This window comes from Ascidia mentula, chromosome 1 (genome assembly GCF_947561715.1).
Source record: "Ascidia mentula chromosome 1, kaAscMent1.1, whole genome shotgun sequence".
In the NCBI taxonomy this organism is placed as follows: Eukaryota; Metazoa; Chordata; class Ascidiacea; order Phlebobranchia; family Ascidiidae; genus Ascidia; species Ascidia mentula.
Window position 1 is genome coordinate 21825307 of NC_138566.1, and position 218143 is coordinate 22043449.

General features: G+C 38.9%; 29 protein-coding genes across 38 annotated transcripts; 14 read left to right on the plus strand and 15 right to left on the minus strand.

Moving 5' to 3' along the window:
• Window positions 1-285: 285 nt before the first annotated feature.
• On the plus strand, window positions 286-2721 carry LOC145889540 (monocarboxylate transporter 13-like). The gene is made up of 4 exons (XM_082980520.1): window positions 286-499; window positions 997-1140; window positions 1564-2316; window positions 2597-2721. The coding sequence occupies exons 1-4, from the start codon at window positions 286-288 to the stop codon at window positions 2719-2721; spliced, it is 1236 nt and encodes a 411-aa protein (XP_082836646.1).
• A 6109-nt stretch (window positions 2722-8830) lies between these two features.
• LOC145910234 (monocarboxylate transporter 2-like) lies at window positions 8831-10883 on the plus strand. The gene is made up of 4 exons (XM_082997290.1): window positions 8831-9185; window positions 9286-9429; window positions 9799-10551; window positions 10676-10883. The coding sequence occupies exons 1-4, from the start codon at window positions 8957-8959 to the stop codon at window positions 10804-10806; spliced, it is 1257 nt and encodes a 418-aa protein (XP_082853416.1). The 5' UTR covers window positions 8831-8956; the 3' UTR covers window positions 10807-10883.
• Window positions 10884-11305: 422 nt separating this feature from the next.
• Window positions 11306-14700, plus strand: LOC145895526 (monocarboxylate transporter 2-like). 4 transcript variants are annotated; one of them, XR_014401628.1, is made up of 7 exons: window positions 11306-11671; window positions 11788-11910; window positions 12430-12498; window positions 12599-12742; window positions 13234-13986; window positions 14113-14315; window positions 14395-14700. XR_014401628.1 is itself a non-coding variant. In XM_082984340.1 (6 exons), the coding sequence occupies exons 1-6, from the start codon at window positions 11473-11475 to the stop codon at window positions 14241-14243; spliced, it is 1371 nt and encodes a 456-aa protein (XP_082840466.1). In that variant the 5' UTR covers window positions 11306-11472; the 3' UTR covers window positions 14244-14700. The 4 variants fall into 4 exon arrangements, 3 of the variants coding, with proteins under 3 accessions (XP_082840466.1, XP_082840459.1, XP_082840472.1); XM_082984340.1 differs by having other exon boundaries at window positions 12647-12742; window positions 14113-14700; XM_082984333.1 differs by having other exon boundaries at window positions 14113-14699.
• Window positions 14701-14765: 65 nt separating this feature from the next.
• Window positions 14766-16924, plus strand: LOC145895549 (monocarboxylate transporter 2-like). The gene is made up of 4 exons (XM_082984354.1): window positions 14766-15108; window positions 15225-15368; window positions 15910-16662; window positions 16785-16924. Exons 1-4 carry the CDS (start codon window positions 14910-14912, stop codon window positions 16922-16924), a joined length of 1236 nt encoding a protein of 411 aa, XP_082840480.1. The 5' UTR covers window positions 14766-14909.
• On the minus strand, window positions 16749-18790 carry LOC145895560 (uncharacterized). Its single transcript, XM_082984365.1, has 4 exons — window positions 18621-18790; window positions 18281-18393; window positions 18066-18227; window positions 16749-17241 (listed from the first exon to the last, which is right to left on the minus strand). The coding sequence occupies exons 1-4, from the start codon at window positions 18696-18698 to the stop codon at window positions 17028-17030; spliced, it is 567 nt and encodes a 188-aa protein (XP_082840491.1). The 5' UTR covers window positions 18699-18790; the 3' UTR covers window positions 16749-17027.
• A 1132-nt stretch (window positions 18791-19922) lies between these two features.
• On the minus strand, window positions 19923-22550 carry LOC145887774 (calreticulin-like). Its single transcript, XM_082978989.1, has 8 exons — window positions 22427-22550; window positions 22232-22355; window positions 21882-22060; window positions 21683-21777; window positions 21260-21469; window positions 20771-21028; window positions 20402-20626; window positions 19923-20330 (listed from the first exon to the last, which is right to left on the minus strand). The coding sequence occupies exons 1-8, from the start codon at window positions 22506-22508 to the stop codon at window positions 20226-20228; spliced, it is 1278 nt and encodes a 425-aa protein (XP_082835115.1). The 5' UTR covers window positions 22509-22550; the 3' UTR covers window positions 19923-20225.
• A 1784-nt stretch (window positions 22551-24334) lies between these two features.
• LOC145889549 (uncharacterized) lies at window positions 24335-26142 on the minus strand. The gene is made up of 3 exons (XM_082980530.1): window positions 25996-26142; window positions 25242-25363; window positions 24335-24587 (listed from the first exon to the last, which is right to left on the minus strand). Exons 1-3 carry the CDS (start codon window positions 26140-26142, stop codon window positions 24335-24337), a joined length of 522 nt encoding a protein of 173 aa, XP_082836656.1.
• A 1174-nt stretch (window positions 26143-27316) lies between these two features.
• Window positions 27317-29612, minus strand: LOC145901737 (trafficking protein particle complex subunit 5-like). Its single transcript, XM_082989511.1, has 4 exons — window positions 29385-29612; window positions 29055-29171; window positions 28306-28512; window positions 27317-27934 (listed from the first exon to the last, which is right to left on the minus strand). Exons 1-4 carry the CDS (start codon window positions 29532-29534, stop codon window positions 27851-27853), a joined length of 558 nt encoding a protein of 185 aa, XP_082845637.1. The 5' UTR covers window positions 29535-29612; the 3' UTR covers window positions 27317-27850.
• A 688-nt stretch (window positions 29613-30300) lies between these two features.
• On the minus strand, window positions 30301-37914 carry LOC145889559 (uncharacterized). The gene is made up of 15 exons (XM_082980541.1): window positions 37254-37914; window positions 37107-37196; window positions 36997-37055; window positions 36842-36939; window positions 36447-36520; window positions 36016-36168; window positions 34943-35282; window positions 33772-33869; window positions 33536-33730; window positions 33365-33457; window positions 33051-33109; window positions 32894-32991; window positions 31961-32034; window positions 31597-31749; window positions 30301-31352 (listed from the first exon to the last, which is right to left on the minus strand). The coding sequence occupies exons 1-15, from the start codon at window positions 37388-37390 to the stop codon at window positions 31178-31180; spliced, it is 1896 nt and encodes a 631-aa protein (XP_082836667.1). The 5' UTR covers window positions 37391-37914; the 3' UTR covers window positions 30301-31177.
• Window positions 37915-38811: 897 nt separating this feature from the next.
• LOC145909053 (TLC domain-containing protein 4-like) lies at window positions 38812-42448 on the minus strand. Its single transcript, XM_082996377.1, has 7 exons — window positions 42208-42448; window positions 41314-41403; window positions 41178-41236; window positions 40732-40832; window positions 40460-40533; window positions 39713-39859; window positions 38812-39360 (listed from the first exon to the last, which is right to left on the minus strand). Exons 1-7 carry the CDS (start codon window positions 42375-42377, stop codon window positions 39225-39227), a joined length of 777 nt encoding a protein of 258 aa, XP_082852503.1. The 5' UTR covers window positions 42378-42448; the 3' UTR covers window positions 38812-39224.
• A 1440-nt stretch (window positions 42449-43888) lies between these two features.
• On the minus strand, window positions 43889-47162 carry LOC145889570 (TLC domain-containing protein 4-A-like). The gene is made up of 7 exons (XM_082980552.1): window positions 46999-47162; window positions 46312-46401; window positions 45611-45672; window positions 45232-45326; window positions 44834-44904; window positions 44520-44672; window positions 43889-44173 (listed from the first exon to the last, which is right to left on the minus strand). Exons 1-7 carry the CDS (start codon window positions 47160-47162, stop codon window positions 43972-43974), a joined length of 837 nt encoding a protein of 278 aa, XP_082836678.1. The 3' UTR covers window positions 43889-43971.
• An 883-nt stretch (window positions 47163-48045) lies between these two features.
• On the minus strand, window positions 48046-64602 carry LOC145906268 (uncharacterized). The gene is made up of 29 exons (XM_082993693.1): window positions 64486-64602; window positions 63570-63743; window positions 61866-62027; window positions 61140-61262; window positions 60880-60952; window positions 60403-60513; window positions 59995-60058; window positions 59352-59524; window positions 59070-59188; window positions 58456-58602; window positions 57826-57960; window positions 57193-57406; window positions 56590-56703; window positions 56035-56292; window positions 55386-55504; window positions 55010-55156; window positions 54808-54945; window positions 54341-54505; window positions 54183-54277; window positions 53606-53693; window positions 53324-53423; window positions 52684-52834; window positions 51874-52033; window positions 51113-51225; window positions 50639-50732; window positions 50142-50332; window positions 49692-49829; window positions 48938-49074; window positions 48046-48299 (listed from the first exon to the last, which is right to left on the minus strand). Exons 1-29 carry the CDS (start codon window positions 64553-64555, stop codon window positions 48161-48163), a joined length of 3912 nt encoding a protein of 1303 aa, XP_082849819.1. The 5' UTR covers window positions 64556-64602; the 3' UTR covers window positions 48046-48160.
• A 1568-nt stretch (window positions 64603-66170) lies between these two features.
• LOC145911566 (TLC domain-containing protein 4-like) lies at window positions 66171-69597 on the plus strand. Its single transcript, XM_082998959.1, has 8 exons — window positions 66171-66244; window positions 67591-67687; window positions 67916-68005; window positions 68065-68123; window positions 68474-68562; window positions 68624-68697; window positions 69018-69170; window positions 69236-69597. Exons 5-8 carry the CDS (start codon window positions 68485-68487, stop codon window positions 69375-69377), a joined length of 447 nt encoding a protein of 148 aa, XP_082855085.1. The 5' UTR covers window positions 66171-66244; window positions 67591-67687; window positions 67916-68005; window positions 68065-68123; window positions 68474-68484; the 3' UTR covers window positions 69378-69597.
• A 9278-nt stretch (window positions 69598-78875) lies between these two features.
• Window positions 78876-81290, plus strand: LOC145904982 (dnaJ homolog subfamily C member 25-like). Its single transcript, XM_082992411.1, has 4 exons — window positions 78876-79885; window positions 79983-80156; window positions 80234-80420; window positions 80795-81290. Exons 1-4 carry the CDS (start codon window positions 79329-79331, stop codon window positions 80912-80914), a joined length of 1038 nt encoding a protein of 345 aa, XP_082848537.1. The 5' UTR covers window positions 78876-79328; the 3' UTR covers window positions 80915-81290.
• A 769-nt stretch (window positions 81291-82059) lies between these two features.
• On the plus strand, window positions 82060-90237 carry LOC145899259 (FAS-associated factor 1-like). The gene is made up of 14 exons (XM_082987994.1): window positions 82060-82216; window positions 82295-82419; window positions 82510-82610; window positions 82763-83003; window positions 83248-83452; window positions 84003-84261; window positions 84521-84676; window positions 84765-84906; window positions 86983-87119; window positions 87197-87285; window positions 87465-87545; window positions 88230-88370; window positions 88877-89029; window positions 89443-90237. The coding sequence occupies exons 1-14, from the start codon at window positions 82184-82186 to the stop codon at window positions 89536-89538; spliced, it is 1959 nt and encodes a 652-aa protein (XP_082844120.1). The 5' UTR covers window positions 82060-82183; the 3' UTR covers window positions 89539-90237.
• Window positions 90238-90524: 287 nt separating this feature from the next.
• On the plus strand, window positions 90525-108226 carry LOC145894363 (uncharacterized). Its single transcript, XM_082982928.1, has 30 exons — window positions 90525-90712; window positions 91011-91182; window positions 91399-91586; window positions 91772-91924; window positions 91984-92130; window positions 92438-92615; window positions 92978-93101; window positions 93210-93399; window positions 93746-93997; window positions 94276-94450; window positions 94672-94804; window positions 95252-95384; window positions 95566-95777; window positions 96391-96551; window positions 96741-96891; window positions 96948-97066; window positions 97126-97268; window positions 97649-97772; window positions 98127-98273; window positions 103348-103468; window positions 104470-104586; window positions 104678-104736; window positions 105027-105178; window positions 105335-105460; window positions 105520-105582; window positions 105814-105949; window positions 106085-106207; window positions 106430-106716; window positions 107012-107242; window positions 107689-108226. Exons 1-30 carry the CDS (start codon window positions 90591-90593, stop codon window positions 108095-108097), a joined length of 4848 nt encoding a protein of 1615 aa, XP_082839054.1. The 5' UTR covers window positions 90525-90590; the 3' UTR covers window positions 108098-108226.
• LOC145913402 (free fatty acid receptor 4-like) lies at window positions 98683-101454 on the minus strand. The gene is made up of 6 exons (XM_083001052.1): window positions 101131-101454; window positions 100346-100517; window positions 99880-100087; window positions 99426-99606; window positions 99233-99351; window positions 98683-98991 (listed from the first exon to the last, which is right to left on the minus strand). Exons 1-6 carry the CDS (start codon window positions 101360-101362, stop codon window positions 98683-98685), a joined length of 1221 nt encoding a protein of 406 aa, XP_082857178.1. The 5' UTR covers window positions 101363-101454.
• Window positions 108227-108994: 768 nt separating the features above from the next.
• Window positions 108995-117002, plus strand: LOC145911298 (coatomer subunit gamma-2-like). 2 transcript variants are annotated; one of them, XM_082998600.1, is made up of 19 exons: window positions 108995-109114; window positions 109242-109444; window positions 109726-109805; window positions 109873-110002; window positions 110120-110245; window positions 110312-110469; window positions 110656-110789; window positions 111078-111145; window positions 111868-111978; window positions 112320-112493; window positions 112858-112965; window positions 113386-113521; window positions 113871-114050; window positions 114355-114486; window positions 114551-114607; window positions 115046-115309; window positions 115775-115920; window positions 116323-116461; window positions 116598-117002. In XM_082998600.1, the coding sequence occupies exons 1-19, from the start codon at window positions 109057-109059 to the stop codon at window positions 116825-116827; spliced, it is 2634 nt and encodes an 877-aa protein (XP_082854726.1). In that variant the 5' UTR covers window positions 108995-109056; the 3' UTR covers window positions 116828-117002. The 2 variants fall into 2 exon arrangements, with proteins under 2 accessions (XP_082854726.1, XP_082854717.1); XM_082998591.1 differs by lacking the exon at window positions 111078-111145 and adding an exon at window positions 111338-111405.
• Window positions 117003-117494: 492 nt separating this feature from the next.
• Window positions 117495-122951, plus strand: LOC145906903 (proline-, glutamic acid- and leucine-rich protein 1-like). The gene is made up of 17 exons (XM_082994367.1): window positions 117495-117637; window positions 117923-118081; window positions 118236-118385; window positions 118446-118588; window positions 118934-119076; window positions 119134-119224; window positions 119298-119424; window positions 119492-119577; window positions 119644-119800; window positions 119880-119984; window positions 120046-120184; window positions 120235-120361; window positions 120421-120630; window positions 120846-121024; window positions 121476-121712; window positions 121863-121963; window positions 122301-122951. The coding sequence occupies exons 1-17, from the start codon at window positions 117581-117583 to the stop codon at window positions 122412-122414; spliced, it is 2325 nt and encodes a 774-aa protein (XP_082850493.1). The 5' UTR covers window positions 117495-117580; the 3' UTR covers window positions 122415-122951.
• A 208-nt stretch (window positions 122952-123159) lies between these two features.
• On the plus strand, window positions 123160-130656 carry LOC145900677 (uncharacterized). 5 transcript variants are annotated; one of them, XM_082988877.1, is made up of 15 exons: window positions 123160-123366; window positions 123856-123926; window positions 124249-124291; window positions 125423-125530; window positions 125591-125638; window positions 125740-125819; window positions 125996-126099; window positions 126383-126402; window positions 126984-127127; window positions 127373-127472; window positions 127716-127807; window positions 127986-128189; window positions 128630-128733; window positions 129301-129438; window positions 129742-130656. In XM_082988877.1, exons 1-15 carry the CDS (start codon window positions 123285-123287, stop codon window positions 129850-129852), a joined length of 1449 nt encoding a protein of 482 aa, XP_082845003.1. In that variant the 5' UTR covers window positions 123160-123284; the 3' UTR covers window positions 129853-130656. The 5 variants fall into 5 exon arrangements, with proteins under 5 accessions (XP_082845003.1, XP_082845001.1, XP_082845002.1 ...); XM_082988875.1 differs by lacking the exons at window positions 123160-123366; window positions 123856-123926; window positions 124249-124291 and adding an exon at window positions 125037-125302; XM_082988876.1 differs by lacking the exons at window positions 123160-123366; window positions 123856-123926; window positions 124249-124291 and adding an exon at window positions 125037-125302 and having other exon boundaries at window positions 128633-128733.
• Window positions 130657-131383: 727 nt separating this feature from the next.
• Window positions 131384-153463, plus strand: LOC145887742 (mediator of RNA polymerase II transcription subunit 12-like protein). The gene is made up of 44 exons (XM_082978948.1): window positions 131384-131588; window positions 131739-131858; window positions 132044-132148; window positions 132207-132320; window positions 132512-132635; window positions 132915-133144; window positions 133222-133338; window positions 133555-133673; window positions 133990-134277; window positions 134554-134648; window positions 134983-135116; window positions 135186-135302; window positions 135593-135779; window positions 136127-136261; window positions 136551-136651; window positions 136920-137059; window positions 137468-137615; window positions 137998-138148; window positions 139959-140142; window positions 140522-140764; window positions 141260-141367; window positions 141491-141631; window positions 142136-142300; window positions 142859-142997; window positions 143304-143463; window positions 143858-144031; window positions 144209-144342; window positions 144657-144751; window positions 144832-144937; window positions 145245-145396; window positions 145740-145884; window positions 146175-146351; window positions 146578-146745; window positions 147130-147231; window positions 147713-147844; window positions 148142-148306; window positions 148847-149010; window positions 149349-149538; window positions 149871-150108; window positions 150501-150616; window positions 150963-151125; window positions 151383-151701; window positions 151881-152031; window positions 152658-153463. The coding sequence occupies exons 1-44, from the start codon at window positions 131499-131501 to the stop codon at window positions 152742-152744; spliced, it is 6633 nt and encodes a 2210-aa protein (XP_082835074.1). The 5' UTR covers window positions 131384-131498; the 3' UTR covers window positions 152745-153463.
• LOC145887743 (uncharacterized) lies at window positions 152990-160016 on the minus strand. 2 transcript variants are annotated; one of them, XM_082978949.1, is made up of 18 exons: window positions 159763-160016; window positions 159534-159704; window positions 159054-159148; window positions 158752-158954; window positions 158274-158499; window positions 157889-158086; window positions 157265-157505; window positions 156819-156953; window positions 156570-156750; window positions 156416-156501; window positions 155882-156101; window positions 155438-155546; window positions 155230-155382; window positions 154543-154665; window positions 153946-154126; window positions 153714-153809; window positions 153583-153650; window positions 152990-153126 (listed from the first exon to the last, which is right to left on the minus strand). In XM_082978949.1, the coding sequence occupies exons 1-18, from the start codon at window positions 159809-159811 to the stop codon at window positions 153004-153006; spliced, it is 2658 nt and encodes an 885-aa protein (XP_082835075.1). In that variant the 5' UTR covers window positions 159812-160016; the 3' UTR covers window positions 152990-153003. The 2 variants fall into 2 exon arrangements, with proteins under 2 accessions (XP_082835075.1, XP_082835077.1); XM_082978951.1 differs by lacking the exon at window positions 159763-160016 and having other exon boundaries at window positions 159565-159679.
• Window positions 160017-161067: 1051 nt separating this feature from the next.
• LOC145889580 (carbohydrate sulfotransferase 3-like) lies at window positions 161068-164619 on the minus strand. The gene is made up of 6 exons (XM_082980561.1): window positions 164553-164619; window positions 163388-163655; window positions 162684-162801; window positions 162346-162426; window positions 161950-162131; window positions 161068-161395 (listed from the first exon to the last, which is right to left on the minus strand). Exons 1-6 carry the CDS (start codon window positions 164617-164619, stop codon window positions 161068-161070), a joined length of 1044 nt encoding a protein of 347 aa, XP_082836687.1.
• Window positions 164620-167186: 2567 nt separating this feature from the next.
• On the minus strand, window positions 167187-171200 carry LOC145889590 (carbohydrate sulfotransferase 1-like). Its single transcript, XM_082980572.1, has 8 exons — window positions 171156-171200; window positions 170808-170910; window positions 170175-170330; window positions 169699-169966; window positions 168978-169203; window positions 168462-168542; window positions 167851-168032; window positions 167187-167502 (listed from the first exon to the last, which is right to left on the minus strand). Exons 1-8 carry the CDS (start codon window positions 171198-171200, stop codon window positions 167187-167189), a joined length of 1377 nt encoding a protein of 458 aa, XP_082836698.1.
• Window positions 171201-173224: 2024 nt separating this feature from the next.
• LOC145889599 (ornithine decarboxylase-like) lies at window positions 173225-176750 on the plus strand. Its single transcript, XM_082980582.1, has 5 exons — window positions 173225-173251; window positions 173345-173406; window positions 175879-176093; window positions 176293-176422; window positions 176588-176750. Exons 1-5 carry the CDS (start codon window positions 173225-173227, stop codon window positions 176748-176750), a joined length of 597 nt encoding a protein of 198 aa, XP_082836708.1.
• Window positions 176751-181537: 4787 nt separating this feature from the next.
• Window positions 181538-186433, minus strand: LOC145889609 (ornithine decarboxylase-like). Its single transcript, XM_082980595.1, has 12 exons — window positions 186290-186433; window positions 185910-186083; window positions 185575-185747; window positions 185228-185362; window positions 184831-185002; window positions 184404-184545; window positions 183415-183506; window positions 183113-183233; window positions 182751-182838; window positions 182095-182239; window positions 181687-181792; window positions 181538-181623 (listed from the first exon to the last, which is right to left on the minus strand). The coding sequence occupies exons 1-12, from the start codon at window positions 186431-186433 to the stop codon at window positions 181538-181540; spliced, it is 1578 nt and encodes a 525-aa protein (XP_082836721.1).
• Window positions 186434-191831: 5398 nt separating this feature from the next.
• Window positions 191832-195330, minus strand: LOC145889619 (ornithine decarboxylase-like). The gene is made up of 10 exons (XM_082980606.1): window positions 195187-195330; window positions 194881-195054; window positions 194469-194641; window positions 193906-194040; window positions 193577-193748; window positions 193162-193303; window positions 192784-192875; window positions 192398-192518; window positions 192096-192183; window positions 191832-191895 (listed from the first exon to the last, which is right to left on the minus strand). Exons 1-10 carry the CDS (start codon window positions 195328-195330, stop codon window positions 191832-191834), a joined length of 1305 nt encoding a protein of 434 aa, XP_082836732.1.
• A 5296-nt stretch (window positions 195331-200626) lies between these two features.
• LOC145892626 (solute carrier family 12 member 9-like) lies at window positions 200627-212770 on the plus strand. Its single transcript, XM_082982022.1, has 18 exons — window positions 200627-200848; window positions 201064-201298; window positions 201494-201641; window positions 201791-201949; window positions 202068-202192; window positions 203754-203861; window positions 205487-205598; window positions 205941-206098; window positions 207431-207638; window positions 207985-208177; window positions 208614-208749; window positions 208987-209166; window positions 209433-209544; window positions 210183-210390; window positions 210647-210784; window positions 210842-211018; window positions 211087-211293; window positions 211509-212770. The coding sequence occupies exons 1-18, from the start codon at window positions 200747-200749 to the stop codon at window positions 211692-211694; spliced, it is 2892 nt and encodes a 963-aa protein (XP_082838148.1). The 5' UTR covers window positions 200627-200746; the 3' UTR covers window positions 211695-212770.
• An 800-nt stretch (window positions 212771-213570) lies between these two features.
• LOC145913133 (uncharacterized) lies at window positions 213571-214926 on the minus strand. Its single transcript, XM_083000684.1, has 5 exons — window positions 214787-214926; window positions 214477-214596; window positions 214269-214345; window positions 213997-214168; window positions 213571-213876 (listed from the first exon to the last, which is right to left on the minus strand). Exons 1-5 carry the CDS (start codon window positions 214839-214841, stop codon window positions 213860-213862), a joined length of 441 nt encoding a protein of 146 aa, XP_082856810.1. The 5' UTR covers window positions 214842-214926; the 3' UTR covers window positions 213571-213859.
• Between the last annotated feature and the right edge of the window lie 3217 nt (window positions 214927-218143).

The following is a 218143-nucleotide window of genomic DNA, read 5'->3' on the forward strand; positions in this document are numbered from 1 at the left end:
CAGTAGGAAGGCAACCGCGTTTCCTGTCTGAATTCAGGGCTTGTTCAAAATGCGACATACAGCTGTACTGTCATTGCGGAAGCCATTTGTTTTTGTTTAAAGCAGGGCTCGCTTCAGTTAGGGCTTCAGTTTAAAACAAGCTTGCGCTTCGGTTAGGCAATCATAAACTTTGTCTGTTTTAGGTTTCTACGAACATCAGCGTTCATGGTCGTATGCAATTGGTTTATTCATCTGCGCTTACGGTAACTTGGTAAAATTTTCAATGTGAACGCGGTGTCCGATATGATGGATAACCAAGCTGGTGCGATTAGTCTAGAGCGACCTGATGGTGGATGGGGTTGGGTCGTTGTAGGGGCCGTCTTCGTGTCTATGTCATTGACAAGAGGGGTGTCTTTAGCTTACCCACTCTTCTACCTTCCGTTGATGCAGGAATTCGACATCGGTTTGAGCGAAGTGACGTGGCTAACCGGCCTTTACGAGTTTGGAAAAGCATTTGGATGTGAGTATGTGCAGCTGTACTTAAATCGGTTTTACAGGATTTTGAAAGCATTGGTCTTAGTTTTGCATTCTTATTTGCAGAGCGCGTTAAGCGCTATAACGAGAATCGAACGTGAATATCAAACCACTGAAACATTTTGGTTTCACGCAAGAATGAAAACATCCTGTTGTGTATGTGTGTGAAGGGCACTTAATCATTGTCTCAAAATGTCGTTGTTATTGCGCAGGGATTATTTCAGATAGAAATGATAGTGCCAATGAATAATTACATTTTAGGCTTTTTACCTGTGCCCTCAACCTCTTGTATCATATTAGTAATTTTTTAATGTTATTATTTGTAATGTAATTGTGTTGGTCATATTTCAAGTAGTCAACAAAACCTGCCAACGTACTTCGTAACAAATTCTTTTCGCTGTTGGCCCGCTGTGAGCCATTCTGCGATCTTCACGTCGTTTTGATCAAAATCAAACCCCAACGGTTATAATGTGTGCTGTGCAGATGTAATGACCGCAGCGGTTCTGTCCAAGTTCGGGCATCGGCGAACCGGAATAAGCATTTCGATCATAAGCGGAGTGTCGTTATCGCTCGCTTCCTGGTCGCCAAGTCCGTTGTTAGTTTACATCTTAGCCGGGCTGATTCCAGGTGAACAGGTGTTGAGATTACTGTACAGTTTCAAGTTCGACTCGAAAGCGAGTTGCAACCATTGTAAACGTTAGTAGTTTATTGCGGCTTATTTCCACTGTAAAATAACTGATTGTTGGGCTACCAATGTCCAGGAGCCAATCAGCAAAAATTTAAGAACTTTTAAAGCTATAATGTTAAAAGGTAATGACTACGATTTATCTGTATGTACCTATGAAACTATGCAGAAGGCCCGATTAACCTAACAAGATCGTAATGAGGTTCAAAACCGTTTCGAATATTTTTACCACACCGGGGTTCGAACCCAGTAGGTTATTCTGGGCGCGAATCCCTGACCGGTTTTCCACTTGACATTATGTAAAGGTACAGGCCGAGCACCTTAGCTCGGCTTCTAATAACTTCAACAGCTATTTGTATCCATAGGAGCAGTCATGGCTGTGTTCGGGACCATGTTCAATGTGATCATCCCTCGGTATTTTAATAAACGTCGATTCCTCGCCATTGGGATATCGTCTATTGGTTCGCCAGTCGGTACCCTGGCCTTTGCCCCGCTCCTACAGTACTTGATTGAGCAGTACGGCTGGCACGGCGGGATGCTGTTGCTCGGAGGCATGACCTTCAACTGCGCTGTGGCCTCCGCGCTTTACAGACCTATGCGTCTGCGAATAAACAACGAAAAACCGGCCAGAACCAATCAGGCACTTCAAAATTCTGCGAAAGAAATTGCAAAACTGCCTGGTTTTTGGCTTCTATGCGTAATATGGATGCTTGTGTTCAGTGGCTGGACGGCGCATCTAAGGTTCCTGGTTCCATACGCCCAAGAGGTGCTGGACGTGGAACCTATGCGTTCCTCTTTGCTGCTTTCCTTGTACAGCATAGTAAGCATCGTCAGGTTGGGATACGGTGGGCTTGGAGACCGCAAAGACGTGAATGTAGTCTGGGTGTTGATCGTAACTCTGCTGGTTACAGCGGTCGCATCCTCATCTGTCTGGTTTGTTACCAGTTATGTGGGGCTGGTTATTAACACTGTGGTGCACAGTTTTGTATCGAGCGGCATTCACGTTCTCTACATCTCTGTTATAATCCAAGTTGTTGGTGAAGACAATATGACATGGGTCTTCACTATCATGGGATTCACGTACGCCGTTCTTGGAGCGGCGGTGGTACCGCTTATAGGTAAGCATGCTTTTGACGGATAAAGTTCATAAATAATCTAACTTGTACTCCCTTGCATTCAAAAGAGACTCCCTTTTCCGTCAACAGTTTGGTTTACTTGTTTACCTTATGCAATTATTTTAGCTGCATTGTTCTGTAACAATAAACAATTTTTTTCAGACACTTCACGATAATAATGCAGCTAATTGTTAAAAATATTAAAAAGCTGTATCAGTTGCAACTTTCGAAACCGCACTTCTAATTCCCTGCATTTGTACTTACACTTGTGATTTCATTTCAGGAATGTTGGTGGATTCTAGCGGAGAGATCAGGGTAGCTTACCTCATATCTGGCGGAATTATGACTGTTGCAGCCCTTTTGCATATTCCATTAATCCATCCAAGAAAGGACAACGCCAATAAATAGGATTTTTTTTGTAAACAGAAAGTTTGCATCTTGGGTTTGTCGTCGTGCGCATATACACACGCTGGAGGTGGTCTACTGGAGACCAAGTGGTGCTTCATAACCGGTCCTTCTAAAATGTGCTCGTGCAACTATGTGCCGCGATGTGCAACTATGTGAAGCTATGTGTCGCTATGTGAAGCTATGTGCAACTATGTGCAACTATGTGTCGCTATGTGCAACTATGTGAAGCTATGTGTCGCTATGTGCAACTATGTGTCGCTATGTGCAACTATGTGCCGCGATGTGCAACTATGTGAAGCTATGTGTCGCTATGTGCAACTTTGTGGAGCTATGTGCCGCTATGTGCAACTATGTGGAGCTATGTGCCGCTATGTGCAACTATGTGGAGCTATGTGCAACTATGTGGAGCTATGTGTCGCTATGTGCAACTATGTGTCGCTATGTGCAACTATGTGGAGCTATGTGCCGCTATGTGCAACTATGTGGAGCTATGTGCCGCTATGTGCAACTATGTGGAGCTATGTGCCGCTATGTGCAACTATGTGGAGCTATGTGCCGCTATGTGCAACTATGTGGAGCTATGTGCAACTATGTGAAGCTATGTGTCGCTATGTGCAACTATGTGTCGCTATGTGCAACTATGTGGAGCTATGTGCCGCTATGTGAAACTATGTGGAGCTATGTGAAGCTATGTGCAACTATGCGATATTTTGAGAGAAAGGCAGTGTGTTCGTAAATACCATGTGGATAAGTCTCTGGGGACATTATTTAAGATAAAGTGTCCCTGTCAAACAAAAACTCCCCCAATGATGGAACACGGGAAAAAGATGTTATCAAAACAGCTTCCTGCTGCGATGTTGTCCCACATGCGACTTTGTAATGCAATTGCGGGCACATTCTCACTCCCCCAAAACAGTTACTCACACATCAAAGGCGGTTTACATCACACGACCACAATTCCAAACGAATGACGCTGCAACTTCAACGTATCTTTGCCTAGTTTCGTTATCGAACAGTAGTCTTTATTATGGCATTGTCTTGTATTGTTCTCCTTAGTTTTGTCATTGTGTCCTCGCTGCAACAGTGTGTATTCTTTGGTTAAATTTGTTTCATTACTAGTGTTTGCAAGCTATTTTGTAAGAAAAGGTGTATGGGGCTATAATTGGCAATTGAGTAACCCTGGTAGTAGGCGGTTCATAAACGCATTGGAAAACATACCATGACCAAGGCTTGACGTTACATTGCTATAATTTCGCCTCATGGTTGTTTTGTATAATAAGGAGCAGGTTTCAGTTTTCCCGTAGTAAAACTGCCATTTTATCGCGCGCATCATTAACATTGGTGTGTTTATATAGTTGTTCATTGTGAGCTTTGCATAGCGAGTGAAATAAAAATATAATGAAGAGAGCAGCCAAGAAATTTGCTTGTGGAATTTGCAATCTAAGTTGCACCACAACATCTATTCTATGTGAAGTTTGTGTCACGTGGTTCCACGCAACTTGCCAAAATTTAACATGTGAAGCTGTCGAGTGTCTGGGCAAGTTACACGACATGCCATACTTGTGTACCCGTTGTAGAAGTGATGAGAAAGGGCGATTCAACTTTGAGATGTCTATGTTACGATTAAATCAGGTAGGTAAATTAGTGTGCCTCCATAATCCTATCATGCGGTCGCATTTTGTCACTAAGCTTTTTATTGACGTACTATAGAGTTCCCGGAATGGATTTATGTGCCTCGCAAATTGTGTACAACGAGAAAAGATCATTTCCGAAGGAGCAGATGTATTGACGTCAACAAATATAAAACTGGCAAATTGTCTGTTGACGAATATTCAAATTTAGTACTTCGCAAATTTAACATGGTTGAAAGCAAAACACCTTGCATAACAACGCCAGATGGAAATTGCCTTTTTAATGCAGCTTCAATTGCAATGTGTGGAAGCGAAGTAATGGCATTAGAGTTGAGGGCGCGATGTGCTGTGGAAATGACCAGCAATATTGATTTTTACATAAACCACGAACTGGCCAAAGAACTTTCTCTTATTTCTCCAAGTGTGAATGAAGCCTGTGTAGCTTGTTCTAAACTTGGAGAGTATTCTAGTGCTTGGACCATGTTAGCTTTGTCACAAGTTATACAACGCCCTATTTTCTCTGTTTACCCACCATGCAATGGAGCACAGGATCAGACTGTGAAAATTTTGAACAGGCTCTTTAGCACTTCTGCCTTTAAAATGCAAGAGCCTATCTATATTATGTGGACCAAGCTTGGGTTGAGTTTTCTTTGCAAACCAACAGGGATGTGGTTGCCCAACCACTTTGTCGCACTACTACCGATATCACAGTTTGCTGAAAAATTTGTAGTCACTAAACCTAAACCTACAAATAACGAAACGCACGAATCCTCAATTGAAATTAGCGACGAAGAAATTCCAGATGATTTGCTGGACACCTTGATAAGAGAAGGCGACAAAGGCCTGGAATATGTGGAATCTGAAGACGAATTACCGGTATTTTCTCGTAATAATGGTAACTCACACACCCAGACACAACAGGAGAAAATTGAAAAAAATCACGTTGAGATAACTAACGACAATTTAGCCAAGAAACCTAAACAGACCGGGGGAGTGGAACGTTTGACTGGGCAAAAGTTGAAAGGCAGCATTCCAGATACACTAAATACCGATGCCAGCAAGTCTAATGATGATGATGATATAACACGCAAAACCACACCTGACGAATCTTTCATACATACTTCGGAGACAGAAGAATTGTTGCAGGGTTATAGTGAAACAAGTTTCCAAGAATTGCACGAGGCAGAAACTCGTAGTGATGAAGAAAATACTGTGCTTAAAACCGAAACAAAAGAGTCGAACGTATTTCAAAGCAGCGACGTGTTAAAAACACAAGGAGTGCCTTTACCTTACAACGAATTCCTTTCTCTGAAATCATGCTTAACATTGCTGAACAACAATTCGGAAAAACTGGCCTCCAATATACCTTTGGGCAGAAAGGAAAATGTTTATGTTTTAATTGACAATTCAGTCAACACGGAAAGACAGCAGCAGGGATATCGTCGCAGAGTGTTTGATGAGTGCAGTATCTGGAAAAATACCAGACAAACTACTGCTCTTTTTTTAAAGAAAAATAATCTTCAAGTTTACTTGTACAAAGGAAAATATTGCAGCAAACATAGTAGGCCAACGCTGTATGACCCACTGTCACCACAGCCACAAGCTTCCGAAATAATAGCTCTGCAACGCTATTACTCGTCTTCGGGGTCAGCAACTCCAACCTACAGAAGACGAGTTTCATGGCTTAGGAATGAAACTCCTAAGGTGATGCTTGTGGAGTACTTGGGAAAGTTTCCTGGGCACAGCAGTCACGGAAATAGTTCCAACAAACAACAGCTTTTTGTTCGTACAAATCCGGAAACCTTGGACGAAATACCCGAACTACTGCGCAAAGATGGGGCAAAGAATACATACGACTTTATGAATGCTCAGAAGGACAACTGCAGTCAGCCCAGAAATTTAAAACAGTTGTATAACAAGATGTACTACGAAAAAGTGAGAAATCGCGGAGGCAAAAGTACCTACACTCACGGCAATAGTTATCCAAACGAGTTGCTTGAAGTTATTAGCATGGCTCAAACTTGTGATTTTGTCCAAAAAGTAATACACGGAAAAAACACGCCAACATCTGTTATACTATACAACGAACATCAAATACAGGATCTGAAAAGATTTTGCTGGACAGGACAATCCGTACTATGCTTTGATAAAACCTACAACCTTGGTTCCACATAGTTCCACATAGCGGCACATAGCTCCACAGAGTTGCACAAAGCTCCACATAGTTGCACATAGCGTCACATAGCTCCACATAGCACCACATAGTTGCACATAGCTCCACATAGTTGCACAAAGCTCCACATAGTTGCACATAGCGACACATAGCTTCACATAGTTGCACATAGCGTCACATAGCTCAACATAGTTGCACATAGCTCCACATAGTTGCACAAAGCTTCACATAGCTCCACATAGCTCCACATAGTTGCACATAGCGGCACATAGCTCCACATAGCTTCACATAGCTCCACATAGCTCCACATAGTTGCACATAGCGGCACATAGCGGCACATAGCGGCACATAGTTGCACATAGCTCCACATAGTTGCACATAGCTCCACATAGTTGCACATAGCTTCACATAGCGGCACATAGCTCCACATAGTTGCACATAGCGACACATAGTTGCACATAGCGACACATAGCTCCACATAGTTGCACATAGCTTCACATAGTTGCACATAGCGTCACATAGCTCCACATAGCTTCACATAGCGGCACATAGCTCCACATAGTTGCACATAGCGACACATAGTTGCACATAGCGACACATAGCTCCACATAGTTGCACATAGCTTCACATAGCTTCACATAGTTGCACATAGCGTCACATAGCTCCACATAGTTGCACATAGCGACACATAGTTGCACATAGCTCCACATAGTTGCACATAGCGACACATAGCTTCACATAGTTGCACATAGCTTCACATAGTTGCACATAGCTTCACATAGCTTCACATAGTTGCACATAGCGTCACATAGCTCCACATAGCTTCACATAGCGGCACATAGCTCCACATAGTTGCACATAGCGACACATAGTTGCACATAGCGACACATAGCTCCACATAGTTGCACATAGCTTCACATAGCTTCACATAGTTGCACATAGCGTCACATAGCTCCACATAGTTGCACATAGCGACACATAGTTGCACATAGCTCCACATAGTTGCACATAGCGACACATAGCTTCACATAGTTGCACATAGCTTCACATAGTTGCACATAGCTTCACATAGTTGCACATAGCGGCACATAGTTGCACGAGCACATTTTAGAAGCACCCCTTTATAACAACATTCAGGTTTTGCGGTGACAACGTCAAACGTAAAAAACGAAGTCCACTGCAATAAACCTTGTATTTTTAAAGGAAACCTTAATACAATTCCCTGCTTTTACTTTTACGTACTTTCAAAAGGGATCCCGACTATATCGGTAGCGGCACAGTAGCGATACATAAAAAAACATTTTTCGGAAAATCCCTTAGTTAGCTAATGTGCACATGTTTTACTTTATATTGTGTCAGATGTGCAGATATGAACAAAACGTTAACAACCGATTCGGCACCGAGCTAGACCTTTTCTTCTGAAAAATCAAGTTGCCAGCTTGCGTACAAAAATAATGACACGCATGACTTGTAGAGTGGAATAGACTTCTATGTAAACGAAAATAAAGCGAAGACACGTAAAGCGCTGACAGCTTAAAGTACATTAGGCCTGAGGTAACAAATTTCAGACAGAGCCCGATGCGTATTGCAAGTTTTTTCAACAATGCCAGACCAGATTAGATCAAGACTGAGGAGTTGGGTTATTGTTGGTGCTGTGTTTCTATCTGGATCACTAACCCACGGGGCAGTTATAACTTACCCTTCGTTTTTTCTTCCTCTGATGCAAGAGTTTGAAGTTAGTCTTGGTGAGGTTATTTTGCTTTCTAGTTTGTATCAGCCTGGCGAAGACTTTGGATGTAGGTGTAGAAATATTGCTTTGTTGCGTAATGTATTGTCAGTATAAAACAACATTTTTGAAAGTAATTCCGTTGTTTTGTTGCATTGTCATAAAAGAACACTGGCTTTCTGATGGAAAATTATACTGGATTGCAGATTTGCATGGTTCGGGCATCATGGAACAGCTCGAAGTGTTTCCTGCATGAGCGGTGTTGCCATATCTATTGCGACCTTTGCACTTACGCCTGTCGTAACCTACATCTTCGTTGGTGCAATTCCAGGTAATACAATTAGCGACGGACGGTTAACTGTAAAGTTTTATGATGAATTATATAATTGTTATACTGAAACACGGTGTTGCATGCAAATTGACAAACATAGTAGTTCGAGGTTTGTTCCCAATAAAAGCAAATATTTTCTGCTTAGGAATGCCTACAGGCTTTTCCGGTTTGTTATTTTATGTTGTCTACTTATTTATGCAGGTGCCGCAGTTTTGTTTGCAGCTACGCATGGTCAGTGAAGCAAGAATTTTCGAAGTTTACAATTCAAAGTAAATGATTAAACCGCTGACTATGTACACAGGTCAGCCTACGGCCCGAGGTAGCAAACTTCCAAGTTGGAAGGAAACAGATGTATATTACGCGTCTGACAAACAATGTCAGGACAGAATAGGTCAGTTAAGTCTATGGGACCAGCAGTTGATCCTCCTGATGGGGGCTGGGGTTGGGTTATTGTTGGTGCCGTGTTTGTATCAGGAGCACTAACCTACGGTGCAGTTATAACTTACCCTTTGTTTTTTCTTCCGCTGATGCAAGAGTTTGAAGTTGGTCTTGGTGAGGTTACTTGGCTTACTGGTTTGCATGAGCTGGGAAAAGGCTTTGGATGTAAGTATAAAAAAGTGTATCTGTTACGCGAAATGTTACCAGAATGACAATAACCGTTTCAAAACCACGCTGGTCTTCTGAAAGTACATGTTTTTTGCAGACCTGATGACGCCAGTATTATTTGCATGGTTCGGGCATCGTGGAACAGCTCTGATTGTTTGCTGCATGAGCGGTGTTGCCATATCTATTGCGTCCTTTGCACCTACGCCTGTCATAACCTACATCTTCGCAGGTGCAATTCCAGGTAAACGCGCCCATACGGGTTTAGCAAATCTGCGTCATGTTTTTTAAGCAAAGAGTTGTGAAAGTTGGTTCTGGTTTTCATTGCTAGGAAAACCAACCTTGGGTCACCTTAAACCTAAAACATTTTTCTAGTTACAATTTATGAAGCATTGAATTCCTTAATAGACCATAACCACGACTGAGTGTCGCTTCAAAACATTTAAAGTGTTAACACGTTTTGTGCGCCTTCAAAACATAGGACATTCAACATAAGATTCTTTGTACTTGATATTTGTAAATGCTTGGTACTTCGTTATTACAACAACGTTGCTAATAACTACTTTAAGTTAAGTACGGGTGTTGTGCAGTAACTACGTTACTTTTTGCTTAGGGATTGCTGTGGGTGTTTCCGGTGCACTATTTTTTATTATCGTCGTGCGGTACTTCGTGAAGAGGCGTCTATTGGCCGTCGGCTTGTCCCAAACAGGCTCAGCGTTCGGCACACTTGTACTTTCACCTGTTCTGCAGCACTGGATCAATCTGTACGGTTGGAGAGGAGGAATGCTGCTCATGGGTGGATTGACACTTAACTCTGCGGTTGCGTCATCTCTGTACAGACCGATTCGGTTAAAAACCGACCAATCATCCGAACACGTGAACAGTCGTACAGCAGTGCTAGCTTCAGCGAAACAAACAACTAAAATTCCAAAGTTCTGGCTCGTGGTCTTAATATGCATCCTCACATCTGGCGGTTTTCGCATCTACCTTCAATTTATCATACCTTATATGCAAGAGCAGGTTCAAGTTGATGCAATGGCATCATCTCTTGTGCTATCTGTATACAGCATCGTAAGCATGGTATCTCGAGTCGCCTTCGGTGCATTGGGAGACAGAATGAACGTGCTTTGGTTACTAATTGTATCAGAATTGATAACAGCCGTTACCACTGCTCTCGCCTGGTTCGCAACCAGTTACACGGGCGTGATAGTGAACAGCATCGCGCACAGTATATTTACAGGCACAATCCACTCCATGTACGTACCTGTGATAATCGATGCGGTCGGAGAACAAAATTTCACTTGGGGCATGACGATCATTGGATTCCTAGCTTCTGGAGTCGGGTCTGTTTTTGTACCTCTTGTAGGTGAGTACTTTTTATACGATTTTACAAAAAAACGCTTATCGGTGGTAATGTGTCTGGTATATATACCTCATTTGCGATAATACAAAAGTTGTGTGAAAAATGATTCATTTTCTTTTAATTTTAGGTATGTTGGTGGACGCAACTGGAGAAATACGACATGCGTTTATCTGTTCAGCGGTTATGATGGCAACAGCGGCGGTTTTACATTTTCCGCTTCTGTATCCAAAACCACAGAGTGAAGAGAACGAACCGTAAGACAGTCTGAAGTCTTATTAAATGTTCTCCTAAATGGTGTTGTTTAAAATCCGAACATTCGTCCCCCTCCCAGTAAGCAAAACCCTGAAAACTAAACGACTCCTTTTCCAACTCCTTATTTCTGCATTCACTGCATCCTTGCTCAATAAAGGAATGAACTGAAATCCCGATCGTCCGTCTACCGGGGTGGTCATTTTCTTCAAAAACTCAGAAATGAATCTAAGATCGATAGAGAAGCCAATATTGCGGAAAGAAAGTTTGTGTCAGAATTACTTGAAAAAGTATTTATGTAGTATACATTAAACGATATAAGTCCATTTACACGCTACACCTTGGTATTTCATGTTTAATCGTATATATATATATGCTTGCATTGAACACTTTAATTAAAGAATTACCCTAAAATGCGAATTGTAATATGGTCGAAAAATTTTTTGTGTCGAGAGCCTAGCAGGTGCTGCTGTTTTGTTTGCATCTACGCATGGTCAGTAAAGCATGTCTAAATTCGAACTTTGCAAGTCAAAGTAAATGGTTGACTGTGAAAAACGCTGACTATGCACAAAGGCCAGCACACAGCCCGAGGTAATAAACTTCAAGTTCGAATGAAACAGATGTATATTACGCGTCTGACAAACAATATCAGGGCAGAATAGGTCAGTTAAGTCTATGGGATCAGTAGTTGATCCTCCTGATGGGGGTTGGGGTTGGGTTATTGTTGGTGCTGTGTTTGTATCTGGAGCACTTACCTACAGTGCAGTTATAACTTACCCTTTGTTTTTTCTTCCGCGGATGCAAGAGTTTGAAGTTGGTCTTGGTGAGGTTACTTGGCTTACTGGTTTGCATCAGCTGGGAAAGGGCTTTGGAAGTAAGTATAGAAAAGTGTATCTGTTACGTAAAATGTTACCAGTATGACAATAACTGTTTAAGACTGCGTGCGCCTTTGTCTGTGTTGTTTTTCCTGAAAGTACATGTTTTTTGCAGACCTGATGACGCCAGTACTATTTGCATGGTTCGGGCATCGTGGAACAGCTCTGATTGTTTCCTGCTTTGCGACCTTTGCACCTACGACTGTTGTAACCAACATCTTCGCGGGTGCAATTCCAGGTAACATAATTAGCGACGGACGGTTAACTGTAAAGTTGTGTGATGAATTACATAATTGTTATGCTGAAACACGGTGTTGCATGCAAAATGACAAACATAGTTGTTCGAGGTTTGTACCCCAAAAAAGCTAACTTTTTCCTCTTAGGAATGCCTACAGGCGTTTCCCCTGTCTTATTTTTATGTTGTCTATTTATTTATGCAAGTGCTGCAGTTTTGTTTGCAGCTACGCATGGTCAGTGAAGCATGAAAAAAATAGAGTTTAAAATTCAAAGTAAATGATTAACCGCTGACTATGTACACAGGCCAGTCTACGGCCCGAGGTAGCAAACTTCAGATGTATATTACGCGTCTGACAAACAATGTCAGGGCAGAATAGGTCAGCTAAGTCTATGGGACCAGCAGTTGATCCTCCTGATGGGGGCTGGGGTTGGGTTATTGTTGGTGCTGTATTTGTATCTGGAGCACTTACCTACGGTGCAGTTATAACATACCCTTTGTTTTTTCTTCCGCTGATGCAAGAGTTTGAAGTTGGTCTTGGTGAGGTTACTTGGCTTACTGGTTTGCACGAGCTGGGAAAGGGTTTTGGATGTAAGTATAGTAAAGTGTATTTGTTACGTGAAATGTTACCAGAATGACAATACCCGTTTTGAAACCACGCTGGTCTCCTGAAAGTACAAGTTTTTTGCAGACCTGATGACGCCATTTTTATTTGCATGGTTTGGGCATCGTGGAACAGCTCTGATTGTTTCCTGCATGAGCGGTGTTGCCATATCTATTGCGTCCTTTGCACCTACGCCTGTCATAACCTACATCTTCGCAGGTGCAATTCCAGGTAAACGAGCCCACACGGGTTTAGCAAATCTGCTTCATGTTTTTTAAGCAAGGAGTTGTGAAGGTTGATTCATGTTTTCTTTGCTAAGAAAACCAATCTTAGGTCACCTCAAACCTAAAACATTTTTCTGGTTACAATTTATGAAGCATCGAATTCCTTAATAGACCATAACCACGACTCAGTGTCGCTTCAAAACATTTGAAGTGTTAACACGTTTTGTGCGCCTCCAAAACATAGGACATTCAACATGTGATTCTGTGTACTTGGTTTTGTAAATGCGTGGTACTAAAACTTTTTTATTTGTTCCGTTATACCCTTTTTAATTCAACAAATATATAACGTAGTTCTCATGTCAAAAGGTCCAGCTAAATTTTTGTAGGTTTTGCAGACTTGATGAATTCATGAAAGGACTGTGATCACAAAAACGTTGCTAATAACTGCTCTAAGTTAAGTACGGGTGTTGTGCAGTAACTAAGTTAATTTTTGCTTAGGGATTGCTGTGGGTGTTTCCGGTGCACTATTTTTTGTTATCATCGTGCGGTACTTCGTGAAGAGGCGTCTATTGGCCGTCGGCTTGTCCCAAACCGGCTCAGCGTTTGGCACACTTGTACTTGCACCTGTTCTGCAGCACTGGATCAATCTGTACGGTTGGAGAGGAGGAATGCTGCTCATGGGTGGATTGACACTCAACTCTGTCGTTGCGTCATCTCTGTACAGACCGATTCGGTTAAAAACCGACCAATCATCCGAACACGTGAACAGTCGTACAGCGATGCTTGCTTCAGCGAAACAAACAACTAAACTTCCAAAGTTCTGGCTCGTGGTCTTTATATGCATCCTCGCATTTGGCGGTTTTCGCATCTACCTTCAATTTATCATACCCTATATGCAGGAGCAGGTTCAAGTTGATGCAATGGCATCATCTATTGTGCTATCTGTATACAGCATCGTAAGCATGGTGTCTCGAGTCGCCTTCGGTGCATTGGGAGACAGAATGAACGTGCTTTGGTTACTAATCGTATCAGAATTGATAACCGCCGTTACCACGGCTCTTGCCTGGTTCGCAACCAGTTACACAGGCGTGATAGTGAACAGCATCGCGCACAGTATATTTACCGGCACAATCCATTCCATGTACGTACCTGTGCTTGTCGATGCGGTCGGAGAACAAAATTTCACTTGGGGCATGACGATCATTGGATTCCTAGCTTCTGGAGTCGGGTCTGTTTTTGTGCCTCTTGTAGGTGAGTATTTTTTATACGATTATCCAGTAAAAAACGCTGATCGGTGGTAATGTGTCTGGTATATATACCTCATTTGCGATAATACAAAAGTTGTGTGAAAAATGATTCATTTTCTTTTAATTTTAGGTATGTTGGTGGACGCAACTGGAGAAATACGACATGCGTTTATCTGTTCAGCGGTTATGATGGCAACAGCGGCGCTTTTACATTTTCCGCTTCTGTATCCAAAGCCACAGAGTGAAGAGAACGAACCGTGAGACAGTCTGAAGTCTTATTCAATGTTCTCCTAAATGGTGTTGTTTAAAATCCGAACATTCGTCCCCCTCCCAGTAAGCAAAACCCTGAAAACTAAACGACTCCTTTTCCAACTCCTTATTCCTACATTCACTGCATCCTTGCTCAATAAAGGAATGAACTGAAATCCCGATCGTCCGTCTACCGGGGTGGTCATTTTCTTCAAAAACTCAGAAATGAATCTAAGATCGATGGAGAAGCCAATATTGCGGAAAGAAAGTTTGTGTCAGAATTTCTTGAAAAAGTATTTATATAGTATACATTAAACGATATAAGTCCATTTACACGCTACACCTTGGTATTTCCTGTTTAATCGTATATATATATATGCTTGCATTGAACACGTTAATTAAAGAATTACCCTAAAATGCGAATTGTAATAAGGTCGACAAATTTTCTGTGTCGAGAGCCCATCAGGTGCTGCTGTTTTGTTTGCAGCTACGCATGGTCAGTAAAGCATGTCTAAATTGGAACTTTGCAAGTCAAAGTAAATGGTTGACTGTGAAAAACGCTGACTATGTGCAAAGGCCAGCACACAGCGAGAGGTAGTAAACTTCAAGTTCGAAGGAAACAGATGTATATTACGCGTCTGACAAACAATATCAGGCCAGAATAGGTCAGTTAAGTCTATGGGCCCAGCAGTTGATCCTCCTGATGGGGGCTGGGGTTGGGTTATTGTTGGTGCTGTATTTGTATCTGGAGCACTAACCCACGGTGCAGTTACAACTTACCCTTTGTTTTTTCTTCCGCTGATGCAAGAGTTTGGAGTTGGTCTTGGTGTGGTTACTTGGCTTACCGGTTTGCATGAGCTGGGAAAGGGCTTTGGATGTAAGTATAGAAAAGTGTATCTGTTACGTAAAATGTTACCAGTATGACAATAACTGTTTAAGACTGCGTGCGCCTTTGTCTGTGTTGTTTTTCCTGAAAGTACATGTTTTTTGCAGTCCTATTGACGCCAGTACTATTTGCATGGTTCGGGCATCGTGGAACAGCTCTGATTGTTTCCTGCATGAGCGGTGTTGCCATATCTATTGCGTCCTTTGCACCTACGCCTGTCATAACCTACATCTTCGCTGGTGCAATTCCAGGTAAACGCGCCCACACGAGTTTAGAAAACGTGCTTCTTCCCTGTTTTTTAAGCAAGGACTAGTGAAGGTTTGTTCATGTTTTTATTACTAGGAAAACCAACCTTAGTTCACCTTAGTCCTAAAACATTTTTCTGGTTACAATTTATGGAGTATTGAAAACCTTATTAGACCATAACCACAACTAACTGTCGCTTTAAAATATAATTAAGTTTGAACACGTTGTAAAGCACTCGAACAGTTTTCTGCGCCTCCAAAATGTGGGATATTCAACAGAAGATTCTGTGTGCTTGGTTTTTGTAAATGCTTGGTACTTAATGGAATTTCCAAAACTTTTTTTTTGTTTAGTTATTTTATTTATAAATATACGATTTTTTATTTAATAAATATATAACATAGTTCGTGTCAAAAGTTCCAGGTAAATTTTCGTAGGTTTGGCAGACTTGATGACTTCATGAAAGGTCCGTGATTACAAAAACGTTGCTATTAACTGCTTTAAGTTAAGTACGAGTGTTGTGCAGTAACTACGTTACTTTTTGCTTAGGGATTGCTGTGGGTGTTTCCGGTGCACTATTTTTTGTTATCATCGTGCGGTACTTCGTGAAGAGGCGTCTATTGGCCGTCGGCTTGTCCCAAACAGGCTCAGCATTCGGCACACTTGTACTTTCACCTGTTCTGCAGCACTGGATCAATCTGTACGGTTGGAGAGGAGGAATGCTGCTCATGGGTGGATTGACACTCAACTCTGTCGTTGCGTCATCTCTGTACAGACCGATTCGGTTAAAAACCGACCAATCATCCGAACACGTGAACAGTCGTACAGCGATGCTTGCTTCAGCGAAACAAACAACTAAAATTCCAAAGTTCTGGCTCGTGGTCTTAACATGCATCCTCGCATTTGGCGGTTTTCGCATCTACCTTCAATTTATTATACCCTATATGCAGGAGCAGGTTCAAGTTGATGCAATGGCATCATCTATTGTGCTATCTGTATACAGCATCGTAAGCATGGTATCTCGAGTCGCCTTCGGTGCATTGGGAGACAGAATGAACGTGCTTTGGTTACTAATTGTATCAGAATTGATAACAGCCGTTACCACTGCTCTCGCCTGGTTCGCAACCAGTTACACGGGCGTGATAGTGAACAGCATCGCGCACAGTATATTTACAGGCACAATCCACTCCATGTACGTACCTGTGATAATCGATGCGGTCGGAGAACAAAATTTCACTTGGGGCGCGACGATCATTGGATTCTTAACTTCTGGAGTCGGGTCTGTTTTTGTGCCACTTGTAGGTGAGTACTTTTTATACGATTTCCCAAAAAAACGCTTCGGTGGTAATGTGTCTGGTATATATACCTCATTTGCGATAATACAAAAGTTGTGTGAAAAGTGATTTATTTTCTTTTAATTTTAGGTATGTTGGTGGACGCAACTGGAGAAATACGACATGCGTTTATCTGTTCAGCGGTTATGATGACAACGGCGGCGCTTTTACATTTTCCGCTTCTGTATCCAAAGCCACAGAGTGAAGAGAACGAAAATGACACAGCATGAATACACATTTACGTTTTTCTTAAGGGCGGTATTTGAATCGAAGTATTAACCCTCTTTGAATTGCACAGAAGCAAAACCTTGGGTGGGGAACGTTTGCAATTCATCAATTCTTTGACTGATCCTTCTTTTCCCTAATAAACTCCACAACTTGTGGATGGGAAGGCTGTTCAAAAAATTGGAATGAGGGAATCTTTGTGGTTTCTGCCTTTTTTCCTTTTGCAGCTGCCTTGGATTTTTTGTCTTTTCCGTATAATTGTTCTCTATACTTTCTGATCCATTCTGGCATTTTCTTCATGTTGTCAGCAATCTTTTTGTTCCTGGAAATATTATTATAATGCGTTATTGCCAAAAACATTTCACGGTGTTTGTTATCACAAGTTGCACTTGCATTGTATCACAGTATGTATTGCTTTGGCTGCCACGACATGATGGCAGCAAGGGACCAAAAGACCACACCTAATTTTTATTGCAATATGGATCCCTCTTTGTAAATCTGTTATTTTCTTACACCCTGTTTCAATTTATCCACCCAATCAGTGTGGCAAAAAACACAAAACACAACAATCTAGAATTAAAGTGAGCTGCAGACAGGACCATTGTTTTGACCTAACAGGTCTCGTCACTGCAGCTATGGTGTAACAACGTTCTTGTCAGCTAAAGAGCCGGCAAGATTTCCACTTTGTGGTGACTATAACCTTAAGGGGTTTGGCATCTTTATTCACTCTTATTGCATATACCTAGAAATTGTCATATCACAGACCCAGATTGGGAAACTGCAAATTTTCTACTACTTTGTAAATGAAGATGCCCAACCCCTCAAGCTTCGTGGAGTATCTCAACGCATTTTTGGTGTCAATCTTCCCTACCTAATCATATTGTAGTTCTACATGAAACAAATGGTTTTGTGATATTGCAACAAGATTTCCAATATTAAGTGGGTTTGCACTTTAAGAGAAATGAAAATAAAAACAAGTTTTAAATTCCACACATGTATCTGGTAATAGGATTATATTTTGTCAACAATAATTTGGGCCTAAATCTAAATGGACTTAAACACTCAACTTTAACAGTATATCAGGAGTTGTATTGCCAACATTTTAAACAAGAATTGATTTGTAACACCACCCCCGGCTTAACTTACCTTAACTGATGTTTTTCATTTCTACGTTTTTCGCCTTGCTCAAGTTTCAACTGCATGGCCTCAAGGGTTGGCCACCATTTCTTTTCAGCCCCAATTTCATCTTTAATTTCTTTTTCAGTTGGAAACAATTCACTGGGATTGACGCCAGAAGCAGCTCCGAACCTATATATTTGATAGATGAAAAAATAAGACCTTAAACCACAACAAAGTCAAACCTAGCAAATGCCTTCCTTTTTCCCTCTAAATCAGTCTTTACTTTGAGTCCCTGATGTGTAAGTCGTCTCTTAAGAACATCATGCAAAGGTGGTGGGTGGTATTCTGCCACTTGCTGTGAAATAAGTCAAAACAATTGCCATGGTTAATTGAAACTAGCCATATCTGATTGTGAAAAAGAATAATCATATCTTCTTGTTTTCAAACACAAAAGAATTGCCAAGATAAAAAATGGTATGAACACTGATAAAACCATCGGAATGATCTGTTTACCAGCCCATTCAAAAACATTATTTCTCCACGAAAAATAACATACAAAACATAGGAGATGGCATGTTCTACCTGGAAACCAGTTACAATGCATGTTTGCCTTGTAAGTGCACATGTGGCACATTTGGATAAAATCGAAGATTGCAGCATTTTTGTATGCTATCCTCACCGCATTTTTCTAAAAAAAATAACGTTACGAATTCATAAACAGTTGCTCGTGCTTATGACAGTGGCACTGACTGCACTACTGCATGTACATGAATAAAAAAACGTCGAAAACGACATATTTTACGCATACAACAGAGCGTATTATGTTAACAGATGGATTTTCTCAGAATATATTAGTTATATTCGACTTACTGCATTTTGTTTTACGTTCAGTCTTGGCGGGACTTGCAAATTTTACAAAAACCTATTTCCACATTTTATTGCAGGAGTTTTAACACGTACACATAATTAGGGATGCACCGAGAGGTCGTTTTACTGAATTTATTCGGCTGAAACTAAGACTTTCATAATTATTACGTTTCGGCTGAATTTTGCAAAAACTTTTTACTGCATCCAACACTAATACGCAAAGTTTAGTGTAGATTAGAATCATTGTTTAAAATGCACGAGTGTGTTCGTTTTATTTGTTTATTGTTCCCGAAGAGATTAACATAAACTTTAAGTATTTGGTACAGCAGTCGAGGTTATTCTTTCAGTGCCAATAAAAGGCTGTACGATAGGATCAGATCCAATCCAGCACATGTTTTGTTTAAATTTATTGCGTTCAAAGAGATGGATACCAAAATTAGTTCGGTTTGTTCGGTCGAATTTATTCGGCAACTTTTGCCCAATACTCGGTTTCGGCCGAATAAAAAAAATGCTGTTTCGGTGCATCACTACACATAATCGGAAATAAAATTGGACAGCGAGAGTGTGCTAAATATGCTGTTGTTTCACTTCCACCTTACACTAAAAAACAGTGTTTTAATTGTGATTGCACCAAGGTGTACCTAAAATATACTGTGGTTTCACACGTATAAAGATGTAGGCAGAGGGATCAGCACTAAGTGTAATTTTGACTAACTTTTTGCGAAGTTTCGTCTGTGGAGCGGGAACATAAAAACAAATCTTTCTTTCTTCAGCAAAAATGCCTTCAACGGAGTTAATTAAAAAGCATATGCACAGGTTCCAAAGCCTCATAAACTAGGTGACGGCTAAATCGGTGTGATGTAAGGTAACTGCAGTTCTACCCTTGATTTGTCACCACTGCAGTGGCAAATTTTCCCTTGCTTCTACGTTTGCAATATAGCTTCGTTTGTCGTGCCAGGCGGCAAAAGCATAGAATATATTTTTTTGTAACTCTCAACGGGAACGAAACACATCGGGGACAGAATTGAATCTATATTAATCGTTTCGCTTCACGATGATGGAACACATGTAGTATTTAAACAGTGAAAACAACTACATTTTTCTGCGCTCCGAAAAGTGCTTCACACGTCGGAAACAGGCTACTGCATGTGCTCGTCAAGAGCAAAAAAATATTTCGGAAAGTTCCAGGGCATGGAGAGAAAGTTTGGAGTTGGGTGAATGTTGGTCGGGGCTGTTGTGTTTGCATGTGGGGAATAAGTTTTTGCTCGGTGAAGATTGCAGAGGGTTGCTGAAAATTGCAAAAGTCCAATTTCCCTGCAGTTACAACTCATCTTTTGCAGCTACGGGTTCTTCTTCCTCCTCTTCTTCTTCTTCTTCTTGTTCCTCTGCTGCTGGCTCCTCCTCAGCTGATGGCTCATCTTCATCCTAATACAGAAAACAATGTTTTATATAATTGCACAAAATTTAAATATAGTCAAGAAAAACAGTCATCAAACCTCATCAATTTCCCCTTCAGATTCATCATCTTCATCATCATCACCCTCTTCCTCTTGTTTTGCCTTTTCTTCTTCCTCTCTTTTCTTCCTTTCCTCCTCATCGTGCGCATCCTTCATCTTTTTCTCACCTTTGACAGTTTCACTTAAAATTTTCTCTGCCGCCGTCTTTGCGGTTTCGGTATCGTCTGTGATGAGGAAATTGTCAAACACCGTGCCAGATTTGACCTGCATAAAAACAAAAATTGAAAATTTATTCACAAAAAAAATATTGCAAATGCGTCGATATGTTACATTGTTTAAACACCCTGGCCCATTCTGTATCAACAAAAAATTTACAAAGACAAAACACATGATCCATGTTTTCCTCACCTGCCACAAGTCCAATCCAAGTACGCCAAAGTCTTCATACATGTACAAATTATCATCGGCTTCGTATTCAGGGTTGTTGATCATCGGGTGGACCCACTTTCCGCTGTAGTCGGGGTTGTCAATTTCCTTGGGTTTCCATTCACCCTTGTATTCAGGGTTGTCGATCATGGGAGGTTCCCACTCACCATCCATCTCATCATCCCAATCCTCTGGCTTGCTTGCGTCTGGGTCTGGGATGTGTTGGGGTTGGTCATAGTCCTGATCGAAACATTTTTTTAGTATATGCACATTTAACACACAATCTAAACATGCAAAAAGCTGAAGTTTACAAATTTAACAACATATTGCCTACAATGAAGAATGAACACAAAATAGTATTAATTTTAATACTGTACGTTCGCAGCTGTTCTGTTATTTTACAACTCCTGCGGTCAAATGTTGATACTACACAACAAAAGAGATAAGAGTGCAATCAGATGGAACAGTCACCTCTGGTTTTTCATCTGTTGGGTCTGGAATCTTTTCCCTGTCATCCCAGTCCTCTGGCTTCTTGGCTTCAGGATCTTTGATTTGCTTTGCTGGCAAGAAGTCCCAGTCTTCTTCCAGACTGCCTTTTTGTGCACTGTTGTTGTCAATGAGCACTTCATAAGTGTTGTCAGGATTGACAATCAAGGTGTAGATATGTGTGCTCTCATCATCCTTCAAATGAATTTTTAGTTAAATCAGTTTTTTATTACGCAGTTGATAATTAGCCTAAAAGTAGTCCATGCCAGAAGATCAGTCTATTTTAAATTGTAATATGCCTGGGCTGGCAACAATAGTAGTACAATAAAAGTAACCTTGTTTACTATCAACTTTTGATTGATCTCTACCATGACATCTTTGCAGTAGGTGCTTGTTGAAAACACTTACCTTGCATCTAATGTCTTTCTTGATGAGCAGGTTTTTTCCCTTGTAATTGAAGATAACGTGAACTTTCTTTGTTCCAGGCCCACAGATGTCGGGTCCTACAAATATAACAAAGTTGAACAAAAGACCTAACTTTAAGTATTTATAAAACTGAAAAAAAGCTGCTTAATGTGCCAAGATGTGTAAGAACTAGGTGTATTACCGAACATAATGTTGTATACGGAGTCTCCACTCATTTTTTCTTGATCAAGAGTTGATGGGAAAATTTTGACATATCCACCACCACAGTCAATCGATTGTTCATGCTTGACAGTGAATTGTACCACTAGAGTTTTGTCCTTGTTGGAAAACTTGTCGAAGGCAGAAGAAACGGCGTAAAACCTGCAGTGAATATTGAAAACAGTTTATACAACTGTTTGGTTGCTACATTAATTTTTTATTTCATTCAACAAAAAATTTCACTGGCCAAACAAACATAAACAAATGTCAGCAATGAAATAGAATTATGTTCACACACAAGGCTATTTACACAAAAATTGCACAGTTCCAAACCTTGCATCCTGGGTTGTTTGGAGGCCTTTGTCATTTTCATCATTGTAGAATTTTCCGGCTGTCCATTTGAATTTACCGTAATCAGATTTGTGTTTTGATGAAATCCACCTTGATTCCCAATCGTCTGAACGACAATGTCAGAATATTAAACACCAAAGTTTACAAAACTATGCAGTTACACAGAAAGCAACTTACCATCATTTAAGTCGTCTTTAAAGTATGTATCTGGGTCACATACCACCAAGGTGAAAAGACCGATCAGTATTAAAAGTTTCATTTTTTATGTATTTACCACTAGGTGTTTGACCAAAACCCCTTAAAAAGTTAACATTGAAAACAAATTAATTTGCAATTAAAATTAGCAGCCAAACACCGATAGACTTATTTCAAAAGTCGACAAGCTCATCAGTAAAGCAAGTGACATATCTTGCAACTAAAACACCTAACCCTTTTTTAAAGTAGCTGCTACGCGCTGTTCGACTGCCAACCTGCACACGTTACGGGAAATACAAAATCCACGTTACGCGCTAGCGTTACGTCACGCAAAGATTTGGCTTCATGTGGTTGGTTACTATCCGGCAAGTCCAGCCAATCAGAGAGCGACACAGAAGGACACGCATCATTGGGTACTTTTAGCAACGCGTTGATGTTTTAAACCAATATAACAAACAGCTGCGCTACAGCCTCAAATCTTTGGTTAACTAACTTTTTCCATGCGAATCATTTAATATAGCATTTTATTGTAATAATTGAAACACGAGAACGGGAAACCCATTGGTTTCTATGGTTTCTGCAATGTTGTTCCTGCCACATAAAAATAGACTGTTTATCTACAAGTGGACAACTTTTTAGGAAAAAGAGCATCTGTTGACGGTACGTTTTGAGCAAATACAGTTGCTATTACGTCTTCCACAAAATATGGCAATGCTTTCCTAAATAGGTTTTAAAACTATACACTGATGCGAAGTATTTTCATGCAATATTTTATCAGTGGTATGCTGTGACGCCAAAACTGAAACTAAGTAACAATAGATAGAGTGATTACATTGTTTACGCACATATATGCATATGCACATATACATATAAAAATAGTGCTGTTTGCTTCGAATCGACTGCTTCATGGATTAAGACGTATGCATTTTATCATCATGTATTGATGGGGTATTGGGCAAATCCATTCGCCACTTCATGTGTTTATCCAGGCAGTGTGAACAGACTGAAAGCATTTGCATAATCCGTGTAACACTTGAAATATTCGGTTAATTCCTCACACGGTGTGTATGTTGACCTCAATGAACAAAATACAATGCTCCACAAACGCTATATAGACTAAGTAACGTGAAGAATGTAAATTTTGGTATCTCCAGCAAAGCTAAATTAGCTTAAATAATAAGAAAAGGTGCAATGTAATTTATTCTGGCATTGACTGAAACGAATAAAAAGTTTTATTTGCGGGGAAATGTGACACTGAAACAAAATGACGTCTTATTCAAAACGCTTGCGTGTGCTCAATAATATTTACATGCAGTTGAATGCGTATGATGGAATCAAAATGGAAACCACAGTTGTACCACGAAAGCATTGGTGCGGTAGGATATAACATCTTGAATTTGTCGTTAAACGTGGTCACACTTGGTCGAGGTTTTTCGCCTGAAAACTAATTCAAAACGTTCCCGATTAAATGCTGCAAAATCCCCAAATCCTTCGACGAAACTGCTACTATTGTGATAATAAAAGTAGGGTTCCTGTCTGTTAGTTTTTTTGTTGCTTCAATACACCACGACCAGGTCAAAATGCTCAGTCGCAGAAAAACGTACATGGAAAATACAGCAAAATCACCTTTTTTTAATGAAATTATGTTTATTTTGCACAACAAACTGCTACGCACATGGCCAATAAACATTTTAACAATGGCATTGTGACACGGACAAAATCCACCACGGTGTCGAGTCAGACGCCCATGGTCACCAAACGAATTCACATAAGCTGGGATTTATGTTTTCGTAGTTTCATAACCTGCACTTATTACGGGAATGCTTGTTCGCTAATCAAGCATGTCAATCAAACGTATGCTTTACATACTGCGTGATAAAAGCTGTTTCACTACATAGCAGTACCATCCTGGCTGGATTCAGGTGCTGTCATGACAACGGTAAGGGCGTTGGCGTTGGCGTGAATAACTGTACCGCCGTCGTCGTCGTTGTTGTTATTACTTCCAAAACATAATGGGTCGCGTTCGTTCCCGAAAACAGGGTAATTTGCACCAAACGCGCTCGTGTGGGGGTGAATCCTTTCCTCTTCTGGCGTGGAAAGATGGAAAAAGGACACGTTTTCGGTGAGATGCGTGACGGATTTGCTGAAACAGAGCGATTCGTGGATTATTATGTTATTATTCAACAACCACGATGAAGTAATAAATAACATATGGACAGGTGTGTAATAAATTGTCAAAAAGTGTGCATAAAACGCAGAAATAAAGAGTGTAAGAAAGTTAACTTTGGAATGCCTGTATGACTGATTAACATTTGCGCCCGATACGCCGTAAACAGTGGCCTATAAAGAAATCTTTCTCATTTTCCGGGTTGGTTTATTTCCCGATTCCCAAATTCAATAATTATTATTTTTTTTTCTGTTGGTTATAGTTTAGTTCAGATTTTTAAATTGTTTAAAATTTTATCGGTTGACAATCGCACGCAGGTTGAGAACCGTGATCTAAAATACACCACTTGCGCCAAACCAATCTTTTGTGTCAACACAGTTTCCAGTTCGAATACATTCATTTTCAGTATCTTTAATAACCCCCAAGCTGCTGGTGCATTAGAGCACGCTTCCGTCTCGTTGCTATGGGCATTCGATTTGTTTATGACTGCGGTTATCTGAGATGCATGACAAACTCCAGACCCAAGTCAAGGGTTTATTTCTTGGCATGGAATTCCAACAATATCATACGCGAATTAGCGGTGTATAAGCGGATAATTTGGATGTCTAGATATAAAAACTATATGCTTACACGTTTTTGGGCAACTCAGAATTCGTCTCGCGTATTTGGTTCATCAAGTGTGGTCGGCTAAATTGCGGTCTCTTTACAAACTCCTCGTAATAATGCTCGTAGCGAGCTTCTTCATTTTCGCCCTAGAAAAACAATTCTAGGAATTTTAATCAGGAAAGCAGAGGCCTATTAAGTAATAATATAAAAAAAACATAAAATGTCCCCTTTAGATGAAGCTCTGTTGACAAAAACAATCATAATAACCAGTTTTTTTTCTGTACGTTCAATTTGAAATTGCTTCTAATGATTTCATGATCATAACTGCAATTTTATTTATCTCTGGAGTAAGGTCCCACAAAAAATCCATTAAAATTTCCTTTTCCCAACGATTATTACCTCCATAAGCCTGAGCCCAACACCTTTTGATGGAAATAAGTTAATCTCTATTGACTGACAGCGCGCGCATTTGCCTTTGACTAATTAATGAGTATTGACGCCGATACGGTTGGTCTCTTTTATGTCAGTTAATCAATAAAACCAACGGAGCAACGAGGGTCAAAATCGGACCCAGCAAAAGGTCAAGCACACCCAAATCGCACAGGCTACATTTCAATTTTTTTCCCGACGAACGTTTTGAATAGAGAATAAACAAACAAAACAAAAAATAGAATGTAAAAGTAACACATTAAAAAAAGATGATTATCGTTATTGAATCAATATGTTACGAACATATTCGGTGTCCGAGAATATTGGAGTATAGTCAGGACTTTCTTACTTGAACATACTTGATGATTAATATAGTCAGTCCACCCATGTAAAACATGAGGACAATGATAATGTAATGAATGGGAGTCAGACCGCCTGCTTCGTCATCCACAGCTACCGTCGTCACAGGCTGGGGACTGGTTAAATTCGACAGCATTTGCAAAGTTATTTTCCTAGACTTTTAATTGCATAAAAACCTATGATAACAAAATGCGTCAACAGAAAATGCATGTGTTCGGTATACATGCTACTTGCTGTCCGGATTTTTGAAATGCCTCTATGATCGAATGTTATGTCATACTAGTATTTTGGGGCATCTGGTTAGTTTCGTGTTGATCACATCAAGAAAATTTGGGGGAGGGTCACATATGTCTTGCTAAATGAAAGGTGCGCGCTTAAGGTTGAGGATGTCTCCTCTATAAAGTGACAAGCATACTAAAATTGCGCAGCTTTTGTTTCTTTTCAACTTTAGAACATCTTTCTGCCACATTACAACTGAACAGTTCCTGCCCTGCATCAGGCCCAACAGACCTTACAAAAGCACATTGGGTAGGCCTAGGAAAAATGTTGTTGGTCGATCGTGAGACCAAAAATTGGTTTAATTTCCATTTGGCACGAGGGTCCTAATTTGAATTTTGAATACTGACAACTGTTTTTGCGTCTGAACAAAGTAAACAGATTGGGCTTGTTGGATTTGAATATAGATTTCTAGCGTTACAGAAATGCTAATGTTTTCAAGCCATAAGTTGGGAAACGTTTGCGCAGCAACGTTTCCGACACCTTACCCTGTAGCTCAGTGATTTCCAACCTGGTCCTAGGCGGTCAGTGAGTGGACAAGAGAAGCCTTCTTACCACAATATACGTTTATTCTGTGTCTCTTCGGTTCCCCTTTATGTTGTTGCCAATTTACTTTCAAATTAATTTTGGTTTCGGATCTTTCCTACTTGTTAAGTAACACCACATGTTTCCTTTGAGGAATTGGTACAACTTAACAGTTAATCACAAGAACCTCGCGTAAATTTAACGTTGGTGTACGCAGACTTATTTTATCAACGCGATTCGTGACAACAAAAAGGTTGGGAATCACTGCACTAGCTAGAAGGAAATACATAGAAGTATCTGATCGACTTGCACTATACAAGGCATTCCACTGATATGCTGATAAACCACTACATACTCGCCTGCTTATCACAAACCCGACAACAACGCAGAATGTCGCTAGCCCCGTGAAAACTTTAGGCTGCTGCGCCTTGAACTGTTCCACGTTTACTAAATCTCATTGCGCTTACGAAATAATGCGACCAAGCCTTAACACTTTTCCGCAGGGACTGATAGCCGAGAAGATAATGCACGTCAATGGCTACAAAAAATCAATGAACTGCAATGGCGCGCAGACATTTAGGCAGCTTGGAATCATCACGTGATTTGCGGGTATCAGTAAAGCCAGCGTCACGAGCATAGTAATTACAGCAAGTATGCATAGTTAAATAGGCTATCAATCGTTTTTTTTTAGTCAGCTTTACATAAAATTAAGCATTGCCGTTCGGATAGCGACAAGGATAAGCAACCGTAGCGTAGGCAAACGATAAAACGATCAAATCCCTCTACGTCTATTGGGAACAAAAGCTGACGCACAAAAGAAAGAAAAACGTTGAAACTCGGCGAGGTAAGAATACTTTACCGCCTTGTTTAATTTAATAATCTGACACAGCAAAGACAGGCGCATATTGCATTTACGCTAGTCGGACAACGCCAATGGTTATGACGGTTGCTTAGCAACGTCAGTTCTTCCTTGCTGGAGAAACATCAAGCGCACGACACGATTGAACATATATTATTGGTTGTTTACAGGTGAGCAATACTGATCATGTTAGGGACTTGTCTCTTGTGATGACCGACTCATCAAATTTTATCATTAAGGTTGTTCCCTTGTGCCAGTGAGCTGTGACCTGCAAAAAATCAAGAATGGTGTTTTTTGTTTTGTTTTACAAATTGATCACCCGAGCTGTGATGCTGAGCTCCCATAGCTCAGTTGGTGGGCCTAATCAGCCAAGCGCTGTGAGTTCAAACCTCACCAAGAGTTTATTTTTCAGTTCTTGGTCTGACTTGTCAAAAAAACGTATAATCCACAAGAGTTAGCACCAACACAAAATGTCCATAATAGTTTCCAGTCAATATATTTCTTAATGGTAATTAAAATTTGAAATACTTTCTTTTGGAACATTTAACACATTTAATTATTACATAACTGCAGCCAACAGTTTCAAGACAAAAAATTTTACATACTAAAACAACAATTAATTATAGCATAATAACATACTTTTGCTGGAAAGTTTGACAAGTTTAACACAGCTTCCACTATTCCAGCAATGAAAGATGCACAATTAAGGGAGCCTTTATCCCTTGGCACACATATGAATGTTGATATAACTGGTTCCTTTTCAATAATATAGTAAATTTTGTCATCGTCGCTAGCTTGCTCCAGTTTATCAGCTTCCTTTCCAAAGAGAGCCTTCCACACCTGTACCTGTTAATGGAAAAACAATTAGAAAAAAAAAAAATATAACACAAATCAAATCATGTGTATTTTGCGCGAAAAACCACAACACAGACGAACAATGCACAACAGAAATGAAATGGTCATGGGCACCGACAAAACCACAAAGGATATAAAGTCTGGCACCCATGACACTCTCAGACCTAACGCCTAATATTTTACAATGTACCCCACAAAAAGTTTTTGAATGAATCATTTCTTTTTTATTTTCTTTGTGCACCCACTTTTAATACCTTTCATTCTTTCAGGCTTAATAAAAACGGAAAAATATGGTCAGGTTAGCTTAATTTTACATTATTGCAATACCACAAATGCAAGGATTATGTCTGGTCAGAGGATGTCAATTATAAAAACAAGTATAACCTTAATTGGAATGGAAAATTATTTGCATGTTAATTGTACCTAGCATATTTTTGACCTTTCGGGCTTAAAAAGATATTGGGGTATCTCCCAAGATTATAATTTGTTTAAACAAACAAAAAACAGTTACAATCTGTTTATAACTTACTTACTTTGATAAACATGAGAATGTTGATAAGTTTTGTTTCACGCTTGTTCCCTTTCTCTCTAAAACACAGTAAATCCACAAGTCTTGATCCCACGCTGTAACCAAAGTCTGAGAGTTTGCTCTGAAAGCAATGAAAAGACTGTTGTTATAGACTATACATGTTATATGGCCACACTACAACATAAATTTTTATTTTATTGGAAGCTAGAAATACAAAAGCCAAATTGAAGTGTGAGGGTGTTTCTTTAACACTTTCAACAAAATTATCAAGAAACTTGGCATACGAGCACGTCAAAAATCCCATAAACTTACGCTATTCAAAAGGTTATATCACCTGCAATTCCGAAACAGAGCGTACTCTGTTCTGTGAATATTGAATCATTTCACTAAAGAGCAATGCAAAGACGCTGAGTGAAATTTCCTGCTTTCCCCGACTCATGGGTTTGTCGAGAATTGTGGAACGAAATCTTTTGTTCCCATCCATTTCGCAAAACTGCAGTTAGTAACTCGAAATTTGCAAAATACAAATTGAAAATAAAATAAACCGATAAGTTCATGTGGTTCCGCTGCTCCGGTTTTTGCTGATTACTTATTTTTCCAATCAGCTGAACGTTTTGTAAAATTGTCTTTAGTGTGTTGTCGTATGAACAACAAACGAAGGTATTCTGAAGTGTATATAGGTCACCAAAGGATAATGTTAACCCCACAAAAAAGATTTGTTTACCGTAGCGCTTTATCTAACACATTTTTTTTTAATTGCATTCCCATGAATCCCATCAACCAATTGACAAGCAGCAACAACTGACAATGTGCCATTCGACTGTGATTTTGCTGAAAATTCTACACAGTTTTCTTCAAGTGACATATCCGTGGTTTGGCTGCCAGCGTAGTCATGCGACAACTGATCCAAGTCCGTAACGAAAGCCATCCACATGCGTAAAATTGGTCACACAATTGGGCGCAAGTGTTGTGGCGCAAACCTATGATTACATGAACAACGAGCTTTTCAAAAATTACGCAAAATTTTCAGAAAGGATCATTCAATGAGCTTCAATGTTACTTTAATGTCCGAAGTTATTTAAATAATTCATAAATCTAATGGGATGACAACGAGTTTTTCGGTATGTTGCATCATCTTTTCAAAAACACTTATCCAAAATTATTAATATGCACTCTTTCACAAGTCGAGCACACTTAAATATGTTGTTCGTTTCATGTAATTATGAACTATTAACACAGCATGTGTGATTGGATAACATCCAGTATAAATAGCAGCAAAAAAAATTAAATATGACATGGCAATACGTTCCGATATTGCACCTGTATTGCAAGCAATATGTGTGAAACACCACAAGCCTTTGATATACTGCTTGTGTGTCATGAATGTGATGGCACCAGCGGACGATCAAGCTTGTTTCAAAAAGTGTTACTAGGAAAGTCATGTACCAACAGTATTCGTAATCGTAAACGCACATCAACAGGCTGCACACAGAAATGAAATGGGAATTGGCAAGGGAAAGTTGGAAATAGAAGGGTACGCTCTAGTTGACAGAAAAGGTGATAGCACTAAGAATAACGATTATTATTTCGTTGTTTTACAACTTTTCAAACACGACGTTCGGAACAAACAATTTAAAACTGAGAACACAAAGCAAATAACAAATAGTATTGATGAAAATTTTGCACCTATTCAATTATTAAATGGTTTTCGGCCAATCTGGAATTGTTTGCTTATTGGAAAATGCCAAACACTGTATGTATACTACTACAGGTACAGAACCTACACATGAATGACACAAGCACACAGTAAAAAGTAAAACAGACAAAAAACATAAACATTAGTTGCAATACAAAACTTGCCAAAATCAAAAATGACAAACAATGCCAAAAAGTGATGACTAGATAAGAAAAATGGGTAAGTTGGCATACTGATTCGTACTGCAGTAAAAAGAGCCTTTTACTGAATAGTGAGAGAGGAACTGCTTTCAGCCCAAAAACTGAGTTGGCATATAAAGCAGTTCTTATGTTATAGTCAACAAGAAACAATTACTGTACCAGCTGAAGAACACAGGCTGGTTTTATTGAAGTGAACAGTGGTGGTGGTGATAATGATATATGAACAAACTGTTATTCACTTTTACACATATTTCCATTGCTGACAATCCTTGATGATGGTTCAGTCTTCGGTACTTCATAGAAGTGTTTTAGGGCTCCGGACAGGATTTTGCGGAACCAAAGTACATTCATGACATCCAAGATCATGCACACTGATATCCAGGATATGTGTGCTGAATAAGGAACTCTGCAGGATATTTTAAAAATATTGAAATATAAAACATTTCAAGAAATTCAAAAATAATACAAAGGAAATTTTAAGGTATATTGTCATAAAATTTAAAAAAATGCTTGTTGGGAACAGTTATTTGTTTGGTTGCAACTTGTTTCTCGCACATGATTTAATAACTAACTGTAGACTTTCGTGTTAACACTGGTGTGTTACGTTACTGTTGCAGCTTGAACTAAAACTATTGATAAACAAAACTTGCCTCCTGTAGGAATCGTAGCTTTGTACCCTAACCACCATGTAGTAAAAGAAGGGGATTGGTAACACACGAACAATAAAAAATGTAAGGGCCAGAAGTAGGCCATTGTAGTAGTAGGACTTGGAGCTCTTTCCATCCATAATAGACAAAGACCACCTTTACAAACAGAGTTTGGATTAGAACAATCTTAATGACCATATTTGAATAATAAAAAAAAAAGTGTTTGGTGCATCGGACAAAAATGGCCACTGTTTTGAACAAATGCAAAAATGCTTCATAATATTGTCCAAAGTTACTACAAAAAACAAGCGAGGCTGACACAATCACAAAAGTACTTGCAGCATCAAGCAGGCTGGCTGTCACTCACCTTAAATTGACAAACGGTGTTGACATCTCAGCCAACAGGCGGAAATTGGCGACAGGAACCAAAATGCTTGCTGTCTGCAATTAAACATTCATCATGTAGCAGAGGTATCATAAGTTACTAGTGCTAGAGAAGTTTGCTTTTACATATAACAAGATTTAAAAGCACATATCATGCGATTTCTAAACTTGTTGTGAGTCAATAAACCAACAGACCAAAGTAATAAAAAGTGGATCCCCAAAGACCAAAACCAATAATTGAATAGCAAATAATGTATCATGCATTGACCTAACTTGCCTACTGGCTGCTAGTGAGCAGACCAACCAATACTAGAATAATTGTTGCACCACTCACGTGTTGCACTACAGTAAATCATGTTTTTTATGACAACACATTAGAAAAGCAGGACATTTAGCAACTGCTATTTATTTTAAATTTTTCAGGAATTACCACAATAATGTAGGATATATTGTAACAAAATGAACTCCATAGATGTTCTGCCAATTAGCAGCAAAGGTTTAATGCAAAAGCCACAGTAACTCCTAGGGGTTCAAGATTCAGTTATATACAAATGGTAAAAACGGCCTGCAAATTTCAATCTTGGCACAATGTTTGATAAATATGAAAAAAAGTTTTGCATTGGAAAAACCTTTGAGGTCTGAAGTAATATTCACGGTTCGTAACTAAATCAACAAGCTGTTAAACTGAGCATTGTACATAGGTCTAATGTACAAAGTTCGTCTCATATTAATCTTTGGACCTCAGACTTGATAAACAAATCCAAGCAAACAAATTTACCTGTGGCACAATTAAGCGCTACGAAATTCCCTAAAGCATTTAACTTTATTTGCATTCCGATTGCACACTTTGCAGCCTAATTTACATTAAAATTTTTGAACTCCATAAAACATTTATGATTATGAAAAAAAAACTTACCAAGGCATAAATGTATGCATACGCTGACACACAGTGATGGATAATAAAACCAACAGAACCACCAACAGAACTGTAGTGTTCATATATCACATACAAGTCTATGGAGCAAATAGATCGGAGATATTAGCAAGCACAGTTCACAATAAAACTAAGTTACCTGATAATAAATATCCAACACATATGGCAAGGCTCCGTTCTGATAACAGACTTCTGCCCCTAAAAACAACATATGTTTTGACTTTAATAGTTAATAGAATACGCTCAAACACCTGGTGACAAATCAATAATTTATCTGAAAAAACTACACAAACTGTATTAAACCATTCCAATGCATACCTGTTGGTTTAAAGCTTTTAGATAACAGGTTAAGTTATGTTTGTTTTCATTTTACCTCATTAGCATCAAGTACACTAATGACATGAGCGTTATTGTGAAACAATTTCATAATTTTTTTTTAGTTTTTAAACTTACCAAATTATGTCTTTCTTTAAGTTGTCATTGTCAAATAAAAAAACGTAAGTAGTAAGCAAGGACACAATAACTGCATGAAGGGTTGACGTGTTTCTGCAAAAAGAAACAAGTGTGTACATGTCTGATAACTTTCACACGTGTTTGCACAACAAACCATGAACAGGATTTTACCTGCAATGCCACTCCAACTTCTCATCGTTACTCAGCCGGTTAAACTTCGGTATTCGCCATGAAAGCGCGGGACTTAGGTGCTTATAGAAGTACAAGAAGAATACAAAGCTAGCCAGGCCACACTGTAGATTGCTCATCATCGACACGTGTGCATCTAAATTAAAAACCGTCGTGTTCGCACACAGCTCAGGCTTGCTTCAGAATATCCTGAAAGCTAAACTTGCGAAACCACAAACCAGTTCTGCAACACTGCACAGTTCGAAATCAGCTGATCGTTTGCCCAAATGCAACAACACGCTGCTTGCTCAGCTCGGGATTGGATTGGCCTTTTTCTCTTCATAAATTAAACAGGGCGCAATCGATTTGCTTGTGGTTTCGCCTGGATATCAGGCTGCCACAAAGCGGACATGTGAAATGGCTTCAAGCGTAATGAAATGCTTACGACTTTATAAAATCCAGCGAAATACGGAAAATAATGATGTCATATGCCGACCTTAAAGTTTGATAGGCTGTTTGCCAGTATTTGTATTCAACCAACTTCGTTGGATAGTTATACCACATACACTGCACACGGTTGAAATGCGCAAACTTTAGTGATCTGGTTTCAACTTATATCTAAAGCATTGTTTTTGGCATATTGCTGTGTTGCCGTATGCGAATGTCCTCTCGCCGACTCTTCAATGGAAACGTTTTTTGACGTTTATCACACGGACCAAGTTTTTATCACTTCTAACATAAACAAATTGACGAGCGTATTCTCCTTACAATCTCCAATTAACTTATAGGCGTACAGTTTTTTTTCAGTTTTCATGTATTTTAAGCAACGAAATTTGAAACTCTGTAAGGTTTTTTAAAACGGTACAAGTAAACGATAAAACATAACAGCAGACTTTTTTGAAAGGCATACAGGAAACATTTTTGTTGTTGAGAGGATGGAATTAAAATAACATATCAAGGAACAAAACACAAAATCAACCACATGCGATTCAAAATTGCTATTGCCGCCCGGGAGCTGTCAATTCGGCGTGCAGTAATTATACCGTTCACAAGCTTCTAAAGCACCTATCGTTATATTCATTGATTTGCGGTGAAGGTTTAAATTTTACAGGCGTGAAGGTCAAGTCAATAAAAAGCTTTCGGCATTTGGCTTCAATTAATTTTCTGAATTTGACATTTTTTGTCAAAAGGAATATAAAAACAAATATGGTTTTGTTAACTGCAGTGCTGAAATAATGGCGCAATTGTGCATATGTGGATTATATTGCGTTGAAGGCAATGAGGTATTTGCAGCAAAAAGTGCTATTAATTTCTCAGCTAGGATGAAAAACCTAAAATTCCAAATATTGAACCAAGCAAACTTAAGCACAGAAAAGTTCGACGAAAGCACATTTAATCAATTTTATGTACACAAACATCACCAGCTCTCTTTGGTTCGTAAGAATTTGAAAACATCATTTGTACAAGGCCGTTTACCGGTGCTTTGAGGCTAAAGCTTTTAGACTTGCGCCTGTCAGATGGGATACAATCGTTGTTCTCTTTGGAATTACTAGTTTCTGCTAACGAGCAAATTTTGTTGTGTTCCGTAGTGAGGAGACGCCCGTTTGAGATCGGTTTCTCCTTTGGGGCTTGTTGCTCGCTGCCAAGATGTTTCTTAATGCCCGACAACATTCTCTTGAACCAAATCACGTTCATGACGTCAAGAATGGTGCAAGTCCCCAACCACAGAAAGTGACAAGGCCATGATACTCTACAAAGATAAAGCTTTTTTGAGGAATTTTCGTATTTTACCATAGTTTATCCTGCCATTAGTCTTACATGATTAATCGCAATCACAATCGTCAGTTAAATCGCGATTTGTCAAAGACAGCCAGTATTTTATGTAAACATAAACATTTTCTTCTATTTTTTTCTGTAAACCTAAGTTTAAATGACTTATAAAAAAAGGTTAAAGCGGTTTATTCTTAATCATAAAACTCTACAGACAGAATCATTTTTGGGCATTACATCATACGATTCTGTATAACACCCGTGTCGCAGATCCTTGTGTTTGAGCACGTAGGTCCAATTATGCAGGAAGTTAACTTAAAAAAACCGTTTTGCTGATGAAAAAGTCAAATGGCGAATAACTGGGCAATCGCATATGCCAACAGATTGTCGAAAATCTGATTATTACCGTAACCCTGTGCAAATCACCGCGCCATGGTCGTCGTTAAACTATATTGCGAAACCTTTTTATTGTTCTCCCGAGACAGTTCGCTGTTGTGGGATCGAAAGCACGGAACAGTTTCGCAGAAAGCTCATTTTTCGAAACGCTTGCGTGCCATGCAACCGCGTACACATTTAATTATCACTTCCTCTATCATATGCAGCCCACTACGTGTCACAACAACAGGCATTTGCCTAGCATTTTTGTTGATTATTATTGGTACTGTAATGTGTTTTGTAGTAAGATATTACATTTACACCATGTAGTGACATACCTTTCGTATTCTTCCAAATGCACAATAGAATATGCCCAGTAATAAAAGTAAGGAATTGGTAAAACTCTTGCAAGAAAGAAGGTCAAGGTCATGACCAGACCATTATAGAAATAAAGGTTGGTCTGTTTGTATCCGGTAACAGACATGCACCACCTGAACACATATCAGTAAATGCAAAATCCAAATCACAAATTGTTCTAAACTAGTTGCCAGATTTTTCAATTGGCAACTTGTATTTAATCTATTTAATGTTGGTGTGTTCAGTTGTGACTAAAATAGTACAGATAGTATATGCATATGGTTTGTGACAAACACTGAGCTATGACATATAATTTCCTGTTTCATGAGTTACAAAGCATGTAGATGCAAGAGGATTACATCTAACTAATGACTAACATTTGTTTGCATTACCACCAAGAAACAATAATTACCTGATGTTGACAAATGTGGTTGACATCTCCGCAAGTAAACGAAATATGGCCACAGAATACAGCAAGCCAATCCACTAAAAAAATATTGGTCAAAAATTTTAACATGTGTGCCATTATTATTAGTTTATATGAAACTATTCCAGCCAGATCTGTGAGGTCAACACATACAAGGCAGTCTCTGGCATCCTGTATGTGTGTGACTATCACCTGTTTAGCATCTACATATTCTTATGGTATCTTGAAAGGGTTCACTGCACCATATTACTACATACTGAAGTGGGATTACGAAGTTTACAAATGTTACACAATATAGAAGTAAAAACAAAACCAGGGTGTATAGGATTGCAACAATTAATATTAACTACTGTATTCTTGCAACTAAATATGTCACTTACCATAGAAAACACATAGGCAAGAATAGATGATGCGTGATGAAGAATATACAATGGAGTATCACCAACACCATCATAGTCTGCCATAATCAGACATAAATCTGTATCACAAACATATTATCAGTTTATACTGAATTTAACCAGTTAACGATGCTTGCCTGCTAATAAGTATCCGGTAGAAAATGCAATGGTAATTTCAGATAATGTTGATACACCCCTGTTTAAAAAAATGTTTTACAAACTAAAAGCAAGTAAGTTCACTTATTACCAAACAGGATTTTCCTGGAGAGTTTCATCAAATAAAAGTATGTACAACACCAAAACTGTCACAGTGGCCGAGTGAAGGCTAGATGCTATCCTGAATACAGGGATAGACGTTAAAAATAGTAAGAACGAAATTACTTAGTTTACTTACCGATTATGCCATTCCGATTTCTGCTTTTTAGTGAATCCATGAAACTGCGTAAGCGACTTCGAGAAATGGGGGATCAAAACTTTGTTCAAGAACACGAAAAACAAACAGCTAACGAAGGCGTACAGTACACCAAGCATGTTGGTGGCTCTTATCTTTAGCTATATGCTCTTTAACGTTACTGACCAGACACAAAGTTAAAATGCGCCGATACAGAAACTAAGCGGCATTGTATATACAGTCTTTCTCATCATCACGTCACCCTCTCATGCTCCTCCTATGAAATATACGTGGGCTAACGACTAAATAGTTTGTAGACCATTCCTGGAACGCCCCGCCCATTTTACGCCTTTTTATAATGTAACCACGTACGCCTTTAAGTCACGCTGCGGTTGTAAAAGAGTCTGCAATTCGAATTATTGCAGTGTAGTAGACATTGAACATTTCTATTTTTCCCTTCAGAACAATCGTTTTATTGTGCCTAACAAATATGATTGTTTTGCTTCTCTGCCGTCTTTGTTTAAACATCTTGTCACCTATTGTTCGAGTCGACTCTACTTACACTGGATTGTACTTGATGCAAAACCACTGGTCCCAAAACTTCATTACAAGTGACGACAGAAAATCAGTTAACGTGTTGAAAACCTCGGACTAACAGCCATGTTATTTGTTTCCAGACCGACCTACTGCACAGACAAAGACATGTTTTCTCGTTGTGCCTTGACTCTGGCGCGGGTCCAAAGTCCACAAGCAGTAGCTTTCCAAGTCAACAAAGTTCACAGGCAGTGGTTTTCCAACTCAACAAAACACGCCAAGCGTAGTTCGCTTAGTCGGACAGGCAAATATATCAAAGACTGCCAGCTAACACGTACCGAGTATGACGCATTAAATTGCAGCGGCAATCACCTTGCCATGTTTCAGGAAAGTTGCTGTAAATTGCGTCAGATGGGAAAGTACTCGAAGCAATTATTTTCGATGTAAAGTCAACCATTAGTGCAGTAGACCTATTTTCATAACCACCGGTCCGCGTTAATATTATGGTCCTCACAAAGCAAAAAAGCAGGAATTCTTTGGATATGAAATGCATAAATATTTTTGTTGTATCCTCAACAAATATATATACTTTTATTAGTTTGTTTATAGTTTGTTTATAAATTTTATAAATTAGCGGGCCGGAAAATTTGTTTGGATATTTTATCAACTGCAAAGATGTCGAGAACCATTGCAATAAACCCATTTGATTTACATATTTAGTCAATGAGTTTGTTGTGGCACAACAATACGTTTTTTATGGTATTTTATGGAGGAAATCGTTGCATGCAGCATGTGCAGTTTGATAACGTTTGTGGTTTTATCGGTGGCCACACCATTCCATTTCATTTCTGTATTGTTATCTGCGTAGTTTATGCTCAAAATACACTTAAATTTATTTGTGTTTTCAGCAGTGATTTTCTATACTCCTTTTCGTTTGTATTCAGAATATTTGTTGTCTCATGGTATGGAGAAGGGTGTGACAACCCCAACATGTAATAACTGTCCATCATATAGTAACAATCATGAATAAAGAAATATCTGTATTTTCTGTCGAAGTACTATGTTTATCACACAATCAAAGCAAAAGCAACATTAAGCCGATTTGGGGAATTCGGGCCAATAAATAAAACAAGCATTGCACATTGAAAGATATCATCATAAGTATATAAAACCAATAAAGGCAAGTTAAATGACTGAAAACAAACAGTTGAAAATCATCTGGAAGCTATTGCCGCAGGTAAGAGTTTTTTCATAACTGGTCATGTAAGCAAAACTCTTTTACCGTATAGATAAGAACGAACTTAATTAGGGAATGCAAGCACACAGAAAGGTCTCGAGACAGTAAAACGTAGACGATACATACGCAAAAAGCGCCACACGCGAGAAACTATTTGGTTGCCGTAAATTGAAAGCTGAAATTTTCTTCCCGGTGTACCGGGATCAACTTTGTTTTCCTTCTTTTCTTGAAAGTTTTCCAACGTACTTCAACAGGCCTCGCATAATTTTGAAAAACCAAAAAGTGTTTAATACGTCCAAGATCACTCCAGCCAAAGGAAAAAGGGCCACGTAACCCATGCTGCAAACAAAAAGCACGTTGTTCATGGGTGCACAAAGTGCAGTGTAGAGCGTGTAATAAGGGCGATAAGAGCAATATCGTTTGCTAACCTTGTTTGCACTCACACATTCACTACGTTTAAGTGTGGCTGGATATTAAGAATTATGGCTCAGGTTTACCAAATAACGGCATAGAAATATTTAACTTGAATCACCGCGAAATATTTTATACATACAATTACTTGGCAATGTTATTTTTTGCATTACATGTGTTCACAAAGATTTGGCACAAGCTTGCCAGTAGCCTACCAAACAAATTCATGTTGATATACCTACAGCAGGTAGAACAATGCCTTCAATCATAACAAGCTTACTTTATATATCTTCCACTGTGTTGATAGAAAGCAATGTAAATGTAAGGCATGGGCAAAATCCGCACCAGGAAGAATGTAAACGTCATCAACATTCCGTTTACGACGTATGTCCGAGTGTTTTTCATGTCATAAACTTCTAAAAGCCACCTGTAAATATGACAATTTGGAGGTTATTTACGATTTCATTATGACAAGCTTATATGGTTTTTGATAGAGGTGCCCAACCAAATGACTTATTCTATTATGAGGGTTGGTGAGAAATACTGCAAAATTCTGGAAGTTGGAAATGTAAACCAGTGGTTTCCCCTTGGGGGCGTTTGCAATCGTACGGGGGGCGCTGGAGACGAAATGGGCGATTGGGGCGCGCTAGGAAATAAATGACCGATTGGTGGGCGCTTGGTGATAGGGCAAATTTTCTCTTATAGCGTAGGTCAGTGTTTCCCAACCGTTGGTACGTTTTACCACTAGTTGTACGCGACCGCATTCCAGGACCACCTCTCCGTAGTTTGCGGGTATAGTTCGAATTTAAAAAATCGTAACTAATTTCCAAATTTTCGATAGTTCATACTCAATGCTACTTTGTAACACTCAGTTAGGTGGTACACGACGAAATTGTTTTACCTCAAAGTGGTACGCAACCACAAAAAGGTTGGGAATCATTGGGCCAAATGATTCAGTCCAATCTTTGCATAATTTGGAAAATAAAGTGTTTTCGGTGATAAGTATATGGGAAAACAGGAAACTGACCTTGTGTTGACAAATACCGACGATAGCTCAGCTGTTAGTCGGAAAGTAGTGAGAGGCAAAAAGGCTTCGTGTGTCTAAAACCAAAACATTTTAGTGTGACCTGGTATTATGTTTCTTTCAATATCCGTGAACAGGACGTTCCTTATAGTAAAATAGGTACTTGTTATATTTAAAGTTTCGATGGAAATCAAGGTATTTCCTGGCTATGGCCACCTGGACAGCATCCGACACGTTCGCACATGAGTTAAATTGGAGCAAAACGATGGTCCTACCGTGCACAAGATCATCACAGCCGCCGTGACCAAGTGGTGTGCGAGAATCGACCCGGTTGGCTCAAGTGTGTTTTTTGCATTTTCAATCATTAAAAGCGTGCCTAAGACGAAACACATCAGTCAGTTATAATAACAACTTATATGAAGTTGAGCAATTTCATTTGGAATGACGTTGAGACAAAAGTAAACGCATTGATGCATAATAGATGCATTTGATTTTGGCGTTACGTCTATGAAAAGTATGTTCATTCGGTCAGCATCGAAGCCCTTGGATAGTGCAAACTACCATGACCCAAAACAGTGAAGAGATAAAAGCAATGGCGAACAAACGACAAAAGTTTGAGTTGTTTTTTCACAAACAAATAAATAGTTACTTGACCTACCTGTGAATATTTACTGTTCATACGTTATTTGGCTGTTAGTGTTTACCAAAACTACATACGTACCGGCACTTAAATAGCCAACAGTGAAAAGTAGAACTGACTTCGAGCCTCTCAGCTGCCCCCTGCCGGCACAAAATAAAGTAAAATATTCTCAATTGTATGGTTATACGATCGACACGCTTGATTGCACGAAACTTACCAAAGCGGATCTTGCCACGATTCTTGGTCCAGCGCTATTACTAGTATCGCAAGAAAGGTTGCTATCAATGCGTGGAGATTGGCACCAACCCTAAAAATGCGGTTGAATGTATAAAATATGTCGAATACGGCCCGTTGTTTTGCGCTTTTACGCACTGATTTAAACGTACAAATGAATGCACTACAAATTTGGCTTGTTGTTGATTATCATTTCAAATAATGGTTCAAACTTGGAACTTTTAAAGCTTTCTTGCCAAAGATTACAAAAGATACGAAACAACAAATGAACAGGTTGGTCACAATGCTATGCGAGTCGTCACGGATGACTGGACTTGCAGTCATGCTTATCGCTTCGCCACTGAGCACAGTTCCAAACACCTCGATTGCGTAAACAGCGACAAGCGCCCAACACAGGAAATGTGTCCAGCGTGCTATCAGTCAAATGGATCACCAGTTTTGTTAATTTTACAGCAGCCCAAAACTTTGTGAAAGTTGCATCTCCTTTTACAGCCACTTATTTGTTCTCAATTAAAAACAACTGCTTGGGGTCAACATGTTTTGCAGCAAATCAATATTTGCTTGCTGATTAGCTAATCTTTCCATTATGCGCAGTAAGTGCGAAGCTTGATTTGAAAACGGGTTCAAGCACCCCTTACCACTTCCCGGTTTTCGACACTTCGTTCTGAAACACTTTGATGGTGGAGTTACTGGAAAGGGTTCGCTTTATGACGTAACATTGACGAAACCTCATACATCGTACAGTTGTTATTTTATTGTTTCTGCTCGGTTCACTCTGCACTACGTTGTTTACAAGCAAAATGCGCTAATGTCACATATTCAGCAGTTCCTGTTTCGAAAACGTTTAACCATTGACTGACCATGAACGCTTGCTTACCTTTCATCCCAGCCATCGCGAATCGCAATGCTTGCGTTCCTGTAGCATTCGAAGTGGTTGAAGAAAGCGCGACTGAGCCATAGCACAATGTACCGAAAGAACACGAAACTTGCAAAACAAATTATCAGCTCTGTGCCTGAAGGCAAGACCACTGAACGCGTTTCTACCATTTCACTGACAGGTAAACACAAACAACAATACAATCCAGGCAACCAAACTCTGTTACTTCACTGCATGGCTGGCTGTTATAAACTAATACGATGTGCTGGCAAGAATAAGCTGACGTGCCAGCGCCACTATACGTAGTTGCCTTTTTTTCACGCTCGATGGCCGACAAGGCTGACAAACAGGATGCCGCATATTTTAACTCAGAGCTGGATTAAACAGCGATTACTTGCCTATGGCGAAGTAAGCTTTTGACAATAGCTGCTTCCTTTAAACGCAACTTCGCTTAAAACACCCGCAACAACCCATTGTCCATATGGTAAGGTGCTTACCGCCTGGTTGTCGACTTCGTAGTCGTTTAGAACTATTAGCTGGAAGGCATGCAAGGCGGAAAATTACGTCACTGCGCGCTTCTGTCCAACTAATTATTGGTTGTATGGACAACCTAATATTTTCCTTTTCTTTGATCAGCTTTCTATTGTGCAGTTGGCGCCACGCAAGATTTGACATGTACTTTATTGTTATGTCATTTGATAAACGACGACATCCCCTGAGCCAGTTGTAATCTGCGAACAACTTTGCATGTAGGTAAACATATTACAAATTGTAATGAATGAAATGAAATTTGCAGAAACTGAGAAAACGTTTGACACAAAAATTTATTTTGGGATAAAAAAAACTATAAGTTCACATAAATTAGAGTTGCCTAAAAACACTGTTTCGTTCATACTGCAGTTTTATGTAACTATATAATGCACGTCTGCTTTGCTGTTGCAACTTTTTTATAGTAAATAGGTTTATGCATAAACTGCAGAGCAAACGCTCTTGTCCACTTTATACTCGCATGGACCATTGATATGTTGTTGTGTTAAAAAATGCTTTTAGGGGGAAATATAACTGCAGTAGATGTTTTAAGTGGAATTCGTTTTTCGTTCTAAGGCACTTTCATGGATATCCAAGGAGTTACGGACAGTATAGGATCGAAAAAGTTTCAGTGGAGTTTAAGTACCAAGGCGGAGTGGTATAAGACACACAGGGTTGTTTGCTCTTGTTCTACTCAGGTATGAAAAGTGGTATTTATTGAGCCAACAGCAGGTTAGTTTCACTTTTCGAGGTGTACGTCGATCGTCATAACCGACGTTCGTTACAAGGAAGATACTACTACACCGTGTCACAAAGTTTTCGCCAAACTTGATCCACATATATGCCTATGTAATATGTGCGACTATTTACGCTATAATTTTGTGAAGTATTTTAATTCAAATGTATAAACAAAAATAATAGGTGGTTGTCCCGTTTACACCCAAGGCCGGGTCCACACTTACGCTTTGCGCCGGCAGATTCTTTGTTTGTTTCATTGTCCCGAGCGTACGCCTGCACACCGGCTTATAGTGAAACAAACAAAGAATCCGCCGGCGCAAAGCGTGAGTATGGACCCGGCCTAACCTATGAAATTCGCACAGATTTCTATGTTATAGACTTATATGTGGATCAAGTTTGGCGAAAACGTGGGACCCGGTGGAATGGTATTTTTCTCGATACAATCGAATGACGAGTGCACAAAATAAAAACAAACTTAAAAAGCTTTATTTGCTGCGCCTACACACAAGCTCCCTTGGATTCAACCAGCATAATTCGTTCGCTTCCATTGCAAACCGTCCCATACTCGCCGCCTTTGGACTCCGTAGCCCTGGAGAACATTTTTCGGATAATTGTCATTATCTTCGAAAACCACCAAAGATTCAGAAAGTCAGTAACGAGAAGTGGGATGATTAAGGACATCTTTGCACCCAATGACAAACTAAAACGACATAATTGTCTGGTTAGACCGGAGTTTCCAAAGTTGGGTTTCGCGGAACCCGGAGGGGTACTAAAATTTGTGATAGATACCGAGAGCCATTTTGTTTTCGGCCCAACTTGCTGAATATGTTCGTTGAGGTTTTTGGACAACAATATGGTTCAGGCGCATGATAACAAAGCCACAAAAAAGATAACATAAGTGAAAAACTATTTCTGTTTACTCAATCTTCTGGTGTTTTAGGGGTGCCTAATCAACTTAAATAAACTTGCCAGGATCCACGGACACCGACTGATGCTACATAATCGATTACTAAATAACACGAAACACGCTGACGTTTTAGTTTTACCTTGTGTAGCTTGGGGTCTTTGAGGTAGAATATAAAATCCAGTAACCAATTGGAATTATCAGAATGCGGACAATAAAATAACAAATTGTTGTTACCGCTCCATTGACTTGGTACATGCGTGTTTTACTCATGTTAAAAGCTTTCATTGAAATTCTGTAACGAGACAAAGTTGTATGTTTTATGTCAAAGGGTTTATGCCACTTTTATTCTGTTTTTGTATCTACTTTAAAGTATATTTTTACAAAAAAATAAACCGCTAATTGTGCGTACGCGCGATTGCATTAAAAATATAAAGCCATTTTATTTGAACTTACTGCACCATGAGAAACGGCGACGAGAGTTCCGTAAGAAGCCGAAAGGGCGTGAAAAACCACGAGTTGTAATACTAAAGAAAGTAGGCTGTTTTAAGACAGTTGGTATATACACGTATCTGCCAGGGTTAATAACGTAAACGTTATATGTATACTATAACGCGAATGACCAGTGGTAACATAAAACAAATACCGGAACGTTTGAATTTACACGAAAAATCTATGTGTTTTCGTATACCATGGGTCAAATTTCTCAAGTAAGTGAATAAATTTTCCACATTTAGTAAATTTTCTACATTTAAGTTTCTTGGAAGTACTTGGGACACACCAGTCGTTAAATTCTTTATTTTACAGTTCCGGTTTATTTTTAACACTGCGAATGACGACTTGCACATACTTACAAAGTTCGCAAAACCGACCGCAAGGACCACAGTCACGTGATGTATAAGCATGCCATCCGAGTGGTTTTCCCAGTGACGGATAAAAAAATACGTGTCTGTGAACAACAAAACGCTTCTTACTCTGACTGTAAAAAACAACTGCTGGCAGTCGATGAAGGTTATAGTGTGCTGAAGGTGTTTTAGTTTTATATTTTGAAAAACGTTAAAATACCATATTTTAAAAATGTGCATATATTTCGCCTACAGTGACGTCATCGTAAGTTTTTTTAATGTTATTCACTTGAAAGTATGCATGCGTAGGGCTGCTGTACCTGTCACCAAACGTTGTAAACAGGATTTATGACTAACGCAAAACCACAAGGCGCCACAGGGCTCTTACCGGATACGCAATATCCACAAACGCTGCAAGCACAGAGAACCACAACCGTAGTCGGCGAGGCGCTGCAACAAACAAAAGTGACGTGGTTTAAATGGTTGAGACAGTTTGACTCTAATTCAAATATTCCGGACAAAGGTTACAAACCGGTTCGAGAAAGCGGACCTTTGTACCTCGAGAAACACACTGGGTCACGATCTTGTTATGCCGGGTCACTAAGGTACATTTTAAAGAGCTAATCTACCCCTGTATTTGTTTGGAATGTAAAGGTCGCTCACCCCGAATGCGCAAAGGTGAAATTTTGACTGGCTTACTGGGCCACAGAGAAATTGAAGTAATGCGGTCGGTGGCGAACCGAGCCGTTTGGATGTTGCCTTTTTGAAACAATTTTTACAAATTAAGCATTAAATTTAAATCCAGTTTACATGAAACAAACAAACATGACGAGGTAATTTGAAAAGGATATTTGAAGCAATTTGCCGTTTGCGGTGAAACTAATAAAAACGAAAACACATTAAATAATATGTCGAATTACACTGTTGGAGATACTCAATGAGTATCAAACTGATATAGGACGATTGTAAGAAAAAAACTATATACCGCTATACCCACATCTTTCTTCGTGTCATTAATTGCATTAAAACCATTATCACCAGCAGCTACAGGTTATCACAATCAATGCAGGCTATCTACGACTCTCTCACCTTACAAAATCTTCAACGGTGGTGATACCGCTTGCTAGAGCGAACAAGCTGGCGGCGCAGGCAAACACGGAATATAGAAATGTAGTAACTCTGAAAAGTACAATCGCTTTCAATAAACAAGTAGAAGTTGTGGCGTGACTAAATAAGAAGTCACCCTTTATAGTGCTGACACCCACCATCCAGCAGTATTTTTAGGTTAAATGTATGGTTGATTACAAGAAACTACATTTTTCTCCATATTCTCTGGACAAAAAAAAAGTTGTGGCTAAAATTATCATGCATAAACGTAATGGTTTGTTAGTTCAGCACCTTGAGCATAAAGATAACCCATAGCCTTTGCAGGGTCGGCGCAGGGCTATTTTGCACTCAATTGGCAAGCTTTAACTGTTTCGATTACGTAACTTGATCTTATTTAGGAATGAAATTTGAGGTATTCGCCGTATTTTTTTAATTTTAACTAAATCCCTAATGTTTGTTTTAAGTCCAAGAATACTAATGCAAAGATAAAATGATTTTAACTCAAGTAAAGATGTTGATAAAAGTTATGTTTTGCGCCTTGGGTGACGCGCCGGCCCTGTCCATATGCGCTCTTCATCGGCAAATTTGTATTGACCTCGGACTCCAGTAAAGCTTATCAATATCATCAGCATTTCTAAAAACCTCTCTACACGTTAAACAACAACTCACCTCGCATTGCACCCAACTTGGTTTGCCACGGTAAATTCCCGGAACTTTGGGTAGAATTTCTCATTCACCAAGGGCGCGACCAGCACTGTACACAAACTGCAAACCACAGTTGCCAAGGCTATCTGCAGTGCAAGAAACCACGCTTCGTACGCCCTCTCCGACATGCCGAAGCGACACCTTATCACAAAAGCTGTGCCTTCCGAAACGCACATTTAATTTGGCTTCTTGGTTGCCTGGGGCAGAGTTTACCGACCAATGAGACCACAGGACAAACTTGTAGGTGTATATGAGTATAGGCGACGGGTGTATACGTGACAAAAGCGGTCGGAAACCGCGGGTTTGTTTGCGAGGAACAATCACAGCTGATTGAGCAGCGGTGCAGGAGATTTTTGTAAACATTGCATGTTATTCAGGACGATGTTTTGAAGGTTACGTTTGCTCAGTCAGCATCAAAACGCGTCATTTTAAGAGTCAGAAACAGGTTTATCACTTTTTGAGATACGGGTCATACGCCGGTTCTGATTTTCATTGCGGGTCAATGGTCGTTTGTTGAAAATATTTGTTATGCTGTTTTGATATGCCGGTATCAGACTTTGGATATGTGTTTGTAACTAACACGCCCCCTTTAAGCAATGCAATGCAATTTTCTCGAATGTACTAAATTTTAGGTTACCTGGCATTTATCGTTATTGTGGACCAAAGATTTTATTTAAAGGGATGAGTAAATGTTATCGTCTATAAGCGTACTTCAAACTCTTGTATCTCTAAATAGAAAATCAATCACGTAACAAGTATGGACCGAAAGGGCCCATGCCCTCCAAACCATATCCGAAAAGATTTGTAAGTTTGGGTTTTTCAAAGTACAACCTGGCTGCCACAACTATTTTAAATATTTTGCCGTTTTGCACGCCTGTAGACTGTTTCGCGGGGCGATGTTGTAGTCAAAGACGCTTTCCACGTCTGCACCCAAAATTTATCTATATAGCTGGCTGCGCCACATGGCTTCAACTGAAATTAATACTTTTCTGAGAAAAAAAGACGACAAAGTTGCACAGCACTGCAATTTTATACAATAAAACAGATAAATGGACAAAAATAATTGTCAACATCAGTTTACATGCGTCACCAAGCAACAACCAAAACGATCTGTCGACGAAACAGATTAGAAGATGTCGGCGTTGTTGTACAACCACTCTCGAAGTGTGGACCCCACCCTTGTGTACACGCCTGGCTTGTTGGGGTCGCCACAGCCGTCTCCCCAGGAAACGATCCCGGCCAGCCACCACTTCTGGGTACGGTCACTGTACAATAAACCGAAATGAGTTTGATTAAATATCGCTTCACGAGATACGCCAGCACTGTGGCGTAAAGGACGGCTATCTTGTCCACCTTCTGTGGTATGTGTGAAATCGTGTTTGGGATCCAAACCAACGCAAAGACCACGTTTCACCAAATTAAAGTCAACGCAAAGGTATTGATTTTGACCCACTCCGTGTACAGGCGGGAAATTACTGAGAAACTAGATGTCAACACAACAGCTAAACTCCCTCAAGTTTTGAAGTCCGACTATTGACATTGGTTTTACGGCAGCAAAGCCAAATATGAACGGAAATTCTACTTGTGGTGGCAAAAGCAATCGACCTAACAACAACAACAACAGACTGATCTCTGTTTTCTTACATTTTTCTCTTAATCGAATCAAGCATTAACATTTTTTGAGAGAGATCAAGCTCAAGTTTCCTGTTAAGTTTAACCAAAACCTGCAGTTTTTGCCGTTATTATTGAAACTTTGTTATTATTGCAAAACACATAATCCACATGAATGTATATCGCAAAGCACATTGCATGTTGTACTATTGCCTCGGAAGAAAATAAAATTTTGTACTATACCCTGAAACGAAAAAGAGCAACAATTGAATTAAGACCGAAAACGAATTACCTCCACAAGGCGAATGGGCCACCGGAATCTCCTTGGCACGAGTCCTGACGTAACAATCCCCCGGCACAAAACATCAATCTGGTCATATCGGGGTTAGCTGTGCTGCAGAAGGACTGTTTTCGAATTGGGAGCTTGACCTGAAAAAAGCGCCATTTAATGATTATATGTTAAATTCCACAAAGCGATCTGATGTGGACAGCTCAGATGGTGCTTGGTGTTTATTGAGAAAAATGCATTTAGCCTATAAAAACGGCATCATCAGTGTCTCCAACTTATTCAAAATATATAATTATATCGATACGGTGTGCCAGGGGCCTTTGGTTTTTAAATTGATCTAGTTTTTTTACTCCTTAATCACAATCGCCAGTTTATTGATATTAAAAAAAGGAATGCTTAATGTATATATGGTTCCGAATTGAAAACAAAGTTTATTGGATGGACTACTTGTACCAACACCTAAAGAAAAGCATGCCAAACTACTGACAAATGTAAAGCTTTATTTGACGCTAATCACAACCATAATAGTCAACATAATTGACAATGGGTTGCTATATTTTGCACCGCACAAAAAAAGGAATTTAATCATAAATTTTGAAACATTTTTGTCACATTTTCCATCCCCTGGACCCTATAGTCTAGGTTTACAAACAACAAAAATAGGTTGTTGCAAAGTTTGATACAAGATGTATTTTCTCACTGCAAAAGCAAATATAGTCAACAAAAAAGCCTGCAATGTAACTAACTCGCCGCTAACCTCTCTCAAAAGTTGCCGTTGAGTCTGGGTTTGTGTAACTCCCCATCCAAACACCATTCCATACTTGTAGACGTTTCCCGGTGCGGGTCGAGGTTTTAAATCCTTGTCATTGTTCGAGGATGGAGGTACGCACAAGGGCTGAACGAAGAACAGTCACATAATATAGTTTTGCTTGTTTGTAAGTATGAAAAACGGTCTTTTTGGTGCATTGGTGTAGCCACCGAGGCCAAACGGTCCCTTCTAAATCTCCAAGACGAATTTGTTTCTATTGTTATTTGATATGGCGCCCTTAATATTTGTCAAAGAAATTTGCTATTAAGCGCTTCTTCAGTTGTGGTATTATATAAGCTTCGTAGGCGTACGTTAGTTTCAACTGCACGATGTATCCCACCTTTAATTCAAAACAACAAGTAACCGAGAGGAAACTATACTGCAAAAATGTATGATCACCTTAACGCCTTTGGTAAAATTTAAAGGTCGGTCCAAGGTCAGCACAGCGATGTCACCGTGAAAACTGGTGGTGTTGAAGCTTTCGTACGTAGATATCCAGCTGACCCCTGCCCACTGTTGGTAAGGTTCAATGAAGTTGATGTCGGCGTCCAGCTTGCCAGCGTAAACCCGTATTTCACTTTCTTGCACGTCTGCGCACAGTAAAATAAACGGGGATCATATTTTTTTGAAGCCACATTTTAGACGGGATGTGTAGATACATTTTCCGGTTATTCTCATTTGCGAATCACTAGTTATATATCGGAAGAATTAAAACACATAAATTTGCAAACACATTGTGCGAAGCTTACAAGTACTTAAACTTTACGTTAGCCAGACCTTAACATTAGTTAAGTTGAACAGCGGCAAAAGAACATATGCATAAAAATATCCCAACCAGTCAAAACCCGGCAAACACGACAGAACGGAGCGAATCGGAGCTACCATAGAAATCTTACTTTCCACGCAGTGAGCCGCCGTCACAATCCGCTGAGGTTCGAGAATGCTTCCACCACAGAAAAGTCCTTGTGGCACAAAAGCATCGTCCGTGGTCTGCAGTTACAATGTAATGAAGTACACAAAAACAAGTTGTGTACGATCAGGTTTGTATTGCTGATAACCGGTGTATTGATTTTGCCTTCGATTTCCGTACGTGCCACGTGCGAAGGATTTATCATATCATGAAAAGCCCATCTATACTTTCCTCAGATTATATATTTGCGAGTATAAATGCCAAAGAAAACATATTGGTTGGCGAGGTTCTACTCTCAGTAAATGTGAACTATATCCGCATGTAGTTTACTGAAAAATATTTTTTTTTACCTAACCGGGATTCGAACCCGATCAGGCTTTCTTCTTGGTATACAGTTCGGGCGCTTGACCGATGTTTCCAATTGCTCGCCAAATAACAAAGTAAAAAGAAAATAACCCACCTTGTATAAAAATACCATAAAGGGCGCCCCTAGAGCAGGAACCACTCGCCCGCCGATGATTTTCGGTGCTTTAACACGTTCGGTGTGATCCATTGCAAGAGCTCGTCCACAAACTATCGTACAAGTAAGAATGCTTCAATATGTTTACAAACTTTTATCCGGCGATATTTTAACTATCACTTGACAGGCTAAGGAGCTCCTAAATATGCAGCAGTCGGAGCTGCATGGTTTCATAAACGCCACCACAACATCGTTCTAGTTACGCAACATTGATGATTACTGTATTGAATATGTGTTCTGGTCACTGTCTTTCAATTAAACCGAAGCAAACAAAGTATAGGGCAGGGCTGCACAATACGAGACACGCTTGTCACATTTGGCGCTCCATTGCTTCCCGATTGGCACGCGGGCTGATTTTAACAACATCTCAGAAAATATTTTCGTGTCATCCTTTACTGTATGTTGTTTTAGTCCCTACTGTTTGTTGTTTACCTACCTTAAATCAAACTCCTTTGTCATAAGGTATTCACCCCTAAAATCACCCCCCGCCCAAAAAAAATACAAATGTTTTGCAAATATGGCACAGATAACCGTTTGAGTTGCGCAACATTGCTTGTGTCGTTCTTAACCGTATGTTGTTTCATATCCTACAACCTTAAATCAATTCCTTTGACAGCATGTATTCACCCAAAAAATCAACCCCAGTCAAAAAAAAACACAAATGTTTGACTTGTGCAACCCTGCTATATAGGGAGCCTTACTGTCGCTGGTTCGTGCCCGGACGGAAACGAATCTTTTCGCTGTTCTTTCGGTTCCCAGGTAGGAGAACTGGCATTTGTATTCCCCCGCCTCTTTATACGTGGCGCGGATGATTTGAAGAGTGCGACCGCGGTTGGTGATCCGAACTCCGGATGTGCGACCCTGAGAACCAGGAATAACGTTGTCATTTCTTTCTTACTTAATTTTTTTCCAAATAGCCAATAGCCCAGAGGCCGGCAGCTTTTAGAACGAAAAGAGCCAAAATTATATTCTTTTTGCACTAACCTGCAACTTAGCCTCGAAACCTACTGGAAGAGCCAAGTGCACCATTACTTTAAAATGTTACTTGTTTACATTATAGTTGTTTTGTGCTTGCCCTCTCAAAGGAGCCATCACATAGAAGGAAAGAGCCACATTTGGCTCCGAAACCACAACTTGTTATATAGCCCAAGATTGTCATAGTTTTGGTGCCAGGTAAGGAAAGTGATTTTGCTTATGCGTTGTTGCTCGCATGAGGTTATTTAATAAAAATCGGGTATACAGACGTATGAAAGCCTTAGTGCAAGACGCACAGTTCGCCCATGCTTCATATTATGTAAAGTATTGTTGCTTCTCTCAACGAAATAAACAAATGTATCACCAACCACTCATCCGCTACTTTGGCCGGGTTATTTCTAATAAAATTACAAACGTAGTTTTTGCTAAAAAACCCTTGCCAGCACGTGACACGTCACTTTGACATACGTCCTACAGCGACAATTAAAGCCCGGTATAATTATTGTAACAAATTTAAACCGAATTTTAATTCACACCGCTTCAAGTGCTTCTCGGTTGCGGTGCCATATGATCACTGTGTTGATCGTCAGAGGTACGACGCAGGTGAGAGTGAACGAGGTCCGCGATGGAATTCGTCCTTCCGTGCTGGTACGGATCGCCCCGAAAGGTAACGAGCAGTCAGAACCTCTGTCACGGAAACAAAAAAAACGTTTACTGATCAGTTTCAAGCGGTCACTTGTCGTAGTTATGAAGAAATAAAAACGGACGCATGCGATGGAATGACGTTTGTTGGGGAGTGAATTCATTGCAAATAATTTTATGTCACTTAGGGTATATAATATATAAGAGAACAAGGACTATGCAATAGAGAAGTATGCCTTTTTGTGTTGTATTTTTTGCAAATGAATGTTATGTCACGTTTCTTGTTAACTGCAGTGCCACATTTGTTTCTGAAAACAGTCATAGCTGACCTTCGCAAAAAAGTGTTAAATCGAAAAAGTAACTTATGTACATTGTAATTGTAAACCAGCTGTGAACCTCAACTATTCTCCTGTAATGTAGAGAGATGGCGCTACATAATATTTTTTCGCCAAAAGCACACGTAGTCCAAATGCATATGATTTCAAAACGTACGATGTGGGTTTGGTCGTGGCCAAATATTCTCAAATATTTTACCTGAATCCCTGTAAACATTCGCATGCATAGCCTTCGTCGCGATCCCTGCTCAAATGACAAACCCCTCCATTGCGACATGGGTTATTCGTACAAATTGTTGCTGAAATCAACACAAATAGTATAAATACCATATATATGCCATAAGTGATAGAAGCAGAATAGAAACCAACACAATACGGTGGTTTTCGAATGTGTACGCGTGTACATGTTATAAATAAACTAATATCACAGCAAGAATTCAAGTGTACCAGCTTTAAGCTCAATGTATTAAATCAAGATTACCGGCAACGGTACAAGTCGTCCCGTCTGTGTTAAGATTAAAACCATCGTTGCATTCGCACCGGAAACTCCCCTCAGTGTTCACGCACTCCTGAGACAAGACAGAGAAAAAACTTCGGTGATGAACTTATACTGTAATGCTGCATCTTTCATGGACAATAATTTCAAAAAAACACAGTCATGATCTCCAAAAAGATATGTTGGAGAATGTCAGATCAATTTGGACCAAGGTATCCCAACAGACTGTCATTCGCGCACCGCATCACGATATGTACTTCTATGTAAGCTTAATACAACGATCATGCAGATAGTTCAGTTAGGAACGCAGAAGCTGATAAGGCCTCGATAGGCGAAAAAAAGGTTTCTGAATTAAACATCAACTAACCGAGCTGTGTGACACAACTGAGCATGACCGTTGTGTCGAACTTTTTTCTTCTGCACAAAATTACAGATTTACAAAAAAGCACATTTTTCATGGGTGTTTCCACATCCACGTATATTATTGTTACACCCGTCCAACGTGCAGGAATCAAGTTAGAACAGTTATGTAATATGATGCTTTTATTGATATTTGCGTCACCTGTTGACAGCCACCATTGTTGAGCAGGCATTCGTTTTGGTCAATGCACAAAGTTCTATCTGGGCTTGGTTGTAATCCCGACGCACAACCGGTCACTGAAACATAGAATTATTGTCATGAATTTAAAAGTTTAATTCTATCCAACATTTACATTATACCTAAACCGTTCTTTCCTCGGTGTGTGTCTTCTCGGCATTCTCGCAGGGCAGCTGATCGCGATCTGAAGATGTCGGGACACACACACTGCGCTCTGACTCCTCCGGAACCGTCTGGCACCGGGACGCACGTGTGGCTGCAGCCGCTCAACAAACAGATATCTTTAGCTGTTAAAATAAACGTATTTTTATATTTCCAAGGACATTGAGGGGGGGATATGAGCCGGTGCGAGGACCATTTATTTGATCACATAGGGTTTGTAACCACATGGGATAGTAAGCTTTTGTGGGGGAAATTTCTTGTTTTTTAAGTCAATAGAGAAGACTATGGCAAGTTAGTTGTTCTCCACATAATGTCTCTCACTGGAAACCATCAGCGACACGTCATCAGAAGTATGGATATTCCGTTGTATATACATTTTTACGGTTTTATTGCAAAGGAAACCAAAATACACCAAGCTTTTACTTACATGGTGGATAGGCGTACTTGCGGTCTATTACGAGGAAGGCCATGGGTCTTATCATGCCTTTAAGAACGTACTGTGCCGACTGGCCGTCTGCTTTGTTCATGCTGATAAGAGCCCTGTGCCGCCAGTCGGTGTAATAAACTGTGTTCAAAACAATAATCGCAGGTAATGATATTTGTGGTCAGGAATAGCCAAACACGTGTACCTTTGTCGTAATACACTGCGACAGAATAGGGATGCGGGAATATTTGGGGATGTTGTCGCACTACCCCCGTTTCTGATCCGTCAAAGTTGGTGTATCTGAGAGCCTTGGTGTATGCGTCCACCCAGTACAGGCGTTGTAAAGGAAAATCTGAAATTTGTTATGTTAAAAAGTTGCCAACGCATTTCGACCGCACGTGATATCAACAAATGAAATGCTAACTTTGAAGTTGTGTGTTAACAAGTAATTGCCCAAAGCACATCGTGTAATAAATGTATTGTAACTATGTATAAGCAACAGTCAATATTACTGCCTTGATGAGACCTATTAGGTCGAAACAGTGGCCCTGTCTGCAGCTCACAAAAAAAATATACTGTACCTAAGACCATTCCATTCGGCCACCGAATGTTTGTGTCGACAATCCGTATGCACGAATTCCCGTCCATGGCGCATCTTTCAATTTTTGGGTCACTTCCCCAATCCGAGATGAAGAGCCATCTGTTTCAAAGGAAACGCGGGTTAATGGAACGTAAAATACGAGAACAAACGCCTGGATTTGTAAAAAACATTTGAGTTACTCCTAGCGGGACTCAAAGTCAGGTTAAGCTGTGGGTTTTTTGGTTGCATGAAGAGCACGGAAGCAATAATTTCGCCAATTTCTAATTGAAATAACATGATTGCGGTAATTAAAATTACGTAAAGCAATCTTAATCCATTCTTTTTACATATATAGTTTTTTTTTAAATACTAACAAATTTTTCTTTGGCTGCAGTCGTCCACTTTTGCTGTTCTTATAACTACAAGTATATTCCATGACACATACCAGCGTTTTTTGGTTTTAAAAAATAGTTTTTCCTATTTTTTTTGCAAGCAACTCATTGGTAGGTAGCAAATTCTGCTTTGACAGACACATATAGGTCTTACCTTCCGTAGTTAATGCTGTAAGCTCAATTTCATATTTGCGGAAACAGTATTTCGGCCTAAGATGCTCACTAACCACCCTGACCCGTACCAACCCAATATCTCACCCTTTAGCCGGATGCGCGACGATGGCTCTAGGCAGGTACGTATCGTTCCTCGCGAACACTGTTGACACCTGCGTCTCGTCCCTAATTTCTGAAAGTCTGGTGACAAACACAGCATGCAGAGCGAAATCTGTCCAATAGAGGTTCCCGGTGACCCAGTCAACAGCCAAGCCGTCAGGGTGTCTCAGATAGGCCGAGTGATTGGAACCAAACAACACCGTCTCGATCGACGTCAGGGTATTGTCCTCATTCAGCAATCCCCTGCGATGAATAGCACGAAACGTCTGAGAATGTGGTACGTTATATATTGATCATTTTTCAAGAAACTGTTAGCTTTGGGTACGGCAGAAGTGTTTATCAAAAACATGAAAAGGTATGTTTGAATGAGCAATCTAAGTAATGACAAATAGGAACAACACCGACATTTTTTGTAGGCAATTTTTAGATTAAAAAATATTTTTGTTTCAGCGGCACAAAAATTGCCACGGAATTGTTACGCTATTGGATTGTTTTCGTGAGTGAATATGACCAAGTGCTACATCACAGAGCACCGCAAACCTGTAAATATTGTCGAGGATCACGTCAGACCAATACAGGTGTCGAGCCACCGGGTCGTACGCAAGAGCTACCATATTTCTGTATCCACTTGCAAGGTTCTTCGTTGCTCCACGTCTAGAAAATTTGGTGAATTAAAATCTATACCATGGTCGGAGAAAACTTTTCGCTTTAAGGCCAAAAAATTGTGGAGCGTTGCGAATATTGCTAAATCGGCACCAATCTACATTGTACGTGTACTAACTTAGACCAAACCAAATCACGAACTTGAAAGAAGCTGTCTGGTACAGTCTAGACGCATTTCGGAAACGGTGAATTGCTGCCGTCAATGACGTCGCAAAGGTCAATTACTTCTCTTGCGCAAGATACCAGTAATGTTCAAGTTCAGCAATTCGAAAGACAATATTCAAACGACCACAATAACACAAAACACTGTCATTGTTTTAACAGTGTGGGTGTCTTTGCAGTCGTAGGCGAACCGTTTGGTACGAAGTGAAACATTTTTTTTTTCTGTCACCTGGATGCACTGGCAAGGCCTTTTGAAGCTCGCTTATCATTATCAGTTCTATTGCTTCCATAAGATTTTCTGCAAGGTATCGGATTCACCTTTTGCTCCAGTCGTAACTCAAATGTCGCAGAATGGACAAATCGGCGATCACCATGTCGAGTTTTGTTCCGGGGGCGAATGTTGGAGTCTCCTTTTCACACGTCCTGCGGAACGAATCCGTGGGTCTGTAACCGTCGCCGCACTCACATTGGTAACCACCGGGTCTTGCCAAGCACAGCTGGGCGCAGGGACTGTTGGTACACCGGTTAGCGGCTGCGTGAAAATATGAAGGAATTATCTTCTCTTCTGGAGTTTGTAGAGATCGAAATTATAGTTTGAAGTTTGGTCCCAATCCAAATTGCATTGAAAAATATATTTCTTTAAATGTATTTCCTTATTTTCGTCAATCTGATTTTATTGGAGATGTCATCAGGTTTTTCACATTTGAGATCGCCAAATAAAAGCGTTTTGCAGTATCCTGCCATGGGGTGCAAAGTATATACCGATGTGTTAACAACAAACAGTAAAAATAACAGAGGATCGTGTACTCTCCAAAAATCTATGGAAAGTATCGTGCTATACCAAACCTATGCTCATACTAAGCATGCTGTTAACACATCTGTTCGGCATTGGTGCCTATAATAACTCGGTCCAGTTCAAACTGTTATTTTTTGCACTGTACATCTGGTTACCGTTCGGTTGTTGGTCAGGGTGGATCGCTTTCACGTCGTTGGAGGCTTTCAGGTCGCCAGCTATAATGTGCATGTTTCTGCCCGTCACCTTGTCGGCACTGAGTATGGACATTGTATCGTAACTAGTCCAGAAAACTGCATTAAAAAAACAAATTTGCAAAGATGAGCTAAAAAACAAGTTTCACGGACAAAACCAATAAGTCAACTATACTATTTTTTTGCTTTTCAATGAGCCAAAATATTACAGCGCAAATCGACCAAAGAATGGGTGATAAAATTAGCATAGATACCAGACCTGTTACACCTCTGGACATGTCGTTATGCATATGAATAACTGCAAGGGTTAACAATGTAAGGGGTTTGGGATGTTTGGGGCTTGAAAGCCTAATTCTCTTACTTTAGTACGTACTTGTTAGGTAATTTTTCTGATCACAAGTAACATAAGCACCGTTAGTTGGAAAGATATGCGTGTTGTCTCAATGTCTATATCGTCTTTATATTGTAAAATAGTATGTAAGCTTTGAGAAATGCATGCAAATAAAACCCTCCTTTGCCTTACACAATGTAACTGAGCATTTGGATTTTCCCTCATGTAGCAATCGCAAGAAAATAAACTACGGGTTGGCCCACCTCTACTTCCGGCCACAGTAATTCCCACGGGAAACTTCGTCAAATCGTTGCCGACGACCAGATTCCTTCGATTCGTTCCATCGGTTTGCGCCGAGCTCACTTCCTTGAGTATCGCGTCAGCCCAGTAGATACGCCCACCCGCGTAATCTGGTTAGTGATTAAAACGGGTTTGATTATGCCGTCAAGCTGTATTAGGTTGCCCAATATGGAATAAACACGTCGGTTACAGCTTTTGCCACAATTTTTTTCTATGCCTTTTTTTTATCACCATTAAAGTGCGTACAAAACGTACAAAGCTTCAAAATATAGTTCTGAAATTGTATTGGTTGAATTTTATATAACTTACTTCCTATACTTGACCCAATGGGTCTCATCATTGCAGCTTTGGTGACTTACTCAAAATATCCTGCCAACTAAATAACCAAGCAACACTGCCAGATTGTGGTGACTATGCAGTCGTTGGCTCTATTGTTAGGTATATTTATACTTTCGAATTTATTTACTTTTGGAAAGTATATTTTTTGATTCTTTGGCATGTATGTTTAATTTCATATACCTCTTCTATAGGTGCATTGTTAGCAACATGCGATGTAATTCGAAAATATATTACACACCTATAGCTATACCGGTGACGACCTTCACACGTGATGTGATGATGGATGTACACTGAGTCCCGTCCATTGAACACTTCTCAATTTTTGGGGCTGTCCCACCGTCGCCGATGTACATTTGCCTGACCATAAACAGTTGTTAGGCCGACCACGCATAGAAGTAGATTGTTAACAACGTGTTAGGTTTGTAGGTTGGCTAATGGGCGCAGGACAGAAATTCAAGACCTTTTTCATCGGAGCTATAAAAGTGTGGTTCGTTTCCGTTCATCCCCACTATAAGCTTACCCCTGGGCAGGATCGACCGCAATACCACGTGGGGAATAGCCTTTAACTCGTTGAATGATGGCTTTGGTGTAATTGCCATCTGCGTTGGAAACTTTTACAGCGTGGAAGGCAGAATCTGTCCAGTATAAGTTTTGGTGAATCCAGTCTACTGCGACCCCTTCTGGTGTCAGAAGCTGGAAAACCAAAATCGATGTTTTTGCAAACCTTGATAAAGATAAGTTGGATATAGGAACAATTAATTATTATCAAACAATTTAGAGTAAAAGCTTTACAACATATTTCTTTGTTTCCATTGTAGTGTCAAAACTAATCTATACATGAATCGCAAACCACGGTACTACTGTACAAACTGTAGGCAATGTTGTGGGCAAAATACTTATTACTTGATATGTTAATATGTCCACCGATGATGAATACCTCTGTTATTAAAACGTCTGCATAAAGTCTAGCCAGCAATTTCTTAACAGTCACATATTATATCGAACAAATTTTTTTGCTTGCCTGGCTAATTTTACTGTTATGATTTTTTGTGCATAAGATCGGGTTAATTTAGTGCAGTTAACGAGGCAAAAGAGTAGGTTAAAAAACTGAATGCAGCCTTTTTTCACTACATTTGATAAATTTAACATAAAAAAAGACTTACGCTGAAGTCATCTAAGACGAAGTCAAACTGCCTAGGTTGGTAGTTTGGCAGATCGTACTCCACCCTGCAAGAAGTTGAACTGTTATAGGCCTAATGTGTAGACGTATAACGTATAAGTGAACTTATAGCTAAAAACGTGGGAGAATTTAATAACTGTTGGTAAAAGGTATTTGCGAAATTCGGGAATTTCGGGAATTTCAAACAACTTTGAAAAAGGAAAATAGTTTTAAACAAGGGGAATTTCTCTGAACAAATGAACAATCTTGTAAAAGTCTATACAGGGTAAACTTTGGAAGCCATTCAGTCTGCTTTACTCAATGTAATGTAACTACGAATATGATTACCAAAAATGCCTGCCACTGGCCAAGCAGAAGTCATCACCGGAAACATCGTTTTAATATACTTTACCTGATGATTTTTCGACGATTTCTGTCAGTAAAATAAATATATTGCCGACGATAGTCAATGTCAAGGGAAACGGCGTCCTTCAAACCGTTGATGAAGAAGTTTGTAAAAACCCTGATATGAAGAAAATACACAATTACAAAATCTTGTGAAAAATCGTCTTATAAAATTTGGCAAAAAACTTCACTACTTTATTAATATTACCCAACTTTAATGAGTCGTAATGCGAATGCGTAGCCCAATTTGTCTATACCGTGTAACCAATCTTTTTGTTTTCTTACATTTTATCCCAAGCAAGTTATGTCCAGCCCACAAACCTGCGGTTGGGCAAGAAACATTTAAAAAACTGATTGCAAATTGTATATTCGTTGAGAAGGATCGTACAAGCTCATAGTGATTGCATGGTCAACACAAAATGTCTTTTCAGTGACCAAAGCAAGTGATAAGCAGAAACATACGCAAAAGAATGACTTTAATTACCCTGGGTTAATAACTCCACCTTGAACGGTGTTGACAACACCAAGTACTGGAATGTTTGTGTCCCTTGGGATGCCTGCACAAAAACACGCGATAGCCCAACATTGGCTCATGAGGCGAGAAGCAAACATGTGCAAAACGACATTCAAAAAACAAGTTGGGAATTAAAACTACGCTATTTCTCACGGCTACTTCACGACCTTCGCCATTTTTCTAGATGACTTTAATGGGTTAAAAAAATGACAAAAAGATTGGAATCTTACTTCGCACACGAAATCCTGGCAAATTTCCAGGCTTCTGCTTCGACGTCAGACCAGATCGCGTTGACGAAACGTAAGTGGGTGGGGCAGGCGCTGCACTAACTGATATTGTTCCGGCTCGACCAGCTATAAACGTCATAAAAATGAGTAAAATTTAGGAAATCTTTAACTTTGCAGCAGCATCAAGAAGTCGAAACAGCCTCAAGAAAATACAAGCAAATGTATGCTTTTTCCATCCAGCAAAACAAGACACAGCCTTCAATGATGTTCGGTAAAAGTTATGTGAAGTCAAACTAACATGATTAACAAATGTTTAAATTTATTCAATCCTTACATAACAAATATTGTTAAGTCACTGAATGACCTTATTCTAACGCAGGGCCGTCGAGAGAGAAAAAATGTGTAAGTGGGAGGAGGTCGTATGTAATTGTAGATGGAACCCAACTTTTGAATAGTAATCTCTTAATTCATGGGCACGTTGGGGTCACTAGTGTGGCGATGTTTATTAAATCACCAACCAATAAGACTGACAGGGCACTTCAACGTGCAGCACAAAACGATACGCTTGTAGAAAACGGCAATCGACGCATGTCACGGTTCGCTAAATACGCTGTAGTCGCCACAGGCCACCGTTTGCTATTTAAGAGAAACGGGCAGGCACCTGCTGTACCTCCCTTAACTGGGGCCTGCTCTTTCGGTTTTTGTTCAAGTTGTGTCATGGCAACTTACCTGCCAACGCTCCGTTGTGGATTGCGGCGGCGCACACGTAGGAATCTTCTGAGTAAACATCATTTCCCCACAGAAGTGCGGCCACGTTGCTACACGTAGACGGGCAGTTGATGCGAAACGGTTTCGTAAAGGCGTTTCCCTTGGTGTAGCATAACGCATTACCTGGATTGTTGGACAAAATGCAGGGTAAGGGGTAAAGTGCATGAAATGATGTGGATTGGGAGTGAATTTGCAGCTGGGTAGATTGCGCAAATAAAAAAAATTTTAATTTTAGAACGTCTAGGTGATGCCCCGTTTTGATCATGTTTCGGTGATGAAGTCTGTTTTTTTTTTGGGGGGGGGAGGGGGGGCAACTACTAACAAGTATTTATATACGATGATTAGTATTAAAATTTCCTGACATTTAGGGATTTTTTTGGTGTTTACATTTAAACCACTTTCGGTAGCTCAAGCAGTTTATGTCACCTAGACAGACCGTTTTTCTGGCTTTTAATTAAACATATCCTGGAGCGGTTTCTATTGATTGTTGACTTTCGTTCTTTCATTCCTGGAAAGAGACAGCTTACATGCATGAGCCAGTGCACAGCACAGCCCCAGGCCACTTCTGCATTGAAGTTGTCAGACTGCATTTTCTTCGAAAACGTTTTTGCAAAAAGTCTCGCTTTGCTGGTGTGACGGCTTGACATAGATGAGTGAATACACACGTCATAGCTTTCCAATCTTTAGGTGCTTACAAGTTTCCATGGCAATCACCATAAGCTTCTCCAACAAAATTTTTAGGGGGTGATTTTTTTGCGTGACTTTTCTTACATATTTTCTCCGGCGAAATATATGCAAAATTGACATAAAGTTTTTTTCACAGTAGTGCAGCTGGATTTCACATTCTGGCATTTTGTATCCCAGCATTGTTTGAGTTTGTTTTGTGGATTTGGGGTACAATTATGTTTCCAATTTGGACAAAGTATTCGTGTTTGTTTACCTACAAGCACAAGTAGCGTTTTTATATGTAGTGAATTGTAACGTATCTTATCGCTTTTAATTGTTTGACCAACATTCATTCAATTAATGCACATTACTGTTAATTCGCCTCGTCACGATACTCTTACGATAATATTCTGATAAGCCAACTCTCGCACGAGATAAAAATTAGAATCGGTCGGCTTCGCAAGACTAACATTTTCCGCAGACCAAAGCCTTAAGATTCTTTGTTATCTGAAATGAGTATATGTTGACCGCTTGGTCTAAAAAGCCGGACAGTTTTGACTTGTAGCATCGAACTTTTTTGCTGTCTCAGTATGCACCATCGGATTAACTTAAACTTTTTATTGTGAGCATTTGAATGTTTTACTAATTTTAATACAACCCAGTAATTACTAGTTGCACAGTGTTGGCGTCATTTGTGAGTCATAGTTAGGTTTTGTGTTTCCCCGGAGTTAACATAACATACATCCTACATTTGCATTATACGTTTCTTCAACTGACTTTTGCACCACTTTGCTTATCTTATGAAGTAATCTACATTTACTTCTTGTAACATTTGGCAGAGTGCGCGCGACTGCTTTATTTTAACTTTAAATAACCCAATATACATCACGTGCAACTCGTTTCAGCTACAATTCGGTTTCATAATGAATAACTTAAGGAAGTTTAACGACATGCGCTGGCACAATTAGGCAACATATTAAAATTTGTATTGCAGTGCACCTGTGCAATTGACGCAGGGCGACACGCGGAATTGTCCGCCGGCAAGTTCCTCCATTGGACACCAGGCCACGCCGGCAGCGAATTGAGTGCCGTGAACGATGCATTCTCGCTGCGTTTTGCCGTTCAGTTGGAAAGGAACAACACAGCGTTCACCTGCAGCGTTGCACGTAGTTTCTGCCAGAGAACGGGTTATTATTGGTAAAAAGCGCCACAACACCTCAACAATTGTGATAGCATGAATAAAGGCGTGAAAATGGATGATGCAGATCTCGCTCGAAGCATTTTGGAAACGAAGTGTTGGTAACTGTTTATCACGATTAAAATATGAGTCACGTTGAACCGATACGCCCCGAGCTACAACGCCATCGCTGCAACCGCTATGATGATGACGTGTGTCGGCGCAGACCAAAAGCAATTGATTGTTTTTATTTTTCCTGTAATCGAAAAATTTCGTAACTTGGGTAACGTCACAGTCTTGTCGCTCAGAACAATACCTTGTTGAAATGGGCTTACAAAATGCAATGTTATGCCTTTTACTTCTAAGTAAATTAAATAGCGCACACAGTTGGACTACTTGATTTCGTCAAATGATATCGGTTCAGCGGGATTCTTGGATTACCGAAATCGAAAAATGTTAAATGCATAAAAATAAATCCATTTCTAAAAGTTTTGTGTTGGATTTTCGGATGTTCAGAGAATAGAATGAACAAGACATAACTGTATATAAAACAGGACATCAAGTGATAACATTACGTCTTCGTAACTTGCAGTCTATTTAAATTAATAAATTGGTGCGAATACAAGTAAATCATCTTTGTTTAAACAACTACGTTTGCATTCTGGCGACTGCATGCAGTAGTTGATATTTCACGCACAATGTATCAAAAAAGAAATTCAAAAACAACCGTGTACTCACCAAACTGGCCAATCGCTGGACTCACGAGGGCTCCAGCCAGAACACACAGGAACGATATCGCAAATAACATCTTCCACCTTTCAAGGCCGAGTAACTTCTGCAACCTTCGCAAGTGCTGTCAAGGCAGAAATGATTAAACCGGGAGATTATCCCGTATATATTGAAAAAGAAACCCAAGAAAAAGGCGGCTTACGTGTAATCTTGAAGTTCGTTGTTTTGCGAGACGGCAGCCTAAAGAGGTTTCGAATGGGCGGAATCGAAAACAATACAAACCCAAAAAAACAGGACGAACTCTGTGAGAAATACCTTGCGGTAAATTCAAATCAGCATCGATCAAATTGCATCATGCTTAAATATACAGTGTTACGATTTCATATGACCTTACACAATTGAATTGTTGATAGTTATCAGTCATGATCTTATAACTTTTTTCTATGGAACTTGGATTTGATTTTTTGTTTAGGCTTTTATGTCACCGCTGCATTTTGAGAAGGGTTGTGTAATCCGTTGTGTACGCCGCCATAAGAAGAATATTTGTGGAATGTTTTATTGGCGCGTAACCATTCAGGGGCCAAATTTGTGGCTAAACTTTGATTAAAATAATTCGCCATTAGTCAGGGCTGATGGTTTTCTGATTCTTGGGACAATGTTTTAAACCAAAAACTTTTAATCGCTTTAACCTACATCGATGGGCGCAATAGGTGGCGCTCGACTGCTATGAGCTCACATACACCATGGTTTAGAACCAATAGAATGACCAATCACCAAACAAACACAGGCAGTACGGAGCAAAGGAAACAATACACACTGTAACATGGACTGGCACTTAACATTTCGTATGGGAAACAGGATTTGCTTCCATTGAACAAGTTAGACAACTCAACAGTCGGCTAGATTTCTCATTTGGATTTCTAATCATAAGTTCGTTGCAAATCCATAAAATATTTGATGCAAACAAAATTTTGGGCTGGACACGTTAAGTATAGCCTTAAATCTTTTCCTTCCCGATACCAAAACCTACGACGTACAAAACACATAACCAGCAGTGGCAGGCCTCTTGCGAAACATTAGAAGAGCTGGAATCGCATTAAGCCCACCAAATCAATGCTGCCAACAGCATTTTTTCATAATTTAATGGCAAATATTACGAAAATATAGTCAATTATGAAATTGCTATTATGAAAATATAGTCATTTGTGTTGATATTACCAAAGCCAAACATCCGTGTCATGAAAGCGAATTTATTTGATGGCCACAATCAACCCGTAAGGTTGGATGCTTTGTGCGTAGTTACGCTTGTAACCCTGCGGGCGATGTGATTGTAAGTAGTGAGGCTTTGCAGGTGGACAAGCGTTTTTTTTGTGTTTAGGTTCATTGCCTTGCTTTACTCCTCAATCGCAAATGCGTTTTGTATTTACATGCCGTGCACAGATGAAGCCATAACCAAGACCTTTCGTAACATGCAACCTGTCGCAACCCATCACCTCCCAGTGCGAATGGCTGCGATCCCACGACAGACGGTGATTTTCCGTGAGGACATCACCTTCACATGGGCGCCTGACTCGATAACCTTTATAGTTTTATCGGGGCCCATGCCATTTTATTTATTTGGATATTATTCTTACGCGTAGTTGCTTTTTTTCGCAAAATAAGCATGATTTGATTCGATTTGATTTTAAAACAAACTGTTTCTGTTTTAGGGGCTATTCCAGACTCTCAGAGAACAATCTTGCTTTTTCCGTTGGATTCTTATTTGACGGTAATACTTTCGTTGGCTTGTAAATTAGTTTTATTTTAGGGTGACAGGTTTGACGCGCAAAGGGAACTGTGCGTAGTTTTGTAGTGCGGTGTTGATGTTTGTCGTGACATAAAACTACAGCTATGCCTGTACACAAAAACCGTTGTCACTAACCGTTGTCAAATTATAATGTCTATATGCTGCAGGAATTTTACACATTTGGGTAGTTTCGAGAGGACTTGGTTTAACTAAAAGTTGTCAAAACCCATAAACGAAAGCAAATTATGTATACACCCGCATGAATGCTTTTCAGACAGAAATGAACTGTGCAAAATTGGACAGATAACATGCAGGAAGAAAGTCCCTTCGATTTCCTAATATTGAACAAAACAAACAGGCCGTAGTTTTTACAAGCGGGTACAAAACACATTGTTTGTTCCAAATCTGCGAAATTTACGTTTACACCAGCGGTGCACAACCTGTGGCCGGCACATTTATACCAAAATACATGCATTGGCGGCAGACGTTGCTCGTGAAACTGGTTTTTAAAAGGGTCTCAAGAATTAAGCGTTTAATTAGGCCCATTTCCGTGTTTATACACATTCGTTCGCTGTAGCGAGTAGTAACTGGTGCAACCACCGCAACCGAGACAAAGCGCAACAATACGGATGGTGACGTCATAAAACATTAATAGCACGTCGGTGAATTGTCATGTACGCATGTACAGTTGTGGAAAAGATACAAACAGTGGAATCACTCAGTCATGTCGATGAAACGCAAAAGGTTGTTAAAACAAGAGAAAAGGGCGTTTAATCCCAAGTGGGAAGTGGATTATTTTATGATGGAGACGTGAACCTAGCGTGCAACAACAAGGCAGTCATTGAATAATTCGACATTTCATTACATTGTAATATACGTAATTTGGCAAATGTAAATGATAAATAGTGCACAGTTTTCAGGTGTGGAATCATTTCCATTCCTTTCAAATAATGGTCACGTCAACTTGTCGTAATTATCAGGAGTATATCGTTGGAAAAGCAGTATATTCAGTGGCGGCCGTTAGCACACAGTGGTGTGTGTGTTGCGGCCGGCAATAGCAAAAAGGTTGTGCACCCTTGGTTTACACCATACAACTTAGCCATCACAAACAGACTTCAAGCGCCGATCCGCAGCAGAGCGTTGCGTTCACATCTCTGGCAATAAACAGGTTGTTGGTGCTGTAACGCTTACGGCGGAACAGTCGAAGCATTGTGGACGTGAGACAGTCGCTTGCCTTAGTGTTGGTATTAGCCACTGTACAGAACAAAGAGATATGCTGGATTTACAACAATTTCTACAAATTTCTTTGATTTGCATTTTCATCTTAGGATTTTGGAAAGTTATCCCTCCAAGCATTTTGGCAAAAGCTTCTTCTGGTCGGTTCAATACCCAATCTTCTGCAGTTCGACATACTTTGAAAAGCAGGTATACATTTGGCACTGCATGCAGTTTTTTCGCCATGCAAATATGAAAATACAGTCATTTGTGTTGACATTACCAAATCCAAACATCTGTGTCATGTAAGCGAATTTATTTGATGGCCACAAGCAACCCGTAAGGTTGGATGTTTTGTGCGTAGTCACGCTTATAGCCTTGAGGGCGATTTGATAGTAATTAGCGAGACAGAAAGACAAGCGTTTTTTTTGTGTTTAGGTTCGTTGCCTTGGTTTACTCCACATTCGCAAGTGCGCTTTGCATTTACACGTTGTGCACAGATGAAGCTATTAACCAAGATCCTTTGCGGTGGGACTTCAAGTTATGACGTTTCACATCGTTTTTAAAACAAACTCCTTCTGTTTTAGGGGCTATTCCAGACTCTCAGAGAACAATCTTGCTTTTGCCGTGGGATTTTTATTTGCCGGTAATGATTTCGTTGGTTTGTAAACTAGTTATGTTTCAGGGTGACAGGCTAGAAGCGCAAAGCTGTGTTTAATTTTGTGGTGCCGTGTTAGATTGACCTTTGGTCTGTTTAAATACAATATATTAATCAGACATGCGGTTCTTCGACGTGTTTGCTAAACGGAAAGCTCACGTTCAGCCTATTGTTGACAATGCAGTTTGTAATTACGTTGGTGATTCAGTGCATCAAACCCTAATTACCATTACTAGAACCAAGTTGTGTTATATGTTGCTGGGGAATGAAAATTATTTTGGGAAAAGGTAATATGTACGTCATCACTTGTATTGCATTTTGTTGTATTTGCGTTTCAGATTTATGCTTCATGGTAGAAGATGAAAAACATGACTACCCTATGCTCATACATCATGCGGTTTCAATTTGGGGAATGCTCGTGTCAATGGTTTGTTACCCAGTAACGACGACACGTGTAAAAATGATAAGTTTTGCAATTCTAACCGCAGGCGAGTGAGTCAGTTTGCTACTTTGTTCTTGTGCGACTTTTGGCGGAAATTTCAACAATTCCGTTATGTCTGAGGTAAGTGCAGTCCAGCTGCGTATCCAACTTTTTTTACATTTTATGTTTTTATTTGAGTGAAATGTTTCGGGATAAGACTCTATTTTTTGAAAAATAACATGACTAATAGCCACATTTTGGATATTAGAAAAAAGACGCATAGCTAAATCTGTATCTAAACCTGCAACAAATTTGGTTAGGACCATGGCCCTCTCGGGCACCCCCTGGTTGCGCCAATGAATAAGCACATTTGCAACTTGTTTTGACACACGTTTTGTTTAACGTTGCACAAAAAATGTGTTGTAAAAATATTTTCTTGACAATACGAAGTTTTATTTCAGGACGCTGTGTAAAATTTTGGATATTGGAACTGAAAGAATGCGATTTGTGAATGGTTTGCTGCTTATAACGGTGTTTCCCCTTTGTCGATTTGCTCCCCTTCCGTTCTACTATTCATTATTGAGTGCCCAGATTGGAAAGGAAAGCTACACACAGTATGGCGATAGATAAATTGTGCTTTAAATGCGAACAGGTTGCTCAAGTTGCATCATTTTTCTAGACTCGACAACTTGGTATTTGTTACTTGGATTGGTGTCGTGGCGGTTTTGGACTGTTTGAATTTCTACTGGTTTAAACGAATGGTGCAAGCCACAGTGGCAGTGTTCACTCAAAAGGATAAAATAAAGAACAATTTTACCTAAGCAAAAACACTGTCGTGGATCTCACCATATAACTGGTTGTATGACAACAGAGCAAGTTTCACAATGGCTTGGTCATTAATTGCCATTAAAAAAGATTTTTTTTTCATGCATCTGTCGAAGAAATTCAATGCCAGTAAAATCTTTTTCTAAAATAAGTGTTGGTATTTTCATTGTTTTAATTTTGCGACCAATGAAATACCTCAGAAGCTGTGTTGCATCTCGAGCTGTATTTTCGGATACTCGTTTTCTTTTGCGTAACCGCAACTTTTACCACGTTATCGCTGGTGAGTTCCAGTGTGCTGAACGAACACTGTTTATTTTTTCAAGCAATAGCACAATAAAATAGGCTGGTTTAGTTAAAGTTTGCAACTCATCTAAAACAACAAAAATGCATGACTTGCGAATTGTTTACCCACGTCACCCGAGGTGCCAAGCTGTCTGATTTGCTCCACAAACAAGAATGCTTGAACAATATTTGATCCCGGACAAGCTGATCAGCTTTTACGCCGACGGGCATGTTGGATTTTCGCAACGCACTGGAAATCGCCTTTGTAACGGTCGTAACTTTGTTATTTACTAAAGCTGTTGTGCCCAGGATATTAACAAAGATCTCCAATGGACGTTTTAGACGCTTATCAGCCTACAACCAGGAACGATCGTGTGTAAGGTATGGGGGTAGTTATATTACTATTTCTAAACAAATACGTGTTTTTAAACGTGCAACGTGTAACGTGTAACAGTAAATAGTTGTGTTATACCTCCGGCTTGTTTGCTCAATTGTCATAAACAGTAGCAGCAAAAGTTGTTTAAATTGATGCAGAACTCGTATCACATACAAACTCTTTGCAACGCAGGTTTACAATCTCCGTTCGATCTTCCTTAGCAAGTGTGCTTTGTGTTTTCACCCTGTTGTCAGATGCATCTATCAGCAGCGATCCTTTGTGGTTAGACAACACTTACACACAGGAATATCCTATTAATTACGTTAACTTACGTTTTGTTCACAGGGGTTACTCGAAACTTTCGGAATTTAACTTGGTTTTAGCGATTGGATTTATTCTCGCCGGTAACGAACCTGTTGCTGGTCACCACAATTTTCGAAATAATATCAAAAATGCTTTGCAGATTTTCTCCTTATGTTAGATGATGAGAAAGAAAGAAAGAACGTTTTGATGTTGCTACATCACCTTGTCTCCTTTTGGGGAATTGTTGTAACTTTGGTGAGTTGATGAGTGGAGCCGAATTGTTATTTTCTGTTTGGTTTTCCTCACTAAACAATTTGACACAGACGTACGAAGCTTGTTGCTATTTCACTATTTTTCGACTTATTGCGGAAATTTCAACGCCATTTGTAACGGTCAGGTATGGTGATATTGTTTATATGTTCACGTTGCATTCGTTTATGCCATGTGGCGGTTTTGAAAACATAAATGTCTATTCGGTAAACAACAATTGATAAAACTTGATTTTAAACAACTATAAGCCAGCGAGTTTGTGATGCTTAGAATGTAGCCAAAGAAAAACGTGTTGATTATGTAACAGATCCTGTTAACAACAGATTTTACGCACTAAATACTAACAGTTCGATTTAGACAATTGCTGAAACATCTTGACATTGGAAGTGATGCTCTACGATTTGTAAACGGTGTTGCGATACTAACTCTTTTCCCGTTATGTCGTCTCGTCCCATTGCCGTTTTACTACAATGTGGTTTGGGCACAAATTGGAACCCTTGGGTACTACAGGTGGATATTTCGAAGTTGTGCATCTCTAACGAATGTCATTTGCAAATCTTGGGTGTTTTTTTATCAGACTCAGCAACGTCGTTTTTGTGACGTGGATGTGCGTCGTGGTCGTATTAGATTGCATGAACTTATATTGGTTCGCACAAATATTGCAAGCGACTAAGGCAGTGCTATCACAAAAGAAGAAGCTGAGAAACGAATTTACGTAGACTGATATTGACTGAAATGTTGCATGTATGACTGGCAATTGGATTAACGACATTATTATACAAATCGTACGGTGTATAATCTGTATTGTTGTGTGAAAAAATCCCCACATGTGATGTTTGTCCTGACATAAAAATACAGCTATGTCTGCACACAAAAACCTTTGTCACTAATTGAATAAAACCCTCAAATTATAGTGTCTATATGCTGCAGGAATATTACATATTTGGGTATTTTCGGGAGGACTTGGTTAAACTGAAAATTGTCAAAATCCATAAACGAAAGCAAATCATGTATACAGCTACATAAATGCTTTTCAGACAGAAACCAACTGTGCAAAATTGGACATACATCATGCAGGAAGGGAGTCACTTCGGTTTCCTAACACTGAACAAAACAAACAGGCCATAGTTTGTACAAGCGGGCACAAAACACATTGTTTGTTCCAAACCTGTGAATTCAACGTTCACAGTAACCACCTCAGCCACTAGAACAACAGACATAGAAAAACAGCAAGCGCCGACAGAGCGTTGCTTCAAACCTCTGGCTATAAACACGTTGTTAGTGTTGTAACGCTTCCGGCGAAACAGCACCAGTTTTGATGTCTGGTCTGTTGCGTTTGGCAGGGCAATGTTCGACCTTCAGAGTGTTCTGGAGCTTGTCTTGGTTGTTTTCGCTTGCTTGCTAGTATGTTACGTTATTTCACCAAGAGTCTTAGCGATATTGTCATCGGGACGTTTTCTCAAACTGTCGACGACTCAACAGCATGCGTTGAACGACAGGTAAAAGCAGTTGGTACAGCACTGAGCACACATAATTAACTTAAACTCGAACTTTGTTCACAGATTTTTGACAGTCGTTTTTGCATTGTACTCAAGTTCTCTGGGCATTTACACACTATCGACAGATGAAGGCATCAATAATGATCGCCTGTGGTAAGACAGATAATCAGTACAGCAGCACAATATTTTGTTCACACGTAAACTTTGTGCAGGGGTTATTCACGAATCACTGAAATCTGTGTTTTGAGCATGGTCGGTTTCATGTTATCAGGTGAGGTTATAGTTGTAAATATTCAATCCTTGCTGGTAAACCATTAATTGCTGTGTCATCGATGCCACTCATGGCTAATCGCAAACCAACTGTGGCAATTCAGTCAACTTGGACTTGCGTGACTTATAGGAGGAAATATCTATGGTGTCGCAACCAGGAAATGATCATATCCAAAACTTGGCTTTTGAAAATCGGGTTTACTTATCTCCCTCATATTGTTACAAATAGATATAAACACGGTCGTTGTTGTTGACCGTAGTAATTACGTAGTTATGGGTACACAACGGATATCGTTGGCTGAAAAGTATTAATAAGTGGAAAATTATGTACCTGTAATAGTTTACCAGCTAGTCCAACACAACAGAAACCAGCTAAACAGGCGAGACCATGCAAGTCGAAACGTGTACACTACTGTTTGCAATCAAATAAATATTTGCTTTTTTGCTACTAAGTGAAATTTTTCATTGCAGATATATACATTGTCGAGTGCGATGCATTGGAGAAGCACAACATCGCCATTCGAATTCATCACGTCATCGTGGCATACATGGGGATTATATGTATCGTGTGAGAACCGTTATTTTGTTGTTCAAGACATTTTCAAAACTTTTATTTCTCAACCGAGCAGGGTCGTGAGGCATGTTGTTACTACGCTGTGTTTCGGATGATAACAGAAATCTCCACACCTCCGTTATGTTCGAGGCAAGTCTCATACTCACGACACCCACTATTAAAAAGCAAGTGTATAGATTTTTTTTAAATACCGTGACAGAGAAATAATGAAACGCCTCGACATTGGAAGTGCGGCGGTGCGGAAAGTGAATGACGTATTGGTGTTGGTCTCTTTCTTCCTCTTTCGCCTGGTTGTGATACCTTTTTACTATTATATGACGTGGAAAGATTGCCAAAGCGAGGGATTTCAGAGGTAAAATGACATAGCCGAATTATGTTCATACGCTCTGATCATGTGCCAATAACCTGACCCATATTTAGACTGGAAACCTACATCTCTGTTAGTTGGATCGTTGTGTCTGCCATACTGGACGTGATCAATATTTATTGGTTCGGACTGATGATGAGAATTGTTGTCGCAAAAATCACTGGAACAAAGCCCGCAAACCATAGCAAGCACATGTAAATGTTGAGGGGTTTGCAAATCGGTTCAAGGGGCTTGCTGATTTTGTTTGGATAATTTGTAGTTGATTTCAGAAAATATGCGTGTTGCTCAGAATGCGTTGAAGTTGACAAAAACTAACATTTTGCACAGACTGTAACACAAGCAATTTTAATTGTATCGATGTTATGAATGGTTGTGCGTACAGACAATATAGAACAATTTGAAATGCATTGTAATGCCATGTATGAAAAGCTGCAGGCGATCCTACAACAATATTAAAAATTGTCCTTGAAAGCTTTGGTACAAGAGTTAGGAGACCCCGCTTGGCACGGCCTAATTTGTTTGCTAACCGCTCACTGATGCAAAACATGCGACAGAAGTAAACATTTGTACGACCACAACCTAAAACCTTTCAGTAATGTCTTCAGCGGCCAGAAGAGTAAAGTTCGTTTAACGAAATCGTGTTTGCCCAAAGAAAAAGCTACTAGCAACCCAGGGCAAACGTTTGCCCGGCGATCAGCATCGTCATCACGCAACCGGTTCGTCTGTACTCAAACACAAAAGTGCCCACAACCTTAGTTGCTTCCGGCTATAGTCACGGTAGTAGTTAGTACGCAGCACCTTGACCGACCAAGCCTACTGAACGCTATGTTGGATGCACAAAGATTTGCAGAAGTCGTTTTTGCTTCAGGTTTGATTTTGATAGGATACCGGGTTATAGCGCCCTGGGTATTGCAGATATGGTGGCCGAAACGTTACGGGAGTTCATCGCCTGTAGTCAAGCACTTGCTTTGCAGCAGGTTGGTGTGGCAGTTCAAACTGTATATATGTAGTGCCTTGTGCTACTTAGAAGGAAAAATTATACTGCCTGTAGGGCTTGTTTGTTTCACAGTCCAATGTACACGAATTGCTGCCGAGTAGAAAAATATGTTTACGAATGACAACTTTCCTTTGTTCAAAGGCTTACGACTGTAGTGTACTCGACATTTGCGAGCACCCTGTGCATCTACACCTTGTCAACCGATGAAGTCATTAACAATGATCATTTGTGGTAAGTTTTAAAAACTTTTCCATTTTTACGAATGCAAAATGTAATTCTGAGTATCGTCTAATTGCAGGGGTTATTCGAGAACAGCAGAACTGAACCTAATATGTGCGGCTGGGTTTCTTTTAGCAGGTAATGTGGCGCCTAAATGCAGCCTTTTGCACATTATAAAGCCAAACATCCCTCAGCAACAAAAACCAACAATCATTTGAAGCCAGAAAATTTGTTGTAGGGTTATGATTATTTACTGCTTATGTCGATAACTGTTATTATGCAAGTTACATTCTACACATCCGAACTGCTGAGGCTCACTTGAATGCGTTGAAATCTCGAAAATATGTTGTGTAGATTCGTATATTATGGAACTCGCTGAACCAGTGTGGACAGGTTGGTCGTTGAGAATCCATCACGTTACTATACTATGGGTGATTCTTCTTAGTATGGTAACCCAACTAAAATAAATAATGTAAATGTAATATAAATAATAACGTCATTATTCAGTTTTCTGAGGCCAGCTGCTACTTCATTGTATTTCGATTATTAGCTGAAATATCAACTCCATTTTTTAGTGCAAGGTGCGTATAGAGTATGGTTTTCTTGATAGCACTGATGAAGTTATTATTACAAGGTTATCTTAGCTCACAACACTAAAACAAAATAATACATCAGGTTGCCTGCCATTGCCACGACCTGCAGGCTATACAACACAGTAAAACTTAGCTGGTATAATCTTGTTCGAACAATTGGATTGGCTGAAAAACTCTACAGCTGTCTGTTTGCAGAATGCCGATAAAGCATCTCTTTCCTGACAGAAAATGTTTGGAATTTGCAAACGGATTAACTTTCTTTATTCTGTTTCCTATCTGTCGAATTGTCCCTATCCCGTTTTACTATAAACTGATGTACGATGAGTTAGGAACCCCGGCATTTTCCAGGTTTTTAGCCTACATTGTTCACTACGGTTTTGGTAACAGGCATTTAATAAAACAATGTATATTCTGTTTAATTTTCCAGGCTTGGTTATGTGGTCATCGTCAGTTGGGCAACGGCCTCAATTATTTTAGATGTTCTCAACTTTAATTGGTTTCGAACGCTTTTGCAAATTGCTGTTGCAACGCTGAAAAAAGGCAAATCAAGCAATCAATTCACCTGAAGTCACCATCAACATTGCACATTTTATTGTGGTACCAAAAGCTGATGCATATCAAACGCATGGTTTTCAATTGTGGAGTTCTTTGAGCGGTCGACAATATTTGGTCGCATATTGTTTGGGGGTTGAGAGAGATGTCGTAACCATGCAGATTTTGAACAAAAATATGAACTTAATTGTCACTGAAGAACCTATGTTATTGTATGACAGGACCTTAACGAAAACGTGGCTACAGCCGGATGTTCTGAACGTGACGTATGGTGTTGTCGTGTGTCATTTTCTGTCGCAAATAAATTTATAATTCTTTATCAAATATATGAAACTGCAGTGTTTCTGACATCAAGAGCATGTTTACACAGAAATAAAAACTAAAGGAATCTACAAATTAGAGAATTCCAACTGATAAAATAACAATTATATAATTTACCAACATGGTTGTTGCTTTAGTTTTAATTTTTTCCGAATTTTTACCCAACTTTTAAACTTTTTTTTGCAAGATCTCGACACTAAAAAAACCTCAACTGTAGGATAATATTCGTGTTTAGGCATGTTGTGTTCAGCAGTCCGATTAAAGACGGTCTCGTTTTTGCATAGTAAGAAACGTACCAAATAACTATGTGGCAACCCCATGTACAAGTTTGTCCAGCGATCAGCATCGTTGCGTGCTGTCCATTCGTACACAAAAGCCATGGTCGTGTGACCGCAAAGTCAGTTGCTTCCGGCTATATTCACAACTAGTACAGCGATTCGGTAGTAGTTAGCACTCTGGTCGTCCAAACTCACACAATTACTATGTTAGATGCACCAAGAATTGCAGAGATCGCTTTTGCTTCTGTTGTGACTTTGACAGTATACGGGGTTATAGCGCCCTGGGTATTGCAGATATGGTGGCCGAAACGTTACAGTAGTTCATCGGCTGTAGACAAGCATGTGCTTTGCACCAGGTATGCCAACTGTATATAAGTCTTTTGAACGAGTCGTGGTTGTCAGTTTGTTCACTGCTTATTGATCCTCTGCTTCCATCGCAGTGAAATGTACACGAATGACAAGTTTCTTTTTGTTTAAAGGCTTACGAATGGAGTATTCTCAACATTTGCCAGCACTCTGTGCATTTACACCTTGTTAACCGATGATGTCATCAACAATGATCATTTGTGGTAAGTTTACGAACTTCTCAAACACATACCGATGTAATAATTCTGAGTATCGTCTAATTGCAGGGGTTATTCGAGAACAGCAGAATTGAATCTGATATGTGTGGCTGGGTATCTTATCGCAGGTATTGTGTAGCGTCTAAATACAACCTTATTGTTCTTTACAAAGCCCGTATGGTAAGCGGTTGCGATGCCACTGAAGCGATTTTTTAGTGCTATGACATGTTCTATAGGGGGTGCAATGATTAAGATCTCTCTTGGATCCATTCCTCATCTCGGCATGAAAAAAACATACCTCGACTTGTAGCGGGACCTTTAGGCAACCCATTTTGCCTTTTTTTTTCAGATTCGTATATTATGGAACTCGCTGAACCAGTGTGGACAGGTTGTTCCATGAGGATACATCACGTTACTATACTATGGGTGACTCTTCTTAGTATGGTAACCCACCTGAAATAAATAATGTAAAATGTAATATAAATAATAACGTCATTATTCAGGTTTCTGAGGCCAGCTGCTACTTCATTGTATTTCGATTGTTAGCTGAAATATCGACTCCTTTTTTTAATGCAAGGTAGGTGATTATAGCCAACTACCTAGGATTAATAGGAGCTTGTGGGTACAATATTTTGTCAGTCACTATCACCTACATATCTGGCTTGCATACTTTGTTCGAACAACTCAATTTCTTTTTTTTTTCTGCAGGATACTGTCAAAGCATCTCTTTCCTGACAGAAAAACTTTGGAATTTGCGATCGGATTGATTTTCTTAATTCTATTTCCCCTCTGTCGAATCGTCCCTATCCCGTTTTACTATAAACTAATGTACGCTGATTTCGGAACTCCGGAATTTTCCAGGTTTTTGCTTATTTCACCACAGTGTTTGGACTTCGAAGTCCGTATAATTCTGTTCAATTTTTAGGCTTGGTTATGCGGTCATCATCAGTTGGACAACAGCTTCGATTATTTTAGATGTACTCAACTTATATTGGTTTCGATTGCTTTTGCAAGTTGCTGTTGCAACGTTCAAAAAAACAAACAAGTCTGTTAAATAACCGAAACCTGCCTAAAAGTAAGAAGTTGTGTGCTCATGAAACACACGAAAACTCCAAACGCCAAGCTGATAATAAAAACATGTGTTTCAACTAAACTCATTAGGTGCAGAACACTCAAACCGGTACATGAATCACTTGTGTACAGGACTTTGAAAAGGTACAATAGAATTCTGGCTGGAAATCACTGACCTATAGAAATAGATATTATCTTGTCCACATACCCGCGCTGTGTTGGTGCTCAAACGTATTACCGGTATCCATAGGGGTCGATTTTTTAACGTTTTGTAAATTATTAATGGTGACTTTTCCAGGTGTTAGAAATATACGCAAAAAAATCGTCAGTCGTAACGCCCCAAACATAGGCAAAAGAGGCGAATTCCGTTTCGTGTCACTTTGTTTTTACACCGAATCATGTTTATTTGCAGCACTAAGTTTTGTTGAACACTTTAATTACGGACCACCTTGACGGAAAGCGGCACATTTTTGTTTCACTCGGTCTATTGCAGATTTAGCAATTATGAAGTGTTGTACAAATCTATTTCGCAACAATGCCGATTCTTACCAGTATGCCACAACTGCTGCGCTGTTTGTCAGATTGTGACGTACTTGAGTTTGTCAAGATTGTGACGGTGAAAATACAGGTCGTTTGAAACTACCTTAACGTATTGATAATGTATGTGGTTTCTCTTGCAACAATTTTTAATTTAAACGAAATCCAGGGGTGACAATACATGTGTTGTCACCCCTGTTTATTTGTGAGGGGTTGCATGTCACCTCAGTCACCCCTAAATCGACGCTTATATGCCGGTATCCGAATATATAATCTTAATACCGATACGACGTGAAGGTGACGATTTGTTTGACGCTGACGAAGACATCGTTGAAGCGTGACCGGTTATGCTGTGGTCACTTTCTGATCTGACGCTAACGCTGTGTTGTCGATCGACACGCCGGCATGTGGTAGACGTGCGGTACCGCAGCGTATAAATGAAAGTTTTGTTCAGTTTCTGGTCGAAGAACCGTTGCAAAATCAGATAACCCACAAAATCAAACTCTTGCAAGAGCACCAATTGTGCACTTACAACGTTTCATTGCGACTTACGTCATAATGGAAAATTTTATCTTCGAACGCCAGTCATAATCATCAAGTCATGGACGTGGCTGCTCATTAACATCAAGATGTCAGCTCTACTTTCCGTCATGTGAACTATGTCATTATTATTTTTGTTACACCATTTTGTGGCTGAGTTGTAAAAAGTTGTGATTTGACCAGTTCTTATGCAAAAGAGATTGTTGCAGCAGTTGTAAAGGCATCAGGTTTTTCTTTGTTTCCGTTGATGAATTAACTGGGCTTAATACAAAGAAAAACGTGGCTATTGAAAGATGGTTTAATCTTTTATTTATTTCTTAGCCAATAGTTGTAACATGGCGCCCACATCTAGAATCATGCTGCTGATCATATCTTTTATTTTAATGCTGAATATCAAATTTTCATTGGGTCAACTTGTACCGGGAATGTACTGTGGTGAAAAAAACTGCTATGATGTTCTGGGGGTTGATGGTTATGCCTCCCGTTCGGACATTGCCAAGGCATACCGAAAAATGGCCCGTGAATTTCACCCTGACTATTTAAAAGGCAAAGGGGCTTCTGATGCAGAAATTGAAGAGGGCGTGGAGAAGTTTCACCAAATAGCAACTGCATATGAAACTCTCAAGGAGCAGCAAACCAGAGAGGAGTATGACTATTACCTCACACATCCAGAGGAGTACTACTACAACTACTATCGTTACTATAAACGAAAAATGCCAAATGTTGATGTGAGAGTCGTTGTAGGTGGAACAATTACTGCAATTTCAATATTCCAGTACATCAGCTGGATGACGTCATACAATACGGCCATCAACTACATGGCACAAAACTCCAAATACAGAAATGCAGCTAAGGAAGAAGCTAAAGCAAGAGGATTGTGGCTAGAAAAGAGGTAAAAAGGATTAAATTGTATGTAAACTACTATGTTGCTATATCAAAATCTGTTTACATAAAAACATTCACAAATCGTATTTTTTTAATATTTACAGTGAGCAGCGGAAACAGATGCGATACAAAACAAGAGAAGACATCAAGCAGGATGAGGAAAACCTAATTAAAAAAATAATTGAAGAAAAGATGGACATCAGAGGAGGGTACCAAAAACCAGCTTATAGTGACGTGCTTTTCATACAGATTGTACTTTTACCGTATTACCTAGCAAAGTAAGTAAAGCAACAATTATTAAGTTATCATATTTTCAAAAATTTTAGTCATGAAAAAGTTGTTTTTTCATGGGCAGATTTTTTTGGTTTCATTTGCGGTGGTTTTGGAATTACTCGATACAGAAAAATGAATACACAGATGAAGACAAAGTGTACTTGATATGCAAGAACCTCAAAATTAAACCCTTGCAATGGGACTTACATAACGACAAACAAAAGTTTGAATACATGCATAAAGAGCTTTGGATCAAAAGCAATGCCACGGTAAACTATGTTTTATTACTGGTTGCTCAACTAAGTTAATGGATTTAAGTGTAGACATTTCTGTCAAAGTTTGTTTGTTTAAATTTTTTACAATGAACACCCCAAAATTAATAAACTGTGTTTAATGATAAATAATAGTTATTTTTTGAAAAATAAAAAAAAACACATTTAAGGCTGTTTTTTTTACGTTACACTGTGGTCTCCATCAAGTGTTCACAATGACAATATGCAAAAAAAATTGCAGATGGAGATTAAATATAACTAGAATAGAAAAACTTTAAATTGGCTTTCCAATTTATAACTAGCCCTTAATTTATAATTATAAAAGTATAGTTTGTGTTTTAAGTAATACGTGTTAAATCATGTTTTTAAAGGAGTATATGCATGAAAAAGCAGAGGAAGCAAAAGCTAAGATGGCTGAAGACCCCAAAATGAAAAGATACAGGCGGTGGATGAATAAAGGTGGTCCAGGAAGAATGACATTTGAGGAGTGATAAAATGTTACTTGTATTTTACTATCATCTGTGTGCAATACTCAGTTCAAAATTCAGCTTTGTTCTGCTGTTGTTATATCTTATTGACGACTGCCAGAGTACCAGTTGTCTGGACACGGTATTTCAAAGAAACGTTAAGATCATTCACTAATTGATATCCGCTTTGTTATTGCCACATTTTTCTATTTTGGGTGCCATTTGTTAGTGAATTAACAGTAGAATAAGTCACAAGTTATGTATTACCAAAAACTACCACTATGCAGCATCTTGTTTTTTGTACAAGTACCAAATGTGCACGACTAGCTGTGTTTTATTTCTCTTTTTACTGTTTGACGCACCCTGCCATCTGTATTTTGCGACAACATGGTAATTAGTGGAATGTGAGAATGGAAGTGAGATGAACGCAGTCTTCCGTAGACAGGACATTAAACTGTTTCCAGATCTCTGGTTGACGTTGAGTTAAAGTAAGTTCATTTCCTAAGGATGTTTTCCGTTTGGCAAATGGTCACGTGCTTTGTCGAAACGTTTTCTTCAAATTGGTGAACACCACATACAACTGTTAAAAAAAGGAAATTTTATGCGGACAGCGTTTTTAATGAAGTTTTTAAAAAACAACTCTTAGCAATTTTATTTAGTGTTTCTTGGAAGTGAAATTACGCAACGCTGTCCATTGTTATGTAATTCGCAAAGGTCGATTAAACACGCACATAAAAACTTTACTCCCCATCGTAAGTTTTGATGACTGCCCTTCGAGCCGTATCGAGATTACTACACAATCAGATCAACAATACAATATAAAGCAATTTGGCGCAGTTTTCAACACATTTGGCAAGTCTAGTTTTTATTACAATGTACATTACTTATATTCCAAAACGCATTGGCCCAGAAATACATCGATTCGCTCCTATGACTCCGAAATGCCTACATCACTGTGAACATGATTTTTGTGTGCATGACAGCTGGGTTGCTGGGTATGAAAACAAAGAGTTGGATGTTGGACGTCGGTTGTGACGTGACTATCGCAAAACAATGCAAAGTCGGTACTGACCGCGATGTTCTTACAAACAAAAACACGAACCGTTGAAAGTTTATGTATTGGTCCAGGGATTTAGTGCAGCGAGTTTCAGTTCCGTTTCGGTATACAACGTTTAGATTTTAAGTATACCTTTTTTACATCTACAAGGTTTAATACTGAAGTGAGCAATGTATAGAAATTTAAACAAATAACAGTCGTTCTGTATTGATTAGCTGGTGAAATATACAGCTGTCATGGACAGAAATGAGATTCTTGCCAACTTTCAGGTAACATTCAGTGTTAAGTGGACTTCAATATCTATGTACAAATGTTGAGGCAAATTCTTGTGTGTATTTATACTGTAGGCGTCCACTGGAATGGAGGACATTGTGGAGTGCCTGGAGATACTGGATCAATGTGATTGGAACTTTCAAAATGCAGTCACTGCTGCTCTAGCTTCACACCACATGCAGTCCAACTCTTCTTCAAGGTTTGTCTGCTTTTTAAACATTCTTGTTACTAATTACTCAAATACAGTTTCCATTTTTTTCTATCATTTTATTGTGTTGTATCATCTTAGAGTTGAACTACACCAAGACTTACAAGGAAAAATGTTGACATTCTCATGTACCCTTGGTGGTACCACTAAAGATATAACATTAGATGATTCAAATACAGTTGGTAAGAAATTAATATTTTGTATACTTTGTCTCTGAAGCAAAATATATTTGTCTAATATACCAATATTAGATTTTCGCCCAGAAATTAACGTTTCTGTAATTGTGGTATAACCCTGAACCTTTGTTGAATACTTTGATTTTCTGAATCGTAAGGTGACTTGAAGCAAATTGCATCCATTGAGTTGGGTATCACACCTGATGAGACAGTATTTGAAAGATGGCCACAGATGTGTGCTGTTGCTCACCCAAATGACAATACAGTGCTTGCGACAATGCGTTTGCCACATTTTAACAAACTAACAGTAAAAATGCAGAACCTTTTGCCTGGCGTGAGCATTGGTATGGATACCAACAGCAGCTCACCGCTGGAGTTTCCCTGTCCTGCAATCAGAAAGTAAGCATCTTGTTCTAACATGCTTTGGGTAATATTGTGCTTTTGTGTTTTTAATGTATGTATAATTATAGATTGTCTTTTTGGTCAGCCATTTTTTCATGCACCTTAATTTATTAAAACTTAGATGCTAATTTTACTTTTTGTTCCAATTTAAATTTAAAACATGGTTTCAACATTTTTAGTGAACAGTATGCTTACTAAAATACCCCTGGAACTTTACATACAAAATTGGTGTATTTTACAGTAATCTGGCCAGTGACATTGTTGGACTGACCAGGACTTACAAGCTCCAAATACAGAACAGTGAAAATTCACAAATAATAATGCTCGAATGTGAAGGGTCCAAAACCCTAAGGGAGCTTAAACAAGATGTTGAGAATGCAACAGGTATTCCTGTTATTCAACAAGATCTGAGTGGTTTTCCAAAAGGGGATTCTAATGACAATGATGTGAGTATTATCACCCCATTGTGATGAAACAATAGTGTATGTTAAAACCATTTGTTTGTTAATAATGCAGTAATTGGCCATGTGCGGTGCAGCTAGTTGAAAGAAATGCATTTGGTTATTTACTAAAAAAGAAATACGGAAATATATAATGAAGAGGAGAGCGGAGAAAAAATATAAAGATTGTAAGCACTGTAGAAACGGGGGAGATAGCTCAGATGGTAAAGATGTATGTCAGTCATCAAGACAGTTTCAAAGTCAGAGTCATGAATTACAGAGAAGACTAAGTGCTCAGAAAAGACCACGGATCAGTCAACGCTTAGAATTACAGCGAAGAACTGGCTGTAGTAAGTTGTCAGGAAAAATTATCCCTAAATTTCGAATTTTGTATTTCTTCTTTGATGACAAAAGCAGTTGTATGACATGACAAGAGCAGCTTTGCAATATGAATGAGTCTTATCTATGTTATTTGTATTATTTGCGTTTCCAACAACAACATATAATACCCATACATTAAAAATGTTACATTCTTTTTTTCTTTACCCCAATCAAGGCAACCCTTTCTAGTCTAAACCTTACCCTACCCATCCACACACTTCACCTTGGGCGCAAACCCACAAAAATCAAACCCGATCACAACCCATTTTCTGCATTACAAAATGAACACATGGTTCATTATAAAAATGGTTCCGGTTCATCGCACCCCACAATAGTTCCAATTTCCAGTAGCGATGATGAAGAAAATGGCGACACTTTGGGCGACGATATATTTACTGACAGTAATTTTATTACAAAAAAGACTATAAGTTTAAGTAAGTAACACACCAATATTATTTCAATGATATTCTTTCCCTGTTGTTTGTATTGTTTAACAGTTAGGTCAAAATAGCAATAAATTTAAAATTAGGTCAAAATACTCTTTTGTTTATTTCTAGTAAAGTTCAAGGTTTTAAATTTTTCCTTGCACTTAATATATGTATTTCTTTAGACCTGTGTACCTCTACGCAATTTTTAAACAAGCCAACTCTACATTGCTGTTCCACATGATATGTGACATTTATGTTTATTTAGTGCCAGAAAAAGCTGTTGAAGAAATCACAGCTCAACACCAGTTTAAACTAGAATTTGTTTCGCGGTATACGGTGGGGCCGGATTTTTTTCCTGATACACTTGAAGCTGCCGTTCAATCAGCTTTTGGCTGTGAAGCCAGAAAAAGAAGACTTCTGGGTTAGTTACCATAAAGCTATAAAAAGTCGTTAAAAATCATTAACGTCAGTAGCACCTTCGGTTTTATGCGTTTTGCTTATTTGAACAGCTGTTTATTTGCACCACGACGGTAGCATCCAAAGTAACGTGTTCTGCAGCCAGCTGCTCGCCAACGAATCCATCATCCAGTATTTAAGCGATCATTTTGTCACGTGGGCATGGGACGTCACGTCGACTTTTAACAGAGATATGTGAGTTGGGATAGTTGTTTCACTTTATTTCTTGAGATGTCAAGCTTGGACGTTTTGTGGCCACGCAGTGCTATCTGAATCACAAAAATTCAAAACATGTTTTTTTTCAATTTAACTAACCTTTTTTTGTAGTATATACTGACATTTTCATGCCAAATCACCCACTGCTAAAATGTTTTAGGTTATAGTTTACCGACCGTGATGTTTTTTTCCAGTTTCTTCCTTTATGGTAAAGACATATTCTTCCTTTCGGAAAGAGTGGCGTACGTTCGGACTGTTTAAATTGACTTAAAGTGCATATGACACGGTCATGACAACTTTGCGTAAAACTAAGAGACATCTACAACAAACATACATCCAAAGTTTTACGGTTTTACGTCAACTAAAAAAATGTAGAAAACTGCACGAAAAGTAGCGGCGATTAAAAATCGTAAACCTTTTCGCTGTGGCGAAACTGACATCACAGAAGGCGCTCGCGTCAAAAAAATGAATTGTTTACATAGAAGAAGGCGCCTTGTATTGCAGATGTCGAATAGTTTCAAACATAGGAGAATCCACAGATTACGTTACCTCAAAGGTCAGACAAGGTTTTACATCACACAAAAATATGTCACTGTGATGTCACAAACCAAAGGCTTATTTGTCCCTAATTGTCGGAAGACCAAAGGGCATAGCAGCAACGACATTACTCTGTACTTCGATAAGACTGGGATGGCGCGTTTCTTTGCTCAATGACATTACATGACGTCATTTTGGGTGTGATGTCATAACTTTAACCTCACCCTTGTGTTGACTTTAATTGGATGATTCCAACATTTCTAGTTACAACTATATTGTGAAATCAGGGGTTGATAGTGGCGAATTAAATAAATCATTTATGAGGCGAACTCGTAGGCAACGTCACTGCCAGGCAAAAAGTAGTACTATGACAGAATAAATGTGTTTGCATGATCAACTAATTTGATCGTTTTTTGTCGGCGGTCTTTGCCAGCCTCAAAATTCAATCAACCTACTTCGTGAGTTGACAAAACAAAAATGCTAAATTGACGGTTTGTCTCTGTCGTATTTTCAAAATTTATGTATCACGTTAGCGATCTAAATGCTGTAACAATAAGAACACCCTGTCCCAATAACTGTTTTATTATTACACAACTAAATAAGACAATAGGTCGAAACTCTCTATAGCTCAAATTAACATAAAATCCGTTTGTTGCACTTGTTCACTTGTTGTCCCCTGTTTAATGCAATACTTTTCTAAACAAGGCTTGCTGCCAGCACTCGCACGACCAAAGCGCCTTCTATGACGTCACGTAGCAATAATCTCGCTTTCGCCGGAATTTCGTGCGCAGCGGTAAAAATGCGACTTTGATCAGCTGTATCTCAGAAGACAATCGCCGTATCAACCTACTTTTTTCGAAAAAAATGTTTTAAAGTTATGAACATCTCTTAGTTTTGTTATCAACATGTTTCATTTTTCCGTGTCACATGCACTTGAACGTCACCAACCGAAAACGTTATCTTTTAATGGTGTTTTAGCGTCAAGCAAACGTATGTGATAGTTCGGCTTGTCGTTAGCCAGGCCATTAGTTGCAGTATAGTGCCAGTGTCTATAGAGACGTCGATTTTATCAATTAAACGATCGATGGGTGCAGTTGGCCGCATCCCAAAACGACTCCATTAAGCATGCGTTTTTATCGTTATTTTAACAGGGTTAATTTTTACTGTGGTACTTGGCAATACCACAAGTGTATAGCACGGCAGGGATGCCCTTTCCCCGGGCAGCGGACCGTTACCGCCCTGTGAGTCTTAAATTGAGGATACCGTACGTTTCTTGCACGCTTACGTCAGTTTACCTGCCACACCGGTCCGTGAAAATTGTGCCTATGTTAAACCGGTCCGTAGGGCAAAAACGGTTGGGGATCTCTTTAGATTACAATATTTAGCACTAAATAATATGTACTACAGCCTGTAGTAAATTTTATTTGGTGCCAAATATTGGAACGGTTTTTTTTTTATCTAAAGTTATTGTAATGTTATTAAGCGTTTCTAACGCTGTTTTAACTTGTTTTCACTCAGGTTCATGCAGAGTTGTCCTCGTCTTCTGGGCTCCGGCGTCGCAGACACTGTGAGGCGGATGAAAAAAGACCATTACCCGTTGCTGGTGCTGGCCCATGGCAAGGGCCGTTCGTGTGACGTCACAGCGATTATACAAGGTCCGTTTTTTTCACCAAATTCTTTAAAAATTCCGTTCAGAGGTGTTTTTTTTGTAAAACGCGTATTTCGTCTTCAGGTAATACGGAACTGAGCGAATTGATGGCGCGCATGATAAAAGCTGTGGAAGACGCCGAGACACAAAGGCAGCAGGACATACGGGAAGAGGTGAAACTCCCACTTTTATAGATATTATTCCTGTGCTTGAAGAGTATCTATAATACATACCTAAAAAGTTGAACCCCTAAGTTTTGTGGCAGCAATGTTGTATTTCCCGTATGTTGTTGTAAGAGAAAGCAGCCGCTCAGGCGACAAGTTTTCTTTTGGGTTAAAACGTTTGTATCCAGGACGCCCGAAAAGCAAGGGAGGATATCAAACGGGAACAGGAGGAAGCCTACTTACAGTCTCTAGAAGCCGATCGCGCCAAGGTAACGGGATCTTCACAACAAAACTTCCTGTCGTTATTATGTTAGGCTTTTTGTCCTGTGGTATTCAGTAGCCGTGGCACAAAGTCGATTACTCGATAGGTTGCAACCTTGACAAAAAACACACCTTGGTTTCTTAGGTCTGATGCATTAAGACCCTTGTCTGACTGTGTTTATGTTCAATGCACAACACACTGGGTACACACAGATTCGGATTTAGGTTGAGTCCAAAAACTGTATTTGACCAAGGTCGAATATTTGCTGACGTCATCAATTTATCGTAACAAAATAGGTGGTTGAAGATAATTCTGTTCTAACGTCGTTATGCGTGCTTAATTCGCCGATGTTGTTTTTTTTTGTACAACATTTCCTGAATAAATCTGAGTGCCAATAATGTACGATTCCAAGCACCGCTATTACAAATTTGAGTAGAACACTTAAAATGTAAGATTCAGACTTAACGTTCGGATTCGGTGTCTATATTCGGATATTGAAATATACCTGCTATTCGTCCGAATCCAAGTATTCGGATTCGATCCGAAACACCCTACTGAACATACGGACAATAAAACGCAAGTGATATTGGACTCGTTGTTATCCACAAATAATGAAACTTGTATTTGGTTTAAGAAAAGTGTGCGACTGAAATACTTGCCTGCTGCTAAAACACCAACGTTTTGATTTCAGATGATGGTGGAGCAGGAGCAGATGCTGAGGCAGGAGGAGGACGACAGGAAGAAGAGGGTGGAAGAGGAGAAACGTCAGGAGGAAATTAAACATTTCGAGACACTTGTTCCTTCCGAGCCGGACGCTGACTGCGGCAAAAAGGTGGCGGGAGTTTGACCGAAACTGCTTAATTCTTGTCACGTGTTAATAGCTTTTGTTGCAGTCCACTTTTACCGTCTTTATATGTAAAGTAATGTCAGTCTGTTATTGTATTCACGCACTCTGTATATGACCTTATGGGATGGTCTCAGAGTAGAAACACTTCCGGGTCGTTCGGAAAATCTGTTTTGTTTGGCACCGACTTTTCGCCCACCATACGTGCTGGCATATAAAGTTCCTGGCCATAAGAGCTTTTTGAGTTAATGTAACACTTTGCCCGACAGCGTTAAAAACTAACTGTTCTTTGGGAATTATTGCCAAAGGATCAATTACAATTGACGTTTGATTCTAGTTGCCACAGTAGCAATATGTTAGAAAACCAAGTTTATTAAAAGCTTATACTGTTGTATAGGATACCGAAAGTATCATGCTATATAGAGAGCGAAAGCCGTGACAACTGGCTTTTTCGGTCCAGTCTAATGAATTCTGTTTATATGACCTTTTTATAGATCAGCCGCGTTCGATTTCGGGCTCCCGACGGATCCACCTTTCAGCGTTCATTTCTCGCTTCCAACACACTACGTGACCTCGTTATCTTCGTCGGCTCCAAAGGTTACCACAAAGAACAATACAGAATACTCAAGTCATGGCCGAAAGTCAACGTAAGTTTCTGTTGCTCATGCTGCATTGTGCTTTAGTTGCAGTTGCGAACAATGGCCTGACAAATTGTTTCGCTGTGTGGTTATTGTTATACGTTAAAAAGTCAATTAAGCCGGTAATACTTTTGCATGAAGTGTGATCGTGTTTATTCCTGCAAAAAAACTTTGGCAATGTACGTAACACACATTAATTTTGCTTTCCTATACGTTTCTTGTAAGCATTCTTCATCACAAACAAAGATTCGTCTTTCCATATACGTTAGGTTTATTTCAGTTTAGTATTATGCAGTAATTTTACGGCGCAGCGTTTAACGTTTGCCATTTGCTGGAATAAGGGGGTCGTAAACTGAAACATTTGACACTGCAGTGATTACAGCAAGCCACGCTCATTACTTTTATCCACCTTTATCTGACAGCTGTTGGCGTTGAACATGGACTCAACGCTGGAATCGAACGGAATATTTCCGCAAGACTCACTCATCATAGAGGAAACGCCTGATTATGACGTGTGAAATATTGAGTTTTCGAGCGATTAAAATTAAAATACCACGGATTGTGCGCACCCGTATGTCACTCCTCTGCTATCTCTGTTGCTCATTTATTTAATGCGTGGCACAGGCGCGTTGCGTTCGATTTTCTTTTCCAGTTCGTGTAAATTTTTCCAGTTTTAGGCAATTTACCGTCTTCTATTCGCCCCCTCCACAGACTGGTGGCTGAAAGTTTGTTTTTGTGGTGATTTGCGTGTTTGTTGCGTCACCAGCAGACCATTACATAGGTCGCAAGTGTGGGGCCCTGTTAATTATATACAAGGTATGTGCTTTCAGCATTATCCCATTCATTCAATTGACTGTTATGCGGTCACCCGGTGTGGTTGTAACTGCGCCGTGTTGGTAAACTGTTTTTGGTGTGTTTGTGTTGAGTTCGTTGTTGTACAGCACGGTTCGGGACACATGTGGCACTGCTTTTCATATCCACCAAGAACGGTCTTGCATTACTATATTTAGCCGCCATTTGAATTTATATGGAATAAAGATTGACGCGGATACCGAGGATTTGGTTTGTCAACGCAAAAATGATCACATACCGAATTGTACATTTCGTTTTGTGTTAGTGCCACGAACATACGCCATCATTGGTGTTTGCCTATAGCAGGCTTCTTTCTGTCGTACCTGTGATCGCTTTTAATGTTAAATAAAATTATGTTCGTTATAGTGGAAGTGTGGAATATGTGTATCGACTTTCCATATTTTATAACTTTATGAATAAAACTTCATCAATACATGTGTGGCAAGTATTTTTTTAAACCTAATCTTTTCTCACAACATAGTTCCTAAATTTTTCGCAAAGCAAAATAAAAAAAGTTTCCCCGCTCCAAAAAACATTCAATCACAGGTTACGCACGAGCGATCAAGCGAGACCGTATCCTTAGGCGCGTATATAGAAACCAACGAAACAACAATAATTCCAACTGCTAAGGTTGTCCACTGAAGCTAGCAGGTGTTGCGTGACACTGATTTATCAAAATGGAATCAGAAATAAACAACTAGACTGATTTTCATGCAAAATGGCTACAGAAGAATACAGTAGCGACGCTATGGTCTTTGGCTTTCAGACAGTTAATGCATTTTGTCAAGGCCCAAAGAGTACGGACATTTTAAGTGTAACGTACAACACGTTGGTAAAAAGGTACTTCATTTTTTTACTACTTGGTATTTATCGAATGCAAAAATGAATGCTTTTTTGTTTTTTTCTTGAAATTGTTGTCCCCAAACAATCTCGTTATTTCCGACTACTTGCTTTTGTCACATCATTTCCGTAAGGGTTGAAATGTATGGAAAAACATTTCCATGCTGAATAGTTTTCAAGGTGTGGATGTTCAAGGTTTGGGTTAATAATTATACGATCAGAGACTTAAAATCATCTTAAATAATTTTTGAAAACATTCACCTCACTGGTTTTTTTGTTGTTTTACTCAAATATTTAGGTACATAGTCGTCGATGGAAGGGAAATATTTTCTTGGTCTCCAAGTTCTCAATCACCCAGAACTACTTGTGAACTCACCTTTCCGAAGTATCACAATCGGATGCTGCGCTGTTTTATCTTTTGCGAAAAGTACAATGTTTACTTTGCAATATGTCAAGATTTTACATTACAGGTATATTTAAGATTTTTTTAATATGTACTTCCAACTAACAACTTGAGTACTTGTAAAAGTGTTTGAATACTCTTTTCATGCCTATTAAACAAACTTACTTATCGTAACATTTTGCTGTTATTTGGATTTGCTCATGTCATAAATAATATTGTGTTTAACAAAGATTTGCACTTTAGTTTTTCTATCACTGAATCGTGCTTTGCATCTGTCCTGAAGGTCTACAACAAGAAGTTTCAATCGACATGCAAAGTAGAAAACCAGAATATGAGGGCAATCCAACACCTTGTGTTTAACTCCAGACAAAATGAACTGATAACAATTGGCATAGCTGGAACTACAGTGTGGAAGTACCAACAAATGACTAAAGCACCTTTTAATGAAATTAGACCAATGGCAAATTACAGGTGTGTATTATTTTCTTTCATGCTGGCAGACTTGAAAATATAAAAAAACGATCGCTTATCAAATGTTTTTGTCGCAAAGTGTTTTTAGACATGAAAATCACATGTAAATTTATGTTGGCTTGCAGCAGTAGCATGTAAAAAAGTGACACATACTTTTCCTAAATATTTCCTTTGTTGTTACACAGCCTGGTGCTTCAATCTCACCATGAACTGGCAGAGGGTTCATGGTGCACCAAAGTGCATCTTGTTGAAGAAACCCAGCAGTTATTTTTCTGTTGTAACACAGGGCTTTTCGTATATGATGCAAGAAACCTAAAACTTCTCTGGCGGCTGAAAAAGTAAGCTTGATAATGTCTAATTAACTGAGGACCACAGAAATTTGGTTTCTGCATTCCAGTGCTCATGGTGCAGCATTGACAAGTGTAAGCTTTTGGCTGAAAGGTCGAATGTTGGTCACTGGTGGCTTGGATGCTGAGATAAAAGTGTGGAGCAGCTTGGGAGGACACATTTGTACATTTCGTGGCCACTCAAGACCTATTACAAGGCATGTTACTGAAAATAACCTTGGAAATATGTATCTTGGACATTGCAAATTGCTGTATATTATGTTTTTTATATTAAAATATAGTATTTTATTATAAGTATTTTTACTCTTCAAACTCTATTCATAAATAGTTTGTCCTTTTATCTACGATCTTGAATTATTTATCTTGAACCAAATTTGAATTAACAATTATTTAAAGCCAATGATGTAAGCATGGTAAAGGGTTATTATGGGCAGATCAGCTATCTTGTCTAATTTTACCTAATTCGATGTGAAACTTGTTGATGTAACATTATCCTACATACAGCATTGTTGTTCACCCTCACCTAAGTGGCTTTGTCATGACATCATCGCTTGATGGCACAGTTAAAGTATGGTCGCTCACAATGTTGGAGATGGTTTACAGTTACAATGTCTTTGTTGATGGAGTTGACTGGATGGACATAACACCAGATGGCAGTGTGTGGTGTGCCACAGTCCGACAAGTAAGATTTGCTTGTGTACTATTTAATACAATTTCAGCTGAGTGGGATAAATAGATATATATCTAACACATGTATTCACATTCCTATTGTCAGCTACAAACATTTTACACCATTAACTTGGTCACATCCAGCTCTCAATTGTGTTTATAATATTGATCAAAGCAAATCTTGATATGTTGTGAGCTGCATACAGATGGCCACTGTTTCGACGTATATCGTCTTATCAGTGATGACCATGGACGGCCAAGCTCACAAAATTCATATCATTGGCTGGTCGGCTCCATGTTTTTTGATATTCTCGATATATTGTTGGCTTTAGATTTGAGGACTCCAACTGATCTTCCATTTTTTTTCTATTACAGTTATCTGTTTTCAAGTTTAACTCATTTGCTGAGTTTTGGGGTCACACCCAATGCAATATCACGAAACTTTGTGCAGTTCAAGATGCAGAGAAGACAGACAGGATTTTGGCTGTTGGAGATGATGGTATAAAATTGATTGTCATTGCACAATCTTCCCAATCATTTTTAAATAATTAAGTCTAAATTTTAGGAAAATTTTCTCTTTATGTCTTCCAACATTTTTTATTTTTAGGTGGTTTTCGACTATTCAGACAATCCCTGGCTGATAGTGCAGTGTTGTGCACTGTGCTTCCTCCACCAACTGTATCCTTGGATGAATCAGTACTGAGCATCACATACAGTCGCCACAACAGCCTGTTTTTTGTACTCACCAACCCATGGAAAATATGGGTGTACACTGGAAAGACAGATCCAGCTTGCAGGTGTGTTATTTTAGAAGTTGTTCATTATTTTTAAATGTGTATATTAACATACATGAAATGATATGTATTGCTTGATAACTTTATTCAACAATGTATTCCAATAGGTCTTTACCGTCCACTGTTCATGTGTATTTTTTAATCATATAATCTAATTTTAAAACAACACCTGCTTAATATCATCTACATGAACGCCAGTTTCCTGTGTGTCATTTATTCAGGTTAAATTATTAATGTAGTGGTTTGCATCCACCTTACATTTTATATGTTGAATGAACACACATTCCTGACTGGTTACTTTGCACACATATTTCCATCTTTTCACTCAGAATTTTTGTTTAAAACACAGACTAGCGGAGTGGGACATTGCAAAGATGCAGAAATCCACCACAACATTGCAAATGAAACATGATGAAGAAAGCACAGCACGAAAGAAAACTGAAGCCCTGATGCCAAAGTTGCATAAACATGTCATGAACCGACCTTCAATTGAAGACTGCAGCCATGGGGTCACCAGTGAATGTAGCTCACTACAGTGTGTGTACTCTTCCAGTGGATTCACATTTCATGGTGAAAATGGAATGTGTTCTGCCCGCTCAAGGTATTAATGGTTTTTTTTTTATTTATTATCAACCAAGTCCACCGTTTGCTTAAACCTGGTATTCTCTTCAGCATTTCTTTGAAAAAGTTTTAGCCAGGTTAAGTTCAGTAAAATGTTTTATGTTTCGTTATTCTATCCATTGCTATTTCTTTTACAAATGACAAATTTACCTCTGTGTTTGTTATAGCAACATGTTTCTGAGTAATTTGAAATAAGGTCACCATGTTTTCTGTAATTGTTAACATTAATAATTAAAAAAATACTTTATTTTATTTCAGACATCTTTTGGCTATTGGACTGAAAGATGGCAGAGTTCTGTTTGTTGACCAGAAGCAAAGGGGATTGAAGTACTTTGAAATGCAAATCAGCAACGGACCTGTAGAGGACATTTGTGTGGACTTCCAACATCAAAGGCTCCTCACTCTATGTTACCATTTTCAACACATCATTCAAGTAATCATACAAAAAAAATTGTTGTGTTTCTTTAGGTGAAGGTTTGGAAAACATGTTGGTGGGTCTTAATCTTCATTTTCTAAAATGATAATATTATTTTATTACCTTGATTACCCTCCATGTGTGACTAGTTGATATTGTGACAAATTTGTATCCATATGTTGTTGATACTGATTTTTCTGTTGTTTTTAGATATCTGACTTTCTTTTATTCTTTTCCAGGTTTGGAAATTTCCTGATCTACAGGAATTTTCCAAGTTTACCATACATCCTGACTACACATCATACGTCATGGTTGGCGACTATTTTTGTAGTGGATACAGAAATGGGAGTGTCAAGGTTGAAAAACTTTCGGGTAAATTAAAAAGTCTCTTTTATATTCAGCTGCATTCTTGCAACTAATATGCACAAACCATGTAACAAATATACACAAACAATGTATCAATGCAATATATGTGCAAAAAAAGCCATAATAATATTGGTAAGCTGCAGACAGGGTGTGTACACACACTGTTTCGACCTGTGAGGTCTCATCAGTGCAGCTGTTGCAGTGGCACTGTGCTAGCTTTTACACTAGCAGGCACACTAGATTCCACTTTGTGGTACCTGTCCGGTCAACGTTGATCTGTTGGGTACCCTATACTGAGTACCAATCAATATATGAGTACAATGTATCAATGTTTAACAAAAATGCATAGTTTTTACTTTGCTTGTAGCTAGTTAAGTTATAGTTTAACATGTGATACATATGGTGTCCAATTTGTCATCTCTCAGTTTGACTTAGCAATAATATAAACTTTAGAAAGGCGAGCTTCTGTGAAAGACGAAATTAGAGGCATTTATGAGAAGGAAAAAGATGATTGGTCTGAAGATCATAGAGCCCCTGTCACGGATGTAAAAGCCTGTCCCGGACAGGACATATTTTGTTCCTGCAGGTTTTACCATTTTTGTATGCTTTGTTCACCAAGTTGCATGAGCTGCAAAATCACATGCCCTGTAGATTGCATATGATATCAATTTATTGAAAACCAGTTACTTTATCATTGGATGCATCAAATGAAAATCAATGTAGTGAAATATAAATTTCTCATCAGTATCACAACTTTGCTTAATCAGTTCTGATGGCATGATCAAAATTTGGAAATTTGACAAAATTCTACTCAACGAAATTGTGCTCGACGACACCCTGTCAAGTTGCACGTTCATTAACTCATTCGGTGATCTGCTGATTGGTTGGAAAAATCACATTTTTTTGATACACCACCATCATGTCGCACCACAGTTACAAGCATGCCTTTCATCTGAAACCTTGGAGTATCTTGATTGTGGTATGCCACATCCTGCCAAGATTAAAGGCTTTTACTTTAGAAATATAGTAGTTTTATTAGTTTATATTGAATGCATGCATATATTTAGTTAGTACCTTGTATGTTGCACAACACTTACAACTTGAAAAAGTCATGCATCCATGTTTTTCAGTTTTGTTTGTTCTTGCATGTGTTCATTTGTACCTGCTTGCTGTGCTTTTGCTTTTCCAACTGTTATCTAAGGCCTGCATGCAAATTATAGTTTTGCACGAGTTCTAATTACTGGTGATTGTGTTTAAGATAAGTTTGTAGTTACGTAAAATTGGTGAAAATTATTTATTGAATATTCATACTACTTAATCAAAATCGTTCTTCTGGCACTTAAGTTTCTGAAGTTATTTATTCGAAACCGACGCATTGCGTTTTTTTTTTTTTTTTTTGTGTGTTTATGCGCTTGATGCAATATGTTGACACAACCCTGAGGAAGTTGCGTCGAATGGCAGATGAAACGTCGGTTTCGAATAAATAACTTCAGAAACTTAAGTGCCAGAAGAACGATTTTGATTAATTAGTATGCCTGGCAGCAAAAATAGCAGTATATTCATACTACTGTTGGTCATTTTAATTTGAGCAGAATCAGATATATACGAAGACCCTTCTATAAAATATGAGACACTTGCTGATGGAGAAGAGGAGCCTTTGACCATGCAAAAGTATCTTGTGCCTTACAGCTTTATCAATGTTGAAGACTCAGATCAAATGATTTTCGATGGAAAACCCATGTCCCAAAAAGAAGTAGGTGTTCTGCATTGACATGTTTGTAAGTAATGAGAACATATTATCAACATTTGTTATCTTTTTATTAATACTTTCACCAGTTTTAGTTTTGCGCAAGGTATTTTTGAGTGGCTTTCTGCCGTTTGGTCGACACACAGCGAAGTTTAAAAAGATAATAATTATAACTTAATGTGTATTTTTTTGCAGGAAAGCGATACAAGTGACAGCGAAGATTCTCTTCATGCACCAAGTGACATCTGCATCTCACCAGCTTCCTCCTATGATTGCCTCACATTCCTTGATTCGTATCCGCAAGTTAGTCGCTTCCAGTCTGTGTATGACATTTCCGATTTTCAAGGTATTTTTTTAAATCAACTTGTAGCTGGATCATAGGGATAGTAATTTTGTTTTTAGACATATCTTTCCCACACTTCGGAATTTCTCCAGGCCCAACGCCCTCAGTGTCTTCTGAAAGTGAAATAGAAATTGAATTAGAAGACTACATGGATGATGTTTACGATCCTATTATCAGAGTAAAACCCTTGAAAATGTTGTGTATTCAACTTACGCTACATTTCACCTACTTGAACAGGAATCGGAGGTGACCATAGATGTTGCACAACAGATGCTTCTGGCAAAAAATGTCAATAAAGCTGTGAACCTGATGAAGCCACCAGTGCCAGAAATAGACGTTGATCAGTCGGAGGTGGTGGAAGATGAAAGACCGTCATCTAGGTTTAACTAGATTTGTTGACTCTAATGCTTACTAAGTTATAAAAATGCAGTCACTACTAGCAACTGATTTTACATACTGTCTACTTTTAAGCAAATTGAGTGAATTTGCAGAAAAAATAAAAAACTATACAACAAAGTTCATTTGGTGTAATTAAGCTTACTGCATAGTACAGGTTTTGCATGTGCGAAATTTTCACAAAACAAATTTTTGATACAAACAAAATAACCAATGCAATAGTGGAGAATTTCATGATACTGTTGTTTTGATTGTTGCACTACAATCATTTTGTATTGAAGATTTACAAAACCGTCAGTTATGTTCCAAAACAAAACAAATGTTGTTTGTGTTTCTTTATTAAAGCAAGTATTGCTTGTGGTAGATTTGCAAATGCACGGATAGATGCTCGTGCTTTGATGAAAGTTGCTGTTTCTGCTGTAATAGCGGCGAACAAGTTCAAATCCGCACCTTCGTCACCAAGAAAGGCTAGACAGGGATCTGCACAGGTTTGTATGTTGTTGGAATGCACTTTCTAACTAATAACAGAAACAGCTTTTTCCCATTTTCCTTGTTTTTGAACACAGTTAAGACTACAGATACAAACCCTTTGAGAAACATTTTCTGAATAATTCACTATGAGAAAATTACTAATTATAATAATGTCTTTTCTCAATCTCAATTTTAAGCATCAATTATTCTAGGCTAAACTTTTTTCATTAAAGTCTTAGCAAGTTGTAAACTGTTTTGGTTCTTGAAAATTGGTAGCAGGAATAAAGGAAAACTGGTTGACAAACAAATTTGTATTTTATTTTTACAATTCTGCTACATATCCATTTATTTAACACAATCCATTTTTTAAGGCTCGCCCTAAGAAACAAAGGAAAGACTCTTCATCAAGCATAAAATTAAGGAGAAAAAGCAGCACTGCAGTAGATTTGTCTACTGTAGAAGGGTCAGAAGTGGATTCAGTGATCAACCAACCTTCCTTTATGAAACTTGACATTAAGGCAAGAACACCTTTCTAACTTTTGCACATATATATGATAATTCTGAATATTTATTTTTATCAATATGCATGACAAAAATTGTAGCAAATGGGTATAATACTTTATTTTATAAATTTTCACATGTTCATATAAATTTTAAAATTTATGACTCAAAGGATCTTAACAAGAACATTTAAGATGAATATTATTTGAAATAGGAACATTTTTTTTATTAAAAGCTATTTACATTTGACACAATTTCTAGGTTTGAATAACTGCACATTTTTAAGAACACAATACATGTACAAAAAGTGTGAAAAGTAATAAAAAATGAATACAATTACACAAAATATGTAGTGGGAGCAAATGGTCACAAATTCTGTAAATACAAACAAGTGAGAAGTATTTGCAGGGCAAAAATACAGAGACATCATGAATCCTGACTGGAATTGCATTCTGTATTATTGTCTGGAAGGGTTTTCGAACTTGGGTTCCGAAACACCTCCGGGGTGGCTGGAGGTGTTGACTGTATGACATTTATGTGCATTGGCCACGCAGATCCTGGTGAAACTCGTTTGTTTGGTGTGCAGCATTGAAACTTGGAAGTTATTCGAGTTATCTGTCTCTTAAATGCGAAGTTGAATCTCTGGTTCATGACCGCATAAAATAAAGGACTGATGACACCATTGCTGACTGTCATCACAAACACCCAGAAAAATGTTTTTGAGGTGATGACACACTGCAAAAAAATTAAATTTTTTGCTCAGAGTTTCATGGAAAGCAATCATACACAAAAATATTTTACATTCGACCTAAAATGTGCAAAAAAAATTCAAAACTTGCCAAAGTTTCCACCAACGACCTGTAATGTTTTTGTATATTTACTTAACTGGGTTTTTAACATGGCTTATGTACATTTTTCATTTATATATAAAACACACAGGAATATTTACACGCTTCCTGAAAAAGAAAAAACTTACATCAACAATCACAATGATTGATGATGTCACAAAAATTGGTGTCCACATGAGAACGTACAACACAACAAGACTGATGGAGTTTTTAATCACTTTCATTTCAACTTTTTCGAATCTTCTCCCTGCAATGTCAACATTTGGAAGTTTCTGTTCTGCCATCTGATAGACTCTCTAATTTGTAAGCCCTGTTATTTACCTGTTAAATGTGACACTTCCCTCCGCATTCTGTTGGCTCTCACTGTTCTGACGATCATGTAAATTTTGTGATACTTGTAGCAGATTAAACAAAGTGGTAAAATGTAAATCAACAGTAGAAGAAGGGTGAACCATCCATACAAATAACTGCTCCTGGTCCAGAATATGGTACAAACCTTCGTCTAAGTTTAAAAAAAATTTACTTAGTTTAGTTTGGTGTCAGCTATTAAAATCATATTTTCAAAGAATGTCAAATATATGAGTTGAGTTGGCACCTTTTTAACTATTGCAATTGTTTTTTGATATTGGAGGAAATTTTATAACTTTATTTAATCAATGCAAATTTAATTTTTTCATAATATATACAAGTTGTAATTTTTTTGAATATATTTTGAAAAAGACAGGTTTTTATTTTAATCAACATTTCTTTTTGTAATTTGACAAAAATGACTTACTGCAGAGTCATTGGTGAGAAGAATGGTGAGATCAGTTCCGTGGCATTTGTTTAGTGACACCTCATAGACATCAAACAAGGTATACAGTGGTAAAAGAAGCACACTGCCTATTGCAGCCACAGCCAAGATTGCTCCAATAGTTCTGTAAATCTTCTTTTTTGGATCATTTCTTGAGCGTCTCTTTACAAAGTTTGCCACGTGGTTGTATCTGTTTAAAGAAATGGGAAAATTATCTTGAAACAACTGTTTGCACCTTTCTTTAAATAATACACTTAATTTTTCACAGCAAAAACTTTTTTTAACGGTATGGATTACTGAAGAGTTGATTCTACTAATACGGAATTTTGAGTTTAAAACACAAAGAACTTCTTTGTAGAAGCATTAAGGCATCTTGATAGGTCGAAACAGTGCGTATTACCATCGGCGACACACAAACAGCTTTGATTTAAAACAAACAAAACCGTACCGATCAATGCTGATGAAGGAGAGGACCCACAATGCAGTGGTACCAGCAATCGCCACAAGGTACATGGAGAGTTTGCACCAAGTCCGACCTCTGTTCCATGACCTTGAGTTTCTGCTGGACGCCACGAGGGGAGAAATGACGTTGAACACGATGTACACCATGCACATCGCCGCTGAAACAAACAAACAAACAAACCTTCTTAAATTCGGTGCTCGGTGACGTTCGGTGTAGGGATTTTAGCATGAAACGACTGCTAAATCTGAGTGGAATCGCGGTCTGACATACCGGAGCGAGATACATACAATCACACTTCTAGTGGGATTTGAACCCTCTGCCTAGGATATAATGGCGATATAGCTTTATAAGTCGGCAAAGTCTTTCCAAGGGTTGAAAGACGAATGTTTTTGCACAGTGAGAAGATGCATGTTATACATCAGATTCGTAATCGTGGCCAGCATCCGAATTTATTTTAATCCTTGAATTAGACCCGGAAGTATTATTACAACAAAAATGCGACAAATGGTAAATTCAAAGGTTCGGTCTGCGTATAAGAAGTGACGCGAATGACGTCACCACATGCTGCGTAATACAGTAAAGAATGCATAAATATGACGCAAATATGTCAGACCGAATGTGAATTCGGGCCCGAACTCGACCCAAAGAGTCCGACTTCCAACAAAATTTGATCAATGTAAATAAAAGAGGACCAAAAGCACCAACACCTAGGTGACCAGCACCCTTGCGAAAACATGGCTATACTTTTATATTTATCTTTTAGTCCTTACCTATGTAATAGTGAGTGGTGAATCTGCGAAGGGTCTGATCGCATGCGGTGACCAACAATATGGTGATGTTTATGATCATGGCGAGGCAAAACACAATATACAGCACCGCACTCTCCAGCGCAGCCTCGCTTGTGCGTTGGTCGGATGGGTAGTCGTAAAAATACATAAACCAAGTGAACACGGAGACGTTTTTTCCGTCGTTTGCAATGAACACATACGAACATTCTCCCATATTCTTTCCTAAACTCCGCAATCACTTTGTTAAGGAGTTTAACTTCGTTTAATACGACTGGGCTCCCTCTGCACTGCTAACTTACTCCGCTTGTTCCCATGCGTTGCAGTATATTGTAGTTTAAAACTGACTGCAGTAAACGCATGCAAGGACGAACCACGTATGTTCTCTGCTATAATACTTACTCACTTGTAAAAAATAACTCTGGAAAATGAAACGTGATACGATTTTAATATGAAATATAAATAGTTGCCAATAATTTTATCCTTTGCTTTTATGCACACTTTACAACTATTAATTCAATACAGGCTTAAATGTATGCCCAGTAAAAGCGTTGTCATATGCCACTCTTGTACTAACGAGACTTCCCAGAAACGTAAATGTGCTGTTCGGGACACAGCACGCACCGTTGGTATATGGATACATGATAAACAGAAGGTACTTAGGATATTCTTTGTTTCCTAATATTACGAGAGGTATTCAAAGAGAATACGGCAAACGTTGATAAGGCATTGATTAGGAAGACGCGTAGATGTATCTGTCAATATTTGGCTTGGCTTTGACATCAAGTGAAACAGAATCAAATTCCAAGCTTACGTTTATCAGCTTTGGTGAAGCTGATTGAACAAAAGGAACATTCAGCCAATTAGTTTGGAAATGCAGTAAATGCAAACATACATGTGAATGACAAGTTGTGAACTCGTTTGTTCGATGATTTGGTCTAATTTCAAATTCCGGTCTAAAATGGCGTTTCTTCAAAAACCTTTTTTGTATAAATGTCAATTCAACAAAGCAAAACTTTCATTATAATTTGCAAAAACTGGCAATATTTTTTGATGTTATGATTATTTTTCTCTCGGTTTCATTCTTGTTGTTTTCGTGTGTTATGTCACATACATATAAAATAAAAAATGTCGGGAAATCTACACAATGAAAAAGATGCGGCCAAATGCACAAGACAAAAAATTTCATTTCCGATCCCCGTGCATTCACACTGATTAAAAAACGTGTTCGCGTTCCAATCGCGTCAAAAAAAGCAAACAATGGACGTATTTTGATTGTGGACCGCCATGTTGCTCTGTCGGGAGCTTCGGTTTTTGCCGATCGCACAAAAACCGTCACGCGGGGGCTCCAATCAAAATATTTTGCCTCCACTCTCTTTCGCCATGGCATTTCACTGGCTCGTGATCAGCCCCATTGTCTTGTGCCTTTTGAGTGGAACCACCAGGCGCTCCACGAAGGGCCCTCGAACGCCCAATCAATGTGTAGCTCAAAAAATCTGCACTGATTTCTCAAGTGAGCGCTGTTAGGCCTTGGTTGCTTGCCTGGGGCTTACTAATTGCACCTTACAATAGCTCAAAAACAGCAGAAGAATCATGGTAGTGTATTGCAGTTTGTGTATGATTTTGCACTCTATATAGCGTACTGAAAGCAAAGAGATTTAGTATGAATGCGGGGCAGTCGTATCGCACAGTTCCCCTGCCATGCTTTTACAAATCGTTCAACGGCGTTGACGTTCATCTGCTGGCACAAGGCGTTACAAGAATGGACATTCCGGCCTGTTTGCCCGAATTAAGGGTAAGGATAGAAATGGGTTTTACGTGACCATCTACGCTAAATGTTTCTTTGAAGCTACATACGACTCTAATGCCAAAAAAAAACGTTTTAAATAATCCACAACTGACAGTAGGTATGTGGCAAGACACAATCGACCCACCACGAAGGCCCAGATATTATGTATCGATTGTTGGGGCTAAAGGTGAATAAAATAAAATCGCACCAGCAAAGATTTTCCACACACGATATTTTCCTTTTCCTCACAATTCGGGCTAGATTCGAAATCCCGGTGAGGTTTGAACTCTCGACCCTGGGTAACATGTTTACAAAATTAACAAATTTATGAAACCAATTTTCATTCCAAAAAATCAACATATGGGCACATGGTTTGTGTTTTCCGTTTCATTTATGGAGAATTTTGTCTCCAGGGTAAGGAAATGCCTTTTGGCAAAAGTGCCGCAATACCGGCTAGACAGGCGCATGTCAAGGATCAGCGGACTTTGGTGAGCGCAATCAAGTCTGCGAGACATGCCCGGAACAAGGGACAAGGTAAGAGTTATGTGTTTCCAAATGAGAATCGGTTGTGTTTTTTTTTTATATTTGTTTAAATTTTTTTCTGAAAGTCATCTTCAGAGAGTCAGGAAAGTGTTTTGTGAGGTGTAATCAGGTTAGCGGACAGAGAAATGACCTAAACAATCACATTTCATGGTCCACACGCGGTTATTGTCCATAAATATCGGTCAAATTTGTTTCAACTGCGGAGCACCGAGCATCCAAAAAATTTCGAACTTTCACTTCTCTGCACAAATTAATTAAAGCAGCGAAACCCTAAGTTCAATCTCAAAAGTGTGCAAATTGTGCGGGCGCTAAACAATGGGTTGTGGAATTCGTTGCAGTCAATTCATTCTGCGATGTACTGTTGCTAAACGGGGGGGGGAGAGAATACACAATATTTTCGCACCGATCCATTTTCCCCCTCTAAAACGATACAGGCCCCTCGACGGGCAAGCACCATCATTCATGTCCTTCAACAATGCGAGTGATGTTGTTTACACTGTCACTTTCTGTCGTGGGACGTCCTCAACAAGCCGACGATTGAAACTTGAGAAAAGTCATTGTATCGGTCGTATGCCATTGTGCGCTCAGTCATACACGATATGTTGTTGTCCGTCGTTTGCGTCTCGTATGCGAGGCATGTCTTGCAGGGAGGGATCGGCGTTGTTGGCAATGAATGCTGCGTTTTGTTTGGACAGCTTTAGGTAGCTTACGTAATTCGATCGCGACTCGCGGGCATTTAAGGGCGATTGTAACGTTTACAAAGTTTCGCGAGTAAGCGCTTGGTAGCTATTTATGCATAAACAAGATTACAAGCCATTGCTTTTGTACACGTAGCGTCAGAGGTGAAATACAGACGCGTAAACCGCGTTGTGATGAAGAAAATTGCGCGTGCTTGACTGGGGTTTAACAAAACTTTAAAGTGAGGCCAACTTACTAATTGGCCATAGGGGTTGAAGAATAAAGATTAAAACTTAACCCTGGGTGTGTTGCAGGTAGCGCAGCTAAATACAAGAGAAAAACTCAAGGCAGCAAATCCGGGTCGGCCATTCAAGAAAAGGCACCAGCCAGATCTAGTAAAGGCAAGACCAGCAGTTCAACTGCGTCGACAGGTTTGTACACTTAATAAACTCGTCTTCATATTAAAAAATAGGTTATTTTTTAAATTTGGTTGTAAATTCAAGATGTCTTTTGTCTGTGCAGGATTCAAAATACCAAGTGGTGTAAATAAGCTTAAAGCCGAAGGTGTGTTAGGAACATTGGTAAGTTCAATAATGTCGTGTAAACATATTGACAAAAAAATGCTTAAAACCTATTTTTCAACTACATACGAATTACAATACTAGCGCGGTGTAGAATTTTGGGAGTTAACAATAAAAAAGTGTTGTTCCAAACTAACCGCAACATATAGCGTATACGCCTTTTGTGAGTTCGTGGTTTTCAACATAAGCCAAGCGATTCGGGCCCTTGAGACTTTGTGTGTGTGGAGTTGTTCCAACAATCCAGATCTTATCCCAGCTCCAACAAAGAACTTGTTTGTTTTTGGCCACAGAGCGACGCGGTTTTGGCGGGAACGGGGGGTGGGGTCACTCAAGTTCAAATGAGATACAAGCGTCCTGACTTATTTAAAGAGGCCGAAGAAAATAAGGTTGTAGTGGCGTTGGATGAAAACGCTGAAGGAGAAAAATTACCTGACCAAGAACTGTAAGTCGAAACATATTGGTCATTATTTTGAATAGTTTCAATTTCTTGTTGGATTTTAGTGTTTTATTGCCTGTTGTGCAATTTAGTGAGAGTAACTAATTATTAAAAAAAGGTAAGTTTTGTCAAGTTACATGTTTATGCTTTATTTAAATACAGCGGGTCACTGGAAAACGCAACTGACGACGCGAACAAGGAAAAAAGTCGTGCTACTGACGCCGAAGCGACAAAAGAATTTCTTCAGAGGTTTTTGCGAACGTCGCGACCGCAGACCACAATGATGAAGTATGACGTCACCAATCCAACAAGCTTTAACATCAATTAAAATCTTATTATTGTTGCAGCTCTCGTGGCGACAGATCGGATAGATCGGAAAAAATGCGACCGTTAACCCACACCGGTGCAAAGTAAGTGGAAATATGCGGTGGATTTAATGTACTTGTATAAAGTGCCGCCCCCTCCGTCGGCCTGATCACGTGACTTTCTGAGCTTGTAGTGGGTATATTTCACGAAATATGTCATGTTGAAGTAACGGTATAGTATTAACGCGCGTAAAGGCAGTTGTTTGTAAACACAGTGCGAGTATGCGTCTTTGCGACCTAATTCATATTTTTATTTTTCATATTTTGTCCCTGTAGGAGCGCAGAAGAGTCACTGCACGGTTACCACGACGACGATTATGACCCGGACAGAAGTAAAATCTCGGACGTCTTGGATTTCGACTTGCACGCCATTTACAAGAAGGACGGACTTCGCTTTGACGAATCCTGGCAGGTAAGTCTGCTGACAAAACGAACAACCATCAGGAAGATACAGTATTATATACAGAATTTACTGCGGAGGCATCCCGTTATCATGCTGATGTGGCATAAACAGGCTGCAGTTTAAATGTAGACAATTTCTTAAAAGGAACGTATGCTGGAGAGATACCACTTGATGAAGATGCAGAGGGAGCAGCGACACCTCGCGGCGGCATCTAAACGCACGATGCTCGAGCGAGAACGGAAGTACAAGATTCTCACGCACAGACCGGTAAGCCACAATGTATGGTTTTCTTATGTGAAAAAAAAGTGATCGTTTGGCATGGGCGAATTTTGCTTCTGCCTTGCGTAACATCTTTGTCGTTTAAAACTGTGATGGTTTGAAAAAATCCTGTTACAATTATACATCGAATTACAGTATGCAGTCTTTCTATTATCACCACTGTAACCGCGTCGATACCAAGGTTTTGATCCTAACACTTGTCTGTCCTAGGAACTGATGTACAACAACATTTTCGCATGGCACGAGGTTCACGCCGGTGCTGGAGAGTATGTTATGAACTCACCTCTTATTACGGGCGACACAGACAGACCTGCGAACAAGGAACGCATCGTACCCAAGCCGGACGGCCCTGTGTCGGTGCTTTTGACCAACAGGACCACTGTGGAGACCCCGGCAGCAGCGCCACCTAGTGTATCGGAGACCCTTCTTCGAGCTACGTCGAGACAGGATACAGTTACGCCACATAGCGACAAGGCTGATGTCACGAGGAAATATAGGTTAGGGTGTTTTTTGTAAACCAGTTGTGAATGCGTCGAGTTGGCAATTGGTAACAACGTGGTATTAGTCTTAGAAACTTTCTTGTTTGAGTACTACGTGTAGTTTCCACACGATATCCTCCCTTGTAACAAAATTCCTAAAATATGGCGAAATCTAATCCTACACTTTTATGTGGTTTTCCCAATGCGCGTTATCACATTGGTATCCTTCACCTATATTTGTACATTTGTATGTGGAATATTCTAATTATCGGAGGCAATTCTCACATATATTTCTAATGTCCCTTGCCGTCAGGTTTACGTTTCGTCGAACGTCAGAAGATGGTGAAAATGGTGGCAACGAACCGTTTACCCGACCAAGCACCGTCGACTCGACCGCGTTGATGACACCCACGCCCACTCCAGTTCCACCGGCCACGCCCATAAATGTAACCAATCACCGACAGGGATCGGCCGCAGTAAAATCGGGACAGAAGTTTTTGGTGGATCGACCGAGGTCAAGCACCTCGATTCCGGGAAAAACGAGGTTTGTTGTATTGTGACGTCTGTAAAATAGGAAAAATATGGTTAGAGCATGGCGAGAATCTTACCGCAGGATATATTGGCGACGGTTGAAATCCTGTGTATGTTATTTGGTTTAAGTACCTCCAAGAAGAAATCCCTGTAAAATATATTTCACTTTTTTAGAAGCTGTAAACAATACCACCACTCTTTAAACCTATATCCCACCATTATTGCTTCTACGTATTTTTTTGATATTGATTTAAAAAAGCAGCATCACCAAAGTTAACATTTGAAAGGCTTACGCATAAAGTGTAGTGTGCAGTTATTTGTTTTACCGTTTGTGAATCGAACTTTATTTGGCCGGAAAAACTACTTCTGTTTCCGCTGTAAAAATAACTCATGCGTTAGCCTGCGTGACTTATAGTAACATACTGGCCGTTTGTAACTGGGATTGATCCACTCTCGCAGGTACGTTCTTGTCAAATCGGACCCGCCGCACTTTTCTAAAACGCGCACACCCAGTCCCACCAAACTGGAAGAAGATCTGTTAAAGCGCCGATTCCCCAGTCAGCACCAGCAACTGATGCGCTCACTCGGCAAACTCGACACAGCAGACGACAAATCTTCAAGCGACGATGACGACACAAAGTTCTCGCCCCAAGGGACTCGAATGACATCAGCAAGACGCAGAACCAGCAGCGTAAAGTTGTCTTCCCGATCACTGGCTACCGGAGGTGACCTTGGGGATTCGAGAAGACGGCCCTCATTGAGAGAAAGTGCCCCCGCTTTTCTGCAGCCTGATGCACGTGACACAACCCTTATTTCGGTTTTGCACAGGAAAAACTCAAGTTACGTTCCCGCGGCGTTTAAGGTGTAGCGCTCTATTGCTTATATATCCTTTGCGTTTACAAACTTTATTTTAAATGCTAGCTACTCGTTTTGTGAACACTGTGTATCAACTATAAGCTTTATTGTGCCTTCTGTGTGTTTTTTGGTATGCCACAAATACAACAGTGCAGACCAGTTATCACAGGTGTATGGGTTCCATCTTCATATCAGCTACATGTGTAGAAAATGGTGCTTGACTATTTTCTGTTGTTTTAGTCTGTGCCAACCAGGGATATTGTCTGCGCAACGCAGCATTCTCGCATTTCAAGCAAACACAGTGTTGTTTGCGTGCACAAAGTTCATATTTACTTTAAAATATGACACAGTCTAACTGGCTTCCACCGGTCGCCAATCTTACTGATATTAGTTCCTACTGGTCGAACAAGAAGGCAAAACTAGAAGATCCGGTTGATGTTTTTCGCGAACCTATAACCAGCAGTACACCAAGAACAATGAGCTACGCCGAACTGGCCAAGAGCAAAGGAGTTTACGTACTCGACGAACGCGAAATAGGTAAGCTGTAGTTATTGATGCTATTGACATGCTTAGTTGAGTAAAGATCGCTGCACTTGAATATTTCTAAGAATATGTGACAATTTTTCTGGTTTCCATCAATCGCTCATCCAGTCACCGCAATTTGCGCAGAATGACGTGTTATAAAGTACTAATCCAGCAGTTCAGAGTTTATTTACTTTCGAATAATTGTGAGACTACTGTGAGTTAAATTTTAAATAAATATATTGAAAAACTATTTATAAATCCTTAAAGGGAAGGAATTATTTTGCCACGCCTTTCACTAACTACAAATAAATTTGATTTGTAAAATTTTACTAAAGTGCTACGGATATTTGTTATTTTTCTTGCTGTTCATTTTCCTCCACGTCTGTAGACTCTGTAGTGTACCAATTCCCATACAAGAACTTTGTGATTGTATTTTGTTTGTTGCTTATGCCAAAAATAAGGGCAATCATGCCTGGTATACGAAAAGATAAAGACGAGGAGGCTGGTAAGAAATATGAAGCTTTGTTTTTAAAGATGCTGTACTGCCAATTTCCTGTCAGAATTTTGTTAGTTCAACACCAAATTCAACTTTTTTTATTATCAGAACATGTACAATTTACTGGTCATTACAGGTAGTGGAAACCCGTTTGCTTGCATTGAGAGGACAACAGTCCTGCAGGAGGCCAGAATATTTCAACAAACTCCAATCAACCCAAGAAAATGCTGCGAAATCTTGACGAAAATTATTTACCTGATCAACCAGGGTGAAATAATAACAACCAATGAGGCAACAGAGACCTTCTTTGCCATGACTAAGCTTTTTCAGTCGAGTGATGTAAGCCTAAAGTAATATATATATATATATATATTGAAAAAGAGAAATTCAAATTTGGTGCATGTTTACCAGATTGGAAAGTTTAACTTTGAGAGCTAGGACTTTTTCAGCAAATGTTGATTGCACGTACAAGCCAACTATTTGCCTATGTAGAATGTATCAGTATTTCTGATGAAATTGCAAAAACGTGTGACATCCTGTTCATTACATCATGTGATCAAATTGCATTATTTTTTAAAAGCAAAATTGTTGTGTAATGTTTTGTATGTACATTTTTTCAGGTGATTATGAGGAGAATGTGTTATCTTACTATCAAGGAAATGTCAAAGATGACTGAAAATGCCTTTATTGTCACTCAAAGGTATCTAAAAGCTAGCTTTCATACATGTTGTGGATTAAAACATCTTTACAACAAAACTTATTTTCAGTTTGACCAAAGACATGAATGGAAAGGAAGACATCTTCCGCGCTGCAGCTGTAAGAGCTCTATGTGCAATTACTGACTCCAGCACTTTGCAAGGCATTGAGCGCTACATGAAACAAGCCATTGTTGATAAGGTTAGTCAAGCTTGAAGTATGGATGTAATCTTAAGGGTTTATAGTCCTGATCAGTTCAATGTAATTGTGATATCCAAAACTCTTTATTCTTTATACAAGTGTTGTGACAATTTTTAGGCACACTCTGTTGCCAGTGCTGCCCTTGTTTCTGCCTTACACTTGACCAAACACACCAATGACTTTGTGAAACGATGGGTTAACGAGGTGCAAGAATCATGCTCCAGTGACAATGTTATGGTGCAAGTAAGTAGTGTTTTTTTGCCACCTTTACACTTGAGCATTCCCTTCCTAAACTCTGGTGCTTTTTAGTATCATGCCCTTGGTCTACTGTACCACCTGCGCAAGAAGGATCGCTTGGGAACAGCAAAGATGGTTAGAAAGTTTATGAAATCTGGACTGAAATCGCCGTTTGCTTACTGCATGCTTATAAGAATTGCAAGCAGACTTCTAGAGGAAGAGGATGCTGGGTAAAAATGTCCTGTTTTTCATGTTACTAAATCATTACAAAAGGCTAATGTAGTACTTTTGAAAATCGTAACTAGACTAGGTGTATTATAATTACCACCAAAAAATATAATGTTACTCTTGTTAAGGCTTGTGTTTGTAGAGCAAATTGCTAATTAATACAACGTTTATTCATCTTGTCTTTTCAGACATGACAGCCCTCTTTTTGACTTTATTGAAAGCTGTTTGCGCAATAAGCATGAGTTGGTCATTTATGAGGCAGCTTCTGCGATTGTTAACATGCAAAACTGCACCGCCCGAGAGCTTGCCCCAGCTGTTTCAGGTAGTGGGTTTAAATTGGTAGTTATTGCAAAAAGCTTCCATCGCGTTTTATAATATATGTTGAAAACGTCTTTTATTATTAACATGCAACATTTACAGGAAAAGAGGCTTTGGTTGCTATAAAAATTTATCATTTAAAAGAAAAAGTTTTAAATGATTATAGCATTTTATATCGCTTATGTTAAGTAAGTTTGTGTGGCCTCATTGCCAAGGCTTTTTTATTGCCAATAATAAGTCCATTGTTCAAGCAGTATTTCTTGTATTATATTGTAAGCTTGTGTAAATTTAGTTTTGCAGCAATTCATATCTTCACCTAAACCCTCTATGCGTTATGCTGGTGTAAAGACATTGAGCAAGGTATTTACAAATGCACTGAAGAACAAAAGTGCTTCGCTGCCAATCATTTTTAGAAAGCATGAGCCTGTATGTTACTGATGAGAACATACTAATATGCTGCCCTGAGTTTCCTTTATCCTGTGTACATTTTTCTTTCACTTTTCCGAGCCTTTCGTTCACCTAACATCTATTTTTGCTGTTTTGTTTCTGCAGTCCTTCAACTCTTTCTCAGTTCACCAAAGCCATCATTTAGATATGCTGGTGTAAGAACACTTAACAAGGTATAGATCACTAGCCTTTTCGACATGTGTCTCTCTTTACCAGTCAATAGGTTTTAAAGCATAAAGCATGTGTTTTAGTTAACTGCATGTCAGTTTTATTGCTTAGGCACCAATTTAAACTGCTGTAGTTTCTTAGAAATAATGTAGTGTATCAGTGTATGGCTATTGGCAATACTTTTTGTTTACTTAGTTTTGTTTTTACGTTAATCACATCTAATACAAGTTTGTGCCAGAAAAAATTTACTATGTTGTGTTAGTCCTGCTTTTTCTAGTTTCTCTTTAGTTTACTTGTTTATTTATTTAAGCGCAAAAATATTGGTAATTTTGCTGCTTAGCTTAGCGTTATGATTTTGCCATTCTTTGCGGTATATAGTAGGCCATTTTATAAGAAACCTGTGTATAAATGGAGAAATTTTTTCCACATTGATCATCTTCACCCAACAAATTTGTTTGAATACTTAGGTTGCAATGAAACACCCATCAGCTGTGACAGCTTGCAACTTGGATTTGGAAAATCTGATCACGGATGTGAATAGGAGCATTGCAACACTGGCCATTACAACTCTACTCAAGGTACACCATCTTTTGTGTTTTTTATTTGGGGGGGGGAGGGGGAGGCTGATACTGTTTGACGGTATTTGATATTGGGTGGCCAGCTAGTTGTGCCAGATTTTTCAAATTATCTGTGTATTTCAACTCTTGTACTGGGAACAAATTAAAATTTGTTGTTTTAAGTTAGTTTTATTTGGTAAAATATGTAGATTTTTAAATGCTGCTTATGTGTATAATCACATAAAAGAGATCACAAAGTTGACTGGAATCGAAGTAGGGTGATTCCACTTTGTCATGCAAGAGCATATATACTGCATTTCTGCATTCGCATAAGAGCTATTGTAAGATTTCTATGTTTTTAGACTGGTAGTGAGAGCAGTGTGGATCGTTTGATGAAACAAATCACATCATTCATGTCGGAAATCTCCGATGAATTCAAGGTGGTTGTGGTAAAGGCTATATCTGCTCTCTGTCAAAAGTACCCAAGGAAACATGCTGTTATGATGAACTACTTGTCGTCCATGCTCAGGGATGAGGTAAACTATGTTTTACTACATTTCAATGCACATTTAGATAAAAAGAGAGCGATCTATATAAATTGATCATAATGCTTGCTGGTGCACTGCTGTAAGAGACTGACTATAGTAAACTACTTTATTAGCGAGCTTGATCTCGCTTCGTCAGGTGCAGCAAATGGCGTGACAAATAAAATGCAAATTACGGATACTGTAGTCAGTCTCTTACAAAAGCAGTGCACCAGCAAGCATTATAGGCATACACAAGAGACGGACACGGAAAATTGAAGAAATTGTATAAATTGAATTACTTTCTTAGTAATTGATAGTAATGTTTTACTCTTGTTCAATAAGAAATTGTATTAAATACTCACTTTTGTTTAAGGGTGGCTTTGAGTATAAGAAGGCAATTGTTGAATGTATAATTGCAATTCTGGAAGAATCTCCAGAGTCTAAGGAGAGTGGACTTGCTCATCTATGTGAATTTATTGAAGTAAGTTTGTTTGGATTATTTGTACATACACACCAACTTTGTAAATTGTAAAAAGTCGGCCACCAGTATTTTCAAAGGATTAATATCTAAAACTCCTGGCAAAAATATTAAACTTCAAATAATGAAGTTCGACATAGTTTTGCAAAAAATTTATGCAATAATGCAAAAAAATAAAAGTGTATCAAACTAATAATCTAAACTGGGTGCAAGTAAAACATCAAGTCTCAGTTGCACTAATGTCACCTTTCCAAAAAAAGGAACATACATGAGTAGAGCCTACTGCTGTTAAGAAAACAATAATGGAATGTATTTACTGTTTTTTTCCACTTAAGCAACAAGCTTGTAAGTTACTGATTTTGATTGTGAAAAAAATTACACAAAATAAGACAATGGAATCTTTAACATAATTTGCCTTGTTAGGATTGTGAGCATACAGTGCTCGCTACTAAGATCATTCATCTTCTCGGCCGAGAGGGTCCAAAGACAGCAAACCCATCCAAGTACATCCGATTTATTTACAATCGTGTCATACTTGAAAATGAGGCAGTGAGGGCAGGTACGTCACATGTTGTTATAAGTTGACTGTGCCAACCTATTATATATGTCCATTATCGGTATATATGTTTGTAAATTGTGTTTTGCATGCTGCCTTAATCTGGTCAAACCTATTGATGTCTGAACGTCAGAAACAAAAAAATCCAGTAACGTGTTTGTTTACTTTAATATATTCACTATCTCAAAACCTTTTCTAGGTTTATGATATTCCTTTTGCATTGTTTTTACAGACACTGATGCTGTTTAGTAAAATATATTTGTATTATAAGAAAGTCGATAGATTATAACTTTGTAAATAATTGTTTAGTAACTTTGGAAACAAGGTTTTAATCATGCATGCTTCTTATCAGCTGCTGTTTCTGCACTTGCACGTTTTGGGGCACAATGTGAAGAACTTCTTCCCAGCATCTTATCCCTGCTATCGAGGTCTATGATGGATGAGGACGATGAAGTAAGAGACAGGGCTACATTTTATTACCACACACTCAACCAGAAGGAAAAACCACTCATTTCTGCATACATTTTGAATGGTAAACTTTTGTATTATTTTTGGTGCACTTTGTGACACAATGTGTTTTGCGTTAATATTTCAAAGCTTTTGTTACATGATGAAACCTTAAAAAACAAAGTAGTGATATTTGATATTCAGAAATATATTTTCCATACATTCATGGATGAGATGTTATCGCATTGTGAACTAGTATCAAAATATTCTTGGCAGTGAATTGCGTTGTTGAAAACTATGCAGTACATAATACGCATTCTGTGATTTAAACCTCATCTTCTTAACCAGCTCCAGATGATGCTAACATCTTTCAAATATTAATTTCTCAGGTCTCATGGTGTCTGTGCCAGCACTGGAAAGGTGTCTCCAACAGTATTTGAAAGAAGGCAGTGAGGAACCGTTCAACATGAAATCGGTCCCTCTTGTCTCTTTGCCAAGCAACGAACCAAAGCCAGATATGGGTAAATTTCTCTTTGTGATTCTGAGTTGCAACAGGAGCTGTACTAATAACCCTTTTATCTCCAGCATTCTCAAGCAAACCTACAGAAAAACCGGTGGCCACAAGGCAAGAAATTTATGCAGGTAAAGGTTTTTTCATATGATAACGATGTACTTAGTGCATTGAATATATAGCATCCTTTGTCAGACCTTTAAATTCACTCTGTAAGTCAAGCAAGCCAATGGGTTTTAAAAGCTAACATTGAAATATCACTGTGCACTGGAACCAAAATATCCCAACTGTTCTGTGTCAGTGAAAACTATGCTTTAAGCCTTGACAGTATGCCCTGATTGGGAAGGAAAGCTTTAATGAAGATGAGTCTAAAAATTTGCTATTTGGAAGAGTTTCATGTCAAACCACCCAGTCATCAAAAAATTTAATTACCATTAGGCCTGCAAGACGGAATAATTTATCCTTCAAAATGATTCTCGTAAACTTTACTATCAAGTGCAGGAGCGAATATAATTCCTACAAAAGCACCTGTAAATTATTTTTACCAAACCCACTTCCAACATCCCCAGAACAACTGTCACGTATACCGGAATTCTCGGTCCTTGGTCCACTTTTCAAGTCGTCAGACCCGGTCGAACTCACAGAACCGGAAACCGAGTACATGGTGCGCTGCACCAAACACACATTCCAACGCAATATCGTGCTGCAATTTGACTGCACCAACACGCTCAACGACCAAATACTGGATGACGTTACGGTGCAAGTCGAGCAGGGCGACTCGTTCGAAGTCAAAGCCTACGTTCCCTGTCCGTCGCTGGTATACAACCAACCAGGTGGGTAATGCAGGTGGTTTGAAGATGTTGTAATTTTTTGCCATCTGTTGTCGGGCAAGTCGTGGATGAACACTTCCGAGCACATTTTGCTTTTCTGATGACTTTTCCATGTAATATTGAGGATTTTTTTTTGAAAACTAAGTATGTACTCGAGTAGTCGATTGAATTTCAAGTACCGTTTGGTCGACTTTGTCATGATGTAATTTAAAGTTTGTGATAAATACTGTGGCAAAAATGTGGTGCTATAGGAACCCTTTGAACAAGTAACATGTTCTGCAGCATGAAAATCAAATCAACATAAATTTTACAAGAGCCCCATCCAATCGCAGTTTCTCCCATGGGGTATCACGAGCTTTACCTTGAACGTTTCGATGTCACCGTCGAGATCACAGACAAAACCATGTTTATAAACCGGCATATTTTCGGGTCTGTAGTTTCATCATAATAGTTGGTTTCCTACCGCAGGCGTGACATACGCGAATGTTTCAATTCCCGACGATGACCCGACCGACGTAACGACCACCCTGTCGTGTGTGATGAAGTTTATTGTAAAAGATTGCGATCCGAATACGGGGGAGACGGACGACGAGGGATACAAAGATGAATATGTGGTGAGCACACGAGATAACTTGAACACGTGTGTCTGTAATATCGCGAATTTATTGTTATTTTCATGTAGTGTGTGGTGCTAATTGTCTTGGGCAAATTGTGTAATGGCAGCCACAGTGTACAATGTGCATATTTCCACGCAGAAATTCAGCGGCACTATAGATGTGCCCCTCCTAAAATATATTTTTATATTTGACAAGGTTCTCTGGCATCGCAGCTAAGTATGGCTGCAATACCTTGGCTGCGATGCCAGAAACTTATGATAAAAATACGAGAGCTGAAATCGCCAAATATAAAAGGCCTGCGCAGTGGGGCGATCTTGCCTTCGCATGGCAAAACGTCTGCTTATATTAACAATGCAACTACATGTGGAAACCATTATAAACCATTTTGTCCCCTCTCAGCTCGAAGACGTGGACATCACTGTAGCAGATCACGTGCAGAAGGTGATGAAGGCGAACTTCGGGGCGGCGTGGGATGAAGTCGGTGACGAAAACCAACTGGAAGACACATACGCTTTATCCACCGTCAACACATTGCAAGGTATACGGTTGGACCCACATTTTGAATCTACAAACTTAAAGCCTAGATCTTGTTCTAACGTAATACAAACGTAATATAGTAGTTTTTTCTTATATATGAAACTAAATACTTTCTTTTCCATCTCTTGTCCTTCCAGACGCGGTCAAGGATATATCGAAGTACCTAGGAATGCAGGCGTGCGAACGATCCGACAAAGTCCCCGAGGGCAAATCGGCCCACACCCTCTACCTTGCCGGCGTGTATCGGGGCGGTCACGACGTACTGGCGCGCGCCAAGCTCGTCCTGAAAGATGGCGTCACCATGCAGCTCACCGTCCGCAGTAGTGACCCCGACGCTGCGCAAGTGATCACTTCGGCTGTTGGATAGCGTTTCGCCCAGGCCTGATAGATTTGTTATCGGAACCACGTGCAAAAATATTTTCACCCTTCTATCTAGTTCGTCGCCTGTACACAAAGTTTTAAATGTATTCTGCCAGTGGAAGGCGTTTATTCAACTTAAGCTTTTTTGGACAAATTAATAAGCAATAAATAAAAGTAAATATGTTGGCATTGGTGTTCGAGAGTGTGGATCGACGTCAACTCACCACAAAGTAGAAGAGCATCTCTGCATCTGTTTGACGGCTAGTTCGTCAGCTGAATAGATGAAACCCGATCGCTCAAAACAGGGTGTAAAACGGCTCATTAGTGATAATTGACCTTTGAGCTGAAAATATCTTGCAACAAGAATAAAACTCTTTTTCGGGATGAAACTCTAAACCAAAAAACAAGAAAGGCCTTAAAATCAGACGAAAAAATGGCATATGGACAAAAATTGTAACATAAAGTACGATAACAAATAAGAGATGTTTTTAATTTTGGCCTTAAGTAATTTTTATGAAATTACCACCGTTGTTGACAACAAACCAAAATGAATTACAACTTTTGCTGTTTCTGTTTCATAAAATTAGTGGAATCGTTGCTGGTAGTTTCCCTAACACGCGAAAGCAATTCATGGTTGTGATTGGTTAAAAGTGTTTTACGTCATTGACGTTTAGGTAAAGCATGGAGTGGCACCAGAACTTTTGATATTTTTCTTAATTGTCGTTGAAAGTTGACGCAGTAGCCGGAAAAATTAAGTAACATGCAGGATTCTGCAGCCGATCTGTTTCCGTTATTTTACAAAACAACGTGGAACAAGGTATGTTAACTCTCTTATTTTGCAATGCTGTTTGTCTTCTTGGCTTTTGTTTTATTTGTTGAGATATGTCATTTATTTAACCTTATTGTGATACAATGATATGCTAAGCATTAAATTCCTTTATATCTTTTGTTTTTATGGTAGATATTATTCCAATAATAATACAATTTAAAAGCTTTTTGAAAGTATTGAAACAAATTGCTGTCTATACTCTGGCCTATATATCTCTAATGATACCTACACTAATCACTAGATAGGCTACATGTGTTCTAATCCATTATTCAGAATCAGGATATCAGCAGCATCAATGACTGGGTTCGGACTGCAACAAAACGATGGAAAGGCTTTCACACGATGGAGCTGGTGCTCTCCCGGTGTTCTGAGGATGTTATTCTAAAACACGGCATCTCTTGGATTGAACTGGCGATGGTAACAGTTGTCAAGGTGAGCCTTGCTCATAACTTTATGTCATTAAAATTTTTTCGCAATATTCAAAAATTTCGATTTATGGAATTGAAGAAGCAATATGTGTATATATAGATTATTAAAAAAATATGTATTATTAATAGATTACAAAGGCATTAATAATTTTGAACAGAATCACATTGAAGACAGCATAAGAATTGCCGCTGCTCAAAACTTCACCAAACTCTTGGAAATGTCTTCCCAAATTCCTTCTGTCAGTAGGGAATTGTCATCAAACAACATAGTCAACATATTGCAACAAATTCTGTCATCTGATACATGCGTATGTTTTCATAGAATTTTCTAAATTTTTTACATCAGAAAACAACAAGTATTTTTTTAGAATCCAATACCATGTTTGACATGCTTGGATGCTGTGATGGACCACTTTCCATCTCCATGTAGTTCTCACAAAGGAAAAATCTCAAAGTTTTTATTTCCTCATGCCATGAGTTTAAACAGTAATATTCAACATATTGCCATCAGGTTTGTTTTGTTGCTACTGGACTAAAATATGTGTACTGGTGTTTCCTAAAACGAGAAGTGTCCAGTCATAATAATTAATTTAAAAATAATAAAATTTTCTGAACTTTTGTTATTTCTTTGTTAAGTAGTTTAGCAATATTTGCTATTTAAAGTTCATTCTGACTGCAGTTATCTGTGGCATTAGCAAAGGTTTTCTTACCCTAAACTTTAATTAGGTGGTAATTTAAGAGTGAGTTACGAACAGTATGTGTCACAAATAGTAACTAAACTTATTGAGCAAGTTGGCATTGCTTCTATTAACCATGTATGCATATTGGGCTGTCAATATTTCCTAACAATTTGCAGATGTTGGAGCAAAGTTTCTCTCCTAGGTGGAGGTGGGGTGGGAAGGAAGAACCATGCACAGCAATGGGAACAGCAGTTTCAAGAGACCTTGGAAGCATGGGCTTATGTTACATCCTGCCTGTGGGAATCTCGCCTGGAAGATGGTATTGAGCCATGTTAAATCCTTTTTAATTTATTTTGTTGTTAATGCTTGTTTTTAGGTGATGCTGACCCTTCAATTGCCAGTTTGTCATTTCATTTTGAACCCTTGCCTTACAATGAGCCCAATTTGACCTTTAGTCTTCTTCAAAGGTGTTTTGTTGTTTTATTAGACTTTCACTTGGATTGTGGTAAATTGTCTAATATTTTATTGCATATTTGTAAGGTTTGTGATGATCTGCAAGTGTATCTGTCAAATGTTGGCACTAAATTTTCCACTGCTTGTGGCTGTGTCTGTTGATGCCATATTCAACATACTAGTTACAAACTTTGATATTACCCCAAAGGCTCTGGTAAATGCCAATATTTTGCAGTGATAATCACTGGTCACAGAATTAACATACATTTCAAACTTTGCAGAAAGTTATGGAATCAAAGATGTATGTGGATTGCCTTCAAGCTGTGCATACAAACTGTTTACATGTTCTGAAAGCATGCATGGAAAGGTAAGCATTTAAAATTTAATGCAGTCTTGGCTTTAAAAAAATGTTTCAAACACATTCCTCATTTAGTGGCCACAGTCAACTGTGCAGACGTGCCAACCAAATAAATCACATGTTCCTAAACTTGCTGACAATGTGGAAGGACCCAGCACCAGTTTGTGGATTAACCAAAGAAAACAATGCAATTCGATTGGAGGTTTACCAAACTATGCTACACTGGGTACAGGCAAGTTAATCTGTCTATTGTTTGTTTATGTTCAAATGTGCTTCTAAATAATTTAGTGTTGCTATGTTGTTTGTTTTAGTGTTGTGGGACAAAGAGCCAACTGCTTATTGGAGAGAAGCATTTTGTCGAACCTTTACTACAGCATTTTGTCTTAGACTTTGCTTCAATAAATGACAATGAAAAAGTATATAATATATTTTGATAGAATTTAGAAATGATTTGCATTGTAAAATATTTTTTTCCAGGTTAAAGCTGACCCTATCATAGAAAAATTAAATGGAAACAAAAAGCGGTCAAAAAGACATGTTAACAGCACTGAAATATCATTTTCAAGAATATCAGATTCCTCCGCAAATTCACAATTGTGCCAAACTTCTTTACAAGGTAAAAACTTGACAACTCTCTTGCGTACAACTGATGTATGTGTTGTTTAGTTTTACGTAACCTGATTTTCTCGAATGGGTCCCAGTTGCCCGTATTCATACACAAAGAACTACAACAGAAAGTTGTAGTTTTGCTGATGGAACTTGTCCAGGGCAAAAATCTCATTCCGTTCACAAAGTAAGAACTAAGATCAGTACATCGGCTTTTCAAAACCAATAAAATTTACCTCTGATTAGATGTGCTGGCTGTCGCAAAGAGTTATACCATTTACTGCTCGCTTTGACAGTGGTGCCTTGCCCACAGTATCCAGCACCTCTCCAATTGGCGGTTACTATTATAAGCCATGGATGTTTGAGAGATTCAAACAAGTTAGTTAGGTCATTTTGTATGGAAGCAAGCGCAGTTTTGGCAAACATTGTAAGGCCCAGGGTTCCTGCATTAAACAGGTAAACTTTTATGTGTTTTTTTTTTGCTTTGAATATTAACAGAAAGTACACATATGTGTGATCATATGGCAGCAAAGTTAAGAAAAGCTGCAAAACTTTATGTATTATACATAGTATTGCTTTTAACTCCATCACTGGCAGTAATGATAGAACCCTGTCTGCAATGTAAACTATGTACCTGAATGTGAAACTAAAAAATACATAAAATATTTCAGAATTTGTCCCAGTTTTGACTGGAGGCCTACCCCACACGAACCCTCACAAAATGGAAGTGAAAACTGTCAAGTGATGGAGGAAAGCAGTAAAGAATTGTCTCCTGGACCTCAAGAAAACCATCATCCAGACGACCCTGATTCGACTGGGGCCACCAACATGACAGAACAGAAAGATAAAGGTTCATATCAAGTAGATCATTCACCAAAGAATTAGTTAAAAGCAGGGTGAAAGTAAAAAAATCTTACCAAAAAAATTGAATATACATAAAAAAAAATAATCGTGGTGTTTACAAGATGAGTTTTCTTAAATAATTGAACAAATTTACTAAATTGAGGTTTCTCGTAACTATTTTTAACATCTCAGTCGCTAAATTCATTCTTACCGAACCGGCGTTCCGACGTACTTTCAAAGTTTCCGAAACAAATGCGTACTTAGCGCAAAAGAGCCATAATAATCAATGAGAGATACAAACAGGTGTACACCCTATAAGGTCTTATCAGTGCAGCTGGTGACTGTGGCCACACAGATTTCCACTTTGTGGAACCTTTCGGTCAATAGTAAATCCGTTGAATACCATACTGTAGGTACCATCAACGGAGACGAACCACAAATGCATTCTGTTATTACAGAAGCAAGACGGACAGTTGACAAAGAATCAAATTTTGATAAAAACCCATCAGAAGAAAGCCTTTTAACTTTAAAAGTGATGGGGAACGCAGAGGACGCAACCGCCTTGCCAGAATGCAAAAACATTACCAGTGATCGAACTGCCTCAAATTTGCGCGACGACAGCAAGGTGCCAGCAGAGAGCACCGTTATTTCGCCAGTCTCTGAAGATGTTTGTAATAATGAAGTAACCTCAAGTGGTGAGTGCCAATGCATTGTTAGCCAATTACTATGCCTTAAATTGTAAAACATGGTTTACTATAAATTTCATTAGTTTTGTGATTTACCGTAATATCTAACGTGCGCTATAAACCACATTCCTAGCTGGTGTTAACTCGCTTTTTTTTTAGACACCGTTGACCACCTTACTCGGGGAACAAAACGAAAGTTAGTTGACAAACCAATCGGAACATCAGAATCCAAATCGGCCCCTGATGGCGATCACAACGAGGTAAATGTAACGAAAGTTTACCTTACTCCTTACCGTATTTCTGCCTCCTTTCCCTCGTAAGGGCGACCCCTGAGCAAACATATAAATCTTATTGATGGTTGGATGTAAACTCTATTGTTGGGTAAACAACGCTTCACCGTTTGGCGCAATCACCTACTTTATCCCCAAAAATGGTACATTTTGGAGTCGTTGCCCTTTTGCTGAAGAGCAGATAAATATTTGTGAGAGATTAATTTAAGTTTTAACGTGAAAATTGCTGTTTTCCATTTGGCCATAAGCGGCGTAGACCCGCTGTACCGGTGTTGCAACAGATGATGCGAAACTGTGAATTTTGCAGGAGGAACTGGGGGATGACGTGACAGCCATGTTGGAGGATTTCGTTGACGCAAGCCCGGATGATGACGATGGTGATACGTTAACTGGTGGCAGCGGAGACCACGACCTCGTGTAGTTATACACCGCGCCACAAGGCTAATCAGTCACCGCTGCAATCCCACACTGTTGAATCATGATTTGAACCCACGTAGTTTGCTTACGTATTGCGATTTTCCATACCTGTGGTTAAAGCAAGCAGATTTTGTTCATGCAAGTCACTGCTGTGATATACGTGCAAGTCACTGATGTGATAACTTTGTATTGTTGAATTGAATTTGTGCAACTTGGTTTTAAACCCTTGGTGGCGTTTTGGAATTTTCTTGAATTGCTCGTAACGCTTTTAGTAAAAGATTTGTTTGGGGCAGTTGTTTACAACATTGTGTCATGTACAATCTCACAGAACTAGTAACTTGGGCTTGTAGACGTCGTTGCGTCACAGCAATTGAAACTCGTTGTATTGTCTGTGCTTCTGTTGGTACTTTCTGTCAATATTAAAGCTTTGGATAGACCACGATGTCACTTCCGTGATGGTGACTCAGTGCATGGCAATATTTTACCACAAAGGGTTTCTGTTGCTTGCGTGCAAGTGTACTGTTAATTGTGGTTGAAATTCACCTGGTAAACAGCAGATGCTGAGAAACCTTTTTTGTCGAGCTTAAATAAAAAAACATAAAATGTAATCAGTAAGTGCCTGTCCGCGGCAACGGTCTGTTGATAGTGCAATTATTAGACAGACATTGGATATTTACATATTACCGAACTAACAGCGCAGACAGAACAAACAGTGCTTGTATCAACCGACTGCGTTGGTTACTGAAAGACGCAGCAGCGTAACAGCACACCTTGATATTTGCAGCTGCATTCATCGTGCCCTTGCTTAGTAAAAGTTATATTTCGCGAGATTTGGTAACTATTGGTTGCAGTGGGATATCTTCAAGACCGAAGAATGTATCCATACCACCGCCCGAATTTCGGCAACAGCAGACCTCCGCCGCCCTTGCCTCAAACACACAGACCGCCCCCAAGAAGTAAGTTTTTATTTTGTTTGTTTTTGTAAGCTGGCTGTTCTTGTTCGTATATGTACACCCTGAAATTATCCCAAATGATTTGGCTGCGTATATCCATAATTTGGCCAAGTGTTATATGTGAACACATATGGAATCAGTCAATACTACAGGGGTATCGAAAAAGAAGTATTAAGCAGCTTAAAAATACATTTAAAAATTAGGCTACATTGTTTGTTATTATTGTTAAAAAGCTCAAAATTACACCTTAATTGTATTTTACTGAGGTATTATAGTGTTTCAAATGATTACATCTTTGACATGTTGGAATAAACTTGTAATACTTTTGTGTTTTTTGGTTTAGTGTTCAAATTTGTCTGACACAGTTTATTCTGAGTAGTCAATTTTTCAAAACAACCCTAAATCTCTTTAATTTAGCATTAAAAGGTCTTAAACTCTGCCATAATGTTGTGGGAGTTAACATAAAATAAAGGCTTTTATTGTTTACAATAGATCCATATCCACAACAAGATTCATATTTTGAAGATGATGAGGAATGGTCTGATTGCTCTGATGACGGCCAGGTTAGTTTTAGTTTGTTTGGAAGATGTGTGTGATTTCCTGTTTCACATAATAAGTACTATTCCTACATTAGTATGGGATATGAAGTACCAATGATAGGCATAACAAAAAATAATGTGTAGTCTACAGATTGGCTTAACATTATCACCACTGGCATGTGTACTTGTGATTTAACCACAAAGTGAATAAATTTCATTGTAAAAAATAATTATTTTTCAGAACTATATAGTGCCTTCAGTTATTTTAAAAACTAACCAATACACCATAATTTACCATATTCCGAGATGAATTACAACCATATTATATTGCTAACTTGTTATTCAGGTGGAACCACCATACACCACAGCTAGTTTCCCCCAGAGACCAGGTAGGTGTCAATTTTAGTACAGCATACCCAATTTATGTTGTTCCTTTACTGTCAAGAGACAGATTGATGACTACTTCCTGATCATAACAGAGATATCTCAAAGTAATAGTTTATTGGCGCAAAATAAATATTGCGAGTGAAATTTGTTTGCAGAGCATTTCTTGTCTATTTGACAATAGAGAAACAAGGAGCACATGTTGACCTGAAAAATAAATAAAAATCGATGTTTTACCTCCATTACTTTCACTTCTGCCCGTAAGCTGGATGTTCAGTGTTATTGTTTTTGTGGGGCAACCAATGTCAGGAAAGCTAACACAAGTGACGTTTGTGTCTTCAAATCTATATGCAAAGTTGTGTGTGTGTGTGTGTATGGCCCATACCAGTTGCCTTTAGTTTGGTTCTATTCTAGGATATTGTTTAAGAAGGCACGTAAGTCTTTCGTTAAACCCTCACACTTCCTGTTGTCAAAAGAATCAGCCCATGACTGAAAGCACCAGAGTCCTACTTCCTCATAGAGACAGACTACAACAATCTCTCTGTGATATACTCTCTTGAAAAGATTGTGGTGATATGTATTTAGTGTTCGTCATTCAAAGGCAGCGCTCTGTGGGTTTTTTTAGTAATGTTTGGTGGTTTAATGCTGAGATGTATGTGGGTTTGAGTGGTTTTGCTCAAAGGAAGTGTAGATGTTACAGAGCTGATAATTACCACAAAAGACTGAAAATGATGATTATGTGCAGTTGATTTATAAAATGTTGTGACTTCAAGTTCAGTTGTTCTGTAGACAGGCAGCTAAAATGACTGATGACACATATTTGGCGATGGACCAATTTAGGGATCCACCCTCTTTGCCTCAGGGTAGAAGAGCAAGTACATATGATATGGCAGATGCATCATCATTAGATTTTATGCACCCTTCAGATGCACAAAGGAGGGCCAGCACTTTGGGAAGGCCTGGTCATACAAATTACCAGCCTAGCTATACAAAGTGTACCCCCAAGGAGCAGAGAGGTATAACAACAGCCAGATGATTTTTAAATGTACTTATGTTAAAACTGGGTACTTATGCTATAACATATCCAATGGTATCATTAACTTGAGGTTGGTCATCTTCTCATTTTGTTGTGGCAGAGCAAAGGCAGCCTTGGGGAAACCCACAGCCTCATCAACCGCTACCAGCCAGGCCTGGACGATCATTTCAAGACGTTAGACCTCCCCCAGTGCCACGCAAAGATGCAGGTAAGAAACTTGTTTAAAAGACTAAAAGCATGTGCAAAGTTAACACATACATATTATTAGTTTTACCAGACCATCAGGATATGTACCTACAATTCGACCCTGAATTGGGTGAGGAACAACTTACTTTCATTATGATTACTTTCATTTTAAGCAGTGGCCGAAGGCCATTTCCGATGTGCTTTGGCAACAATGCTTTGTTTACTTTGCAGAAAGCACTGAGATAGGCAATGGCGTTAAGATTGATCGACCGCCCCCACATACCCCACACACCCCACATACCCCACACATGGTAAACTTATGATTGGATACGTATGATGTTGTTGTGCATCAACATAGGAATGAACAATATGCATTAATAAGACCAAAAATTGGGGAATATAGAATATGTGGCTATAGGTCTTGGGTATGAGGATGTATTAAATATTATTAAAAGGTTTGTTTTGATGTTGAGCTCATTTTTTTTAGGGAGGCAGGCCACCTATGGCTCCACCCATGCCTTTTCCTGGGCGACCACCAAAGCCCAATGAACCACAAGATGTTTACATGACTGAGAGTGTCATGCCACCGAGGTAAAATGATTTGAGTGGCAGCAGAAATTGTAACTTTTACTTTTTACAAAAACAGATAAACTTAGGTAGTTTCATTTTTTGTGACCTCAATCATAGTGGTTATTTTTTGTATTGCCAGACAATTTTATTATGGGTGACACCATTTAGCCGATATAAGTTTTTAATTGTGTAACTCTGTGAAACGTGCAAAGATAACACGTTTAGAATTCTCCAAGGTTATCTTACAGCATGCGGTGTTCAATAACACAAGTGCCAATTTTACCACTGTTTATTTCGTTTTCAGACCTCCTCCACAACCACCAGGTATGTTATTTTTCAACACGGCTTTAGTTGTATTGGCTTGCTGAACTTCTGAACGATCGTACCAAATATTTGACTAAGCCACATATTTTCGGTCTTACTCCATCTGGCACAACTAAAATTACGATAACTGTAGCAGGTGCCTTGGGTTTATTCATCAAAGTTGCAACACAACGTTAATCATTCCCCGCATGCCTTCAAATGACAAGGAAGACGCACACAATGACCGTGTGGCGATTTTGTATTGTTGAGCTAATATGGAATGCCTGTTGCGTGGTTTCGGATGCCTACGCGTGCCGCGCAACTGCGTGGTTCCATGATAAAGCGCAGAAGTTGCGGTGGCTGTTTCAAAATACTCTACTGACGATGGGTTTCGTCTTGTACAGTCGCTCATTTAATGATTTGAAAACGTGTTCCCGCCTGGAAAACGGTGTTAGTGTGCAAGCTTAATTTTTGCTTTTCCGTGGAAGTGAAAGGATTACATGTTAAACACTAATAAAATCTATGTGATTTTAGGCAAAATAATGGAAACCTTTTCGGCAAAATTGCCACAAAAATGACAAATCATGCCTTGTGTATTTCAGTGAAGTCCCCTAATCCTTCACCCAAGTCGAGCTTTAAAAATTTGCGGCGAGAGCACCAGGCAAGTACGGACAGCGGTTTCGCCGAAGCCATCTCACGCAACAATAGCGGCAATAGTCACCGTCCGGCTCGCACAGGGAGCAACGGTAATTTCTCCTTTTCCAATCTGCAGGAGGCTGAACAAGCCTCGTCATCTGCTTCATTTGGTGGAATGAGTGTTTGCTTGAGGTCTTTGAACGTTCACGTGATTAATGTCGTGTATATAGTCATGACTTGTTGCGTTACAGTCGGGCCTTATAATTTATGCAAATTTTTTATTCGGGGATTTTCTTGGATCCACGTATCATGATGTTTTTGAACTTGAACCAATGTGCATTCGTTTTGCTCGCAGAGAGCTGGAGTTCTGGTGACAACGAATCTGAAACGGGCAGCACCAAATCAGCGGGATTCCCGAAGATTACCGGCGGCTCCAGTTTCGGCACCAAATTTAGGTAATTTTGGAACTCAATAAAAAGTTTATTTTTTGCAGCGGATCGTCTACGTAACTATTATGGCAGAAGGACAGTTCATGTAAATTAACAATGCTTGGCAACAACAGCAGTACCATACATTTTTTTTTGTTTATTTCTCTTTGCAAAAAATCGGCCTGAGCGTATAATTGTGCAACGACCGGATCAGGCTTTCTCCATTACTTAACACAACCCTCTGGTCGTAACTTTGTGGTGTTTGTATAGAAATAAGAGCCTGCCTCCAATGCCCCCAATGCCACAGCAGCCTCCATCAACCTCAGCGCCCCAGAAGCAACCCGTGCCTTCCAGCCCACTTGGTGAGCAAATACGAAAATAATTCGAGATTATTGAGTCTGCATGTCCCAAGACTTTCGTTTCCTTGTGAATGTTTATCTGTGCGACCCTGGGAATGGGTGCGTAATTGCGCCTCCCCACTCCTTGCCATCTGGCGCATCTGATGTTGATTTCTTTGTTTTTCGTTCGCGTGCCGTGCAGCTTCGGCAAGCGCCTCGGCCGTCAAGGAGCTCACAAACCTCCTCGCTTCACGGCCCACTGGCTTCAATGCTCCTCGGAAGGACTTCCCTTTTTCCCCAATGCCCGCAACGGAAGGTTCGCCGACTCGGCGTCAACCCCCTTCTCCGTTTTCCCCCACTAAATCCTCGCCGGAAGTCCCTACGCCGACGCGGCGGAAATCAAACGGTGGATATGGTTTGCGTTGCTTTTTTGCGTTCGCGGCAGTGTGAACCTCTCTGTCCCTCACGTATTATTATTCTGGGCTTGTCAAAAATACCAGGTGTATTTTTAACGGCATATATCGCTTTGCGACGTTGTGATGTCTAAATTCCAGGAAATCGACATTAATGTTTTAATTTTTGTGTTAATGTAACGTATATTGTTCTGTTTCATAATTTAACAAAATTTAGTCTCATAATTTATAATTTATAATTTGCGTGATTGCAACACTGATACCGAGATTCTCATGGTAGGCATATCTCCATTATTTGTGTAAATTATAGATTTATACCTACACGATATCACAGAAAGCTATAACATAAAAACACTGTCATTTTCAATCAACTAAATGGGGTTCTTTTAAATCCTCACCCTGGCAAGTTGTTTCTTACTTTTAACTTTCCTAGCAGTTCCACTACCTTCAAGAGGAAGCAAAGTCGTAGAGGAACAATCCTGGTACGCCAACGTTTCAAGGGTGGTGGCTGAGCAACGACTCGTGCAGGCCAATCGGGTAAATTGTAACTCCTAAATTCAACTGCCAAGATAATGTGTATAGGTGGCCTGTATGTAATTGTGGCTTATGACCTGCGTTGCCAACCGTGCTTGTTTCTTAATTTGTCCTACGAGCAGTGTCGTGGAAAATGCAAATGTGCTTATTTTGAAATTTTCTAAAAACGTGTTTGTGTTTTAATAAAATAGAGTTTATTGATGATACTGCGTTTTAAGGCAGATCAACTGGGCTAAAAAAAAAATTTACAAAAATTATCGCTTTTCACCTCCAAAAAAGGAATTATCGCCATTCTGCCGCCGTTATTCACACAATGCTCCCCGAAATCAGGCAAATTTTCTTAAATAAATCCAATTTCGGCATAGAAATGCAGCGTGGTCCTGGGCTATGTTAACCCTGCCTATGACGCATCGTGTACATTACATTTTACTCCAGTAAACCTATGTCGCACTGTCAAAACCATGGCTCAAGATCCAGTCATGTTTATGCACCCGAAACTTCCGCTTGCGCCGTTAGTATTGTTAAGCTTACATGTTGAAAACTGTACTGAGTTCCCTTGTTGTTCCTTAGGAGGGTTGCTTCCTGGTTCGGCTCGGTCGAGGTGATGACAACCCTTACACTATCACGGCTTACGGCAACAACAAGTGTTACAACTTGCGGATCCGCAAACGTGACGAAGACGACAAATACGCTCTTGGCAGCAAAAAAGTAATTTGCTGTTTTTTTTTTAATTTAGTCATAAATCACAAACTTTAGTCATAAATTTGGAACATTATCCGCAACATGTGTATTGTAATACTTAAAAACCTCAACTATATTCTGGCGATAAAATATTTCTATCGTGTTTATAAACTATCGTATATTTAGCTTCGCGGGGTCGTATTGCATGTGTCCCTGAACGAGTATCTGTTATTCACGTCAGGCTCACGTCATGCATAAACTTGCTATTACTCCCGCAAAAATTACCACAGCCTAACCGAAAGTTTAAACATTTTTGCATTGTCTTGACAGCCCAACGAGCGGGCCTTTCCAACAGTGTGTGACATCATCGAGTATTATACCTCGTCACCGTTGCAGCTTGCGCAAGGCGAAGGCTCGGTGACTCTTTGTGGCGCACCGTGAGACGCCAGGCCGCAGTATGCTTCATAGAGTTCATGCATTTTTCTTTTTAAATCCGACTGACGAAGCAGGTTCGTGTCAAAACGCCCTTCAGTCCAATCAACACCAACAGTCATCCGTTCTTCGCCTTTTTATAAACACTTTCGTTTACATCAGCACTACGCGTCAGATTTTAATTATACGTGCACGTCATCACACTCTTCGACAGTGCGCTGGGTTGATGAAAACATCATGTTATTATACTTTCACAACGATTGGATTCGCTCCCTTAACTTCCGTCTCGTTTATTTCCATGCTGTCTGCTTTAAAGTGAAACTGTCCGTTTATTGATTCATTGTTGTCGTTTCTCTCTGCTGATAGGTGTTTCCCGCTGCTCTGTTTGCCCTATTTGACGGTCCACGAAGAACCTTTAAACCACCTTATCTTTTCTTTATAAAACTGTTCGAATGTGCGCAGAAAACGTTATTGCCGGATAAATACCCATTGCGTTTTGTGACGTTTTTTACCATTTGGAGTTCTTTCACATTTTCCCGTAAAGACCTCTTTATTCAAATCCCTTTCTCGCCAAATTAAAGCAATGTTGCCGTGTGCGTTTGCTGAAGCAATATTTCGTTTCTTTTTTTCCTGGAACCATATGTACTATCATGACAATTGAGCTATTCACAATTTCTTCACGTTACGTACTATTTAGATGTTTTGCATTTTTAATAGCGTCTTATATAACTACGAATAGAACTCTTCATCGCGCGTCTACGTCAGTTCCTGTTTTGCTAGCACTTGTTTTGAATAAACAATCACTGTACATTTCTAGGCGGAGTATTTTGATTGTAAGGGTCCAAAACTGTGTTTGTTGAAAATGCTATCACAACCAGAAAATTGCCAAATCAGACTATTAGCCTACCAGCCCTAAAAACTGAAACAGATATTTCATTTATTGAGAAACATATGAAAAAAAATTATTACGCAAAAGCCAACAGATTTTTGTGAATTGTATGTTTTTTAACAAGCCAGTTCGTAATAGCTATATTATGGCGCATTAACATGTAGGAAGTACACTTGCAGGAATATTTTGTTGGGTTGAACAACACATACAAAAAAAAAGTAATGATCAAATATTGTATTTGCTTAAACACGAGAAGAGAATCCCTACACTGTTTCTGGTTGATAAGTAGAGTTATTCTGATTTAATTCAAGTATACATGATTGCAAGGACATGGTTTGACTTGGTTTATAGGTGCCTGAGGATATTTTATCACTGTTTGTAACATTTCTATGTTATCCGCTGTCAGGGAAAGTAAAATAACGGACATAATTGAAGGAAAACCACAATCACCTTATTTTTTGGATCTTTTATTGTTGTGCCAACCTGAAAACATTATAATTTTATTACATCCAAACATACTTTGAAACTACAGATATGTTTATCTCGTTGTCGACTTTGGAATATTTCTTAGGTTTCCAATCAGCATGGTACCTGGACTTTAGTATTTATTAATTGGTTCCGCTGTACGCAGGCAAAACAAACATGTCTGGTCTTTGGTGTGAGTTGTTTTGACTATAGCGCATTGCAGCAATAATGTAATGTAGCTGCGGAGCAACTTTGTTGCTTATGGCATCAGGTTTGAAAGCAGGTTTTATGTAACAAGAAAATGCCGTCGAATACTATCAGTCTTAATGGATTTCTAGAAACAAGAAGCCTAAAAAGACCAAAACTTGGACCACCTGATGTTTATCCGCAGGTAAAACAAACAAAAAGAACTTCATTTCTAGACACTCAAAGTTCCAATTTCTGTTGGTTTAATTGCAGTCGTCTTTTTTTGTTTCTTAACAATTTGTATGTGTGTACATTCGTACAATTGTCATCCAATTTTTTGTTTTGAAAATATCAGGAACCCAAGCAGAAAGAAGATGAACTTACTTCTGTGAATGTTAAACAAGGTTTCATTGATCACCCAGCAATTTCTGATGAACATTCAAGTGCTCACCATTACTCCATTGATGCCAATCGGGTATAACATAATTTTGCTATCCAGATTAAATTTGTCAACAAAACAACAACTGTTACTGGTAGCTTTTCTATCATACGAATACCACTCAGGGGCACGACCATTAACAGTATGTTCAAGCTATTTGTTATGTTTTTGTTAGGAATTTTTCCCACTGCATCTTTTATACGGTTTTAACAATTTTGCAGATCAGTCAAAGTTTCAACAATGTTTTGACACTTAAGCAAGTTTGCAATACCTTCAATGATGATGGAAAGAAAAGACCGCAAGTTTATAAGGAAAACTTTTTTGTGGTGAGGTTTCAATTTTACAACAACAAAATATCCATCTAAACAGTTTTTTTTATTTTAGACTGCCAACCATGCACATTTGCAAAACTGGTTTAAAGACCTTGGAGGAAGCAAGCCACTAACATACCTTTGCCGCAAAGTGCCAGGAATGAACAAAAAAGAAGACATATTTCAGGTGAGTTATGGTCAATAATTGCTATTTGTCTATGTAGTTTACATGGCTTTACAAGTTTTCCATAAACAATAACGCATGCACTATGTGAAAGTCAATGTTTCTCTGTATAAACAGTTTTTGTTTAGTCTTATGCTCCTGGTAAATATTGGTTTATGATGTTCATGGAGGTCTAACAATTGCTCTATTCCAAGATACTTGCTGAATATGATGTTCCACTGGTGCGGGCAACATGGTTTATAAAAATGACAGCCATGCATTACCTAATTCAATCTGAAGTGAAGAGCAAGAAGAGATCCACTAATGACCCTAATATTGGTTTGTGCAGTTGTTTTGATGGCCATACATTTATATGGGTGTTAGTATAATGTTTAAATATTCTTAATTCTTTTTTTGTGTTGCATTTTGTATATATACATACATATTGAATATACATGGACAAAAGTATTATGTATGCGAAAAAAATCCTTCTGAAAACATTTTAAATTTATTTGAAGCATTGCATAAAAAACTTTTTAAACCCAGTTTATAACCACCTTTTCAAAAATTCCTCATATTTTTGCAACAACTCAACATTATTATTGCAATCTTGTGCAGATTGGACACAGGCAATATGCAAATTTATGAAAGAACAGATCTCCAAACTAAATAAAGATAATGCTGCGCTACTAAACGGTTCTGCACTTGCCTCTGGTTTTAGTGGTGGTCTAAGCAAAACTATAGGCACTATGCAAGGACCACTAGGTGGCCAAACTGTCCTTACCAGGGATGACCTGGAACAGCAACTGAGATATATGAGGAACCTTGCCCATCATATGTACACCGAGGTATGCATTATGTCTTTTTTTAGTGCAAGCCTGTAATGTTGGTGGTGATGATTAACAACTGGTCCTTATGTTTTCAGGGCTTGCTTGATCGTCATGAGTTTCTTTCCTGGGTGGTTGAGATCTTTGAAGCAATACCTATGTTCGATGAGATTGCACTTAGCTACTATATGCCATTTATTTTGCAATACATAAAGGTATGTGAAATGGGAGTATTGTAAAATGCATGTGACAGTGTTGCATTATCCCTACCCATAATAAATTCAGAAAATAAAACATTCAGCTAATCTAGAGTTAATGAAAATCATTAAAATTGAATGTACATATTTATCCCTTTAAAACAAATGGTCTGTTAGGTATGAACAGATGTTAGCATTTATGGATCAGTTGAAATGTATGATTCATAATTTCAGGAAATATCAGTGAATTTGCTGCTCTCAAGAAGAATGTCTTTTGCCGCTGCCAGACACATTAACTGGATTTTTATGGATGGCAGCTCTTCACGATCATGTTCTCCTGCTGATCCATCTGGGTAATAAAATATATGTTTTATGGCATATTATTATCAACGTTTTTATATGCTTTTTTTTAATTTTTGTTTGGAGTGTTTCAACATTAAAATATTCATGTCATTATATCTAATTGATGTATTTTACAAATTTTCAAGCAAATTACAGGACCTTTAGAAACTAAACGTGTCACTACATCATCGAAGATTATGTTAAAATGTCTGTTAGTGCAATATAAATTTGTTTACATCATCAAACAACAATCATAGTAATCAAGATATGGTCCAAAATAATTTGAATAAAATTAACTTTTTATTTGACCTGAATCTACTGTGACAGACGAAACACACCGGCCAGCCAAGGTAACGGCATGAGCAACCTGTACCCTAACGAGACTCAATTACGGAGCTGTTGTCCGAAGCACTTGGAGTCTGTAGTCCACACCTTGGGCTCGGTGATACAAGTTACGGCCCTCAGCTGCCCTGGGGCACTTGTTTGGTACCCACCAGAAGATTCCAAGATGTGTGGTTCTCCTCTGGATCTTCTTCCATGTGCACCTTCTGCACTTTTGCTTCCTGGTATACCAGAGGATGATACTGATGCAATAGAACAGGATCTACTGACAAGGTTTGTTGCATTTAAGCAAGGCACTTTGCCAGGATTCTCAGTATGTTAAGCAATGAGAATCCCTGAACTCAGTAATTTTTAAGAGTGTTTTGAGAAAGGCAACAGTCTCTTAAATTTTACCGATTTATCATTAAAATGTGGTTATTATAGTGCAAGTTTGTATGATTGTGGTCTAATGGTAGAATGAATGCATTGGTTACAATCTGTGCTTCATCAAGCAAAATACCCTAAAGGACATTGTTGTTTCTGTGTTATTGATATACACCTTCTTTGCAGAGCTGCATTAAGAAAATGTGAAGCTGAAATTGTAAGAAGATCCCTTGCTGCTGAGATGCACTGGTCTTCTGACAAGTGTCAGGAATCTACAACAGGTAGCAAGATAAATATCCTGAAAAGATCCGGAAAGCTTCATTCTTCATTGCCAGTTTTGCTTTATGGTCAATTTAAAATGTCATGTAATTGTTGATTGACAAAGTCGGCAAAACGACCAAAAACAGAGATGTATGGTGCTATTTTGCTGCCAGGCATTATCGTTGTGAGATAACCCCGAGGAAGTCTTGCCGGATGGTGGACGAAATGTTGGTTACAATAAACAAATTGGAAACTCAAGTGCCAGAAGAGCAATTCCTATTAATTAACAGAGATGTAGTTTAGCTGCAAACAGCATTTTTGTTTTTAGAGATGTAATACTAGTAACTTATTTAGGACACACCATCAACCGAGTGCTAATATCACTAGAAGCGTTGGACAAGCAAAACTTTGATCGAGGAGACCCCCTTGATTCACTATACCACAAAATATTCGACCAAATAAATCCAAAGGATCACAATGAATCGCAGGTGTGTTATTGTTTTTCACAGCTGTGGACATAACATAGTTGTTTGCAAACATGGTTACATTTGGTACAGATGACCAAAAGTTGTGAACAAGCTGTTATCGGACTTCTTTGTGAATGGGCGATCACTGCTAAAAGGCTTGGAGAGCATCGTGCCGCTGTGGTTGCAAAGTTGCTTGACTTAAGACAGGTATATTGAGAGCAACACGAATCCAAGATTGCTGGTTTTGTTGTAAATAGCATGCATTTTTGGCAACTTTCTTTTTATATGCCAGGGTACCTTATTCCAACAGATCCAGATTAGTTTAATACTGCAATACATACATATATGTATTTAGTAATGCATTGATTTTGGCTATTTTCCTTGACTTACAACTTACAAGAACATTGTGTACATTTTAAATGATTAAGCATTTTTATTGAATAGTTTTTGGTCCAAGTTGCAAATATAACCAAGTTATTTTTTACAAACAAACACAGGCTCATTATGAGCAAACCCCCAACGAGAGCATTGCCGAAGTATCGCAGAACAACAGTTTGAACGCCAGCGGACCAAGTCAGGCAAACACAAGTGTCCAAGCAGAGCAACCTCAGACTTTTTCAAACAGCACGCCCTACTTCCAAAACCTACTTGTAGCATTTCTGGACACACAAGCCCCAGAATTAAGTAATAGTTTTTTTTGGATTGGACGTTTATAAACAAGATGTTGTGATTACATGTGCCAAGTAATGACCTTTGAATAATATAAACATTGTATTGCTAATCTATTAAATTTTGTACTTTAGTTGACAAAAGACTAAAGGTTTCCAATTATTGTTCTGAAGATGAACAGAGTTAGTGTATGAATGTAAACATCTTATTAACCAGCAATTTTCAAGAGCTCTTTGGCTTTTCTCTTTAAAATTATTGAGTAATTTACACCTCACTAAATGCATATAGATACAAATTTTCGAATTTGTGATGGAATGAATACAGTAGATATGTTTGTCATTCTGTTATGTTTTGCTTTGCAGAGGATCCCGATGACAGCCAACAGCTGCAAGCCTTCAAAAATCTGGTTTTGCTTTTCACTGAACTCATTGAACATGGCGTGTTCTCCCACATGTTGTACATCAACATACTTATATCGAGAGGTGACATTTCTCCAGGTATATACATATTACTTTCAATAAATAAATGTTTAAACCAGATGTATTTTAAGGAAGTTTACTCAGTTAAATAATTTTTAACTTTCTCAAATTCTCAACCTTGATTTATCTATGAATCAGTTTTAAGATATTGGCTTTGACTTGTTTTTGGAAGTTTAAATTTGGAATTCGAAAAAGTATAATTTTTTTAAAAAATGATTTATTTTATTCACAATTCAAAATTAAGGGTATTCTAATTTGTCAGTTAGGTGATTTCACTCCAGGTTTCAATTCGTTTGTGTGTTTTCAGCGCAAATCACATCACTGCCCATTTTCAACCCCAACACACCATTAGGAGATGATGGCAGTCTTCCAAGTAATAAACCAACCTCTGTATTAAGCAAACACATGGTAACAACTCACTTTCTCCCTTCTTTTGCGAACCAAATTATTTATATTTTATAGGATGAAAAATTTATTTTTGTGTTGTAAATATGTGGTGACGGCATGGCAATTCTTTGCCTGGAATAAAAGATTTCTAATTACTTTTTTTATGTGTATTTTAATTTACTTATTGGGCTATCAACATTTTTATGTGATAAAAAGTCAAAATCGATTTTTCTGTTTTACAAACCAACCTTGATATTAACGCACATATTTCGACTGATTCTGTCTTTAGGATTCCAACATAAGAATGGAAGTGGACGAGGATGACCCCTCCAGTGTTCGCAGCACTCACGATGTTAAAATGGAAGTAAACGAAATGGATTACCTGCAAACCTCCGAAAGTGTGTTCAGCCCTGATTCACGTTCTGACAGGTCAGCTTTTACGATGTTACTTTGCTCTATAATGAACTGACCTGTACTTAATTCGTTTTTGTAGTTCGCCGTAAATTCCCTGCTATTTTACTGCTTTCAGTACTAAAACTTGTCTTGAGGTGGTAGTGATAATGTCACAGTTACAAGTTAACGTTAACATGTAATATTCCAGCCATGGACACTGTTTCAAAAATATCCCTTGTTCTTTGGGAAAAATCTTGATGTTCCTAAACCCAATTACTGCTGTTGATTACAACCCAATTATTACCATTGATAATGACATAGGTTTCTGTGGTCACGTTTACTAAACATAATCATCTACTCCATCGACCAGTGCCCTCTTTATCGTGATAACTCGTAATTAACAAACTTGAAAATCACACCTAAGTAACGATATTTCCCTACCAGGCATTTTCTGGATGCTGTGAAGAGCGAAAGGTCTGACGTCACCTCCCTACGTCACAAGAATTCTCAGCGATCGATCCACGGAGCTGTGTGGGGTTACAACCACCCCCGACATGTTCAATACGTCACCCACTTCCCCGTTCCCTACCAGGTATAGAAATTATATATGCTGCATAATGAGTTGTCCGTCCTGTACTGCTAACGAGTGATACAGTTTCAGCTATAATGCTTACAAGGGGTGTTTTTTCTGTTGCTTTTGTTCAGTTTAGTTTTTTTTTTCTTTCTGGTTGTCCGTATGTGTGTATAAACTGACTTGAATGAATTTGATTTGTTTTTTATAAATGAATGTGCTCAATTAAAAATATATAAAAAAGGGTTGCTATATGCCTGTCGCAGTCTTTTTGTACAATGCAATGTGGCATTAAATTGCTGTTGTTTCGTCATACGACTCATACCAAAAAACAATATTCGATTGAATGTGTTTCAGGAACGTTAATTATTAATCTCAGTGGCATGTATTTGATAACATATAGGACGACGGCATCAAGCAAGAATGGAATCAACGTCTGATGGTTTTGTACGGGGCTGGTAGACAGAAGACCGAAGTGAAGCAAGCCGTGAGAAAGGTGAACCGGCATCTAATCAAGCTCGTTCAAAACAAGAGAGAGCTGGACGATAAGTCAGGTAAATAACACTTATCTTGATCGCAAAAGGAGTCGCTTTTTCGTCTCGAACACCCAAGAAATCTGATACTGTGTGTTCAAGTTAGCGGAAGTTATTCAGTTTTGCAATGGATAAAAAAATACAGATGTTTTTGACATAAAGTTCACGTGCTACTTTACATTAAACATTAATGATTTTGAAAGTGTGATCAAGTGGTTTGAAAATTTCGAAACATTCTGTATATATATATGTAGTTATTTTATTTTTATTTTAATTCATGTTATTTATTTTATTTCATTCTTGGATTTGTTTTACCGTATAGCTTTCTGTGTTTACTTACAAATTCCAATTTGCAAAAACTGAGGATGCCCGTCCAGGCGAAATCGATTTTTCACGATTACTAATAAATCAGCTGACTGCAATTTGAAACTTCTGTTAGTTTCACTTAATACTTAACATATATATATATAATGTTTTTGTTGCTGCCAGGCATATTGTAACTTAATAATCTGTTCTTCTGGCAAAGATAAAACGTAACTTTATTCACCGACGTTTCGCCTGTTATTCAACAAGGCTTCCTCAAGGTAATGGTACAGTGCAGCACACAACTAACGCCAAAAAAACGTGCCAACACGAAAAAGGGGATAACGCTAACACCGCTTGTAAAATCATGTGATGTATAAAAAATGGGCGGGAAAACTACAGTTACAGTAAGTTGTTATAGAGCACCGGGAAGTAAACGCACTGTTCCCTATCATTAACACAGCGATTGTTCTTGTGGATGTGGAGCGCTTCTAGGAAGAGGCGCTTTGTATGGTCCACCTCCTTTTCCAAAACCTTAGCCTTGTCAAAGGCGATCTGATGACCTTTTAAGGCAGCATGCTTGGCTAACGCTGTTTTATTTGCGTCTTTCGACGCAACGTCGCGGCGGTGCTCCTTAATTCTGGTTTTCAAGGCTCTTCCGGTTTCCCCGATGTAGACACCCTCGCACTCTCCACATGGAATTGAATAAACTACTCCTTTTGGTTCCGCTACCTCCATGACAATGTCCCCACACTCACCGAGACTTTGCAGCGAATGCTGACAGATCATGGGATTAAGGTTTACATCAGACCCCACACAACACTCCGCAGTTTGGTGTCGCACCCCATTGTCATGGAGGTAGCGGAACCAAAAGGAGTAGTTTATTCAATTCCATGTGGAGAGTGCGAGGGTGTCTACATCGGGGAAACCGGAAGAGCCTTGAAAACCAGAATTAAGGAGCACCGCCGCGACGTTGCGTCGAAAGACGCAAATAAAACAGCGTTAGCCAAGCATGCTGCCTTAAAAGGTCATCAGATCGCCTTTGACAAGGCTAAGGTTTTGGAAAAGGAGGTGGACCATACAAAGCGCCTCTTCCTAGAAGCGCTCCACATCCACAAGAACAATCGCTGTGTTAATGATAGGGAACAGTGCGTTTACTTCCCGGTGCTCTATAACAACTTACTGTAACTGTAGTTTTCCCGCCCATTTTTTATACATCACATGATTTTACAAGCGGTGTTAGCGTTATCCCCTTTTTCGTGTTGGCACGTTTTTTTGGCGTTAGTTGTGTGCTGCACTGTACCATTACCTTGAGGAAGCCTTGTTGAATAACAGGCGAAACGTCGGTGAATAAAGTTACGTTTTATCTTTGCCAGAAGAACAGATTATTAAGTTATATATATATATATTTAGTAAAAATACTGATCGGGATACGAGGGTTCGAACTTCGTGTGGTAAAAAAAATAAGTGTGACGTCTCATTACCTTGATGCTTTTAAACACATTTAAACACATCGTAACACTCGCAGAAGAGTCGACGCCGAGCTCATTATGGGCGGCGCCACCGAGCAAGAAAAGTCGAAAATCGACCAAATCGAGTCACGCAGAGTTGCTCACCCGATTCCGCGCGCTTTCCTACTTTGATCAATGCATGATCACCTCGAGCGCTGGGAAGACTTTACTCCAGACAATCAACAACTACATATACGGAAGGTTGTGCATTGTTTTTGTTTACCTCCTAAATTGGCCCGTAGTTGTATAGTAAAATGTTCATAATTCTGTCGGGTATTATAAATCGTTTAATTGACACCAATGTCGTATCGTATGTATTGAACAATGCTTTATTTTTTCCATCAAACACTTAAACTGTGTTTACCTTGTCTCGAAAGATGCCTGCGTTTTTATTAAACCTTACAGACAAAATCGCATTCCATCCGCCTAAGTAAGCTTTCAGTCCGATAGGACCACGTTAAAATCACTTTTGCAAGTTCTTTTTTCATTTCTATCCGCGTTCAGAGACAAAATCATGTCAAAAACAAATTTAGGAGTTTAGACCTTCCCCTTAAATCCCCAACCGTTAACATTTATCCAGGAACGTGTTGCCGCGTCTCGACGTCGTAACACTCTTGTGCGATCTGATGGAGGAAGCACTGAACGTGGGTGACCTTGTTCGACTGGTCGTTTCCCTCAGTCAAATCCTCGCCCCTCTCACGGTTGAAATCGAACGTCGCACCAACAAGCCTGACGTCCAAGACGGTCAGTCGAATCTCACCAACAAGTGGTATTCCACCGAGCTAGCCCTTGTTGTCGTCTCCATACTGCGTCACTACCAAAGGTATGTAATTGTATCTGGGAATTAAACAATGCGTACCCGCAAGTGTCCGTTCTGTTTTTAAATTTCGGTTTCGGTTCCTTAATTTCGATTCCGGGTTTCAATTTCGAGGAAGTCATCTAAGCTGATGTTGATTAGCACTTCGCCACCAAAAACAGTTTCGTACGAAGAGCGTCCTTTTTTTCCGATTAACATACACACTTTTCGTATAGTTGCTTACATTTGTAATTGTACTTTCGAGCGCTAAGTCGTTGCAAAGTTGCAAAGTAAAGTTGCAAAGCAAAGTTGCTTGCAATTTTTTCAGTAAAATGGAAATCGACCCCGGTTGTTTAGTTAAGCCTATACTTAATTCCATTCCTGCATTAGTATTGCATTAGGAAAACCTAAACCTTTCCGACATATTTTTGTCGGTAATTGAGTGTCTGTGATTGTAATTAAAGTTTTTAGTATTTCCCTGAACTTGTAGTTGTAGTTTGGTATTATTTATTTGTGTTTCAGTTACCTGGCGCTGAGCACGGACCTGGCTTTAGACGCATTTGAAGGTTTGCTCGCTGTCGCCAAACAAACTTGCATCTCCAACCCTGCTCAATGCTCATCAGCCGACAGGTTTGGAAACTTGCTGCGGCTCTTTAAAATGCCTTCAAATGTTAAACTGTGTTCCATAACTTTTTCTATCACATCGAAACTATTTATCTAAAGCCTTTCATAACGCAGGTATATTTCTTGCAGAAGCATTTTGGTTTTCCTCTACGACTTGTACACGTCATTCCCCTACATACGGCAGCAGCATCTGGAGTCTTTTTCCAGTTACGTGGGCATCGTTAAACAAGCTCTCTGCTCCACTAAAAAACCATCCACCTCCAACTGCAGGTGCGTAGTTTTGTAGAACATTTGTAGCATTAAAATTACCCAAAACGTCGTTCCTTTTTCTTGGAGTGCATTGTTCTTGCTAGTTACCTAGCACAAAAAAACTCTTTTCAATGTTTTCCCTGTGGTGTCTTCTTACTTGTTAATAATGCGATTGATATTCGAACTCAAAATGCACATCTACTGTATATATAATAAGCACAAACTGCAATATTCATAATCTGTAAAACCTGTTTGTTTATTGAAAGCTATAGACCAGTAGTTCCCACCCTTTCGACCAATAAGGTCTCATCAGTGCAGCTGTTGACTGTAGCATTTTCAACTAGCAGACACAGAAATTTCCACTTAGTAACACCTGTTTGTTTAACTGTTGCAACTGAACAATTTATTTTAGTGCGCACCTCTTAAATAGTCGTGTTTTTCACAATATCTTGCTGTCCCCCACCCTAAAATCATACCTTCATGCGATATTAACCCATGGTTCTTTTTTCTCTACCTTCCTTCCAGGTACGAGCCCACGTTTTTACATCAGTTCATTGAAAACCCGACCATGGAATCAGCTTTGTCGGTTGCTGAGAAATACAGCAACCAACTACACGACATGACTTGTCGATATAGCTTTGTCTGTTCGGCTGTCATAACTGTGTGTAGCGGGCAACAGGATTTTGAAAGGTAAGAATGTTACGATGATTGCAAATTGTTTCTGTGTGGCTAAGGTACAGGTTGTTCCACCTTGGAAAAGATTGGTGTTGTCTTTATTGTCCAACCTTTTTATATGCCAGTCGTCGTTAAACAGCAATGTTTCTGTACTTAACGCAGTGCTATGCGAAAATTGAATTCAACTGAACTACAAAGTAATTGATAACACACTGTTTGCGAGTAGCTCCATCTAGCCATACTAGCTCTGTAGTCTTGTGCTTCATTCTGATCAGACACTAAAAAAAAGTGTTGAAAGGTCATTAAAATTTACATCGTGCGTTTGTCACGTCGTTTTAATTCAAATTTCAGGAGTTATTGAACTTTGCGCCCGAGCTAATTCATTTTAGGAAACTAATTAGCTACTACTTAAAGGAAATACGTAGTTTACTCAGCCTGTATAAAAACGTCGCTTAGAAATTTATTTTTTAAATTACGGCCGCACTACAAAAAAAATGGAGAAGCTAGGTCATAATTAAACCCTAAAGCAGTGTGCTGTACATCGACCATTGAATCACCACATTCTATGTGCAGAATCAACGCCTTGGCCGCTCTTTGTGCTGAGATGAACACTAGGTGTAGTGAACTGAGTGCGGAGTGGTTGGGTGTGCTTAAAGCTTTATGCTGTACCTCAAGCAGTGCCAACTTCACCGACGTCCTCATGCACGTCGAGGTTGGTTTATCAATTTTAAACTATAAATTTCATTTGAAAAGTGCATGTTTACAAGCTTATTGAATATGCATTGTGTCTGTTTGATTTTTCTGCGCAGTTAGTTAAATTTTCAAACCAACTTTCTATTATCACGATATAAGCCAACCCTCGCTAAGGTGTACGAAGCAGGGTTACTCGCGAAAGTTCTTGTACTTTATAATATAAAATTCAGTGTTCTCAAAGTGTGCCAAACCAATTTAGTAAAAAGAAGTATTATTTATCAGTCGCAATATTCCTCTTTATCACTATACGCTCAATCTATAACAGGCGAGCGATTCGCAAATCCGGGACCCTCTCGCACTCCTAACGGCTGTGCTGATCGCTCGCGGTTGCCTCTCATTGGAGGACGTCATACAACACGTGGCTATACCTTCCTTGCTCGCAGCCTGCAATAATAAACCTGGCGCCGGTCTTGATCCTAACACTGGTGAGTGTGAAAATTGTGATTTGTTTTTTGAAATTGTTAAATTTATTTGTATTGGTAAGGTCCTCTTCTGGTACCGTCTTTGTAACTTTTGTGGTGTTTGGGTCGGACTGAAATTGTTTTTTAAAGCGGCTTACGACCCTTCCGCTGTTTTTGTATCAAGAAGTAAACGTGACGTGATCGATAACGTATGTTTTTTATGTGACAAAATTAGGAAATTTGTAGAAGTAAAAAAATCGAATACTATGCACAAGTTTTGCCATGAGCTCATTCTATTGACATTTAGTCAACTAAAAGTGCGCAAGTCCTTTTAATTTCGAGACACTTAAATGCCAAGACACACACTTTGTTCTTGCGCTACAAAAAAAACACAACTGACGAACATATCTCTACACAGGTGCTCGTCTCACCTGTCACCTCCTGCTGCAACTTTTCAAGGCCCCGAGTTCTTCCAACAAACGCAACGACTTTCGCCTGCCCACGTCGGCAGATCGCCACCTACTGGCAGCGGCACAACACAACATTGCAGTGGGAGCCGTGCTCGCCGTTCTCAAAGCTGTTTTAAAACTAGGTTCGTTGAAGGTTACAAACATGGGCAACAAATTCGGCATTTTGTTTAGCATTTTTATTGTCTTGTTGCAGTCGCATCACAAAAAAAACAGTAAAAAAGGTTATAATAACGTGACTAAATCAAAATTTGTTTTCTGCTTGAGCTTTCTCAATAATAACAACCCTTTTTCGCACCAAGGTGACGCCGGGTTGTCTGGAGCCAAGAATAGTTTTCAGAACGACGGTGGCGTTTCCATGTTTTTCGCCCCCATACAAGGTTTCGACAGTCTCGAAGACATTTCCATGTCAGGTTCCGCCCCTTTATCCCACCAGGTTATTATACGGTTGTTGGACGACCATGTCATAGTTTTCAAAAAGTTACATGTGTTATTGAATATGCCGATGAAAAAACAATAAACAACACCGGATCGGTGAACCAAGCCACCCTGGTAGGCTGTCGATCGATACCGTATCTGTAGTAGCTGACAGTCAGCTACTGTTATTGAATATTTTATTTCAATTTCTGCAATACGCCTGATTATTTTAAGTTCATTGTTAATTAACAAGGTGATCATAATTGTTAGGATGTCTTTTAAACTATCTGGGCGCAATGACTTGTTTAATTGTAATTTTAATGTATTCCGCAGGGTGGCGGTGCTTCGTCCATGGATGGCGCGAGTTTAAGCGAGTTCGCCAAACACGCTGTCCACGTGATATGCTCACAACAGTGGGTCAGAGAAAGGTCAGTAACACCTGTTTGTTTTTTCCTACAAAAATGCCAACTTTTATCAATATGCTGTATCTTTTTGCCTTGTCTCACAGATGTCTCAAAGATCCAGTTATGGATCTGCTGATGGATCAAGTCTTGACAAGAGAACAGCGACAGAATCTCATTCAGCTTATCTGCTACCCCGACGAAGATTTACAGGTGAGCCGATATGTTCGACTGAAGTGTTACATGCTCTACTCTCGCAACGGGTAACCACCCAAATCGTCACAAATAATCTCGTTATATCTCTAAAATTTTCAAACTACTTCAGCATGAAATCCATTTTCAAAATTAGGAATATTATAATCTTTGTGAGTTTTTTATTATTCTAAAACGTGACTATTTATTTAACATGCTGTAAATTATCTGTGTCTTGTGTTGTCTTTTTTTCAAACCTGATGTTTAAAGGCATAAAACTTCACAATAATCGACAAAAGCTAACCAGAAACAACGTTCTTGTCTACAGAGGTTGTCCTCCCTTAGTGGCGATCCTCGTAATTACGTTGTGAGTATTCTGAGCAACATGACGCGGTGGACGATGAGGCAATGCCTTCTCGAGTTACAAGTCATGCTCAGACAATCGCCACAGGAGAAGAGCTTGCCCGAACACATTGCCAAGTAAGTCTTCATCCGTATAACCGCGTTGTTTCTCTTCTTGAGTGCGTTTTCCAAGTTATAACGTAATTATGATACGTTCTATAATGCTTTAATTTGAAAAATGTTTTTTGTTGTTGTTAAAACAAGAGAGTAAACCCTCGGATGAAACGCAAAGCTGCAGTAAGCTATAATATTGAGAGTCTAAATTTCAGAAATTTATTTCTCTTAATTAATATCCTGTTTTTTAAACATTTGTCATTCGAAAAAAGCTGTTGAAAAATTGAAAAAAGAAACCTGTGACCGTCTTACTATCTTAAATGCACGAAGCTACAGCTTGTACCCTTTTTTGCCCATTTTTCCACAGGGCAACGATCGAAGTATTTCAGCGACAACAGCAGCAACAACTCATGGAGTCGGCTCGGGAACGAAAATCGTCGTTAAGTGGAGCAGAGTTGGATCGGTGTAACGTGTGGCTCGTGGCGCCCCTTGTGGGTAAACTGCCGTCGCAGGTAAACAACACCAAGCCAAACTTTTTTTATTGATTTCAACGTTTGGCGAAATATTTTGGTCATTGTGTTGCTATAGTTGAATGTACTTGTTTTTTTGACCGTTTGCATGTGAGTTTTCTAACGATTAAGGCAGCCGAATGCAGACGTCAAAGTTTGATAATTATTGTTTCCGTGTTTGCACGGTTGCACGGTTGCATGTACTCCCTGTCAACACCTTCTGCGGTAATTTTACGAGAAAAACACTTCAACGTCACAGCGTTGCAGCAAAATTTCCTACTTTTACTGCTCAGGTCCAAGGTCGCGTCCTGCAAGAAGCGAGTACGATCCTTGAAGCTCCCCAAAACTTTTCCATCTCCTCCACTAGGAGTGGTGCGAGCGTACGTGCTGAGAGACACGACAGCAAACAGACATCCTCGCTTCTCCTCAACCACCAACCCTTCCTCACGTTGATACTTACTTGTCTCAAGGTCGGTTGAAGTTCCGTTGTTGTTGTTGCTGAACACTGGTTCGTGTTGGTTTCGTAGAAAAGTTTTTCTGCCATATATTATAAAGTACGCATTTTTTGTTGCTCAAGACACGTATAAATATGTTGTTATTATACAGCAGTATTGTACGTTTGTCATTGGGTTCTGCAATTCTTTTAAAATATGATAATACTAACATATTCTATTCCATTCCCTATACGATGTACAGGGACAAGATGATCAGAGGGATTCTCTTTTGGACTCGTTACCTTCCCAGATCATAATGCTCCAAACTGAATGGCAGAGTGCTCATAACCAACGTGACGCAGGGAAGGATATACCTTATATGAGCACCTCACAAGGAGTGCATGAAGCTTTGCAGTTGCGTCTCAGTCTGGTGGGTGCAAAATGGGTTGTATTTTTTCCAGGGTTTCGAATTATGGATATTTTGACTGTGTTTGGCCGATATGCCCCCTTCTGTAATGTTGTTTTTTATTTGATGTAAAAATTGTAAACACACTCATGTATCACTTTGAAATAACCTCTACTTGATGTTGTGTTAAATATTTTCAGGATTTAGATGCGAATAATTTAATTACACGGAATAGAGAAGGCACAGCTAATATGCAAATCGTGAAAACAAACGTTTCGAACACTGCTGTGCTCACCATCAGTGCTGTAAACTAACTGACTGAGTTGCGGCTAAGCGCCCACAAAAGCGGACCAGCAGACTTATAACTCGCAAAATTATGTTTATCCATAAATATGTTATTTACAACAGGTTGGAGGTATGTTTGATACTGTGTTGAGCAACGCACAGTGGACAAGTAACGTCGTAGTTCTTCTGACTCAACTCATAAACTCCGGAATGGTGGAAGTCCAGGTAATCCCTTCATTTCTAACTTCTCTTTACAACTGTATCAAATTTATCTTCAAGAAAATTTACACCTTATTGTTAGAATATATATATATATTTCACCCCCAGGACATCATCAACATTCTTAATGAAATAAAATTTCAATTCTGAGAGTGTCTTGTTTTTAAAGACAATGACATTTTTGCCACGCAAGAAAAAGGACAAAACCCCATTTAAAAAGACAAATCTTTATTGTTTTGAAACAAACTATGTTTTATAGCCGTTAACTATTGTAGTTTTAATAGTCTGTTCTTCTGCCACATTAAAGCCTAAGTTGTATTGACCGACGTTTCGCCTTCTATAAAGCAGGGCTTCCTCAGGGTAGTGGAAAAACAAACAACCAACACCAAGAAAACGTACCACCACGAAAAAATAGAATATGCCTGGCAGCAACAGCAACATTACAGTTGCATAGTGGTTTGTTGTTCAAATTTGATTTTGGTTGCAGGTGAACGCCGAGTTGTACGATATTGTTTTTGATATGATCGCGATACTTCTACATCACACGTTGGGGGGTGACGGTTCGAATCGTGGCGAGGGAAGCAAGCGGGAATATATGAATATCGTCAAAAAAATGAAGGTATAATACATGTTGGTGTGCAAATATCTTCTAGCAGGCAATTGTTTTTTAATTTTGAATTAGGACTTTGTATCAACCATTTAAACAAAAGAATCGCTTTCTCACTAAACTCTTAACGGACACAAAGCGGCTTGGATTGCCACCAGATCTCGAACAAAACCAAAATAATCAAGTAGGAGCTATACCTGATTTTCAGTGATGACTCAAAACCACAGCACATATTTTTTATTTCAATCTTCTTCGAAAAGACGCCACCTGTCCAGATATCAACACAAACGTATTCGTTTTTATTTGCAGAAGGAAATGGCGGAACGACAATCTGAAAGCATCCAACGGTTGCGTCAACTCCTACCCATCCCTAGGGCTGAAGTCTACGTTGTCTGTTGTGAGCCGTCGGGTCCGTGGCTCGATTTTAGGGGCAACAAAGTCCCTGTGCCCGTCGACAGTACTCAAGGCCTACAGGTTAGCATTACTCGCTCGTGGGTATGACGTCAGAGAAATTGTCTAAAACGACCTCAAAACGCAAAAACTTGAGGGCATGTAAACGAGTTAACCACTGGAGAAATGTCATACACCACCTATTTTTGAACCGCTTTAACCGTGACCTTTTTAGGTCTGATCCAATTTTCCATTAGCCCGTTTTTGTGTTCGGGGCTAATTCAATAATTGGCTGGCCATATTGATAGACAGTTTTCAGTGGTATGTATACGTGGCAGCTTAAAATTTTTGTTAAATAGCGGTCACGGTCACAGGGATCTTCAGGAGTCCCAAAAAATAACATGTCTATCTGTGGAGCCAATTGAAACCCCAAGAACACATGTAAACAATTTTTTGCTCCCTAGATTTTTTTGGCTCGAAAATGTATTGTTTTTGTATTTAAATTTTACTGCAGTTGACAACATTGACCTCAAGCAATTGTCCACAGTTGCAGAAAAAATGCGGCAAGGCCACGTGAGGTCTGAATCTGCTTCTCGCGGTTACCGTTTGTTATGTTCCCGTCAGGTCGCCAGCAAGCAAAAGTTGAATGCATGGGACATCATAGAGGGTTTAAAGCAACCGGCACCTCTCTGTCTTGCTTGGTTCGGAGCCAGAAAGATAGAACGGAAGCCTCTCAAATACGAAGTGGAACACGCCTTGCTATTACACCATCAACACAACGAGAAAGAGTAAGTTTTTAACTTTCTTAATCCTAGTTGCGGATTTACAGATAAACGCCATCAAAAGATAGTTAAATCTGATTGTAGGTGAGCGTGGCGCATTAATGACTGCAAATTTAGTGGAATGGAGCTCTGCTGATTACATGGAGATCTGTACAGGATTTCAAAATTTTGAAGGATTTTAATTCGATTTAACTATTTAAGAAACCAGTTTTTGAAATAATTTCTGAATATTAAAACCTGCTTTCAAACACACATATTAAAAGGTCCATTTTGTTGAACAAAAACATCCCTGTTGCTTAACGAGATCCTATAATATTTGACAACCTTCCGTCTTTATCATCCAGCTTGAGGAAAGAGTTTCTCAAACCTCCTAAGCTCCCTCCGGAGGAAGAAGAAGAGGAAGTTATCCAACCTCCTGCGAAGATCCCGGAGCGCAAAATGTCCAAGACCAACTTGCCTGGATCTTCATCCGGAGATCCGACGAAGAGACCCAAGAGCAACAAGAGGCGTCCGATCCCCAAACCACCCGCAAAGGTCGAAAGGACTTTACCCTTTTTATATTACCACGCGCCCGTTGCGAAACTATGCTCGTTTTCGTATTATATTCGTATTATATTGCTGAGTATATCACTATCCATTCGGAAAATGTCTACAGAAAAATAGTTTTCCTCTTAACTGTGGCGTGTATGTAACGCCATGTAATCTCGAACCACTACATAAGATTGTGACTAATGTAGAATTTCTAGATGTATTGTTCATAAAAATGCCGACATAGTTTGTCAAAAGCTGAAACATGAGGAAATAAGACTCACACGTTTACACGACCCCGGAGTGAGTTCGTAAATCAGTTCCATCTCTAACCCCAGATTCCCAAGACAACATTCCGAACGGCGAACATGCCACTTGGTGGCGTGCCCAACGTGGCACAGCAAGCAATGCAAAACCCGATTGGACAAACGGCCCAGCACGGTAACACATACCAGGGATACAACGCACCCAGACAGCAGCAGTACAACTACCAGACAGTCCAGGCCGCCAACACCAACCCGGCAGGCAACTTCTCTCCCTCCGTTTATCAACCGACCCAACAGCACCTCGCAACCAGTAAGCTCTGTTTGGTGTGACTTAGAGTCAATGCGCCAAGGGTTGTTTATTGAACTATTTCGATTGCGCGTAAGAATGTAACTAGAACCAGTGGTTCCTGTTACAATAGCTTTGTGAACATGAAATCTGAAACTCGCCATTAAATTCATATTATTATACTGAATAAGATGGGCCTGAAATATTGTAATCTTCAGGCATATTTTGGCAGAAAGCGTGGTACTTTCTTGTATTGTACAACCATTAGCCACTCCGATTTTCATTGCAAAATACTATTTAAAAAGTTTTTGTGAATTTTTATTGCATTAACTGCAACTATCGGCGAATATTTCTATATTTTCTACCAATGTGCGTACAACAAAAGTGTTCAGTATTATCAGTGGTTTACATTACAGACAAGAACACCAAACAACAGTTGGCAGACATAATTCGTTCCCGCCAACCCATGCAAAACCGTTTCACAGGATTGCCGTCGAACCAGTCGAAAAACTGGACAGAGCAGAAGATGGTGGTTAGTAAACGCATGGTTATATATTTAAAAAGTGTAATTAGCACAAATATGCAAAGAATGTAACACTTTCCTGTTACATTGAAAACTATTACGCAGTGCCAAGCTGGAAATTTTTAAATCGTTTGTAATTGTCTAAATTACTAGACAAATGTATTTGTATTCCTTCATAGGAATAAGCTAACATATAATAGACTTGGAAACAGCTTATTCCCAATACCTGAGGTCAATATTCAGCCGAATTCCAAAATTTCATGTCTTTATCAATTTGCATAGGTTTATCAACCTTCTTCATAAATCCCAACGAAACTTCCATGCCATGTTGTTTGAATTTACTTGTCCTACACAGAAAAGTGGTCAGATGAACCATGAATTGTTCACACAACAACAGAGACAAGGCATGAACATGCCTCAACAGATGATGAACCAAGGTAACCATTACAACTCATACAACTCGAATGTGGCAGGCAACATGCAGCAACAACCACAACAGCAACAACAGGGAATGATAAGTGAGAGCTTGTTGTTGGTTTTGTTATGAAAGTTATGCTACTATGTATTTTTTAAACAAAATACCTCACTCTCACCTTTTCTTCTTGTGTATAGGGTTATATCATTGCTGCTGTGTTTTGTTTCAAAACAGTTCTCAACTAATTTTGGTACTTGACATAAATATTTAAAGTTCAAAAACACTAAATTTAAAGACAATGAACAGTTCCGTGCACTAAATTACAATTACACCACTTTCAACAGTGTATTTTACTATTAGATTACAACAACCCCCCAATGTACCGTAATACTGCCACCAATGCCGGCAGTTCCAGCCAAATGCCTGGATACCAGCAGCTTACAGTTGGTGGGCCATCAGTGAACCAGCAGTACTCCCAACCCCAACAACAGCAGCAACAGCAACCAGGCAGCAGTGGGTTTGTGGGCAACATGGGAATGAGTGGGAATCAGGTTTCTCGCAATTTCAACCAACGCTCTAACATGGGTATGATGGTAATGCAAGGACAGACACAGCAACAACCCCAACAGAACCAGTACCCGATGAGCCAGATGCAAGGTCGCGGGGGCCCTATTAGCAGGTAAGGTTAAAAATGTTGTTAACTTGACACAAGGCGATGATGTACTTTTCCCATATGAACACTGTGGCATGAATTTAGATGAAGCAAATTAAGCAGAACAATGACGGGAAAAAAACCTACCACACCTGTTCTGTGATTTTTTATACAAATTCCCCCTTAATTAAATCATCATTATTTAGAATGAACCCCCAGCAAGGGGCACAAATGACCAGTGGAATGGGAGCCAATCGCTTGCATGCCATGGGTGGAGGAGGCATGCAGGCAGCTGGGGGTAGTATGGGACAACAGGCAATGATGAGTCAGCAACATCAACCTATGATGAATCAGCAGGTATGAAGATCTTGTTGTTAATTGTTGTGTTGTCAGCATTTGTAGCCTTGTCAAATGGAGTAGAGGGCATGATGCATTTTTTGAAATAAAATCTTTTGTAAACTTTGAAAAGTTTGTGCGCAGAAGAAAAAGTTATCTTGTATGATGGAGTCCAGGATTGTGTCAATGCGTAACAGATTAAAGTATTAGGAGGATTATTGGTTATTAAGTATAGGAAACGGCAGTCCTGTAACAATTTTTACATAAACATTCAGTGCTTGGTTTATAAAATTAGGCAGATGAATTTGAGTAAAGTGATTCAAGGTTAGTACTTGTTTTCACTTGACATGAGAATTTGAGTCCATACAGAGAATTTAGTGTAGTTTAACCTAAGCAAGGAATTTGTACATAAGTAGTGAAACAAAAGTACATAAATTAACAGAGTGGTCATCAGTCTGGAAATCAAGTTTCATTGAAAGATTGTAAGAATCAAACCACCAAGAATGCTGACAGGTTAGTTTCGTAAAGTGTCTGAACCCAAGTAGCACAGATCTCATGTAAGCCCAATTTCGCTGTAAAAATATTGAATCTGTAGGGGGAATACGCCCAAAGTATATGTAAAAATTAATCCATGTTTGCTTTTTCAGCCTCAACAGTATGGACAGCAAATGCAACAAGTTACTCCAATGATGGAAATGAGAAGGAATGTCCACCAGCAAGCAACGCAGTATTGAACTAATCAAAATACGACACACTTGAATAGGAAAATGTATTTATTCACGCCTAACACTGTTTGAACCCGCCACACATGTTGAATTGTAACTCTTGCGGAAGATTTCCAAGCAGTGACATCAGAAAATTGTTATGAGTGTATTTATGCATGACATCAAAACAATTTATTTTCAGCCATTTTTGTAACATTTGCAAAATATGTTTTGCAGTATGACAGTAATGACATAAATTGGTACACCGACCACCACAGTAGGGTGCCAATTAAAATAGACTGTCTCTTGTATTGGGTCTGGAATGCCAGTACATTTCATCTTCGAATGACTGCTGTGATGGCCTGTTTCCTGCTTGCCTTTGTCGAGCGATATTTGCAGCCAAAAGCTTAACCTAATAACATGTGTGTATTTAAGAAGTCCAAGTTTGTTATTAACACTGTTGCCATTACAGGCAATATGAAAAGAAAAAGTTGTCAATAAAACAGCCAAAAAATAATTTGTGGTTATGAACATGTTAACATACAGACGGCCACTCTTTTGACCTATAAAGTCTCATCAGTGCAGCTTGTTTTTTTATAGGTCAAAGCAGTGGCCACCTGTGTGCAGCTCACAAAATTCATATTATTGGCTCCATGTTTATGTTCTTGAATTAGTAGAGAAATCTCCCAACAGTTTTATAGGCATCAAAAATTTGCTATCTGATCATTAAAAAAGTTATGTAAGAGAAAACCCGAGTCATTTGTTGCCTGATTGTAGGTGAAATAGATTTAACAGAAAACATAATGACAAATGACTTTTCTCTTTTGTAACTTATTCATGTGAGATTGTTTCATAAAGTTAATGTCACCTGGGCCATGGTAATAAGACTTCCCCGGTCCGGAACCAAACTCTGGGATGTCTGAAGTTTTGTGGCACCTGCGTTCATACAATTTAAAGGCTGTCAACATGTTTTATGAATTCGTAACATTTCTATCATACCTTCCATATTCTTTACTCTAGCCCGAAGAATGCGTTCACCAATCTGATCTTTCAGTAGTGTTGACACTTGCAGGAAAGTCATGTATGCAGTAATACCTGAAATACAATCTCTGTGGCATGAATGCATTGTAATGATAGGCTGTTTAGTACACAAAATTGTCTGTTTAGTACATAAATCCAACAAGCAAACTAATTTTACAACATCACCACAGTGGGTATAAAGTCAACATACACGCAAGTCTTTTTATTGGAGCAGTTGTGTATCCAAGTGTCAGCAAGCATTCCAAGGTAAGGCGTTTTATCAGGGAATCACTAGCAAGCGGACATATCGCCTCCATTCCATTGAGAAACTCTTCTGTAGTCATTTGACCCTTTTCCTTCATTTCACAACTTGCCAGTTTTGCCTCAGCATCCTGGCAAGACAGCAAAATTACACACATCAATTGAGATCTTTTCCTAGTGCAGTCATTCCAAAACATTTTTCCATGCCACCAGTTATTAGTGTAGTTCCCTTTTATCAAGCTAATGATCAAATCAGTAAAGGATTTGCTAAGGAAAGGTTAAATATGCCCAAACACAATTTCTTTAAAACAAAGTAATTATTATGCAAAAAAGTTAAATCTATTGCGATAGTTCTGTAGCCTACTGAAATATCTTTGTGACCCACGGTTTGGGAATCCCTGTCCTAGGGCATATATGGATGCTAAATGATTAGGAACTATAATTGTCATGCAACTATAATTGAATACAAGGGGGTGCCAAGACTGATTAAAAGTGTGACGACAAAAAAGATTAAGAATTACATATTGTAGGTAAAACCTGTGGTTACCTGAATCCGAGGCTCCTTGTTTTTAGTGGTGATGTGGATGATGTAATTCATCACCAGGGTTTTGGATATTTTGTTTTGACTGAATGCAACATACTCCATTGCCAGCATTTCTGCATCATCTTCCTACAAAATGTGGTGAGAAGGATGAACGAATGTAACTGCAGTTATTTGTTAGATTAACATTTTGTTTAGTCGGGAGAAAAAAATATTTCGGGAATGTAAGAAAAGTCCAAACTGTCCAAAACAATCATAATTCAGTCTCAATGTGATTAGTAAATCAAATCTGGATCCAAAAAAACCAAAGGCCCCTGGCAGGCTGTCGATCGCACACCGTATCAATAATAATGTATTAAAATCCAAACACAGCGATCTTCAAACAGCTCAGATCGATTTATTTAGAGAAAAATATATTTCGCCTAAAACGGCATCATCAGTTTCTCCATTTACCAAATCGCCGTTTTAGGCGAAATATATTTTTCTCTAAATAAATCGATCTGAGCTGTTTGAAGATCGCTGTGTTTGGATTTTAATACATTATAATTCAGTCTCTTACTAATTTTCAATGTAAATGGAGTTTATCCTTTTTTTAATTTTGTATTTGCACTTTCTTATTCAAAACCTAATTTAAATATTAAATTACATGGTTGACATCAATAAATCACATCATTGTATTGCAATATTACATACATGCAAGAAAGGGTAAAGCACTTCTGCGAAAGTTGTAAAGTCCGATACTTCTTTCCACTCAACCACGTCAATCAAATCTGCCACCAAGTGTAAATATCTTGCTACACTTCCATCCATAGTTCCTGCCAAAATCAGTCCCAAGACAAACACCGTCTAAAAACACATAAATTGAGTTGTATAATAAACATGCAGTACAAGAACTGATTACCTTGTCCTGGGCAGCATACTTTACCACGGCAGTAATTAGATCATATGTTGCCATTGGAGATATCTCTTCTTCTTGATACCTCTCTGACATAAAGTTGTACATGTAACCCCTAGAATAAAATACAACACTGTTACTTGGGCTAAAACTATCTAATACTCCTCCTGTATAAGTCATGGAGCCAATAATAATATGTTGATAATGCACACTGTTTTGACCCATCAGGTCTGATCAGTGAAGCTGGTGACTCATAAATGTCTTGTAGTGGTTTGTCTCTGTACCAAGCTTGGTACCTAATGGAGCCATGTTGACTGCAAAGTCATGAAAAGTAGAATAGAGTGCTTGGCTAGTTATCCAAGACCTGATAGGTTAAAAACAGTGTGCACTGTTTTCAATATAGGATTGTTTTTCAAATATTGCAACATAGACCAACTACATTTGCCATACTTAATTGTGTATGTTTCGTCATCTGGTCCAGCATGCTCTTCCCTCCAAACAATGCTGGCATAAAACTGCTCAAGAAGGGAATACACTCTGCTTAGGGAAAGTTCGCGTGTGGCGCACACAGTTGATGAGCTTGACATTACATCAATACCAGCTCTTCGTTTGGCATCCTGCCATAAAGGAGCCAGTTGTCGCCGGACCGACTTGGCATCACTTGTCTCTTCTGTACATAAATGCATGAATTGTTGCATTTTACGATATCAATGTTTTTGTAGGCCATTCTCTGTTTTAGTTTATTTATTAATGGGAAAAGGTAAAGGCAGTGTTCACTTAAACTGAAAATAGCAGAGTGACAAAGTAAATGTGAACAGCACATTTTATTATGAGGTGACTTTATCTGTTATGCCACTGTTAATTCATAATTGATATATAATAGCTAAGATCATCAAGTCTTGCAGTGAGACTATCCAGTCTTACCATGTGAAAGTAAGCACAGGAAAGAAAGTTATGGTGGAGAAATGTATAGACAAAAGTTACCATATCCATTATCCCAGTGTCTGTCTTCTGGGATTGGGTCATACCACTTTCCTTGATGTTGAGGGTACTGCTCATTATCCAGGGATCTTATAATGATAACAGCTTGTGAGTGGACAAGAGCAAGTTAAATAAAAAAATGTGAATCTACACTTACATTTGAGGTTGCAGTGTTGGCATGGAAACCCTGACCATCGGCCTTGAGATTTTAATGTGTGTGCAACTGTTTGGGAGTGTCACAACCAAGTCTGTTTTAGTTATTTTGTGGGGACAAATAGCTGTCTTTTCACCACAACTCACACAGAACTTGGCATTGGCCAGTTCATCAAATGTCTTTCCTTCAGAAGGTTTTTGAAAATATGTTTTAGTTTTTAGGAAAACCAATGAAGTTGAATAGTAGCTTTACCAGCATTGATTGATGTGTAAATCATTGCAGAGTATTTACTCAGAAGCCTCTCTTGAGGATTAAATGGATCACTTGTTGGATCCACCAGTGGTGTTGTGTCTTCCTCAAGGCCACTCTCAAGGGAAAGTTGTGATTCTCAATACAAAACAAATTACTTCTCATTTCAACTGGAAAATTGCTTTTTTATAGGACAGCTTGCACAGAGAATATGTTTGCATTATTCTAATCAGTCCTACTTTTTCCTAAATCAGTCCTACGCCCCCGGAATCTGAGGGACTCAAAACGGTTGTCAACGGGCCGGCTGCAACAACTGGCAAAGGACACATAATTATGATAAACCACATGGAATTAACACCATTTTCAACATTTGAATTGATTTTCAAAAAGGCATATATACATAACAGCAATATGACCAATTATGTTGGTGTCCAGCTATGTTGAACTACCGGTACTGGTCTTTTTCCCCGTATCATCATGGATCATCATCCTACTGCTTCCTGGACCTCCAGCCATGGAAGAAGGTGGAAGGGTGCCAGCATTGCTTCCAGCATCACCGGCTGCCATGTTTTCAGCCTGTTCCATTTGTGACAGTTGGCTTTGTAGGGTGTCACGGTGTTGTCGTACAAGCTCCAGTTCCACAACCGCCGACGATATTAGCCTCTGAAAATTTTTCAGCTTTGATGACATCTAAAAACAAAAACCACAAGTTGAATACTTCGATGCAAAATACTGCAAAGCACATGATCATGGAAAAAAGTGCCAAAGCTATTGAATGAGAAGAAAACTTAATTTATGCAAACACAACTGTGTCCATCATCAGTGCAAGAAACTGACCAACAAGTCTGGGCCATCAGCGGGCAAGCCAATTGTAAACTTATTAAAATATCCATTGGAAATTACTTAAAGTAGTTTTGTAAGATTAAAAGACTCCACTATATATAACTACTAACCTGTAAACTTTTTGCAAAACATTAAAACTTACAACTTAATCATGTCAGCTAAAAATACGAGTCCAATGCTTAAGAAAACATCAAGTGATTAAGTTGCACAAAATACAATCAAAAACTTACCTCATCTCCAAGACTTTCCAGTTGTAATTCCTCTGTGAAGAAGTTTGTGTCCGCTTCATTATCAGAGAATCGTTTTCCTGATAATTGCCCTTTTACTTCTTCCAGGTATTGGTCGTACTCCTCCAAACTCTTGGTTTGAACTTCTATGATTTGTTGCTCGAGTTTTGAAGCAGCCTCAATACTGGAAAGAAGTTGTGTCTAAACAAAGAAAAAAATAACGACATAGTTAGAAGTTGGGGTGACTGTTACATTCATTTTGTGAAATTTTCTGAATTCTGCTTTTGTAGCCATATGATACATTTTTGTACATTTAATACACCTTCTTTAAAATTGTCATGAAGAAATAATTTCCACTTATTTTTTAGATAGCCAACTAACAAAGCACCTTTTTAGTTGAAATGACAGGTCTTCTAAACCCTCTTCGTGGCCGTTTGTCTGCAGGAAGGTCAAAAGTGTCCTTAAGTGTATCATATGCAACCTTGTATCGCCTCAACATTTCAGACTCAGACTTCAGATCACTGTTTTTGTCTTGCATGATTTGGACGATGTTCTCCAGCGAGTTTGCCACCTCATCACTCTTGCTCTGTTCTTCACCAATTTGTTGCATTAGCCTGGTGGTAAAAATATTAGTTTGGTTTTTGTAACAAAGTGTTTTTTCGCAGCTTCTCTGTGTCGCCCTCAGGACTACTTTGTTTCATTACAAAATATTGGTTTACCAAGGTATTCTGACTAACAAAATTGAATATGTAAGGAGTGAAATTCATGGAAAGTTTTGTGTCGTTTTTCCAAGGTCTGGCTTCATATTCATTTTAGGTGATGCTAACAAAAAAGTTGTATAGTCCTTAAAACTTGTGCCATGTTACATTTCTATATGGTCTTCTTTTTGGTTGTTTAGGTCATCCAATGAAGCGAAAATCCTTTTTCCTTCCTCCTGTTCCTTCTTCAAACTTATAATTTCCTTATCCTTGGATGCTATTGTATCTTTAGCATTGACGATTTCCATTTTCAATTCATCAATCTTTTCTTGCAATGTTTCTTTAGTCTCATTCCGTTGATCCTGCAGCCTCTGGTCAAGTTACAAAAAAGTAATGCTTTTTGTTTGGTACAATTGGCACATCCTGCTACCATTGTAAATTTGTAACAAATTTTTGTGTTTTTTTTTTACCTGTAACAAGACAAAGTAAGGTATTCTTTCTAATTTTGGACTTCCTTCATTTCTGTTCTTTTTTGAAGTAGTGAACGACTCACTGTAGACAGCATCTGCCAAAATAATACACTCCTACTTATTATTTTTTCTGACAGCTTCTAAATAACTCAGGACATGGGTTTGTCTTCCGTTATAAAATTATGATGTAACAGTAATATCGAAGGCAAATAAATGTAATCATTTATGTCAGGGGTGCACAACTCAAACAGTGTACATATCATTTTTGTGCCAAATATTTGTATGACCTTTTTTTAGGTAAAAATCTGTTTGTAAAAAATGTCGATTGAAGGTTGTTGGATCTAAAACAACATTCAATTAAGGATGACGTTTGAAAATTATTAAATCAACATTGAGGCTTGCCAACACCAATTAGAACACAAATACAATTACCCTCAAATCATCACACCCAAATAGTTATAAAAAAAAACTTTGACAAACCCACGAGCTCCTCCCGAATAAGTTTTAATACCGGTGTGTATATTCCACAGTGAGGAATTATTTCCTGAAGTGATTGAAAAGCCATTCCCACCCTTGTGGCGGTGGACTCCGAAGACTGAAGCGTTTCATCCTTTGCCTTCCTCTCCAGCACCGTCAATAGGTAAGAGGTTGCTGGAAAGGAAATACGGATTAAGTTTTTTATCGAGTACCGAATTTTGTGATTTCTCACCTGGAGAATTTTCCTTACGAGACACCTTGGGCTGACGTTTCCCTGACATTACAATAGTTTTAAATCTTTTGTTTAACACAGATTGTTTTAAAAGAATCAGGTGTAAATATGCATGGATATAGGTAAACAGCAAATGGCGATTGTTTTCATAAGGTACACATTTCCTTATACAACTTTACATGTCAAAAACATGATTTAGGACGATTGCTGTAATGCTAATCTTTATTCTTGAGCCCATACATTATGTTTTAAACATTATATGCAACTAGTGGCTAAAAACAGCTGAAACAACCACAACAGACAACTTAAATAATAAGGCTAATGACAAACGAAGCCAATTTCTTGCATGTTTTCCACCAGTAACTATCTTTAATCGCTACAACTGTGAATTGTTTGTTTGTTTTAAACTTATCCAGTGCATTTTGGACAAATTGTATTTGTCAGAAATTCTTCTTTTTCATGCAATAAAATTAACACCAGTTCTTGTATATGTTCACGAAGCTTATTACTGGCGGCTTCTCAATAGAAGTTTACTTGCCATTAGGCTACGCAAATGGAGTCAATGCGACATTTTTCACGTTTTTATTACACAACTGCACAAGACGTGAGGGGGGGCTTTCTTGTTTCCATGGAAACAGGGGTTTTCCCCATCGTAAGAGTAGGCGAAATTGAAAAAAACGTTTCGACTTTCAAAAAGTGCCCAAATGCCTAGTAGGTATAGATTTAAATTATCAAAAAGTTTAAGCTATAGCAGCGCCACCTTAGTAACATGTATTATTGACATAAAAAAGTTTCATGCAATATATAGATCAATCATTTTCAAACAATTTACGGCACTGGTTTAATACCCGCAGCTCAATATTACAGTTCCGAATTATTTCCATTTGTAATAAGTTTCATAAAGGAAAAAGCAGATTGCATCACACGAATGCAGTGGTAACATATGAAAGCATTTTTTATGTTCTCATATTCAACAATATTACACTACACATGCCGAAGTATTTCACACAATATTGGTTAAGTGGTGAAATTTCCGCTGCATACGTCGTCACACGGAACAATATTCAACTTGTTTTTTCCTATTTTCAACGCGAGACACGGGTCAGAAAATTGCATTTAAATTCACTAAATCAACGAGCCTTTTTGTCCAAAGGGGGGCTTAATTAATTTTAGAAAATACGTTTCGCCAAAAAAGCAACATTCAAATACAAAATAGATAAAACGATGCGGGTGAAACATTAAAAAGATATAACATTTTACATAAAATCAGTTTTGGATAATTTGTTTCCACAACGACACCGCTTTTTAGTTTGTTTTTTTGCCATTTACGATCTTGATCTTTCGTATCGGTAATTCCGATTTATCTTTCACCGGTTTGTAACCGAACATTTCCATCACCTCCGCACAATCCTCTTGTATTCTCAAAATCTCCTCGAAAGACAGATATGATTTCCATGACTCTGCAGTGGAAGATGAATTTCGTCGAGTCGCGTACGGGTTTATTGGAGTGTCTTTCGCACTGGCTTGAGTGTTTTGTTTGATCCAAGTCCTCACTGCTGGATTGAAATCGAGTCCGGAAAAGCGATAAATTTCCTCAGCTTTCTGCATCGGGTTGTGAGCAACATCTTCGTATCTGTTCAGAGATAAGTTTCCTATTGAAGTAGTTTGAAATACAAACTTAACATTTCACAACCTATAACAAATTTTGGCGAAATCCTGTTTAATATCACATATATTTTTTCCTCCAGAGTTTATAGTACTCAAAATATCTTCAGCTACTTTATAAATATCAGAAAATAATTATTGTTTTGAGAGCTGGAGACCGGTGTACACACTGTTTCGACCTGTAAGGTCTCATCAGTGCAGCTGTTGACTGTGGCACTGCTGTGATAGCTTTTACACTAGCAGGCACACATATTTCCACTTTGTGGTACCTTTCAGTCAACGTCGATCCGTTGGGTACCCTATACTGAGTACCAAACAACAGAGACGAACCACCGTGGAGCGCACTATGGCCAAACGAACTGCTTGGTAACAGATAGTGCTACCGGCTCGGGTAAACCCAATTATTGTTTTTTTAGTTTTTTAACATAAGTTTACGGAATAAGTTTGTCAACAAATTAAACATTTTACAGCCTTTTTGCTGAAACCAACTTGCAGAAATTCCCACCGTCGCAGAATACCCACCTGACCAACATATATCGACCCTTCAGCCACTCTGTGTCCTCCGTCACTGATAAACCGACTTTCCCGTCCTGTAACATTCGGTTGCACAATTCTTTGGAGGAGTTCAATTTCCAGGTACTTTCGGCGTTGATTTTCGTACGCGAACTCTGTATTCCACGGGGGTCTCGGACCAGATGTAAAACCTACATCAGGAAAGAGTTATAGATCACCCTCCCTATAGGATGTGGTAAGGTGTACACCAGTTTTCTACATCACTGTGGAAAATTTTGGCGAAGCAGCAAAGCCAAGCGGTTACGCGTCGATGGATAAATTACACCGCAGATAATTGTGGTTGTTGTGCCATGGTTACAGCAGCTGTCGTTTTTGGCACAGAAACTGGATTTAAGTGCAGAACACCTTTATATCCGTAGCTGGATTGTCCACTAACGATTCCAGATGTTTCATGTTGCACAAGCGAATAATCTTGACCGCTGATAACTGGATAAGACAAAAATGTGAAGAATACGCTTTAAACCTCAGGTAAACAAACACCTCCTGAACGTTTTAATGGTGCCAATGTTGTTGTTGGTATAAAAATTACGTAGATTTTATTGCAACTTACGTTTCGTCAACGAGACTTCTTTAGGGTACGAAGAAGTCTTGCCGGATGGCAGACGAAACGTAGGTTGCAATAAAATCTACTTGTTTCAAAAAGTCAGTTCTTTTATATTTGTGAATAGTTTCGAGTGTCGTACATTCTTCAATCTGCAGACGTTGTTGACACGTGGTATGTGAACAGGCCCGCAGTGGTTGCAATGCGTTTGGTCGCCGTAAGGACACAATTTCCTCTCGCACAACTCGCGTGTGTTTTGTCTGCGAAAGAAGGTTAAGTTCTCATTAGTGTGGCGCCTTGACTAAGATCAAGAAACGCGTAACCTGACCAGTGGAGAAAAATACCTAGAAGTTCAATGCACAACTACACAAAAGTTTGGATTTTTCAAATATTGTGCCATTTGTTGGAATTGACATGTGAGGCTGCAAAACGTTTTTTAGTTTCATGCAGGAATAGAATTTCATCCAAACTAAAACTTAGTTAATCCAAACTTAGTTTCATCCAAACTACGTGTGGGGATTAAGATTACTTCGGAACTAAAAACACAAAACAATCTGATTTATTTTGTTCCCTTTTCACCCCATTTGCGGTATGAAAGTAAAGATACAAAATTATATTTATCCTCTCTAAAAGCCTTGGTCTGAATTTTACAAGTTTTAAATATATTTTACATGATTTTATCCGTATGTGCTTCATTGGAGAATGTACATGTTTGTGAGAATAATGGCACAAGGGCAAATAGCCAAGTGACTACAAAATCACTCCAATTTTGGCATCAAAATATAGCATGGTTATTTTATGGTCCTGACTTATGGTAACCTTGACAATAAAACCTACAGAGATCACCTGAAGCAAAAATTATCCTTCATGCACAGTTGGTGCACTGGATAATTGCCTTTTTCCCTCTTGGCCTGCGTTGTGTAGAGCCCCTCGACGTCCAGAAAGTTACACTGAAGAGTCGCTTTGATCACCCGCAACTTGTCCCCTACCTGAGTTTCGCAAATGTCGTAGAACGGCATAAGAGGTTCGAACGTGTAGAACGCGTCTTCGTGTTGGTTAAAAAGTTGACCGAGGAAAGATGTCCCCGAACGCTGGTAGGAGAAAATGATGACTCCTGTTCAAAGCAACAACTTAGTTAACTGCGACTGCCACCAAAACATACATTGCACATTTTCAAAACGGATGCGTTCACCAACGCGATGCTGCAGGGCAGGGTTTCTCAAACTGCGTACCATGAAGCGGGGTCAGGTGTCCCGAGTGTTTTCACCAATAATATACGTGAGTAAAATTGTAAAACATAAAATTAGGACGTATCGCCCAGAATCAAAGCAATTTGTTCACGTAACCAGGGCCATATTTTGCATTAAATGCCGATTTTGCTCCAATACATAGATTCATTTAAAACTTGAACTGACTTAAAAACCTAAACAAATTTATACAAATGTGCCGTAAAACCATAAAGTTTAAGAAACCCCGCTGTAGGCACTTATACATCACAGCCTTTGTTAACCGCCACAAAGTTAATACTATGCAGAAAGTACAAGCACATAATGTTTTTTGTCGGTAATTAAAAACGGCGAAAAAAATTTTGTTTGCTGGTTCGTTACTATGTTTAGTTAATATAATATAACTTACCTTTACGACAATGCATAAAAGTAAATTGGGAGAACTTTTTTGTGATTGAATCAATCCGCCATATTTGCCTTGCATAAATGGGACCAAATTTTGTGTAATACGTGTTGGCGAAAACACGTTCGTTAAAAAGCACGGACAAGCACAAAGCCGAAAACGTTTTTTCACTTCCAGACAAGTCCAAGACCCCTCATCTGTAACTCAATCGCTAATGAACACTCTGCACTGCGTTAAGAAAACAGGTTTAACGGGTAAGGTTGCTTGACTCAGTGGTTTCTGACGCGTCTGGTTGTTAAGGCTATACGATCCTAATGATTCTCCCTGCCATTGTGCTTGCAAACTTCAGTAAGAGGCCTGCAAGTTCATTCATTCCCCTTACCTTTTCGTTGGGGTGGAACCATTTTGATAGGTACGCGATAGAAGCTGCCAAAGCGGTAGGCAAACATTTTCCTGTAAATGTCTGCATTTTTGAAGCTGGACATGATTTTTGCATCTGCTTGATCATCTTTGGTTACATTTTCCGTGTATGTCCACTGTTCTAAAAAAAACGTTATTCGCACTTTTGGGTACCACCGTTATTTTGAGGCAACTTTTGGTATTAAATTGTTCCTTCACTCCAAATCAACAATTCCTGCGAGTGATCCTAAGTCGTTTGTTTGAAGCTGTCGACATATAAGTTATATATATCGCATGTATTTACAGGAATCATTCAAAAATATTGTTTTTTTTATGTCGGTATTTAAACTGCGTTGTTTGTGGTTTTAGTGATACCGATGATGCTTGTAAATACAGGCGAAATACATATACCATGAACAACGTCTAACAAACGACTTTGGATTATTTGCAGGAATTGTTACAAAATCTGTTGCTTGTCTTTGTTGGCCAGAAAGAAAACAGGGGATTCAAAGTATACAAAACTTTCACTCCAAATCAAATGAGGAATTCGCAACTTTTTGCACAAATATTTGGGCACAGAATGTAGCGACCCCCAAATTAGACAAACGCATTACCATGCCTTTCATTTAGTATTCTAAAACCAGTCCTAAACGACTCACCGGGTTTATTTGCCTGTAACGTTTGTCCACATGTTGTTTGTTGGCTTCGGTTGTCAAGCTGCTTGTACAAGTAAAAAGTGAAGCACACTGTGTAGCAACATGCGAACAAGACTGACAGTTTTCCTCCTACACGCATTTAGATACCAAGTGATTTTCTATTTAGAAGTTTTTAGGAATACAACTGTTTCCTGGACGTAATGTCTGCATTTGTTAAGACTATCACAAACATGAAAGCATCTCTTTGGCCAGTTTTCCTCTTTGCATTTAGAACAAGGGAGGTAAACCTGTGGGGTGTCTGCAGCCAGCGCTCAACACGCGAACAAACGATTTTGTGCAGTTGTAAAAGTATGATTTGAAACGGCGGCGCTAATACAGAAGATTATTACACAGTAATTAATAAATGGTCTTTTTAGAAAAATGTCGCCAACTTTCTACCATAATGCAATGAACAAATGACATGACAAGTCATACTGGCTTCACAAACAGCAGCGCCATTGTCAAAACACGTTCAGCACTAACGGCAAACCTAAGTCGACGATGGAGATTCCCCCTTTTGGCTGAGATGACAGCACAGTTATAAAAAATTTGACAATGACATCGGTGCACAAAAGTTTTGTAAACTTGACCAAGGCATCTATCTCGCCCAGCAATAGTACAGAAATTAATGGCGTTGCAACAAAAATATGAAACATCGTTGGTAAAAACTTCATTTCGTGCTTTTTTAGGTTTGTACTCTCCTTTATTAAGAAAATCAGTAAACGACCCATATCGGTCCATTGGACCAATCCATGCACTGTAAATATGTGTAGAAATCATCGCTTATTACCCCAAAAAACGATTTGCCTTTTTTAATTAAATCTTTTTCAAATTCCCTCAAAATTATCAAGACACGAATGAAGCGATTTATAAAAACTGACTGACAACAAGTCCGACAATTTCGTTCCCAAACTGACCTGACTTTTTTCTTGCCAAACAGTGAAAAAGCAACACTGTTACAAAAAAAAGCTTCGCTGGAGTACCTTTTTCGTCTTTGTGGTTGGAACAAGGGTGTGAATTCCTTTTTGCTGACACATGTATTTCAGATGCTTCTAGGGTCGCTTAATAGGGAATTTATGTTCTTGTTTTCACCATGCGACCCTACAAAAACAGACTCAATCAACACACTGAATTTGCCACTGCTGATGTTTGAAACAAGTTAGTTCAACCATTCCAATTCCCTAAAAGTAGTGATGACTTGAATAGTCCTGCTAGCTTGCCATGGAAATCAGCTGCTAATATTACCTAATACAAGTGAATGTAAAATACACATGTTACGCCTCAATCATTGGTGGGTCTTGCCAGCAGTCAGTGCTCAACACTCAAACGCAAACACTTTACAAATGCGATTTTGTGCTGTTGTGAAAGCATCATCTAAAACGCAGCGCTAATACAGAAGACTATTACACAGTATTTAATAAAAGGTCTTTTTAGCAAAATGTCCCACATCTTTCTACCGTAATAGAATGAACAAATAACATAACAAATATCGGCCAAACGCTTTCAGAATTAACGGCAAACTTTAAACTGAACGATGGAGTTTCCCGCTTTTGTCTGAGATGACAGCACAGTTTTTACAACTTGACAATGACTTTGTCTTTCAAAAGTTTTGTGAACTTGGAAGAGTCAACACACCCAGCAACCGTAGAGAAATATATCCCACGAAAATCGCGGTGTGAACATTTTGATCAAACATCGCTCAAATTTCTCGAAAAGTATCAATAACGCAAATGAATCAACATTGTTGTAATATCGTGGTTTAGTCTTCCGCCGTAGAAAGTGCCACGACAAAGTACACACCGATATGTTGTGTTCAAGCTGACAAATCCAGCAGACACATCTTGAAGAAATTCCCCAGTTTCAAATCAAACTTTGATGATATTCACGGGCCACCCACTGTTTCGGAAAGTGAAATAAATATTTCACGGAGTCAATCTTTGGTTTTTCGGTATCGGTAATTCCGATTTATCTTTCACCGGTTTGTAACCGAACATTTCCATCACCTCCGCACAATCCTCTTGTATTCTCAAAATCTCCTCGAAAGACAGATATGATTTCCATGACTCAGCAGTGGAAGATGAATTTCGTCGAGTCGCGTACGGGTTTATTGGAGTGTCTTTCGCACTTGCTTGAGTGTTTTGTTTGATCCAAGTCCTCACTGATGGATTGAAATCGAGACCGGAAAAGCGATAAATTTCCTCAGCTTTCTGCATCGGGTTGTGAGCAACATCTTCGTATCTGTTTTAATGTAAGATAAATTGTGGTGACATATAGTCAATTAGCCAATCCTACTCAAAAGGTAAAGAGAATAATTCTCTGTACAGCTTTTGAAAGTGCCATTAATAAGGTATGTGTAGGAGCAGATCATAATATGGATACAGAATCCGAATATTGATTGTTTATTATGCAGATTCAAAATTACCACATTTGTAATAGCATTTTTGTATTGCGAATATACCGCCAGTAACATAATTGATAAACCCGTTTTGATAAAAATTGTGGGTACCTATTGAGAATTTCAGCCAAGTTTCTTCAACAATAAATGCTTTGCGCACATGGCATGCAACACAACTTGCTCCAACACACCTGACCAACATATATCGACCCGTCAGCCACTCTGTGTCCCCCGTCACTGATAAACCGACTTTTCCGTTCTGTAACATTCGGTTGCACAATTCTTTGGAGGAGTTCAACTTCCAGGTACTTTCGGCGTTAATTTTCTTACGGGAACTCTGGATTCCACGGGGGTCTCGGACCAAATGTAAAATCTGCAGATGACAATGCATAAAAAATATAAACGTAAACCATCAATTTGTGGCGGTGTTAAATCTTTTCTGAATAATTATTTAAAATGCAAAGATGAAGTGGGAGGAATAAAGTTGTTCATTTTTTCCTAATTCTAAAAACTCTACATTGTTTTTACCGTTCTCCAAAAAAACGAAATAATTTCTGTTTCACTTGTTTTATTTCTTTGTATTTGGAAATGGTACACTTGTAAGTCGTTGCTACTGGTAACACCATCTGTTCATTTCCTATAAAGGATGGTTTGACAACACGCATGGTGATATGATTTTCCGTATTGGTAATAGGTAATGTGAAAAAATGCCTTCTTTAGTATAAGATGCCCCAAATCAACAAAAAGTTTTGGTCGAGATACAAAAATATAAACGGAAAGTGCCCGAAAATTGTTTCGTCACCCTGACGTCCATGGAAGGGTCTTCGGCAAGCAACTTAAGATGTCGAACGTTGCACAAACGAATCGCTTTAACCACCGACACCTGGAAAGAATACAGACACATGACGAAAGACGTATAAAGGATGTTTCACTCGCGCGATGTTATAATATTTGTTCTATCTTGAAAGGTTATTTTCATCCTGCTATTTTTGCTGCCAGGCATAAGGGTTATGTCACAGGGTTATTATTGTGTGAGATAACCCTGAGGAAGTATCGCCGGATGGTGGACGAAACGTCGGTTTCAATAAACACTTTCGAAACTTAAGTGCCAGAAAACCAGTTCCCATTAATAGTTAATTTTATCGAACGTCATCGTGGCATCAAAAAGGAAATAAATTATGCTATAAGTTTGAACTTTAACCCCAACCAGAATAACTGTCTACCACATGAATAAGTTTAAATTTTTTTGCGATTTGCTGTTGTCGCTGACTGGCTAAATGTGACAATAAATAACTGGTCTGCAGACAGATATGCACACTGTATCGACTTGTAATGTCTCGCAAGTGCAGTTGGTGACTGTTGTGCTGACATAACTCCAATAGTTAGCTGATAGTTTAACAAACATTGACATGCTTCTCGTTTCCACCTGTTTAGATCTGCACATGTTGTTTGCTTGTTGCATATGGATGGGTCCACAGTGTTTACACTTGACTCGATCGCCGAAAGGACAGAGCTCTTTTCCGCACAACTCCCGCGTGTTTTCCCTGCAATAAAATCGTGGTAGTTTGACTGGGACGAGTAACCCACGGTTTGTGCAAAGAATTGGCCGTTACAGTAAAGAAGAGTTTTTTTTGCTTTTGAGCAACCAAACATATTGCTCTACTAAAAACTAAAAAAAACATGAACGGGACATTAATAAATTTTGTAAGGAAATTCATAGTTCCGTCCCCCGCTAGCCAGACACTTCTATATGGCTGTGACTTCGCTACGACCTTTTGCTGCGTACGTTTTCGACACTGATCTTAACAACGCTTTAAATCTTGCATTGGCGTTGGAATTTAAGCGAGTCTACCGATTAAGCTAAATAATAACGACACTAACATTAAATTATGCCGCATAGGGCGAAATACTAAACCTTTGTTTAAGTAGAAATATATATTTTCATAGCAGTACAAAACCTTTTATTATTATTAATGACGTCCTTGAATATCCAGATCCACCCGAATCCGTATCTTTCACGTGTGGGACATAATATTTACCTGAAACAAAAGTTTTCCTTGAGGCAGAGCGAGTGTACGCGGTATTTTATCCTCTCCGCCCTGTTGTGGTTTGTGTAGCTCAACTCCACATCGGGAAAGTCGCATTGGAGAGTCGCTTTGATCACCCGCAACTTGTCCCCGACCTGAGTTTCGCAAATGTCGTAGAACGGCATAAGAGGTTCGAACGTGTAGAACGCGTCTTCGTGTTGGTTAAAAAGTTGACCGAGGAACGATGTCCCAGAACGCTGGTAGGAGAAAATGATGACTCCTGTTCAAAGGAACAACTTAGTTAACTGCGACTGCCACCAAAAATAAAACAAATTAAAACTATTCTGATATTAAAAATGTTGAAAATCTATAAAGAATTTCATAGCAAAAAACACCGAAAAGAAACTGGCTAATGATTAACAAGCTTGGAAGTTATTTGCTTTGGTTCGAACTCCGCAACCACCTAACGTACATGTTTCATCTATTACCTTTCTCCATTAGTGGTAAAGGTTTAACTTTGTTGTCATAGTAGCTCCTAAATGTGGATATGAAGGCTTTTCTGTACTCTGACGGTTCCTCGATATCCGACAATGACAGCGCCAGGTCCTGCTTAACTTCAAAATCGTTTTCATAAATGTCGCTTCCTGCAAAAAGCAGACTTGGTTGTTTCTCGGGCAACCAGACATTAACAGTTTCTTCATGTTAAATGAAGTTCAATCTTTTATATTGTGTTTTCTAAATTGCCCGTAACTGCGGTATTTCTCCCAAAGCAAAGAACGAGTGCCGCAACAAGTCGGAAATTAAGAGTGGTTTTCTTGCTGTCATATCGGCAAGCCGTTCTCTGACATGCAGTTTAGGCGGCAAACTGCTCAAATTACTAAAACTTGGTGCCTTAAAATATAGTCCATTAATGTTCATATATAACCTGTCGCAGAGATACAAATTGTTCCTGCTCCAAGCGAATTAAACGTATTTGACGACATAGAAGATGTTTTGAAAGAGTAAATGAAAGTATTTTTTGTTTTAATTTTATTTATTGATATGTAATACCCCAATATAGAAGGTTAACAATAATTTGTTTCTTTCTGAAATCAACCGTTTTTCAACGTACATTGCTGTACCTACATGATACAGGTTTCTTACTACCTCAACATTCTTTTTATGTTGTAATTTCCAACAGATGGTTGTGGGCCAACCGCGGGTTGAACCTTTCAAGGAATCGACCTATGGAAAATTATAGCATATCGGAAGCTAACTTTTGGTCAAACATTAGTGAAGTGGTTGACAAACATCGTCGTTATCGTGTTTCTCTATTTATACAGGATGCAATTAAATGGTTTCATCGTTAAACGCCCAACTAGTGCACTGTCCCATTACAAACAACAGTAAAACTGTATTAGGCTGACTTTACTCAAACGTGCAACCAATGGTATATATAGGCTACGTTTATGTTTTTTTGTTTACCTTACCTGGAGTTTAGGGTACAGTGAATTCAAACTTTTCGAATCTCTCATTTTTAAGGGAGAACTTACAGTTTTGAAAACACATAGGCCTAGAAAGTTTGCATTGGCTTACAATTTCACAACCATTATAGTTGGTTCTATCTTAATATTTAAAAATCATCAAAGGGTTAATATATCGGGTAACCAGTGTTTATTATGGACTTGTATGTATAATTTTCTCATCTAAACGTGCTTAATTACGGATTTTTGGACTTTTTTTTAACTTGCCTCAAAAATGGGGAGCGTAAATAAATAATACATTTTGCCAAATCCTTCAAAATCGGGCAAAGTTTGTATCAAAATGCAACGTGCTTTTTTGGTCTTAGCCGATAACAACCCCGAGAATAGCAAGGAAAAGTTTTATTGGCCAGTCAACAATCATAAACACATTAGGTAGTTGTAAAACCGACATAACGAGACATATTGCTGACTCCGTCTGTCGCGCTGGGCTGCGAATATTTGTTTCTAGGCATGCGTACGGACCTTGGTTGGCCAGCAAAATGTTATACGACAACCAGCATGTCTTGCGTGACTTGATCGTGGCCAAATGATTATGTAGAAAAATAAAACACCCTAATCTGTTTGTTCTGACGTAATTTTACTACAGCATTTTTAAGCACTATACTGTTACTCACCGACATTATTACTTGATGTTGATTGGTCCGATACCCACTCGGGTAGCTGGTGATGCAAGTAAACCGTAAAAAGGACGCAGTAGGTGAAAAACAATGCAAGACACAGCCTTTTGAAGGAATACATATCACATCGCCGGCAGTTGCAATTTCAGCCTTATTTAGTGTAGCCTTATATTTGCGCATATGACCCCATGTTATTGATGCAAATTGCAATATAGCCTACACTATTGCCTGTGTTATTCGTCTATGGCTAAATTTGTTCCTTAGTTCTTTTTCTTTACACACCTGCCAACAGCTTTTGTGAAAACTTCGCATATGTTATACCTCTGTCGTGTTCCACGCAAGCGCCTTATCAAAGCAAATATTGTAATTTGACATGTGTGACTTCCTTTTGCGCCGCAATCCACTTGACAAAAACCACACCCTAAAACCTGAACACTTTAGATGCATTTTGGCGAATATAATGTAGATATTAAACTGCTGCCACTCGAAAATTAAAGCTTTTACAGGTGCAAGTGTCGTCTACCACCTAGCGGCAGTGGCAATAATTTTGAAACGCTTTTTGTTGTTGAAATTTGTGTAATGGTTTTTGTGTGTTATCATGAGTATAATCCGGTATATTGTTTCTTTTTTCTTGGCATTAATTTTGTATCGCTAAAGTACTACATAGACAGCAGTAATTTTTGTGTAGCTTTTTGGTAACAGATGTCAGTGGGATGTGAATAACTGAATTTCGAATTTGTGAAAGAAAACGTTTGGGAAAACACTGTCCTGCTCGAGCAAAAAAATTCACCCAATCCCTTACTATTACTTAGGCTATATAACCCAGTTCTTTGAGCGCGATCCCTTCTGCAGTTTCGCGCTGGTGGTGGAAGATTGCAGAAAACTCATTTCCGCTGTTTATTTCTCGAATGTAATTTCCATGGAGTGTATCAGCGGCTGAATTGCATGCAGATGCCTGTATTTAGTCTTATTGAGACACGACAGAAATAATGCAGACAAAGAATAGAGCTGTTTACTGGTGCAGAAAGTTACATGTTTAAGACACCATGTGGAATATTTTGAAACTGCATGAAAGATCGCTTGAGTAAATCGCGCTTTGCTAGTTTAAGTAGTGGCAGTCAGCAAACACAAGCCTCCATCATTCAATCTCAGTGTTTCACGTTCCTACATCAAAAAAACTATTTTTCAACAGCTTAAAAATGTACTGGAGAAATACTTTACTACAAGTTTAGGACAGAGATGAACTCTTAAAGGACCCGTACAATTATATAGAAGGTCCAATACATTCGCCTTTGCCACAAAAAAAAGCAATTGTCGATAACCAAACCATCCAGGCTGCTAGGAAGGCCATCGAAACAATCAAGATTAAAGATATACGTTCCAATTTCACATGGGAAGATGTGTATTAAAACTTTCATTGCTCTGGTATAACGATGTGGTGTTTTATGTGTAAAAGACTGAGACGAGCCTCTTCTTATTGGAGATATTGGAGGAATTTAGAAGCAGTTCAAGCTATAGAAGATCGAACTTCCAAGAGTGGAAGTTTTCTTCGCAGTAAAAGCCAACCCACTAATGCCTGTGCAGGAACCTATTTGTGCAGAACGAAACACTGCCGTATATCTGACTCCTGAATCTATTAAAAACATCTGACAAAGAAACTACCTTTGCGGCTTTTTAATTATTACACAAAACGATAAACAAACATACCTTGGTTTAATACACGTACAATGTTTCTTAGCATGCGCGTAATTTGGTTCGTTCCCTCTCGTACTCTATCTGGTCTCTCTTGGCTTAAGGCCGAACGACGGTATTTATAATATTTTCGAAAATGAGAAAAATGCGATTATTAAGGAACGTTGATTTCGAAATTAAAAATATAAACCGATTAACACATCTGTGCGAGATTAACGCATCTGGCGAAATAGAAACGAAGCGATTGACCTACATTGCATTTGCGCTTTGTACGGAATTGCAATACACAAAAAATGACGTTTTAATAAAATAGTTTCTCTACAGAAAGTCCCCCGCTGCGAAAGTGTTTGTTGGGTGAATGTCAGGTGTTAACGTGCGTCTTGGATTAGCACGCTGAGGTTTAATCGTGCCGAACATCTTCGTGAATCGATATTTAGGTAGAAGTTCGTTGAAACGTCCAGTAGGATTTGAACGTGCACTGAAGTTCGATGTAGATCGTTGTTGCAATCTGTAGACATTCTCGAACAAACAACAGTTAAATTTTCTAGGCCTAAGTTACTACATACGTATCGCGCGTTGTTATGATTTGTCAGGTGTTTTGTTAGTAATTTTCTTTTTATATTTGCGTGACAAACAGCTTCGGTTTTTGCGATGAAGCAAGTGACATTTAATTCAAGCGCTGGAACAACAACAAGGACAGAGAACTTGAGGATAATATACAAATAATAATAGCTTTGAGTATTGTCATGTGTCAAAAGTTCGAATTAATAGTGAAAAAATCAAACATGTCTTTAGTAATTTCCAGGATTGGCATTTAATACAGTCCACCAGGTGACGGGCTTTATGGGAAAGGTGTTGCAATGTGAAATGTAATTCGTGTTTTGGCCGTAATCACGAATCTCCCACAAGGCAATTTGTCGACACGCAGTGAAAATATATGTGTGTGATGCATCAAGCTGCGGTCTGAGGAAAATAAAAAAAAAATAGTCGCATTGAAAGTTACCAGTGCAAAATGAGCTAATGGGTAAATCACTAAGTGGATTTTTAATTCACCCACTGCACAATGCATGGCTTCAGGCTCAGCAACCAAGCGTGTATGGCTTCTGGTCACTTGCGAAGTAGAGGCGTCAGGTGCGCCGTGCGACTAGCAGTCACGTGCTGCTCTTCGGACGCGTTGTCCGGAATTGTGAAGAAAAAAATGTGTGCATTGAGTGAATGCGTCGCGGCCAGCGCGATAGCCCTGTGATTGCTCACTGAAAACACCATTCTGTAATTTATGCATTTCTCCTGTTTTTTTTCCTATTGACAAGTTGATCAATTAATATAAAAGTTTACGTTTTGGAATTAACCATGACAATAACAAATCTAAAATCATTGTTATACCGTATCCTATATCACATACAACAAATACGGTTATCCAAGTCCGATGTTAATTCGATTTCGGGTATTAAGAAGCCGTAAGTCCCGCAATAAAAAGTAATTAATTGACGATTCGGAGTCATGTATTAATCAACGAAATTTGAAAAAGTATTTAATAATATCTGCACAACATTATATAAGGTTGACATATGACGTAACCACTAAAATGCTGGTTAGGCATTACGCAACAATATTTAACATTTACTTGCGTTTTACAAAACATGCTTTTCAAAGCAGTTTGGCATTGAGCTTAATTATACAACGTTTAACATAGTAAAAAATGCACCAAACCTTTTCGAAATACCCAAGTGCTTGTTTCTGTCGGTGTACCTGCTGTCTGCCAAAATATCTTACGCGGAACAAACCTGAAAAACTTGCTTGACATGGTTATTTCTCGTTTCACAAGTTATTTTTCTTCAGAAAATGACCACAATTTAACTTTTTTAATTGCGCAGTTATTATTTCAGAAGGTTTAAATTTGCGTGTTCAAATATCACGTCGGGGTCACCAATTTCTGCAGGAACCTATTTGTGCAGAACGAAACACTGCCGTATATCTGACTCCTGAATCTATTAAAAACATCTGACAAAGAAACTACCTTTGCGGCTTTTTAATTATTACACAAAACGATAAACAAACATACCTTGGTTTAATACACGTACAATGTTTCTTAGCATGCGCGTAATTTGGTTCGTTCCCTCTCGTACTCTATCTGGTCTCTCTTGGCTTAAGGCCGAACGACGGTATTTATAATATTTTCGAAAATGAGAAAAATGCGATTATTAAGGAACGTTGATTTCGAAATTAAAAATATAAACCGATTAACACATCTGTGCGAGATTAACGCATCTGGCGAAATAGAAACGAAGCGATTGACCTACATTGCATTTGCGCTTTGTACGGAATTGCAATACACAAAAAATGACGTTTTAATAAAATAGTTTCTCTACACCTGTAGTGAACATAATGGCTGCTCTTGGTTGTGGATTTGACTGTGCCAGCAAGGTAATCTGTGTGTGGAAACTAATATACGCACACACGTGTAATGTTGTCTCGCATCTCCGTTACGCCAAGGAAAAAGGTATCCGGATGATGACCTTCGACAACGAAGAGGAATTAGTGAAAGTGAAACGGGTCTTCCCCGAAGCGAGGTTGGAAATTCTTTCTGACGTATTCTTTGTCGGCAGAAATTCGTTTTGTCCTTAGTTCAGTGACATTTTTGATAATTGGAACAGGAAACAGATAGCATACTTACATGCGCGCATAATGAAACACAACATGCCAATATAATCCGTTTGTTGCGTTCATAGTTTCTTGCACAAAGTTTTTTGTATTGTATTCAATTTTCAAATCCCTGCTTCGCATCAAAACGGTTGACAAGCAGGCTAAGTTTAGGTTTGGGGACAAGTTTGGTGCCTCCGTGAAATATGCTAAGCAGCTAATTCTAAAGGCCAAGAAACTGGATTTGAATGTCATAGGTATCAGGTATGTTTGAGACTAAATATGGAAGCGAATTCCAATGTTTACCAAAACATGCAGTTAAACAAATCTCACGAAAAGCATAAGAAATACACATTTACATGGATTGTTTTTGTCCCCATAATAATCCCCAGTCGAATGTAAAACTTCAACTTTGTAATATTGTTCAAGCTTTCACGTCGGCAGTGGATCACCAAACCCGGATAGTTTTCGTGTGGCCTTGGAAGATTCCAGAATGTTGTTCGATTTTGCGAAAGAAGCGAAAGATTCTCCTTTCATCTGCTCGACATCTTCCCCGGTCTACTCAAACGCATTAACAAGCACTCGTACCTGATCTGCCCTGGCCCAGGAAATAATGACACCAAGTCGTTTTTTGTGACTTTTTATTGCTGGAATAGACAAAGACAAAACACTCTGGTGTTGGCATTTGTTGAGCTGTTAAATAAACCGACGTTGTGTTGTTTTAAATGTGACCAAAATATGTTCACAAGTAATAATCCCAGTATATGTTTGAGGCATTCTCTTTAAAATTATTTAAAAATACAGTTTATCTACCTGTAAATAATTCATCAGGTCACGCCCGAGAAATCTAGTTGTCGTAGTAGTATGGCTTCTCAGAGTCGTAGTAAGGCTTCTCAGAGTCGTAGTAGTAAGGCTTCTCAGAGTCGTAGTAGTAAGGCTTCTCAGAGTCGTAGTAATATGGCTTCTCAGAGTCGTAGTAGTATGGCTTCTCAGAGTCGTAGTATGGCTTCTCAGAGTCGTAGTAAGGCTTCTCAGAGTCGTAGTAGTAAGGCTTCTCAGAGTCGTAGTAGTAAGGCTTCTCAGAGTCGTAGTAATATGGCTTCTCAGAGTCGTAGTAGTAAGGCTTCTCAGAGTCGTAGTAGTATGGCTTCTCAGAGTCGTAGTAGTAAGGCTTCTCAGAGTCGTAGTAGTAAGGCTTCTCAGAGTCGTAGTAATATGGCTTCTCAGAGTCGTAGTACGGCTTCTCAGAGTCGTAGTAAGGCTTCTCAGAGTCGTAGTATGGCTTCTCAGAGTCGTAGTAAGGCTTCTCAGAGTCGTAGTATGGCTTCTCAGAGTCGTAGTAGTAAGGCTTCTCAGAGTCGTAGTAAGGCTTCTCAGAGTCGTAGTAGTAGTAAGGCTTCTCAGAGTCGTAGTATGGCTTCTCAGAGTCGTAGTAGTATGACTTCTCAGAGTCGTAGTAAGGCTTCTCAGAGTCGTAGTAGTAAGGCTTCTCAGAGTCGTAGTATGGTTTTTCAGAGTCGTAGTAGTAAGGCTTCTCAGAGTCGTAGTATGGCTTCTCAGAGTCGTAGTAGTAAGGCTTCTCAGAGTCGTAGTATGGCTTCTCAGAGTCGTAGTAGTAAGGCTTCTCAGAGTCGTAGTAATATGGCTTTTGGTTGTAATATCTTGCGTTAGCACGCATGAAAACGGCGAAAAGGGCGATGATTATCAGCTGGTTCATCTGAAAAATATAAATTGTTAAAAATATTATCAGGCATCGGTATACTGCAATCACCTTACCTTTGTTGGTTTGCTTGCATTTCTCACAATGAGTAAAGATTCAGTAGAATCAAGCGACTTATATCGGGATGTGTACTAAAAACCCCAAACAGTTACGAAAGACGTTTGTAAACTTTGGAATTTTTTTTTCAAATCGAAAAAGGAATATCCTGTTGATTTCACCATGACTGTGGAAGAGGCTGTAAAAAGTACAGCGTTATTCTGGTTAAATTTTGTGCACTCATTATCTCATGCTAATTATGGAAATACTGCGGGAATTTCCACACGAAATCTTAATTCCACGTTGGCAAAAATTACGCCATGGAGAAAAACGCAACCACACTAGAAGCGTATGTTCATGTCAAGGTATTGAAGGCACAATGCAGTTACTTATTTTACGATTTACTTGTCCATACAAGTTAACAATAAACAGATAAGATCAAAGTCTTTTAGTAATCAACTTTGCTGCCTCACAGTCCAACAAGCACTCCACACAAACGTGTTGCTGTTAATGGTCAAGAGAAAACATCTCTTAAGCATGTTTTGCACAACAGATGAATGTTTACGTTTAAACTCTTGGTGTTTTAACCCAATTAAGGAATGACCGCTGAATTGCACTTGGCCTTCTTTAGATTCCAAATTTTTAAAAAATATTAGTCGTTAGGTGAGCCTCAAATTTACATCGCTGATAATCTTTTTTCTTGGTGCTGCAACTACAAAATAAAAAACGGTAATTCATATTTAATAAATACCCTCATTCATATGGGGACATTTACGTCCAAGAATGATAAAATTCTGGTCTTACAGTTTTTTTTACCACACCGGGATTTGAAACCAGGATATCCTGGGCACGAATCCCGATCAGGTTTTCTTCTTGATCTATGGGTCGGGCGCGTGACCAATACAGTGCTTTGAGCGCAAACACTGCTACGAGTTTGCGCTGGTGGTGGAAGATTGCGGAAAACGTGCAAACTCATTTCCGCTGTTTATTTCCCCAATGTAATCTCCATGGTGTGTATCAGACATACTTGGCACGTATAACATTTGATTCGATGTTCCCGTAAATCCGGTTCCACACCATCAAAATATCAACTTTTAAGAAAACACCAAAAAATTAGAACGAATTGTATGTGATTTTCAGTTTACACCATATAGAGAAGGACCTATATCGCTTGACAAAAGAAGTGTAGTAATTTTGTAGGCCTTTTTACACAATTTTTGAGACAAAACAAACATTTGTTTGAAAACACTGTTTCTTAGCGATGAGATATGAAAAAAAGCGAAAGCGTGGATCACGAATTTGCGGTGAGAACTGATAGTCCGACATCCACAAATGCACCATATACGATGTTACCAATTACTCACTTTCCAAGGACACAATACATCGCGGCTGAATTGCATGCGGATGCTTGTAATTTAGTCCAGTGCTTTTCAACCAGTGGGTCGCGAAGCTATTTCAGGAGGGTCGCGAAGCGTTTCTAAATGTTGCATTTTTCTATTAGATCACGAAATTATTGCATTATCATTGCGTAACATTCGTTTGGTCATATCTCATTGTGGGTCGCACAAAAAAAATTTGCATTAAAAGTGGGTTGCGAACTGAAAAAGGTTGGGAAGTACTGATTTAGTCATATTGAGATACGACAGGAATAATGCAGGTGAAAAGTGGAGATGTTTACTTGTAAGTGCAGAAAGTTACATGTTCGAGACAATATGAGAAATATTTTGAAACTGCCCTGGCCCAGCAAATAATGACGCCAAGTCGGCTTTTTTTAATTTTTATTTCTGCAATAGACAAAGACAAAACATTCTGGTGTTGGCATTTGTTGAGCTGTTAAATAAACAGACGTTATGTTATTTAAAATGCGACAAAAATATGTTCACAAGCAATAATTCCAGCATATGTTTGAGGCATTCTCTTAAAAAGTATTGAAAAATGCAGTTTATTTACCTACAGATAATTCATCAGGTGATGCCCGAGAAATCTAGTTGTCCTAATAGTGAGGCTAGTAGGAAGGCTTCTGGGAATCGTAGTAGTAAGGCTTCTCAGAGTCGTAGTAAGGCTTCTCAGAGTCGTAGTAGTAAGGCTTCTCAGAGTCGTAGTAAGGCTTCTCAGAGTCGTAGTAAGGCTTCTCAGAGTCGTAGTAGTAAGGCTTCTCAGAGTCGTAGTATGGCTTCTCAGAGTCGTAGTAGTAAGGCTTCTCAGAGTCGTAGTAGTAAGGCTTCTCAGAGTCGTAGTATGGCTTCTCAGAGTCGTAGTAGTAAGGCTTCTCAGAGTCGTAGTAGTAAGGCTTCTCAGAGTCGTAGTAAGGCTTCTCAGAGTCGTAGTAGTAAGGCTTCTCAGAGTCGTAGTGGTAGTAAGGCTTCTCAGAATCGTAGTAGTAAGGCTTCTCAGAGTCGTAGTAAGGCTTCTCAGAGTCGTAGTATGGCTTCTCAGAGTCGTAGTAGTAAGGCTTCTCAGAGTCGTAGTGGTAGTAAGGCTTCTCAGAATCGTAGTAGTAGTAAGGCTTCTCAGAATCGTAGTAGTAAGGCTTCTCAGAGTCGTAGTAAGGCTTCTCAGAGTCGTAGTAAGGCTTCTCAGAATCGTAGTAGTAAGGCTTCTCAGAGTCGTAGTAGTAGTAAGGCTTCTCAGAATCGTAGTAGTAGTAAGGCTTCTCAGAGTCGTAGTAGTAGTAAGGCTTTTCAGAGTCGTAGTAGTAGTAAGGCTTCTCAGAGTCGTAGTAGTAGTAAGGCTTCTCAGAGTCGTAGTAGTAGTAAGGCTTCTCAGAGTCGTAGTAGTAAGGCTTCTCAGAGTCGTAGTATGGCTTCTCAGAGTCGTAGTAGTAAGGCTTCTCAGAGTCGTAGTAAGGCTTCTCAGAGTCGTAGTAGTAAGGCTTCTCAGAGTCGTAGTAGTAAGGCTTTTCAGAGTCGTAGTAATATGGCTTTTGGTTGTAATATCTTGCGTTAGCACGCATGAAAACGGCGAAAAGGGCGATGATTATCAGCTGGTTCATCTAAAAAAAATAAATTGTTGAAAATATTATCAGGCATCGGTATACTGCAATCACCTTACCTTTGTTGGTTTGCTTGCATTTCTCACAATGAGTAAGGATTCAGTAGAATCAAGCGACTTATATCGGGATGTGTACTAAAAACCCCATACAGTTACGAAAGACGTTTGTAAACTTTGGAAATTTTTTTTCAAATCGAAACAGGAATTTCCTGTTGATTTCACCATGACTGTGGAAGAGGCTGCTAAAAGTACCTCGTTATTCTGGTTAAATTTTGTGGACTCATTATCTCATGCTAATTATGGAAATACTGCGGGAATTTCCACACGAAATCTTAATTCCACGTTGGCAAAAATTACGCCATGGAGAAAAACGCAACCACAATAGAAGCGTATGTTCATGTCAAGGTATTGAAGGCACAATGCAGTTACATATTTTACGATTTACTTGTCCATACAAGTTAACAATAAACAGATAAGATCAAAGTCTTTTAGTAATCAACTTTGCTGCCTCACAGTCCAACAAGAACTCCACACAAACGTGTTGCTGTTGATGGTCAAGAGAAAACATCTCTTAAGCATGTTTTGCACAACAGATGAATGTTTACGTTTAAACTCTTGGTGTTTTAACCCAATTAAGGAATGACCGCTGAATTGCACTTGGCCTTCTTTAGATTCAAAATTTTTACATCGCTGATAATCTTTTTCTTTGGTGCTGCAACTACAAAATAAAAGATGGTAATTCATATTTTATATATACGCTTATTCATAAGGGGACATTTACGTCCAAGAATGATAAATTCTGGTTGTGTTTCTTCGGTAAACTTTTCGAGGGTTCGAAACTGTTCATATGAATATGAAACGCTGCGACCTCGTCTTTTGCTATGAGTCTAAACACAACTGTAATGCCTCTTTGATGTGTGTAACTTAAGCTTGGTGCGTTCATGAAATGTTGTGTCTTGTTGTAGTTTGTCCAAGGAGATTCTAAGCGTCACATCTGTTGGTATTGGCGTAGACTAACGACATCGAACGATATTTGACACTCACGCGGTAGTAATTTACAATCAGAAATAATCTTAACAAACTCACTGGAAATTTTTACAGTAAAGTCAGTCTTATCGCCTTTAGTTGATTTTTGATGCTAATTAACTTCCACAAGTTTCGTTGTAGTTGGTCGGCATTCATTACTGACATCATTGGTGTCGACGTTTGGTCTAGGACACTCGATCTGGCCACTTTCTGTCAGACAGTCTTGCCGTAAATTGCCGTATAACTGTTCCCTCCTCGTCGCTTTCATATCCTCGTGATTTTTCCAAGCATTTACATAACAAATAACCCTGCAGCAAGTTCCGCACAGAAAAAAAAAATTGAAAGGTCGTTTTGGCGAAATTCGAATAAGTCCACACGACTGCTATAACTAAAATCTGCCATGTGTGTTCTTGCTGACTACTAAATGGACTTATCAGGCGGCGTAACTTGTCCCAAGCGCGTTAGTGACTGAGTACATTAAGACAAACATGCGTGTGGTTCTACACAACCAAGCAGAACAGGCTGATTGCTGTGTATTCTTTATGAAAGTTTCAAGTCCATGGAATAATTTATTATTTCCCCAAACAAGGATTTCGAATCAGTCAACATCTAACACTGTACAGAAAATTCGTAACAGTTCACATCGTGTTTCGTGTAGAGGGAAGAAACGATGGTTCTTTGCAACATTTTTGAAGTTCCTCCCTGTTGTTTTACGCAATTTGTATATCACACAGGTACATGTACAGGTTGGCATGGATCATAATTATATGAGTACTGGTATTAATTATTTCACTTTGTATTTAGAATTAGATTTCTTACCATTCAGTCTCCCTTATAAAGTAACAAGCCTTGTAATTGACATAACCGTTAAAACCAACTCTCGTCATAGCAGCATAGCTTCCGAATTCTACAAACAAAACATTTTCTCTTAATTCCGGTGAAAAAGACGATATGATCCAGGAATCAAAAAACAACTTGATCCAGTGTTCAAGATAGCATAAAATAATTTAAAGAATATTAAAACGTTAAATGGTTTTTTCGTGAAAGGTATGCGACGCCACATATATCTGCGACCTTGTACAACTTACACAGTATAAAGGAGCACTTCACATGTTTACAACGTAAAGGTGCAAATACCGACACAATCATTTGCGGTGATACATATCACATGATCAACAAACCTTCCCAATACATCCAATCTCCTATCTCAATCTCAACCATGCTCGTATCTTCTGCCACTACGTCATCACCCCGACACGTCACTCCATACACTGTTGTCTTGCGTGGAGAACCTTTAGTTGACTGCAAAACATGCGACTAATTCAATGACAATATTCCTTTGTAAGTGGAATGTTTTGGCCAAAACATTCAGATTTTAAATTTTTTTTAGCTTTAGGTGATACAATATCTATAGATATTTTGTACGCTTGCGTGGTTCATAACTTGGAAGTGACTGCTTCCTGGTTATATATGGGCAACTTACATGTAAAGGAGTTGGATGGACCTTTATGTTCTCCGTAAATTTCAGTATGAAATTGTTGCATATTGAATCGGGTATGTGGTACGAGATTCTATCTGAAACGACAAAATAAACTGGCTCATATATATTTCAGTAAATGTGAATCAGTTTGAACCCTAAAATGGATTTATCTTTGACGTTACTTGTTGAAACAAGAAATCAAAGGTAAGTTGCCTTTTAAATCAAGAGTATTTAGTCACGGCGACTTTATGGGTTACGTTCGGTAATCGTCTAATTGATAAACGATTCGACCCCGAGTCCAAACTCCCTGCGCTTTTTTGTCGTACTTGCGAAATCTTTACACGAATGTGCATGTGGTGACGTCAGTCCGGGTAACATGCGGTGATAACGCAGTAAATACATAAATTAATATCAAGAAACTTTTGGCACCTTAGTGATTTGTATTAGTGATGCACCGAAACAGCATTTTTTTTATTCGGCCGAATAGACCGAAACTAATCTTGGCATCTATCTCTTCAAACGCAATAAATTTAAACAAAACATGTGCTGTATTGGATCTAATCCTATAAGACACCCTTTGTTGGCACTTAAAAAAGAACCTTGACTGCTGTACCAGCTGCTTAAAGTTGATTTTCATCATTTCGGTGACAATAAACAAATAAAAAGAACACATGGGTGCAGTTTGAACAATGATTCCAATCGTTACATGCAGTAAAAAAGTTTCTTAATTATTAATTATTAAAACCTTAGTTTCGGCCGAATAAATTCGGCAAACCGAACTTTCGGTGCATCTCTAATTTGTATAGTCCTATATTTACAGAATTACAATATAAAATAACCTTGTGTCAAACGCATTTATTGTTAAGAATACATGTTTCGCTCAAAATAAGCATCTTCAGTTTCCACCAGTGTCACTCACAACAAGTGGGGTTAGCAAAAGTCGGTTTCGGAATGAAAATATTGAATGTTGTTGTCTTATATTTAATCCCAACCTGCGGTCACTTTTTTAGAGTGAACGCACGTGGCCAGTGAGAACGCACGTCCGGGGAAGTACCTCCCAGGTTCGGCTATTATTCTCACACGGCTTCCTGCGGGAAAATTTTCATCCAATGATTTCCGAATGACCGCCGTCATCTGAAATACGCACAAGTCGTCACAAAGTTTTCAGATTTGTCATACATTTTTGGTAAAATGTTTTCAAAAACGTCTTGGGTGCACCAAACACTGGAGCGTTTACGTTTACAACTGATACAGAATAACGCAGCAAAAAGGCTGCACTTCTAGCTCATTGTGCAAATTAAAATGTATCAAAACAGCCAGAGACCATTTCGGTCTGCAACTCTATTTAACAGCTTGATCGTTGGTCTATATTTAATGTTCACTATCATGACGAGCATAGGATTTCGGAACAACGAGCACCGATTTGAAAGGGACCACATTTTCGGCCGTTTCGGTTCCGGGGAATCCCCCTCCGATGTCGAGCAGATGAAAGGAGAATCCAACTTCTTTCGCAAAATCGAACAACATTCTGGAATCTTCCAAGGCCACACGAAAACTATCCGGGTTTGGTGATCCACTGCCGACGTGAAAGCTTGAACAATATTACAAAGTTGAAGTTTTACATTCGACTGGGGATTATCATCGGGGACGATTCGCAATTTGTGTACGAAAAAAAATTGGATTACGTTAAGGAGTCGGCAGTTGAAACAAAAACAATCCATATAAATATGTATTTCTTATGCTTTTCGTAAGTTATGTTTAACTGCATATTTTGTTTAACAATGGAATTCGATCTGATATTCAATCTCAAACATACCTAATACCTATGACATTCAAATCAAGTTTCTTTGCTTTTAGAATTAGCTGCTTCGAATATTCCACGGAGGCACCAAACTTGTCCCCAAACCTAAAATTAGCCTGCTTGTCAACCGTTTTGATGCGAAGCACAAGCCTGAGGAAATGATTTAAGGAATTTGTAGGATTTGAAAATTGAATACAACACAAAACAACATATGCAGGAAACTATGAATGCAACAAACGGATTATATTGACTTTATTCTGAATTATGCTGTGTATTTTCTATTGCATTTATTTAAAATGTCACTGAAGTGAGGACGAAACGAATTACTGCCGACAAAGAATACGTCAGAAAGAATTTCCAACCTCGCTTCGGGAAAGACCCGTTTCACTTTCACTAATTCCTCTTCGTTGTCGAAGGTCATCATCCGGATACCTTTGTCCTTGGCGTAACAGAGATGTGAGACAACCTTACACGTGTGTGCGTATATTATCCTGTCCGCATTCACCCCAGAACCCAAAATCAGCTTCATTTCGTTCTGTAAATCAAAGAATGGATACAATTCACAAGTATTTAAAAATTTCTGTAAAATCGTCACATTGAATCCGATTAGTAAAAAAGAACCGAAGCCTCTACAAATATATTTGATATATCAACATAACCAAATTACTAACTTAATGTAATTACAAAAAACTTCTACCTTGCTGGCACAGTCAAACCCACAAGCAAGAGCTGCCAAAGTGTTCACTATAGGCATTAGTGGGTTGGCTTTTACTGCGTAGAAAACTTCCACTCTTGGAAGTTCGCTCTTCCATAGCTTGAACTGCTTCAAAATTCCTCCAATATCTCCAATAAGAAGAGGCTCGTCCCAGTCCTTTACGATAAAAACTGGGGTTTCGCTTGTGTTCCAATATTTGATTACATTATTCCTTTTCAACTATAAACGTGATGTCAAAAAGGCAATTTAATGAAAAGGTTGCAATGATTTTGCTCTCACAAATATTTTCAATCATTTTAAATGTAGCAAGGACGTACCAGAGTTATTCTTTTACCTTATTTTAAGGAGAAATTTAAACTTACTTTTTTTTTGCTGCGTCTTTCGACAGCCTTCCTAGAAGCCTGGACGAGTGTGGTTTGATCATCGACAATTGCTATTTGTTGCGGCAAAGGCAAATGTATTGGACCTCCTATATAATTGTCCGGGTCGCTTTCGTCAGAGTTCATCTCAATCCTAAACTTGCAGTGAAGTGTTTCTCTAATGGATTTTAAAGTTGCGTAAAAATATGTTATTTAATGTTTGGACGAGAAAACACTGGGATTGAATGATGAAGGCTCGTGTTTGCTATCTACCACTACTCAACTAACCAGTGCAATTTACTCAAACGATCTTTCATGCAGTTTCAAAATATTCTAAATCAGTGCTTTTTAACCTGTGGGACCATCCGCTGGTGCTGATGTGAAAATCTGTAATGCGGATGGGTGACATATGGTGCGGATGATGTTTGAACCTTTTTCACATTTGGGTACCTAAACACTTACCTAAATTATCTATAGCACAGTGGTAGAACATCACATACACAAGGGGTTTTTAGAGTGTGAGCCGCATTTCAGAATTTTATTTGCGCGTGCCGCAAATATTTTGGTAATAAATACCGCATACACCTTTACAATTGTAAGAACTGTACTACATTTTTTAATTTAAAAAAATGTATATGTTCCGTTAATCAAATACTATATTTCCATGGCCATGTGAACGAATATAGGCACAAAATCGCCCGTGTTTCCGCGTCCGTTTTGTGACCGGCAACGCGTATGCATGTTGTGGTAAATACGAAAAGCTGTCTTGCTGCTTATTGGAACTAAAAATCCCAAAAGAGTCCCGTGGCACATTAAATGCAATTAAAACGAACACATATTGCAGATTCCATCATAACTGTTTCCAGTGTTTTCAAGCATCAAATCTGATATGGTCATGAAACAGAAAAGCCAAAGCTAATATGCTGATAATCATGTTACTTAAAGTAGACGTTTCGTGCACTAACTGCATTCGTCATCAATACTGTACTGTGAATTCAGCAGTTTTAAGGAATACTAGCAGTAAACAGTAACATATGTTCTACATTTATATATTTTTACTTGGGAGTTCTGTTAAAACATTTCATGCACAAATAATACTATACACCATGATCGGGCTCCTGTGAAGTTTCAGTGGTGACATCGTGTCTACATAAGCTTTAGTTATTTACTGGCTCAGCAACATACTACATTCCTATACACTGAATATTATCAAATGTATAAATGCTATGAAGTTAAACATATGGTGGTTCGTACAGAATAGAATTTTAATAACCCTTCCTTCAAACACAACTTGGTTTCGAAACATTCAAGTCAGTAGCTGCATGGCAATTAATATCCACAACTTCGGCAAAATATTTACATCACAAATAATTATTCAAACACGTCAAAACTGCACCCTTTCTAATTTTATCAGCTGCCAGCTGCATTGCATGTCTATCGCATTCAGTTTTATTGCATTTTTGCAAATGGCAAATCACATTTTTTCATCCTGCAGAATCATCATTTTTTGTAAAATGTTGTTACGCAGACCACTATAGCACTCACGCAATTCGTAGATGTAACTTTCATATTCACTAGACCTTCACACTTGCAACATTAGCAAAACCAAAATCGTTCAAGCCTAATCTGGGCTATCAGGCAACTGTTATCATACAACGACAGGGTCAGGTTCGTGCTGATGTTGAAATAATCTTTTTTGGGCTTGGTTTGGGCTTCACAAAATATTTGGGTACGAGCGTACAATGTTCGACCCGATTACAACTGTTGTAAAGCGGTTTACTTTAAAATACCACCGAAGAAAACTGATCTCACGTGATTTTCACACAAGTTCAAGCTATAATTTCTCTACAATTAAATTTCACTCAAAACAATCCTGCGTTACTAAAATTTCCTTTGTGATATTGCAGCAGGCATCGGTGCAGGTTGTATATCTCTTATTGGTGCTAATGTTTTTGCGCATTCAAAATGTTCTATGTATTTTGGTGTTTGACCTGACTGTTCTAGAATTGCTTATGTAGATTCTAGGGCAATTAAAAAAACAACACCATGTTATGCGCCAGAACGCATTATACGAATGAAACTTTCGTGACACAAAAAAGTGCGGACAGTCTGCAAAAAGGTTGAAAAGCCCCGTTCGAAATGATGTCTAGAACATGAAACCAGCTGCAGTTACCAGTAAACAGCTCTACTCTCCACCTGCATTATTCCTGTCGTGTCTCAAAATGACTAATTTCAAGCTTCTGTGCGCAATTCACTTACGTTGTATCGTGGAAAACAGGTTATTGCTAATGAAAAAGAAGTGGCATATTGTGCATTTGTCAAAGCCTCGACCATCGGACGTTGCGGAAGTTGCACGGTATTTTACTGCTGGATGTCGGACTGTCAGTTCTCACCACAAATCGTGCGTCATCTTTTCGCTTTTTTATATATTATGACCAAGAAAAAATGGTTTTAAATAAATGCTCGCTTTGAAAATTGTGCACAATGACCTACAAAGTTATGCTATGCAGTGGAGCAAAAACTATGCAAAAAGTTTGGGACGTGCTCTCTGAGTGAGTATGAAGTAATTCTGTCCAATTTTTTCCCTAAATTCCAAAACAACCTTTTCTTAAAGTGCATATGTCATGGCAACTTTGCGTAAAACTAAAGGTACATCTACAACAAACATATATCCAAAGTTTTACGGTTCTACGTCAACTAAAAAATGCAGAAAACTGCTCGAAAAGTAGTGGCGACCAAAAATGGTAAACCTTTTTTGCTGTGGCGAAATTGACATCACGCAATGGCGCTCGCGTAGAAAAAATGCATTGTTTAGATAGGAGAAGGCGCCTTATATTGCAGATATCGAATAGTTTCAAACATAGGAGAATCCACAGATTACGTTACCTCAAAGGTCAGGACAAGGTTTTACATCACACAAAAATATGTCCCTGTGACGTCACAAACCAAAGGCTTATTTTTCCCTGATTATCGGAAGACCAAAGGGCATAGCAGCAACGACATTACTCTGTACTTCGATAAGACTGAGATGGCGCGTTTCTTTGCTCAGTGACATTACATGACGTCATTTTGAGTGTGATGTCATAACTTTAACCTAACTTTGTGTTGACTTTAATTTGATGATTCCAACATTTCTAGTTACAAACTATATTGCGAAAAATACATTGGTGGTTGATTGTGGCGAATTAAATAAATCATTTATGAGGCGAACTCGTAGGTAACGTCACTGTCGGATAAAAAGTGGTACTATGACAGAATAACAGTGTTGTGTTGCATAATCATCTAATTTTGTCGGCGGTCTTTGCCAGCCTCAAAATTCAATTAACCTACTTCTATCTTTTGCTGTGACTGGACAAAATGACAATGCTAAATTGACGGTTTGTCTCTGTCGTGTTTTTAAAAATGCATGTATCACGTTAGCGATCATAAATGCTTTAACAGCAATAACACCCTGTCCCAGTAACTGTTTTATTATTACACAACTAAATAATACATAATAGGTCGCAACAGCGGTCATCTACCTGCAGCTCAAATTAACATCAAAATCCGTTTGTTGCACTTGTTCACTTGTTCCCCTGTTTAATGCAATATTAAACCAGTTTTACAATGTTTTGCATTCCTACGCAAAAGGCTTGCTGCTCGCACGACCAAAGCGCCTTCTATGACGTCACGCAACAATAATATTGCTTTCGCACGATTTCATTCGCAGCGGTAAAAATGCGACTTTGATCAGCTGTATCTCAGAAATCAGTCGCCGTATTAAGCTACTTTTTCCGCCAAAAATGTTTTAAAGTTATGAACATCTCTTGGTTTTCTTACTAACATGTTTTGTTTTTCCGTGTCACATGCACTTTAACAGTGGATGCCGACCTTTTCCCCAACCTTTGAAATCAGCAACCGGTTCTCGCAACCCTTATAGCGAACAATAGCGAACATTATAATCAAACCTCGGGTAAACCGCACTTTCGCATAAACCGCGTGAAATTAAGGTGCGTTTCTCAACTAACTAAACTTTAAGTAATTCCAAATATTTAATCCGGTCATTTCAGGATAATTGTTGCGTCGTTTCGTTTTTCGTTATCTTTATTCCTGCGTTTACAACTGTTCATTTATCAAATCATTTCGGTGTAACAACTGCTGTTACCTACTAAACTGCATCGTGCTCTGTATATTTTTATATAAACAACTCTGATCCAGCAAACCCGCACTTCCTAAGAAGAAGTCTCGCTCACCGCAAGGGCTGCGGGCACCCCTGGTCTTATTTGTCGAACAAACCACAACGTATTACCAAATTTATTTCAATTATACACGTTTCGTAGTAAAAAAAGGGATTACCGATGCTAGACAAGCCGGGTTTCTTCGTTTAAAACAAAACCTGTATTTCCAGCGATATTCTTTTTGTCGGGTTGCAGTATCGTTGTTCTCGCCACATTTCTTCGTGCAGTGTAAATAACTAAATTCTCGAATTCGTGTAACCCCAGGTTGACCTGACCACACGATGTTGTCTCCACAGAATAATTAGGCCGAAACCTTCGAATCACCTAACTTGAACCACAGTCCATACATACAAACTTGAACACAACTAATGTGAATTTGTATTATGTAAAATCCGTGTAAATTATTGGGACAATAACGACATAAATAAAATAAATAGGGTCGATTTTTTACAAAATATTTCTGCTTTGTAATTGCCTAAAGTCAACAAAATTATAAAAAACAAACACCTAATTATTCGTCACGTAATTTCTAGCATTGCAAGCATTGGTGCGCGAAACACAGCAAGACGTGCAAATAAAAGCGAAACATGCTTAAAAAAACATAATTTAACAAAACTTTTCTTAATAGGAATTACTCTTCTGACACTTAAATTACGAAAGTGTTTATAGAAACAAACATTTCGTCCACCATCCGAAGAGACTTCCTCAGGGTTATGTCACAACGATTATGCATCAAAAGCATAAAACACCAAACACGCAAATTTGATGCATTATCGGTGTTTTATGCTTTTGATGCATTATCGTTGTGACATAACCCTGAGGAAGTCTCTCCGGATGGTAACGAAATGTTGGTTTCTATAAAAACTTCCGTAATTTAAGTGTCAGAAGAGTAATTCTTATTAATTACAAGGCCTGTCAGCAAGAATAGAATTATGCTTTTCTTTTGCCGCACGTCCTGTTACAACATAAAGGCCTATAACATTAAAATAACACACATCCTGATAAAGCTAAGCATAATAAACAAAAACATCGTGCGCTGTCTTTGGGTCAAAATAACAGACGACTGTGAGGCCATCATTCTTCGACAGAACGCGACTTGGACTGTAAAGCACATACATCGAACTTTAAAGAACATACATCAACCTTACACTTACAGAGAGGTAAACGATTAGCTATGGGCACGTTTCTTTCAAATAATTCATTTGATCAGGCGAAACCCCAAACGTAAAAAATTATAAACTTTGGGGGGACGTAGGTATCATATAATGCCCCCACTATATAAAATATTGGGTCCGGGATTTCCGCCCAAGGAGCAAAATCGCAACGGTTCACATCGTTGTTCGGGTAGAGGGAAGAAACGATGTGTCTTTGCAACATTTTTGAAGTTCCTCCCTGTTATTTTACACAAGGTTTAATTAGTTAGGATATTGCATATTCGGCTGTGGTTAGTGTGCATGTTAACAAAAACAACACTGAGTTTGAATATCGGGAATTCCAAGAGTACGAAGGACATCGGCTGTGCTGTGCTTGCCATTGACTGTGTATACGCATTAAACTGCCGTATAAAGTTGTAACTCATCACACTCACTCACCAGTTGGACTTTGTGATGAAGTAGCATGCGCAGTGAGTTACGAAACCGTTAAATCCAACACTTGTCAGTGTAGAGTATCCCCCGATATCTGTGAATAACAATTTTGCACCTGTAAACCACTTAAATCGAGGCATTTGATGAAATCGTGGGCAAACACAAAGAGCAAAACGTCCCATAAAATAACTCATATGTGCGCAACAGCAGTGTAAAACTGTTATAGGTAAACGATCAAATATGGTTTAAAGTTTCACGTATTTGTAGGTAATGTGTGTCTCGGTGTTTTTAACATACCACCATCGTACCTTTCCAAAGCATCCAATCGCCAACATTGATCTCAGCCAACCTCGTGTCTTTTGCAACTATGTCATCGCCCCAGCACGTCACGCCATACACAGTAGTCGGACGTTCAGGACCTTCGGCAGGCTGAACAAATTGTTGGCTTTTTTTAAACATTACAATAGATAGCGACATGAGCATGCAGTCACTGTGTAGTTAGCCTGTCAAATCTCGGTCGGTCCCTAAGCTAAGAAAAGTGGTACTGCTTTTTGTTTTTGCACTGGCCGGTGCAACTTAATAGTTTTGGAGTATTTTACGTAAATTTGCAAATAATTGCTTAGGTTTTTTGGTTGAAATTTGCAAAAAATGCTTATGGCAAGGGCAGGAGCAAAGTATGAATATTGAGACTAACTTGCAAAGTAACTGGGTGCATTTTTGTCTTCTCCAGGAAAATGATGTAAAAGTCGTTGCACACGGTGTCTGGTATGTAGTATGATACCCGACCTATAGACAAAGAACCTCGTGTACTGCTCGGCAACTTCAATTTTTTGCTTTGAAAATTGACTCCTACGTGCACGCAGGTCGTACCACAAGTTGGATATCTGTGTGCCTGCTAGTTTAGAGCTAATGCAGTGCCAAAATTACTAGCTGCACAGATGAGACCCTTTAGGTCGAAACACTGTGTACACCTGTTTATAGCTCTTAATGGTTACTACGGCTCTTTTTTTTGGTTTACTTGATCAATTGACAGAACTTGAATCACTTCCGGGATCTTAATTGTAATCCTAACCTTCGTTTTCTTTCTTAGAGTGAACGCACGTGGCTAGCACGAACGCACGTCCGGGGAAGTACCTTCCAGGTTCGGCAATTATTCTCACTCCGCTTCCTGCGGGGAAATTTTCATCCAATGCTTTCCGAATTGCCACCGTCATCTGAAAAGAGCAGTAGAACCCTTGTATTAAACTCTACGTTGTTAAAAATAGATCGTTACCTCCTATTCCTAAAAAAGGTTTGAATAACTTTATAAAAAGCACTTGGCACGACGATGTTTAAACAGATTACAGAAATGTAGATAACACACAAAAAAATATAACACTGGGGCGCATTTAATGGCATTTTGGGCCATGCTATATGCGTTTTCTGTCAAATCATGTGCTATACTTATATATACTTATACGAAGCGAAAGTTTCGGAACAACGAGCACCGATTTAAATGGGACCAAATTTTCAGCCTCCTCGGTTCCGGGGAATCCCCCTCCGATGTCGAGCAGATGAAAGGAGAATCCAACTTGTTTCGCAAAATCGAACAATGTTCTGGACTGTTCCACAGCCACTCGAAAACTATCCGGGTTTGGTGATCCACTGCCGACGTGAAAGCTTGGAAAATATAGCAAGGAAAAACATCTTAATCACCACAAGACTCTTGATGGTACCGACACCGAAACGCTCTAGGTGTTAGTGGCAATCAATGAACGATTTGCTTTGTTAAACATAAAGCAACACGATCCCATATACTTTACTTCCGCAAACATACCTGGTTCCTATGATATTCAAATCCAGCTCCCTGGCCTTTAGAATTAGCTGCTTCGAATATTCCACGGAGGCGCCAAACTTGTCTCCGAAACAATTTTTTGCCTGCTTATCAACCGATTTGATGCGGAGTACAAGGCTGGAAACGTATTTATGTGTTTGCCAAAGCTAATTTGCTACTATACGTTATGTGCAAACGTTTCGAACACCACTGCGTCCATCTTCAATGCATTTTGAGAATCACACAATGTATGGGAGCATATATTACACGATCTAAATATCAAGGTAAATGCGTTATTATGGCCTCGTATATGTTGCACTGTTTTGACCAGCGCATCTTGTTTTTGTCGTCTATGCTCATTTGGTATGACAATGAAATAACAATATCTTTCGCCGAAGTAGTTATCAATCAAACCCGATAAATAATATCTAAATCTATATAGCAGGGGTCACCAAAGTTACGCGCCCGGGCCACATACGACCGGCCGAGCTTGACCCCCAAAACTATTGGTGCTTACAACGCGTTGTCAGGTAAATCTCTACAGGAATATTAATGGAGTTTCCAACCTTGCTTCTGGAAAGACCCGTTTCACTTTCAGTAGTTCCTCTTCGTTGTCGAATGTCATCATCCGGATACCTTTGTCCTTGGCGTAACGGAGATGTGAGACAACCTTACACGTGTGTGCGTATATTATCCTGTCCGCATTCACCCCAGAACCCAAAATCAGCTTCATTTCGTTCTGTAAATCAAACATTAGTCTCGACACACATACAAGCTGATGCGATACGTGAAAGGTGTCTGAAGTGGTTGGCGATAAACTCGATACAACTAAAGAAAAATACGTTTTGTCCGTTTATATTGATCAAACAGCTTCACTACTGTGCAAATAATGCTTATACGGTTAATATTCTACAGATATTTTTCCGAACAAAAAAAAGTGCAGAAAAAAAGCATGACCTAGATATGAAGTACTTCTACCTTGCTGGCACAGTCAAATCCGCAACCAAGAGCTGCCAAAGTGTTCACTATAGGCATTAGTGGGTTGCATTTTATTGCGTAGAAAACTTCCACTCTTGGAAGTTCGCTCTTCCATAGCTTGAACTGCTTTAAAATTCCTCCAATATCTCCAATAAGAAGAGGCTCGTCCCAGTCCTTTACGAAATACAAACTGGTGTTACTAATGTGTTATACAACTCCACTATTTTAACGATTCATACGAAAAGTCAATTAGGGAAACTTTCTTTGTAAATTAATTTAGCGCTCTTTTTAAAATGTTGAGCTTACTACGTTCGTGCTGCGTCTTTCGATGGCCTTTGTAGCAGCCTTGGCGAAGGTAGTTTGGTCATCAACAATTGCTATTTGTTGCGGCAAAGGCGAATGTATTGGACCTCCTATATAATTGTCCGGGTCGTTTCCGTTAGAGTTCATCTTTTGTAATTACTCACACTTACAGTAGAAGTATTTCTCCAAAATATTTGAAACTGCTGTAAAAAAACATTTGAATTATTTTACAACGAAAAAACTAAGTTTGAACAAACAAGGTTGGAACCTCCTGAATTAGTCCTCAAATGTGTTTCGTATACTTGATACTATAACTTTACGCTTCAACAAATCACAAGCTCTTCTGGCAAAAAAACTTTGTCGACGTTTTGGTCGTTATGTCATGTCCACCTTACCTCAAGGCATTGTGGTTTACACGTCTGTATCGCATTTTTTGGCTTACGCGCAGTTTTTAATTCATTTTTCTTTCTTTCCCATCACTTTCTCCTTTTTTACCCTTTCGTAAATTTATCGTTATGTTTGCATTTACGCTCTTTGTCCGGATGAAGGTGCGTAACATCCGAAACGTCGAACGAGCAAATTGCTTTTTATTTGCCCAGAAGAGCATGTGAGTTTATTGAACATTGCGTCTGGGTTCGTCAGCAACAAATTGTTTATGCTTAAACGAACCAAATCGATCATGTCATTGTGCGTGATGGAAGCAATGTCATTAGGGACGGAAGCCCCAAGGAAAGACCGGCTGTTAGTTTGCATTTTATGTTTGTTTCTTACCTAATTACAAATAAAAGCGCTTCAGAAACCTTGTTCCTGAACGGTTGTCCGCCTCACAACCATCAAAACTTTGCTGAACCCTGATTAAGCGCGACAAAGGGAATTTGAGCCCGAGTGGCCCCAGCCCTTGTTACACGATGTGGCAATTGTCCAAAATGCAAGGGCCACACAAGGGTTACTAGCCGGGTTAACTTTGACGTCACTCAAGTTGTGACGGGCCAGTAGCGGCATGTCACTGTCTCAATACACATGACAATAACAATCGGCGAATTTTTCCAGCACTTTTGATCAAACTCCTGGTCTGAACTGAATCTAATTTACCGACTAAACCTGTCATTTTAATGTGTTCTGATTCAAACTCTATGCATGCGCAGTTGTTCATGCAGATCAGTGTTTTCCACCCTTGTTGTGGCCTCGTACAACCCCGAGGCAAGGCAACACCGCTGCGTGCCACCAAGTTCCGTTGAAAGTAATTTAGATCAGGTATCTGTTTGATTTTCTGGATCAAATGATATAATTGCAACGAACGCAGTTCAATTTAATGGGCGATCTCCTTTAGGTGGTGTAGAGTTACTGATGGTGTATTAGTGAAGTTAACTTAGTAAAGTGGAAAATAATTGACGGGGAACATTTCAGTCCTGAGAGGTCAACGGGAAATGCGGTGTGATGCGAAAACACAGCTATTGGTAATCGGAGTTGACAGAATATTTCTTTGTCACGTTGACTGTAATATCCCCTCTTAAAATTACTTTCCAACTCTCAAGCAAATGTATGAAGCATGGAAGCAAATTGCTTCACAGTACCAATGGTTCTTAGAACTGAAAGGTTCAAGTGGCGTCCGTCACCCCATCGCCATGATTCTTTGAATTAGGAGGCTCAGATGGCGTCCGTTACCCCATCGCCACAGTTCCGATGGTTCTTTTAATTGAGACGTTCAAGCGGCGTTGGCGAATTGCTATTTCTCCAAAACTTTTTGAATGTAAGTTTCGATTTTAAGCAAACGTGACTATGTCTTTTTTACAATCAGGTTTAAACAAGCCTAACGTGTCTGAAGAAAGCACATTAGTGCAAACGGAAACGGTTTTGCACATTAGTGCAAACGTATGTGAAACAATGCACAAACTTGGCGCTTGACTTTAAAATAGGTTTGAAATTCGGACATACGGCCAAGCATATAGCTTAAACCCCACGTATCTTGCATTCGTCCCAGCATATTAACATAATAAGAACAGCAGAGACGCACGCCAGCGGTAAAATGCAGGTGGCGACATTTTCTCCGCTGATATTGGCCCTCCTTTGGTACACCGCGTAGCTTTATCAATACACGGACCATAACTTTAGCAACCAAGAAGTGTTCGCGCTAAGCCTGGAATGCTGTCGTATTTTCAAAAGTGTACCACTGGTTGGGTGTCACTTTGCAGATGCGAGTTTCCTTTTGATCCTTACAACGAAGAAGTCAGCATTACAATCAAAATTGAACGATTAACTACTCTTAACTTGACTTCTTTAGAATGCACGTGTTTAGGTTTTTCCGCCTTACTTTCACTAGTTAGCATGTTATTAAAGCAATACATGTTATTTCGCTTATCACCCTCCCAGTATTCTAGGCATGTTAGAGCAGCGTTTCCGTAAACAATAAAACAATGCGTATGTCGTATTGTTTTTTTACATTTACATTTTGCAAACAAAAACTGTTACTACTACAATAAAATCCAAAATTACTCACAAGCAGTGGCAAGTTGGTCAGGGTCAGTGCGATCTTTTATTATCAAAATCAACAAAAATATTAATTTCACCTAAACGACATCGTGATTTTCTGTAAAACAATAAAAAAAATTAACGTTAGGTCGTGGTTCAAGTTCAAATACATACAACATAAAAAGCAGACGATTAAACGATAAACTACCTCCAACAAGGATTGGACCCTGTGTATTCCTCAAAACAAGCAGAGCAAAACGAAGCAAAAGTAAACGAAAAAATGCTGCAACAAAACGCACAGAACAAGACGGCAACAAATAGATGGTTATAGAACGGCGGTTCAATTAGCAACTTTGACGAGACACAGGAAGCCGACAAATGAACCGCAAGGCACGTTTTTACGGGGAAAAATCATGGGTTGATCGTTTATTGATGCCTTGAGGTTATTTAACCATTTGTCCTCACATGTGTCTTTTAAATAATACATATAGGTGGTTCTTCCACAAATGTAATGGTAAAACAGTTTGAAATATCCTGTTTGGCTTTGAAAAAGAAGGAATGTTTGACTTTACAAGGGTCATCTTGTCAAAGATATATCTCCTGTTCGTTAAGTGGAACGTTGTCCATTCCATCACCTTGTTGCTTGCAGGGACACGTGGCAAATTTCATGTTATAGCATATTTCTATTTCATTGTTTTGCCATATTTCTGCGTCACAGTATTTCCCCTCGCAAACTCCTTTTTCCGGTAATTGACCCCGTAACGTTTATCACCATGGTAAACCTCGTTAACCTCAATCTCACTTTTGGCATAAACAACTGGCGTATTAATGTGTACCTTATATAATGTGTCGTTTTCTGTATCACAACGTTTTCATCGGGGTAGCGTGTAATCCAAATACCCTGTTCCTAAATGTTACAAACCACTCGCTTTGATACTAGAAAGGGGACTCTTTGAAGAATTGTAGAAACGTGACTAAAGACGTGACCAGAATGCTATATTGATATATATAGAGTCTGAACGTCTGCCACTCCTCGTGAGTAATTTTGGATATCTGACCAGTAAAGACAGATCCGTTCTTACCACCAAGCAGTGCAATCTCATTCCTGTCGTCTTAATGACATCCTCCTTTCTTCAATAAAATAAACGAATTATAGCAACAGTGTGTTGTTCCACCCAATCAAAAACATCATGTCCGATCATTTTAGATTTATCGCCAAGCCATGCATGATATTATTATACACCCGTCCCATCTCCACGTCGTTATTGTCCTGACCATGCAGTAAGGGAAACATCATCGGACATGATAGATTTTCGTGAATTGTGCATATTATCACGACTGCACTATATCAGATGTTGACTATACTGCCATTATATCGTATTTGCGTTTAACGCATGACTTGAAATTATTCAAGCATTACATTCAATAAATGTAACGTACAATTAAGGTTCCTAGCGACGTTTTTGTAAATTGAGTAAGAAAATTTTTTTGAAAAGAAGTTACATTATTTTAAGATGTGCGTGCGATAAAGTTACTCGCTCAGTCACGAACTATTTAAAGTTACGCCCACCATATTTAGCAACCTCCTAAGCAGACAAAATGTTTAGGTTAGGTTCCACAATTTACTGTTAAGGAACGTCAAACTCGTATGCCAAAAAAATAAGTGACGTTTTAATTACATGATTAACTTCAAACTAAAGAACCCCCTTCTGAAAACAGAAATAATATAGTACACGCATGCATACTGATATAACCATATCGTTTTCTTGCATAGCATACTTTTATAGACAAAGCATGCTTCACAGCTTCACAGTTAAGACTTGTAAGATAAAATTACGGTACCGGGTTAAAATTGGTACCTAGTCCATACGTCCAGATCTTTTCTCGAGTCCGTCATGGCAATGGAGCGAAGGATCATTCTCTACGATCCGCCACGAAATTCAAATTACTGAAACAATACAAAGAACAAACCAGCCTGATAAAGCAAGTTGATCACGTCGGTGTCACCACTGCAGCTTTTGAAGTGTTTTGCTTGATGTTGCTATGACTGAAACTAAGTCCGCTATGGCTGTTCTTGCTGTAGACTACAAAATTTTGACTCCGTGAGCAGGCTTATTTAACAAGTTGAGATGAAAAAAAGTCTGGCGTCGAGTTGGATGCCAGAAGCTGTGCGAGTTCTGCCGGAAAGTCTAACTTCGTCTGCATCCTTCGATCCGTCTGTGTTCCAAATGCGTGAAGAATTAATTTGGGAAACATGCGTATGGTGCTACAGTATTGACAAAAAGATTAATCTCTGTTGCGCGCAAAGTTGGGCTTAACAGATTAAATCACGCTAGTAGTGTGGGAAAGCAAATTTTAAAGATACGTAGGTTAATTAACGAATGCTGGTTAAAACTGGTAGAATAATAAAAATATATTGAGTAATGCCACAGGTGGAATGACGCTAGAGAGCAACTTTGCCCACAGCACATCGATAAAGGGAAAGCACCGGATTGGATATTTTCATGGTCTGGTGATTTCGGTTGAGAGGTGCGATGTTGACGAAGACGTCATGTGAGTCGGCGCAGTCGGTTCCGAATGTGAGGTAGAGTCAGTTAGAACCACTTCCTGTATTACACGCACCGCGCAATCGACGCCATCTCCTGCCCATGAGCAGTAACTGTACTTAAACAGCTGGTTGTTTTAAAAGTGAGCAATAACAAACAGTTTTCTTTTTTCTTGTGGTTGGAGGTTTGTGCAGAGCTTTATTGCAGCCTATGCAATTTGTATTTAAAAATACAAGAGAAAAAGATCAAATAAATGAAATGTTTGATTAAGACCAATTTGTTAAACAAATTAAGGGTATTGTGTATATATTTGGTATATACTTAAGAAATTGGTATGCTTTTAAGGTTAACCAGTATTGACAAATTTTCACACAAGCAAGAAATTAGCCTACCGTTAGATCTGAAAATTTCTATCCTTTCATAGGCTGGGAATAAGTTTTCGCATTAGGTGTCAATCCTCATTGGTTTATGAAATTCGTGTTGCTCACTGGTTTAGTTCTTTGAAAATAGGTCGAGCAAAGAAACCTGTCTTTGTCTGTATTAACACCATGCCTGGTGGGTCAGAAAATGATTTACTGATAACTGGTGCAGCAAAACGATATAATGGAAACAGTTCTCTTCGACTGTCTAGCATCACAGAACACAATGGGGTGAGAAATGTAGAAACTGAAAAGTATTGTTTTTTGTTACTTTGTCACATTTTAAAAATTTTGTTGGCATTCTGCACAGGGAAGTAGAGTGTATATATATTATCTGGGTTTTTGTAATAAAAATGTGCGTAATAGTATCATGGGCCTACATATTGATGTGGCTTGGTTTAAAATAAAACCGATTTATTGTTATTGACATGTGATTACATTTTCAGGAGTCACCAGAAAATGGACAAAGAAAGTTGTCAACATTTTTCGGGGTGGTTGTGCCCTGTTGCCTTTCCATGTTCAGCGTCATCCTCTTCCTTCGAATGGGTTTCATAGTCGGTCAGTCAGGGTTGCTGGAAGGGCTGGCTATGCTTGCACTTGCTTATGCAATTATTGGACTGACAGTCTTGTCAGTTTGTGCCATTTCCACAAATGGTGCCATTGAGGGTGGTGGAGCGTATTGTATCCTTTTTTAAAGTTATATTTCTTGTGTTTCTTAATGACAATAATGCCACAACAGCACACAAATTACAAGCAGGTGTCTGTGTGTGTCTTACTTCATATTAGACAAACTTTGCTATTTACTTTGGAACTGTAATAATCACAAAATAAATGACACTGAAAAACATTTTCTTGACTAAATTATTTTGTACAAAGTTATGATAAGTCGTGCTCTTGGCCCAGAGTTTGGTGGTGCTATCGGTTTGATGTTTTTCCTCGCCAATGTGGCTTCATCCACTCTCTACATCTTTGGCATTGTGGAGGCAATTGTTTCATATTTTGGAGGTTCTGGCCAACTGGCAGCGTAAGTCATCATGCAAAATTGTTTTTTAAATGTTAGTTTCTCTTGTAAAAATAAATGAACCTGTCCATGCAATTGTAGCAAAATGACGTTATATTCAAAAGACTTTGCTGTAAAAACCTGATCTGAGGAGTTTTCTATTATTTTGTCAGGGGAATATTTCCAACTGGTTATTGGTGGAACTACCTTTATGGCTCAGTGATTCTACTAGTGTGTCTCGTTGTTTGTCTAGTCGGAGCAGACATATATGCCAAGACAACTTTCCTAATTTTTATTGTGGTGATGGTTTCAATTGCTTCAATAAATATAAGGTATGAAATTTCATAACAGAAAATGTATTTATCTAGTGAGCTCAAAGTTTAAAATGCCACAGATTGTAATTACTAATTTTTAATACATTTCAGTATGTATGTTCAAATTTGTTTTCAGTTTCTTCGCAAAACCAGCCCCATTTGCAGTAAACCTCACTGCCACAAACATATCGGGTAGTTGCAATGTGACTGCAGTGAATTATACCGGTCTTTCTTATGCGACACTGAAGGGCAACATGTTTGGTAAGTAAGTGTTGTTTGTGTCCTTACCCTACAGCCCTGTTACATTTGTTTTATCTTTGATGCATGTGTGTGTGCTTTGTGATCCCCATGCATTGTTTCCTTCATTTGTTCCAAGTACTATTTTTGGTTTTATGCTGTTTTTAAATAATGCAAACAGTGCACCCAATCTGATAGTGTTAAGTTATGGTTTTTGATTGACTTTTTGGAAAACCAACTATCTAATGGGGTCTAAAAACAGCAATCTGTTGTATAGTTTGTTTGCTATCACCATTGTGTTTTTAATCTGACAAAGCAACTGGTTTAAGCGGAATTAAATCAAAATGGCAGTGATTTCCCTGTTAAAAAATCAACAATTGTTTTATTCAATTCTTATCCAAAAGAAAAAAACATAGTTAGTTTTAGTAAGAAAGAACTTGCCTAAGTATGCATGTTGGTGTTATGGTTTTCTGTAAATTCAGGGTGATTCAACGATAAATTTATGGCCAATAACTCCGTTTTAACAAAACATTGGGTTTCCCTATGCAACACTATGGCCGATTATAGAGTGAAAGAAAGACTTTGGTTTATTTGAACGGGCGTTCACAGCCTTTGGGTTAATTTGATAGCTGCCTTTGTGACCGCATATGACCTTTTGTCACATGGCAGTTCAAACAAAGCCGATTTGAACCTTGCCCATGAACTAGTGCTTGTTTAAACCGCGTTTTTTCACCAACATAAACAAACAGTATGACGGCCCATATTTGGTTCCGTTGTGGTGGTTTTCAGTACCGGTCACTCTGTTTTAATATGACGAAATCCGGTGCACTGTAAAACGTACAAAAAGCTTATTCTCATTTCAAACAGTCTATGAGTCGTGTAAGGTCAAATGCAAATGTGTTATTATATTGACATATCACGAGGGACAGCCTAATACCTTGAGAACAGAGTAATTGTTTTCGATTATGTTAGCTAATGTTCACAAATCCGCTGCACATTGTAGCGCATTTTGTCACAGGGCCTTAATAAATAAAGAGTAAAATCGCCATTAACTTTTCCCACTCCGCAACGTTCACAACTATATTGCCGACAAAACAACAGAATGTGTGTCCAATGTTACCCTCAATACGACTGCCAAAGGTTATAATCAGTATTGATATGGAGAGCACTTGAGGTTTTCGATTCCATGTACTTTACAGTCGGCTGTTATTTAAGCTCAAATCTCACATATAATAGACAAGTAACAAAACATGTGATTTTACCTTAGATCGCTGAGCTGCTGCAGCTAGCAACCTAGCTACAATTGCAGTGTACTTTTATTAACCTATGCCAAAGGTCGGTAATCTTCAACATACATAGAACCAAACCGTCAGGGTCCAGTGAAGATCGCCGGAAGTGTAACACGTTGATTATTTATTAACATTGCTGTTGCATTAAAAAGTGAGCTTGCATTCTCCATGACGTAACAGTGGACGAAAAAGCCACATGTGGCTTCAGAACCATAGGTTGCCGACCTCTGATCTTGGCTAATAAAATACGTAACCGGCGCTCGTATATAGTTTTATGTAAATGTGTTGCATTGCAGAGAAGTTCACCATCGACTACACCACCATGGCAAAGCAAAACTTCATTACGGTTTTCGCTGTGCTCTTCAACGGCTGCACTGGAATCATGGCGGGCGCCAACATGTCCGGTGAGTTTACCCAACTTAACTTACAAGAATACACCTTGACGGAAATATACCAAATGTTGTGTTGTGTATTTGCGAGTAGCAACTCAACGTGTTACTTAAACATATTGAGGTTTACAAATACGTCAAATAAAGTCGTTGTGGTAAAACTTGCGCATATTTTTTCTCATCCCGCTGCTTGCTTTGTTCTTGGATTCAAATTTTAATTAACGCACACACACCAGATAGTTCATATTTCTATGTGCATGGAAGGTGGTCGTGATATCCAGTTAATGTACATAGCACAGGTGCATGAATTAGGCAAATATATGACCAAGCGGTTGTAAAAGTTATGTTGGTATAACGTATCGGAAACCACATACGGGCATTGTTGTCATTCAAATGGACAACATTGGTGTTGAATACGTTGGTGTTATTTTTATAAATGGGTCTGCAATTCCCCTTTCAAAAATTGGGTGCTTTGCGTTTCCACTGCCACAGTGCGTTACTTGAGGTCCTTTGTATTTCACACATTACGTAATGGTTTGGGCTGAGAACCTCGCCAGCGCGCAAAATTATATCATCTCCCTTCGATCTTGTGGAAAACTTTTGAGCATGTTTGGAGTGTTTGCCAAAATTCGGGACGCAACTCGAAGTTAAAAAACTGCTGTAAATGCAACGCAGTCTTGGCGACAGGGAAGGTCTACGCAGGAATTAAAAAAACAAACTGGGATGCTCGTGTCGTTTCACACAATTCCGGTCGGTTGATGGTGGAAGACATATGGCCAAGTATGACAAAACCTCATTCAACCACTGCGCTTTGGGCCGAAGCGATGAAGAAATATTTCACCCTTTCCATGAACCACAGCTTTCAAAATTCAATTCAATGTTTCTCTATAGGTGGAAATTGAACTTATCCATTGTTTACAAAGCTATATTTGACACTGCGTTTCGTCGCGTTACTGAGTAACCGGCATTGTATACAAAAAACGCAGACGTTTGGCGAGCACTGCGAATAAACCGCCGGCCTGCTATATACATTTATAGGCGGGGCACCGTTCTACCAGCGTTCGGCAGCAATCGTGACGCAACCCCACTTCCCGTCTCGCTTGTCAAGGAATTAAAGCGTAACAAACCATACTAGATAGATGATAGATCTTGCTAACGTCCTTGGGAAGCCAGGTCTCGACGCTGGATAATGAAATGTGTCACGCACAGTCTTGCGCAACGAGCTGTATTTCGATGGAATATAGCTCGTCTGCATTGAGACTGTTATCTGCAGTGGTGGGCGTTGCCTTGTGCCAACATATGGCCTCATCAACGAACTGCACTGTTGCTGGAAATATACTCCGCCATTGGGTTTCCAGAACCGTATTTTGTAGATCAATATTGTACGTGTATTTCCATGCATTTTTTTACCAAACTTTGCCACTACAAACACTTTATTAAGTAGCAACAAGTTTGCATGCAAATCTTGTGCGAGTATGTTCTGTGTTTGCGGTTATCGGTTGCCGGGAGTTGGCACAGGCCTGGAGTTGGCATGTAACGGCCTCGTGAGTGATGGTGTAGCTTTTAGCTTGTTTGCGTTTTACCTCGCCTAAAATATCCTGAAGCATTTCGCCTCATCTTTGTTTTGTTATTCACCGCAGGCGACCTGAAAAATCCCAGTCGTTCGATACCAGTTGGAACGATAGCGGCCTGCATCATCACCTTCCTCGTCTACACAATCCTGGTCATTCTTATCGCCGCCACCTCTCCAAGGTAGAAGTTCACACGGTGCTGGTTTTGACTGGCGATTGTCGCTTGTGCGGACGGGAAGTCGTTTCACAATACCTGGTTTTATTACTGCCAGGTTTTCTTTACAAATGTGGCAACTAAACGTGCGCCAAAGCCTCTTGTAGTTGTTACAAAAAGCTGGAAATGCGATAAATTTGTTGCGTTGTTATTTTGTTCGCATAGAAATAGATCAAATAAGTGCGAACGTGATGTGTGAATATTTAGACCAAATACTGCGTGTTTCCTCAGTTCCTTGAATCGCAACCGCAGTTCCGTGAAACATGAAACCGCACGGCTTTCTCTAACAGCGATTTGCATATTGCTTAGGTCTCTCTTGCAGTGCAACTACAGCTTTTTACTATCCATCAACCTGTGGTCGCCGCTCGTTGCAATCGGAGTGTTTTCATCATCGCTCTCTGCTGCCCTCAGCTGTCTCATCGGCGCCTCTAGGATCTTGTTCGCCCTTGCAAGGGACGAGCTCTTCGGTATGTGTTCGTGTATACTGCTTAGGTTAGAGGGGAGTAAGGGGTTTGGTGATGGTTAAACCGAAACTTGATTTTTATATCCTGATTTGACTTGTCAGCGAAGGTACAATAAGGCAATAAGCAATTTTCTGTAGTAAAAAGGTCGAAAGTAAGGTTTTCGTCCGATGAAACGCAATGGATGAGACCCTGTATGAAATCTGCAACCTGTCAGGAAGAATGTAATAGCTGGTTCGTATTTTACGATTCGCGACCGTCTTTATAGCTCGTTTACAACCAACGCTTACCGGTTTTTTAAAGTCGTTAGTTGTTCATCAAGTTTACGACGCTTGTTAGCCTGCCCCCTACACAACTGTTTGAAGAGCGTTTCCAGTGGACAATGCAAAAATGGCCTCTTGTTGTAGAAATATCCGTTTCATTTAGCTTTGTTGTGTGTTTAACTGGCAATTTCTGCAACATAGTATAGGAATAACTGGTAGTGGTATACAAAGAAGTAGTTGGATTCGGTCTGCCCGCCCAACGCAGAAGTTGTATTCTACCACACCCGAAAATAGGTTAAATCACTTTCCGTCAGCTTTGAGACCTCGTCACTCACTCTCCGTGCGACGCTATGACGTAATTCTTTTGTTACGTTGTATTGCGACACCTGCGAAGACGATTGCGCTCAGACTCTTACTTCCACAGAGGCCTATGTGTGTGCCCGCGGTTGACCTTTCCATTTACGCTATTGTTAAAACATAAACAAACTACATCCCGCAGGTCAAAATTAAGTGCTTGTTTTGCTTTTCGGATGCAACTTTTTTCAACTTTACGCACTGTAAATCGGTTGCATCGTGAAAACTACATTCTAATCGACAACGGATTTTATTAAGCTCGTCCGACCAGTGAAATTTTTGATAATCCCTGGCCCGAAAAGTTTGACCATCCACACCATAGAGTTAGTTTACTTCTCAGCAAAATACATTTCCGCCGATTACGCTGTAAAGACGTGATCGCTATTAAAGCCATTGGATTTTGAAGCCAGATATTCAGATTAAACGATGAATCTGCCACAGATCACAGCAGTTGTTGTACAAATTAACGTGTTGGATGTTCAATACAATAAAAAACTTTTCGATACTGGTGGTGATTGTGATACATTCTTAAACAGGATATCCGAACGGCTATACCTCAATAACTTTAAAACATGTAATGTACAGATAGTGTTCAAAGTGAGCCCTTAAAATAATGTAACAAAGAATTTTGACTTTTTTACTTCAGCAGACTAAAGAGAAAGCATTGGTTTCCATCCAGCTCTGCTTCAATTTCACATCAAGCTTTTGTTGTTGTTCATAGGAATCATACTGCGTCCGGTAACCAAGACAACGCGAAACGGGAACCCGATTCCAGCAGTCCTGGTATCTTGGTTTCTTGTTCAAATCACTCTGTTCGCTGGCAAGGTGAACACCATCGCACCGATCGTCACCATATTCTTCCTCTTCTCGTATGCCGCCACTGATCTCGCTTGTCTGGCTCTGGAATGGGCGTCGGCTCCAAATTTCAGGTTCGTTGCTTGCCTTTGTGCTGTCTCACTGAACCGTTGTCGCAGTTTGGGGCCACTTTCCGTTGTGATGAAGTAGTCAAACACAACCAATTGTACAACAGCTTCGTGAAATTCAACAGTGTGAAAGCAAAACAAGAAGCAACGCTGATTTTTTTTTGCAATTGCAAAATTTTTCCAAAGATTTACGCAACAAAAATTTTCACATAAATAAATATTTTATTTGTTCAGAGTTAAAAAAAATGCTGATTACTCCGCGTTAACAAAGATTTTAAACAGCGGCTTTCAACTGTTCATCTTTCCGACAACACATCAACTTCAACAATATGTTCATTTATTTTCATAACAGGCCCACGTTCAAGTTCTTCACCTGGCACACTTGTCTCCTGGGATTCGTGAGTTGCATCACGATGATGTTCCTCATCAACGCCATCTACACATCTATTAGCGTCCTCGTCCTCATCATACTCCTCCTAATAATCCACTATAGAGTACCATCTTCTTCGTGGGGTTACATCAGTCAAGCTCTTATTTTTCATCAGGTATCTGACTGCACGTAGTTGGTTAAAATGAAGTGAAATCACGCACAATATCATCGCTACACCGCTGACTTTAATTCAAGGTCAGGGCGCAATTGTTAAGAGATACCAAGGTGAAAACGCAATGACTAAGAAGGAAAAATGGTTGCTGATAGTTAATTGCGCATGAAATTTAGTGCAATATTATTTGTGTAGCTGTGTTTTTGAAATTCTTTTGTCTGCGGGACCCTGGAAGGAACCCCCGTCAAAAACGCCAAGTAAACCAGCTTTTCCCTTAAAACATACACTTTTAGCTCATGGTTGTACCCTTCATATTTTGTAAAAAAAAATTTTGTCGTAATAATATGTTAACGCATCTTAATCGGTTGGGAAAGAAGTGAGAATACTGGAGTCATGAAAAAATCGACTGTTTTATCTAGTAAACGTTGTTTGTTTGCAGGTCCGTAAATACATGTTGATGTTGGACGTGCGGAAGGAACACGTCAAGTTCTGGCGTCCCCAAATCTTGCTGATGGTAAAAAATCCACGCTCTTGTTGTCAGCTCATCGACTTTATCAACTCAATAAAGAAATCGGGTATGTGTTGTGTGGAAAAAGTAGTTTTAATACTTTGACATGGGCGGAAAAATCCGACAGCTTTCGATTGAAGACCATTAGCGTAGAAAATCGGCATTATAAATGCATAGTTGTGGAACCAAATTTGCGACATTAGCGTTTTTGCCACGGGCGGTTTTATCCAATGGATACAAAGTCCATTCCTCTGCTTTAGAGCGAACCCAACCCCATAAACCACGTTCTTCATTTTCTCCCCAGGCTTGTACGTGTTGGGTCACGTGAGTATCGGACATCTGGCTGACATGGACACTGATATCCTGAACTACGAATACAAGCATTGGTTAAACCTGGTCGACGAACTCAACGTGAAGGCATTCGTCGAACTCACTTTATCCGGGTCGGTGAGGGAAGGCACTGAACACTTGCTTCGTATATCTGGTGAGAACAGCTTGGTCTATAAACGTACAGTTTAGGTATTCATAAATTAAAGAAATTTTTAACTCAAGCTCGTACAGTAATCATTGCTTATGTGTATTTCTTATGTTTTTTAGTACTTGTGTGTTGAGTCGTTATTTCGACCCGATAACGCGACAGAAACCTCGCCAAAGCATGTGCGGTTAAGATTTGACTTACTGTTCCACAGTTTCTGGAAATTTGACAGAATTTTGATCATATGTTAATAAAAACTCTTGAACACGTCACAGGTCTTGGCGGGATGAAACCGAACACACTCGTTCTTGGTTTCTATGACGACAGCTCTTGTCGGGACACTTTCCTTCAGGTTGGAGCTTTCGGAGAGAAAAAGAAACGAAGCGGGTATGTTTGACCGCATATAAATTTGTGCGTGTGCGTCGTTTCATACTACGACGATTTAATTCGTGCCTGTCAGCAAAACGTTTTGATAACGCTGCGTTTTAATGCCGCAACAACAAACGCCTAATTGCATTAAAACAACCTCAGTATTATAGGAGTGTGTCACTGGTTATCCAAACTGAGTTTCCAATAATGAATACAGTTGTTTCAAAAAGGATATAATAATATGTAAAAATGATTATGCTGCGCTGCAAATTGTTTGCAAGTAAAACATTGGAATTTAATAAATTTTGATACTGCCCTCCGAGATTTTAACCCACGGAAATAGAACAACGGGCGTGCAACGAGTCATGAGTCATACAAGTGATGCAGTTAATGTAATGCTTTTAATTAACCGAGCGACCACACAGGTCGGGTCTCGACTTTAAATGAAATTACGTAAGGATATGATTCTGCAACATTTTGGTCAAAATCAGTGGCCCTGAATCGCTTCAAGTAGTCGCAGGTATACCCGCTTATGTTGACCCAGTGTTACTGTAATTAGTTGTTAGGAATCTTTCGTATTCACATTATGTTGCTTCCTGGATTGTGAACTGACTTTCATTTCGTGGTCGTCATTCAACGTGTGACGTCATAATCAGGTCGCGTCTGTCGGCGATCTTAGCGGAAGAAACGCGCACTGAGGACGAGGCATTCGAGTCGCGAAGTTTTTTTGAATCTGGAACTTCCGCGTTCGATGACGCCTCGGAACAACAAGACCGTAATTTGCCGGTGGACGAGTTCGTGGCCATCATATACGACGCACTCAAACTGCGCAAGAACGTCTGTCTCGCTCGCTACTTCGACCAGGTAACTTTCTGAAGTTTTCGCTGAGAAAAGGTGTAAAACCTGCGCACACTGCAATATTTAATCCAAAAGACATTATTTAATCCAAATTTTGCCATGTGGGAAGTATAAAATGAACGTGTGTTGTGTGCGGCATACCCTTTTTGGGATTTAGGGAATGGAAGTATATTCGCCTAATACAGAGGGAATTAAAAAATATTGCCCCGATACGTGGGTTGTACTGTGTACACAAGTAAGTATCAGCCGTTTTTATTTTCAGCTTGACAAGTCGGCGGTAATGCAGGACAAGGGTCGCGTTCATTACATCGACGTGTGGCCGATCAACTTCCTCAAACCCCTGCTCGCCCCCACAAAGAGGGGCGGGGGGACTTCCCTTTACCCACCCCTCCTAAACGAGGTACTCCACACTCTTTCCCGCTCAAAATCGGTTTTAAACCTTACCACGTGACTTCAGGCGGCGACGTCATCCGAGTCTACGTCATACTTTGACACGACGTCGGTTTTCCTGATGCAGATGGCCTGCATACTGAATATGACCCCATTTTGGAAGAAAAAGACCAAACTCCGCATTTTCCTTTGCGTCGAGCCCGGCGACGACTCCTATGCGACACCTGGTGACCAGGAGCTGGAGGTGGATCCCCTTTTCGCTTATGACATCACATTTAGGAATCCAGGCTTAATATTTCATTTTTCTCGCAGGAGTTCCTGCAAACCGTGCGCATAAACGCTGAGATCAAACAAGTGACCTGGAGTGACCCCATGACGCGACCCGACGACAACTTGAACTCGACTGATCCCACAATCCAGACGCCGAGCAAGCACGTGATGCAGCAGGATAATGACGAGAACCTGCATGCCGCTCATCCGATGTCGCAGCTGGTGCACAACCAGCCTAAATATTTAAAAGTAAGCGTTTATTTTTCTTTAAGTTTCTAATTTTTTAATTTTTTGGTTTGATTGCAAAATAGTTACTGTGCTTTTACGTAAATATGATTGACGCAAAAAATTCCAAAATGGTCTTCAGTCTTGACTTTCTGCGAATTTTGCAAAGTTTATTGGACGCATTTGAAAAAATGTTGCAGATCCAACCAGTCAATAAACTTTTTTTTACTTTTTTCCAGCGTGTCAATTCGCTCATTCGATCTCAGCACTCCGCCACAGCTGTTACATTTCTCTACTTACCAGCGCCACCTAGTGACGTATCGAAGTACTCCGAATACAACACCATGTTGACCGCCATGAGCGACCAATTGGGCCCAACGCTATTCGTACACGGTCTGTCGCACGTCATTTCCACGACATTGTGACGTCATAAACGAGTATGCGCTTATTTTCTCGTGCTCAAAAAGTGCTGGACTGCATTCCAAAGGAAGCAGTGCCTTTTAACGCGTAGAAGTAGTTTATTTTTTGCGTCCTGCGGCTGCTAGCAAACAACGTAGTGAGTTACTTCAACGTGTTGGTGGTGCAAAAATCTTCAAGCAACAACTGTATATAACAACTAATACATTTAAAGGCGCCCGGTGTTGTCATACGCTTCGCAAAAACCTTTTAAATGAAATTGCGCAAAAATTAGTACATCAAGTTTTCTTTCCTTTGCTAAGTTATAATTATTAAGTTGTTTAAGTAACAAAACAATTATTTGCGGCTCCTTAGCAACACTCGTATTGTTTTGAAATCGTTCTTTGCAAAACCTACGTTTTATCCAACATTTTAGGCCTTACGTATTTTCGTGTATGTTATATTTGATCCTACGTATGTGATTTAACGGCCAAATGCCATTTTGTAACGGCCAAATGCCTTAAAATTGAAGCAGCACTTCCACGTGCAATTTAAAAGAAACAAGCGAACAACTTATGACGCATTATTAATTTTTCTGACAATTTTCATTGATTATTTGTTTCACATCCAATAAAGTTTAGTCGGGTATACATCACCGTGCCCGCACATTCGCCTGAAATTGACGTATCAAAAATTTCGCTACATCTTCTGTTATGATGTGTACGCCTGGTTTTCCGTATTCTGTGTTTAATTGGTAAAAATGCAGCGATCATATCCTTCAGAAAATGGTAGATTACCATAAGGCAGTAAAAGGCACGATGTCACAACATGCTGCTGTTCGCTCACATAACTCTGTTGTTTAGTTTCGTAGTAATCGCGCTTCTTCTAGTGAAATGCCTTATTGTATCATATTAAATGTTTCCGCGCGTAATGAGCGTTAAAATATTGCAGCATTTTGACCAGAGTCGAATTAATCTTTACACCACATGGAATTCTTACATTAGTTTTCTCTTTTATCTCCAGTCCGTACGCGGTTCGCGCCATTCTAAACTGTGTGCAATATTACTCTGGGCCACCTGTACTGTGTTTCTCCAAATAAATTTGTGTCGAAACTGCGTCGCTGTGTTCAAACCCTGGTTGTCGCCATGTTCTGTTGGGTCGTAAAAGCTTCGCAAAGTTAGGATCAGTTTTCAGTTCCAAATACCAGCGGGCAACTTTAGAAGTTAAACACGAGAATTAATAACTTCTGTGTGAACCAACTTAAGGGCCGTGGTTCCTTTGTTGCTGCCGTGGTTCCTTACGTTCAGCTTAATACACTCTGCTGCCACCTACCGTTTGCGTTTCCTTCGCTGCTACTGGACGAGGTAACACTCAATTGCCCACGGCAGATATATACCATTGTTTATTTGAGTGATTTTCTTAATACTTTCTGGAGCTATATTATTTCTGTGCTGGGGACTTTTGACATTTTGATTAATTGTTAATTGGGAAAGTTTCCGCCTTTCAAAAAATATCAAATAGCGGTTTCGGATCTCCTGTCGTTACTTTCGCGTCGCCGTATATTCGAATATAGAACAAAAAGTCTTTGTTAAAAGGAATGTCCAGCGAACGGTCCCAGGGTTGTATAAGCTTGTATGCTAGTGAGTATGAAAGCGTAGGCGTTCCCCGGGGACTTTTCCAACCGAAAACAAAGTAACGGCCGCAAGCAGGTTTGTTGTTTACGATAAAGTACATCCGAGAAGGACAGTGTCACCTTCTTGGTGTTATGCGCGTAGAATTAGGAATGCACGTATGCTGGATTGGGTAAAAACATTTCTTTGGATTTAATTGATATATTCTCGCCGGAAAACATTTAAACGCCTGACACACGTAGGTTTTCTATTGTATAATATATACACCAAAAAAGAATTTACTTGGGTGTTTATTTCATTTATCAAAACCAAAATCAATCCTATGCCGAAAACCGGAAATCACATAACCATGTGAATTTAAGTTAATTTGTACAAAAAACTCAAAATATCTAAAAATTCAAAACGACGCAAAAAACAGAACGAGAGGATACTATATATATATGCTGTTTTAACCATGGCAAATTAAGCAAGAAATTTAAAAGCAAAGCTAAAATTTGAGAAAATAGAGCTAAAAATTCGGGTGAATTGAACCGAATTTAGGATATTACGGTTACTCTATTGCTTCATCTGCAACAACACCCTGCAAACAAGATTTGAGTCATTTTCCGTGTGAATTTGTAAAATAATTCATCACGTTTCTGAATTAAATGCCCACAGAGCAATTTTTATCCTTTAGTTATATAGTCACGTCAATACTTACAATATATAACGAAGAGAATAATCAGGCCGACAAAAGAGGAGGGGACGGCTATTACTGTAACATTGTCCCCAGATGTACTCTCTTGCTTTTCCACCGAGAAGGTCGTGTTCAGGCGTTCAGAATAATTTGTGGACCATATTTCTACATAGTACTTCTCATATTCACCGCTGTTCTGTTTAAACAGTGATTTGTAAGGGTAATTGAAGAAACTTATTCAATAAAACTCATTCTACAGACACATAAGGACTAAACGCATCTTTGCAGCCACTTACTGGGACTTTCAGCACAATTTTTTGGTAATTTGAGTATTGATCCAAGATGTAACTCGATTGATTCAGCACGGTGCTACCTGAAAAAGCAATGAGATTTTGCACATTGGTTTTCACACAACAAAAATGCGTGCTTCGCAAAAAGCCAGGACGTATGAGATATAACTTTAATTTTGTGGCTGAATTATTTGTTTATGCTGGAAGATGGTACCTCCTTTGGTGATGATGAAATTGTCCGCTGGTGGAACCGATCTGAACGTGATGTAACAATTGCTGGATGTGACGTCCTTCCAGGTGCAAGTGTTTTGTTCGCTTATCAGGACTGGAGTTTCTGTCAAAAAACGTCGAAAAAACAAATAAAAATCAAAACATTTTGTTTTCATGATGAAAACTATAAATAAAAAAGAATAATGAGAACATGTCATAGCAACCATACATTGAAATAGTTCCATAATGTTAATTCCGAAAACGATAAAGGAAAAATGTATAACAGTTTTCTCGATATAATAACACCATTCTACCTGCAATAACTGAAGAAGCAAGCAAAAAGAGAATGAGAATAACCTTCTTAGCCATCGTTAATATTAGCAAGTAGATTTACTATTTGCGTAACTATTTTGTATTAAGACTTGGAATAAAGATATGCCTCTGGTAGACTTGCGGAACGAATATCTCCTGTTGTTTTTTTCGCGCCGCCTTTATGGTCGGACATCGAACAAAACGTCTTTGTTCAAAGGAATTTCCAGTGGTCGGTCCCACGGATTGTGGACACTTGTATGCTAATAAGTATGAAACCTTGCGGTCGTTCGCTGCACTGACTTTTTTGACCTAAGTATTATGTAATTTCCCCAAGCAGGTTTGTTTTTCACGATAACGTACATCGTATAATGCATTTTTTTACCAACCGGTGGTACGCGAGCACCTTTCCGTAATTTACGTATCTAATTCGAATTTAAAAAAATGTAAGTGGTCTCAAAATGTTCGATAGTTCATCCCCTAGGTTACTTTGTAACATTCAACTAGGTGGTACGTGTCGAAATTGTTTTACCTCCAAGTGGTACGCAACCACAAAAAGGTTGGGAATCACTGTCGTAATAGGACAGTGTCGATACTTTATCACGCAAAACTTTAGTTTTTTCGTGTTTTGCATTTCAATAATATATTTCATTTGTTGTCGAACAAGTTACATAGACTGCTAGTAAATTCCCCTAATTTCCACGTCGCTATTTATTGTCACTTAATTATTTTGGCTAGGCTACCTCCTTCAATTTCCGTGTTTCCTTTCATCTTGTGTTGTTTAAGTAATTTGACCTCGAGTAACGCTCGGCTTCGAAAACCTAAAGGTGATTCCAGCATCTCCCTTCCCACACTTTCACTTTCTCCATATATTTTACTCACTCTGTAATGTTTTTTGTCGAATGATTGAATGAATGAGTGTCATCGTCTTTGGTTGTGTGTGTCAAATTAACATTGTACAAAAACCTTTCTGGGGGTTTAATTGATATATTCATGCCGGAAAACATTTAAACGGCTGCTACACGCAACTTCACTATTGTTCGACGAAAACCAAAAATCACATAACCAAGTGAATTTAAGCTGCATGATGAAGAAAATTGTAAAATTAACGTAAAAACATCTATTCAGAAAAGGTCGGTAAATGTTTTCGTGTGTGTTCACTCATGAATTTGTCGAATGATGCTTTTTTTCCTTTTGAGTGTGTAAGGTTTCAAGAATCACGATAACAATTAAACAACATGAAATTCCTGTTGCTGCCAGGCATATTGCAATTAAAAATGTACTGATCTTCTGATTCAATTGTTGCGTCATACCTGTTTATGCCAGAAGAGCAGTACATTTTTAATTAAACAACAGCATGTGTGAAGTTATTTAACCGACAGTTTTATACTTCAATGCGAAAAGTCAATTTATTCAGTGAACGTGAAAATGCAAAGTTAAGCATAGGCTTATATTAAGTTAAATATTGAACGTTAATCAATGTTATTGAATAATAATCACGTACAAATAACAAAACATGTATGAAATGTTGTCAATTTTTCACTTAACGCCGAAGATCCCATTACGTACGTGTGGTAATCGCTTAATTTTTAATTTCATTACTTTCATATCTAATGATTTCTAAACAAGGTTAAGAATCAGAACCGTGCGGAAACCTTGCATTGATATGACAGCCAATGTCCTGGATCAAGTTGCCAAGATCAGAATCAAGCATTTGGTCAAACATGGTTGCTGCATATAGGATGTTATATATTAAAAACGTATGAAAAGTCATTTCGCAACGGAAATCCTCTTTCCGAAACTTGGCAGCAACCTTTTAATTTGCAGATGTAGCGAAAATTTTGGGGTAATCTTTTGGATCAATTCCGCTCCCGGAGGCGCATGTGGAACTAGCTGACGCAACAATTCTAAATTTAATTGCTTGTCCAGTATCGTGAATCCTATTGTGACAAGCCTTTTGTTGGAACGGTTAGGTAATAATTACAGCTTAAATAAATGTGTACTTCCCGCTTGTTCGCGATGTTGCTTTTTTTCGCATAAAAGCTGAATATAAAAGAGTTGCCCTAACGTTTTGGAGTTTTGCATTTTGCACGAAAAAGTGTTTTACTTTCGGTTCCAAACAACAGCCGACACTTCTAAAAAGTTAAACAGAAGAAATACCGACTTCTGAGTGGACCAATTGAAATGTGATAAAAAATCTATCGTGCTTTAGAAAAAGCGTTGCTGCTGCCGTGGTTCCTTACGTTTAGCTTGATACACTCTACTGCCATCTTGCGTTTGGGGTTCATTCGCTCTTATTGGACAAGGTAACGCTCAATTGCCGATAGCAAAGATATACCATTGTTTATTTCAGTTATTTTTCCATTGATTTCTGGAGCTATAATTTCTGCACTGGTAGCTTTTGCCATTTTAGTTAATTGTTTATTGCGTAAGATACCGCCTTTGAAAATATATCAAAGGGCGGTTTCGGGACAAATATTGCCAGTCGTTACCTGTGTGTCGCACTTTATGGTCCAACATCGAACAAAAAGTCTTTGTTAAAACGAATGTCGGGCGAACGGTCCCATGGTTGTATAAACTTGTATGCTAATCAGCATAAAACCGTGGGCGTTCTCTGGGGTGCATTTTTTGACCCAAAATAATGAAGCGAAGTAATAGCCTCATGCAGTTTTGGAGTTTAATTATTACGTTGATGCCGGGAAACGATTAAACAGCTGACACACGTATAGCTTTTCTATTGTACGATTTACACAAAAAAATTACTGGATTGTTTTTTGCATTTATCGAAACTCACAATCAATCGTATGGCTAAAACACTGAAAATCACATGAATGTGAATTGATGCTTAATTGTAGAAATATGTAAAATGATTTTTTTTCAACAACATAAGAACACAACATGATAGAGTTTATGCTAAATATATACACATTTTCTTCGCCCCGCTTTCGGCAAATAACACGAAAATATTAAAAACAGAGTTAAAATTTTAGAAAATCATAAATTGGCGACTTTTCTTTGGATGAATAAATGGACTTTAAGATATTACAGTTACTACTTCACGTCTAATAACCGTTGTATGTTGACGTCTACTAACAACCCATCTTTTGCAATAACAATCTGCAAACAAAATTTGCGTCATTTTTCTTCTGCGAATAATGGATTACCGTCACTAATTTAAAATTTTCTAAATTCTTTGCAAAGCTTTTATTTTCTGTTTCATTACATTAATATGTAATCTCGCCGATACTTACGATATACACAGCAACTAATAATCAGGAAGACAACGATGTTGGGCACCACTATTACTGGAACTACGTACTGAGGTGTGTTCTCCTCGTATCCAACCCGAAAAGTTGTTTCCA

Bases quoted from the DNA above. Each gene is read 5' to 3' on its own strand.
- LOC145889540 (XM_082980520.1), top strand. From the start codon at position 286: ATGGATAACCAAGCTGGTGCGATTAGTCTAGAGCGACCTGATGGTGGA. The intron at 500-996 runs GTGAGTATGTGC...TGTGCTGTGCAG, and splicing joins GTTTGGAAAAGCATTTGGAT to ATGTAATGACCGCAGCGGTT. The intron at 1,141-1,563 runs GTGAACAGGTGT...TTGTATCCATAG, and splicing joins CTTAGCCGGGCTGATTCCAG to GAGCAGTCATGGCTGTGTTC.
- LOC145910234 (XM_082997290.1), top strand. From the start codon at position 8,957: ATGTCAGGACAGAATAGGTCAGTTAAGTCTATGGGACCAGCAGTTGAT. The intron at 9,186-9,285 runs GTAAGTATAAAA...TGTTTTTTGCAG, and splicing joins GCTGGGAAAAGGCTTTGGAT to ACCTGATGACGCCAGTATTA. The intron at 10,552-10,675 runs GTGAGTACTTTT...TTTTAATTTTAG, and splicing joins TGTTTTTGTACCTCTTGTAG to GTATGTTGGTGGACGCAACT.
- LOC145895526 (XM_082984333.1), top strand. From the start codon at position 11,473: ATGGGATCAGTAGTTGATCCTCCTGATGGGGGTTGGGGTTGGGTTATT. The intron at 12,743-13,233 runs GTAAACGAGCCC...ATTTTTGCTTAG, and splicing joins CTTCGCAGGTGCAATTCCAG to GGATTGCTGTGGGTGTTTCC. The intron at 13,987-14,112 runs GTGAGTATTTTT...TTTTAATTTTAG, and splicing joins TGTTTTTGTGCCTCTTGTAG to GTATGTTGGTGGACGCAACT.
- LOC145895549 (XM_082984354.1), top strand. From the start codon at position 14,910: ATGGGCCCAGCAGTTGATCCTCCTGATGGGGGCTGGGGTTGGGTTATT. The intron at 15,369-15,909 runs GTAAACGCGCCC...CTTTTTGCTTAG, and splicing joins CTTCGCTGGTGCAATTCCAG to GGATTGCTGTGGGTGTTTCC. The intron at 16,663-16,784 runs GTGAGTACTTTT...TTTTAATTTTAG, and splicing joins TGTTTTTGTGCCACTTGTAG to GTATGTTGGTGGACGCAACT.
- LOC145895560 (XM_082984365.1), bottom strand. From the start codon at position 18,698: ATGCTGCAATCTTCGATTTTATCCAAATGTGCCACATGTGCACTTACA. The intron at 18,228-18,280 runs GTTTGACTTTGT...TCAAATATATAG, and splicing joins AAAAGGAAGGCATTTGCTAG to GTTCGGAGCTGCTTCTGGCG. The intron at 17,242-18,065 runs GTAAGTTAAGCC...TAATATTTCCAG, and splicing joins AATGAAAAACATCAGTTAAG to GAACAAAAAGATTGCTGACA.
- LOC145887774 (XM_082978989.1), bottom strand. From the start codon at position 22,508: ATGAAACTTTTAATACTGATCGGTCTTTTCACCTTGGTGGTATGTGAC. The intron at 21,778-21,881 runs GTAATACACCTA...TTATATTTGTAG, and splicing joins CGTATACAACATTATGTTCG to GACCCGACATCTGTGGGCCT. The intron at 20,331-20,401 runs GTTTGATGACTG...TTTCTGTATTAG, and splicing joins CTGAAGGGGAAATTGATGAG to GATGAAGATGAGCCATCAGC.
- LOC145889549 (XM_082980530.1), bottom strand. From the start codon at position 26,142: ATGCTGTCGAATTTAACCAGTCCCCAGCCTGTGACGACGGTAGCTGTG. The intron at 25,364-25,995 runs GTAAGAAAGTCC...TTGTTTTTCTAG, and splicing joins TAATCATCAAGTATGTTCAA to GGCGAAAATGAAGAAGCTCG. The intron at 24,588-25,241 runs GTAAGCATATAG...GCTCTGTTTCAG, and splicing joins TCTGAGTTGCCCAAAAACGT to CAAATCCGTCACGCATCTCA.
- LOC145901737 (XM_082989511.1), bottom strand. From the start codon at position 29,534: ATGGATGGGAACAAAAGATTTCGTTCCACAATTCTCGACAAACCCATG. The intron at 28,513-29,054 runs GTAAGTAAGTTA...TTCCATTAACAG, and splicing joins ACATTCTCATGTTTATCAAA to GTACAGGTGTGGAAGGCTCT. The intron at 27,935-28,305 runs GTATGTTATTAT...GATTTTTTGCAG, and splicing joins TGTCAAACTTTCCAGCAAAA to GTCACAGCTCACTGGCACAA.
- LOC145889559 (XM_082980541.1), bottom strand. From the start codon at position 37,390: ATGCTTGGTGTACTGTACGCCTTCGTTAGCTGTTTGTTTTTCGTGTTC. The intron at 32,992-33,050 runs GTAACTTAGTTT...TTTGCTCCATAG, and splicing joins TGTTGGATATTTATTATCAG to ACTTGTATGTGATATATGAA. The intron at 31,353-31,596 runs GCAAGTTTTGTT...AATATCCTGCAG, and splicing joins AGCTACGATTCCTACAGGAG to AGTTCCTTATTCAGCACACA.
- LOC145909053 (XM_082996377.1), bottom strand. From the start codon at position 42,377: ATGGTAGAAACGCGTTCAGTGGTCTTGCCTTCAGGCACAGAGCTGATA. The intron at 40,833-41,177 runs GTACGTATGTAG...GTTTCGTCTTAG, and splicing joins TGTTGGCTATTTAAGTGCCG to GCACGCTTTTAATGATTGAA. The intron at 39,361-39,712 runs GTAAGCTTGTTA...TTTTGTTTGCAG, and splicing joins CACAGTGGAAGATATATAAA to CATGGGTTACGTGGCCCTTT.
- LOC145889570 (XM_082980552.1), bottom strand. From the start codon at position 47,162: ATGTCGGAGAGGGCGTACGAAGCGTGGTTTCTTGCACTGCAGATAGCC. The intron at 45,673-46,311 runs GTGAGAGAGTCG...TGTTTGTTGCAG, and splicing joins ACCGTTGAAGATTTTGTAAG to CGCCTCGCCGACTACGGTTG. The intron at 44,905-45,231 runs GTAAGTATGTGC...TACTTTCTTTAG, and splicing joins CGGTCGGTTTTGCGAACTTT to TATTACAACTCGTGGTTTTT.
- LOC145906268 (XM_082993693.1), bottom strand. From the start codon at position 64,555: ATGTTATTTGCGATATCGTTCCTGTGTGTTCTGGCTGGAGCCCTCGTG. The intron at 63,744-64,485 runs GTGAGTACACGG...GTTCTCTGGCAG, and splicing joins TCCAGCGATTGGCCAGTTTG to AAACTACGTGCAACGCTGCA. The intron at 59,525-59,994 runs GTAAGTCTTTTT...TTGGTTTTCCAG, and splicing joins TCGTCTTAGATGACTTCAGC to CTTCTGACACCAGAAGGGGT.
- LOC145911566 (XM_082998959.1), top strand. From the start codon at position 68,485: ATGGTAGAAGATGAAAAACATGACTACCCTATGCTCATACATCATGCG. The intron at 68,563-68,623 runs GTTTGTTACCCA...TTCTAACCGCAG, and splicing joins GGGGAATGCTCGTGTCAATG to GCGAGTGAGTCAGTTTGCTA. The intron at 69,171-69,235 runs GTATGGCGATAG...TCATTTTTCTAG, and splicing joins GGAAAGGAAAGCTACACACA to ACTCGACAACTTGGTATTTG.
- LOC145904982 (XM_082992411.1), top strand. From the start codon at position 79,329: ATGGCGCCCACATCTAGAATCATGCTGCTGATCATATCTTTTATTTTA. The intron at 79,886-79,982 runs GTAAAAAGGATT...TAATATTTACAG, and splicing joins GGATTGTGGCTAGAAAAGAG to TGAGCAGCGGAAACAGATGC. The intron at 80,421-80,794 runs GTAAACTATGTT...ATGTTTTTAAAG, and splicing joins GGATCAAAAGCAATGCCACG to GAGTATATGCATGAAAAAGC.
- LOC145899259 (XM_082987994.1), top strand. From the start codon at position 82,184: ATGGACAGAAATGAGATTCTTGCCAACTTTCAG. The intron at 82,611-82,762 runs GTAAGAAATTAA...CTGAATCGTAAG, and splicing joins AGATGATTCAAATACAGTTG to GTGACTTGAAGCAAATTGCA. The intron at 87,120-87,196 runs GTCCGTTTTTTT...TTTCGTCTTCAG, and splicing joins CGTCACAGCGATTATACAAG to GTAATACGGAACTGAGCGAA.
- LOC145894363 (XM_082982928.1), top strand. From the start codon at position 90,591: ATGGCTACAGAAGAATACAGTAGCGACGCTATGGTCTTTGGCTTTCAG. The intron at 104,587-104,677 runs GTTTGTACACTT...TTGTCTGTGCAG, and splicing joins CAGTTCAACTGCGTCGACAG to GATTCAAAATACCAAGTGGT. The intron at 106,717-107,011 runs GTTAGGGTGTTT...CCTTGCCGTCAG, and splicing joins GATGTCACGAGGAAATATAG to GTTTACGTTTCGTCGAACGT.
- LOC145913402 (XM_083001052.1), bottom strand. From the start codon at position 101,362: ATGGGAGAATGTTCGTATGTGTTCATTGCAAACGACGGAAAAAACGTC. The intron at 99,607-99,879 runs GTAAGTCATTTT...TTTTAAACTTAG, and splicing joins TTCTCACCAATGACTCTGCA to ACGAAGGTTTGTACCATATT. The intron at 98,992-99,232 runs GTAAGTTTTTTC...ATTTTTTTGCAG, and splicing joins CAATCATTGTGATTGTTGAT to TGTGTCATCACCTCAAAAAC.
- LOC145911298 (XM_082998600.1), top strand. From the start codon at position 109,057: ATGCCAAAAATAAGGGCAATCATGCCTGGTATACGAAAAGATAAAGAC. The intron at 112,494-112,857 runs GTAAACTATGTT...CTTTTGTTTAAG, and splicing joins CGTCCATGCTCAGGGATGAG to GGTGGCTTTGAGTATAAGAA. The intron at 114,051-114,354 runs GTAAACTTTTGT...TTAATTTCTCAG, and splicing joins TTCTGCATACATTTTGAATG to GTCTCATGGTGTCTGTGCCA.
- LOC145906903 (XM_082994367.1), top strand. From the start codon at position 117,581: ATGCAGGATTCTGCAGCCGATCTGTTTCCGTTATTTTACAAAACAACG. The intron at 119,425-119,491 runs GTAAATGCCAAT...CAAACTTTGCAG, and splicing joins ATATTACCCCAAAGGCTCTG to AAAGTTATGGAATCAAAGAT. The intron at 119,985-120,045 runs GTATATAATATA...ATTTTTTTCCAG, and splicing joins CAATAAATGACAATGAAAAA to GTTAAAGCTGACCCTATCAT.
- LOC145900677 (XM_082988875.1), top strand. From the start codon at position 125,089: ATGACTGATGACACATATTTGGCGATGGACCAATTTAGGGATCCACCC. The intron at 125,303-125,422 runs GTATAACAACAG...TTGTTGTGGCAG, and splicing joins TACCCCCAAGGAGCAGAGAG to AGCAAAGGCAGCCTTGGGGA. The intron at 125,531-125,590 runs GTAAGAAACTTG...ACATATTATTAG, and splicing joins AGTGCCACGCAAAGATGCAG to TTTTACCAGACCATCAGGAT.
- LOC145887742 (XM_082978948.1), top strand. From the start codon at position 131,499: ATGCCGTCGAATACTATCAGTCTTAATGGATTTCTAGAAACAAGAAGC. The intron at 136,262-136,550 runs GTATATACATAT...GTGTGTTTTCAG, and splicing joins GAGAGGTGACATTTCTCCAG to CGCAAATCACATCACTGCCC. The intron at 150,617-150,962 runs GTTAGTAAACGC...TGTCCTACACAG, and splicing joins GGACAGAGCAGAAGATGGTG to AAAAGTGGTCAGATGAACCA.
- LOC145887743 (XM_082978949.1), bottom strand. From the start codon at position 159,811: ATGTCAGGGAAACGTCAGCCCAAGGTGTCTCGTAAGGAAAATTCTCCA. The intron at 157,506-157,888 runs GTAAGTTTTTGA...TTTTGTTTTTAG, and splicing joins TGGAAAGTCTTGGAGATGAG to ATGTCATCAAAGCTGAAAAA. The intron at 155,547-155,881 runs GTATGGCAAATG...ATTTTATTCTAG, and splicing joins GACGAAACATACACAATTAA to GGGTTACATGTACAACTTTA.
- LOC145889580 (XM_082980561.1), bottom strand. From the start codon at position 164,619: ATGTTTGCCTACCGCTTTGGCAGCTTCTATCGCGTACCTATCAAAATG. The intron at 163,656-164,552 runs GTAAGGGGAATG...TGCTTTGAACAG, and splicing joins GGTTCCACCCCAACGAAAAG to GAGTCATCATTTTCTCCTAC. The intron at 162,427-162,683 runs GTACGACACTCG...TGTCTTATCCAG, and splicing joins ACGTCTGCAGATTGAAGAAT to TTATCAGCGGTCAAGATTAT.
- LOC145889590 (XM_082980572.1), bottom strand. From the start codon at position 171,200: ATGAGAGATTCGAAAAGTTTGAATTCACTGTACCCTAAACTCCAG. The intron at 168,033-168,461 runs GTGACGAAACAA...TGTCATCTGCAG, and splicing joins ACCCTTCCATGGACGTCAGG to ATTTTACATTTGGTCCGAGA. The intron at 167,503-167,850 runs GTGTGTTGGAGC...ACATTAAAACAG, and splicing joins GGTCGATATATGTTGGTCAG to ATACGAAGATGTTGCTCACA.
- LOC145889599 (XM_082980582.1), top strand. From the start codon at position 173,225: ATGTGTATTAAAACTTTCATTGCTCTG. The intron at 173,252-173,344 runs GTATAACGATGT...TTCAAGCTATAG, and splicing joins TTAAAACTTTCATTGCTCTG to AAGATCGAACTTCCAAGAGT. The intron at 176,423-176,587 runs GTATGTTTGAGA...ATATTGTTCAAG, and splicing joins TTGAATGTCATAGGTATCAG to CTTTCACGTCGGCAGTGGAT.
- LOC145889609 (XM_082980595.1), bottom strand. From the start codon at position 186,433: ATGAACTCTGACGAAAGCGACCCGGACAATTATATAGGAGGTCCAATA. The intron at 183,507-184,403 runs GTTGGGATTAAA...TTGTCGTTTCAG, and splicing joins CTCTAAAAAAGTGACCGCAG to ATAGAATCTCGTACCACATA. The intron at 182,839-183,112 runs GTTTGTTGATCA...TTTTGTTTGTAG, and splicing joins AGATTGGATGTATTGGGAAG to AATTCGGAAGCTATGCTGCT.
- LOC145889619 (XM_082980606.1), bottom strand. From the start codon at position 195,330: ATGAACTCTAACGGAAACGACCCGGACAATTATATAGGAGGTCCAATA. The intron at 193,749-193,905 runs GTATGTTTGCGG...ATATTTTCCAAG, and splicing joins TTGAATATCATAGGAACCAG to CTTTCACGTCGGCAGTGGAT. The intron at 192,184-192,397 runs GTACGATGGTGG...TGTTATTCACAG, and splicing joins CGATTGGATGCTTTGGAAAG to ATATCGGGGGATACTCTACA.
- LOC145892626 (XM_082982022.1), top strand. From the start codon at position 200,747: ATGCCTGGTGGGTCAGAAAATGATTTACTGATAACTGGTGCAGCAAAA. The intron at 201,950-202,067 runs GTATGAAATTTC...ATTTGTTTTCAG, and splicing joins ATTGCTTCAATAAATATAAG to TTTCTTCGCAAAACCAGCCC. The intron at 208,750-208,986 runs GTATGTGTTGTG...TTTTCTCCCCAG, and splicing joins CAACTCAATAAAGAAATCGG to GCTTGTACGTGTTGGGTCAC.
- LOC145913133 (XM_083000684.1), bottom strand. From the start codon at position 214,841: ATGGCTAAGAAGGTTATTCTCATTCTCTTTTTGCTTGCTTCTTCAGTT. The intron at 214,597-214,786 runs GTAGAATGGTGT...GTTTTTTGACAG, and splicing joins TGCTTCTTCAGTTATTGCAG to AAACTCCAGTCCTGATAAGC. The intron at 214,346-214,476 runs GTACCATCTTCC...TTGCTTTTTCAG, and splicing joins TTTCATCATCACCAAAGGAG to GTAGCACCGTGCTGAATCAA.